General features: G+C 45.0%; 1 protein-coding gene across 1 annotated transcript; it reads left to right on the forward strand.

Annotated features, from left to right (window-relative positions):
* The first annotated feature begins 49,454 nt into the window (after positions 1–49,454).
* Positions 49,455–176,237, forward strand: NEK8 (NIMA related kinase 8). Its single transcript, XM_040423403.1, has 15 exons — positions 49,455–49,584; positions 52,020–52,225; positions 67,612–67,844; positions 83,848–83,979; positions 86,841–87,046; positions 107,243–107,322; positions 109,275–109,462; positions 111,385–111,532; positions 112,346–112,422; positions 149,561–149,678; positions 155,972–156,122; positions 156,705–156,868; positions 157,107–157,265; positions 173,164–173,322; positions 175,947–176,237. Exons 1-15 carry the CDS (start codon positions 49,538–49,540, stop codon positions 175,970–175,972), a joined length of 2,094 nt encoding a protein of 697 aa, XP_040279337.1. The 5' UTR covers positions 49,455–49,537; the 3' UTR covers positions 175,973–176,237.
* Positions 176,238–288,358: the final 112,121 nt, after the last annotated feature.

Consider the following 288,358-nt stretch of genomic DNA (forward strand, 5'->3'; position numbering starts at 1 on the left):
CGCTAATGTGCTCTAATCTTACTGTATATACTAAAGTCTCCTGATGTGTCTGGGATTCGAACCCACAACCTCCAATGTATCAGTGTATCAGAGGCAAAGCATTAACCCTCACAGCCATAAAGAAGGCATTGCAACTGACTGAAAAAATTTGACACTTCTACTGTTATAGCTGGCTAAGTGTACATCTATACACATGACAGCTGCCCCAACACACCCAGCACTGCTATATCTCTATATGACAGCTATCCCAGCACACTCAGCTCTGCTATATCTCTATATATGAGCAGCTATGTGTATAGATGTACACTTAGCCAGCTATAACAGTAGAAGTCTCATAATTTTTCAGTCAGCAGCAAGGCAGCTGTTATGGTCTTGAGGGTAGGTGCTCTGCCTCTGATACAGAAGGTCATGGGTTCGAATCCCAGCAGAAACCTTTTCTGAAATACAAGCAGTGACTCCATATATGGACATACAGGGAGGGACACAGGAAGAGGCTGCATCGCATCGCTGACATGGAGGTAAGTAGAAGTGTTTATTTTTATTTTTTTTAATACCCGACTGTTACTGCCATGGGGGGAGCGTGGGGGGGGGGGGCACTTGATACTGGCACATGGGGGGGGGGGGGTTGGCACCTGACCTGATACTGGCACCTGGGGGGGGGGGGGGGTTTGGCACCTGATACTGGCACATGGGGGGGGGGGGGAGAGAGAGGCACCTGATACTGTGGATGGCACTGTTCAGGGGAGGGGGATCTGTGTATGGCACTATTTAGGGGAGTGTGGATGGCACTGTGGATGGCACTATTTAGGGGAGGGGGGATCTGTGGATGGCACTATTTAGGGGAGAGGGATCTGTGGATGGCACTATTTAGGGGAGAGGGATCTGTGGATGGCACTATTTAGGGGAGAGGGATCTGTGGATGGCACTATTTAGGGGAGGGGGGATCTGTTGATGGCACTATTTAGGGGAGGGGGGATCTGTGGATGGCACTATTTAGGGGAGGGGGGATCTGTTGATGGCACTATTTAGGGGAGGGGGATCTGTGTATGGCACTATTTAGGGGAGGGGGATCTGTGGATGGCACCATTTAGGGGAGAGGGATCTGTGGATGGCACTATTTAGGGGAGAGGGATATGTGGATGGCACTATTTAGGGGAGAGGGATCTGTGGATGGCACTATTTAGGGGAGAGGGATCTGTGGATGGCACTATTTAGGGGAGAGGGATCTGTGGATGGCACTATTTAGGGGAGAGGGATCTGTGGATGGCACTATTTAGGGGAGAGGGATCTGTGTATGGCACTGTTTAGGGGAGGGGGATCTGTGGATGGCACTATTTAGGGGAGGGGGATCTGTGTATGGCACTGTTTAGGGGAGGGGGATCTGTGGATGGCACTATTTAGGGGAGGGGTGATCTGTTGATGGCACTATTTAGGGGAGGGGGATCTGTGTATGGCACTATTTAGGGGAGGGGGAACTGTGGATGGCACTATTTAGGGGAGGGGGGATCTGTGGATGGCACTATTTAGGGGAGGGGGATCTGTGGATGGCACTATTTAGGGGAGGGGGGATCTGTGGATGGCACTATTTAGGGGAGGGGGGATCTGTGGATGGCACTATTTAGGGGAGGGGGGGGATCTGTGGATGGCACTATTTAGGGGAGGGGGGATCTGTGTATGGCACTATTTAGGGGAGGGGGATCTGTTGATGGCACTATTTAGGGGAGGGGGATCTGTGGATGGCACTATTTAGGGGAGGGGGATCTGTGGATGGCACTATTTAGGGGAGGGGGGATCTGTGGATGGCACTATTTAGGGGAGGGGGATCTGTGGATGGCACTATTTAGGGGAGGGGGATCTGTGGATGGCACTATTTAGGGGAGGGGGGATCTGTGGATGGCACTATTTAGGGGAGGGGGGATCTGTGGATGGCACTATTTAGGGGAGGGGGATCTGTGGATGGCACTATTTAGGGGAGGGGGATCTGTGGATGGCACTATTTAGGGGAGGGGGATCTGTGGATGGCACTATTTAGGGGAGGGGGATCTGTGGATGGCACAGAGGGGGGGGGGCCCATAATTTTTTTTTGCTATGGGGCCCATGCATTTCTAGCTACGCCCCTGCATCCCCCTCTTTGATGCGAACCAGGTTATAGGCTCCTCTGAGATCCATTTTGGAGAACCATTTAGCACCAGCAACCTGATTAAAGAGGTCGGGAATGAGAGGAAGAGGATAGGGATCTCGGATAGTTATCCGGTTTAATTCCCGGAAATCCAGGCAAGGACGTAGGCCCCCATCTTTCTTTTTAACAAAAAAGAACCCTGCAGCCACAGGTGAAGAAGAGGGTCTGATGTGTCCCTTAGCCAAACTCTCCGAAATATAATCTTTCATAGCCTTCCTCTCCGGGCCGGAAAGATTGTATAACCGGGTTTTAGGTAGTTTTGCCCCAGGTAATAGATTAATCGGGCAATCATATGGACGATGAGGTGGTAACCCCTGACAACCCTTCTCAGAGAACACATCCATAAAATCTGACAGAAAGGCAGGTAAAGATGTTAGAGAGTGTAGAGCACCTACTACTCAAGCAGTTGTCCTTACAACGTTCACTCCACTCCACAATCTCCCCGGCCTGCCAATCCACCACTAGATTGTGAGTCACCAGCCAGGGAAACCCCAATACTATAGGAGCCGGAAGACCGTCCAGGACATAACAAGAGATATGCTCTTTATGGAGGTCCCCTACCTGCAGATGGATATTATGGATGATCTGAGTTAACTCTCTCTGAGTAAGAGGGGAGGAGTCGATGGCAAAAACAGGAATAGTTCTGCATACCGGTTCCGGAGTAAAACCCAGAGCCTGAGCAAACCGTAAATCCACCAAGTTGACCCCCGCCCCACTGTCCAAAAAGACGGAACAGATCTCAGTTTTATTGCCCGCCTCAACGGTAGCGGACAACAAAAACTGAGACATGCGTATGGAGGAAACGAATACGCCCAGACTGTTCTCCTCCGCACAATCTGGGGACTCTAGTTTTCCGGCGGCTCCTTTGTTTGTGGTCTCTTGGGTTCTGAGGGACAAACCTTTACAAAATGACCCCTCCCCCCACAACGAAAACAAACCTCTGACCTACGGCGGAATTTAGGAGGATTCACCCGTCTAGTGGCGCCCCCTATTTGCATTGGTTCGACTGGACCATAACAGACCGATCCCTGCCCTATAGAGGCCTCTGTAAAATTTAATAGTCTCTCCCTGAGTCGTCTGTCGATTCTTATGGACAGAGACATAGCAGCCTCAAGAGACCCAGGGACCTCGTATACCGCCAGCGCATCTTTTAATTTTTCAGACAACCCCTGGCAGAACTGACTCCTAAGGGCCGAGTCGTTCCATAACGTATCAGTAGCCCACCTACGGAATTCGGAACAATATAGTTCAGCAGACCAGTTCTCTTGCCGAAGTCTACGTAGCTTAGACTCAGCCAGTGAGACCCTGTCCGGGTCATCATATACGAGACCCAGGGCTTCAAAAAACTCCTCCACTGATCGTAAGGCCAGAGAGTCTGATGGTAGGGAGAAAGCCCAAGCCTGCGGATCTCCTTGCAGGAGAGAAATTACAATGCCCACCCGTTGTTCCTCACCACCGGAGGATCTAGGGCGTAACCTGAAGAACAACTTGCAAGCTTCTCTGAAGGTTACAAATTGGTCTCTCCCTCCTGAGAACCTATCAGGTAAAGCCACTTTTGGCTCAGGAGTACCTTGGTTTCCCGTAGCAACGGTGGAACCCAAGGATTGCTGCTGCAGCACTGTTGCTTTTAATCCTGCCACTTCAAGGGATAACCCCTGTAATTGTTTCGCCAAAACTGAAACCGGATCCATAGTGGAACAGACAAAATACAAAGCAAAACAGCAAGCAAAAAAGAAAAAAAAATGAAATGTCACTTTTTTTTTTTTTTTTTTTTTTTAAAAGGCCAGATATACTGTCACGACCGCTATCCCAGCAGCAGTCGTGTCGCACCAGACGGAGGGGAAGGGGGACCCTTATCTATGGATGGGAAATAGAATGGCCACCCCTGAGTAACCCTAAGCTGGCACCTGTCTGCCCTGATACCCTAGACGGGGTGTGAACCCGTGCGGCGAGCAGGATGCCTAAACCCTCAGTCGCCCTAACACTGGACTGGGGAAAGGCCGATGGGAGCGCTAGTCACCATCACTCACGTCTAGGAAAACAACAGGGGAAGACAACAACAAACAAACAACAGCAGAGATAGACTTATCCAGTCACGAGCAGAGAAGGCGATCCCAAACACGACAGTCCACGCCGGACAAGAGCTCCACAGCAACACCATCAAACGATCTCCTTCCAAGGTCAGAGTAGCACTGGAAGTAAGGACTATATCTGGCAATGACTGCAAGTGAAACTGAAACTAATATAGTAGCTGGGAGTGGCAGACAGGACTCACCTGAGAAGGATGCCTACAAACTCCCAGTCAGGACAAAAAGGTTCACAAGGCAAAACCCAGATGACATACCCTGAACCACGGAGCAAACTCACAAGCTATCGCGAGTAGCAAGTCGCTGCGACCTTCTCCTCCCAGACCTGTCTGGATCAGTCACAGTCGTGACAATTTGACCATGAAGGAGAGTGATGGGGTGCTGCGCCAGATGACCTGGCCTCCACGGTCACCGGACCTGAACCCAATCGAGATGGTTTGGGGTGAGCTGGACCGCAGAGTGAAGGCAAAAGGGCCAACAAGTGCTAAGCATCTCTGGGAACTCCTTCAAGACTGTTGGAAGACCATTTCAGGGGACTACCTTTTGAAGCTCATCAAGAGAATGCCAAGAGTGTGCAAAGCAGTAATCAAAGCAAAAGGTGGCTACTTTGAAGAACCTAGAATATGACATATTTTCAGTTGTTTCACACTTGTTTGTTATGTATATAATTCCACATGTGTTAATTCATAGTTTTGATGCCTTCATAGTCCTGAAAATAAAGAAAACTCTTTGAATGAGAAGTTGTGTCCAAACTTTTGGTCTGTACTGTATATACATATATATATTTGTGTGTATATATGTGTATGTGTACTTATATAATATGCCCCCTGTATATTGTAATTGTGGGCCCAGTTATGTATTATATATATGTATATAGATATGCCCCAATTATCTATATACATGTATAGGATAGGATTGTGGAACATCTAAAATCCCATGGATTGCAAGATGAAAAACAACATGGGTTTACTTCAGGGAGATCATGTCAAACAAATCTTATAGATTTTTTTGACTGGGTGAATAAAATAATAGACGGTGGAGGTGCAGTAGACATCGCATATCTAGATTTTAGTAAGGCTTTTGACACTGTCCCACATAGAAGACTTATCAATAAACTGCAGTCATTGAGCATGGACTCCCATATTGTTGAGTGGATTAGGCAGTGGCTGAGTGACAGACAACAGAGGGTTGTAGTCAATGGAGAACATTCAAAACAAGGTCATGTTACCAGTGGGGTTCCACAGGGATCTGTACTGGGACCGATTTTGTTTAATATCTTCATAAGTGATATTGCAAAAGGCCTCGCTGGTAAGGTTTGTCTTTTTGCTGATGACACAAAGATATGCAACAGGGTTGATGTTCCTGGAGGGAAACGCCAAATGGAAAAGGATTTAGGAAAACTAGAAGAATGGTCAGAACTCTGGAAACTGAAATTTAATGTGGATAAGTGCAAGATAATGCACCTGGGGCGTAAAAACCCAAGGGCAGAATATAGAATATTTGACACAGTCCTGACCTCAGTATCTGAGGAAAGGGATTTAGGAGTAATTATTTCAGAAGACTTAAAGGTGGGAAGACAATGTAATAGAGCAGCACGAAATGCCAGCAGAATGCTTGGATGTATAGGGAGAGGTATAAGCAGTAGAAAGAGTGAAGTGCTTATGCCGCTGTACAGAACACTGGTGAGACCTCACTTGGAGTATTGTGCGCAGTACTGGAGGCCATATTTCCAGAAGGATATAGATACTCTAGAGAGAGTTCAGAGAAGAGCTACTAAACTAGTACATGGATTGCAGGATAAAACTTACCAGGAAAGGTTAAAGGACCTTAATATGTATAGCTTGGAAGAAAGAAGAGACAGAGGGGATATGATAGAAACTTTTAAATACATAAAGGGAATCAACTCGGTAAAGGAAGAGAGCATATTTAAAAGAAGAAAAACTACCACAAGAGGACACAGTTTTAAATTAGAGGGGCAAAGGTTTAAAAGTAATATAAGGAAGTATTACTTTACTGAGAGAGTAGTGGATGCATGGAATAGCCTTCCTGCAGAAGTGGTAGCTGCAAATACAGTGAAGGGGTTTAAGCATGCATGGGATAGGCATAAGGCCATCCTTCATATAAGATAGGGCCGGGGGCTATCCATAGTATTCAGTATATTGGGCAGACTAGATGGGCCAAATGGTTCTTATCTGCCGACACATTCTATGTTTCTATGTTTCTATGTTTCTATATACTTATATCTAAATGTGGCCCAATAATACCCCCATCTCGGGTGCCCCGTCCCCAGCCAAATCCTCCTGCAGGCACATTCCAACATGCCTTCAGAAGGAAAATGCCGCCTGCATGGCTGAACAATCATGTCCAGGTACGGCCACATCAAAAGACAGGGGATCGATAAGATCCGCTGTCTTTTGTTAAACATCTCCAGCAGGGCTGGACATGTTTGGCATGACAGAGATAGAGGAACAAAAGTTCCCCTCCCTCTGTTTGTGGAATACCTCCGGTGCGGTAATTAAAGCACCAGAGGTATGCGTGGGTGCTTCAGGCGGGAGAATCAAATCTCCCCTCCCCCACCTAGAAGCGGGCGCCAGGACGCGCAGGCTGGTGCGGAGACGCCATATCACCGCGCCAGCCCACGTGGACCTGGCTGGAGGCGTGCATGCGCATGGCTTCAGAGCGGGAGCGAGCGCCGCGGGGTTTAAATACCCCGGTGGCACTGCGCTAGAAAGGTTAGCCCGGCGTGTCCCAGAAGAGAGCGCAACCGGCGCTCCGAAGTTAACTCCTGCAGCCCCTCTGAGATGCAAGAATCATCCCCTGGACGACGAGCATCCAAGCGAGGATCATCCCTGGACAACGAGCATTTAAGTATCCTTTAACCCCTGCTCTGCCACCCTATACCACCAACGATACCCCACCTGCATTAACCCTTTGTTTAACCCCGGCTATACCACCAACGCTTCTACCCCTGCATTGACCCCTGCAATCTTAACCTTGCTGCCCTGTCCCATACCCCTGCTGCATTAACCCCTGCAGACCCCAGCCTTGCTCCCCTGCCCTGATTTACCCTTGTATACCTAGGCTTAGCATTTTCCCCTGCTGCTTGATTAACCCCTTGCTGGGCTGATCCTGAAGAGTCCCTGAACCCCAGTACTCTGCCTTGATTACACCAGGAATTAACCCCTTCACTGCTCCCTGCAGCCGTAAACCCTTTACTGCTGCACGGCGGTTATTGTGAACCCCTTGTGCCCGTAGGGACAGTGTGTAAATACAGGGAGTGCAGAATTATTAGGCAAGTTGTATTTTTGAGGATTAATTTTATTATTGAACAACAACCATGTTCTCAATGAACCCAAAAAACTCATTAATATTAAAGCTGAATATTTTTGGAAGTAGTTTTTAGTTTGTTTTTAGTTTTAGCTATTTTAGGGGGATATCTGTGTGTGCAGGTGACTATTACTGTGCATAATTATTAGGCAACTTAACAAAAAACAAATATATACCCATTTCAATTATTTATTTTTACCAGTGAAACCAATATAACATCTCAACATTCACAAATATACATTTCTGACATTCAAAAACAAAACAAAAACAAATCAGTGTCCAATATAGCCACCTTTCTTTGCAAGGACACTCAAAAGCCTGCCATCCATGGATTCTGTCAGTGTTTTGATCTGTTCACCATCAACATTGCGTGCAGCAGCAACCACAGCCTCCCAGACACTGTTCAGAGAGGTGTACTGTTTTCCCTCCTTGTAAATCTCACATTTGATGATGGACCACAGGTTCTCAATGGGGTTTAGATCAGGTGAACAAGGAGGCCATGTCATTAGATTTTCTTATTTTATACCCTTTCTTGCCAGCCACGCTGTGGAGTACTTGGACGCGTGTGATGGAGCATTGTCCTGCATGAAAATCATGTTTTTCTTGAAGGATGCAGACTTCTTCCTCTACCACTGCTTGAAGAAGGTGTCTTCCAGAAACTGGCAGTAGGACTGGGAGTTGAGCTTGACTCAATCCTCAACCCGAAAAGGCCCCACAAGCTCATCTTTGATGATACCAGCCCAAACCAGTACTCCACCTCCACCTTGCTGGCGTCTGAGTCGGACTGGAGCTCTCTGCCCTTTACCAATCCAGCCACGGGCCCATCCATCTGGCCCATCAAGACTCACTCTCATTTCATCAGTCCATAAAACCTTAGAAAAATCAGTCTTGAGATATTTCTTGGCCCAGTCTTGACGTTTCAACTTGTGTGTCTTGTTCAGTGGTGGTCGTCTTTCAGCCTTTCTTACCTTGGCCATGTCTCTGAGTATTGCACACCTTGTGCTTTTTGGCACTCCAGTGATGTTGTAGCTCTGAAATATGGCCAAACTGGTGGCAAGTGGCATCTTGGCAGCTGCACGCTTGACTTTTCTCAGTTCATGGGCAGTTATTTTGCGCCTTGGTTTTTCCACACGCTTCTTGCGACCCTGTTGACTATTTTGGATGAAACGCTTGATTGTTCGATGATCACGCTTCAGAAGCTTTGCAATTTTAAGAGTGCTGCATCCCTCTGCAAGATATCTCACTATTTTTGACTTTTCTGAGCCTGTCAAGTCCTTCTTTTGACCCATTTTGCCAAAGGAAAGGAAGTTGCCTAATAATTATGCACACCTAATATAGGGTGTTGATGTCATTAGACCACACCCCTTCTCATTACAGAGATGCACATCACCTAATATGCTTAATTGGTAGTAGGCTTTCGAGCCTATACAGCTTGAAGTAAGACAACATGCATAAAGAGGATGATGTGGTCAAAATACTCATTTGCCTAATAATTCTGCACGCAGTGTAGGTTGGGTTGGTTGTTGGTATGCGTAAGTGTAATGTATAGCTAGTTTGTGGGGTGGGATAGGAATGGTGTATTGTGTAGTGTAGTTAGGTGATTGCTGTGTTGTAGTGTGTTTAGTATACAGTATATTACTGTACTGTGGTGTGTGCGTCTATATGTATATATATTTATAACCATTGATATATAAATATATATAGATACAGCGTAATAGACTGTATTTGCATTGTGTAATAAATATTTCTTTATTGTTCATAATACACTGTTTATAGTCTTTTGTTGTAGCCGCCGTAGTAGCAGTGGTAATTCGCACATAGTTTAGTTCAGTGTAGAGTAAGGCAACAGAGGTAGCTAGTTAGCTAAACAATTAGCCAATTAGCTAAGAGAGTTAGTTCCTTTTATAGTATAAATAGGCGGAGTCATCACTAGACGACTCACACTTATTTATGAATATTAATTATTCAGATTAACCAAACTATTAATAATTTATATTTCCCTTTACATTGGCGAGCCAGGCCCACTGCTAAAGAATTAGTTTTTTGTGTTTGGCTTTGGTGAAGAAAATCACTTACGCTGTGAACTAGTCGGGCGAGAGGGACGCGGTCAGTGGATTCTGAGCGTCCAGGGCCTGATAGTTCGGACAGGTAAAGCGTTTTTCTTTCAATCAGAACTAAACACAAGGCAGTCTCCACAGCAGAGAACCTAAAATCTTTAGATTTTTGTGTACTAACGATTTTCTGATTCCCTTACACGCCCACTGAACACTGGAGAGAAGTCGTCACATATGTCACTGAAGAGAGAACCGTCACCGTTGGAGTTGAACAGAAGTCCGGCTGAGCGGGCGAAGGTGTTCTGGATATTAAAGGACCTCCTCCACGCAGCACACAAAGGACAAGGAAGGACAGCACCAAAGAAAATGGTCTCTCATCAAAACATGAGTATGGACTTCCCCACACTGCTACACCTAGCAAAACAAAGTACATTCAACCCCATCATCCCCACCACTTACAGTCAGCAGAAATGCTGTGGTCCGATTTGTTAGCACAGGCTTGTAGCTATGACAAGCTATGTGTTAACAAACAGACGGTATTGAACAAGGCAACCAAACGGCTTCAGATGCTAGCCAAACTTGTTCATACATTTGAGGTTACCATCTGCAAGCCAAAGCAAGTTGCGCTGGTATCTCAGTCAACACTTCCTCCGATTATTCACTGCCAGTGCTGTGCCAGTAATTCGAACCAGGTTTCGGCATTGCAGGCAGAGCTGGCGGAGAATGTACAGTCTACCGTTGACCGAGATGCGCAGGTGGCTAAGATAAAGTCACAGTTAGTAGAGCTGCAGAGGCAGAAGGAGGAAATTCAGGCTAAGTTGACTCAGTCTAATGCTGAGATCAAGGCCTTCAAGGAGCGGACTGCCTCTACTGATGTGACGGTAGCCGAATTGAAGAATGAGGTTGCTGTAAGGTCCCATCTAATGTCTGGCTTGCAACAGGTCATCACCAATTTGGTGCCGGCCCTTTCTTTTTCCGTAAAGTCAGGGCCGGAATCTCCCAAAACTTTGCCCTGTCCGGGGCAAAAAGGGGGGAGAGTAGTCTGTGACCGGCCAAATCACCAGACTAAGGCCTCATGTACACGACCATTGTGTGCATCCGTGTCCATTGTTCCGTTTTCTGTGATTTTCTGCGGACCCATTGACTTTCAATGGGTCCGTGGAAAACTCGGAAAATGCACCGTTTGTCATCCGTGTCCGTGATCCGTGTTTCCAGTCCGTCAAAAAAATATGACATGTCCTATTTTTTTGACAGACAACGGTTCGCGGACCCATTCAAGTCAATGGGTCCGTGAAAAAACACGGAGGCACACAAGATTGTCATCCGTGTCCGTGATCCGTGTCCGTTTTTTTCCTATCATTTTCAAGGCAAACTTGACTTAGTTTTTTTTTTCACTTTTCTTGTCTGGTGATCCTCCAGAAATCAAGGAAGACACACAGAAAAAAAATCGGACACGGATCACGGAACAACGGAACCCCGTTTTGCGGACCGTGAAAAAATACTGTCGTGTGCATGAGGCCTAAGCCTGTCCAGACTAACAGAGATTTTTCCCTGACTTTGGGAAAAATTAATGTTGTGAAGAGTGCGTCCCTGAGGATGGAACAATTCAGGAGATGGGAGCACGACGGCAGTGTAGATGGACCTAAGCCATACAGGGCAAACATTAGATGTTTTGCATGTGGTGGCTTAGGTCATATAGCGAAGCACTGCAAAACAGGTAAGAGCAAAACACAAAGTACAGGAAGCCAGGTCAGGTGCTTCAGGTGTGGGAACAAAGGACACATTGCAAGGAATTGCCCTTATGCAAGTAATTGCAATGTGTCCAGCAGTAGTATTTAGGGTACTTTCACACTTGCGGCAGGACGGATCCGACATGCTGTTCACCATGTCGGATCCGTCCTTCCGCTATTTCGCCGTGTCGCCGCTCCGTCCCCATTGACTATAATGGGGACGGGGGCGGATCTCCGGCGCAGCACGGCAGTGTACGGCGAAAGCCGCCGGACTAAAAAGTCCTGCATGTCCGACTTTTTAGTCCGGCGGCTTTCGCCGTGCACCATTATAGTCAATGGGGACGGAGCGGCAGGCTGGCGGCACGGCGAAATAGCGGCAAGACGGATCCGACATGGTGAACAGCATGTCGGATCCGTCCTGCCGCAAGTGTGAAAGTACCCTTAGCCAGGTAACAAATAGTGTAGTGGGGTCTAGTCAGCTTGGCCATAAAGGGGTCACCTCTCAGCAGCATCACCAGCTGCTGAGGGGTCAGAATGGCGAAGCTAGGCTAGGCAAGATTTGACACCCCTGTACTATTTGTTACACCGTTTGTTCCCTGTGTAAGTCCATGTTATGTGTTTTTGTTAGCTGTTTGTATGTTTTTCTTGATGTTGATGGTGGTAGTCCTTGTTTACGAATGTGTTCCACCCTGCTGATTTTTGAAGTTTACATTCCTTGCTGTGAGTCCAGTTGCTGCTGTTTTTGATTCATTTTTGTGTCCCCTTTGAGTAAAACTGTGTTATATTGTGGATTGAGAAAATAGTTGACTTGCGGAATGGGTGACATTGGAACACGGTTTAGGCTACTTTCACACTGGCGTTTCTGGGTCCGCTTGTGAGATCCGTTTCAGGGCTCTCACAAGCGGCCCAAAACGGATCACTTTAGCCCCAATGCATTCTGAATGGATAAGGATCCGTTCAGAATGCATCAGTTTGCCTCCGTTCAGTCTCCATTCTGCACTGGAGGCGGACACCAAAATGCTGCTTGCAGCGTTTTGATGTCCGCCTGACGATGCGGAGCAAAACTGATCCGTCCTGAATTACAATGTAAGTAAATGGGGACGGATCAGTTTTCACTGACACAATATGGTGCAATTGAAAATGGATCCGCCTCCCATTGACTTTCAATGTAAGTCAAAACGGATCCGTTTGCATTATCATGAACAAAAAAACAAAACTTTTTTTTTTGTTCATGGTAATGCAAACGGATCCGTTCTGAACGGATACAATCGTTTGCATTATAAGTGCGGATCCGTCTGTGCAGATACCAGACGGATCCGCACCTAACGCAGGTGTGAAAGTAGCCTAAGTGGGATGCCATGATGTGCCAACCAGGGTCTCTGATCGATACAGGTAACACTGTTTTGCTCAAGGTTTTCGGTAGGGCTGTGTTATACTGGGGACTGGGGCGGACAGGCAACATTGGTGTCATGTTGCACTGCGCACTTACTTTCTAATCCGATCAGGTAACACAGCTCTGATTGGGATTGGACACAGAATGATTGGCAGCATAGTGTGGCCTGTTTTTTTGTTGTGGAGTCCTGAAGAGCCAGGGCATGACTCATGCCATACATTCTGCTGGCCTCCACAAGACAGGATGACAGGGGGAAATCAGCTTTAGCGTACATGAGTGGACAGGGATACAGTGCCATCAATTACAAGATGGTGCTTCATCCACAGCTCTCCTCGGATATCCTAACTTCTTAGGGTGGCCATCCTTATCTGTTGGTACAGATGGATGTGAAGCAGAGGACACGATCCTCTAAAGGTAGAGTGTTAAGACACCAGTGTTAGGATAACGAGGGGTCCTGTGAGATGAAGGGCAGCCCAATACCTTTCTCTACTCATGGGTCAAAGGTATTGGTGCTGGTGTAGGACAATTAACTGCACCATGAGGGGAGAAATCCCCCAGGAGTGCCTGGTATTTTCTTTTGTCATAGGTATGTTCACTATGGAGCAGAGGAAAACCCAGATGACGCCACAGAAGAGACTAGCTATTCGCCCTGACACTCTTGTGAGGCAGTCAAGCGACCCTTGTTCAGAGGTCTTCAAGAGACGGAGAACTGTGCCACAATCCAGCGGGAGCATTACTGTATCTCATGCTCTGGAGAAAGACTCGGAGATGTTCGGGGGGGAAGAGCTTATTCAGCTACAATCTCTTGATTCGCCTAGTGAAAGTTCTTCTGGTTCTGGTCATCATCATCTCGGAGGGTCAAGGAACTTGTTGACCAGTTACACCAGAACCAGACGGAACTTCACGAAGTTAACTGTAGGAGGTTCAGGACATAACGCCCACAAAGTCCCGAAGCCAGGGACTTCATGGACATATTTGTATATATATTGTTCATTTGTAGGTTTTTCTACTTGGTTTCCTATGAGGGTTCAGGATGTATAACTTATGCAATCCTGAAACACCATAGTAGTATGTACATATATTGATTATTTGTATGTTTGTCTATTGTGTACCCATAGACACTCTAGGTAAAAATGTGTGACAGCCTATACCCAGGGAAACTTGCCCAACGCACTGCGGTGAGTTTTAATTTGGCTGTACACACTTGCATCCTATAGTCATTTCCCATTGACATGTGGGTCTGTGATCTACCTGTGTCTTTGGAGGTGTAGAGAGAGATATGCCAGGTTGCATGAGTCTCTATGGGTACACACACTAAATCTAATTTGGCCGTGTTGGGAGGGATGTGACCTGTTTTTGTGTGAATGGGGAAAATAGTAGATCCCCTAGGGACAGGCCCCCTCCTTTACCAAGTTCATTTGCCACTTTAACCCCAAGAACGGTGACGCTTGTAAGGGTTGGACTAAATGTCAGATAGGGCGGTGTTCTTTCCCGCAGTTAGAATTTAGGTACTATGACATCGCCTCCTAGGGTGCATTCACACGTCCGTGTGTGTTTTCCGGATCAACGGATCCGCAAAACACGGACATCGGCGATGTGCGTTCCGCATTTTGCGGTCCGCACATCGCCAGCACTTAATAGAAAATGCCTTTTCTTGTCCGCAATTGCGGACAAGAATAGGACATGTTCTATATTTTTCGGGATCGGAATTGCGGACCCGGAAGTGCGGATCCGCAATTCCGGATCCGGGCAGCACATCGTGAAGCCCCATAGAAATGAATGGGTCCGCAATTCCGTTCCGCAAAATGCGGAACGAAATTGCGGATGTGTGAATGGAGCCTTACTCAGAGATTCTGACCTGCCTTGTAAAGACCTACATATCTGTCCATGGGAGAACCTTCTCAGCGATAGATTCTTTAATTAAGATTAAAGAAGAAGTGTTGTGCCTATGCTGAGAAGAGGCCATTCCCCGGTTGACTGTATCCCAGAAAGAAGGTGACAGTGAAGGTGAAGCCATCCCAGAGTTTGACCAATACGACAGTGGGAGCAGCTGATACCTGAATGAAAGGAGAAGTGTCGGATGGAAGTCGTGCCTATGAAAGAAGGCTATTCCACGGTTGCTACGTGGAGAGACGGTGAGGGTGAAGCCATCCCAGAGTCTGACCCATAAAAGACGACAGTGTGAGCGGCTGAAACCTGAAGATCGACACTGACAGTTGAGAGAAAGACCAAGATCCAGAAAGAAGACTGTGTATTCTGTGGATGGAGACGTTTGGTTACGGTGAAGGGCAGGTCGGAGGTGTTAGTTGCGATGGGTGATGTCTAGGTACCTAAGGGCTATATTACTTAAGTCCTTTCTGAACTGTCACCAAGAGTGGGGTTGAGGGGGCAAAGATATCTCAACCCTTCCCTCAAGCTTTATTGTCGTGTTTCTCGACAACAGGGGGATTGTAGAGGGAAGGAGTATTATGCAAATATACACTGCGTGCAGAATTATTAGGCAAATGAGTATTTTGACCACATCATCCTCTTTATGCATGTTGTCTTACTCCAAGCTGTATAGGCTCGAAAGCCTACTACCAATTAAGCATATTAGGTGATGTGCATCTCTGTAATGAGAAGGGGTGTGGTCTAATGACATCAACACCCTATATTAGGTGTGCATAATTATTAGGCAACTTCCTTTCCTTTGGCAAAATGGGTCAAAAGAAGGACTTGACAGGCTCAGAAAAGTCAAAAATAGTGAGATATCTTGCAGAGGGATGCAGCACTCTTAAAATTGCAAAGCTTCTGAAGCGTGATCATTGAACAATCAAGCGTTTCATTCAAAATAGTCAACAGGGTCGCAAGAAGCGTGTGGAAAAACCAAGGTGCAAAATAACTGCCCATGAACTGAGAAAAGTCAAGCGTGCAGCTGCCAAGATGCCACTTGCCACCAGTTTGGCCATATTTCAGAGCTGCAACATCACTGGAGTGCCCAAAAGCACAAGGTGAGCAATACTCAGAGACATGGCCAAGGTAAGAAAGGCTGAAAGACGACCACCACTGAACAAGACACACAAGCTGAAACGTCAAGACTGATTTTTCTAAGGTTTTATGGACTGATGAAATGAGAGTGAGTCTTGATGGGCCAGATGGATGGGCCCGTGGCTGGATTGGTAAAGGGCAGAGAGCTCCAGTCCGACTCAGACGCCAGCAAGGTGGAGGTGGAGTACTGGTTTGGGCTGGTATCATCAAAGATGAGCTTGTGGGGCCTTTTCGGGTTGAGGATGGAGTCAAGCTCAACTCCCAGTCCTACTGCCAGTTTCTTGAAGACACCTTCTTCAAGCAGTGGTACAGGAAGAAGTCTGCATCCTTCAAGAAAAACATGATTTTCATGCAGGACAATGCTCCATCACACGCATCCAAGTACTCCACAGCGTGGCTGGCAAGAAAGGGTATAAAAGAAGAAAATCTAATGACATGGCCTCCTTGTTCACCTGATCTGAACCCCATTGAGAACCTGTGGTCCATCATCAAATGTGAGATTTACAAGGAGGGAAAACAGTACACCTCTCTGAACAGTGTCTGGGAGGCTGTGGTTGCTGCTGCACGCAATGTTGATGGTGAACAGATCAAAACACTGACAGAATCCATGGATGGCAGGCTTTTGAGTGTCCTTGCAAAGAAAGGTGGCTATATTGGTCACTGATTTGTTTTTGTTTTGTTTTTGAATGTCAGAAATGTATATTTGTGAATGTTGAGATGTTATATTGGTTTCCCTGGTAAAAATAAATAATTGAAATGGGTATATATTTGTTTTTTGTTAAGTTGCCTAATAATTATGCACAGTAATAGTCACCTGCACACACAGATATCCCCCTAAAATAGCTAAAACTAAAAACAAACTAAAAACTACTTCCAAAAATATTCAGCTTTGATATTAATGAGTTTTTTGGGTTCATTGAGAACATGGTTGTTGTTCAATAATAAAATTAATCCTCAAAAATACAACTTGCCTAATAATTCTGCACTCCCTGTATGTATATATGTCTTTTAATATATACATATGTATATTGGCCCTGCATGGCCAATATGGGCCCAGGCATGTGTAGATATATATATATATATATATATATAGAGATGTGTGTATGCCCTTGTATTGCACACATCTACTGTATATGCATGTATATACATATATATATATTTGTGTATATATGTGTATGTGTACTTATATAATATGCCCCCTGTATATTGTAATTGTGGGTCGAGTTGTGTATTATATACTGTATATGTATATAGATATGCCTCAATTATCTATATACATGTATATACTTATATCTAAATGTGGCCCAATAATACCCCCATCTTGGGTGCCCCCTCCCCAGCCAAATCCTCCTGCAGGCACATTCCAACGTGCCTGCAGAAGGAAAATGCCGCCTGCATGGCTGGACAATCATGTCCAGGTGCGGCCACATCAAAAGACAGAGGATCGATAAGATCCGCTGTCTTTTGTTAAACATCTCCAGCAGGGCTTACTTCACTAGGGGTCTTACTTCCAACTTAGTTGCAGTCCACTGCCTGTTGTCAGGCAAGATCCGTCCCTGGTAATAGAGATTCAGAAGACGGCAGAGAGGAAATGGGGGGGGTTTCAGAGTTAGCTGAGGTCCTGTGCATGATAAAAGAACTGCTACTACACAGCTTCTGAACATCATAGGAGCCTTCTATGTGTCTGTAAGGGCTTGTTCACACGAACATAAGGGCTTCGTGCCAGTGCTGTGGACCACAAATTGTGGTCTGCAATGCACTGGCACTGACCGTGGGCCAGCCGCATGTGAAATGCGGACCCATTCACTTGAGTTCTATATTTTTGCAGTGTGTAGGCACGGAACAGAACCCCAGGAAGCACTCTGTAGTGCTTCCGTGGTGTTCCGTTCCGTGCTTCTATTCCATTCCGCACTGCATCTCCGGATTTGCGGACCCATTCAAGTGAATGGGTCTGCATCCGTGATGCGGAATGCACACGGCCAGTGCCCCGTGTATTGCAGACCCTCTGTATGCGGGCCGCAATATGGCAATGGAGGGGCAACAGCCGTGTGAATGAGCCATAAGTGTGATTTATCCCTCCCTATCTGTTCTGTGAGCTCCAGAGCTGAAAATAAACATAATAGGAAGTAAGGGAAAGGAAGTAATACAGTGCTGGCAGTAAGGAGACGACCCCTGCTACTGAGTGAAATGCATCTAGATGTGCAGCTGAAATAGGTGTGCAATAGGTATAATGTGCATCTGTAAAATTCCAGATGGATTCTGTGCACAGCTGCAGCCAAAGACTGGCCTGAGCGTGGATGTTTCCCAAAGGTGGGGCTAAAACAACTAAATGTTTATTTGCCCATCAGGGTTCCCTATGGTGATCACATTGGCTGTGGCAGCCAATCATGGCACTTCGGGCACCACATTTACTTCAGTCAGGTATGTGATTTCAACATTGGCATCCCTTCACTACGTAGCATGGTAAACAATGGACACAAACAATTAAACCATTCATGACTTTTATTGAGCGCATTCAGTAAACCTCCACAGTGCAGGGAGAAAAAGTAAGTGAATTCTTGAATTCAAGGATATAGTGATGCAGGGAGAAGGACCTGCAGGGGTGATCATATTAGACCAGTGGTACCGAACTACCGGTCCGAGGCCCAGGACCCGGCCCCTGGATGATTGTTTGCCGGGCCGCGGCAATACAGACAAGGAGAAATGTAGGAGCTGGCAATCTCCCTACCAGTATGACAATCCCTCAGGTAGCTGCTCCCAGCCATTCCCAATGCTTCTTTCATGTACACCTGATGTGAGAGCAGCTATAACAGGCCCGCTGATTGGTTAGTGGTTAGACAAATGCTAATTGGCTATAAATGGATTGGGGGTGGGGCTTAGCGCAGTTGGAAGTGTAGTGTTTTCAGGTTAGTGTGGCTTGCTATACATTACTCGGGCTGATGACTACCTGCAGTATAATGTCACCATTTGGCCCACCCCATGCAGTATAATGTCACCATTTGGCCCACCCCATGCAGTATAATGTCACCATTTGGCCCACCCCATGCAGTATAATGTCACCATTTGGCCCACCCCATGTAATGTAATGTCACCATTTTGCCCACCCCATGCAGTATAATGTCACCATTTGGCCCACCCCATGCAGTATAATGTCACCATTTGGCCCACCCCATGCAGTATAATGTCACCATTTTGCCTACCCCATGCAGTATAATGTCACCATTTGGCCCACCCCATGCAGTATAATGTCACCATTTGGCCCACCCCATGTAATGTAATGTCACCATTTGGCCCACCCCATGCAGTATAATGTCACCATTTTGCCCACCCCATGCAGTATAATGTCACCATTTTGCCCACCCCATGCAGTATAATGTCACCATTTGGCCCACCCCATGCAGTATAATGTCACCATTTTGCCCACCCCATGCAGTATAATGTCACCATTTTGCCTACCCCATGCAGTATAATGTCACCATTTGGCCCACCCCATGCAGTATAATGTCACCATTTGGTCCACCCCATGCAGTATAATGTCACCATTTGGGCCACCCCATGCAGTATAATGTCACCATTTGGCCCACCCCATGCAGCATAATGTCACCATTTGGCCCACCCCATGTAATGTAATGTCACCATTTGGCCCACCCCATGCAGTATAATGTCACCATTTTGCCTACCCCATGCAGTATAATGTCACCATTTGGCCCACCCCATGCAGTATAATGTCACCATTTGGCCCACCCCATGCAGTATAATGTCACCATTTGGCCCACCCCATGTAATGTAATGTCACCATTTGGCCCACCCCATGCAGTATAATGTCACCATTTGGCCCACCCCATGTAATGTAATGTCACCATTTGGCCCACCCCATGCAGTATAATGTCACCATTTTGCCTACCCCATGCAGTATAATGTCACCATTTTGCCTACCCCATGCAGTATAATGTCACCATTTGGTCCACCCAATGCAGTATAATGTCACCATTTGGCCCACCCCATGCAGTATAATGTCACCATTTTGCCTACCCCATGCAGTATAATGTCACCATTTTGCCTACCCCATGCAGTATAATGTCACCATTTGGCCCACCCCATGCAGTATAATGTCACCATTTGGCCCACCCCATGTAATGTAATGTCACCATTTTGCCCACCCCATGCAGTATAATGTCACCATTTGGCCCACCCCATGCAGTATAATGTCACCATTTGGCCCACCCCATGCAGTATAATGTCACCATTTTGCCTACCCCATGCAGTATAATGTCACCATTTGGCCCACCCCATGCAGTATAATGTCACCATTTGGCCCACCCCATGTAATGTAATGTCACCATTTGGCCCACCCCATGCAGTATAATGTCACCATTTGGCCCACCCCATGCAGTATAATGTCACCATTTTGCCTACCCCATGCAGTATAATGTCACCATTTGGCCCACCCCATGCAATATAATGTCACCATTTGGCCCACCCCATGCAGTATAATGTCACCATTTGGCCCACCCCATGCAGTATAATGTCACCATTTGGCCCACCCCATGTAATGTAATGTCACCATTTGGCCCACCCCATGCAGCATAATGTCACCATTTGGCCCACCCCGTGTAATGTAATGTCACCATTTGGCCCACCCCATGCAGTATAATGTCACCATTTGGCCCACCCCATGCAGTATAATGTCACCATTTTGCCTACCCCATGCAGTATAATGTCACCATTTGGCCCACCCCATGCAGTATAATGTCACCATTTGGCCCACCCCATGCAGTATAATGTCACCATTTGGCCCACCCCATGCAGTATAATGTCACCATTTGGCCCACCCCATGTAATGTAATGTCACCATTTGGCCCACCCCATGCAGTATAATGTCACCATTTTGCCTACCCCATGCAGTATAATGTCACCATTTGGCCCACCCCATGCAGTATAATGTCACCATTTGGTCCACCCCATGCAGTATAATGTCACCATTTGGGCCACCCCATGCAGTATAATGTCACCATTTGGCCCACCCCATGCAGCATAATGTCACCATTTGGCCCACCCCATGTAATGTAATGTCACCATTTGGCCCACCCCATGCAGTATAATGTCACCATTTTGCCTACCCCATGCAGTATAATGTCACCATTTGGCCCACCCCATGCAGTATAATGTCACCATTTGGCCCACCCCATGCAGTATAATGTCACCATTTGGCCCACCCCATGTAATGTAATGTCACCATTTGGCCCACCCCATGCAGTATAATGTCACCATTTGGCCCACCCCATGTAATGTAATGTCACCATTTGGCCCACCCCATGCAGTATAATGTCACCATTTTGCCTACCCCATGCAGTATAATGTCACCATTTGGTCCACCCCATGCAGTATAATGTCACCATTTGGCCCACCCCATGCAGTATAATGTCACCATTTTGCCTACCCCATGCAGTATAATGTCACCATTTGGCCCACCCCATGCAGTATAATGTCACCATTTGGCCCACCCCATGTAATGTAATGTCACCATTTGGCCCACCGACATGCAGTATAATGTCACCATTTGGCCCACCCCATGCAGTATAATGTCACCATTTGCCTACCCCATGCAGTATAATGTCACCATTTGGCCCACCCCATGCAGTATAATGTCACCATTTGGCCCACCCCATGCAGTATAATGTCACCATTTGGCCCACCCCATGCAGTATAATGTCACCATTTGGCCCACGCCATGTAATGTAATGTCACCATTTGGCCCACCCCATGCAGTATAATGTCACCATTTTGCCTACCCCATGCAGTATAATGTCACCATTTGGCCCACCCCATGCAGTATAATGTCACCATTTGGTCCACCCCATGCAGTATAATGTCACCATTTGGGCCACCCCATGCAGTATAATGTCACCATTTGGCCCACCCCATGCAGCATAATGTCACCATTTGGCCCACCCCGTGTAATGTAATGTCACCATTTGGCCCACCCCATGCAGTATAATGTCACCATTTTGCCTACCCCATGCAGTATAATGTCACCATTTGGCCCACCCCATGCAGTATAATGTCACCATTTTGCCCCCAGCTGCCTCGTACAGTATAATGTCTTTGTGGCCCCCCTACAATATAATGTCACCTTGTGGCCCCATAAAGTATAATGTCACCTTGGCCCCAGCCGCCTCATACATAGTGTTGTATATTTTAATATGCACCTTGTGTTTTGTAATACGCGTGAATCAGTCAGTGCCGACCAGATCCCCCCCTAGCATTCCCCCCCCCGGTCCCTGGGAAAATTGTCTAGCATGAAACCAGTCCTTGGGGCAAAAAAGGTTGGGGACCACTGCACTAGACTGTGCAGTGCTAAATAACCTTTAATTAGTCGAGTGGGGGCTGACTGTAAGTACAATCCACCCCCTTAACCAGAAAGTCTGGGGAGCTCATTGGCGCACACAAGAGAAAGCAAGAACCGCAGTAGGTATTAAAAAAGGAAAAAAACTGTCACGAGGGTGTCAAGAGCCACGTCTGACTCAGTTATACCCAGGGTCAGGAAGTCGCAGCGGGTGGCTGCGCGCTCTATGTCTAAAGACAGTGCGGTTTATTAATGGTAGCTTTCTAAGTTTGCCTTGCAGCCCTTTTTGGCTCACTCAGGGATCCGTAGCTTCTCCTCCTCAGCTGTTTCTTGTCCAGCCCTCCTAACCTCCTTATATTCCCATCTACCACTTCTCTGGTTGCCAGATATAGAGCTTCCTGCCTGGACTTCTATACTGACCCACTGGAGCTGAGTAGCTGAGATCCCTGGTTGTTGTTCCAGAGTGTTACCCTCCGGATCCCTGTTGGGCCTTGGTGGTCTTTTGTCGCCCACCTGGGATTATATGTTTGTCTGTATTGTCTGTCCTCTCCTTGGTGTTTTCCTCTTAGTGTCAGTGGTGCGGACTAGTGATCCCACCGCCCCGTTCACTACACAGGGCTCATCTTAGGGAAAGCCAGGGTTTAGGCACTTGATCGGCGTACGGGTGAGGAACCTGTCTAGGGACGTCAGGGCAGTCAGGTGCCAGCCGCAAGGTGAGTCAGGGGTCACCACCTTTCCCTCTCCCTTGGACAGGGCCTTCCCATTTCCCTCCCTAAGCGTGACGCCGGTCATTACAAAAACATGGATCAACATCTATTTGGGGGTTTTGGGGTCACAGCACCAAATATTGATGATTAAAAACATTTATGTGATAAGACGGAATGCCCATTCCTAGGGAGTGTAGCAACAGACCTGCATTTGTAGATAATTTGCCTAACTGTGGACTGATGTAGACCAAGGTATTTAGCAATGCTTTGGTAGCCTTTTCCAGCTTCATGTATTTTTATAGCACTTTTCTGAGGTCTTCTGAAAAGAATTAGCTTTGTGGCATGGTTCACACTAACAAATCATTCTGGAGAAGAACAGATTTGTCAGTAACCAGGTTTTGTGTGCCTTTATTTACAGTTGATATAAAAAGTCTACACACCCCTGTTAAAATGTCAGGTTTCTGTGATGTAAAAAAATGAGACAAAGATAAATCATTTCAGAACTTTTTCCACCTTTAATGTGACCTATAAACTGTACAACTCAATTGAAAAACAAACTGAAATCTTTTAGGTAGAGGGAAGAAAAAATATAAAAATAAAATAATATGGTTGCATAAGTGTGCACACCCTTAAACTAATACTTTGTTGAAGCACCTTTTGATTTTATTACAGCACTCAGTCTTTTTGGGTATGAGTCTATCAGCATGGCACATTTTGACTTGGCAAGATTTGCCCACTCTTCTTTGCAAAAACACTCCAAATCTGTCAGATTGCGGGGGCATCTCCTGTGCACAGCCCTCTTAAGATCATCCCACAGATTTTTAATTGGATTTAGGTCTGGGCTCTCGCTGGGCCATTCCAAAACTTTAATCTTCTTCTGGTGAAGCCATTCCTTTGTTGATTTGGATGTATGCTTTGGGTCGTTGTCATGCTGAAAGATGAAGTTCCTTTTCATGTTCAGCTTTCTAGCAGAAGCCTGGAGGTTTTGTGCCAATATTGACTGGTATTTGGGACTGTTTATAATTCCCTCTAGCTTAACTAAGGCCCCAGTTCCAGCTGAAGAAAAACAGCCCCTTGGCATGATGCTGCAATCACCATGCTTCCCTGTGGGTATGGTGTTCTTTTGGTGATGTGCTGTGTTGTTTTTGCTCCAAACATATCTTTTAGAATTATGGCCAAAAAGTTAAACCTTGGTTTCATCAGACCAAAACACCTTTTCCCACATGCTTTTGGGGGACTTCAGATGTGTTTTTGCAAAATGTAGCCTGGCTTGGATGTTTTTCTTCGTAACAAAAGGCTTTTGTCTTGCCACTCTACCCCATAGCCCAGACATATGAAGAATACGGGAGATTGTTGTCACATGTACCACACAGCTAGTACTTGCCAGATATTCCTGCAGCTCCTTTAATGTTGCTGTAGGCCTCTTGGTAGCCTCCCAGACCAGTTTTATTCTCGTCTTTTCATCAATTTTGGAGAGACGTCCAGTTCTTGGTAATGTCACTGTTGTGCCATATTTTCTCCACTTGATGATGACTGTCTTCACTGTGTTCCATGGTATATCTAATGCCTTGGAAATTCTTTTGTACCCTTCTCTTGACTGATACCTTTTTAACAATGAGATCCCTCTGATGCTTTGGAAGCTCTCTGTGGACCGTGGCTTTTGCTGTGGGATGCGACTAAGAAAATTTCAGGAAAGACCAACTAGAGCAGCTGAACTTTATTTGGGGTTAATCAGAGGCACTTTAAATGATGGCAGTGTATGCTGACTCCATTTTAACATGATTTTGAATGTGATTGTTTAATTCTGAACACAGCTACATCCCCAGTTATGTGCAACTACATTATTTTAGTTTTTTTTTGTTTTCTTCCCTCCACCTAAAAGATTTCAGTTTGTTTTTCAATTTAGCGGTACAGTTTATAGGTCACATTAAAAAATTATTTATCTTTGTCTAATTTTTTTGACAGTACAGAAACCTGACATTTTAATAGGGGTGTGTAGACTTTTTATATCCACTGTAAGTCCCAGTGAAACCCACACTTCCAATCTCATCTGCTTTTAGCTGAAACTGTTTTTGCCAATTATCTCTTGGAGAAATCATTAACACACTTATTTTTTCTCCCTGAAGTGTGGATATTCACTCAATAAAAGACATGAACAGTACAACTGGTATGTGTTATTAGTTAAGTTACATTGTGCTTGTCTATCATTGATAACAATCAAACATTTTATTGGAACTCAATGCAGAAATCCAGGTAATTACAAAGAGTTCACTCACATTTTCTTCCAACTATAGAGCTGGAGCCTTGAAGATTACAAAGTTTAAAGTAAAATAAAATAAAAGTTACTTAGAGTCGTTGCTAATCGCCTGCCAAATAGCTGTGCAGGGAACTGCAGTCATCCTCAGTGGGGCTTTACTGCAATTTCCTGCACAGCCGAATGTCTGTTGCCTCTCTGCAGAGAAAAAACAAAAAGAAAGAAAGGGGCACAGCATTGAGTCAACCTTTTCAGTCTCAAGATCAGTGGGGGGCCCTTTTGTCGGACCCCAAACGATTATAAAATGATGGCAGACCTTAGTGATAAGCCATTCAATTTTAAAATAGAAAAACTCTTTAAAAAGTCACTGCACTTTAACAAAATGTAATTTTATGTCTAAATTACCTCATTTAAAAAAAATTGCCTGCATCCACCTGAAAAATCCTGTGAACTCATGGCCACTAGCGGTCTCACTTCCGCCTAATTTGCAGTCCACTGCCTGTTGTCAGACAAGATCTGTCCCTAGTAACAGAAACTCATTATACTGCTCACAGGAAATGGGAGCGTGTCAGAGCTGGCTGAGGCCCTGAGCCTGATAAAAGAACTGCTTCTACGCTGCTTCTGAAGATCACAGGTGCCTCCTGCCTTTCTGTATAAGTGTGATTTACCCCTCCTTATCTGTTCTATGAGCTCCGGAGCTGAAAACAAACATAGTGGAAAATAAGGGAAAGGATGTCACAGCAGTACAGTGCTGGCAGATTACACAGAAGAGAGATGCCTCCCACTTCTGAGTGAAATGTATCTAGCTGTGCAGCTGAAACAGGGAAAAATATGGGTAAGAGACTTTAAGGAAGCCAAAAAAAAAGACCTGTTCCTTCAAAGTTATGATTGTACAAAGCAGCACAGCTACTCTGCAATCTTTTTTTAAAAAATCTGTCTATAAAAAATTTTCATATTTCAGATGACACCACAACCGTCTTCCAAATTATGAAAGAAAAGTTTAAAAAACAATCTAATTGAACAGAATCCACCACCTTCCCCACCCCCCATCCTGTGCGCACTTATCTGCTACATGAGAAAAACAATTATCTACTGTCTGACATCAAAATAGGAGAACGTCCATGAAGTACCTCCAATAGAAACCCAGATATATGTTCAAAGTTGGAAATTAGTGATGATTTAAAGATCAGGTTTCAAAAATTGTTTTGTCCGTTTATCTTTGTCAGTAAGGGTGTGTAGTCAATCCATTTTTAACAAAAACATTATCTTGAAGAGGATTACAGAAATAGATGGTACCAACGGTTTAAGCCAATGGTGTAAAGAACTTTACTTAGTAGCCGGTAACCATGAAAACTTTTTTTTAAAACTCAGCTATGTTTTAAAGCAGCGGTCCCCAACAGCCAGGCCGCGGCCCAGGACCGGGCCCTGGAAGGTTGTTTGCCGGTCCACGGCAATACAGAGGAGCGGAGGCGCCAGGTGCATGCGCGCCCGACGCGCACATCACACACAGCGGACGGCCGTACAGCGGGAAGGAAGGAGAGCGTTCCTTCCAACTGTGATGCCGGCCAGCCACTGCCACCAATGAGGAGAGAGTGGGCGGAGGAGGGGAGGGACTGTGGCCACTGTGCCACCAATGATAATTAACTAGAGGACCTTTCATGGGTCTGGACATTATTAACTAAGTAGCAAGACATGTAGAGCGGCGCCCAGAGATCTCCCTGCACTTACTATTATTCCTGGGCACCGCTCCGTTCGCCTGCTGTGGCCCCCGTTACCGTCTCCCGCGCTCTATGCTAATTACTACTATCGGAACACCAGGGAGGAGACATCAGCTTCTCTCCCTGGGCGTTCCTTCTCCCTGCTGTAGCGCTGTCCAATCATTGCGCAGAGCGTCACAGCCAGGGAGAAAAAAAAAGGGAGAAGGAACGCCCAGGAAGAGAAGCTGATGTCTCCTCCCTGGTGTTCCCATAGTAGTAATTAGCATACAGCGTGGGAGATGGTAATGGGAGCCACAGCGGGTGAACAGAGCGGTGCCCAGATATAATAGTAAGTGCAGGGAGATCCCTGGGCACCACTCTACATGTCCTGCTACTTAGTTAATAAAGTATGGACCCATGAAAGGTCCTCTTACAGATACAGGAGGCGGGTGCGGCACCTGAGGGGTTAACTGCCGCTGATCGCAGCTCCCTGTCAGAGGTCGGGTGCCGGCTATGTGATTCTTCTGCACCCGACTCATGTATCTGTATTAAAGGTTAATTATCATTGGTGGCGCAGTGGACCCCCCCCCCCCCAGTATTAAAAACATTGGTGGCGCAGTGCACCCCCCCCCCAGTATTAAAAACATTGGTGGCAGTGTCCAGAGCGTCCCCTCTCCCCTCCTCCTCATTGGTGGCAGTGGCAGTTTTTGATCGGAGCCCCAGCAGTGTAATCCCGGTTACCATGGCAGCCAGGACGCTACTGAAGCCCTGGCTGCCATGGTAATCTCCCTGCTGCTGTGTGTACTATGCACAGGGCAGCAGGGACAGTGTAAAGTCCTATTCACCCTAATAGAGCTCTATCAGGGTGAATAGGACAAGGGATGAAAAGATCCCAGGTTCTAGCCCCTAAGGGGAAACTTTTATTAATGGAAGTCAATGCCAGGTGTATCCAAATGTAAATTTACATACATTTGCACAATATACACTAAGATCTGCCTGAAGAAAGAAAAAGGAAATTTTTTTTTTTAAATGTTCATGCTTTTAAAAGGAAAACAGATCCATCAACTTTATACCAACTTATTGTGAGAGATTAATCAAATCTGGTGTAAAGGAACACTGGCTTAGTTTTCCAATCAGATTAGCAACCAATCAGATTGATCTTTTCATTTTCCAAAAGAGCTCTAAAAATGAAAGGTGGAATCTGATTGGTTGCTATGGGTAACTAAGCCAGTTTTCCTTTTCACACATATGATTGGTTACACGCCCTTTGCAATGCAATGTACAGGTCATAATGATGATGATGGTGGCATGGAATGTTAAGGTGATTTACTGTCCGGCCACCATAACATTCCAAAGACATCAGAGCAGGTGGAGCCAAGATGAAGTATGAGGAGACAACATCCTGAACAGACAAATGAGGCAAGAAATATCAAAAGCATTTACATCTGAAACATCTAAGCTAGACATAAAGCTTTAACCCATTGATGACTGCGAGTAAACCTTTTTACAGTGGTCACTAACGGGCCTTAAGGTCGCTTTTATACGGGGCAACATTACAGCAGATTGTCAGGAAGGAAGCATTCCTTCCCGACAATCTGCTGATCGCTAGTGGTGGAGACCGGTGCATTTACATGTTTACCGGCAGCAGAGCTTGTTTACACAGCACAAACTGCCACTGGGAGACAAGGATTTTGCTAGTTCATCGGGTAATTGGTGGTACATTTACACCGCCAGATCATGGCTAACGAGCGTTACTATGATCTCGGCCCGTGAAAAGGGTCCTTTAGGCTAGGCTGCTGCTGTGTGTCCCTGCGAGACCTGGAATCTATTAAATTACACTGACAATGCGTAATTCAATAGATTCCAGGTCTCTCGGGGTCACACAGCATTATAAATCATTATAATGCTGTGCAAATCTGTCAGAGGAGCAGAGGTCAGAACAGGAACTCACATTGCCACATGCAGCAAGGGAACTGAACTTGCTTGTCTGTGTCTGGCCTTAAGGTTGAACTGTAAAACAAGTCCCTCCTTTCAGCAACCTTTACAAGGGCCTATTGAAATTGTATGGGGAATGAACAATCATTACTACCACCGTTACATGATGTTGGAGGCACATCCCATGTCAACATGGAGAATGTACTGTTGACCTATGAGCGTTTTTCTCCAATCAGCCAGGTGTCTACATGGGTCGATGATCGGACGAGTGATCATTCCTACGAATGCTTGTTCCAGTTGATCGAAACATGTAAAAGGCTCTTTAGAATATTATGTATATACTCATACTAATATTATGTAATACTATATACTCTATAAAAAAAACTGATTTAGACCAAATTTTTCTGTAATTAGTATTCAATTCTGTAATACCCTGAAATCTCTAGTGGCCTCTTCTTTGAGACCATTCCCCCTGAAAACAATGTTTTTTTTTTATTTTGGGTGGTCATCTCAATGACCTTCCTTTCTCTCCCCCTTTTTGTGCGTGTTTTCTGCCATTTATTTTTCAGCTTATCTGAGGTGATTGGTGGAAGAGCTGTGATTGGTTCATCGTTGCCTACCTGTTACTGGGGTACCTGTTTTCTGCCTCTTTCTGATTGGCTGCTCTAACACCTGTGGCAGGAAATTCAACTATGTAACCTCTTACGGACACAGGGCGTACAGGTACGCCCTGATGTCCGAATCCTTAAGGACACAGGGCGTACATGTATTTTCGATCACTGCCGCGCGGCGGGCGGTGATTGGAACAGAGTGCCTGCTGAAATCATTCATCGAAGTGACAATGAATGCCGAGGGGGGTCCTGTGATCCCCCGTATCGGCGATCGCAGCAAACCGCAGGTCAATTCAGACCTGCGGTTTGCTGCCTTTCCATTTCATTTGGGTCTCCGGTGACCCGATAACCCGGAATAGGATGGTGATCGGTGGTGTGATAATACACCACCAATCACCATCCTTAGATCCTGAGAGGTGGCGGTGACATCACCTCTCAGGATCGCATCCTATTGGCTGGATGGGCAGGTGGGGGTTAACTTCCCCCAGCTCTGCTCTCCTCCTCCACACTGCTTCCGTGGAGCCAGGAGAGAGGAGCGTGTCCGTCCACCTCTGAGCCCAGCACCCCCACGTGAGTCACCATAGTCAAAAGTTATTAGGGACAGGTTTAGGGAAAGGTTAGATTAGGCAGGTAGACTGAGGGATAGTTTAGGGGAAAAAATTAGTTTTATTTTGTGCTTCACCCTGATCGGGTGTCTGGGGTCCACAGCACACTCAGCTGTGCGACCCTAGACCCCCCCAGGGGTGCTGCAGCTTGCCCCCCTGCCCCTCCCGCACACACATTTTTTGGGGCGGAAGCGCTTTTTTATAATTTTTTTGTGTGTGCGCTGACTTTGGCCGGCACTCTTAGCGTCCGGCCACTGTTAGCGCATCGCCCACCCCACCGCTGATCAGCTTCGGACCGCTGATCAGCGAGTTTGAATCGTTTTATTTTTTAAAAATTTTTTTGGGGCTTTCCTTTTTTTTTGTTTAGTTTTATTATTTTTTTCTATTTAGGGTGGGTTAGGGTAGGGTTTGGGTGAACGTGAACACCCGTCCCCCCACACACACGCACACTAAATAAAGTTTTACACACATGCACACGCACACACACACTTCCCTATGACATTCTCGGCCGAGGAGGCATACGCCCTGCTTGTCTCCGACTCCGAGAGCCACAGTGAGGACGAGGATGACCCCACTTTCCTCTTGTCATCCGCGTCCTCCTCATCATCTAGTGATGATGATGAACCCCCAAGGCGGCGGAGACGCCACCAGGCAGAGCCAGGGGACCCCCATGCCAGGGACCCTGTGGCCCACACTAGTATGAGTAGCCCTGGGGCTCGTACTAGTTTTCCGGCCCACCAGATAAGTCCACCTGAGCCCCCTACCGGTGAACTTGCCTGGTGTACCCCAGAGGATTTTGAGCCCGTGATTCCTGACTTTGTTGGCCAACCTAAAATCCAGATTCCCACAGTGGGCTTCACTGAATATTACTTTTTTAGTTTTTTTTTCCAGTGACCACTTTGTGAATCTGATGGTGGAGCAAACAAATTTGTTCGCCCAACAGTTCATTGCTCAACACCCAGGCTCCTTTTTGGCTAGGTCCGGTGGCTGGACTCCGGTCAGTGCAGCCGAGATAAGGACGTTTTGGGGCCTCGTGCTGCACATGGGCCTAGTCAAAAAAAACTGTGTCAGGCAGTACTGGAGTGAGGACGTCCTCTACCAGACGCCACTCTACTGTATGGCCATGACATGTTCCCGTTTTGAGGCCATTCGGAAATGCCTGCATTATGCAGATAATGCAGCATGTCCCCCCCGAGGTGATCCTGCCTATGACCGCCTGTATAAAATCAGGCCGGTCATCGATCACTTCAAGGCCAAATTTTTGGAGGCCTATGTACCTGGAGGGGAGGTCGCTGTTGATGAGTCTCTCATTGCTTTCAAGGGGAGACTCATTTTCCGCCAGTATGTTCCCTCTAATTAGGCGAGGTATGGCATGGAGCTGTACAAACTTTGTGAGAGTACCTCAGGGTACACTTACAAGTTTTGTGTGTACGAGGGGCGAGATTCCCGTATTGAACCCCCAGAATGTCCCCCCACTCTGGGTGTTAGCGGAAAACTTGTGTGGGACCTTATGCACCCACTGCTAGATAAGGGTTACCACCTGTACGTGGATAACTTTTATACTAGTATCCCCTTGTTCCAGTCCCTCGCCACCAGATCCACGTCCGTTTGTGGGACGCGGCCTCCCTACCCAATAAATAAATCTAAAAAAGTAGACATATTAGGTATTGCGACGTCCGTAAGAATCTGCTCTATAAAAATAACACATGACCTAACCCCTCAGATGAACACAGACAAACCTTACATCACAAAAAGTGTAATAGCAAGAGATCAAAAAGTCATATGCACCCCAAAATAATGCCAATAAAACCGTCCTCTCATCCTGCAAAAAATGAGCCCCTTCCTGAGACAATTGGCTAAAAAAAAAAAAAAAACTGACTCTCAGACTATGGAAATACTAAAATGTTATTTTTTTTGTTTAAAAAAGGATATTATAGTGTAAAACCTAAATAAATTTAAAAAAAGTAGACATATTAGGTATTTCCGCGTCCGTAAGAATCTGCTCTATAAAAATAACCCATGCCTTAACCCCTCAAATGAACACAGTCAAAAAAAATAATAAAAACGGTGCCAAAACAGCTATTTTTTGCTAAATTTTCCATTTTAATAAATTTTTTCCGTTAACAAAGCAAGGGTTAACAGTCAAACAAAACTCTATATTTATTGCCCTGATTCTGTAGTTTACAGAGTACAGAAACACCCCATATGTGGTCGTAAAATGCTGTATGGCCAAATGGCAGGGCACACAAAGAAAGGAGCGCCATATGGTTTTTGGAAGGCAGATTTTGCTGCACTGGTTTTTTGACATCATGTCCCATTTGAAGCCCCCCTGATGCACCCCTAGAGTAGAAACTCCAAAAAAGTGACCCCATCTACGAAACTACACCCCTCAAGGTATTCAAAACAGATTTTACTAACTTTGTTAACCCTTTAGGTGTTCCACAAGAGTTATTGGAAAATGGAGAAGAAATTTCAAAATTTAAATTTTTTGTAACCTCGCCTCACAAAAATATAATATATAGAGCAACCTAAAATCATATGTACCCTAAAAATAGTCCCAACAAAACTGCCACCTTATCCCGTAGTTTCCAAAATGGGGTCACTTTTTTGGAGTTTCTACTCTAGAGGAGCATCAGGGGGGCTTCAAATGGGACATGTTGTAAATGAATCAGTCCAGCAAAATCTGCCTTCCAAAAACCATATGGTGTTCCTTTCCTTCTGCGCCCTGCCGTGTGCCCGTACAGTAGTTTACGATCACATATGGGGTGTTTCTATAAACGACAGAATTAGGGCAATAAATATTGAGTTTTGTTTGGCTGTTAACCCTTGCTTTGTTACTGGAAAAAAATAGATTAAAATGGAAAATTTGCCAAAAAATGTAAATTCTGAAATTTCATCTCCATTTGCCAATAACTCTTGTGGAACACCTAAAGGGTTAACAAAGTTTGTAAAATCATTTTTGAATACCTTGAGGGGTGTAGTTTCTGAAATGGGGTAATTTTTGGGTGGTTTCTATTATGTAAGCCTCACAAAGTGACTTCAGACCTGAACTGGAGGAGGTGACCAGCGCTGAACCTGGAAGAAATAAGAAGTCGCCCCGCCCGCACTCCCTTTACAAGTCACAGTCCAGAATTAGTGTGTGTGTGTGTGGGGGGGGGGGGGGGTTAGTCACCCAGCTTTGCTGGGGGGACAATTGTGGACTTACTGATGGTTTATTGGTTTTTTATTAAATTATTATTTATTGATGATTTCATGATTAATATTTTATGTAACCCTTAATAAAGGACCCTTAATAAAGGATTGTCATTATTTCTTTATAGGTTAAGTGGATCATATGGCACCATAGAAACATTCCTAAAACAGATCTTCAAGCAATTTCATGACTTTCCACCTGACTGCGCTGGATGCCCTTCTCCAACCAAACATACTGGAACTTATGTGAAGCCCACCATAAATCTTGGAGTGCATTCCAACCACAAGCTTTAAATACAACAAAAATGTCTCACTCTAACATTGAGCAATGCCTGCTTGGTGCTGACAGCAAGACCTTGCCAAGCTGTATCCAGAACTGCCACTCTCACAACAAATCTGACCACCACACACCTCTACATCTCCACTGTGCTGACTGCAATGGGATCATCCAGGATCCTTCTTGCCCATCCTGTCATAGTAGTAAAAAGCCCTGTTCCCACTCACTTGTGTGTTCTTCATGTAAAGATGAATCAAGCAAGCAAGAAAAAGGTCACCATAAACACAGCCATAAATGCTGCAATGAGCATCAACACCAAAGTAAGAGTTCTTCTTCTGCTTGTTGCCTACAGATAACATCAACTCATGGGAAACACTGCAGCATGCCTACAATGTCTTTAATGGTAAATTGTTCCAACTGTAAGAATCGAAGCAAGAATTTCCATAGCAAAGATTCATCTCTGCAGGTTCAAGACTCAAGCCACCAACAAAACGTCTTCTGCAAATGCAACATCCCTGTCAAACCTGTCTATGGTGGCAGGCTCATCTAAAGATATGCAGTAGGACAATCTCTGTAAAGACAAGAAGTGATCTCCTGGAACCTGTTATCTTTAGTTATGTCCATATCCAAACTGAACTGTACATCTGAGAACATCTTCAAATTTCAGCAGGAGCAAAGTCTCATCTACGCATAGTGTCAACATGGTGTCTTCTCAGCTTGGATTTCAATAAACACCTTGCATGTCTTTTCTGTCTTCTTCTTAGCATCCTGACATACAATGATAATATACTGACATAAGGTTGTGTCCAAACCATGTTTTAGGCCTCCGCTAGACTATAAAGATGCAAAATATCCAATATACCCGAATATGTTGACCACTGAATGGCAAGCCACATAAACGTAATCTCATTAGTACTGTGGATACAATACTTAGGCTTCATTCACATGACTGTGGGGCCGCCGTGTCTGTGATGCGGACTGCAAACCACTGGTCTGCAAAACACAGGCACTGGCCATGTGCATTCTGCTTTTTGCTACGGACCCATTGACTTCAATTAGTCCGCCATCCGCAAGATGAGGCGAAAAATAGGACATGTCCTATCTTTTACAGCGCAAAGGCACGGACCTGGAAGCACACTGGAACACACAGAAGCTCTTTCGGGTCTGTGTCTCGACACAGCAAAAGATAAAACATGTCCCATCTTTCATTGCATCTTGCAGATCGTGGACCCACTGAAGTCAATGGTCCGCACCACAATGCGACGTGTACATGGCCGGGGCATGTCAGCCCCACTGTTGTGTGAATGGGGCCTTCATTTTACATTTATCACAGTGGATTCATAATACCATATAATTCATGCCTGTCAAGTTTACCAGATTCTCGAGACATCATCACATGGATGTCATAGACGGTCCCCAGTTCGCTCCGATTGGCTGCTGAATGCACGAGACACCCTGTAAGGCAGAACGGCGCACTCCACCACAGCCTCTCATTATCCTGACCCATACTTCATGCCACCTCTAACTCCCTAATGAGCCAGTTTTAAAAAATCTTGCGTAGGACATCAGGTCTTACAGTGTTAGGGCATTGAAGTCCAGATAGGGTTTAGGTTCCTGTACTCTTCTTAGGGCTGGAGGTAGGGCATAGCTTCACAGCAGGGGAATCACCCAGCCAGCAAGTGTGTAGGGCAAGTCAGCGATCCCTCATGCTAGTTTACATGGAGACTAACCTGTAAATTTGCCACTTATTTAATCTATAAGGGCATCTGATTTGTAGTATTCATCTAACTGGTTTCAGTAGCTTGATAAAAGTGGGTTGTCCCATAAAAAAATCAGCACCCGGATCTGAATACTTTTGTAATTTTGCATGTAATAAAAAATTTAGTATGGCCACCAAGTTGTTCAATGAAATCTATCTGCAGAGCGCCACCTGCTGTTTGCGTTTATTCTAATTTCTCTGTCCTGCTCACTGAGATAGGAGGACATGCTAATTTACATCCTATAACTGCCACTAGCTAGAGCAGAAAGGACACTCGCCTTGAGAAAAGGTCACGTCTCTTAAGCTGCAAGTTTTAAATAAATCTAGCAGAGCAATTGGAGCAATTGGAAGGGGAGATCTCTAGATCCATGTGAGATACAGTTTGTCGTGTACTATAGGATATTGGATTTTCATTTTTTACATTAATCATGGGATAACCCCTTTAAGATTTAAACTCTGGCTCCCCATTAGGATAAAGAGACACATGAAAGGTAACACCCCTGTTATAAAGCTGGAAGCAGATAACACAAGATCCACCATAGATGTTGGACAATGGTCCTCATCTCCTCTGGCTCCCTTCACAGATTACAGAGCATGCTCACAACATTCTCTCATAGAAGTTAATGAGTCATTTTCCAACTAAGGTTTCTTATGACCAAACACTGGGGTAAGGATGTGTGAACCAGTTCGGACCGAACCCGGTTTGGTCCGAACTTTGCTATTTTTCGGACAGCATACAAACCCAAATCTTTTTAGGTTTGTTGTGGATGCCGGAGGAGCAGAGGCTGGCTGGGCATGGAGCCAGGGGTCACAGCGTTCCTTTTGCTCCTCCTCCTTACAGCCCGAGAAGGCTTTCAGTAGAGCCCTCTCAGTCTTCACTGCCCATTCCGAGAGGAGCGACTTCCTTTTTCCTAAGAAGTGGCAAGAAAACCCCACCACACCCTACGGCAGTTAGTCAAGAAAGCCTCCCTGTTGACGACTTGTGTGAGAGCTTTTACCTTTTGGACTTCCCTGAGGAGGAGGTTGGGGAGGAGGCTGGGGACCCTATGCATACCTGTGTTGATGGTGGTGATAATAGTGGCACCCGAACCCACGGCATTGGCAGTGGGGGCAGCGACAGTCTAGGAAAATGCAGAGCAGGGGAGGTGGCCTAGGAGCGCACCATGATATCTCAAAGTCTGATAAAAGCGGCAGGGAGGGTGAGGCCTCCGATGATGATTGTATGCTGGACAGGACCTGGGTGCTGAGGAGGAGGCAACATCAGTGGAGAAGGGCGGTGGTGGCTGCAATAAAGAGCAGAGGCCACATACTTCTCAAATAACAGCCAGGGCCACATCTGTTTCAGGATCTGGTGATACCGCTGACACTGTGGGTGGCTTAGGCCTTAAATGTACCAGAGCTAAGCCCAGCTTGGCTGCCTGTAGGTTTGTGCGTGCAACTCCCGCATGACGATTTTTCTCCACAAAATGGGCACAGAATCTGCAGGATTAAAACAAGCCATGGCCATTCAAACACACTCATAGCTACCAGAGGTGTATTGCAGCACATAAGGTGGCATAACCGGATACTTTGGGAAAATACAACTGGCCAGCATTACCAATCAGAACAAGTCTGTCCTCCTTCTCCTGGTTCTCTTTGTGGCAGCCAACCCGCATCCCCAAACAATACGGAATCTTTGTCATCATCATTAACATCACCTTCTTCTTCTCCTGGGAAGACTCCTCCTTGTCCTCAGCTCCATCGTGAGACATCTATACCGGAATGTTTGGCCATGAAAAAACTTTTGTCCACTAGCAATTAGCTTCTCTACAAGCTGAAACCCCTGCTGGCAGTGCAGTCGCTGCAGTATCATTGTAGTAGCGCCTTGTACTCTCACGCGGGCTACTCCATACTATTCTCGCTGTGCGGCAAGCTGCACTCCATGGTGAACACTTGGAGCAGCTGTTACGGGCAGGGACAGTACATGTCTTTCATGGCCCACTCGGTCAATATTTTTTTGTGGCAGTGGAAAGGCTGCACCCCCAAAAACATGGCCAGGTCCTTTTGACCCCCTCCCACCATATCATGGTGTTGGCTCCCACAGCAGGCCCTTATCTGCCCCATCCACCTCCTCCATGGATACGGTCCCGTCCCCAACAGCAGCAGGGAACAGCGTTGCTCAACTACCCCTCCTTCCTATCAGATGTGTCAAGTCAAGGAGCTGATCCGCCTGGGCGACAGTAGCCACATTGGCGAGCAGTTGCAGCTAAAGTACACCAAGCAGAAAACATCCCGCTGGCTGTCATCCCACCGACTCCAACTGGGCAAAGTGGTCAGCGACAATGGGCACCACATCTTGGCCGCCCTGAACTTGGGGGAAATAAAAAATGCACTGGCTTGCGCAAGGTACTGACAATGTCCAGGAGACTGTCCCTCTTTTCAACCATTCTCACTTGGTGAGGAACGCTCCCCTGGACTTGCAGCATCAGAATGGTATGCAGCTACACCACTTAGGCTCCATTCACACGTGCGCAATTCTGTTCCGCATTTTGCGGAACGGAATTGTGGACCCATTCATTTCTATGGGGCCACACAATGCAAAACACATACGGATGTGTGAATGGACCCTAAATCTGCGACGTTCCAACTTGCTGGAATAAACATTGCACATTCTCGAGCTTCTTTAGGAGCAGCGGAAAGCCATGAACAATTTTGTCATGCGCCAGACCGCCTCAGCAGGAAGCATGTCCTGTTTCCTGGTTGGGCAGTGGCAGCTCATGCTGTTCATGCTGCAGTTGTCCATCATCCCCCTCACATGTATTTCTGAAGAGACGCTGATGCTCATGCAACAGGTGGCGATGAAGGAGGAGGAAGAAGAACAGCTTATGCATCTTTCTGTTCGCTCTGTAGCTGTTGGGGATCCACAATGAGGGGGAAGAAGAGGAGTCAGAGTTGGAGGAGAAAGAGGATAATGATGATGGTGACACTGGCCACGACACCCAGTGTGATTTTGCGCCTGTTAAGGAGGCATTTGCGCCTTGTTTACCTAACCCCTTTAAGAGATCATAAATTAGAGATAAAGACAGGCTTTTCAAATACGACAGTCTTTGTAACTCCTACAAAAGGTGAGCTTCATAAATGTACTTCACTGACATGTTTTACATGTCATAGAGACACCAGTGTGGCAGGGCAATTTTCCATGCCCATTTGTTGAGATGTTAACCATTGGAAATATGGGGCCCATAATGTGCATGTGCATTTAGGCTGGTTTCACATAGTTGTTTTTTTTTGGCAGTTTTGAAAATTTGTTTTGTAAAAAAAATAGTGGTACAAACATGCATTTTATTTAGTGGTGGTGCTTCTTTTGGGTCCATGGCATTTTTTTTAGAATTTCAGCATGCTTTTTAATTTTTTTAGCGCATTTTCGGTTTTGCATATAGACATCTAATGGACTTTTAAACTGCCTAAAAAAAACTAACGCATGTATGTTGCATTTATTATTGTGTTGTTACATTGTTTTTGTTTACAATGTTTTTTTATAGGGCTCTATAGAGAAAGAATTTTTGCTCCACATTAGATACTTGGGAGTGTCAAGATAATGCTAGGGGCACATAAAAAGCCATAAAAATGCATGTAACATAAAAAAATGTGGTGTTGGACTAAAAAAATAAAAATAAAAGATGTGTGAAGAAGGACTTAGGCCTCTTCAATACCTCCATGTCTGTGATGACATCATTGATAAGATTGTAAGTGCTTCATCCATGAAGATGTCCATGAAGCATTTGTGCTTGGTCTACATGTCCGTTTTTTACCCTCCATGTGTCATCCCTATTCCATACAAACTGCCAGGTTGAAAATTAATCTCCAGAGTATATTCTAGCAACGATCTGTCAAATACATGGACCGAACACAGGCATCCATGTTGTGTCCGTGCTTTTCACAAACCATAGACTATAATGTAGATAAGGAATCCGTGATCGACGGACAAAATAGAGACAAAATGGACAAAATAGAGCATGCTTCTATGGTCCATGGAAAACCACGGATGAGTGATTACACACATTACATTCAATGGGTACGTGTGCTGTTTGTGGAGACCACGGACAGCACATGACCGTGATTCATGGACGCGTGAAAGAAGTCATAGCCAGTGTTCAGACTGGCAGCGCAGTCTTTGGTGGCTATCCTTGTTGTCAAAAATACCAAAACAACAACATAAATCTGAGAACAAAGCATCTGAGCCTTAAATTGCCATTGTGACCACTAGATAAAAGTTGTGAACTTTAGACTCAGTTCTTCTCATAAGCACTAGATGGCGCCACAGGACCAGAGGCCTGTTATTTTTGTTACAATGTATTGATTGTGTTACAATGTGTTTTTATAGTAAGAAGTCTATCCATCAGGAAAAGTTAAGAATATCAGACCAAAAATAACATTATAAAAAAGATGTCAAACCAGTTACTGCACTTGTACAAGTTCTTTAAGGAACTGCTCCAAAAAGTCTGTTCTGCTATCAACACAAGCAAGGCGCTGCCGAATTTCACATTATTTCCTTTTCTAAAATGAATAATTCTAGTGATAAATTACATTAAGTATTTTTAGCTATTTAATTATCTAATAAAATCATTAAAGTTGCATGGTACTAATCACCAAGACACTTAAACCAAAGGGTTACATTGGGCCAGCCACTAGGTGGCAGTAGAGTAATCTCCCTGTGTCCTGATTAGCTGTTGCACTCACATAAATCCTCCTGTCAATCTGTAGGGATCAGCTGATCGGAGGCATTGTGGCCAGCTATGTGTGGAATGTTTACAGGTTTCATGGGTACTGGATCCATGGACGCTGCTAGGTAGAAAGAAACACACCTTAGGCATGACTCATTATTGAAAATGATAAGGAGGCGCCCAGTTTATGTGGACAAAGTACCTTTATTGTCAGTGCCTGGAAATTAACCCATTCACTGTAAAGAACATCTGATTTAACTATAGGTGTATGTACTATATAACACTATATGTTCTGAATAAATGTAATTCCCATTTAGGGTACGGCTACATGGGGTGGATTTTCCACAGTGGAATTTCTGCCATGGATTTTGCTGCATTTTTCATAATAAAATCTGAAAAGGATTTGAAGAAAAACACACCTGTAAAGGCCCTATTACACCCAATGATATTCGGGCCAATTATCGAGAACAAGCGTTCATAGGAAATACTTGTTCCCCATAATTTGCCCATAAACGAAGAAGATGATCACCCGGGGATGGACTTGCCATAGACCCTACCAGTGGGCTGACGTTCTCCTCATGGCCATCAGCCAGTTATATCACTGCTTGTTTCTCCTTGCATTAATCAACTCTGCTTCTAGGGAGGTATTTTGTACTGCTCTCTTAATAAGGGACATTATATATATATATATTTTTATATTAGCCAATGAAAATTACTGCAGAAGAGTATGAAGATAAAACCGGTCCATCTTAAAGGGGTTGTTTGGCAGTGTACATTTTTTTTAATTTTAAAAAAATGTAAGGAATGGATTAAAGCGGGGGATTACACTCTTTTCTTTAGGACTTATGCACATGACCATTGGTGTTTTGAGGTCCACAAATTGTGCATCTGCAAAAGGCCTCATGCACACAACCGTTTTTTTTTTGCGGTCCGCAAAAACGGGTTCCGTTTTTCCATGACCAGTGACCGTTTTTTCATCCGTGGGTCTTCCTTGATTTTTTGGAGGATCCACGGACATGAAAAAAAAGTCGTTTTGGTGTCCGCCTGGCCGTGCGGAGCCAAACGGATCCGTCCTGACTTACAATGCAAGTCAATGTGGACGGATCCGTTTGACGTTGACACAATATGGTGCTATTGAAAACGGATCCGTCCCCCATTGACTTTCAATGTAAAGTCAGGAGTTAATATACCATAGGATCAGAGTTTTCTCCAATCCGATGGTATATTTTAACTTGAAGCGTCCCCATCACCATGGGAACGCCTCTATGTTAGAATATACCATCGGATTTGAGTTACATCGTGAAACTCAGATCCGACAGTATATTCTAACACAGAGGCGTTCCCATAGTGATTAGTGATTGGGACGCTTCTAGTTAGAATATACTATGAACTGTGTACATGACTGCCCCCTGCTGCCTGGCAGCACCCAATCTTTTACAGGGGGCTGTGATCAGCACAATTAACCCTTCAGGTGCCGCACCTGAAGGGGTTAATTGTGCATCTCATAGCCCCCTGCAAGAGATCAGGGGCTGCCAGGCAGCAGGGGGCAGACCCCCCTCCCTCCCCAGTTTGAATATCATTGGTGGCCAGTGTGCGCCCCCCCCCCCCCCCCGGGCCCCCCTCCCTCTATTGTAATATAATTGGTGGCCAGTGTGTGGCCTCAGTCGGCCCCCCCTCCCTCCCTTTATTGTAATATTATTGGTGGCCCGTGTGCGGCCCCCCCCTCCCTCTATTGTAATATCATTGGTGGCCAGCGTGCGGCCTCCCCTCTCCCCCCCCCCTGCCCGATCATTGGTGGCAGCGGAGAGTTCCGATCGGAGTCCCAGTTTAATCGCTGGGGCTCCGATCGGTAACCATGGCAACCAGGACGCTACTGCAGGCCTGGTTGCCATGGTTACTTAGCAATATTACAATATTAGAAGCATCATACTTACCTGCTGCGCTGTCTGTGACCGGCCGGGAGCTCCTCCTACTGGTAAGTGACAGGTCTGTGCGTCGCATTGCCATATAGTCGTGTGAATGAAGTCTAATTCATGAATTTTTATGCATTTTTATTTTTTTGGGCAGATCTGCTGCAAAATCTACAGCTGACTTCTCTCGACCATTTTATGTCCCATCTGGACATACCCTAAGCTGTTCCTGGAGGACCTATTCCCGGGCCTTACGTTGATTTTAGGACACGTGACGTGTTCTATTAGGCCTGTTTCACCTAGTTCTGACAGGCTATTCGACAGAATCCCGGCACATATACCAGGTAAGTGCTGGATCTCCGCCGGACCCCACTATAGTAAATAATGATAGCTCTGCCGGAACCGCGTCACTGAACTATGCCGGCAGTGTGAAACAAGCCTTAAATGATAGCAGGACTCCGTTCAATTAACCTTTTGTGTTCACATCTGAGTATTGTATGCACGAAGAGACCGCAGTCTTCCTCTACCTGGGAGGTGTTATTGTAATAACAGACTTGGTTTCTGCCAAGCCAAATATTTTATGTTATAAGTCGTTCAGGTGTAATATGACAGATACAAAGCTGCGCGGACTATTGTGAGGGAACTAAGGCTACCATATAATGATTCACTGGATGTGGAATTTACCTCCTGTAATACTATTATAAATACCATTATGCTGGGGGTAAGCACTGTCATTGGGCACTGTCCATTCTAGGGACAGGTCAAAGTGGCGGTGATCTTGTTACTGCTTTGATGATGTGCTGGAATGAAGGGTGACTACTTCTGCCCGCTGGCCAGCGTCTCCTGTTTGATGTATCAGGGTCTCCAGCAGGCTAACTGGCTCTACATACAGGATCAGGCATCAAGCAGCGCCTGTTAAAAAAGTACAAAGAGAGACTATTTGCATTGTGTAAGACTCAGGGCTGCCCCTCCGGGGCATACATGTATTGTAAATGTCTGTAAACACCCTTGTGGCAGAAGCTAATTACTAAAAACTAGTCAAGGCAATTAAAAGGTAGCCACATGTCGTCCCGCTGTGCAGCCTTTCACGGGTAATAAAATTGGTATTTAACAAGTTTAGGAATGAATAGATAAGGAATCCGCATTGTGCTCTGGCTTGCTCAACTTTACCCCCTGCATGGCAATATTCGGGGAAATCCTGCCTTTCACAATCCCTGGTTCATAATGGCGGGTGCCCGCAGTTCAGCTTAACCCCAAATCCTTTTAGCACTTAACTGATAAACTGCCATGAAAGGACTAGTATTATGGTAGCCCTGTCAGATGAGACACGTCTTGTTAGGACTAATTAAGGTGGATTTACACGGCCTGATTTTCAGGTAGATTATCGGGAATGAACGTTCCTACGAAGCGCCCGTTTCCGATAATCTGGCCAACTTTGTGCCACTGATCACCCAATGCATGAGCAAAATCCTGTCGTTCGCGCAGGCACATCAATCATCGTTTCTGGGTAGCAGATCGTGTGGTCGAAAGAGCAATCTGCTGTTTAGAAACCACGATTCTGTATGAGGACGAGGGATTGATATTGCGATCCCTCGTTCTCATACTGTGGAGATGATCGCTGCATGTAAATACAATGGTCTCCTTCAATGAACGAGCAGCCGACTGTCGGGAAGGAATGCTGTACAATCGGTTGAACAATCGACTGTTGGATCGGAGTGTCTAAACCCGCCTTTAAGGCCCCTTTACACGATCCAATGATTGGGGGACTTATCAGGACCAGCTTTCCTAGCAATGCTCCTTCCCCATAATTGCCCTGTGTAAAGGTGCCAACGATCACATGACGAACTCATGCAGACATCTAAATCTATGGGCATCAGATTCAACTGTGTAAGCAGTGATCTGCTGCCCAGAAGTAATGATTCTCTATGGGGATGAGCGATCTCAGTGGTGATCACTCGTCCCCATACAGAGGAGATGGTTGTGGCATGTAAATGCCACTCTCACCTCCTCTATTGAGCAGGCAATGGTCAGGAGTGAAGGGTTAGTTCCAATAATGGCCTGATGTGTCTGTAAAAGGGCATTTAGTGACAAGCTTATTTTGGGTCTATATTCTCCTCAAGATTATTTTACCACAAATGGATTCCATTTCCACCTGGTATCGGTTCCTGAGGATTGTAAATGTAGTCCTTCTGACTACCTAGAAATATAAGGAGAATTATCAACTACTATGGCACATTTCACACATGCACTAAAACATCCGGCAGAGGAACAGCCTGCCGGAATTATCCGGTCCCAGCCGAGCTAGATATGGCTGTTCACCGCACAAGCCCATTGACTATAATGGGAAGGTGCAGGGATCCGACCTCTCCTCGGCATTCATGCCAGAATTCGGCAGGACAAAAACTGTTGCGTGCAGAGATTTTATCCGGCCAAATCCTGGCATTTATACCAGGCGAGCAGCTGGAATCCTACTGGATCCCATTATAGTCTATGGTGTCCGGTGGGCACGTGGCACTATCCGAAAGGCTCCGGCTGTACTGCAAGTGTGAAAGTGGCTTAAGGAATCAGTTTTTTTTTTTTCTATTTTGACAGCAGTGGTCCGAATATGCTGCCAGGCCATTGCTGCCCAATAGGTGCCAGTGTTAGTGGGTGATATTGTCGGATATTTGCTTTCCTGTGTATACCCACTGGTAGGCTTGTGGTATGTAATGCACATCTAGTTGCTGGCAATCCCTATAGGATGGCGGTACTCTGCAGACTAGATTCCTAATTGCATTCTTTTTACAATTGCATTTGGTAGGGAATAGTACCAGACAGGTAGGTCTTATTTAAAGACGACCTGGAGCAGGAATTGAGACGGGCCTATAGACTTTCCTTTGAGTCAATCTTCTGCACTGAGGACAGACAGCATGCTATGTGAGCACTTCTCTCTCCTTGTTCTCGTGACTGGCTGGGGTCTCACCACCCAGACCCCCACTAATCATTACCTTTGATATGTCGCTATGACATATCGAAAGTATTCCTAAAAGTCCAGCTTCACTTTAAATGTTGCTGTTTGTACAGGGCTGCAGACCCGCAGTCGGTCAGGTACGCACAGCATCATAGATCACGGGTTCGGGTGTGGCAAGCAGCAGTCGGTCTGGGAAATGCGGCTGTCACATGGACTGTATTTTCCAGATCAAAACGGTTGTGTGTAAATGGACGTAGTAGACGTTTCAGTACTTTACTACAGCCGTAGCAGTGATCGGCTGAGCGCACCTATTTACTGAGCTGGAACTAGAAAGTGGATATCAACGGGGACTAGAGCAGGACTGGAAACTACAGGGTATCAGCGAGAATGACTTCTTTTTTATTTTTAACCATTTGTGGCTTTTCTTTTTTTAAATTTCCCTAGAAAACCCTTTTAAAGGGCTGTCTCACTAAAGCAAATGGCATTTATCAAGTGGATAAAATTAGGACAAGGCACTTACTAATGTATTGTGATTGTCCATATTGCCTCATTGGCTGGCTTGATTCAGTTTTCCATCTCATTATACACTGCGTTTCCTGGGGTTACGACCACCACTGCAGCGCAGATATGAGGTGGTCAGGATGGGAGCTGCTGCGCATGCGTGCCTATGTGCTCTCCCACAGTCCCGGCCACCAGAGAGATTGGCGCTTTTTCTTATAGTAGGCAGGCACGACCACCGCTGCTGGATTACAGGGTGGTCGTAACCCCTGGATATGAGCAGTGTATAATGTGATGGAAAAATGAATGAAGCCAGCAAAGGAGGGACAGTCCCTCTTTTTGACCCAAGTCCCTATGTCCATCTTTGATCCTTAAATGTCCCTCTTTTTCACATGGGGAATTAATGCTTAATTGTGCATTAATAAATTTACTAAATTGCAACTTACTAAACTATCTGTATGGTTTCTACCTGTATATTAGACCAGAACTAATGATTTATATGCTAATATTTAAATTGTTATTGAAGTGCAAGAAACAAATTGTCCCAGAGGCTCCATATGCTGTAAAAAAAAAATATTAAAGGAACTTACAGTCTCGTAACCGATCCCCAGCTGCTGCAGTTCTGACGGTGTCAGTAATTATGGTTTGGGCAAAGTTAGAGGTGTGGCCTAGTATGTAAAAAATTGCTGCTATGTGTATCGGCATATATTGTCCCTCTTTGCAATTTTGGGGAAAATTTGGTTTGATCCGAATATATTTGCGTCATTACGTTAAAAACGGCTATTTCCTGCCTGCTGAGAGCCTTTATAGTGGTGTAGAACACTGTGCCTTGCAGTAATACACATAGGGAGTCTGCTTTGGAAGTGAAATAATACTGTGAGTCCGTATGACATGCAGATGACAGGCGTCGCTCTTAGAATCACTGCACACTTCACTTATTTGGGCAGTTATGGGGCCAAAACTGACCAAATAACTCAAGTATGAACTCAGTCTTACAGGTCGATGTTAGCGCCAAGAAGAAGCGCACTCCTTTTACACCGTCGCCAGCTGACATCACATAGATGTCTACAGAACCTGTTCTATTAAACGCGTATACGAGTAGAGCCCCCCGACAGAGTGGAGAGGGTGTCAGCAGTAAGTCTGTGTTGATGCCACTGATTAATTTGCCCTTCCTCTGATCCGTCAGAACAATAACCCACAAAAAACGGATCCTGTCTGTGGAGCATACGCCTTCACTCTGTCAGCATTTGCTCAATAATCCATCAGAATTGCTAATGCCAAAAAACATGGATCTAAAACAAAGATGACACGTGAATGGAATATTTGCATGTCTTCTGTGTTTTGCACCCACTCCTGCTTTTGGCTACCAAATCACAAGCCAATTCTGATGGGACCATAAAGGCCTTACAGCTGCTACACAGACAGGATCCGTTGTCTCATTTTTCCTTCCTTCTGACAGATCAGAAGAAGAGTCAAATAAATAAGGCCGAAAGCCAAAATAGTGGACCAGTAATTAAGTGGGGAGGGTGGGAACAGCATGAGAAGTCCACAGAGAGTAGACCTATGACATAGTGGTGAGGTGGAAGCAGCATAAGAAGAAAACAGAGTGGCCGAATGACAGGGCCTGGAGTTGGCAACAGTATGAGGAGGCCACCGAGTGGCACAATGACAGAGTCTGGAGGTGGCGGCAGCATGAGGAGACAACAGAGTGGCACAATGACCGAGTCTGGAGCTGGCGGCATTAGGAAAAGTACACCGAGTGGAACAATGACCGAGTCTGGAGTTGGCAGCAGTATGAGGAAGCCACCGAGTGGCACAATGACAGAGTCGGGAGGTGGCGGCAGCACCAAGAGAAGGCCACCGAGTGGCACAATGACTGAGTCTGGAGTTGGCAGCAGTAGGAGGAGGCCACCGAGTGGCACAATGACAGAGTCTGGAGTTGGCAGCAGTATGAGGAAGCCACCGAGTGGCACAATGACAGAGTCGGGAGGTGGCGGCAGCACTAAGAGAAGGCCACCGAGTGGCACAATGACAGAGTGTGGAGGTGGTGGCATCAGCAGCATGAGGAGGAGGCCACAGAGTGGCACAATGACAGAGTGTGGAGGTGGCAGCAGTATGAGGAGGCCACCGAGTGGCACAATGACAGAGTCTGGAGTTGGCAGCAGTATGAGGAAGCCACCGAGTGGCACAATGACAGAGTCGGGAGGTGGCGGCAGCACCAAGAGAAGGCCACCGAGTGGCACAATGACAGAGTGTGGAGGTGGTGGCATCAGCAGCATCAGGAGGAGGCCACACAGTGGCACAATGACAGAGTGTGGAGGTGGCAGCAGTATGAGGAAGCCACCGAGTGGCACAATGACAGTTTGGAGGTGGCGGCAGCAGCAGTAGCAGCATCAGGAGAAGGCCACCGAGTGGCACAGTGACAGAGTGCGGAGGTGGCGGCAGCAGAAGCATCAGTAGGAGGCCACAGAGTGGCACAATGACAGAGTGTGGAGGTGGCAGCAGCATCAGGAGGAGGCCACAGGGTGGCACAATGACCGGGTGTGGAGGTGGTGGCAGCATCAGGAGAACCACAGAGTGGTAAGGTGACATTGTGTGGAGATGGCAGCACCATCAGGGGGCCACAGAGTGGCAAGGTGACATAGTGTGGAGGTGGCAGCAGCACGAGGAAGCCACAGAGTGGCATGACGACGAGAGATTGCGGAGGTGGTAGCAGCATGAGGAGGCCACAGAGTGGCACAACGACGAGAGATTGCGGAATTTAGTTACTTTCTTATAATTTTAATCAAGTTTTGGTTCAATTTAATAATAAATATTTGATAAATTTAATAATAAAAATTAAGTGTTCCCTAAGACAGGAGAGAATCCTGTTTATTCGACTATGTGGTTGCGATGGAGAAAGCGTTCCAAAAAACTATTTCTCTCCACCTGGAGACGAATCCTGTCAAGATTGATGCAAGTGCGGTATCGGCAGCTCATCAAGCCAGATACTTCTGGGGGGAACCTGCTGGGCATGAACAGGCCTTTAGTAGCTACAGACAATGAGAAGACAAAGTTTCAAGATAGCTTGGAGCCCGGAAGAGTCGTGAAGTTCATCAAGACTGAAACCATAACTGCCAGCCCCTGGTCTCTTCGTCAGGGAAAACCTAATGAGTTCCCAGTCATCATGGATGGGAAGGAGGATATCCTGTGGTGCACTGAGATGGGGAGTGTCTTCGGATTCCCCCCGCACTATTCGGACGTCTCAGAAATGAACCGCTGCTCCCGAAAGCAGCTCCTAGGAAGGTCATTGAGCGTTCGGGTCATCAGGCATCTATTCGCCCCACTGAAGGATTATTTTGAAAGTGTGTAAAAGCCACACAGGGTCCCCACGTTGCAGATTTATCATGGAGACATCATGGAGATTTTACCGCATACAACCGCAGCGCTGAACGCTGAATAAAATTAGTTTTTCGACCGAAATACGTCACTAAAGGTTTTACCACATATAACTGCAAAAGTGAACGCTGAATATATTTAGTTTTTCTATTGAAATAATATTAACTGCAAAAGTGAAATGCGTATATATTTTTTGTTTTGTACTGAAATGGGCCACTAAACTCTTTCCCCACAAATAAATGCAACAGTGAAGTGCGTGTATTTTTTTCCTATTTGTACTGAAATAGGACACTGAACGCTTTCACCACATATAACTGCAGAAGGGAAATGCGTATATTTTTCCTTTTTGTACGGAAATAAGCCACTTCTGCAGCTATATGTGGTGAAAGTGTTTAGTAACGTATTTCTGTACTACAAGAAAAATATATACGCAGTTCACTGTTGCAGTTATTTGCGGTAAAAGCGTTCAGTGTCCTATTTCAGTACAAAAAGGAAAAAAATACACGCACTTCTCTTTCACCACAAATGCAACAGTGAAGTATGCCTTGTATTAACTTTCTCTACATTTTAAATGCCACCTGCTGAAGTGAGCAAAAAATGTTGGAGATTGAACAAAGAATAGGTTTGGAGTGAGCTGGAGGGGCCGATAAGTTTGAATATGGGACAACACAGCTGTAGTGAGAGGGGGCAGTTCATGTACAGTGTGAATTCCTCCCTTAATATACCCTAAGCATTCTGTGCATTCAGGCTCTTCCCTCACACAGCACTGCGCAGCCGCACAAATTCTCCTCAACATTCCATCCACTGCTAGACAATCGCGTTGCCGCTTCTAAACTTTGTCCCCCCCCAAGCTTCCGTACGGGATCCCGGAAGTGTTACCATGGAGACGGTGGGGCGTTTGTGCCGGGGGGCTTCAAGATGGAGAAATACCAGAAAATCCGGGTGGTCGGCAGAGGAGCCTTCGGGTGAGATTTATGGGATGTAGAAGGGATTAGGATGATCTGTGCTTGTAATACTGGCGTGGTGCTGAGGCTCATATGACAAGCGCAGCCTGCTGGGGTGTGACCCGAAGTGGAGGGGGTGTCCATTCTATGCTCATGTCCCACTACGACCTCCATATTCAGAGGCAGGTCACTAGTATGGGGTCTCCATCTAGCACACAGAAGAGATGACCCTCTGAGCTTCCAGGGTCTCCTATGTTTTAGTAAAGTAGTGGAGACACATCCCAGTACCTGACCACCACCACCAGCAGTACAGGGCTGTTTTGCTCTTCAGGTGTCCAGAACTGTCCTTTACTGTCCAAACAGATACCTCATTTTGCCAAAAATCACAGCTCGCGCCATCTGCAGAGGACTGGAGGTCAAGGAGGTGGAGACGTTGAGAAGTCAAGTTTGCTGCACCCAGATCCTGTCCCCTCCGTCTTGACAGGCAGGGGCGGACTGGAAATTTAAAGTGGCCCTGGAAAAAATACTAAAAGTGGCCCTGTTTTGTAGTTGGGTCCAAATTGATGGAAGGCAGGGCCAGCAATACCATATTGTGGCACATTATACCGCCCCAACAGAGCCAAATACCACAGTCCATCACAAAATACAACCCCAAAAACTTCCACTGGCTGACCGTGAGGAGGGCACAGGCAGCCCCCTGGGCATCGGACCACCGGGAAATCTCCCTGTAAGGTTTATGGCCAGTCCGCCCCTGTTGACAGGAAATGTTAGCAGCAGCTTTCCCGAGATCTCACTCATGCGCCGTTGTGTTGTAATCTCGGCGCATACGCAGTGCAGCAGTGAGTGTTTGCCCTGGCTTGGGGCAATCCTCTGGCGGGATGCTCTCGGTGCAGAGCACCACTGAAGCCGGGGACACTTGAAACACATGGCATGTTTAGATACATTTTGAAAGGCAGACAGCACACATACCCTTCATTCTCAGGATCAGTAGGAATCCCAGGGGTTGGGTTTGAGCCGCCACCCAACATAAAGAGATGACATATACTAGCTCTGTGTCATCACTTTAAAGGGCATCTGTCAGCAGTTTTGTGCCTATGACGCTGGCTGACCTGTTACATGTGCACTTGGCAGCTGAAGGCATCTGTGTTGTCCCATGTTCTTATGAAATCAGATTAATATGACCCCTAATGTGGATAGGCATTCTATGGCTCATATTTTATTTACATATAGTCCTGCTAGTAGAATTAAAACGTAACTTTTATTCTTTTCTATCTTAATATATCTTCTTGATGAGGAGATGTTTAAAAGTATCAGTAGGAGGCAGATTCCACCTTTCATTTTCAAAAGGAGCTTTGAAAAACGAAAGGTGGAATATGATTGGGCAACTAAGCCAATTTTGATAAATCTCTTTGTAACTGTTCAGGTGGATGCTTTCATTTCCCACAGAGCTTCTGGTAAATGATTGATGAAATAGGACTCGTTGTTATGGACAACTACTCCACTAAGGCTACTTTCACACTACCGTTCAGAGCGGGTCCGTCTGATGTCTGCACAGACGGATCCGCTCATATAATGCAGACTTGGGATCCGTTCAGAACGGATCCGTCTGCATTATACTTTAGAAAAAATTCTAAGTGTGAAAGTAGCTTCAGACGGATCTGTCCAGACTTTACATTGAAAGTCAATGGGGGACGGATCCGTTTGAAAATTGAGCCATACAGTGTCAAATTCAAACGGATCCGTCCCCATTGACTTACATTGTAAGTCTGGACGGATCCGTTTGCCTCCGCATGGCCAGGCGGACACCCGAACGCTGCAAGCTGCGTTCAGGTGTCCGCTTGCTGAGCGGAGCGGAGGCTGAACGCTGCCAGACTGATGCATTCTCAGCGGATCCGCGTCCACTCAGAATGCATTAGGGCTGGACGGATCCGTTCGGGGCCGCTTGTGAGAGCCTTCAAACGGAACTCACAAGCGGAGCCCCGAACGCTAGTGTGAAAGTAGCCTAATCCGTTACATTAGATGCGATGAATCTCCCGGAATACGTTTATCATTATTTTCACTCAATTGCCCAGATTTATTAATGTGTCTGCACCTAGAATCTGCCTAAAAAGTGGCCCAAATTGGTGCATCTAGAGTTCTTCTAATTTTTTTTGCTTGAAAAGGGGGCGGATCTTTGTTGAAATGGGCGTGGCCTAAGATTTTTACGCCACAATTCTGGCGTAAATTTTTTTCTGAAAAAACCCCACCCAATAGTTGGTGTACAGTCAGAGGAGTGTCTCTAGCTATGGGCCAGATTTATTATCCAGCCTGCGCCCCCCGTGATAAATCTGGCGCAGGTGTAGGCAGCCTAAAATGACTCCATCTTCGGTTTATGCCATTCCTGTTGAATCAGGCCAGCCCCCCTATATTATGTGTGAATGAGCATTTGTACGTGACGTGTTCTTGTCTGTCCACAGGATCGTTCACCTGTGCCTGAGAAAGGCAGACCAAAAATTAGTGATCATCAAGCAAGTCCCCGTGGAGCAGATGACTAAAGATGAGCGCCTTGCAGCACAAAATGAATGTCAAGTACTAAAACTGTTGAATCACCCGAACATCATTGAATACTATGAGAATTTTCTGGAAGACAAGGCCCTTATGATTGCCATGGAGTATGCTCCAGGTGAGTACCACAGCGCCTCAGTAGTAACAGTAGTACTGTTCTACAGGTATTGCTGAACAACCCCTAGAGATGGAGCCAGTTGTGTGGCTTGTAAGAGTTTGCAGTATTGAGGAATGGGCAGAGGACATTTCCTATACCTGCTGTAGTTTATCATGTTTGTACCACGGATGGAGAACCAAGGCAGCAGATGACATTCAGAAGCCTTGAAATGGTGCAAAAAAATGATTCTACAAATGCTTTCTAGTAGTGATAAGGAGGATTGAGCGAACTTGTGTTTCAATTCCGTTATGGATTCCGCTACCACGGACCATAAGTTATAAGGAACTCTTAAATAATTCTTAATTAACCCGAACCTTGTACGCCGAACTCTAAACACAAGTTCGCTTGACACTAGTGTTAAGTGAATCAATTTGTGCAAATTGAATTACTCGTCAAAAAGAGTTCTTCTCCTGCGGGTGGCTCTCCCCTCTGCTGACAGAGCTCCCCCCACCACTTGATTGACAGGGTTAGACATCTCGCCCCAGCTCTGATAATCTCACGACTGCGCTGCTGCCCTAAGTAGGTCCACCAGCGCACTGTGCATGTGCTGCTATACTTCCAGCTAGGGTAGTGATGGCTAGCCTCCGGCACCCCAGCTGTGGTGAAACTATGACTCCCAGCATGCTCCATTCATTTCTATGGAGTGTTGAGAACAGCCAAGCAAGTGTGCCTCTTGGGAGTTGTAGTTTTAGCACAGCTGGGGTGCCGTAGCTTGGCCATCACAGAGTATATAAACAGTTGCTGATCCGGACATAGAGCCAGGAGAGATGTCTGGCCCTGTCAGTCAAGTGGCAAGGGGGAGCTTCGGGGATCACCCATTGCAGGTAAACTCCCCCCCCCTATTGATGAATAAATCAATTCATATGAATTAATTCTCATCTCTACTATGTAGACCAGGAATCTAAAACCTTCGGTACTCTAGTTGCCGTGAAACGACAGCTTCCATCATGCACACTTAGGCCTCTTTCACACGGGCGTTGCGGGAAAAGGTGCGGGTGCGTTGCGGGAACATGCGCGATTTTTCAGCGCGAGTGCAAAACATTGTAATGCGTTTTGCACGCGCGTGAGAAAAATCGGCATGTTTGGTACCCAGACCCGAACTTCTTCACAGAAGTTCGGCCTTGGGATCGGTGTTCTGTAGATTGTATTATTTTCCCTTATAACATGGTTATAAGGGAAAATAATAGCATTCTGAATACAGAATGCATAGTACAATAGGGCTGAAGGGGTTAAAAAATAAATAAATAATTTAACTCACCTTAATCCACTTGATCGCGCAGCCTGGCTTCTCTTCTGTCTTCTTCTTTGCTGTGTGCAGGAAAAGGACCTGTGGTGAAGTCACTCCGGTCATCACATGGTCCGTCACATGATCTTTTACCATGGTGATGGATCATGTGATGACCGGAGTGACGTCACCACAGGTCTTTTTCCTGCACACAGCAAAGAAGAAGACAGAAGAGAAGCCGGGCTGCGCGATCAAGTGGATTAAGGTGAGTTAAATTATTATTTATTTATTTTTTAACCCCTCCAGCGCTATTGTACTATATTTTCCCTTATAACCATGTTATAAGGGAAAATAATAATGATCGGGTCTCCATCCCAATCGTCTCCTAGCAACCGTGCGTGAAAATCGCACCTATCCGCACTTGCTTGCGGATGCTTGCGATTTTCACTCAGCCCCATTCACTTCTATGGGGCCTGCGTTGCGTGGAAAACGCACAATATAGAGCATGCTGCGATTTTCACGCAACACAAGTGAACGCACAAGTGATCACACTTGATCACGGCATGACAGTTTCTCCCTGTACTGTGTATAGGGAGTAATATGTCAGCCAGCTACAGGTGGGCTAAAGGGAGCGAGCATCTCATGAACGTCAAGGACTACAAAGCATGCACATAGCATTGTGAGGAATACAGCCTCAGATTGTCCTGCATCAGAGGAACGCGATTCTAAGAAAAGTACGGCAGATACTCAGATAGGGCCGCATAAACCTGGTGAATAGTTCCTTTTATGTCTATGTGGGAAATTTTGAGCTCGGACTAAAATAAAATTATATTAAGAAATTAACACTCAAGGTGGACCCAAAAATGACAAGGTTAAAAGAGGAACATTTTCTTTAATGGTCTAGACATTAGGGGTGCAGTGGATGCAGCTGCACCCGAGTCCTGGTGTCCTCTCTTATAGAAGGGTGTATTCACACATGGTAGATTTGTTTCAAAAGTTTAGAACTAATTTTCTGTTGTAGACATTTGTGCAAGAAATCCACCATGTGTGAATACGTTATAATGGGAAAGCAAATTAAATGGCTCATGTAAGTGTTTTGTAGTCCGCAAATCGCCGATCCGCAAAATGGATGACGGCCGAGTGCATGCCGCCAATGTTTTTTTTTTTTTTTACTCCAGCAGAAATGAAATGAATCCGCTAAAAATGCGGAACGGGTGCGGACTGAAACGACGGCCGTGTGCATGAGCCCTAAAGGAGGGGGACTAGTCGTATTTTGTATCCTGGCTCCTTTAGGTTCCACGGAAGCGGTTTTAATGCTTCATTTAACCCTTTCACAAGTTTTCTGCAAGCAGACACCATCATGCTTCTTTCTATTTTGTCTGGTTATTACATTGCAATCTGATAAAAGGACCGAAACTAGTGGCTTATGTAACTCCAGGTCAGAAACCAGAATGACTCAGATTGTTGACATAAGGAAGGTCATTGTATCGGAGGAGAGATGCCGCAGTAATTACTGGAATGTGGCTTCATCTTTTCTCATAATGACAGCTCTGTGTAAGTGATGTCCTTCCTGTAACCAGTAAAAGCCTAGTATCTTATATAAACTGGGTTATAATTACCATGTCCTCCAGTTTTAATACATATGAGAGTTTCAGAATTGTATAGTCAAACGTTTAGCAGGTTTTTAACATGGTGGGGGGGGGGTGGAGATTTATCAATGCTGGTGTAAAAGAAAACTAACTTAATTGCTCATAGCAACCAATCAGATTCCACCTTTTATTTTTCAAAGCTCCTTTGAAAAATGAAAGGTGGAATCTGATTGAATTCTATGGGAAACTAAGCCCATTTTCCTTTACACTAGTTTGATAAATCTGCCTCATAGTGAAGATTATTACTACTTTGCCATGCATTGCCAGTGCACAAGTTAACGAAAATTATTGCAATGAAGCTGGTATCCCGTGCCAGCATGCAAGACAGGAGTGCAGCTACAGGAAAAGGTGAGGGACCTGGCACCCATGCCTGCGAGCGGGGACAGAAGAGCAGGCACAGAGCATTTGGCTATTACCCGTCAAGCATGCACATTTATGGGAGACTATGTAGATATACAGTGAGGAACAGAAGTATTCGGACACCCTGCGATTTTGCAAGTTCTCCCACTTAGAAATCATGGAGGGGTCTGAAATTCACATTGTAGGTGCATTCCCAATCTGAGAGACAGAATTAAAAAAAGAAATTCAGGAAATCTTGTATGATTTTTAAAGAATTTATTTGTCTTGCACTGCTGAACATAAGTATTTGAACACCTGAGAAACAGCAAGAATTCTTGCTCTCAAAGACCTGTTACTGTGCCTTTAAAAAGTCCACCTCTACTCCACTCATTAATCTAACTTAGTAGCACCTGTCTGAGCTCTTTAAAGACCCCTGTCCTCCCAACAGTCAGTCAGACACCAACTACTACCATGGGCAAGACCAAAGAGCTGTCAAAAGACACCAGAGATAAAATTGTGGACCTCCACAAGGCTGGAAAGGGCTACAGGGCAATTGCCAAGCAGCTTGGTGAAAATAGATCAACTGTTGGAGCAATTGTAGAGAATAGAAAATGGAAGAGGCTAAAGACGACTGTCAGTCTCCCTCGGACTAGGTCTCCATGCAAGATCTCACCTCGTGGGGTATCACTGATGATAAGAAAGGTGAGGAATCAGCCCAGAACTACAAGGGAGGAGCTGGTCAATGACGAAGAGAGCTGGGACCACAGTTTCAAAGGTAACTGTCGGTAGAACACTACGCCGTCATGGTTTCAAATCATGCATTGCACGGAAGGTTCCCCTACTCAAGTCATCACATGTCCAGGCCCGTCTGAAGTTTGCCAATGACCATCTTTATGATCCAGAGGAGGCATGGGAGAAAGTCATGTGGTCAGATGAGCTTTTTGGTCTAAACTTCACTCGTCGTGTTTGGAGGAAAAGGAAGGATGAGTTCCATCCTTACTGCGAATCATGGGGGTGGTAACATCATGCTTTGGGGGTGCTTTTCTGCGAAGAGGACAGGACGACTGCACTGTATTAGGGAGAGGATGAATGGGGCCATTTATTGTGAGATTTTTAGCAACAACCTCCTTCCCTCAGTCAGAGCATTGAAGATGGGTCGTGGCTGGGTCTTCCAACATGACAATGACCCGAATCACACAGCCAGGATAACCAAGGAGTGGCTCCGTAAGAAGCATAACAAGGTTCTGGAGTGGCCTAGCCAGTCTCTAGACCTAAATCCAATAGAACATCTTTGGAGGGAGCTGAAACTCTGTGTTGCTCAGCGACAGCCCCGAAACCTGACAGATCTAGAGGAGATCTGTGTGGAGGAGTGGGCCAAAATCCCAGTTGCAGTGTGTGCAAACCTGGTCAAGAACTACAGGAAACGTTTGACCTCTGTAATTGCAAACAAAGGCTTCTGCACCAAATATTAACACAGATTTTCTCAGGTGTTCAAATACTTATGTTCAGCAGTGCAAGACAAATAAATTCTTTAAAAATCATACAATGTGATTTCCTGAATTTCTTTTTTTTATTCTGTCTCTGAGGGGGAATGCACCTACAATGTGAATTTCAGACCCCTCCATGATTTCTAAGTGGGAGAACTTGCAAAATCGCAGGGTGTTCAAATACTTCTGTTCCTCACTGTAGCTGTCTTGTATGAATTTTGCATGATGTCCTGAGCATTGCTGACTAGGAGCATTTAATGTTGAAGGCGAGAGAAGGGCGGCTATGCCAGGGATTTGTTAAAAATGTTGCCAGCTATAGCGAGAAATGATAGAACTATAAGAACATAAAAAAAGTACTTTATGCAATATAAATGGTGCAAAATAAAAAAGAAAGTACAGGAAAGGAGTGTTTTAGGTTATGGCTACAGAAGGTTGTGTTGTGACATGTTTTCTATATGCAAAGTGAATGAACCACGATCATGGAAAATAAAAATGTGCTAAATTTTTGGTCGGAAATCATAAGTGACTTTCTTGTAAATGGGTCAGTGTTTTATTTTTGTGTATACAGTTGCCTAGGTTGAAAAAACACACAGATCCATCAAGTCCAGCCTTTCTCAGATGAATCATATGACATTAATAATTAGCTTAATTATAACCCTCAATGCTGTTTGCTATTAGATAAGCGTCTCACCCTTTTCTAATTGCTGACATAGTATCTGCCATGACTTCCTCTTGCGGTAGGACATTCCATAGTCTGACTGCTCTAACTGTAAAAAATCCTTTCCTGCATTGATGTCAAAATCATCTTTCCGCCCCACGTAATGAATATGTCCTGGTCCTTTGTAAAGTCTTTGGAATGAATAAATCACGTGCCAGTTCTTTTGTATTGGTCACACATGGATGCACTATATACGTGTAAGTAAGATCACCTCTTAGGGTACTTTCACACTTGCAGCAGAGTGATCCGGCAAGCAGTTCCGTCGCCGTAATTGCCTGCCGCATCAGGCAATCTGCATGCAAACGGACAGCATTTGTAGACGGATCTGGATGCGGATCCGTCTCACAAATGCATTGCAAGAACGGATCCGTGTGTCCATTTGTCATACATAGAAACATAGAATGTGTCGGCAGATACTAACCATTCGGCCCATCTAGTCTGCCCAATATACTGAATACTATGGATAGCCCCTGGCCCTATCTTATATGAAGGATGGCCTTATGCCTATCCCATGCATGCTTAAACTCCTTCACTGTATTTGCGGCTACCACTTCTGCAGGAAGGCTGTTCCATGCATCCACTACTCTCTCAGTAAAGTAATACTTCCCGATATTACTTTTAAACCTTTTCCCCTCTAATTTAAAACTATGTCCTCTTGTAGCAGTTTTTCTTCTTTTAAATATTCTTTCCTCTTTTACCTTGTTGATTCCCTTTATGTATTTGAAAGTTTCTATCATATCCCCTCTGTCTCGTCTTTCTTCCAAGCTATACATGTTAAGGTTCTTAAATCTTTCCTGGTAAGTTTTATCCTGCAATCCATGAACCAGTTTAGTAGCTCTTCTCTGATCTCTCTAAAGTATCGATATCCTTCTGGAGATATGGTCTCCAGTACTGAGCACAATACTCCAAATGAGGTATTACTAGTGCTCTGTAGAGCGGTATGAGCACCTCCCTCTTTCTACTAGTAATGCCTCTCCCTATACACCCAAGCATTCTGCTAGCATTTCCTGCTGCTCTATGACATTGTCCGCCTACCTTTAAAGGGGTCCTGCACTTTGTTTAAACTGATGATCTACCCCCGCCGATCAGCTGTTTGAGAAGGTAGTGGCGCTGCGGCCTTCTTACTGTTTACCGCCGGCCCAGTGACGTCACGACTAGTATCAACTGGCCTGGGTGGGGTAAGCTCCATTCAAGTGAACAGAGCTTAGCCCCTCCCAGGCAAGTTGTGGAGCTCCAAACTTGGAGGTTTTCCGCTATCCCATTCCCTGTCACCCCCTCTCCTCAATATCCCTACAGAATCAATCACGTGAAATCTCAACTGATTAATCAAATGTCCACTCTCCACAAAATGTTTGGCAACTGATTTATCCAACACCCTCTTTCTGATTGCACTTTTATGTTTATTTATTCTCTCTCGCTGATCTCCATAGTCGTTTCACCAACATAAACTAGACTACAAGGGCATTGGATCATGTAGACCACATCACGTGATCTGCATGTGTAGTGGCCTCTGATCTTATAAACTTGTCCCGTATAGGGATGTACAAACGTATCACCTTTAATCATATTACCACAGTTGCAGCATCCTAGACATGGAAAATTACCCAATTTACGTGGAGCTAAATGCCGCTATCTATCCACTTGTGCACTACCTACATCTGTTTTAACCAGTCTGTCACGTAGATTAGTTTGTCTTTTATATGCCATAATAGGCTGTACTTGAAATTCTTTCACTGAGGGTAAACCTTTTTGTAAAATGTGCCACTCCTTCTTTAACCACTTGCCGCACACGTAACGCCGATAGGCGTCCGGGCGGCGGCAGTCTCAGGCTCAGCGACGCCTACTGGCGTCATCTTGCGTGAGCCGAGATTTCCTGTGAGCGCGCGTTCACAGGATCGCGAAGTAAACAAGTTGATCTACAGCCTGCCAGCAGCGATCATTCGCTGGCAGGCTGTAGATGCGATTTTTTGAACATCAGAAAGGTATATTAGACGCTGTTTTGTTAACAGCGTCTGATATACCTGCTACCTGGTCCTCTGGTGGTCCCTTTTGCTTGGATCGACCACCAGAGGACACAGGCAGCTCTGTAAGTAGCACCACACTACACTACACACACCCCCCCTGTCACTTATTAACCCCTTATTAACCCCTGATCACCCCATATAGACTCCCTGATCACCCCCCTGTCATTGATCAACCCCCTGTAAGGCTCCATTCAGACGTCCGTATGTGTTTTGCGGATCCGCAAAACACGGACACCGGCAATGTGCTTTCCGCATTTTGCGGATCCGCACATTGTCAGAACTATATAGAAAATGCCTTTTCTTGTCCGCAATTGCGGACAAGAATAGGACATTTTCTATATTTTTGCGGAACGGAAGTGCGGACCCGGAAGTGCAGATCCGCAATTCCGGATCCGAGCGGGACAAAGTCTGTTCCCATAGAAATGAATGGGTCTGCAATTCCGTTCCGCAAAATGCGGAACAGAATTGCGGACGTGTGAATGGGGCCTAAGGGTCCCTTATCACCGCCAGTTAGTTAGCTACTTGTTAGGTAGTTAGCGCCCAGCCCACCGCACCACAGTCACTGATTAGCGTCATCGCTGTCGCTAATCAGCACTAGTACTATATAGTATCTGTAAGTGATCAAGACTGATCGCAATCAGATCTATATCGGTACATTAGGGTCGCCTTAGGCTCTACAAAAAACGCAGTGTTCGCCCGATCAGGCCTGATCTTGTGCGCACACTTGCGTTCAGTCCGCCCCACCGCAGTGACACAATTAAATTTTTTTCTGATCACTGCAAAAACACCGTAAAATCGCTGCGGCGCTATAAAAATCACTTTTGAGCTTTTTGGATCTTTTATTAGCGATCGCAGCTTTTTTTTTTTTTTTTGCACATTTTTTGGCAGAGATTTTTTCTTCCACATTGATCGATGCGAATGAAGAAATCTGTGCCATTCATTTTTTCTTTCAGCCCAGAGGCTGAACGGAAAAAAAAATCTCGATACCCGTATGCTCAATATAAGGCCTCATGCACACGACCATGCGTTTTTGCGGTCCGCAAACCGCGGATCCGCAAAAAACAGAAGGCGCCCGTGTTGACTTCCGCAATTTGCGAAACGGAACGGGCGCCGGCAAAATAAATGCCTATTCTTGTCCGCAAAGCGCGAACAAGAATAGGACATGTTATATTTTTTTAGCGGGGCGCGGAACGGAGACACGGATGCGGACAGCACACGGAGTGCTGTCCGCATCTTTTGCGGCCCCATTGAAATGAATGGGTCTGCATCCGAGCCGCCAAAACGGCGGCTCGGATGCGGACCCAAACAACGGTCGTGTGCGTGAGGCCTAAGGAGAATAGCAGAAACTCCTAATGCTGGCCATACATGTAATGATTGCGGAGACCCTCAAATGCCAGGGCAGTACAAACACCCCACAAATGACCCCATTTTGGAAAGAAGAAACCCCAAGGTATTCGCTGAGGGGCTTATTGAGTCCATGAAAGATTGAACTTTTTGTCACAAGTTAGCGGAAAAGGAGACTTTGTGAGAAAAAAAAATAAAAATAAAATAAATTTCCCGCTAACTTGTGCCAAAAAAAAAAAAATCTTCTATGAACTCGCCATGCCCCTCACGGAATACCTTGGGGTGTCTTCTTTCCAAAATGGGGTCACATGTGGGGTATTTATACTGCCCTGGCATTCTAGGGGCCCTAATGTGTGGTAAGTAGTTTGAAATCAAAATCTGTAAAAAATGGCTGGTGAAATCCTAAAGGTGCTCTTTGGAATGTAAAAATACACCCCAAAACACATTGCCCTACTTCTTCTGAGTACGGCGATACCACATGTGTGACACTTTTTTGCAGCCTAGGTGCGCAAAGGGGCCCAAATTCCAATGAGTACCTTTAGGATTTTTATGTGACTCCATTTGCTGAGTGCCCTCCTACATTTCTATTACAAATTTTCTCTTCTTGATTTTGGTGCATCAATTGCAGTAGGTGCACCGTATTAATCCTAAAGCAGGGTGAGCCGCCCCATCCAGATTTTTTGCCTTTAGGATTTCACAGGGCATTTTTACGCATTTGGATTCCAAACTACTTCTCACGCTTTAGGGCCCCTAAAATGCCAGGGCAGTATAAATACCCCACAAATGACCCCATTTTAGAAAGAAGACACCCCAAAGTATTCCGTGATTGGTATGGTGAGTTCATGTAAAATTTTATTTTTTGTCACAAGTTAGTGGAATATGAGACTTTGTAAGAAAAAAAAAAAATAATCAATTTCCGCTAACTTGTGCCAAAAAAAATAAAATCTTCTAGGAACTCGCCATGCCCCTCACGGAATACCTTGGGGTGTCTTCTTTCCAAAATGGGGTCACTTGTGGGGTATTTATACTGCCCTGGCATTTTAGGGGCCCTAAAGCATGAGAAGTAGTTTGGAATCCAAATGCGTAAAAATGCACTGTGAAATCCTAAAGGTACTCATTGGAATTTGGGCCCCTTTGCGCACCTAGGCTGCAAAAATGTGTCACACATGTGGTATCGCCGTACTCACAAGAAGTAGGGCAATGTGTTTTGGGGTGTATTTTTACATATACCCATGCTGGGTGTGAGAGATAGCTCTCTAAATGACAACCTTTTTAATTTTTTTATACAAAGTTGTCAATTTACAGAGATATTTCTCTCACCCAGCATGGGAATATGTAAAAATACACCCCAAAACACATTGCCCTACTTCTCCTGAGTACGGCGATGCCACATGTGTGACACTTTTTTGCAGCCTAGGTGCGTAAAGGGGCCGAAAGTCCAACGAGTACCTTTAGGCTTGCTCACAATTTAGCCCCGTCCAAAATGGCAGAACAGCAAACACACCCCACAAATGACCCCATTTCGGTGAGTAGACACCCCAAGGTATTCGCTGAGGGGCATAGTGAGTCCGTGGGAGAGTTTTTATTTTTTTTGCCAGAAGTTAGCAGAAATGGAAACTTTATTATTATTTTTTTTCCTCAGAAAGTGTCATTTTCCGCTAACTTGTGAAAAAAAATTAAATCATACATAAACTCATCATGCCCTTCCGCGAATACTTTGGGGTGTCTTCTTTCTAAAATGGGGTCATTTGGGGGGTATTTATACTATCCTGGCATTCTAGCACCTCAAGAAACATGACAGGTGCTCAGAAAGTCAGAGCTGCTTCAAAATGCGGAAATTCACAATGTAAACGCTATAACTTTTGCGCAAACCAATAAATATACACTTATTGGATTTTTTTTATCAAAGACATGTAGCACAATAAATTCTGACACAAACTTGTATAGAAATGTAATTATATTTGAACAATTTAACCAGAGAAAGTTAAAAATACACTTTTTTTGAGAAAATTGCGGTCTATTTTGATTAATATCAGAAAAACGAAAAAATCTCAGCAGCAATCAAATACCACCAAAAGAAAGCTGTACTTGTGAGAAGAAAAGGAGGTAAAATTCATTTGGGTGCCAAGTTGCATGACCGAGCAATAAGCCGTTAAAGTTGGGAAGTGCCGATTTGTAAAAAAGGGCCTGGTCACTAGGGGGGTATAAACCTGTGGTCCTTAAGTGGTTAAGATTCGTGATATTTGACCACTGTGTCTTCCATAGGTGGAAACAAATTGAATCCTCCATGTCTCACTCATTTTGGAATTCACTTGTAGGGTCGTTTCCCTCTCTGTTATAAGTATCTTATCCAAAGATCTCTGTAGCAATCTACGGTGGATACCCTCTATTCTTAAATTTATTGCACATTTCTCCTACCGTCAAAGTAAATCTCTGCTCATCCGATACTATCTCCTCACCCTAAGTAATCCGTGGGTTTCGGATATAAATCAGTTCCAATGCAGCCATCCTCCACATATACCCTGACATCCAAAAACTGCAATTCTTTTTCTGACGTAATCTTTATAAATTGCAGTCCCAGGACTCCTTCATTCAGATGTTGATAAAAAATTTCTAACTCATCAAGTGTGCCACACCAAATCAGGAAGAAGTCATCGATGTAGCGCAACCAGCATAGGATCCTCTTCAAGAATGGCGATCGGTACACTAGTTTGTCCTCCACCTCCGCCATGTAGATGTTAGCGTAAGTTGGGGCCACATTGGACCCCATAGCCAGACCCGTACCCCGCTTCTGTTGGTAAAAGGTGTCCCCAAAGAGGAAATAATTCCTCCAGAGGACAACCTCCAAGAGCTGGAGGACAAACAGTGCACCACTCGGAGAGAACCCTGCGTCGGCTAGCGCCACACCGTCAGCCCTCTACCAGGGAGGTCGATCAAACTCTTATGAATTTTAGGAGTATATGTAGTAGGGGCGTAATGGGGTACTCTACCTTCAAATATTCCCCCAAGTCCTTATCTATAATGCCATCATCGATAGCCTTATTGATATAATTACACGAATACAATTCATTATATCACTCTTTGGATCTCGATTCAGCACTTCATAGACATCTCCATCAGCCAACTGCCTACGTATTTAACCAACATATTTTGGGGTATCCATTATAACTACCGCTCCCCCCTTATCAGCGGGTTTCACTGTTATTTTGTTCAAGTGCTTTTAGGCCTGGTTCACACCTGAGCGTTTTACAGCGCATTCCTAGTACAGGAGCTTCTTTGGGGCGTATTGTCGCGCGTTCCACCCATAGACTTCATTGGACGCCTCTGTGGTCAATGTGGTACGACGCGCGTTTACTATTTCCAAAAACGCGCTGTAATACGCCCCGAAAACGTCAGACTAAAACACGCGTATCAAATACGCTCAAGTGTGAACCAGGCCTTAAAGCCATTGTCTCGTGTTTAGACATACGGTATTCTGTGTACAATAATCATAGTTAGACTCTCTTAACGTCCTGATCTGTTTAGTAACTATTTCAGTATAAGACTCAGTCACATGATTGTTATGTGGTGGAGAGTAACTTTTTTTTTAAGGTCTAGATCTTTCAAACACAACATATTCTCACTTGCATTATCCTTAAAGGGGTTGTCCGAGTTATGAAAAAAATATATATAGCACTGAAAATCTGATGGGCAGCAATATATAACTAAGCTAAGCAAGTTTTATGCAAAACAAATATATATATTTCCTAATTTCCCTGGTTCTTTTCTGGCCCTTTGTTTACATGCAATAAAAACAATCTCTGCCCCTCCCCCTGCACTGCTAAGGGAGTGAATACAAGAGCTGCCCTGAGTGACATGTCTGCCTGCTGGGAGACTCAGCAGCATGTTGTATGTGTAGAACTACAAGTCCCAGCTGTATAATGACACTGCTAAGGGAGTGGATACAAGAGGTGCCCTGAGTGCTGGGAGAATCAACAGCAACTTGTAATTGTAGAACTGTATAATGACACTGCTAATACACACAGGACCTTCCCCCTACCTTCTTGTGCAATGTTCTCTCTAGTCTGTCAGCTCCTGTGCCCAGAATTGTCACTGCTGCAGCTACCCAGTCTGTGCAACTGAAGGGGTTAGGAATCCTAGGAGAGAGTAGACAGCAGTGAAGGGGGGCGTGGCCAGCACAGTGAGTTTAGTTTACAGGCTTGTAAATGAACTCTATCAGAGCAGGGAGAGAAGCTGACATCACAGGTCATGTGACCCTCAGTGAAATCTGAGAAACCAGCCACTGGAGATAAAGTGAGTTAATTGGAAAGCTGTTACATTTGCTTAGTTAGGAACATAGAAAGAACAAAAAAATAACTCGGACAACCCCTTTAGTTGTAACATTACTCATTGTATCTGTAGAAAAAAATAACTTTTAATCTTCTAAAAAATCGCTGCAAATCAAGTTCAATGTCAAACCAATTGCTTGGTGCTGTAGGGAAAAATGTAAGTCTACTGGTGAATATATAGAAGTAGGTGTTTATATGTTATAATTATGTATTATACTGGTATTAAGGGAGGTGGTAAATACACTTTATATACTCCTGAATAGCACTTCATATTTAGCTTGAGAAAGGATACCATGTAGCCGAAACGTCGCACCTTGCTTGACCTTTTTTTGTACTGTCTCATGGACCCTATGTGATTAAACTGTTCTGAATTGGAGATCCTGCCACCATTCTTTATTTCTTCACTGTTGTGGTGACCACCGTGGATCCGGGGTCGTGGATTGGCTGATGCATTCCTAAAGAATCAGTGAGGTACTATTGTGCTGCTCCATTTATACACTTTACCCTCAGGATTGGTCATCAATATCAGATCGTCGGAGGGCCGACTGCAGACACCCCTGCCGATCAGCTGTATGGAGAGAACGCGGCTCTTGTACAAGGGCTGTTTTTTCTTCATTGTTTAACTGCTCGCCATCAACATTGCAACGGTGAGCAGTATAATTACAGGGCCACCGTCCCATTCACTTCTATGGGATGGTCCCATCTTATTCACTTGAATAGGACAGAGCCTTCCTTCAAAGTAAACAGTGAAGAGAACACAGTGCTTGAACGAGCGCTGCGTTCTCGTAAACAACTGATCGGCGATCTGATAGACGATCTGATATTGATGACCCATCCTGAGACTAAATCATCAATATAGGATAAGAGGATAACCCCTTCAATCCCATGTTCAAGATATCTAATGTTGCAAATACTAAATTGCTTGTGGCTTGCAGTCACATCTGCACTTAACTAGGGCTGAAACAATTACTCGATTGAATCGAGTAATTCGACACAAAAAAATCATCAATGCTAATTTCTTGCATCGAGGATTCGTTTGAGTCATGTGACCATGGAGCGGGAGTGAAGCGCTTGCTATTACTTACCCCTCCGTGGTCACCCGCCGGCCCATACCGCGCTGCACTGGATCCTGAAACATCGTCAGGTCATAGTGCACGTAAGCGCGCACTATGACCCGACGCTGTGTGACGTCAGGATCCAGTGCAGTGCGCGGAGAAGAAGAGGAAGGAGCTGTGGAGCGGCGCTCCTACAGGAAAGGTAAGTATTTTATTTCACTGGCGCTGGGGACATGGCACTGAAGGGGGACAGCCGGCAATGGATGACATGGAGGGGCTAATCTTATGGCAGTGGGGGGACATGGAGGGGGCTGATCTGATGGCACTGGGAGACATGGAGGGGGCTGATCTGATGGCACTGGGAGACATGGAGGGGGCTGATCTGATGGCACTGGGGGACATGAAGGGGGCTGATCTGATGGCACTGGAGGACATGGAGGGGGCTGATCTGATGGCACTGGGGGACATGGAGGGGCTGATCTGATGGCACTGGGGGACATGGAGGGGCTGATCTGATGGCACTAGGGGACATGGAAGGGCTAATCTGATGGCACTATGGGACATGGAGAGGCTGATCTGATGGCACATGGAGGGGCTGATCTGATGGCACTGGGGGACATGGAGGGGCTGATCTGATGGCACATGGAGGGGCTGATCTGATGGCACTAGGGGAGTGGGGGACATGGCAATGGATGGCATGGAGGGGCTGATGGCACTGGGGCAGTGCAGCTGAAGGCACTGGGGGAACGGAGCTTATGGCACTGGGGGAACTGATGCACTTGGGCTGATCGCACAGAGGGGAACGAAGGGTGTTGGGGACTGATGTCAGGGGTTCTGATGAGTTTTTATAAAGGAAAACAGTCTATTAATTCATTTTTTCTTATTAGATTACTCGATTAATCTTAAAAAATAATCGATAGAATACTTGATTACTGAAATAATCCTTTACTGCAGCCCTACACTTAACATAGTTGTGCAACAGCAAGGCATAGACAAATCGCATACATTGTTTGGCATCTTGTATGCAACCTAAGCTGCTTGGTAGCTCTAGTTTACAATGTGACTATATAAGTATCTGGTCCACTTTTGTAGGACAGTGTAGTCATGACCTGGTCCTGATGGTTCTAAGGTCTATTTCCGGCATATTTTTTATGTATGGTTCTTCTTGTTCCCTGTAGGTGGCACGGTAGCTGAATACATCCAGAAGCGCTGTAATTCTCTGTTGGATGAAGATACCATCCTACACTTCTTTGTCCAAATCCTCCTTGCTCTGCATCATGTGCATAACAAACTCATCCTCCACCGAGACTTGAAAACACAGAACATCCTGCTGGACAAACACCAGATGATTGTAAAGGTTGGCGACTTTGGAATCTCAAAAATTCTCAGTAGTAAGAGTAAAGCCTACACGGTGAGTGTGACAAACATAGCACCTTATAAGAAGAGGAAGACTAGCAATGCAGATATTCAGTATAGTAGACAAAGTCCATCATGCCTAAAGGAATTGTACAACTTTAAGAGAGTTTAGCAACCTCCCCCTTCTTGGGCAAAGATGGGAAGGGAAGCATACTTACCTGCTTCCCAGTGCTGGATCCCCGCTCCTTCTTTCCCTGGCCTCAGCTGCTTTGCTGCTCTCTCAGGATGTAAACTTCCATTTTGACGCTGCTGCAGCCAATTGCTAGCTGCAGCAGTGACTTGCTCCTCTTGCATCATGTCAAATAGTCACGTGATGCAAGGAGGGAAAGTCACCGCTGCAACCAGCCAATGGCTGCAACAGAGTCAAAACAGAAGTTTACATCCTGGGAGCTGAACGATGCAGCCAGGGCCGGGGAGAGAAGGAATGGAGAGGCAGCTCTGTGAAGCAGGTAAGTATGCTTGCCTTTGCAGGTCTGAGCAAGTGGGGGGGTTTAAAAGTTTATCCTTTTTCATGCCTTTACGGAATAATTGGTTAGCTGATCCTTACGAAATTGGAGAGGTTCAGTCGGTGTTCATCTACTGTGTCTTAAGCAGAAATAGTGCTTAGGTGAATATACAGTTCCTTGTGGTTTTACAACCTGGATTTTAAATTGATTTTTGGGGGGTTTGTACCATTTTAGGTACACAACATTACTGTGACACATACAACAAATAAGCCAAAAACTAAGAAATGTAAAGATTTACATTTTAAATTTAAATCTTCAGGATAGGTCATCAGTATCAGATCGGCGGGGGTCCGATTCTAGACTTTTCTGCTGATCAGCTGTTTGAAGAGGTAGCAGCGCTCTTGCGAGTTCTGCTTCCTCTTCACAATACATTGGTAAGTCAAATGGTCACATGACGCAAGGGGAGAAGATCACCACTGCGGCCAGTGATTGGCTGCAGTGGCGTCAAACCAGAAATTGACATGAAGGGACCCATGACTATCAACAGTGGCCGGGGAGTGAATGAGACAGGACCCAGCGCCGGGGATCAGGTAAGTATGATCGCTAACGCAGGTCCAGCCAGTCTGGGAGGTCTGGAAATTAGTGCACAACCCCTTTAAAGAGAGCCCTAACCCTGCCTAAGCTATTTTTCAATAACATATAGATTAAAGGAGCTTTCTATATGTGACAAGTTATCCTCTAAGAATAGGGGATAACTGTTAAAAGGGTTGTCTGGGTCCAGAGCTGAACCTGGACATATCCTCCTCTTCACCCCTCCAGCCCCACTGAATCGCGCAGGGCAAAGGCAATTTTTGGGGATCCAGTGACGTACCGGGCTCTCCATGGGGAAAGCTAGGCAGAGGCTTCTAGCGATGAGCCCGGTGACATCACCGGCACTAATGGGCAGGCTTTAGCACTGTAATAATATAAACAAAATAGCCATAGCCCGATGCTCATATCAGGGGGGGCCTCTGATTGCACTCTGTTTCTGGAACTCTCATAGAGCGGAGTGGCAGCCGATGTGTTCATTTCTGGGGACCCTGAGGGGTACAGGGTCCCCATTCGCCTAATTGATGGAGGGCCCAGTGTTAGGACCCCCACTGATCTAGTCTTTGTCCCCTGTCCTGTGGATAGAGGATAACATGTCACAACTGGAATACCCCTTTAAGCATTACAATTTACTGTGATTGCAAAGGTTATTTTCTTCTCTATGTCTCTATGCATGTCCAACATTTACCCACTCTGACTGAAAGTACTGTGCTTGAGTGGACCTATGCTGGGCACATCGTGGGCACCATGTCGCCTCCTCAGGTCAGCGCCAGGTGAATTATATTCACCTCGGGAAATGCCTTCAGAGTAACATGGCTTTCATGCGCTTCTTTTACACTATATAATGCATTTATACGACCTGATGGCTTAAAGGGGTATTCTATTTTTGTGAAATTGATAGTCATCCACTATCTGTTGGGGGTCTGACTCCTGACATCCCTGCTAATCAGCTATTTGAAGGGGCCACGGCACTTGTGCGATTGCTGCATTCTCTTTAAAAGGGTATTGCCATCTTAGATAGTGGGGCATATTACTGGGATATGCCCCAATGTGTGATAGGTGCGAGTCCACACCTATACTTAGAATGGAGCCTGCAAAGTTCCAGATAGGAGCACCGCATGCGCGGCCTCCCCCCATTCATTCCTATGGGAGCGCGGAAAATAGCTGAGCGCTGGCTCAGCAATTTCCAGAAGCTCCATAGATGTGACTGGAGTGGTGGCTGCTCTTGCCATTCATTTCAATGGGAGTTCTGAAAATAGCCAAGGGCACCGCTCGGCAATTTTCGGTGCTCCCATAGGAATTAATGGAGGGTGGCTGCGTGCGCATGGTGCGCCCCTCCAGGACTTTGCGGGCTCCGTTCTAAAGATAGGTGGGACCTGCACTTATCGGACATTGTGGGTATATCCTAGAAATATGTCCCCAATGTCCAAGATGGGAATAACCCTTTAATGTTTACCTGCGTTTTCTGCCAGTCACTTTCATGAGAAGAATTACACCACACTATCACTACAGTGTAGACAGCCAGCATGTAAGGCTGGGTTAACATCACATTTTTGCCATCCCCTTGAAATAGCTAATCCTTTTTTTTCGTGTCTTTTTAGAGTTTGCAGGTAGACTAATGGGGTCATTTATCAAACTGGTGTAAAGTAGAACTGGCTTAGTTGCCCCTAGCAACCAATCCGATTCCACCTTTCATTTTTGACAGCTCCTTTGGAAAATGAAAGGTGGAATCTGATTGGTTGCTATGGCAACTCGGCCAGTTCTACTTTACACCAGTTTGATAAATGTCCCCATAAGTGCTTTAAATGGGGATTCTGATGCCTAAAAATATCCTCCATCAGCTTCCAATCAGGTAAAGTTAACAAATAGTAATATTCTTCTTGTCTTGATCCTGGTTCACATTGACATCCTGAGCACAGTGATGTGTCATACACACCATATGACGGTGGTAGGCAGCCGGTGCCCATGTTGGTGACGTACCTTCCTCAGTGCAATGACGTTTCGCATATAACATGTCTGCAGCAGTTGCCGGCCGCAGTGGTGAAGTGCCGTCCATACCAAAGGTCAGCAATGACCCATCATCAGGCAGTGGGGGACCATTCTACCTGGAACCGGGCGGGATTGAATACATATATTTTTGTTGGAGCCTGTAGCGGGTTATTTGTGGTGTGAATTGTTTGCAGCGTATTTTATCTTCTTGAATAACGCCACTGCCAGCATCCAGTTCCTGATAACAGGGAACAATACATTAAGCCCTGGTCACATCTCGTTAAAGGGCTTGTCTCACTGCAGCAAATGGCATTTATCATGTAGAGAAAGCTAATACAAGGCACTTACTAATGTATTGTGATTGTCCATATTGCTTCCTTTGCTGGCTGGATTCATTTTTCCATCACATTATACACTGCTCGTATCCATGGTTACGACCACCCTGCAATCCAGCAGCAGTGGTCGTGCTTGCACACTATAGGAAAAAAGTGCCGGCCTCTCTGGTTGCCGGGACCAATGGGAGCGCACATAGGCTGGTACCTTCTCCTATAGTGTGCAAGTACGACCACTGCTGGTGGATTGCAGGGTGGTCGTAACCATAGAAATGAGAACGGTATAATGTGATGGCGAAACGAATCCAGCCAGCAAAGGAGGCAATATGGACAATCACAATACATTGGTAAGTGCCTCGTATTAACTGGTATTGATAATGCTAAATGCCATTTGCTGAACCCCTTTAAGCCCTGTATCTAGTGTTGCTCCTGAAATATAGTATAAACCTATCCACAGAGGCCATGAGTGATGAGTGTGCGCTTTTGGCCCCTGTTTGGCTGGTTTATAATGCATATCACAATGCATAATTTTTAGATGAAATAGGCCTGTCGCTTATCAGTATAAGGTACCTTTTTTGCAGGCTTGGCATATGTTTTGGTAACTCTTATAGATCACTTACTGCCAGTAGTCCATGGCCGATCACAGGGAATTTAGCTTTTAGTGACCTTTTCTTTCTGCCCGCCTGGCACATGCCCCCGTGCCCACATACAGAATGAATGGCAGTCAGGGCCGCACACCCAGTTGGGAAGGTAAAGACATTGGGCCAGATTTATCATTCCTCTGACAGCTCACTCCACTTTAACATATGGCTAAAGTCAGTTTTAGCCAAGTCAGATTTATGATCGGCCCTTTAAGACTGTAATAAATGTGGTTTGACGGTAGCAGTTTATCCGTCAGTAATCAGCTTTACAAAAGTCGCACATCTTGATGAAAAAGTCGCGCGTTTTTATGAAAAAGTCGCATGTTCTATTAAAAAGTCTCATAAGATAAGCATGGTCCTCGCTGGAGTGAAATTGGGACTTTTTTGCGACTTTTTTGCGACTTTTTAAAAAAGTCGCAATAGTAAATTTGTCTTGCCAATCATTTGCATAAGGCAAAACGCCCATTTTCTCAAAACTGGAGTGCTTAGCGCTTGCCTTCAAAAAGTCGCAAAAAAGTCGCAAAATTTTGATTTGCGCATTTTTTTGCGACTTTTTGACTCCACAAAAGTGACTTAGCCTAATGATATATCTGGCCCATTGCCTACGACTCCAGTCTCCTCGTCTAAATGCAGAGTTTATTTTTCCTCTGGTGCTATATTAGGCCGACCACACACAGTGGAGTACTGAAGCAGTCACCGGTAACCGTCACAGTGGGCTGTCCGCATCCATATGTCCGTTCTGTAGCCCAACAAAAAATATAGAGCATGTCCTATTCTTGTCTGTTTTGCGTACAAGGATAGGCATGTTTACGATGGATCCACAAAAAAAAAAAACGGATGCAATATGGATGCCTAAAGGAGGTCATCCTTATTTTTTGCGGATCAGTGTTTTGCGGTCCTCTAACACACTGATGTGAAGAACATAGCTGCTTCCTTCCAGAAGTAGCGTCGCCCTCTCCATGGACTCTGACTGCTATTTCAGTTCTCACGTGAATGGTCTGAGCCCATTGAGAGCCGCTGTTTATGGGGGAAAAAAAGGGGGCACATTTATTAAGACCAGTTTTTAGGCGCCTGTCTTAATAAAGGTCCATAGCTAGCGGTGGATCCTTTGCCGTTATGAAGAGGCGCCGGCCTCTCCATAACTTCGGCGCATCCAGCGCCAGTTCTAAGTATAAGACAGCTTCCGAATTGTCTTACATTTAGACCTTCTTCTACGCCTAAACCAGGCATAGAAAATAATGAATGAGACGGCCTTCAGGCCCCTCCCCTTCTCTTCCCAGGGCACGCCCACTTTTTTTACACCTGCCGTAAATGGGGAAGAAGTCGCAGGTATCTTGCGTACGCCACCTGTGCCTGAAATACGCCTAATTTAGGCGTATTTCAGATTAGTAAAAGACCCCCAAAGTTTTTTTTCTAGTCTGATACAATCACAAGCATCATTGTGCTCCCCCTCATAACAGCATCTGTCCTTAGAATGGGGAACCCCATCTGCATTCCCAGCACCTGGTGAGGCTGATGCTACATATCGGAGGGGAATGAATAGAGAGATGGCGGAGAATGTGCAGCTCTTTCCTTTCATACCTAGGGGAGTTATGAAATGATGATCATCGTAAATGATGGGAATACACCTTTAAGCTAATTGGGGGTGATTGTTTGCAAATGTTTATCTGACTGTATGTCTCAGTGCCACATCTCTAATAATTTGATCCTGAATTTTTAACAGGTTGAGGGTGCATTCACACGACCGTATAAATGGATCTGCATCCATTCCGCAATTTTGCGGAACGGGTGCGGACCCATTTATTTCAATGGGGTCGCAAAAGATGCGGACAGCACACCTTTTGCCGTCCGCATCAGTTGTTCCATTCCGAAGCCCCGCAAAAAATATGGAGCATGTCCTATTCTTGTCCGCAGACAAGAATAGGCATTCTCTATATAGCGCCGGCCATGTGCGGTCCGCAAAATGCGGAACGCACGTGGCCGGTATCGGTGTTTTGCAGATCCGCAATTTGCGGACCGCAAAACACTTACAGTCATGTAAAGGGGTTATTCAGGAATTTGATATTGATGGCCTATTTTCAGGATAGGTCCTCAATATCAGATCAGCGGAGCTCCCACTCCTGTCACCCGCGCTGAACAGCTGTTTGATGAGAGCACTGCACTCACCGGAGCTCTGGTAAGCACTGCGGTCTCTTTACAGTTTACCAAGCACAGCGCCGTACATTGTATAGTGGCTGTGATTGGTATTGCAGCTTAGCCCTATTCACTAGAATGGGGCTGAGCTGCGCCTAGGCCGTATGACTGATGAATGTGATGTCACAGGCCTGTGCACTCGGGCAGCTCCGTGGCCTCTTCAGACAGCTGGTCGGCGGGGGTCTCAGGAGTTGGACTTCTGCTCACCTGATATTGATGACCTATCCTGAGGATAGGAAGAAAAGGAACATCTCTCGGCGCAAGGAACCAACCAGAGGTAGATGGTGAATCTTCAAGAGTTTTATTGCAATCACACAACGCGTTTCGGGGAAAGGGTCCCCTTCATCAGGTGAAGAAAATTGCATAGCTTTTGATGGTGAATCTTCAAGAGTTTTATTGCAATCACACAACGCGTTTCGGGGAAAGGGTCCCCTTCATCAGGTGAAGAAAATTGCATAGAGAGTGGACAAACATGCTGGATATATATACACAAAAATGGTCACATGCAAACAAGGTCAAAGGGGAGGTGGGCGTTACCTCAAGCAGAAACAAAAGTCATTGGTACATAAAATAATGCAAATGGGTATACAACTGAACAAACTAAACCTTTTGAGTTTACAGACTAATTCATAAATGTATTTATAAAACATTAACATGAAGAAGCATCGCCTCTAGATGTAGCCCATGGCTGGGGAGGAGGAACAGCATCACACAGAGTCACATGACCGCAGTTCCGATCATGTGACTTGTGATGCAATGCTTGTTGCTGGGAGACAGGATGCTAAACAGCCGGCTTAGAAGGAAGCTCGGCATACTGAAAGGTCCTGCGTCATGCTGCTTTCTTGATATGATCAGCAGCGCTACAGAAAGAAGAGAGGTGACGCCCTACTTCACTAAAAGTAAAAAAAAAAAAAAAAAAAAAAAAAAACATTAGCAGAAAGATTACAATAGATAATAAATAAATGAATGCATGAAATTAGTCCAAGATACAAATTAATGATTTGAATGCAGAAAAAAGGAGCAATCCAAAAGCAAATATCTTGGATGTAGATTTATAATATGACATATATATAAAAAATTCATTAATCCCACAAATAATTCCACAAACAAACGCCATAAAATTGAATAGGTGATATCAGATCTGTACGTATGGGATATATGAATGTATGTGTATATATATATATATATATATATATATATATAAAAACAAATGCACATCTATACAAATAGTGCATAATAGACACTACAGACTAAAAAATAAATAAAATAAAAAATAAATGATTAGATAATAAAAATCGAAATTTATATATAAATAGATAATTATGAACATGATTAAAACAACAATATTGATGATGTCGAAAATTGATAATAAATAATCTATAATATCAGTAACGGTAGTCATGTGACCCTAAAAGTTTATTTCAAAAGCCTCATTCAGACCGTTTGGATTGAGACAGTCGAGTTTAAAAATCCAATACATTTCACGTTTGCGAAGGGTCTGAATGGTATTCCGACAGCTGTCATTTACCTGTTCGATGGGTGTGACCTTAAACCCGGAAAAGCACCCATCGTGATGTTCTGTTGCATGGCGTGATATACTGTGCTGTAAAAATTTATTTTTTACATTAGACCTGTGCTTGTTAAGCCTATTCCGTAGGGTTTGGATGGTGCGACCTACATACTGTAGGCCGCATGGGCATTCCAACAGGTAAATGACATTCTGAGAGCCACAACTAAGATGGTTTTTTATAGAAAAGGAATCTCCAGTAGATTTGCTGCGAAAGGATGATGTAGTGTTAATGGTCAAGCAGCACAAACACCTCGATAAATTACATTTATAGCTCCCCAAGGGTCTTGAGACTAGATTGCTCACAGTCGGCTTCACACACTGTGAGGGTAAGCGTCTAAGTCTACTGGGGGCCAGAACACTCTTAAGGGTTTGTGCCCTCCTGAAAGTCAGTCTAGGCTGACCGGGTAGCATTTGCCTCAGGTGTGGGTCCCTTTTTAATATGTGCCAATGTTTGGACAAAACGTCTCTAATAGCGTCATGATTGTTCCCATACGTTGTCAGAAAATTCATACAAAAGCGTTCATTGTCAACATGTGTTTTTTCACTCTTAGTTAGACACATACTTTGGGATAGGCCCTTTGCTCTTTCATACGCAGCTTCGACTATCTTTGGGGGATAACCCTTCTTCAGAAACCTATCACGAATGATTTTACTTTGACAAATGAAGTCCCTATCAAGGGAACAGTTGCGTCTGACTCTTTTGAACTGACTAAACGGAATATTCACCTTCCATTTCTTATAGTGGGTGCTGGAAAAGTCCAAATAGCTATTACAGTCAACCCTTTTAAAAAAGGTTCGTGTGATGATGGCCCTCCCGCTGGCTTCCAGTTCCAAATCAAGGTACTCTATCTTGACACGATTTGATGTCCCTGTCAGATTTATTCCCCAATTCGTGGACCTCATCTCCTCAAAAAAAGAGGAAATCGAGGCATCATCACCATTCCATATGAGGATCAGGTCATCTATGTATCTACGATAGAAGACAATATTGTCAATCCAATACCCAGAGCCATAGATGAACTGATCCTCAAAACGCCCCATAAAAAGGTTTGCGAAACTGGGCGCAAATTTCGTCCCCATTGCGGTTCCCTTCATCTGCAGGTACAGGGAATCCTCAAAGGTAAATATGTTGTGTGTCAGTATGAATCTAATGCAGTCCTGTAGAAAGACTGCTTGTCCTGCCGGTAACAGAGGGTCGTTATCCAAATACCACTTAATGCATTCAATTCCTTTAGTATGGGAAATATTCGAATACAAAGCCGTCACGTCCAGTGTGACCCAACTATAAGTGTTCCTCCACTCAATATCTTTAACAGACTCTATCAAAGCTGTTGAGTCCCTTAAATAGGAGGGTAGTTTGGTAACATATTTTTGTAACAGGACATCCACATACTTTGAAAGATTACATGTGAGGGAGCAAACCCCTGAAATAATTGGTCGCCCTGGTGGATTCTTTGTATCCTTATGTATCTTGGGTAGGTGGTAAAATAATGCTGTGACAGGATCCGATACTAGGATGAATGCTTTCTCCTTTTTATCTAGTATATGAGATGCTGATTCAATAAGGTCTTTGAATTCTGAAATATGTGACTTAGTGGGGTCTGTGACTAGAGGTACATAGTATTCTGTATCGGATAGGATACGGAGTGCCTCCTTAGTATAGGTCTCCCTATCTTGAATTACCACTCCCCCTCCCTTATCTGCACTGCGGATGACAATATCTAAATTATTCTGGAGGCGCTTGGCCGCCGTTTTTTCCTTTTTTGTAAGGTTCTGTCTGCAAGTTGGTTTTTGGTGTAATTTCCGAAAATCATCCATGACTATATTATAAAAGGTATCGATAAAATTCCCCTTATGTTGCATGGGGTAGTACTTAGATGGTGGTTTGAGTCCTGTATGTACAAATTCCTGGCCTTGGATGTCTGGAGACATCACCAGTTCCACATTGACCTTAGGTCTAGATGATTTTTCCAAAATCCCAAAATGTCTTTTCAGGGTTAATTTTCGGGTGAAATGGTGTAGATCCAAAAATAAGTCAAAACCCTTGGTAGGTGCAGAAGGGCAGAAAGAAAGGCCCTTGGATAAAAGAGATGTTTCCTCAGTGGACAATATGTATTCGGACAGATTGAAAATTTTGACCTCCTGTGGAAAGGGGGCACTGGGGGCTAGATTCTCCTTTTTACTTTGGCCCCCTCTGCAGCCTCTTCTATATTTTTTCTTTTTGGGGGTCTTGGGCCTAAAGGGTGAAAGTAATTGGTTATTGCCACTGTGTTGGGGCCTTTTAGTACCGGATAGGCTGTGATGGGGTTTAGGATGGGAGGTAGGGATAAAAAAGAGGAAGAGGAAGAAGAGGATGAGGAAGAAAAGGGACCAATGGAGGACTGCGTGGTGTTATCGAGCGGATCCATGAGTCCTAAGGCAGTCGAAATGTCTCCGGCCTTAATAATTGGGCCTGACGGACTGATATTAAGATGTTCCGAACCTTGGGGGAATGAAACTTCATGTACAGTGATGAGTGAATCTACTTCCAAATCAGTTGGGGAGGTGGGTGATACAGGAACTACTGGGCAATGTATGGAACCTTGGTCAGTGGGGGAGACATGTGAATGACACTTAAGGGGAGAGAAAGAGGTGGGAGGGAGATTAAGTGGACCACATTTAGATGTGATGTCCGGATCAAATGTGGTGGACGGGGCGGCCGTAGGAGCGCTCATTTTTCCCAAACCTAATGATTTGGTGGGGGATGGAAGGGAAACTTTGGAAGGGATCACTTGTTTATGGTCCAAGATACTCATGGACTGGGAGGAGTGGTCCTGAGGAGGGGATGGGCCCATGGGAAGGACCCTATATGCAACATTGTTGGGTACTGGTAAATCCAATATGGGGGTGGTACCATATACAGATTCAACAGGCCCAGACAAGGCATTAATGTCCTTTTTGGATGGTTTGGACCTTCTGGAATTATTATAAAAAGTGGATCCCTGATGGTGATGGGAATGTGAAGACGGTTTGGATCCTCTGGAGGAGATGGAGCCATTACGTGCGGGGTGATGACCCTGAGTCTGGATGGGAGCAGGGGATTTATTAGTAGGTCTGTTGTAGGGAGGGTCCTTGAGCCAATATTTAATATTGTCAGTTCTAAAGTCGGTCCTATCCCTGATTAGTTTTCTAGCTTTTTTATCTATAACCTCTTTTTCATATAGAGAAACCTTGTTTGTGGTCATGCGGTCGAACCTGATATAAGCTGGATGCTCCTTATGATGGATGATCCTATGATAAACATCCATAATAAGACCTCCAAGGTTAGAACACATGTTCCTACGTTTCTTAATCAAAAGCTTAATTAGACCCCTAGCACAGTCCAATAAGTATTCATCCCACTCCTTGCAGAAGTCCATATCATCAACAAAAGAATTTTTAAAACGTAAACGAAGACCCCTGGGCACAAGGCCCTCCTGCAGGTATATCTCCAGGAAGGTTGCATCAAGTTCATGTTGGATTTCATTAAGCATATATCTTTCTAGTGTCTGAAATTCTGAGAGTAAAGATTTTTCGTCAATCCCCTTGTAGACATTATTACTGAGAAACAGTACCTTGGTGGACATAACCGGGTCAGAAACCTGAATGACCTGGGTCACAAGACGTTCACGTTGCTCTAGGCGATTAATGGCGTAATCCATTGTGAGGTTTTTGTTCTTTCTCCAAACGCAGATTCTACGTGCAGCCACAAAATCTGGATCACCAGACGACGAAATACGTATAAAGGCAAGTTGCTTACTGTGTAAACAAAAGAGAGAGGGCGCACCATAGGGTAAAAACGTTTGGAAATTCAGATTAAATCCCAATTTGGGAGGCTCACCTTGCAGGGTTGCGCAATTATAGGCACAACGCTAATGTAGGCATGTGGGAGATGATTTAATCCCCAATATGAAGGTTGGTATGCAGCCACGGATGTAGATGTCCTCGGATGAGCGTGCCTAGGCCCACACGGAGGATTAAAATGACAGGAAGAAAAGGAACATCTCTCGGCGCAAGGAACCAACCAGAGGTAGATGGTGAATCTTCAAGAGTTTTATTGCAATCACACAACGCGTTTCGGGGAAAGGGTCCCCTTCATCAGGTGAAGAAAATTGCATAGCAAGGATAGGCCATCAATATCAAAATTCCCAGATAACACCTTTAAGGCCCCTTTCACACGGGCGAGTATTCCGCGCGGATGCGATGCGTGAGGTGAACACATTGCACCCGCACTGAATCCGGACCCATTAATTTCTATGGGGCTGTGCACACGAGCGGTGATTTTCACGCATCACTTGTGCGTTGCATGAAAATCGCAGCATGCTCCTCTTTGTGCGTTTTTCACGTAACGCAGGCCCCATAGAAATGAATGGGGTTGCGTGAAAATCGCAAGCATCCGTAAGCAAGTGCAGATGCGGTGCGATTTTCAGGCACGGTTGCTAGGTGACGATCGGGATGGGGACCTGATCATTATTATTTTCCCTTATAACATGGTTATAAGGGAAAATAATAGCATTCTGAATACAGAATGCATAGTACAATAGCGCTGGAGGGGTAAAAAAAATATAAGGCTCCATTCACATGTCCGCAAAATGGGTCCGCATCCTTTCCGCAATTTTGCGAAATGGGTGCGGACCCATTCATTCTCTATGGGGACGGAATGGATGCGGACAGCACACAATGTGCTGTCTGCAGCCGCAATTGCGGAGCGCGGCCCCGATTTTGGGTCCGCAGCTCCGCAAAAAGATAGAGCATGTCCTATTCTTGTCCGCAGCTTGCGGACAAGAATAGGCATTTCTATGGGGGTGCCGGGCTGGTGTGTTGCGGACCCGCAATTTGCGGGTCCGCAACACATCACGGACGTGTGAATGCAGCCTAATAATTTAACTCACCTTAATCCACTTGTTCGCGCAGCCGGCATCTCTTCTGTCTTCTTTAGTAAGGAATAGGACCTTTGATGACGTCACTACGCTCATCACATGGTCCATCACCATGGTGATGGATCATGTGACGGACCATGTGATGAGTGTAGTGACGTCATCAAAGGTCCTATTCCTCACTAAAGAAGACAGAAGAGATGCCGGCTGTGCGAACAAGTGGATTAAGGTGAGTTAAATTTTTTTTTATTTTTTTTTAACCCCTTCAGCCCTATTGTACCATGCATTCTGTATTCAGAATGCTATTATTTTCCCTTTATAACCATGTTATAAGGGAAAATAATACAATCTACACAACACCGATCCCAAACTCGAACTTCTGTGAAGAAGTTCGGGTCTGGGTACCACATTCAGTTTTTTATCACGCACGTGCAAAACGCATTGCACCCGCGCGATAAAAACTGAACAACAGAACAAATCGCAGTCAAAACTGACTGCAATTGCTTACCTACTCGCGCGGGTTTGCCGCAATGCACCGGGACGCATCCGGACCTAATCCGGACACGCTCGTCGGCAAGGGGCCTAAGGATCTTCTTAGCTCTCTTAACATGGCTGTTGTAGTAAATGCTTATATTCCTCAAGAAGTTACAATTCCGGAGGTTGTTTTGTTAGAATTCTGCATTATCCCATTCCTCTGTTATTCCTCCTAGAAATTTATGAATAAACTGACAGCTGGGTGTTCCTATTTGGAAGCTTGTCCCTGCACACCATGGCTTTGTCCAATCAGTCCTGCTAAAGTCATAATATGTAGGGAGCTGCCTCTTTCAGTAGTAGAATAGTAACATCCAGATGTCAATGTATTCATACATTTCCAAGAGGAATAGCAGAGGATTAGGACTATGCAAACATGTCTGTAACACTGTAATTGTATTCCTTATGCCATAACAATTCTGTGGAATCCATTCTAAGAGCATTGTGTCGATCCATTCTTGTTATTTCTCCTAGAAATGTATGCGCTCCATTCCTCTATCGTTGCTCCTAAAAATTTTATGAATGAATTGACAACTGTGTGTTACCAGGTTTGTGTGGTTGCGGGTGTCGCTGCACACTCTCACACCATTCAATCAGCGCAGGGAAATGGTAACACCCAGTTGCCATTTATTCATCATTTTTTTTAGGAGGAACAACAGAGGAATCGCACAAAAGAGAATTTTAAGAAAATATGCTCCAGAATTGTTATTTTATGGAGAATATAAATATTTAGTAGGACAGACATGTCAGGGGAAGCGCTCCACGTGGTCTGTCTTTATAGAGGTATTCATATGAATTTATAGGGCCCGTTTTTAAGTCCTTCTATCTTTTGGGTCTCCATCTTTGAATAGTGCAGGAGGACAGGTTTCCTGGCTCGGTGTACAGTATAGCGTGAGTGATCTACCCGCACCATGTCTCCATATGTCTCAATGTCACGTCAGACGGTAGACGGCAGTATACTGGTAACTTGATCTGCAGCTTCTGTCTGACAGCTTCCTTTTATGCATTTAGCGTCTTATGCTACATATTTTTCATATGATTTGTCTCTCTACATTTCTTAAATTTCGATTCCTGGAATTTCTCATGGTTTCACCCAATACTGAGGAAACCTAACACTGTCGAGATACCTGACATGTCATCTGCAAACCGAGAAGGTCATTATTATTTCCTTATATTCACTATATGTGAGCAGTAAATGCAGTTAATACATCTCATAATACGCGGTCGAGAAAACTATTAGGCCCCTTTCACATGGGCGAGATTTCCGCGCGGATGCGATGCGTGAGGTGAACGCATTGCACCCGCACTGAATCCCGACCCATTCATTTCTATGGGGCTGTGCACATGAGCGGGGATTTTCACGCATCACTTGTGCGTTGCGTGAAAATCGCAGCATGCTGCTCTTTGTGCGTTTTTCACATAACGCAGGCCCCATAGAAATGAATGGGGTTGCGTGAAAATCGCAAGCATCCGCAAGCCAAGTGCGGATGCAGCCCGATTTTCACGCACGGTTGCTAGGAGACGATCGGGATGGGGACCCGATCATTATTATTTTCCCTTATAACATGGTTATAAGGGAAAATAACATTCTGAATACAGAATGCATAGTAAAATAAGGCTGGAGGGGTTAAATATTTTTTTTTTAACTCGCCTTAATCCACTTGCTCGCACAGCCCGGCATCTCTTCTGTCTTCTTTTTTGCTGTGTGCAGGAAAAGGACCTGTGGTGACGTCACTCCGGTCATCACATGATCTTTTACCATGGTAAAAGATCATGTGATGGATCATGTGATGACCGGAGTGACGTCACCACAGGTCCTTTTTCTGCAATCAGCAAAGAAGGAGACAGAAGAGAAGCCGGGCTGCACGAGCAAGTGGATTAAGGTGAGTTTAATTATTATATATTTTTTTTAACCCCTCCAGCGCTATTTTACTAAGCATTCTGTATTCAGAATGCTATTATTTTCCCTTATAACCATGTTATAAGGGAAAATAATACAATCTACAGAACACCGATCCCAAGCCCGAACTTCTGTGAAGAAGTTCGGGTTTGGGTACCAAACATGCGCGATTTTTCTCACGCGAGTGCAAAACGCATTACAATGTTTTGCACTCGCGCGAAAAAAAACGCGCATGTTCCCGCAACGCACCCGCACCTTTTCCCGCAACGCCCGTTTGAAAGAGGCCTTAGTTAGTTCACATCTGCCTCCATCCCAGTTTCCGCAAAACATGGGTTACAAAATAGTGGAGCATGCTGGGCTACCTTGTCCAATAAAACGTCTGGCCCCCTAACGGAAACCTGACGGGCACCATCTTTTGGGCATCCTTCACGCCCGTCAGGTGACAGGTCCGTTGCTTCCTTTATTTCATGCAAGCAGTGATGTGAACGCTGCCTGAATAGGGTTGTTCCTCGAGCATGTACAAGGTTTTCTGCAAGTCCCATTAATTAAATGCTAAATCTATATAGAAGTAAATCTTGTATGAGAAAAAAAAAACCATACGGTTCTTATATATAGATATACTTTAAGTGCCCAGGAGGCGGAGCTTCACTGTGGAGTCCTCTCTGCATTGAGGTGTCACAGCCCCTCCCCTCTGCTCTGAGTGACAACTGTAGCATCCAACCAGGAGACCAGTTCAGCTGTCACTCCGAGCAGAGAGGTGAACACTGCTGGCAGATTGCTTTTCATTTTTGCACTTTTATAACCTTCCGTTGAGTATTATTTGATGAGTATGCAGAGAATCGGCCATTGTGGCCTGTGGTGGTCAGTGGTTATGTAGGGGGAACTGATCCTATTTATCTTGTGTATTTCCCAGGTTGTGGGAACCCCCTGTTACATCTCTCCAGAACTGTGTGAGGGGAAGCCCTATAACCAGAAGAGTGACATATGGGCGCTGGGCTGTGTCCTCTACGAACTTGCAAGCCTTAAGAGGGCATTTGAAGCTGCGGTAAGAATCCTCTTTATTAACCCTTGACATTAGTGGAAATGCTTGGAAACGCCAGCACCGCTGAAATCTTGCACATGAGTGCTATACGCAATTTCTCACTCATGCACACACGAGATTTCGCTAGAAGGATGTCAATCAAAGTAAGATGGGTGGGTTTGCAGTGGTGACTCCACCATTGCTGTGAGACCCCTAATGAATCCAGGTACCTAATTTACATACAGAGAGATACTTCAGAGTTTTATATAAAATGGCACCTGCACTATGCTGCCAGCGCTGCGAGGGAGATGAGTCCGATGAGGCTTGCCGCCTCTGCCCGCCCCACCTGCTGACGGCAAGTGACAGTTTTTTTTTCGTGTTGTGCATAGCAAAGAAACCTGTCAGTTATAGTCCAGAGGCAGGGAGAGGACAGGACAGCGAGCCTCATCGAACTCAACTCCCTCGCAGCATAGCACAGGTGACATGTTCCCTTTCAGATGGCCTAGCATTTTCAGTTTTATACTGAGGCTATTTTTTGTATTTTACTCGTTTTGGACTAAAAATCATTTTTTTTTTCAATTGGTCTTAATTAAAAATCTTCAGCCGTTTCTGAGAAACAAGGGTTAAAAATCTGATTGGAACCTGTCACAGTCTGTTTTCTTTGAATCCTGTCATCTGACAGCTCATGTCTAGCTCCTATCGCTAATCTCCTGACCTCATAAACACTTATTATAGCTCAATCCTTATCAAACTGATAATAATAAGGCCTAATTAAGTCAGGAGATCAGAAATAAGAGCGACACATGAGCCGTCCAATGACGGAATTCACAGAAAACAGAACATTTTTAATAAAGACCAATTGGAAAAAATATATTTTTTTGGCTAAAATGAGTAAAATGCCCCAAGGGTGTCCATAGCCTTAAAACCCAGAGTAGTTTATGATTTGACATCTATCCCGTTGATGATGAATTAAAGAAATTCTATGATATTGGGAAACTCCTTTCAAAGCTATATCCTCATTTATAATATCCTAATTTGCATTGGCAGCTATGTTCCATGTACCCGTATGAGCCAGTAGCTGCAATATTCTGAAATTTCCAGGACTGCCGATCCACATAGACCTCAGCTTGCCAACCTGTCGTACATGTGCTCCTTGCCATCTTTTACGGGGTATTTGCTCTCTGTATGGACTATAGACTCCTATGCATTTTGCAGCCTCCCCTCTGAGCTCCATTAGCTGAAGGGGACACTGGGAGGGGGTGCTGTCGTCAGTTGGTCAGTTTTCCCCTCATAGTAACCTATAACACATCACTATCCCTGGTCCCTCAGGCCAGGGATATGTAAGAGGCACAGCTCGTATTTAGCTGAATGGGGCTGTGAGCAGAGCCTGACACCACGCTGCGGCCTTCGTCGCTATTCCTGACCTGGAATTTAACTTTTTTTTTTGCATGTGACATGAAACCAAAAACATGTTTGTGGACTGTGTGATAGTTTCATGTCAATATAGCCAAACAGCCCTGTGGCTTACATAGGAAATACCTCACCTGGAAAGAACCACATACCTGATGTCTGAGCCTTTTTCCCCTTAAGAAATGTTTTTTTTTTCTGTAAGAGATGCTATCTGCCATGAAACCTTCTCAGGAGTAGGAGATCATAAATCTACACTGTGAATCAGCGCTGCTATCATGGCTACATGCCAGTTAAGCCATTTTTGCTGTACATGCATATTGTAGCGTGCCTGCTTATTGTCGATGACTGGTTCATGCAGCGGTCTTCTATTATGTAGAGCTCTTGAATCCATTCAGAAGTTAATCATGCAGAGCAAGGCTGTACGTTGGCCTGTAGGACCCTCAGCAAGCGGGTAAGGTCTAGGTCCCAGCGATGGCGAACCTCCAGCACTCCAGCTGCGGTAAAACTATGACTCCCAGCATTTATAAGAAAATTCTGCCGGTGAGACAGAAGTCCCCGCTAGATCCTCCACCTCCCCCCAGCTCATTCCAAAACTGCACCGTAAAAATGATATGGAAAAATTAAAGGGGTTACAGACATCACATAGGACATGACAATCTCTTTCTAACAAAGCTAGAACCAGCCCTGTACCTCACATGGATCCAGAGATCTCCCCATGAATTACTCCAGTTGTTCTGCTATTTTTATTTTAGACTGGCAGCTCAGGGGCGTGTCCTTTCTGCTGCAGCTGTCTTTCTGTAACTGCCACAGCTTCTAACAGAAGATATGGCTGGTGAAATGGGTTACATGAGGAATAATACTATTTCTGGCCATTATATGACTTATATCTAGCATTTTTAGCAATCTGTCAGTAATTCTGTTTTTTTAGCTGGTGGGCAGAGACTAGCTGGAATCACGTCTGCCCATACACTACACATGGACAAACATTAACTATCTGTAGCACAACATTAGAGGCATAAGCAGTAATGGACATTATACAGTACAACTAAGCAGTAAATCACTTACAAACCAGCTGCAGTCTCTCTCTGTCTCATTCTGTCTGCATCTTCCTGTCTGCACATGCCTCTCCCTTCTCCTCTTCTCCTCTCCGTAGACTTCTATGTAATCTGATCCTTCAGTGAGCAGGCAGATCATCTTTACTGAAGATGGATGTGAGCAGTGAATTGAGAGTTAGTAAAGAGGAGGAGTGAGCACGAGAGGAGCTTGATAAGATGAGAACCAAGCAGCTTTCACTGATTAAATATATTACAAAGTTTTTTTTATATTCACCAGTAATATTCATTTATGAAAAAATAAAAAGACAGTTACTCTTTTAGTCACCATTGAATGTTTTGGCCTTCAGTTAGTTGTGAACACAGTTTTCTGTGTCCGTGTTCTCCAATGTCTATTATAATGCATTAAATACTCTGTCACAGAATCTACCTGCTTTGGTGCTGAAGATCATGAGTGGAACGTTTGCTCCAATATCAGACCAGTATAGTCCTGAACTTCGACAACTTATTCTTAGCATGCTCAACTTGGACCCTTCCAAAAGACCACAGCTGAATGAGATCATGGCTCATCCTATCTGTATACCCTCCCTTCTAAACTTGTACACTGACATCGGCAGTGTAAAAATGAGGTAGGTACATTACACTGCAATTCAGATGGGCACTTTAAGTAATATTAACAGTATAGCAAAATATAGGAAATTCAGAATTCAAATCATTTGAACTTATGAACTATACGGCAGCCTGGGAGAATTTATTGTATGCCATTTTTCTGGCATAGAAAAGTCACCGATCTTTGCATCACACTGCAACTTACAGGACTTATAGATTACTAGCAGAAGGACCCGGCTTCGCACAGGTATATTGCATCTATTTCATTTTATGTTTCCGTGTGTCATAAAAAGATATCAACAGTTTCTCCCATAACTGTGAACTCTATAGTGCCCGCCCCTTTAACATTGACCTCCACAGTGGCTGCCCCTTTTAACATTGACCTCCACATTGCCCACCCCTTTAACAGTGACTTTCACAGTGATCGCCCCTTTAACAGTGACTTTCACAGTGACGGCCCCTTTAACAGTGACTTTCACAGTGACTTTCACAATGACCGCTCCTTTAACAGTGACCGCCCCTTTAACAGTAACTTTCACAGTGACCGCCCCTTTAACAGTAACTTTCACAGTGACCGCCCCTTTAACAGTGACTTTCACAGTGACCGCCCCTTTAACAGTGACTTTCACAGTGACCGCCCCTTTAACAGTGACTTTCACAGTGACCGCCCCTTTAACAGTAACTTTCACAGTGACCGCCCCTTTTACAGTAACTTTCACAGTGACAGCCCCTTTAACAGTGACTTTCACAGTGATGACCCCTTTAACAGTGACTTTCACAGTGACCTCCCCTTTAACAGTCATTTTTACAGTGGCCGCCCCTTTAACAGTGACTTTCACAGTGACTGCCCCTTTAACAATGACTGCCCCTTTAACAGTGACTTTCACAGTGACCGCCCCTTTAACAGGGACTTTCACAGTGACCGCCCCTTAAAGGGGATGGTCACTGTTAAAGGGGCGGTCACTGTGAAAGTCACTGTTAAAGGGGCGGTCACTGTGAAAGTCACTGTTAAAGGGGCGGTCATTGTGAAAGTCACTGTGAAAGGGGCGGTCACTGTAAAAGTCACTGTTAAAGGGGATGGTCACTGTTAAACAGTGACTTTCACAGTGACGGCCCCTTTAACAATGACTGCCCCTTTAACAGTGACTTTCACAGTGACCGCCCCTTTAACAGTGACTTTCACAGTGACTTTGACAATCACCGCCCCATTAAAAGTGACTTTTACAGTGACCGCCCCATTAAAAGTGACTTTCACAGTGACCGCCCCATTAAAAGTGACTTTCACAGTGACCGCCCCATTAAAAGTGACTTTCACAGTGACGGCCCCTTTAACAGTGACTTTTACAATGCCTGCCCCTTTAACAGTAACTTTCACAGTAACTTTCACAATGACCGCCCCTTTAACAGTGACTTTAACAGTGACCGCCCCTTTAACAGTGGCCACCCCTTTAACAGTGACTTTCACAGTGTCGTCCCTTTAACTGTGACTTTCACACTGACCGCCCCTTTAACAGTGACTGCCCCTTTAACAGTGACTTTCACAGTCGCCGCCCCTTTAACAGTCACTTTTACAGTGACCGCCCCATTAACAGGGACCTTCATAGCGCCCGCCCCTTTAAAAGTGACTATCACAGTGACCGATCCTTTAACAGTGACTTTCACAGTTACTGCCCCTTTAACAGTGTCGCCCCTTTAACAGTGACTTTCACAGTGACCGCCCCTTTAACAGTGACTTTCACAGTGACCGCCCCTTTAACAGTAACTTTCACAGTGACCGCCCCTTTAACAGTGACTTTCACAGTGACCGCCCCTTTAACAGTAACTTTCACAGTGACCGCCCCTTTAACAGTAACTTTCACAGTGACCGCCCCTTTAACAGTAACTTTCACAGTGACCGCCCCTTTTACAGTAACTTTCACAGTGACAGCCCCTTTAACAGTGACTTTCACAGTGATGACCCCTTTAACAGTGACTTTCACAGTGACCTCCCCTTTAACAGTCATTTTTACAGTGGCCGCCCCTTTAACAGTGACTTTCACAGTGACTGCCCCTTTAACAATGACTGCCCCTTTAACAGTGACTTTCACAGTGACCGCCCCTTTAACAGTGACTTTCACAGTGACCGCCCCTTTAACAGTGACTTTCACAGTGACCGCCCCTTTAACAGTGACTTTCACTGTGACCGCCCCTTTAAAAACAGTGACCTCCACTGTGACCGCCCCTTTAAAAACAGTGACCTCCACATTGCCCGCCCCTTTAAGCAGTAAAGAAAAATGGCTGGGTTGTTATGGAAACCTGGAGTAAAACTGTGTTTATAGCAGTTGGGATTTGAAGAGAAAGACTTACAGGCTTGTATTTGGGGGGGCTAATTTTTTGGGAATATCTCAGGAACGGTACGTCCTAGAGAGCTGAGACCCGGTCTGAAACCTTCCCGGACACCTGATGTACCTGTGTGCCAAATTTGGTGAAGATCGGTTTAGTCGTTTGGTCGCGCATAAAGAACGTCTAGACAGACAGACAGACAGAAACTCATTTTTATAGATATAAGAGACTAGCAGAAGGACCCGGCTTCGCACGGGTATATTTCATCTATTTCTTTTTATGTTTCCGTGTGTTGTAAAAAGATATTGACAGTTTCCCCCATAACAGTGATCTCTACAGTACTCGCCCCTTTAACAATGACCTTCACGTGGCCGCCCCTTTAACATTGACCGCCCCTTTAACATTGACCTTCAGAGTGTCCGCCCCTTTAACAGTGCCTGCCTCTTTAGCATTGACCACCCTTTTAACAGTGACCTTCATAGTGGCCGCCCCTTTAACAGTGCCTGCCCCTTTAGCATTGACCACCCCTTTAACAGTGACCGTCATAGTGGCCGCCCCTTTAACAGCGACCTTCACAGTGCCCGCCCCTTTAACAGTGATTTTCACAGTGCCCGCCCCTTTAACAAAGACCTCCACAGTGCCCGCCCCTTTAAAAGTGACTTTCGCAGTGACTGCCCCTTTAACAGTGACTTTTACATTGACCTCCCCTTTTAACTCCTTAAGGACACAGCCTTATTTCACCTTAAGGACCAGGCCATTTTTTGCAAATCTGACCAGTGTCACTTTAAGTGGTGATAACTTTAAAACGCTTTGACTTATCCAGGCCATTCTGAGATAGTTTTTTCGTCACATATTGTACTTCATGACACTGGTAAAATGGAGTAAAAAAAAAAATCATTTTTTTTTTATAAAAAAATACCAAATTTGCAAATTTTCAAGTTTCAATTTCTCTACTTCTATAATACATAGTAAGGCCTCATGCACACGACCGTATTTTTTTGCGGTCCGCAAAACGGGGTTCCGTTTTCCCGTGATCCGTGACCGTTTTTTCGTCCGTGGGTCTTCCTTGATTTTTGGAGGATCCACGGACATGAAAAAAAAGTCGTTTTGGTGTCCGCCTGGCCGTGCGGAGCCAAACGGATCCGTCCTGAATTACAATGCAAGTCAATGGGGACGGATCCGTTTGACGTTGACACAATATGGTGCCATTTCAAACGGATCCGTCCCCATTGACTTTCAATGTAAAGTCTGGAGTCCCTTTTATACCATCGGATCGGAGTTTTCTCCAATCCGATGGTATATTTTAACTTGAAGCGTCCCCATCACCATGGGAACGCCTCTATGTTAGAATATACTGTCGGATATGAGTTAGATCGTGAAACCTCATTTCCGACAGTACATTCTAACACAGAGGCGTTCCCATGGTGATGGGGACGCTTCTAGTTAGAATATACTACAAACTGTGTACATGACTGCCCCCTGCTGCCTAGCAGCATCCGATCTCTTACAGGGGGCCGTGATCAGCACAATTAACCCCTCAGGTGCCGCACCTGAAGGGGTTAATTGTACTATCATATCCCCCTGTAAGAGATCAGGGCTGCCAGGCAGCAGAGGGCAGACCCCCCCCCCCCCCCCCCCAGTTTGAATATCATTGGTGGCCAGTGCGGCCCCCCCCCCCCCTTCCTCCCTCTATTGTAATAATTCGTTGGTGGCACAGTGTGCCCCCCCCCCGCCCCCCCCTTCCTCCCTCTATTGTAATAATTCGTTGGTGGCACAGTGTGCGCCCCCCTCCCCCCTTCCTCCCTCTATTGTAATAAATCGTTGGTGGCACAGTGTGCGCCCCCCATTGGCCCCCCCTCCCTCTATAGCACTAACAACATTGGTGGCCAGTGTGCGGCCTCCCATCTTCCCCCCCCCCCCCCCCCCCCCGATCATTGGTGGCAGCGGGTTACTAGCAATAGTACAATAGTAAAAGATTCATACTTACCTGGGAGCTGCGATGTTCGTGTCCGGCCAGGAGCTCCTCCTACTGGTAAGTTACAGTTCATTTAGCAATGCGCCGCACAGACCTGTCACTTAGCAGTAGGTGGAGCTCCCGGCCGGACACGAACATCGCAGCAGCCAGCAGCAGGTAAGTATGAATCTTCTACTATTGTACTATTGCTAAGTAACCATGGCAACCAGGACTGTAGTAGCATCCTGGTTGCCATGGTTGCCGATCGGAGCCCCAGCGATTAAACTGGGACTCCGATCGGAACTCCGCTGCCACCAATGATGGGGGGGGGGGGGGGGGGAGATGGGAGGCCGCACACTGGCCACCAATGTTGTTAATGCTATAGAGGGAGGGGGGGCCGATGGGGGGCGCACACTGTGCCACCAACGAATTATTACAATAGAGGGAGGGAGGGGGGGGCGCACACTGTGCCACCAACGAATTATTACAATAGAGGGAGGGGGGGGGGGCCGCACTGGCCACCAACCTATTATTACAATAGAAGGGGGGGGGGCCGCACTGGCCACCAATGATATTCAAACTGGGGAGGGGGGGGAGGGTCTGCCCCCTGCTGCCTGGCAGCCCTGATCTCTTACAGGGGGCCGTGATCAGCACAAGGGGTTAATTGTGCTGATCACGGCCCCCTGTAAGAGATCGGGTGCTGCCAGGCAGCAGGGGGCAGTCTTGTACACAGTTTGTAGTGTATTCTAACTAGAAGCGTCCCCATCACCATGGGAGCGCTTCTGTGTTAGAATATACTGTCGGTTCTGAGTTTTCACGAAGTGAAAACTCAGCTTTGAAAAAGCTTTTATGCAGACGGATCTTCGGATCCGTCTGTATAAAAACTAACCTACGGATCACGGACACGGATGCCAATCTTGTGTGCATCCGTGTTCTTTCACGGACCCATTGACTTGAATGGGTCCGTGAACCGTTGGCCGTGAAAAAAATAGGACAGGTCATATTTTTTTCACGGCCAGGAAACACGGATCACGGATGCGGCTGCAAAACGGTGCATTTTCCGATTTTTCCACGGACCCATTGAAAGTCAATGGGTCCGCGAAAAAAAACGGAAAACGGCACAACGGCCACGGGTGCACACAACGGTCGTGTGCATGAGGCCTAATACCTACAAAAATAGTTTATACTTTACATTCCCCATATGTCTACTTCATGTTAGGATCATTTTGGGAATTAGATTTTATTTTTGGGTGACGTTAAAAGGCTTAAAAGTTTAGAAGTAAATCTTGAAATTTCTCAGAAATTTTCAAAAACCAACTTTTTAAGGACCAGTTCAGGTCTGAAGTCACTTTGTGAGGCTTACATAAAAGAAACCACCCAAAAAATGACCCCATTCTAGAAACTACACCCCTCAAGGTATTCAAAACAGATTTTACAAACGTCGTTAACCCCTGATTCTGTAGTTTACAGAAACACCCCATATGTGGTCGTAAACCGCTGTACGGGCACGCAGCAGGGTGCAGAAGGAAAGGAATGCCAATACAGTTTTTGGAAGGCAGATTTTGCTGGACTGTTTGTTTGACACCATGTCACATTTGAAGCCCCCCTGATGCACCCCTAGAGTAGAAACTCCAAAAAAGTGACCCCATTTTAGAAACTACGGGATAGGGTTGCAGTTTTGTTTGTACTAGTTTAGGGTACATATGATTTTTGGTTGCTCAATATTACACTTTTTGTGAGGCAAGGTAACAAGAAATAGCTGTTTTGGCACCGTTTTTTTTGTTGTTATTTACAACATTCATCTGACAGGTTAGATCATGTGATATTTTTATAGAGCAGGTTGTCACGGATGCAGCGATACCTAATATGTATACAATTTTTTTATTTATGTAAGTTTTACACAATGATTTCATTTTTGAAACAAATAAAATCATGTTTTAGAGTCTCCATATTCTGAGAGCCATTGTTTTTTCAGTTTTTGGGCGATTATCTTAGGTAGGGTCTCATTTTTTGCGGGATGAGATGACGGTTTGATTAGCACTATTTTGAGGTGCATATGACTTTTTGATCGCTTGCTATTACACTTGTGATGTAAGGTGACAAAAAATGGCTTTTTTTACACGGTTTTTATTTTAAAAAAATTTACGGTGTTCACCTGATGGGTTAGCTCATGTGATATTTTTATAGAGTAACTTATTACGGACACGGCGATACCTAATATGTATACTTTTTTTTTATTTAAGTTTTACACAATGATTTCATTTTTAAAACAAAAAAAAATCATGTTTTAGTGTTTCCATAGTTTTTTCAGTTTTTGGGCGATTATCTTGGGTAGGGTATGATTTTTGCGGAATGAGATGACTGTTTGATTGGCAGTATTTTGGGGTGGATATGACTTTTTGATCACTTGCTATTACACTTTTTGTGATGTAAGGTGACAAAAAATGGTTTATTTAGTACAGTTTTTATTTTTATTTTTTTACGGTGTTCATCTGAGGGGTTAGGTCATGTGATATTTTTATAGAGCCGGTCAATACGGATGCGGCGATACCTAATATGTATGCTTTTTTTTTTATTTATGTAAGTTTTACACGATAACATATTTTTTAAAACAAAAAAAATGATGTTTTAGTGTCTCCATATTCTGAGCCATAGTTTTTTTTATTTTTTTGGCGATTGTCTCAGGTAGGGGCTCATTTTTTGCGGGATGAGGTGGCGGTTAGATTGGTACTATTTTGGTGGGTGTACGATTTTTTGATCGCTTGCTGTTGTACTTTTTGTGATGTAAGGTGACAAAAAAATGTTTTATTTAGCACAGTTTTTATTTTTTACGGTGTTCATCTGAGGGGTTAGGTCATGTGTTTATAGAGCCGGTATCGGCACGCGGCGATACCTACTATGTCTATTTATTTTTTTGTCCCCTATTTCTTACCTATTTTTTTTTTTTTACTTTATTTGGGGAAAATTACGTTTTGGTTTATTTTTACTTAAAACTTTAAATTTTTTGGGGGGGAACTATTTTTTGAAAAAAAAATTTCCCACTTTTTTTTTTGTTCCACTTTGGGACTTCAACTTTTGGGTGTCTAATCCTTTACAATGTATTCCAATACTTCTGTATTGGAATGCATTGGCTGTATGAGTAATACTGTGTGTACTGAGTCGAATGCCTTTTCATTATCAAGGGATGCGATCACTTGAGCTCACGCATTATCGTGTGAGACCTGTAAGTTGGTAAACAATCTCCTAAGATTAACATCAGTTGTCTTACCCGGCATAAAACCCGATTGGTCGGGATCGATCACAGACAAGATTACATCCCTGAGTCGTCTAGCGAGAAGTTTAGCTAGGATTTTCGCATCCACATTCAAAAGGGAAATTTGTCTATAGGAGCTGCACTAGTCCGGAGTGTTTTCCCAGGTTTGTGAATCACCACAATGGTCGCCTCCATGAATGACGGGGGCAGTCTGTTACACTCAAACGCATAGTTGAAGAGTTTCAACAATCGCTTGCTTTGCCTATCCACATCCGCCTTGTACTATTCTAACGGGAAACCATCCGGACCAGGAGACTTCCCAACCATCATACTATCTATTGCTGCCCTAACTTCCCCCTCCTCAATGGGCGCGTCCAGAAAGGATCTGTCCGAGCGGGAAAGAGGCGTAAGCTGGACGCTCTTCAGAAACCCCTGAATGTCACTAGCTGTATACAGTGTTTTAGAGGTATATAGGTCAGAGTAGTAACCGGCGAATAGAGCACAAATATCCTCCGGCTGGGAAAACTGGACACCCTCCGTGTTAGTAATAAGGGAGACCACTGTCTGAGGATTTTCTGGTTTTGGTAAATACGACAGAGCCCAACTGTTTTTGTCCCCTTCCGAGAACACCACTTGTTTCTGATACATACAGTAGCTTCTTCTGAGTATATTCCAATAAATGAAGGTGATATCTCCTCTGGGCCTCCTCCCACATCTCACAAGATTCTGGGCCAGGGTTCCGAGTATATTCACCCTCCTTATTGGCTACTTCTTCCTCTAGTTTAGTCCTAGTACTCACTAATTCTTTCCTATGCGATGCAATAGCATGTATAAGAGTACCGAGTTGCACCGCTTTAAAGGCCTCCCATTCAATAGCAGGATTTGCTGACCCCTCATTAGAAGCCCAATAATCCGCTGCCCCCTCCAAAGCTGCACAAGCCACAGGTAAGACCTCCAACCATCTAGCATTGAGATGCCACTGCCTATCCGGGGGTGCCAGCGGCATTGTTAAAATCACAAGTAACGGGGCATGATTCGAGATACCCCTTGGGAGGTATTCCACCCTAGACAGCCACGGCAATAGCTCCCTATTAACAAACACTAAATCTATACGGGACAAGGTATCAAAAGAAGCCGAGTGACAGGAGTGTTGAAGAAATCTCCAGCCTTCAGTCAGGTCATGCGCATCAGCCCAATTTACAAGTGACCTATTATGTGAGACCTGAGGACGAAGTCTATCTGCAATTGGATCCAGCACTGCATTATAATCTCCCATCATAATTAGTGGGTCAGTCGGTAAAGTTGATACCTTCCCCATTATGTCTTCTAGTTCTCCTCTTTGAAAGGGGGGGGGATGTACCACTATGTAGTCCCTTCCCCGTATAGCAGCGTGTACAATTAGATAACGCCCAAACAAGTCTGTCTGCACAGAATGCAACTGAAAAGGGATTGATTTGGACACCAGGACAGAGACCCCCCTAGCGTAGTTACTATATACAGCGTGAAATGAAGATCCTACCCAAGGACGCTTCAACGCCAGCAACTTTTGGCCTCTCAAGTGGGTCTCCTGCAGTAGAACCACATCCGGGGAGAATTTCTTCAAGTAATTAAATACAAGAGATCTTTTCACTTTGTCATTAAGCCCCCTGACGTTCCAGGAGATAAAATTACAGGTTGCCATCATGTTACAAAGCCGACCACATAAGTCGCAAAAATCCCAGGACATCCGGGCCAGACACACCCACACTCACACCACAAGGCAAGACACCAACACATAAAACAAATATGAAACAGGTGAAACATATCCCGTAGATACATCCCCCCTCCCTGCCCAGACCACCCAACCTATCTGAGCGCAGTAACCCGAACTAAGACTAATAGCTATCCAGCCAGATAAGGGATCAGGAACAGTTAACTTTAACACGTTGGTCATAGCAATGCAGGGATAGTGAAGAAGTTCAGTGCAACTTCAGCCCCCGCAGATATAACGGACATCCGTGGAATATGAAGAGGTCCCGTGACCTAGGGACCCACATAGACTCAGCCTCTCCTGTCGAGCCAGTCCGCAGCCTCCTCCGGAGTGGAAAAGAACCTAGCAATCTCTCCATCTTGTACCCGAAGACGTGCAGGGTACAACATTGCATAAAGGGGGCCCTTCTCGCTTAGGCGGGCCCTCACAGCTGTAAACTGGCATCTTTGCTTTTGAACCTCCGAAGAGAAATCCGGATAAAATGAGATCTTTGCGTTCCCAAACTTAATCTCCTGTATCTGCTGAGCTGCCGCCAGAATAGTATCACGGTCCCGGTAATTCAGGACTTTCAGTATAAATGCGTGTGCAGGTGCCCCTGGCGGTAGGGGTTTAGTAGGTATCCTGTGCGCTCTCTCAACAACAAAGGTAGTGGAAAGGCTAATGGGATCCAAACATTCTTTGATAAACTGTTCCGCAAAGAACTTCAGGCGATGCACCCTCAGCCCTCTCAGGAAGGCCCATGATACGTATATTATTCCGCCTGTTCCGGTTTTCAGCATCATCAACTTTCGCCTGCAGGAGTTTTACTTGTTGCTGTAGAGCCCTGATCTGGTTTCCCCCTGAGTGGGCTACATCCTCCACCTCTCCCAGTCTTCTCTCCACTTCTGTGGTCCTGTCACAAATTTTATCAATGTCATGCCTGAGACAGGTGATGTCAGACTGCAGGTGGTCTATTTTGACTGTAAGCGCAGATTGGCATTTTGTAATTGCTGACATTATTTTACTCAAATCTACCCCTTCCGGATCAGAGGGGTCACCAACCTCCTTATCTTCAGTTTGACTCATGGCGTTGACAACCAATTTGGAGGGAACTGGCCACCGAAACCTACTGTTTTGCGGCCCATGTATATAGGAGCAGCACCTGGCCACCAGAGCAGACAGTCCAGGGGAAACCACTGAGGGCCAGTAACTCTTACCCCAGTGGAGGAGATGGCTGCAGCAGACACCAAATTTGTAGGGAGGCACTACAAGCACCTGAAGAGGAGCCGCACCCTGATCCAGGCCTCCAGACACGTGGATCTTCAGGGGAAGAGACAGGAGACCATCAAGAGCGGGTCCAGTCCAGCAGGTGGCCAGATGTCACTCCGCCTCAGCGCCAGCAGGACGTCAGGTCAGGGAGCCGCAAAGAAGAAGCGCCGGCCTCCCCACAGAAGGCCCAAGTGATGACGCCTCCTCCCTCCGCGGCGTGAGTGCAGCCGCACACTACAGATGAGCGCTGCCGGCCGGAGACACAGGAGGGCCACGAGGAGAAAGCAGGAGGAAACGGGTCTCACCAGACAGCTCCCAGGCCGAACTCCGCACACATCGAGGACCAGGCGGAGGTGAGTAGAGTCGGGCTCCAAGATGGCGACCGGCGGCTCAGGCACCAGGTATGTAGTAGGCCGCACTGGAACACAATCAGTGATACTGAGGATGAGGGTCCCAAAAGGAGCCAGACCAGTGTAGACGGTCCCACAGCCTGCACCCCGCTGTTCTGGAGCGAGAAATCCCGCGGATGTCCAGGATAAGGTCAGGATAGTGGAGGAGCTGCAGCAGAGAGCGTCCTCACTCCATGATAGCCCGTGACTGCCCCTTTAACAGTGACCGCCCCTTTAACAGTAACTTTCACAGTGACCGCCTCTTAAACAGTGACTTTCACAGTGATCGTCCCTTTAACATTGACTATTACAGTGGCCGCCCCTTTAACAGTGACCGCCCCTTTAACAGTGACTTTCACAGTGACCGCCCCTTTAACAGTAACTTTTACAGTGACCGCCCCTTAACCCCTTAAGGACTTATGACATACCGGTACGGCATGTTTCCCGAGTCCTTAAGGATCCATGACGTACCGGTACGTCATTTGTATTTGCGATCACCGCCGCCCGGCGGGCGGTGATCGGAACCCGGTGCCTGCTCAAATCATTGAGCAGGCACCTTGGCTAAATGCGCGGGAGGGTCCCGTGTCGACTCAGACCTGTGGTTTGCGGTTTTACCTGCGGTTTACGGCGGCGTGTGGCGGTGCCATCGGGTCCCCATGCGGCTGTAGGGGGGACCCGATGGTATGGAAGGCAGCTCGATGCCTAAGGAAGGCATCGCGCTGCCTTCCGGTGACGAGCCTGTGAGATCCAGCCCCCTGAATCTCACAGGCCGGAAGCTGTATGAGTAATACTCACTGTATTACTCATACAGCCAATGCATTCCAATACAGAAGTATTGGAATGCATTGTAAAGGATTAGACCCCCAAAAGTTTAAGTCCCAAAGTGGGACAAAAAATAAAGTAAAAAAAAAGTTTAAAAAATAAAGTTTCCCCCCCCAAAAATTAAAAGTTTCAAGTAAACATAAACAAAAACGTCATTTTCCCCAAATAAAGTAAAAAAAAAATAGGGGGAAAAAAAAGTATACATATTAGGTAATACCAATCAAACCGTCATCTCATCCCGCAAAAAATGAGACCCTACCTAAGACAATCGCCCAAAAACTGAAAAAACTATGTCTCTCTATGTTTTTTTTTTGTTTTAAAAATATTATTGTGTAAAACTTACATAAATAAAAAAAAAAGTATACATATTAGGTATCGCCGCGTCCGTATCGACCGGCTCTATAAAAATATCATGTGATCTAACCCCTCAGATGAACACCGTAAAAAATTTTAAATAAAAACTGTGCTAAATAAACCATTTTTTGTCACCTTACATCACAAAAAGTGTAATAGCAAGCGATCAAAAAGTCACACGCACCCCAAAATTGTGCCAATAAAACAGTCATCTCATCCCGCAAAAATCATACCCTACCCAAGGTAATCGCCCAAAAACTGAAAAAATTATGGCTCTGACTATGGAAACACTAAAACATGATTTTTTTTTTGCTTCAAAAAATAAATCATTGTGTAAAACTTGCATAAATAAAAAAAAAAAGTATACATATTAGGTATCGCCGCATCCGTGACAACCTGGTCTATAAAAATATCACATGATCTAACCTGTCAGATGAATGTTGTAAATAACAAAAAATGAAAACGGTGCCAAAACAGCTATTTCTTGTTATCTTGCCTCACAAAAAGTGTAATATAGAGCAACCAAAAATCATATGTACCCTAAACTAGTACCAACAATACTGCCACCCTATCGCGTAGTTTCTAAAATGGGGCCACTTTTTTGGAGTTTCTACTCTAGGGGTGCATCAGGGGGGCTTCAAATGGGACATGGTGTCAAAAAAACCAGTCCAGCAAAATCTGCCTTCCAAAAACCGTATGGCATACCTTTCCTTCTGCGCCCTGCCGTGTGCCCGTACAGCGGTTTACGACCACATATGGGGTGTTTCTGTAAACTACAGAATCGGGGCCATAAATATTGAGTTTGGTTTGGCTGTTAACCCTTTTTTCCATTAATTCTTGTGGAACACCTAAAGGGTTAACAAAGGTTGTAAAATCTGTTTTGAATATTTTGAGGGGTGTAGTTTATAGAATGGGGTAATTTTTGTGTGGTTTCTAAGGTTTCTAAGATTTGCTTCTAAACTTCTAAGCCTTGTAACATCCCCAAAAAATAAAATATCATTCCCAAAATGATCCAAACATGAAGTAGACATATGGGGAATGTAAAGTAATAACTATTTTTGGAGGTATTATTATGTATTATAGAAGTAGAGAAATTGAAACTTGGAAATTTGCAATTTTTTACAAATTTTTGGTAAATTTGGTATTTTTTTTAATAAATAAAAATGAATTTTTTTTACTTCATTTTACCAGTGTCATGAAGTACAATATGTGACGAAAAAACTATCTCAGAACGGCCTGGATAAGTCAAAGCGTTTTAAAGTTATCACCACATAAAGTGACACTGGTCAGATTTGAAAAAAAAATGGCCAAGTCCTTAAGGTGAAATAGGGCTGAGTTCTTAAGGGGTTAAACAGTGACTTTCACAGTAATCGTCCCTTTAACCAGCTCAAGACCGCTGTACGCAGGATTGCGTCCTGGCGGCGGCCCTGTTATTCCTCCTGGACGCGCCGGCGCGTCCTCTCGCGAGAGGCGACATTTCCTGTGAATGCGTGCACACAGGAGCGCGCGTTCACAGGAACCGGAGGTTAACGAGTACATCTACAGCCTGCCAGCGGCGATCATTTGCTGGCATGCTGTAGATGTGATTTTTTTAACCCCAAAAAGGTATATTAGACGCTGTTTTGAAAACAGCGTCTAATATACCTGCTACCTGGTCCTCTGGTGGTCCCTTTTGCTTGGATCGACCACCAGAGGACACAGGCAGCTCTGTAAAGTAGCACCAAACTCCACTACACTACACCCCCCCGTCACTTATTAACCCCTGATCACCCCATATAGACTCCCTGATCACCCCCCTGTCATTGATCACCCCCCTGTAAGGCTCCATTCAGACGTCCGTATGTGTTTTGCGGATCCGCAAAACACATACGGACGTCTGAATGGAGCCTTACAGGGGGGTGTTCAATGACAGGGGGGTGATCACCCCATATAGACTCCCTGATCACCCCCCTGTCATTGATCACCCCCCTGTAAGGCTCCATTCAGACGTCCGTATGTGTTTAGCGGATCCGCAAAACACGGACACCGCGGATCCGCAAAACACGGACACCGGCAATGTGCTTTCCGCATTTTGCGGCTCCGCACATTGCCAGAACTATATAGAAAATGCCTTTTCTTTATTGCGGACAAGAATGGGACATGTTCTATAGGCTCTACAAAAAAACGCAGTGTTCGCCCGATCAGGCCTGATGTTGTGCGCACACTTGCGTTCAGTCCGCCCCACCGCAGTGACAGAATTTTATTTTTTTCTGATCACTGCAAAAACACAGTAAAATCGCTGCGGCGCTATAAAAAGATCACTTTCGAGGGGCATGGCGAGTTCATAGAAGATTTTTTTTTTTTTGTCACAAGTTAGCGGAAATTGTTTTTTTTTTTGTTTTTTTCTTACAAAGTCTCATATTCCACTAACTTGTGACAAAAAATAAAATCTCACTTGAACTCACCATACCCCTCACGGAATCCAAATGCGTAAAATTTTTTAGACATTTATATTCCAGACTTCTTCTCACGCTTTAGGGCCCCTAAAATGCCAGGGCAGTATAAATACCCCACATGTGACCCCATTTTGGAAAGAAGACACCCCAAGGTATTTCGTGAGGGGCATGGCGAGTTCATGTAAAATTTAATTTTTTGTCGCAAGTTAGTGGAATATGAGACTTTGTAAGAGAAAAAAAACAAAAACATTTTCCGCTAACTTGTGCCAAAAAATATATATTCTAGGAACTCGCCATGCCCCTCACGGAATACCTTGGGGTGTCTCCTTTCCAAAATGGGGTCACTTGTGGGGTATTTATACTGCCCTAGCATTTTAGGGGACCTAAAGCGTGAGAAGTAATTTGGAATCCAAATGCGTAAAAAATGCCCTGTGAAATCCTAAAGGTGCTCTTTAGAATTTGGGCCCCTTTGCGCACCTAGGCTGCAAAAAAGTGTCACAGATGTGGTATCGCCGTACTCAGGAGAAGTTGGGCAATGTGTTTTGGGGTGTCTTTTTACATATACCCATGCAGGGTGAGAGAAATATCTCTCTAAAATGACAACTTTGTATAAAAAAATGGGAAAAGTTGACTTTTAGAGAGATATTTCTCTCACCCAGCATGGGTATATGTAAAAATACACCCCAGAACACATTGCCCTACTTCTTCTGAGTACGGCGATACCACATGTGTGACACTTTTTTGCAGCCTAGGTGCCCAAAGGGGCCCAAATTCTAAGGAGCACCTTTAGGATTTTACAGGGCATTTTTTAGGCATTTGGATTCCAGACTTCTTCTCACGCTTTATGTCCCCTAAAATGCCAGGGCAGTATAAATACCCCACAAGTGACCCCATTTTGGAAAGAAGACACCCCAAGGTATTTCGTGATGGGCATAGTGAGTTCATGGAAGTTTTAATTTTTTGTCACAAGTTAGTGAAATATGAGACTTTGTAAGAAAAAAAAAATCATCATTTTCCGCTAACTTGTGACAAAAAATAAAAACTTCTATGAACTTACTATGCCCATCAGCGAATACCTTAGGGTGTCTACTTTCCGAAATGGGGTCATTTGTGGGGTGTTTTTACTGTCTGGGCATTGTAGAACCTCTGGAAACATGACAGGTGCTCAGAAAGTCAGAGCTGCTTCAAAATGCGGAAATTCACATTTTTGTACCATATTTTGTAAACGCTATAACTTTTGCGCAAACCAATAAATATACACTTATTGCATTTTTTTTTTTATCAAAGACATGTAGAACAATAAATTTAGAGAAAAATGTATATAGAAATGTAGTTTTATTTGAAAAATTTTACAACGGAAAGTGAAAAATGTCATTTTTTTGCAAAAATTTCGGTCAATTTCGATTAATAACAAAAAAAATGTCAGCAGCAATGAAATACCACCAAATGAAAGCTCTATTAGTAAGAAGAATAGGAGGTAAAACTCATTTGGGTGGTAAGTTGTATGACCGAGCAATAAACCGTGAAAGTAGTGTAATGCAGAATTGTAAAAAGTGGTCTGGTCATTAAGGGTGTTTAAGCTAGGGGAGCTGAGGTGGTTAACAGTGACTTTCACAGTGACCGCCCCTTTAACAGTGACTTTCACAGTGACCGCCCCTTTAACAGTGACTATTACAGTGGCCGCCCCTTTAACAGTGACTTTCACAGTGACTGCTCCTTTAACAGTAACTTTCACAGTGGCTGCCCCTTTAACAGTGACTGCCTCTTTCACAGTGACCGCCCCTTTAACAGTGGCCACCTTTGGTGCAATTTCCTTTGGTGCAGCTTTCGACGATAAGAATAGTTAATCCTTTACTGTAGAGATTTTCTTCTGTATGGCCATACAGTATTATCGGAGGCTTTTCAATGCAGGTACATCACTTGTTTCACCATACGCGTTACGGGTAGATTCACTCTCCCTTCCTCAGACCATACGCGTTACGTAGATTCACTCTCCCTTCCTCAGACCACTGAGGAAGGGAGAGTGAATCTACCCGTAACGCGTATGGTGAAACAAGTGATGTACCTGCATTGAAAAGCCTCCGATAATATTGTATGGCCATACAGAAGAAAATCTCTACAGTAAAGGATTAACTATTCTTATCGTCGAAAGCTGCACCAAAGGAAATTGCGGAACAGAGTGGTAACTCCTGCGATCTTTGGAACTCCCGCAACATTTAAACCAGCTTGCTGTATGGAGCGACTGAATAAGCCGGCAAATATTTAAAGCTCCATTGAAGCAATAGGGAGACAGCAGACGCTAGACGGTAAGCCAAACATCGATTTAAAGTTTTCTTCAATTCAAAGCTCATATCGACCTTAAAAGGATATGCTATAAGAGACTTTTCACATTATCAGGATTCCTGTGGACACTTTATGAACATATTGCGCTCCCAGTGAATACACCTACAGCATTTTCAGTGACATTCAGTTTCCCAAATTGGGATAGAGCGCTAGAAGATAATACCCCCTCTTTCCCAAATAACAGCATATACTTGAAGTTTCTTGGTGTGATATATGTTATTGAATTTATCGACACTATTGAGTCATATGAATATAGTGTCGATCATATCTACCACAATATATGTGATTGTAATGTTGTATATTATTGCTACATTGTTCTTATAAATTTTATTACTTGTATTTTATGGGGATATAATAAATATTTTCTGCACATGTCAATTTGGTTGCCAAGTGTATGAGTGCTCGCTCATTACTCTATTACTACATTTGCCTTTAGAAGAGGGTGGGGTGATTCCCTCTATATGAGCTTGCAGCACCATACCTTAACTACTTGCTAGTGAGCCACCACAACCTACCACCACTTTATTAAAAATTGTCAACAGTTTGTCTTCTGAAGCTTTCAGTCTCACAGCATCTGCAAACTGTTCCTTTACCTTCTCAATGAAACCCATCAGAGACTGTTTGATGTGTAGCCCTTAACTCGAGTGCCCTGACAGCTCATAATGTAGTTCAGCATTTATAGAAGTGAAAAAGTTTCCATAAAATCCCGATCTGACTGAGACTCTAATTGCATTCCCCCACCGTTTAGTGTGTGGGGAGTGAGTTGTGTGGGCGCTGATTCACAACTTCTGATGCCAAGGCTATTAGAGCTGTCGTGCTGATATTTCCTAGTAAGAAATCCTCCACCTGGTTACATAACATTACGTTTTTTTTCTGACTGATGTGACATGACTTTTACTTAAACAGGCTGCATTTATTATATGACAGACATTACTATCTAAAGTGAGGCTTCTGAATTTATGACCACAGATCCTCCTACCCTAAGGTAATCTCAGTTCTAGTCACAGAGATCATTTAAAGGAATTCCCCACGATTGAACAACTTCCTAAAATTTTGTTCAGTTCTACAGTTTAAGAGTTGAGTGATATTTTAATAGCTACACTTTTTATACCTATTGTTTTGGTAGAATTTTCAGAATAAGCCAACATGAGGAATAAGACTGTTTGACCAGTACATGACTGCATATGAATGCATATTATGCATTATCAGGTTCCAGTTGTTAGTTTTCCCTGGAGACTAGCCGCTTTGATGTCTCCCATACACAGCACATGTAGAGGAGAGGAGGTCCTGCTCCTCTGTCTTTCTCTTACACACACAGAAGCATGGAGGACATAACACGGCAGTACAGAGCTGTAAGCTGTATGACGCTGTGATTCCAGCATCGGGGCGAGGTAAAAAAGTACTAGAAGCATAAACACCAGCTGTCTCCTCCCTCTCCCCTATCCATAGAATAATATGGGCAGTAACTGTAGCCTGATGTCTGAGTAAGGGCTCATGCACACAAACGTATATTTTGTCCGTGTCCGTTGAGGGTTTTTTTTTTGCCGCCCGTATGCGGAGCCTTTTACTTCAAGGGGGCCGCAAAAAACTGAAACGACCTATTATTGTCCACATTACGGACAAGGATAGGACTTTTCTATTAGGGGCCAGATGTTCCGTTCCACGAAATGCACACAGCCAGTATCCGTGTTTTGCGGATCCGCGATTTGCGGACCGCAAAACACAGTACGGCCGTGTGCATGAGCCCTAAAGCTGAAATTCTATTTTCCTCTTGCCTTTCTGAGGACACATTTTACCAATGATTTGAGGGTGAGTGATTAGTGCAGGAGGGGGGAGTCTGGTGGAGAAAGAGGCATTATATTACAGAGCTTCATATCTTCGCTTGTACTACTACTGATTGGGGAGTAAATTGATACAGTAGTTAGACTTTAATGAGTGCTGCCCTAGAACAGTTCACAAGTGCAGCAATTTTGCTTATGCTCCATGAATATCCCACCCACAGTCATCCTACATGCACAGTATGTGAGAGCCTATGTGTCGTATTATGTTTCTTATATAGCACTAACTTATTATGCAGCACTGTACAGAAATTGTCATTATGCACATCATGTCTTGCGCAGAACATTCTGGCAGTTGCATACCTTCCAGTGATCTGATGTCACCAATACATGTGTAATAACTTCTTTGCATTAAAAAAAAAGTCCTAAAAATCAGTAAATCATAAACATTAGAGGGGTTGTCTATAACGTTATTTTAAATCACTTACTAAGGTATATCAGTTTCCTATAATGCTTGTGGCACCCATCGCCTTCTATTTTCCTGCTTTTATACACTGCCCGTTTCTAGGGGTTACGGCCAGCACTGCAATGCAGCAACGGTGGCCACGCTTGCATACTACAAGTAAAACGGCTGGCCTTTCTGGTGGCCGGGAATCACGGGAGTGAGTGCACATATGGTCCGGTGTTCTATCAAAAAAACCTTACCTCCTTAAAAAACCTAGCGCTCCCTGTAATTTTACCTTACCCGTGCCGTGGTAGTGCGCTTGCGCTGAGGCGCACACCCCCGGAAGTTGAGGCGCACACCCCCGGAAGTCACAAGAGGTAAGGTTTTTTAACGAGGTAAGGTTTTTTGATAGAACACCGGCCTCAGTGGTGACGTGTACAAGAACATCACGTCACTGCAGGGGCTCCGTGATCATGGAGTGGAAGTGCTGGTGTGTACACTGCCATCAATCTGTACAACAGAGCGGAGATCTGGATGGGTGGCCCATGTTGGGCTACTTTCACACTAGCGTTTTGGCTTTCCGTTTGTGAGATCCGTTCAGGGCTCTCACAAGCGGTCCAAAACGGATCAGTTTTGCCCTAATGCATTCTGAATGGATAAGGATCCGCTCAGAATGCATCAGTTTGCCTCCGATCCATCTCCATTCCGCTCTGGAGGCGGACACCATAACACTGCTTGCAGCGTTTTGGTGTCCGCCTGACGAAGTGGAGCCAAACGGATCCGTCCTGGCACACAATGTAAGTCAATAAGGACGGATCCGTTTCCTCTGACACAATCTGGCACAATAGAAAACGGATCCGTCCCCCATTGACTTTCAGTGGTGTTCAAGACGGATCCGTCATGGCTATAGAAGACATAATACATCCGGATCCGTTCAAGACGGATGGATGCAGTTGTATTATTGTAACGGAAGCGTTTTTGCAGATCCATGACGGTGTGAAAGTAGCCTTACCTGACTACTACCCTTTCATTCAGTTTCTACAGGGCCAACTGATTCTTCATTGCACAGTTGCTCTTTCTAAAGTCTTGCAATCTTAATGACTGACCTTTTTTTGCTCTGTAGAGTGGAGAAGCCTCTGGCAGCAATGCCTGCAGTAACTCGTGGACGGCCAGCTGGCCGGATCCCCAGCGCCAGATCCCGCGGTGAGGATTTCCAAGCTTGATCTTCATTATATTACATTGCTTATTTCATAATTATGTCGATGGGTTTGTTTGTCTGGTTAAAGAATCAGCTGGCCAGATCTGATGTACTTCAGATGTTTGGTAGAGGGAACACAATGGCTGAGAGTTGAGCCGGATTTACATGAGCCAATTGTCGAGCTGATTATTGGGAATGAACGTTAGTACAAATGCTCATTTCTGATGATCATCTTGACGCCGATCACTCGATGAACGAGCGTGTTTATTGGGTGAAATAATCATATATGAGGACACCTGAATTATTGTTTGTGGGCAACAGATTGTCCTGTGTAAACAGCGATCTGTTGCCCAGAAACAATAAATCTGTATGAGGATCAGCAGGGGAATAGCTATAGGGGGTGCAGAGGTAGCAGTTGCTACTGGGCCCTGGAGCCTGAGGGGGCCCAAAGACAACAGTATTATAGAAAGGGCATGCTGGGAGGGACCTGTTATAGATTTTGCACTGGGGTTCAGAATCTTCAAGTTAATCTCCTCCGGCTGGAGGGAAGTGGTTAGGTCAAGAATTTGCCATGGGGGGGGGGGGGGGGGGGGTCGTTTTAATTTTTGCCTCAGGCAGCAGAAAGGCTAGGTCAGGCATGGCCAACCTGCGGCTCTCCAGCTGTTGTAAAACTACAACTCCCACAATGCCCTGCTGTAAGCTGATAGCTGCTGGCAGTCTGGGAATGATGGGAGTTGTAGTTTTGCAACAGCTGGAGAGCCTCAGGTTGGCCATCCCTGGGCTAGGTGCACCCCTGCCACAAAGCACTGACGGAAAGGCGGCCCAGGCGGAACTCTTGCACCAGGGCCCATGTGCCTTTAGCTACGCCCCTGAGGATGAGCAATTGCTGTAAAGACCAATCCCCCTCATACAGTGGAGGTGATCACTTCATGTACATGCAGCTCTTCACCTCCACTGACAAGCAGGCAACTATCAGGAAGGAATGGTCCTTTCCCAAAAATAGTCTGCTCAGTCGGCGCCTGTAACTGTTCGTACCGCAAAGTTATCGATTTGATGACATCTGTATTTTAGCATCATGTGTAGGTAGTGTAGAAGACCACATAAACGTAGACCACAAGTTGTCATCTGCCAACCACATGAACCAGCGTGGTACTAGTTACAAGCCCAGGGCCCTGTTCATTTTATCTGCTGATCCTGCACTGAATTACAATGAAGCAGTTCTGTGTGCAGATCTTTGGCAGGTGCGGATTTTCTGAAACCTGGCCTAAAAAGATTTCTGACATGTTGCCAAAATGTGTTGTAAATGTATTAAGAAAATAATTGTTAGCTATTTAAAAAATATATCGTTTTGTACACAATGTCTCCAGAATGGCAAAGAAAGTGCCACCACTCTGATCGCATGAGGTTACTGAGGATAATGGTGGTTCTCTGCACTTGAACAGAGTTAGGCCTCATGCACACGGCCGTTCCATGCATTGGGGACCACAGTTTGCGGTCCCAAATGCGCGAGCAACATTCAAGCTGTTTGCGGGCCGCAATACGGGCACGGCCGGGCTACGGCTGTGTGCATGAGGCCTTACAGAGTCTTACATGTTCTAGACTGTCTCAGCCAGGGAATATAACTATGTGGGTGCCCATAATTCAGTTATGTACCCGCCTGTACTTGTTTCCTTGTATTCTTCTGATGAAAATGCTCAGAATGTATGTAACGTTTCCTTGAAGCTGCTTAGATATCGTTTATCATTCATATGAACATGCTATCGGTTGTCGCTGCCGCTACACATTGGCCACTCATTTATTTAACCTGACAGGTGCCTATTACTGAGCCAAAGGCAGATCTGTGCAGCACATTCAATTCTTTCTTGTTATCACTAGGTTTTGCCAAAACATGTTGCGCTGGAGCAGAATATTCGGAAGTTCAGCTCATTGACATGTTTGTGTTCATTGTTCTGATCAGGTGGCCGCCTGGGGTATTCTCCTGCAAAGCCAGGTATTCCTCCCCCTCTGTCCTCTGTGTACACTTGGGGGAGTGGGATCACCACCCCTCTCCGTCTGCCAATGCTGAATACAGAGGTGGTCCAGGTGTCAGCTGGCAGAACCCAGAAAGCAGGAGTCACCAAGTCTGGGAGGATTATCATGTGGGAGGTGAGCACCAGTGAACTCTGACCCATGTTACATACCGGAGACCTGTACTTGTATTCTAGTTATAGCAAGGCACATGAAGACTACAGGGCTAAGTAAAGGTAAAGTAAGGCAAAGAAAGTTTAGATGGGAAGATGGACCGAAGGAAATGGTTGAGAAAGTGACCTACTACCAGGATCTACAGAAGAGTATGATTTCTTTACCCCATGTGAATTTAGTGCACTTTTTCAGATATTCCCTTTTTTTATTGTTTTATTTTGCTCCAGTGCATCTAAAAGTTTCAAGTACTAGCAACTCACCTTGGTTAAAAATATCCTACCGTTTTGTGTATGCAGCCCCATATCCCTTTTTTTTTTTTGCTAACATATAGATAGCACGTTAGCCAGAAGAGGGGGTAGATGGAAGAGATTAAAGTTGCCCAAACACATTAGATGAATGTCGGCCTAACCCACCAACCATCTAATGAATTTGGGGGTGTCACGACTCTCTCTCTCAGTGGGTAATGCTGTTTGTAAGTTGTATTGGGCATGTTGGAATTTAGTAGCCCAGTTCTTTGTTTTCACGGCATATAAGCCGCCATAAGAGCTGTCTGTTAGTGACCTATTTCCCTCACCTTAATGAGAACATAAGCATGCTCGGCTGAGCAGAGCATGCATGTATATGAAGGGATCAGGGTGAATAGCTGTCATTGAAATGCTTGTTCAGTTTTCAAAATGATGGCCGCCTGAAAGGAATATTCCGATTTTTATGATATTGATAACTTCTCCCCCGGATAGGTCCTCAATAGGGATGAACGAACCTGTGGAGGTTCGGGTTCGCCCGAACTTCAGGTCAAAGTTCAGTTTCGGGACCCAAACTTGACCCCGAACCCCATTGAAGTAAATGGGGACCTGAACTTCACCTTATTATTTTCCGTTATATCATGTTTATATCAGAAAATAATAGCATTCTTAAGACAGAATGCAAAACAATATGGCCATTTAGGGGTTAAAAAAAAAACTTTCCTGATCCACTTGATCGCGCTGCTGCAGCTTCTTGTATCTTCACTGAACAGGATCTGCCAAAGGACCTGCGATATGCGTGCTGACATCACCACGTGGGAGAGCGCGGTGATGTCATGCACATCGCAGGTCCTGTACAGTGAAGATAGAAGAAGCTGCTGCAGCGCGATCAGGTGGATGAGGCGAGTTGTTTTTGTTTTGTTTTACCCCTAAATGGCCATATTGTTTTGCATTCTGTCTTAAGGATGCTATTATTTTCTGATATAACCATGTTATAACGGAAAATAATAAAATCACCCGAATCCGGACTTCAGTGAAAAAGTCCGGGTTCGGGTCCGGGTACCTGAACTCGCAAAGTTCGGTATGAACTCCAACTGTGCAGTTCAGGTTCGCTCATCCCTAGTCTTCAATACCAGATCAGTGGGCATCCGATACCTGGTACCCCCAGCAATCCACTGTTTTTGGCAGCCGCCAGCGCTGAACTAAACAGCGGACATAGCTGGAAGCAGAAGGCGCCATCCATAGTGGTCTGCCGGCATACTGCAGCTTAGCTCCCACTCCACCTGAATTCCATTATAATGTATTATTTTATCTGTGTGTGATATTAGTAATGTGTATTTATCCAGGGATTGATGCTGTGGAGGAGTGTTAATAAGTGCAGCATTTAACATGTTGTTTTAGTAATACACATTACATAACTAATGCCGTCATATGACTGTTGTGAGATTCATCATAGTAACGTAGACCTTGAGACTCCATGGCAGCAGGGTCTTTCTTTTCTAAACGCCTTTATGATCCAGCTTATTGAAACGCAGTTGTCTTTGCATCAGGATAAGTCAATGTAATCTGATTAATTGCTTTTGCTTTTATATCTCCCTATGTCTTTTACGTCATACATTTGACTTTTTTTCATCGTTCTTTTAGGCCCCCCCATTAGGCGCTGGAGCTCCTTCTCTTCCAGGATCTGTAGAGCATGCACAGCCTCAATTCATTTCCCGTTTTTTGGAAGGCCAGTCCGGAGTTACCATAAAGCATGTCTCCTGCGGCGACCTGTTTACTGCCTGTTTGACAGGTGTGGATAGAGCATATCTATAAGGTTTAGCTTATGGGGCCACATTTTATCATTTGCATACTCCAATTTTATGGCATGAAAAAGTTGCAAGCTGCACCTTTGTGACTTTTTCAAAGTTTTTGCGCCAGTGCCGTCTCTCCGTTGGCCTCGGCACTTTTCTGAAAAGGGGGTGTGACGAGGGAGGGGGAGGGCCGGTGACCCTGCCACTTTTATCATCTTCTACGGCAGATATCTGTTCAGGTGTACTGACTGCCGGATGCTGCGTGTAGTTTATGACGAGGCGTACATCTCGTCATAAATTGGGCTCAGCTTCCGGCAGCATGCCTGGTTATTACAGCCCGGCGTACACTGCCAGGCTATGATAAATCTACCCTATAGAGCAGTGGTGGCGAACCTATGGCACGGGTTCCAGAGGCGGCACTCAGAGCCCTCTCTGTGGGCACCCGCACCCTGGAAAAAGTCTATGGTGTACCATTATGCCTTAGACCTTCCTGCCATTCATCAGCGCAGGGCGCACTATGAACAGCACAGGCAGCGCACTGAATGCATGCAGGCTATTATAGCTAAATGATAAAGTACATGGAAGATGTACTATATTGGACTGTAGTATTCAGGTTTAATTACTGTGTTGGCACTTTGCGATAAATAAGTGGGTTTTAGGTTGCAGTTTGGGAACTCGGTCTGTTAAAGGTTCACTATCACTGCTATAGAATATCTTTCTAATGGTCTTCATAGATATAATCCAGTGGTTGTCAATCATTTGTGAATATAGAAACAAGAAAATGAAATGGAAATGCTTTCATCTCTTTCCAGACAGGGGGATCATCATGACATTTGGCAGTGGGAGCAATGGTTGCTTAGGGCATACCAATTTTAATGATGCCACTCAGGTAAGGTTTATTAACTTTATTACACTGTTGATTTAGTTAAATACACGAAAAGGTCACTTGCCGAGCAGTTCCTATCATCCTCCTAAAAAAATAAAAATAAAAAGACACTGGCTTGTAGAAATATTATTATGTGCTATAGGAAAAACTCCATCTTTGGAACACACTAAGGCCCCTTTCACACGGGTGAGTTTTACGCGTGGATGCAATGCGTGAGGTGAACGCATTGCATCGGCACTGACTCTGGACCCATTCAATGGGGCTGTGTGATGCGTGAAAATCGCAGCATGTTCTATATTCAGCGTTTTTCACGCAACAAAGCCCCCATAGAAATTAATGGGGCTGCGTGAAAATCGCAAGCAAGTGCGGATGCGGTGCGATTTTCATGCATGGTTGCTAGGAGATGATAGGGATGAGCAACCCCGGACCCTATTAAAATAAATTCACGGTATTATCTTCCCTTATAACATGGTTATAAGGGAAAATAATAGCATTCTGAATACAGAACGCTTACTAAAATGTTGATTGAGGGGTTAAAAAAAAAAAGAACTCTCTTTATCCACTTGATTGCGCAGCTGGCATCGTCTTCTTTCTTCTTCTTTCAAGACCTGCAAAAGGATCTTTGATGACGTAATTGCGCTCACCACGTGGTTAGCGTGGTGATGTCAGCGCAGGTCCTGCTGAATGAAGATAGAAGGATCTGCGTTTTTCATCACGCACGTGATAAAAAATTGAATGTTTACAAACAACATCTCTTAGCAACCTTCAATGAAAAACGCATCTGCACTTGCTTGCGGATGCAATGCGTTTTTCACGCGGCCCCATTCATTTCCATGGGGCCAGGGCTGCGTGAAAAACGCAGAATAGAGAACATGTTGCGATTTTCACGCAACGCAGAAGTGATGCGTGAAAAACAACGCTCATGTACACAGACTAATTGGAATGAATGGGTCAGGATTCAGTGCGGGTGTTATGCGTTCACATCACGCATTGCACCCGCACGGAATGAAAGCTGCAATTAATCCACTTTTCCTTAGTTTTATAAATTTCCCACCATATCCCCTGCCAGTTCCCCCTTCCAAACCCACTTCTGTTTGTTACCGATTAAAAAATAAAGAAGATAGATTATAATTGAATTCCACGTCTGACCGCCATCTTCTTCTCCTTGGACTTTGTGTATACTCATCACCAGCAATTCTCTGTTACGTGAGTGACAACAACTAGTGCCGTCACCCTAGGGGTATGTTCACACAATGAATTTTGCAAACCTGCCTACAAAATTCTGTTTTTCTTTTCTTGCATTTTTATGCGTTTTTTTTTTAACCAATGGGTTTTCCATACAAAACTGCATTTTCAGCTTGTGGTTATCGGTGCTGATTTACACCAAAAACCATACAAAAAACCGCATGGACACACATGGAGCTGTTTTTTATGCTTCCCATTCATTTCAAAGGGAGACTGTTTGTTTTTTCCACATGGAAAAAAAGCAAGTTTTGCTTCTTATTATTGAAATGAATGGGAGGCATTTTTTGGAGCCGATTTTGAGGTGGAAATGCTCTGCGCCAAACAAACAGTGTAAACTGGCCCAAAGTCTTTTTTATTTTAAATTTTTCTTTTGGAGCTCCAAAATGGCCCATAGTCTTTTGATGGCACAGATAGTACTGCCTTCCTGTCCGTTTGCGATGGATCTTTCTGCATCCACTCTCATGCTAATTGCAAAGCACAGAGCAACGAAGTCTAGCTGGACCATCCTGATAAAGACAAAGGAAACAGGAAATTGACAGGTGGATTTTACCAGTAAGTCTTGGGCTACTTTCACATCAGCGTTTTCCATTTCCTGTGATGGATCTCAATACCGGAGGAAAATGCTTCAGTTTTGTCCCCATTCATTGACAATGGGGACAAAACTGAACTGAATGGAGTGCACCCGAATGCATTCCGTTCCATTTGGTTGGGTAATGATACTGATCAAGACGGATCCGGCATGAAACACAATGTAAGTCAGTGGTGCTGGATCTGTTTTCTCGAACACAAAAGAAAACGGATCCAACGCCTATTGACAATGGTTTTAGTGCCGGATCCGTCTTGGTCACCTTAGAGAAAATACAACCGGATCTGTTCAGAACGGATGCAGCCGGGTGTATCCAGCAAAAACACTGATGTGAAAGTAGCCTTAGCCTCAGTAACATTAGGACCACTTACCGCTGTACGGTTCCTCCATACAGCATCATATTACAGAGCGTTTATCCCCTCTACTTCCTATATCTCTTCACTCATTTCTGCCTAACCCCTACCTGTGCTCTTCATTCTGAAAGCAAAGACTAACAACCTTCATTTTCTAAATCCCACTCTTGCCTATAAGACTTTTCTCTCGCTGCACCAGTTCTCTGGAATGCTCTACCCTGGATAATCAGATTCATTTCCAACATCCACAGTTTCAAGTAAGCTCTAAAAATGCATCTTTTCAGGCAGTCAGAAGTTAAAAAATACTTTTATTATGCAACATAAAACATAGATTAAAAATGAACCAATCAGGACAAATAGGTTGGCATCACTGGGTCATAAGGTATCTAATATAGTCAATATTTAACCCACTATCCCCCACTTTGTACTAGCTGTGGGGATTCGCTCAGGTAGTTAGGATAAGCGGGCGCAGTACAGAGGTAAAATACAAGTTCGTAATTCAAACTTCAGTGTTTATTCACACATGGTGCCAAAAACAAAACGTCACTTTTGCAGTGTTGGTGTTACTTCACACCCAATGGCAAGTTATTATAACAAAAAGTCACCTTGGTGGCAATTCTACCTCAAAACGGCCTGTTCTCCTGACACACGTGTCTCAGCTCTCCAGCCCAGCACAGGCCTCAGATCCCAGCACACAGACATGGCTTCTGAGCCCAGCTGCCTATTTAAGGACAGCCAGGTGCTGCCAAAACCCGGACCGGCACTTAAAATCTGGTCTGGTATTTGACCTCACCTGGCAGCACATGCAAAACACAAAACACCCATGGCAGTATCCCACCTGTCATAAAAAATATATATTAACTCAATATTAAAAACAACTTCATCATATTGACACTAGATTAGACATACAGACATTATTCAGTTCCACTTACATTAAAATCAATGTTCAATCCATGGGGTTGTAATGATCTCAAATTATAAATCCATCTTAATTCTTTCTTCCTCAATATCATATCTATGTTCCCTTCTCTTCTCAGTGAACCCACAGAGTCAATCACCCTATACCTTAACTGATTAATCGAATGGCCTTTCTCAATAAAATGTTTAGCAACCGGTTTTCTGATCGTACTCTCATGTTTATTTATTCTTTCTCTAACTTCCATAGTGGTCTCACCCACATATATCAGGCTACATGGGCACTGTATCATGTAGATGACATCACGTGACCTGCATGTATAATAGTTCTTAATTTTATATACATACCCTGTATAAGGATGATTAAGGCCTCTTTCACACGGGCGTTGCGGGAAAATGTGCGGGTGTGTTGCGGGAACACCGGCGATTTTTCCGCGCGAGTGCAAAACATTGTAATGCGTTTTGCACTCGCGTGAGAAAAATCGCGCATGTTTGGTACCCAACATGGGTTTGGTACCCAGAAGTTTGGGCTTGGTATCGGTGTTCTGTAGATTGTATTATTTTCCCTTATAACATGGTTATAAGGGAAAATAATAGCATTCTGAATACAGAATGCATAGTAAAATAGCGCTGGAGGGGTTAAAAAAAAAATACAAAAATTTAACTCACCTTAATCCACTTGCTGGCGCTGCCGGCATCTCGTCTGTCTCCTTCTTTGCTGAACAGGACCTGTGGTGAGCATTCATTCCACGACCTGTGGTGACGTCACTCCGGTCATCACATGATCCATCACATGACCCATCACCATGGTAAAAGATCCATCACGTTCGTAAGTGTTTTGTGGATCCGCAAGTTGCGGATCCGCAAAACACAGACACCTGCAATGTGCGATCCGCAATTTGCGGAACGCACGTCACAGACACTATAATAGAAAATGCCTTTTCTGGTCCGCAATTGCAGACTAGAATAGGACATGTTCTATTTTTTTCAGGAACGAAATTGCGGATCCCGAAAAAACGGATGCGGATCCCGAAAATGTGGATGTGGATCCCGGAAATGCGGATTCGCATCCGTTCCAGCCCCATTGAAAGTGAATAGGTCCGCAAATTGCGGACCCAAATTACGGACGTGTGAATGGACCCTAACTCTAAGGAGTTGGATCCAGGGGACTGATTCTAACATTCGTCGTGGATGTGCACTATCGTACCTCAACAGATTATTCCTATCTGTGGGCTTTTGAAACAAATCAGTTTTAATTCCACCATTATCCACAAAAATCCTCACATCCAAAAACTGTAATTCATTAGTGGATGTTGTCATAGTAAACTGCAAGCCTGGAATGGCACTATTCAGGTGTTGATTAAATAGCTCCAACTCGATATTTGTATCCGCCTAAATCAGAAAAATGTCATCGATATAGCGCCACCAGCACAGGATCCTCTCCATAAACTCTGACTGGTACACCAGCCTGTCCTCCACTCCCGCCATATAGGTGTGAGCATAAGTTGGGGCCACATGTGACCCCATCGCGGTTCTGCGCTTCTTTTGGGGATTCCGGTAAAAGGAATCCCCAAAAGGGAAATAATTCCTCCTGAGGACCACTTCTAGGAGCTGGAGGACAAACCGTGCACCAGTCGGAAAGAACCCCGTACCCTCTAGATGTACATCATGATGTGAAACCTATGATAGTATAAGATACACTGGCATTAGTCTATGTCTGTTTGGAGGCAGTGATTTTATGTATATTTGCATAATTAATTGGAATAATTAGTTGAGTATGAGCACTATTTAAACCCCTGTATTTCACTTCATGTTATGCTTGAGACAGGCTGCAATGTAGCCGAAACGTTGCATTTTTTACTTTGTACACATGCTTATCATAGACCCACTGTGAATAAAGAACCTTTTTGTATGGAGATGCTGCCGTCAATCTGGATTTTGTATGCTATTCTAATGACCGAATGGATCTGAGGTCAAGTACGAGCTGATGCATTCCTGAATACATCTTCAAGGTCATTGGTGCTGCTCTCAGACACAATTTTATCCTATTTCTGGATCTGGTGAGCGTGCACGGGTGATATCCCCGCACCGGGTAAGACCAAAGACACCTTGGGCATGAATATGTGTTTGTACACTGAGGAAGACATACATAGACTCATCAATGAGGAGAAAAGTGATGTATCTTTTTTAAGTACACCCTCTATTGATCTCCTGAAAAGGAAATATGAACAAGAGTCAGAGACTAACCACTATTGAATTACATTTGAATACCTTATGGGAATATAATAAAATGCAGAGGATCCCACGGGGATTGTGATCTCACTTACCTCCTAATCTGTTTCCTAATAATAGTGATTTTTGCAAGAAGTTTGAGCTGGTCAGCAATAAATATTCGTTTGAAATTATTTTGGTTAAAGGGCTTCTGTCACCCCCCAAACAGCAATTTTCAGTTTTGGACTTAATATATTTGCTAATGTACGCAGATTCCATATATACCCCTCTTACCTCTGGCTGTGCTTTAAATTCTTTAAAAATAGTACTTTTGTGATATGCAAATTTCTTCACTACCAGCAAGTTGGGTGGACTTGCTAGTAGCCGCCACATCCTCGGTCTAAAAAACACCCCCTCCTCCACTTGATTGACAGGGCCAGCGAGCGCTCTCCTCCTCCCGCTGGCCCTGTCTGCAGCTGAAATCCCGAGCCTGCGCCGTACCGGTCCTCATTCAGCGCAGGCGCTCTGAGAGAAGGACGCTCGCTTGGCTGTTCCTTCTTCAGTGCGACTGCGCCGATGACGTCAGCCCTACACCCGGAAGAGAATTGCTGTTTGGGGGGTGACAGAAGCCCTTTAACATTGAATATCTACAGAAGGAGGTAGAGAATATTAAGAAGACCCTCCTAACTCTGACAACCCAGATAGAAGATCTATTAGGGGTTGATGAGTTCCCGACCTATAAAGAGAAGATTGCACAATATGTTCAACGCCACAGAGTAGAGGTGGAGAGAGCAAAAAGAGATAAATGGCACCGTGACCTAAAGGACTATCAATCTGGGAAGGTGTGCAATTGGCAGAGCAATCAAACTAATGGGAAACCTAGGAGAAGAAAAGGTAGAAAATTTGAGCAGGGCCACTTTGGATTTACCACCTGTGATTCCGAATCGGCCCAATCTATTTTTTTAGACAAGCAAAGAAAAGGAGGAAATATAGGAGGGGCGGAAGGAAACATCACAGGCCCCAGAAGAAATGTACCTCCACAGGGAAAGCAATCACGGATCAAGGGGACACAAGAGTGTACAACGAGACGGAATACACAGAAATAAATAATTTGGTATTGAATATATCCTCGGTGGAGTTAACATCTGATGAGATTAAGGTTTTGAGCCGTGGACTCTCTTACAGTCCAGTTGCTAATAGCAACTGGTTTGAAATAGAACTTGACCTTCAGAGATTCTTTAGACGATTACGTCTGAAGGGGTATTTTGCTCATGAAGTATTGAGAGACACTAGAATAAATGAGGATAAAAATATGCTATATTTGAAGGATCTAGATTTGAGGAATAAGAGTTCTTTTTCTCCTCCTCAGAATAACCACATTATAGACTATAGAGTCTTACATTTAAATTGTCACTAAACAAATTAAAACATTAAATGATAATGAATTGAGAAGTAGTTCATATAATATGTCCAGAGAATGAGGCCCTTAGGAATTTAGAGAACAACAAGAATATAACTATATAACCTGCCGACAAAGGTGGAGCGGTGGTGGTTTTTGATACTATAAAGTACAAAAATGAAGTGTTTAGACAGTTGGAGGATGTTGAGGTGTATGAGGGGCTGAGGACTGATCCCAAGCCCGAAATTATGGATCTTATAGCAGATATTGTGGAGAAAGCCTTGGATGAAAAGATTATTGATAAGGAATTGGGTGAATATTTAAGGGTACAATACCGTATAACCCCTTTGTTATATATGCTGCCTAAGATCCATAAGGGACTTGAGGATCCTCCGGGGAGACCAGTTGTCTCTGGGAGGGGATCTGTCTTCGGCACCATAGCAATATTCCTTGATAGGATACTTCGAAAATATGCCATTGAAGCCCCTTTGTATATTAGGGATACAAGTCATTTTTTGTTGAAAATGAGAGATGTAGTGTTACCGGAACAGTTTTATTTAGTTTCTTTTAATGTTGTTTCTTTATATACATATATTGAACATGAAGACGGATCGAGAAGTCGGTATGGCGCTAGACGGCACAGGGTTCTCTCCGACTGGTGCACAGTTTGTCCTCCAGCTCCTAGAAGTGGTCCTCAGGAGGAATTATTTCTTTTTTGGGGATTCCTTTTACCAACAGAATCCCGGAACCGCGATGGGGTCACATGTGGCCCCAACTTATGCTAACATCTATATGACGGGAGTGGGGGACAGGCTGGTGTACCAGTCAGAGTTTATGGAGAGGATCCTGTGCTGGTGGCGCTATATCGATGACCTTTTTTTTTTATTTGGACGGATACAAATATCGAGTTGGAGCCATTTCATCAACACCAGGCTTACAATTTGCTATGACAACATCCACTAATGAATTACAGTTTTTGGATGTGAGGATTTTTGTGGATGATGGTGGAATTAAAACTGATTTGTTCCAAAAGCCCACAGATAGGAATAATCTGTTGAGGTACGATAGTGCACATCCACGATGAATGTTAGAATCACTCTCCTGGAGACAACTCCTTAGAGTTAGGAGAGTGGTTTCTGATGATCGGATTTTTGATGCTCGAGTTGATGAAATGTGTCACACATTTATTGTTAGAGGATATCCTCGGAGGTTGTTGCAGAGATCGAGTGAAAAGGTTAAGGATGTTGAAAGAGAAACCATACTGCAAACTCAATAGGAGAGTTTGGAATACCTCCATTGATGGCTTACAGGAGGAATACCAATTTACGTGACAGGCTGGTTAAAGCGGATATTGGGGGTAAACAGCTAGAGAGACAAAAATACATGGCCCCGAGGAAGATGAGGAATTTCCCCTGCTTGAATTGTAACTGCAGCAATATGATCAAAGGTGACTCTTTTAATGATCCTTATACAGGGTATGTATATAAAATTAAGAACTATTATACATGAAAATTAAGAACTATTATACATGCAGGTCACGTGATGTCATCTACATGATACAGTGCCCATGTAGCCTGATATATGTGGGTGAGACCACTATGGAAGTTAGAGAAACAATAAATAAACATAAGAGTAAGATCAGAAAAAACATGTTGGATAAACCGGTTGCTAAACATTTTATTGAGAAAGGCCATTCGATTAATCAGTTAAGGTATAGGGTGATTGACTCTGTGGGTTCACTGAGAAGAGAAGGGAACATAGATATGATATTGAGGAAGAAAGAATTAAGATGGATTTATAATTTGAGATCATTACAACCCCATGGATTGAACATTGATTTTTTTTTTAAACTCGCTTTATTGAAAATAAGTAAGCAAGATATTTAACAGTACATTCAAAGTGTATTACAATTAAGAATGCAATGATAAGTTGAACAATTTGCAGCATCACAGATATCAAATAAATCGCAGCCCATTGATCCCCGCACATCATGTCAATAATCATCCTTAGTCAATATTGTACAGTATAAATAATGGCCTATCTTTATTCAATTCAAATAAATCCCGTTAGTAAACTTTGAAGATACGCAGCTGATTGAACATATTGGTTAAGTCACAGAATGTAGGTGGGCCGCCGTAGCAGTCACAGGAGAAGCGCACCATGGTCCCCATATCTTCTGGAACTTTTGAGAGCAGCCCCTGCGAGAATACATAATCCTCTCAAAGGGAATAATATTATTGACCATGGATTTCCACTGACTAATCGAAGGGGGTCTGTCCGCCATCCATCTAATGGCAATAGCTTTCCTGGCAATAAACAAAACTTCCTTAATGAAAGTGAGTGTATATCGTGAACGTGACTCTTCTTCTACAATACCTAGAAGGCAGGGCTTGGGACAAACCACCAATGAATCTGGAATCAGGGAGGATACTACAGCCACCACCTCCCTCCAAAAAGCCTGTATATAACTACATTCCCATATTAAGTGCCAAAAATCCGCATTTAATTGTGAGCACCTATGGCACTCCGTGTGCGTTCTCCTGCCCATTTTAAAGAGCCTAGTTGGGGTTAAGTAACACCTGTTCAGAATGAAGAGGAATGGGGTGAAGCACTGGAAGCCCCAGTGGCAGTATCTCTGTCCCTCAATAACAGATTGCTATTATTGAGGGACGGAGATACTGCCACTGGGGCTTCCAGTGCTTCACCCCATTCCTCATTTGTCAGATTAGGTATATTTCCTCTCCATTTACTTTCTGCTGTCAATGGAGATGTCGATATCTTTAAATTAAGTAAATATGTGTAGATGGCAGATATCAGTCCCCGTGGGCCCTGCGTCCTGAAAACTCCTATCAACTGGTAAGCCGATACGATTTTCTTCAGATCTCTCAGCTGGGCCTGTAAGGCATGTATTGAACATTGATTTTAATGTAAGTGGAATTGAATAATGTCTATATGTCTAATCTAGTGTCAGTATGATGAAGTTGTTTTTCATATTTAGTCTAATTGAGTTAATATATATTTTTTATGACAGGTGGGATACTGCCATGGGTGTTTTACATCATGAATAAAGAAGTTATATTGAAATATGCCTGGGATTTCCTATAATAACACTACCCTCTTGAGCGGTCATTTCACTACATAGAAACATAGAAACATAGAATGTGTCGGCAGATAAGAACCATTTGGCCCATCCAGTCTGCCCAATATACTAAATACTATGGATAGCCCCTGGCCCTATCTTATATGAAGGATGGCCTTATGCCTATCCCATGCATGCTTAAACTCCTCCACTGTATTTGCAGCTACCACTTCTGCAGGAAGGCTATTCCATGCATCCACTACTCTCTCAGTAAAGTAATACTTCCTGATATTACTTTTAAACCTTTGCCCCTCTAATTTAAAACTATGTCCTCTTGTAGCAGTTTTTCTTCTTTTAAATATTCTCTCCTCTTTTACTTTGTTGATTCCCTTTATGTATTTAAAAGTTTCTATCATATCCCCTCTGTCTCGTCTTTCTTCCAAGCTATACATGTTAAGTTCCTTTAATCTTTCCTGGTAAGTTTTATCCTGCAATCCATGTACCAGTTTAGTAGCTCTTCTCTGAACTCTCTCCAAAGTATCAATATCCTTCTGGAGATATGGTCTCCACTACTATACAACACAATGACTGATGTAATCAGTCTGTGTTTGTGCCGCATGGTGGGGCGTTTTCTTGGATGCAGGACGCTTCTCCACTACTTGCTGTAGAGATAATCCCAGTATCCCAGGGAATTTAGAATATCTGTACTCCTGGCAGAACTAGCTATTTTGGTTTTCCAGTTTACATCTGGAAGATTGAAGTCTCCCATAATGATAACTTCCCCTTTCAATGTCATTTTAGCTATTTCCTCAACTAGTAGATCATCTAATTCTTTGACTTGGCTAGGTGGCCTATATATCACACCTACACAAGTTACCTTATGATTATCAAGCTGCACGGTAACCCAAACTGACTCTAAATTGTTCTCGCTAACTTGTATCAAATTAGATTTTATGTTATCTTTCACATACAGGGCCACCCCTCCCCCCTTCTTGCCTTCTCTGTCTTTCCTGTATAGAGAGAACCCTGGTATTGATATATCCCAGTCATTACTCCCCTTGAACCACGTCTCAGTAACAGCCACTACATCTATATTCTCAGATGCCATTATAGCCTCAAGTTCATTGATCTTATTCCCTAGACTGCGAGCATTTGTAGACAAGACTCTGAGCTTGTCATTTCTTAACCTTTGTGCTACTGGCCTCTTCTGGCATTGTTCTGGGGGGCAGTTGGACTGCTGGATTATCACTCTTTTGCCCCCCTTTCCTAGTTTAAATGCTTCTTAGCAAATACCTGGAACTGTTCACCGAGGACATTCGTTCCTTTGAGAGAAAGATGCAAACCATCTTTCTTGTACAGTTCTTTTCCATTCCAACAAGAGCTAACATGAGACACAAAGCCAAACCCTTGGTTCAGACACCATTCACCAAGCCATACATTAAATTCCTTAATGCGCATCTTCCTGTCATGCTGAAGGTTATGCACAGGCAAAACTGCAGAGAATGAAACAGTTGATGCAACCTCCTGTATATCCTTTCCAAGTGTGTGAAAAGCTTCTTTCACCTTTGAAACCTCATTGCAAGCCAAATCGTTTGTCCCAAGATGGAGAATAACATCCACTTCCCTTTCCTGCTTTGCTTGCCTAACAATATTAAGGATCCGTCGTCTATCCCTGCTAGCGGTAGCACCAGGGAGACCTCTAACAACACCATTCTCCTCAAACTTCACACCTCTTATGATGGAATCGCACACCAACAGCTGCTTACTATCAATCCTCACCTTCACCTTTTTGTCTTTGGCTGCAGTCTTGCATACTTTAGGCATGGGAGATGATTGTTTCTCACCCACTGTGCTTGAGCCATCCTCCATGTTGCTCTTGCACTCTGAAAGTGCTGCAAATGAATTATGGAGAGCCACAGACTGTGGGACATGCCTTCTATCCACAACTCTCAGTCTACCAGAACCTACAGTAACCCATCTTCCAATTTTAGGGGGCCTCTGTGGCAGTGGCAGTTTTACTTGCCTAGTGGTTACAGGTCGGGGCCAATTTCGTATTGCCTCTATTTTGTTCACTTAGGGTTTGATGACTCTGCGCCCAATGACATACCCCAGGTATTTAGTCTCCTCTAACCCTATTGCAATTTTTTTTGGGTTAGCGGTTAGTCCCACCTTCCGAAGGGAGTCCACTACAGCCTGCACTTTTAGTAGGTGACTTTTCCAGTCGGTACTGTGGATGACAATATCGTCCAGGTAAGACGAAGCGCACAATGTCCATAAGCCGTTGAATAGTGGCACCATGCAGACCAAAGGGTAGCACCTTGTACTGATACCGCCCCTCAGGTGTGATGAAGGCAGTTTTCTTTTTGGCAGCCTCTGTTAAGAGCACCTGCCAGTACCCTTTCGTGAGGTCCAAAACAGAAAAATACCGGGCTCGTCCTAACCTCTCGATGAGCTCATCTACCTGGGGCATGGGATACGCATCGAATTTGGAAATCTTGTTCAGTTTATGAAAATCGTTACAGAACCGTAATGTCCCGTCTGGCTTGGGTATTAAGACTATAGGACTGGCCAACTCACTTTTAGACTCCTCAATGACATCTAGTTGCAGCATTAAGTGCACTTCCTCTTAGTGTCGCCGAGCCTCGGGTACCCGGTATGGTTTTAACCGGACTTTGGCCTGAGGTTCCGTGACAATCTCATGCTGGATTGTGGAAGTGCGTCCGGGGAGGTCAGAGAACACATCCATGTTCCGACTAACGAAGTCTCTGGCCTCCTGAGTCTGTTTAGAGGAGAGGCTGTCAGCAACTTTCACAGCGGCAACCGCTTCCCTTGCATCAGACGAAGGGGCCGGAACCTCTTCCCCTAGAAAACCCAGACGCAGGCTGTCTTCTGTAGAGGTGTCCCTATCCTTTCACGGCTTAAGCAAATTAACATGGTAGATCTGTTCCGGCTTTCACCGCCCTGGCTAGTGTAACTTGTAGTTCACATCTTCAACTTTCTCGAGTACCTCGTAGGGCCCCTGCCACCTAGCCAGGAACTTGCTGTCCACGGTCAGTACCAGAACCAAAACCCGATCACCCGGGTTAAAGATCCGGACCCGAGCCTGCCGATTATAGACCCGACTCTGGGCTCACTGAGCTGCCTCCATATGCTCCCTAACAAGAGGCAACACTGTCTCTATCTGTTCTTGCATCTGGGTAACATACTCAATAACACTTTTATACGGAGTGGGTTTTTGTTCCCATGCCTCTTTGGCTACATCCAAGAGAACGGGAGGGTGTCTGCATATAGCAGTTCAAAGGGCGAGATCCCAGTAGAGGCCTGGGGTACCTCTCGCACTGCGAACATGAGATGGGGCAGAAGAAGGTCCCAGTCCTTCCCATCTTTAGCCACCACCCTTTTCAACATATTTTTTTATGTTTGGTTAAATCTTTCTACTAGACTGTCCGTTTGCGGATGTTAAACGGACGTCATAGCTGTTTTATGTGCAGCAACTCACAGAGTTCAGTCATCACCTTGGACATAAAAGGGGTCCCCTGATCGGTCAAAACCTCTTTAGGTAGTTCTACTCGGGAAAATATCTCCATTAACTCCTTAGCTATGAGTTTGGCCGATGTATGTCGCAGTGGCACAGCCTCCGGGTACCGAGTGGCGTAGTCTAGGATGACTAAGATGTGTTGGTGCCCTCTGGCGGACTTTGGTACGGGGCCTATGAGATCCATAGCTATTCTGTCAAATGGTACCTCGATAATCGGGAAAGGAACTACGGAAATGTTGCTGGGGGCTAGTTATCTGGCAGGTCGGACAAGACTTACAAAACTCTTCTACCTCTCTGAATATGCTGGGCCCGTAAACCCGCTGTAGTATACGATCCTCTGTTTTCTGCAACCTCAGGTGACCCCCGAGAACGTGCTGGTGGGCTAGATCTATGACGAGTTTGCGATAAGCCTTGGGGACCACCAACTGTTCAATATGCTCACCCCATAGTTGGTTTACCCGATACAGCATACCCTGATGAACCACAAAACGGGGAAACACCGACTCGGCCCCAGGTTTTTTGTGGTTCACCATCTACTATTAACACATTCTCCCAGGCTCGGGATAGGGTTGGGTCCCGGTGTTGTGCGGTACCAAAATTATTCCCGGAGACATTGAGGTCTGCCAATTCAGGACCCGGCAGCAAGTCCTCCACGTCTCCCACCATCACAGTTAGCGGGGTTGTCTCCCCCTCTTCCACCAAAGTGGCGGTCACCCCTACCGCTGGCCCTTCGGCCTCGGGTTCCCAGGCTTGTGGTCTCCCCCTGAGCAAGGCCACTCTGCAGGGGTTACCCCTGTCTCATGGGTATCGGTAATTCTCGTAGCAGGCCACAGTGCCGGAAGCTCGGGAAGTCTCTCCCTATTATGAGTCCATAATGTAGATTTTGGGTCCATCTACCGGCCATCGCGGTTAGAGACACCAGCGCGATGGGGTAGTCTTTTAAGTCTCCGTGGATGCACATCACCCTGACTTTCCGGCCAGTATACTCGGTGGACTGCACCAGGGTAGCCCTTACTAGGGTCACCAGACTCCCTGAGTCCAGCAGAACCTCCGCCGGAGTGTCTCCCATTTCCACCTGGCACAAGTGATCTAGAGACTCTGGGGTACCTGTTGCACACAGCCTCCTGGCATATAGCGACTGACGGTAGCCATAGTTAGTGTCCATGGGCTCACCCCGATGGGGACAGTCAGCCCTTACATGGCCAGGCTCCTGACATCGCCAACAGACTATTGGAGCCAGGTCCACCTTGGGTACATCCCGGGCGGGTTTTATCGGCTCAAATCTCCAGGCCTGGGGTGGAGATTTCCGGGGTTTGCCGACCCCCCTCCCGACAGAACCCTCCTTTATATTCCTGATAGCTTTATAGCATTCCACCAGGTCCACCATCTCAAGGGCATTGCCAGGAGACACCTGACCGATCCAGTGCTGGAGATGGTATGGCAAAGCCCTCCAGAACATATCGGCTATCATACGATCCAGCATAGCCGTGGGACTCAGCACGTCAGGCTGTAGCCATTTTTGCAAGAAGTGAAGTCAGTTATAATACTGGGGTCGGGCAGGCTCAGCCGCGTTTAACCCCCACTGATGCACCCGCTGGGCCCAGACCAACACATTCACCCCCAGTCTTGCCATAATCTCACTCTTGACTTTCTAGTAGTCGGCCGCTTGATCGTCCAACAGGTCGAGACCCGCTGGGAATCAGATGCCAGGAACGGAGCGACACTGGTCTCTGGGTAGCTTCTCCCTTGTGGCTACCTTCTCGTACATCGCCAGGTAGGTTTCAACGTCATCTGCGGGTGTCATCTTGGGGATCGCCGCACGGACCACTTTCCGGGCATCGTGGACGCTCGGGGTTGCTCCTGCCGTCTGCAAAGCCATCACGTGTTGTAGCAGCAGCCGGTTTGTTTCTTGCTGCTGCCTGTTAGCCTCCCGCTGTTGCAGATTTGTTTCTTGCTGCTGTTTGTTAGCCTCCATGAGGGCCTTCATTACTGCCTCCATTTTGTCAAGGGTCACGGGTTGAAATTTAACGGATTTAATGCAAGACATACAACCGTGCCCGGCGAAAAAAAAATATATATTTTGGCGCTTACGCCTGCCTCTTTGCGCTTGCCCGCATCCTCCACCAATTGTGGGGATTCGCTCTGGTAGTTAGGATAAGCGGGCGCAGTACAGGAGAAAAATACAAGTTCGTAATTCAAACTTCAGTGTTTATTCTCACATGGTGCCAAAAACAAAACGTCACTTTTGCAGTGTTGGTGTTACTTCACAGCCAGAGGCGCTACCCTCAATAAATACTACAAGAAAATTTAGACTGGCACATTCTTATTCATAGTCATAGGTGCATATCCATAAAGCAAACATAGTTGCTAAAAAAAATTATGGCTGCACACACATAAGCAGTAAAGCTGTGAAATGGGGATAATTCTAAATTCAAGTGGTATTATACCTACTATCAATGGATCAATGGAAGCTCTTAGCGCACATTTTAATCAAACTTGTGTCGGGCCCATCTACCAATCGTCAAGGTGGCTTCCGCAGACTGGTCCCTATCACTAATATACCACCTCTTTTGGACTTATCCAAGTCCACATTTTCAGGGCAGTGTAGGAACCAGCTACATTTGTACTTTGTTCAGAAGCCCCAGGCAGATGGGCGTTTGCTCAGTCTAAAAGAGGCGCTGCCCTCAATAAATACTACAAGAAAATTTAGACTGGCACATTCTTATTCATAGTCATAGGTACATATCCATAAAGCAAACATAGTTGATAAAAAAAATACTGGCTGCACACACATAAGCAGTAAAACTGAGAAATGGGAATTATTCTAAATTCAAGTGGTATTATACCTACTATAAATTGATCAATGGAAGCTCTTAGCACACATTTTGATCAAACTTGTGTCGGGCCCATCTACCAAGCGTCAAGGTGGCTTCCACAGATGGGTTTAATGCAAAACATACAACTGTGCCCGGCGAAAAAAAACAACAACAATATTTCGCAGCTTACGCCTGCATCTCTGCGCTTGCCCACATTCTCCACCAATTGTGGGGATTCGCTCTGGTAGTTAGGATAAGCGGGCGCAGTACAGAAGCAAAATACAAGTTCGTAATTCAAACTTCAGTGTTTATTTATACATGGTGCCAAAAACAAAACATCACTTTTGCAGTGTTGGTGTTACTTCACACCCAATGGCAAGTTAATATAACAAAAAGTCACCTTGGTGACAGAAAGTCCGAATACAGGCTTTAGGCGGCCTGTTCCCCTGACACACGGGTCTCAGCTCTCCAGCCCAGCACAGGCCTCAGATCCCAGCACACAGACATGGCTTCTGAGCCCAGCTGCCTATTTAAGGACAGCCAGGTGCTGCCAAAACCCGGACCGGCATTTAAAATCCGGTCCGGTATTTGACCTCACCTGGCTGTAAATCAGCCCAGCAGCACATGCCGAGAGGAAAATACCTGTTTTCCCAGACCAAATCTCTCACTGTGTCACATAGCAAAAACCATTCATTCCAGTTAGGCCCCTTTCACACGGGCGAGTATTCCACGCGGGTGCAATGCGTGAGTTGAACGCATTGCACCCGCACTGAATCCGGACCCATTCATTTCTATGGGGCTGTGCACACGAGCGTTTTTCACGTAACGCAGGCCCCATAGAAATTAATGGGGTTGCGTGAAAATCGCAAGCATCCGCAAGCAAGTGCGGATGCGGCGCGATTTTCACGCACTGTTGCTAGGTGACGATCGGGATGGGGTCCCGATCATTATTATTTCCCCTTATAACATGGTTATAAGGGAAAATAATAGCATTCTGAATACAGAATGCATAGTAAAATAGGGCTGGAGGGGTTAAAAAAAAATTAAAAATAATTTAACTCACCTTAATCCACTTGCTCGCGCAGCCCGGCTTCTCTTCTGTCTTCTTTTTTGCTGTGTGCAGGAAAAGGACCTGTGGTGACGTCACTCCGGTCATCACATGGTCCGTCACATGATCTTTTACCATGGTGATGGATCATGTGATGGACCATGTGATGACCGGAGTGACGTCACCACAGGTCCTTTTCCTGCACACAGCAAATGAAGACAGAAGAGAAGCCGGGTTGCGCGAGCAAGTGGATTAAGGTAAGTTAAATCTTTATTTATTTTTTTAACCTCTCCAGCGCTATTGTACTATGCATTCTGTATTAAGAATGCTATTATTTTCCCTTATAACCATGTTACAAGGGAAAATAATACAATCTACCCAGCACCTAACCCAAACCCGAACTTCTGTGAAGAAGTTTGGGTTTGGGTACAAAACATGCCGATTTTTCTCACGCGAGTGCAAAACGCATTACAATGTTTTGCACTCGCGTGGAAAAATCGTGCATGTTCCCGCAACGCACTCGCACCTTTTCCCGCAACGCCCGTGTGAAAGAGGCCTTAGTGTCCATTCACATGTCCATGAAGTCGGTCCGCATCCGTTGTGCAATTTTGCGGAACTGGTGCGTACCAATTAATTTTCAATGGGACCGCAAAAGATGCAGACAGCACACTGTGTTCTGTCCGCATCCGCACTTCCGTTCCGCGGACCCACAAAAAAATAAAACATGTCTTATTCTTGTCTGCAGCCACGGACAAGAAAAGGCATTTCCATCATAGTACCAGCCATCTGCGGTCCGCAAAATGCGGAACGCACATGACTGGTGTCCGTGTTTTGTGGATCTGCAATTTTCGGACGGCAAAACAGTTACGGAGGTGTGAATGGACCCTTAGCAAGTGCTTATTAACCAGGGGCATTACAGAATAGTATATAATTAACTCATATTAGGATGACCACCTCAGAAGGCGTCCACACCGACATGTGCTTTGGCAGAAATTGATATATATGTCTGATATACAGTGCTGCCCATAATTATTCATACCCCTGGCAAATTTTGACTTAAAGTTACTTTTATTCAACCAGCAAGTAATTTTTTGACGGGAAATGACATAGGTGTCTCCCAAAAGATAATAAGACGATGTACAAGAGGCATTATTGTGGAAAAAAACATTTCTCAGCTTTTATTTACATTTGAGCAAAAAATGTTCCGCACTGTGGAAAATCTCAGAGGACGTGGTCGGAAGCCAAAAGTGACACCTGTGCTGGCCAGGAGGATAGTTAGAGAGGTGAAAAAGAATCCAAGGATCACCACCAAGGCCATCCTGGTGAATCTAGGCTCAGCTGGTGGCAATGTTTTAAGGCAGACAATCCAACGGACACTGCACAATGCAGACCAAGGAGGATGCCACTTCTCCAGATAAGGCACACAAAAGCTTGCTTGGCCTTTGCAAAAGCTCATCTAGACAAAGAAGAAGACTTCTGGTCTTCTGTGTTATGGTCAGATGAAACAAAAAATGTATTGTTTGGTCACAATGATGTTTCCTTCATTTGGCGTAAAAAAGGAGAAGCCTTCAACCCAAAGAACACCATCCCCACTGTCAAACATGGTGGTGGGAACCTAATGCTTTGGGGTGTTTTTCAGCCAATGGACCCGGGAACCTAATCACAGTAAACGGCACCAAGAAAAAAGAGCAATACATGAGGATTCTCAACGACAACATCAGGCAGTCTGCAGAGAAACTTGGCCTTGAGCACCAGTGGACATTTCAGCATGACAATGACCCAAAATACACAGCAAAAGTGGTGAAGAAATGGTTAGCAGACAACAACATTAACGTTTTGGAGAGGTCCAGACTTGAATCCAATTGAGAATCTGTGAAGGGAGCTAAAGATCAGGGTGATGGCAAGAAGACCCTCCAACCTGAAAGATTTGGAGCTCATTGCTAAAGATGAATGGGCAAAAAATACCTGTGGAGACATGCAAAAAGCTGGTCTGCAATTATAGGAAGCGTTTGATTGCTGTAATAGCCAATAAAAGGCTTTTCAATTGATTATTTAGAAGGGTATGAATAATTTTGTACTGGACACTTTTTGCTCAAATGTAAATAAAAGCTGAGAAATGTTTTTTTTCCACAATAATGCCTCTTGTCTTATTATATTTTGGGAGACACCTATGTCATTTCCCGTAAAAAAAAATTACTTGCTGGTTGAATAAAAGTAACTTTAAGTCAAAATTTGCCAGGCGTATGAATAATTATGGGCAGCATTGTAACACTGTATATCAGTGCTCTATTTAAAGAGCCTATATCACCCGGATCACCCCTATTAAACCAGGCACATAGCCTGGTAGGGGTGATCCTGCAGTTTAAAAAGATACCTTCCTCCTCACTGTCGGCGCCATGGTTGTTGATAAAATCATACTTTTATTCCTTTGCTGGCAGGCAATATCGAGCACCAGGAGGCGGGCGTTTTCAGTACGGGCACCTCTATGTGACGCCTACTGACATCTAAACACCCCCCCTCCCCTTGATTGACAGCGCTAGTGTACGGTTCAACTTGGGCTAATGCTGTCAATCAAGGGGAGGGGGATGTTTAAATTTCGGGAGGTGTCACATATGTCACATATAGGTGCCCGTACTGAAAACGCCAGCCTCCTGGTGCTCAAGATTACCTGCCAGCAAAGAAATAAAAGTATGATTTTATCAACAACCATGGCGCCGACTGTGAGGAGGAAGGTATCTTTTTAAACTGCAGGATCACCCCTACCAGGCTATGTGCCTGGTTTAATAAGGGTGATCCGGGTGACAGAGCCTCTTTAAATGTACAGTATTCTAGCCGGTCATTCTACTACACATTCAGATGCAAAGAATTAAACGGGTTGTCCACCTCTTATTAAATGATGGCCTATGCTTAGGGTAGGCCATCACTAGCTGAGGGGATCCAGCGCAGTCCGGGATCCGCATCCGACGGTCCGCACCGCAAAAAATTGTGCATGCACTACTTTTTTGAGGTGCAGAGGCACAGACAGAAAACCCACAGAAGCACTCTGTAGTGCTTCTGCGGGCTTCTGATCCGTTCCGACTCCGCACTGCACCGTATCTTCCGGACCCATTCAATTTGAAAGAGTCCGCATTCGTCATACAATGCGGAATACGGGCACAGCTGGTCATGTGCATGAGGCTTGAGGCTCTGTAGTCAGAGGTTGTATTGAGCAGATATATATACGGTGCAGTGCATGAGGGCAATAACTATATACCGTATTTTTCGCTTTATAAGACGCACCTGATGATAAGACGCACCTAGGTTTTTGAGGAGGAAAATAAAAAAAAATATTTTGAACCAAAAGGTGTGCTTTTGTAGGTTTTGAACTAATGGTGGTCTGTGGATGACGCACTGTTATTTGGATCTGTGGATGACGCACTGTTATGGGGATCTGTGGATGACGCACTGTTATGGGGGATCTGTGGATGACGCACTGTTATGGGGGATCTGTAGATGACACTGATGGGGGGATCTGTGGATGACACTGATGGGGGGATCTGTGGATGACACTGAGGGGGGATCTGTGAATGACACTGAGGGGGGCTCTGTGGATGACACTGATGGGGGATCTGTGGATGACACTTATGGGGCTCTATGGATGACACTGAGGGGGGATCTGTGAATGACACTGAGGGGGGATCTGTGAATGACACTGAGGGGGGATCTGTGAATGACACTGAGGGGGGATCTGTGAATGACACTGAGGGGGGATCTGTGAATGACACTGAGGGGGGATCTGTGAATGACACTGAGGGGGGATCTATGAATGACACTGAGGGGGGATCTATGAATGACACTGAGGGGGGATCTGTGAATGACACTGAGGGGGGATCTGTGCATTACACTGATGGGGGATCTGTGGATGACACTTATGGGGCTCTGTGGATGACACTTATGTCATCCACAGCTCCCCATAAGTGTCATCTACAGATCCCCCATCAGATGCATCAGTGTGGAGGGAGGAGGCGGGGACACTCATGGCGGGGCCCGGTGCAGTGACTCTACTCTAATACACTGGGCCCCGCAACTGTTAAACATTCAATCTGATCTATATCTAATTGTATACGCGCTGTACGGTACTTACTGTAGTACCGGAAGTATAACATTAAGACGGCGCAGACCGGCATCTCCCATTAAGGCGGCGCATGACAGAGGGAGCTGGGGCAGGCGGCGCATGACAGAGGGAGCTGGGGCAGGCGGCGCATGAGAAGGGAGCTGCGGCAGGCGCTGCGCCGTCTTAATGCTATACTTCCGGTACTACAGTAAGTACCGTACAGCGCGTATACAATTATATAGATCAGATTGAATGTTTAACAGTTGCGGGGCCCGGTGTATTAGAGTAGAGTCACTGCAACGGGCCCTGCCATGAGTGTCCCCACCTCCTCCCTTCACACTGATACTTCGCTGGCCGCGCTGTGCAGCATAGCGGCCAGCGAAGTATTCGCTTTATAAGACGCACGGCCATTTTCCCCCCACTTTTGGGGGCGAATAAGTGCGTCTTATAAAGCGAAAAATACGGTACTTTATGTGTCATAGCCAGACCCTTATTTCTGATATTTGCGGACTCTATACTGACAGGAAATGTCCCACAGGATTGGCGCATAGCAAATGTGGTGCCAATATTCAAAAAGGGTCCAAAAACAGAGCCTGGAAACTATAGGCCGGTAAGTTTAACATCTGTTGTGGGTAAACTGTTTGAAGGTTTTCTAGGAGATGCTATCTTAGAGTATCTCAACGGAAATAAGCAAATAACGCCATATCAGCATGGCTTCATGAGGGATCGGTCATGCAAAACTAATTTAATCAGTTTCTATGAGGAGGTAAGTTCTAGACTTGACAGCAGCGAATCAATGGATGTCGTATATCTGGACTTCTCCAAAGCATTTGACACTGTACCACATAAAAGGTTAGTATATAAAATGAGAATGCTCGGACTGGGAGAAAACGTCTGTATGTGGGTAAGTAACTGGCTGCGTGATAGAAAACAGAGGGTGGTTATTAACGGTACACACTCAGATTGGGTCACTGTCACTAGTGGAGTACCTCAGGGGTCAGTATTGGGCCCTATTCTCTTCAATATATGTATTAATGATCTTGTAGAAGGCTTGCATAGTAAAATATAAATTTTCGCAGATGACACTAACCTGTGTAAAGTAATTAACACTGAAGAGGACAGTATACTGCTACAGAGGGATCTGGATAGATTGCAGGCTTGGGCAGATAAGTGGCAGATGAGGTTTAACACTGACAAATGTAAAGTTATGCACATAGGAATAATGCAAGTCACCCGTACATATTAACCACCTCCGGACCGCCTAACGCAGATTCGTGTTCCGGAGGTGGCAGCCCTGCGCTCAGCGACGCATATACGCGTCATCTCGCGTGAGCCGGGATTTCCTGTGAACGCGCGCACAAAGGCGCGCGCGCTCACAGGAACGGAAGGTAAGAGAGTGGATCTCCAGCCTGCCAGCGGCGATCGTTCGCTGGCAGGCTGGAGATGTGATTTTTTTAACCCCTAACAAGTATATTAGACGCTGTTTTGATAACAGCGTCTAATATACCTGCTACCTGGTCCTCTGGTGGTCCCCTTTGTTTGGATCGACCACCAGAGGACACAGGTAGCTCAGTAAAGTAGCACCAAGCACCACTACACTACACCCCCCCCCCCCCCCGGTCACTTATTAACCCCTTATTAGCCCCTGATCACCCCTGATCACCCCATATAGACTCCCTGATCACCCCCCTGTCATTGATTACCCCCCTGTCATTGATCACACCCCTGTAAAGCTCCATTCAGATGTCCGCATGATTTTTACGGATCCACTGATAGATGGATCGGATCCGCAAAACGCATACGGACGTCTGAATAAAGCCTTACAGGGGCGTGATCAATGACTGTGGTGATCACCCAAAATATAGACTCCCTGATCACCCCCCTGTCATTGATTACCCCCCTGTCATTGTTCACACCCCTGTAAAGCTCCATTCAGATGTCCGCATGATTTTTATGGATCCACTGATAGATGGATCGGATCCGCAAAACGCATACGGACATCTGAATGGAGCCTTACAGGGGCGTGATCAATGACTGTGGTAATCACCCCATATAGACTCCCTGATCACCCCCCTGTCATTGATTACCCCCCTGTAAGATCCATTCAGATGTCCACATGATTTTTATGGATCCACTGATAGATGGATCGGATCCGCAAAACGCATACGGACATCTGAATGGGGCGTGATCAATGACTGTGGTGATCACCCCATATAGACTCCCTGATCACCCCCCTGTCATTGATTACCCCCCTGTAAGATCCATTCAGATGTCCGCATGATTTTTACGGATCCACTGATAGATGGATCGGATCCGCAAAACGCATACGGACGTCTGAATAAAGCCTTACAGGGGCGTGATCAATGACTGTGGTGATCACCCCATATAGACTCCCTGATCACCCCCCTGTCATTGATTACCCCCCTGTCATTGATCACACCCCTGTAAAGCTCCATTCAGATGTCCGCATGATTTTTACGGATCCACGGATACATGGATCGGATCCGCAAAACACATACGGACATCTGAATGGAGCCTTATAGGGGGGTGATCAATGACAGGGGGGTGATCACCCCATATAGACCCCCCTGTCATTGATCACCCCCCTGTCATTGATCACCCCCCTGTCATTGATCACCCCCCTGTAAGGCTCCATTCAGACATTTTTTTGGCCCAAGTTAGCGGAAATTATTATTTTTTTCTTACAAAGTCTCATATTCCACTAACTTGTGTCAAAAAATAAAATCTCACATGAACTCACCATACCCCTCACGGAATCCAAATGCGTAAAAAATTTTAGACATTTATATTCCAGACTTCTTCTCACGCTTTAGGGCCCCTAGAATGCCAGGGCAGTATAAATATCCCACATGTGACCCCATTTCGGAAAGAAGACACCCCAAGGTATTCCGTGAGGGGCATATTGAGTCCATGAAAGATTGAAATTTTTGTCCCAAGTTAGCGGAAAGGGAGACTTTGTGAGAAAAAAATAAATAAAATCAATTTCCGCTAACTTGTGCCAAAAAAAAAAAATTTCTATGAACTCGCCATGCCCCTCATTGAATACCTTGGGGTGTCTTCTTTCCAAAATGGGGTCACATGTGGGGTATTTATACTGCCCTGGCATTCTTGGGGCCCTAAAGCGTGAGAAGAAGTCTGGGATCCAAATGTCTAAAAATGCCCTCATAAAAGGAATGTGGGCCCCTTTGCGCATCTAGGCTGCAAAAAAGTGCCACACATGTGGTATCTCCGTACTCAGGAGAAGTTGGGGAATGTGTTTTGGGGTGTCATTTTACATATACCCATGCTGGGTGAGAGAAATATCTTGGCAAAAGACAACTTTTACCATTTTTTTATACAAAGTTGGCATTTGACCAAGATATTTCTCTCACCCAGCATGGGTATATGTAAAATGACACCCCAAAACACATTCCCCAACTTCTCCTGAATACGGCGATACCAGATGTGTGACACTTTTTTGCAGTCTAGGTGGGCAAAGGGGCCCACATTCCAAAGAGCACCTTTTCGGATTTCACAGGTCATTTACCTACTTACAACACATTAGGGCCCCTGGAAAATGCCAGGGCAGTATAACTACCCCACAAGTGACCCCATTTTGGAAAGAAGACACCCCAAGGTACTCCGTGAGGGGCATGGCAAGTTCCTAGAATTTTTTATTTTTTGTCACAAGTTAGTGGAAAATGATGTTTTTTTTTTTGTTTTTTTTTTCCCTTACAAAGTCTCATATTCCACTAACTTGTGACAAAAAATAAAAACTTCCATGAACTCACTATGCCCATCAGCGAATACCTTGGGGTGTCTTCTTTCCAAAATGGGGTCACTTGTGGGGTAGTTATACTGCCCTGGCATTCTAGGGGCCCAAATGTGTGGTAAGGAGTTTGAAATCAAATTCTGTAAAAAATGACCAGTGAAATCCGAAAGGTGCTCTTTGGAATATGGGCCCCTTTGCCCACCTAGGCTGCAAAAAAGTGTCACACATGTGGTATCTCCGTATTCAGGAGAAGTTGGGGAATGTGTTTTGTGGTGTCATTTTACATATACCCATGCTGGGTGAGAGAAATATCTTGGCAAAAGACAACTTTTCCCATTTTTTTTTATACAAAGTTGGCATTTGACCAAGATATTTATCTCACCCAGCATGGGTATATGTAAAATGACACCCCTAGAATGCCAGGGCCCCTAGAATGCCAGGGCAGTATAACTACCCCACAAGTGAGTTCATGGAAGTTTTTATTTTTTGTCACAAGTTAGTGGAATATGAGACTTTGTAAGAAAAGAAAAAAAAAATCATCATTTTCCGCTAACTTGTGACAAAAAATAAAAAGTTCTATGAACTCACTATGCCCATCAGTGAATACCTTAGGGTATTACTTTCAGAAATGGGGTCATTTGTGGGGTGTTTGTACTGTCTGGCCATTGTAGAACCTCAGGAAACATGACAGGTGCTCAGAAAGTCAGAGCTGCTGCAAAAAGCGGAAATTCACATTTTTGTACCATAGTTTGTAAACGCTATAACTTTTACCCAAACCATTTTTTTTTTTACTTGCATCCCTGGATCCGATGAAAGCTGTAATGGCACCGGACGGGGTTACAAGCAAAGTGTACTTGGCTTGCATGCTGACCTGCATTCCCTGGATTTTGTGTGGCTGTCATGGCCCATGAACAGGTAGGAACAAGAGTTAGGGACCACTCAATTGAGACGACCTTGACGCGGTGAGTGGCTTACTATGCTTTGGCCAAAATATAAACCAATGTCTCATCCAGCATGGAGGGCAGAGTGCTGGATGCAGTGTGCGATCACATTTGCATTTTCCATTTTTTTTTTTTACCCAAACATTTTTTTTTATCAAAGACATGTAGAACAATAAATTTAGAGCAAAATTTATATATGGATGTCGTTTTTTTTGCAAAATTTTACAACTGAAAGTGAAAAATTTCATTTTTTTGCAAAAAAATCGTTAAATTTCGATTAATAACAAAAAAAGTAAAAATGTCAGCAGCAATGAAATACCACCAAATGAAAGCTCTATTAGTGAGAAGAAAAGGAGGTAAAATTTATTTGGGTGGTAAGTTGCATGACCGAGCAATAAACGGTGAAAGTAGTGTAGGTCAGAAGTGTAAAAAGTGGCCTGGTCATTAAGGGGGTTTAAGCACTGGGGGCTGAGGTGGTTAAATGGTAAAACACTCGGCAACACTGACATGGAAAAGGACCTAGGAATTTTAATAAACCGCAAACTAAGCTGCAATAACCAGTGTCAGGCAGCTGCTGCCAAGGCCAATAAGATAACGGGTTGCATCAAAAGGGGCATAGATGCCCGTGATGAGAACATAGTCCTACCACTTTACAAATCATTAGTCAGACCACACATGGAGTACTGTGTACAGTTCTGGGCTCCTGTGAACAAGGCAGACATAGCAGAGCTGGAGAGGGTCCAGAGGAGGGCAACTAAAGTAATAACTGGAATGGGGCAACTACAGTACCCTGAAAGATTATCAAAATTAGGGTTATTCACTTTAGAAAAAAGACGACTGAGGGGAGATCTAATTACTATGTATAAATATATCAGGGGTCAGTACAGAGATCTTTCCCATCATCTATTTATCCCCAGGACTGTGACTGTGACGAGGGGACATCCTCTGCGTCTGGAGGAAAGAAGGTTTGTACACAAACATAGAAGAGGATTCTTTACGGTAAGAGCAGTGAGACTATGGAACTCTCTGCCTGAGGAGGTGGTGATGGTGAGTACAATAAAGGAATTCAAGAGGGGCCTGGATGTATTTCTGGAGTGTAATAATATTACAGGCTATAGCTACTAGAGAGGGGTCGTTGATCCAGGGAATTATTCTGATTGCCTGATTGGAGTCGGGAAGGAATTTTTTATTCCCCTAAAGTGAGGAAAATTGGCTTCTACCTCACAGGGTTGTTTTTTTGTTTGCCTTCCTCTGGATCAACTTGCAGGATAACAGGCCGAACTGGATGGACAGATGTCTTTTTCCGGCCTTATGTACTATGTTACTATGTTACTATGTATATATTTAGTCACAGACTAAAATCTGTCATTGTGTGTATTCAGCAAGCGCCATATTGCTAAAAGAAAAGCATATGCTACAGATTGCAAAACAAGAACAGGAATGTTTGCAAAGCAGTACCATCTAATTAATAAGAAATGCTTCTCTTGGAGCAGATTTACAATGCCAGCTTGTTTAGGCGAATGATAACGGCACAGTCACATACTGCTACATTTACATGCAATAGCTTGCCAAGGGTTTTTTTGGCTGGAATTCTTCAGATGAGTGTTATATAAGCTATTTAACATTGAAACTGCTTTTATTTTTCCCTGAACGATATTGTTATTCTCACTCTATTCTTATGGACGCTACACACCAGTCATAAATCTTAGATCACAAAAGTTCAGTAGCTACGGCGCTGGGGGAATCCTAGAACTTTTGTGATTTTGTTCGTTGAGCATGAGGAAAGGATCGGATCAGCTGTGGCCAAAAATCATACAGCAGTTGGGAAATGCAAAGGGAAGTGATCAAGCCCTGCACTCCAGAATTTTAGCTTTAAAAAGTCTTATAATAGGGCTTTGGGACTTTTGGGCTTAAAGGGGTTATCCAACTGCTAAAATGCCTCCCCATACGCCCATGCTTCTCACACGGATAGTACTTACCTTGCTACCCCGAAACCCGCGTCGCTCCTGGTCCCCGCATGGCTGCCGCGGTGCCTCTCCACGTCGCGTGGATGAAAACATCCGGGGGGGGATTGGTCGCGGAAGGGTTCAGCCAATAGCAGGCCACGACGGGAATGAGCCCCCCTAGTATCACCCACGATGCTAGGAAGGCTCGTTCCCGTCGCGGTCTGCTATTGGCTGTCCACCCGACGCCGAATGCAGTGGTGGGCATCAAAAGCCACTCGGGTGCTGGGGAGCGAGGTAAGTACTATACGTGTGAGGGGCCCGGGCGCGTGGGGATGCATTTTAGGGGTTGGATAACCCCCTTTAATTGCTCAATTTTTTTTTGGACATTTTGCACTTTTACATCACTCACTCAAGTTTTTAGTAAGATCTCAAGAAAAAAAAGTGTTGGACTAAAAGATACACTGGACATTGTATAACAGTAGATAATGTTGGGCTGCAAGTGTAACAAATTTTCCCCTTAAGATAATTAACCCCCAAAGACTATATAGTTAGTGACTTGGAGAAAGCAATTGCAGGTTGTGTGACTGAAGTAAGACAGAAAACTAGTATAGAGCCATAATAACACCGCATGTGTCCTCAGAACAACCTCAATCCCAGTAGCATCCAGTATTTTGAAGCCAAAATTAGAAGTAGATGTATACATTTTTCTATTATATCTCCCCAATGTTTAGGGTACACTGCTGGTGTTGGCTTGCAAATAAAACTGACAAAATCTGCAATATGTGCATGAGGCTTAAAGGGAAAATAACATTAGTGCAAATCTGTGACCTCAGTTACTGCACTATGTAAATGGTGTGCAGGTTGGATAGTTACAGCTTCACTCCGTTCACTTGAATGGCACCAAGCTTTAATTACCCTGCCCCACCGCTGCTACAGTTGCAAGAAAAAGTATGTGAACCCTTTGGAATGATATGGATTTCTGCACAAATTGGTCATAAAATGTGATCTGATCTTCATCTAAGTCACAACAATAGACAATCACAGTCTGCTTAAACTAATAACACACAAAGAATTAAATGTTACCATGTTTTTATTGAACACACCATGTAAACATTCACAGTGCAGGTGGAAAAAGTATGTGAACCCCTAGACTAATGACATCTCCAAGAGCTAATTGGAGTGAGGTGTCAGCCAACTGGAGTCCAATCAATGAGATGAGATTGGAGGTGTTGGTTACAGCTGCCCTGCTGTATAAAAAACATACACCAGTTCTGGGTTTGCTTTTCACAAGAAGCATTGCCTGATGTGAATGATGCCTCGCACAAAAGAGCTCTCAGAAGACCTACGATTAAGAATTGTTGACTTGCATAAAGCTGGAAAGGGTTATAATTCATATAAAAATGAATTCCCAAGTTTATCAAGACATTTTGCAGGAGAACTTAAGGCCATCTGTCCACCAGCTGAAGCTCAACAGAAGATGGGTGTTGCAACAGGACAACGACCCAAAGCATAGAAGTAAATCAACAACACAATGGCTTAAACAGAAGAAAATACGCCTTCTGGAGTGGCCCATTCAGAGTCCTGACCTCAACCAGATTGAGATGCTGTGGCATGACCTCAAGAAAGCGATTCACACCAGACATCCCAAGAATATTGCTGAACTGAAACAGTTTTGTAAAGAGGAATGGTCAAGAATTACTCCTGACTGTTGTGCACGTCTGATCTGCAACTACAGGAAACGTTTGGTTGAAGTTATTGCTGCAAAAGGAGGTTCAACCAGTTATTAAATCCAAGGGTTCACATACTTTTTCTACCTGCACTGTGAATGTTTATATAGTGTGTTCAATGAAAACATGGTAACATTTAATTATTTGTGTGTTATTAGTTTAAGTAGACTGTGATTGTCTATTGTTGTGACTTAGATGAAGATCAGATCACATTTTATGACCAATTTGTGCAGAAATCCATATCATTCCAAAGGGTTCACATACTTTTTCTTGCAACTGTATGTAGAAGGCGTGAAGACTAGTGCCATGGCTTCTTCAGGCAGCGGTGCCGAGAGTTGTATCCCCACTAATCTGATATTGATGTCCTATTCTGGGGATGGGGTAAAAATATTTTGAAGTCAGAATACCCCTTAAAGCCTCATTCAGACGACCGTATGGCCTCCCTGCCCGTGTTGTGGACCGCAAACAGTAGGTCCACAAAACACGGGCACCAGCTGTCTGAACGCTATTCTTCGGTGCGGACCTGTTGACTCGAATAGGTCCACGATTGGCAATATATGGCAAAAGATGGGCTTCCGGGTCCCCGACTCCGCACCGCACAAGGTAGAACATGTCCTATTCTGTATGCAGTACTTTTTTCCGTCTAAAAAGACAGATCTCACACGGAAATGGTTTAAAGGGATGTCAAATGTGCAGGATCTGTTTTTTACATTTTTTTATAGGACCCTGTTTTTTTTTTAACAGAGATGTGAACTCTCCCTAAGGGCTTATTCAGATGACCGTATGCATGGGTCCACATCAGTTCCGCAGTGTTGCACCAAAAGGTGTGGGCCCATTCATTTCAATGGGGTTGCAAAAGATGCAGACAGCACACGTGTGCTGTCCGCATCCGTAGTTTCGTTCTGTGGCCCCGCAAGAAAGATAGAGCAAGTCCTATTCTTGTCCGCAATTGCAAAAGCCATTTCTATCATAGTGCCGGCCATGTGCAATCCGCAAAATGCGGAACTCACACAGCCGGTATCCGTGTTTTGCGGATCTGCAATTTGCCTGCAGACTGCAGTTTATTGATAAGCCTTCTATGTGGGACAGTATCAAAAGCCTTACTAAAGTCTAGATAAGCGATGTCTACTGCGCCATCTATTATTTTAGTCACCCATTCCAAAAAAATCAACGAGATTAGTTTGACATGATCTCCCTGAAGTAAACCCAAGCTGTTTTTCATCTTTAAATTGGTCTCGCTAACTTGTATTAGATTAGATTTTATGCTATCTTTCACATACAGGGCCACCCCTCCCCCTTTCTTGCTAAATAGTGTTTGCTAAATGGATGGTAGGCAGTAAGGACAGGAATGGAGACAAGCAGAAAGCCACAGACTGAGTGAATCAGCAAGTCAAATGTGAACAGTTACAGTCACTGAAATGGACATTTTATGCCAGCGTATCATTTTGTGGTCAACAGAAGACCATTAAAATGCATCCTAATCCACAACAAATAGACTTGTCACCGGTTCATCTATCATCTACAGCTCAATGAGTCTTGCATCATGTAATAAGCAAAAGCAAAGGCGTTCCTCCTGACACAGACAGGGCAGCAGGACTTCTAAACTGTAGCCGAGCTGGCTTCTTGTACCTCTTGGAGTGCGACCACACAGTCAGGTTTCTTGATGGAATTTTGGAAGTCAAAAACAGAAGTGAATTTAAAAAAACACATATCCGTCCTTTATATTCTCTCTCCCTTTATGGTCCACACCTAATTTTGGCATAAAAAACTAGATCAGGAATCTGACCGTGTGGCCTTACCCTTAGAAAATTGCTGTTGGTAAAGGGTTGGGCGTATTTTGTTTCTCCTTTTATTCTTAGAAACAAACAGATGACTTCCACAGTCTTTTCAGCACAATACTAGCATAATACATCTGAACATCTGAGATATGTCTGGCCTAACAACCACAGTCCTTTTACATGGAGTGACAATCGGGGCAATTGTGGGGAAGGAGGGTTCAGAGAAATGCTCATTCCCAATAATTGCCCTGTGTAAAGGTGCTGACAATCACCCAGTAAATGAGAAAATGCTTGCTCATCAGATGAAGCCATCACTGATGTGGGTGGACACCAAAATCATTGTTTCCTGGCAGGAGATCATCCTGTCTAAAGAGCGATCTGCTGCCCAGAAACAGTGAATCTATATGTGTACAAGTGATTGCAGTAGTGATCGCTCATCCCCATACAACGGAGACAGGGACGGCGCCACCAGTAAGGCGACTTAGGCAGTCGCCTAGGGCGCCATCTAGCAGGGGGCGCCCTTTTGCGGTGTAAAAAAAAAAAAAAAAGTTGGTTATATAAGTTCGGGCGGCCGGCCGGCGGCGCCCCTCATGCTGCGCCTCCTGAGCGCTTGCCGCTCTAAAGAATCTCCGGCTCAGTGCTGCGCAGCCTGCTGTGTCTGCCCTGTGCTACTGCTGTTGTTAGTGTAGCGTGGCCGAGCGCTGTTCGGTCCGCGGTACAGGAGCTTTTGTTTCCTGTACCCGGCCGGACTGACAGGAAGTGCTCACTTAGTGTGCACTTCCTTTCAGTCCGGCCGGGTACAGGAAACAAATGCTCCTGTACCGCGGACCGAACAGAGCTCGGCCACGCTACACTAGAGGTGACGGGGGGGCGGGGGGTGTAAAATGAGTGACGGGGGGGCGGGGGGTGTAAAATGAGTGACGGGGGGGGGGCGGGGGGTGTAAAATGAGTGACGGGGGGGGGGGCGGGGGGTGTAAAATGAGTGACAAGGGGGGGCGGGGGGGTGTAAAATGAGGGACGTGGGGGGGTGTAAAATGAGTGACAAGGGGGAGGGGGGAGGGGGGCGGGGGTGTAAAATGAGTGACAAGGGGGGGCGGGGGGTGTAAAATGAGTGACAAGGGGCAGCGGGGGGGGGTGTAAAATGAGTGACAAGGGGGGGTGTAAAATGAGTGACAAGGGGGGGGTGTAAAATGAGTGACAAGGGGGGGTGTAAAATGAGTGACAAGGGGGGGTGTAAAATGAGTGACAAGGGAGGGGGGGTGTAAAATGAGAGTGACAAGGGAGGGGGGGTGTAAAATGAGAGTGACAAGGGAGGGGGGGTAGAATGAGAGTGACAAGGGGGGGTAGAATGAGAGTGACAGGGGGGGTAGAATGAGAGTGACAGGGGGGGTAGAATGAGAGTGACAGGGGAGGGTAGAATGAGAGTGACAAGGGGGGGTAGAATGAGAGTGACAAGGGGGGGTAGAATGAGAGTGACAGGGGGGGTAGAATGAGAGTGACGGGGGGGAGTAGAATGAGAGTGACGGGGGGGTAGAATGAGAGTGACAGGGGGGGTAGAATGAGAGTGACAGGGGAGGGTAGAATGAGAGTGACAAGGGAGGGGGGGTAGAATGAGAGTGACAAGGGAGGGGGGGTAGAATGAGAGTGACAGGGGGGGTAGAATGAGAGTGACGGGGGAGTAGAATGAGAGTGACGGGGGGGTAGAATGAGAGTGACGGGGGGGTAGAATGAGAGTGACGGGGGGGTAGAATGAGAGTGACGGGGGGTAGAATGAGAGTGACAGGGGAGGGTAGAATGAGAGTGACAAGGGGGGGTAGAATGAGAGTGACAGGGGAGGGTAGAATGAGAGTGACAAGGGAGGTGGGGTACAATGAGAGTGACAAGGGAGGGGGGGTAGAATGAGAGTGACAAGGGAGGGGGGGTAGAATCAGAGTGACAAGGAGGGGGGGGGGGAGAGTGACAAGGGAGGGAGGGGGGGGGGGGAGAGAGTGACAAGGGAGTCCCCAGAGCCAGACTGCAGCCAGAGACCAGATCATCTTATTGTCCTGGTGGTAAGTAGACGATGCAATATGTGTATTATGTAATTGTTTAGTTATTAATACTACATTGGAAACTAATTTACCTCACATTTAGGGTCCATTCACACATCCGTGTGTGTTTTGCGGATCCACAAAACACGGACAGCGGCAATGTGCGTTCCACATTTTGCGGACCGCACATTGCCGGCACTAAGAGAATATGCCTATTCTTGTCCGCAATTGCGGACAAGAATAGGACATGTTCTATTTTTTCCAGGATCGGAATTGAGGATCCGGGTCCGCAATTCCGTTCTGCAAAAAGGGACAGCTACAAGAAGCTAGATTAACCGTAAGGGAAACATAGCAGTTCTTTTAATTTAAAAGCTGAGAAAGGGGTGGAACATATGTGATGTCATGATATGGGCAGATCATCTGATAAGGGGGGGGGGGGGGCGGCAGATTTTATCTTGCCTAGGGCGGCAAAAACCCTTGCACCGGCCCTGAACGGAGGTGATTGCTGCATGTAAATGCAGCTCTCACCTCCGGTCACAATCAGGCAATTATTGGGAACAAATGATTCATTCCGATAATTGCCTGCACAGTCTACCTGTTTAAAGGTGCCTTTAGGCAGTAGATCCCTAATGAACCAGTCTGTCTTAGACTCATATATTCATGCTTCACCCCAAGGACCTAAACATAAACTGTAAAATAGTGTCTTGAAGTGGACACATGCTATTACTGCAGTTTTACTTCTGTTGGCACCAAGGCCACCAGATCGATCAGCTTTGGCTAGCTGAGCAGAGCTGCAGGAAGAGTTTTCCAGATTTCTGATACTTAAAGGGGTTATCCCATGACTAATGTAAAAAAGGAAAATCAGAAATCATATTGTACATGCCAGTCTCTTTCTAACAAAGCTAGAACCAGTCCTGTATCCCACATGGATCCAGAGATCTCCCCATCCATTACTCTGTTCGATTTACAGTCTATCTTACAAGCTGACCGCTCAAGGGGAGTGTCTTTTCTGCTGCAGCTAAGGGGGCGTGTCTCAGCGCTCCCTATCACAGCTCAGGAGGTGTGTCTCAGCTCTCCCTATCACAGCTCAGGGGGTGTGTCTCAGCTCTCCCTATCACAGCTCAGGAGGCAGTTGAAGGATGAAACTGAGCATGTGCGGCCATTAAAATGATCAGGACAAAGAAAAAAGAAAAAAAAACAAACAGCAGGAGGCGCCATACAGATGCATTGTATTGAATAACTCAGTGGCTATGCTAAATTTTTAATTACATGCAAATACAAAAGTATTTAGATCCAGGTGCTGGTTTGAAAACTGTAGAATATTTTTCGTAGGACAACCCCTTTAATGAGTAAAACAACTACTACTTATTGGACAGCACAGGGGCTCAGTGGTTAGCACAGAGGTTCTGAGTTTGAATCTCGCCAAGGAGAACATCACTTTGTGTTCTCCCTGTGTTTGTGTGCCTCTCCTCTGATTTACCCCCACGTTACAAAAACTAGATAATGGGTTACCTAGCTGCTACTGACATTGTCCCTAGGGCGTGTTTGATTGTGAGCCCCATTGGGGACAGTGGGTAATATAAGTGATGACAATCTTTGTACGGCGCTGTGGAATATGTAAGTGCTATATAAGCAACAGAAATAAATAATAGTAACATTAACATCGCGCCTAAACATTTCTACTAGTCTTTCTAAACTTCTTGCCTAAATGCTTCAGTTGTCTTCTTCTCTTTTTTTCCCCTCAAAGCTTCAAAATGTAATCTTCTTGGGTATCGCATGGTAAGCTTGTTTCCTGACATTCTACTAGATATGGACAGTTTGTGGACCTTTTTATTACTACTTGTTTTGCACTAATTATGAATAGAAACCATGTTACTAACTATTAGTTTAAACCAACCAGTTACAAACTCTGACCAAAACATAGTGGAACTTTTTTATTTTATTCTTATTTCATTCACATCATTCTTTCGACATTACATTGCCACAATTCAAAAATTATTGTTGATAATCCAACCTTCTATTCAATGATCCTTTACCTTTTACTGCATTTGAACGCGTTATTTCATCCTAATTGCAGTTTTCTAACTGCAGTAGGCCATAATGGTAAAATATGTCCATGTGATCACACTGGCTGGACTACCACTGCAACTCCGAGAATCAGCGAAACATCTGGTAGTGGACACCTTAGATGTTGTAATTAGTAGCGGCCACAACTTCTAAGAAGTTTGCCAGTGAGAGAAGAGCACCCCCTGTCAGTCCATTGGTGCTCCCCTGAGATTCACTTGATGGGTGACAGTTGCTTAATGTGGCAGCCAGTGGCCTAACAACTACATTTGCAAAACATGTGGAATACATTACCATGATTGAAAACGTTTATTAGTGTATGCACCTTTAACGGTCCCTTATGAGGTGGCCGTCGCACTGATTGCAGCATGCAGCTTGTGCTGCAGCAGGAAGTCCATACATGACATTGGGGCTCCCCCTGCCCTCCAGCCGCTGATTGACATTTTTTTTTCCATATGCAGTTATAGAGAGAAACATCTTAATCAGCGGGGACTCTTCCTTCAAAGTGGACCCCTCACCAGCCACGAACTATGATGGTCATTTATCAAAGACCGGCATTTTAAAGACCCTGTGCTCACGGGAATGCTCTTCATTATGACTAGGCGCATGCCTGGTCATAAATTAAGCGCATCCTCCGGCAGTCCATGCTTCTAGATTGAACTCTACTCCAGCTCGTAGCATAAATTATAGTGACTCTCCCACCCACACCATGCTCCCACCCTGACCCTACCACTCCCCCCTTTTCATAAAGTGGCAAGGGCAGTATACAAACTAAGTTTAAGCACAATGGCCTTTAAAAAGTCGCACACCCCCTGGTTTGTGGCATAGGGTGTCATAGTAAATGAACTTTAAAGAGGTTTTACAGGTGCTTAATATTGATGACTTATCGGCAGGATAGTTCATTAATAGCCAATTGATGGGGGTCAAACACCCCGCACCGCTGCCGATCAGATCTTCCCTGCAGCCTCTGGGGCTAGAACGAGCACTGTGAATCGAACGGGAAGCACAACTCCATTCTTAGTGTAGTGGCCGTGCTGGGGTACTGCAGCTCATTTTCCATAGAAGTGAATAGGAGCAGAGCTGCAGTACCCCAGCACGGCCACTACACTATGAATGGAGCTGTGCTTCCTGTTCCATTCAAGAGCTAGTAACCTGGGGCCGCAGGGAACAGCTGATTGGTGGGTGCGCGGGGTGTCAGAACCTTGCCGATCAGCTATTAATGACTTATCCTGAGGATAAGCCATCAATATCAGGAGCTTGGAAAACCCCTTTAACTTGTGATTTCTCAAAATACGACTTCACATTAACTCCTAAGTGACTGCTGATATCAGCATGTCTGTCACTTCAGTGTGCTTCCCTCAAAGAGGTCAGCATGAGAGACTTGCAGGTCCCCTTTACAGACCAATGATTAGAATATATGTCTATGTCCAGTAGAAAAGTGATATTAAATACATTAATGTAAGTGAATCAGAGATGAAGCTCTCAGGACTGGGCATGAGCAGACTGGCTATTGCTGTGAATTTCTAATAAGATGTGTATAGTAGTCCTAATGCAAGTTATAAATTGTATCATATTTGACTTCTTCTGCTTTCTCCCACAGCCCAAGATCGTAGAAGCTCTCCTGGGTTATGAGATAGTTCACGTGTCCTGCGGGGCTTCACATGTTCTTGCAGTTTCGAACGAGAAAGAAGTGTTTTCCTGGGGCCGTGGGGACAATGGTAGGGCTTGTCCTGACCTCTCTGCACATATGGCTTATTGGACTGTCAGACAGTATTATTGCACACAGGTCTTGTACTAAGCTGTGCAGTACACCACCATACACAGTGCTGAAACTGTAACCTCTGTACAGGTAGAACAAGAACTTCTTGGTTTGGTTCACACAAGGAACCCTAAGTTTTTTGTCACAGGGTCATAACGATGCTAATATGTTCTTACTGAGTCTTTTCCCTTGTAATATGTCATATTTTATATTTGCTAATTTAAAGGGCGCCTGTCAGCAGATTTGTACATATGAAACTGAATGACCTGTTACATGTGCACTTGGCAGCTGAAGGCATCTGTGTTGGTCCCATGTACATATGTCCCCGCATTGCCGAGAAAAATACAGATTTAATATATGCAAATGAGCCTCTAGGAGCAATGGGGGCGTTGCTATTGCAGGGAGAGCTGCATTTGCATATATTAAAACGTCATTTTTCTCAGCAATGCGGGCACATATGAACATGGGACCAACACAGATGCCTTCAGCTGCCAAGCGCACATGTAACAGGTCAGCCAGTGTCATAGGCACAAATCTGCTGTCAGATGCCCTTTAATAATCATTGTTGCAGCAATACCTGAGCAGAATCACTGTACGCTGCTGTTTTGTGTCTGTTGGAAAATAGTTGTGGAACCAATGTGCCAACCAACTAGTGTGGCTGGCTGCTGACCCTTGGGGGTCTTAGACACCAGTGCGAGGCAAAACACAAAGACAGAACCAGGCAGAGGTCAGGCAGGCAGAATACATGCAAATCTGAAAAAGAGTCCCAGGGATAGGGCTGACTCCGCAGATTCAGAATCCAGGCAACAGTTAGATGAACAGATCAGGGTAGTAGGCACAGGTCAGATTGCAGACAGACAAATGGATTATAGCTCCTTCACAGGATCCAGTAGACTAAAAAGGCCAGATAGAACCTATTGCTTGGACCAAGGGTGGGACAAACAGAATATAAAGCAGGGCCACTAGTCAAGCAGGTGTACACAGAAACCAAGGAGCATTAACCCTTGCAGTGCAGAAACAAAGGAGGGATAAACCCTAGCAATGCTGCAGAAGGAATAGCACAGGGCAGCAGTGGGCATAGACCGCCAGTGTAAAAATGGCGATGTGCTCCGACATGCCAGTAGTATGTATTGCAGCAATCATTTTTTCCATTATTAATTCAGTCTTCAGAATTGAGTCTATAATTTTTTCTAGAAATACAAACCCTGTCCTATTTGAGAATTTGCCCATCATAGGGGGTCCCAATCTGCTATACTCCTCTTTGTGTAAGAGTCACTCGTTCTCTGGGCATTTAGGAAGCCCAACCTGCAATCATCACCTGATCTCATCTGCTGTAAATAGGTTTTCTTCACCTTTTAATTAGCTTGTTTTATTAAAGGGGTTATCCAGGACTTTGAAATGATGACCCATCCTTAGGTTAGGCCATCAATATTAGATCAGTGGGAGTCTGTTTCTCGGCATCCCCGTCATCCCTGTCATTCTTTACCATGTACAGCTTTACCATGTACTTAGTAGAGATTGTGCCTGATCTTAAAATCCACTACAATACGAATACCAGGCACTGTCACTACTTAAAAGTACACAGTTGTGCCTTGTAAAAAAGGAAGGGGCACAGAGTTTGGATATGTCCTCAAGATAACTCCTTTAAATGTAAATGTCCGGTGTATGCCAGTGTATCCTATATGTCCGGTGTATGTCTATGTATCCTATATGTCCGGTGTATGTCTATGTATCCTATATGTCCGGTGTATGTCTATGTATCCTATATGTCCGGTGTATGTCTGTGTATCCTATATTTCCGGTGTATGTCTGTGTATCCTATATATCCTGTGTATGTCTGTGTATTGTAAGAAGGTACAAGGAATCATTGTGGATGATAGGTATGTGTCACCGAGGTTCCTGGCCTCGGTGGAGTAAAAGCCGGTTTTTGTGTCAGCAGCAGTTGCTGTATAGCTGATCCGGGACGGCTCTTACTGGGAGTAGTCAAAGTGCTGGGTGGGTGACTACTCCCCATGTTCCAGGCCGGGTTTTGCCGGGTATAAAAACCAGCCAGCACTGCCAGGTGAGGGGGATTACCTCAGTCTGAAAGTGGAGCTCAGGAGGTGTGTGTGCTGGGATCTGAGGCTTGTGCCATGCTGGAGGGCTGAGACCCGTCTGTAAAGGAAACGGGCCTGCCAACAAGGTGATTTTTGTTATGTGGACTTTCCATTGTGTGTGAACTAATGACTGCAAAGTGACATTTTGTTTTTTCTTTATGTGTGAATAAACACGGAAGTTTGATTCAAGAACTGGTAATTTGCCTTTGTACTGCGTCCGCACACTCTGTCTACCAGAGCGAATCCCCACAGAAGCCTATATGTCTGTGTATCCTATATATCCGATGTATGTCTGTGTATCCTATATGTCCGGTGTATGTCAGTGTATCCTATATGTCCTGTGTATCCTATATGTCCGGTGTATGTCTGTATCATATATGTCCAGTGTATGTCTTTGTATCCTATATGTACTTTGTATCCTATAAGTCCTATGTATGTCTGCGTATCCTATATGTCAGGTGTATGTCTGCGTATCCTATATGTCCTATGTATGTCTGCGTATCCTATATGTCCGGTGTATGTCTGTTTATCCCATATGTCCTGTGTATTCTATATGTACAGTCGTGGCCAAAAGTTTTGAGAATGACAAAAATATTAGTTTTCACAAAGTTTGCTGCTAAACTGCTTTTAGATCTTTGTTTCAGTTGTTTCTGTGATGTAGTGAAATATAATTACACGCACTTCATACGTTTCAAAGGCTTTTATCGACAATTACATGACATTTATGCAAAGAGTCAGTATTTGCAGTGTTGGCCCTTCTTTTTCAGTACCTCTGCAATTCGACTGGGCATGCTCTCAATCAACTTCTGGGCCAATTCCTGACTGATAGCAACCCTTTTTTTCATAATCACTTCTTGGAGTTTGTCAGAATTAGTGGGTTTTTGTTTGTCCACCCGCCTCTTGAGGATTGACCACAAGTTCTCAATGGGATTAAGATCTGGGGCGTTTCCAGGCCATGGACCCAAAATGTCAACGTTTTGGTCCCCGAGCCACTTAGTTATCACTTTTGCCTTATGGCACGGTGCTCCATCGTGCTGGAAAATGCATTGTTCTTCACCAAACTGTTGTTGGATTGTCGGAAGAAGTTGCTGTTGGAGGGTGTTTTGGTACCATTCTTTATTCATGGCTGTGTTTTTGGGCAAAATTGTAAGTGAGCCCACTCCCTTGGATGAGAAGCAACCCCACACATGAATGGTCTCAGGATGCTTTACTGTTGGCATGACACAGGACTGATGGTAGCGCTCACCTTTTCTTCTCCGGACAAGCCTTTTTCCAGATGCCCCAAACAATCGGAAAGAGGCTTCATCGGAGAATATGACTTTGCCCCAGTCCTCAGCAGTCCATTCACCATACTTTCTGCAGAAGATCAATCTGTCCCTGATGTTTTTTTTGGAGAGAAGTGGCTTCTTTGCTGGCTTTCTTGACACCAGGCCATCTTCCAAAAGTCTTCGCCTCACTGTGCGTGCAGATGCGCTCACACCTGCCTGCTGCCATTCCTGAGCAAGCTCTGCACTGGTGGCACTCCGATCCCGCAGCTGAATCCTCTTTAGGAGATGATCCTGGCGCTTGCTGGACTTTCTTGGACGCCCTGAAGCCTTCTTAACAAGAATTAAACCCCTTTCCTTGAAGTTCTTGATGATCCTATAAATTGTTGATTGAGGTGCAATCTTAGTAGCCACAATATCCTTGCCTGTGAAGCCATTTTTATGCAACGCAATGATGGCTGCACGCTTTTCTTTGCAGGTCACCATGGTTAACAATGCAAGAACAATGATTTCAAGCATCATCCTCCTTTTAACATGTCAAGTCTGCCATTTTAACCCAATCAGCCTGACATAATGATCTCCAGCTTTGTGCTCGTCAACAATCTCACCTGAGTTAACAAGACGATTACTGAAATGATCTCAGCAGGTCCTTTAATGACAGCAAAGAAATGCAGTGGAAAGTTTTTTGGGGGATTAAGTTAATTTTCATGGCAAAGAAGGACTATGCAATTCATCTGATCACTCTTCATAACACTCTGGAGTATATGCAAATTGCTATTATAAAAACTTAAGCAGCAACTTTTCCAATTTCCAATATTTATGTAATTCTCAAAACTTTTGGCCATGACTGTACTATGTATGTCTGCGTATCCTATATGTCCTGTGTATCCTATATATCCTATGTATGCCTGTGTGTCCTATATATCCTGTGTATCCGATATGTCCGATATATGTCTGCGTATCATATATATCCAGTGTATGTATGTGTATCATATATGTCTGCTGTATGTCTGTGTATCCTATATAACCTGTGTATGTCTGCGTATCCTATATATCCTGTGTATCCTATATGTCCTGTGTATGTCTGTGTATCCTATATGTCCGATGTATCCTATATGTCCTATGTATGTCTGCGTATCCTATATGTTCTATGTATGCCTGTGTATCCTATATGTCCTATGTATGCCCGTGTATCCTATATGTCCACTGTATGCCTGTGTATCCTATATGCTCTGTGTATGGTCAGATTTGATTTTGTATTCAAAGAAACCCAATTTATCTAAGCTTGCCTCTCAACCTATTTGGGTATTGTGGGAATTCGCTCTGGTAGACAGGACAAGCAGACGCAATATAGAGGCAAAGACCAGTTTGTAACTCAAAAACTTCAGTGTTTTATTCACACTTATGGCAACAAAACAGTATGATAGTCCATGTGCAGTTTTGGTGTTCGTTCACACCTAGACAGTTCATACAGCATAAAGAGTCACCTGTTATCCTAGGTGTTAGTTCACACCCGATCGGCATTGCTCAGGACATAGCAGGCCTCCAGCCTAGCACAGATCCCAATCCGGTGATTGCCATAGCTCCTCTGTCAGAGAGAGAGAGGTAATTACCACCAGCTGACACTGGCTGTTTTTCTTATATAGGCCAGTCAAGACCAGGCCTGGAACGTGGGGAGTAGTCACCCACCCAGCACTTTGACTACTCCCAGTAAGAGCCCTCCCGGATCAGCTATTACAGCTATACTAAATAGCAAGGTGTCAAACAGCAACTGCTGCTGACACATGAAAACTGACTGAACCTCGGTGACACATACCTTCCGTCAATGACGGTCCCTTGCGCCTTCCTACACAGTATGTTCAAACTTTATAGATACGCTGCAGATTTTATGTCCAAATTTGCAGGCAGAAAATCTGCAGTTTGTTACAGTAGCAGCAAATTGGTTGAGATTTTATGGAATCTCATCCACGTGCTGCAGGTTGAAATCCACTTGGAAGTTTGCATGTGGTGCAGATTTAAATTCAGAGCAGGTCAATACTATCCGCAGATTTTTAGCACAGATTTCAGCCTTTGTCATGTCTGGGGTGAAATCCGCAACTAAGTCTGCGTTTGATCTATTTAGATTTTGACATGGATTCTGTGGTGGATCCGCGATGCTATGTGTGGGCATAGGCTTTTGATTTGACACCTGTTGACATTGGTGGTCTCAAGCTGATTCCTGTTTGTAGGAAAAAGGAAATAAAGTGACTTGACATCATGGCATCTGTTCTGTAGGATTTCAGGTACCACAATGCACCATGTACATACAGCTGGCATTTCACACAGGCAGCACACAGGATTTCATTATGTCATCACTCAGAAGAACCAATTGGGTGTAATTTTTTCATAACATTTTCCTTCTGATTGTTTCCTGTTAATCTGCCCCTGACATCAGATCTCAGATCCTCCTTCCTTTGCTATACTGACCTCCCAATTTAAAAATATTTTCTCAGTCCTTCGCTTACTTGGCCATTCAAGAGGATAACTCCTTGTGTCCCACAAGATCAGCTCCTCAAATCCTTTAAGTAGCTTTTAGTATTTCAGCCGTCTGATTACCTGGAAGTTATTTGATCGCCTCTAAACATAAAAGTGATGATTGAAAATGTACTTGGTGCTTTGTATAATTTGGCAGAATGCAACCAGATCTTTTTGTTCTAGACATCCAAAGGTAGTAAGTTAGGTTTTCTTAGAAATTGACTCCAGTGTGTGTCAGAGGGAAATCTGACTACGAACCAAACTAGGGACAGAGACAGATGTTTGTACGTTTTGCATAGAGTGCTGGGAAATATGTAAAGATAACAAATAATTGCAATAAAAGTGTGATTTGATACATGTTTTTCTCCTTACCACAGGACGTCTTGGCCTTGGGAACCAGGAATCTCACAATTCTCCTCAGAAGGTAGCAATCCCACAGGAGTATGAACCACAGAAAGTCATGTGTGGCATTGACAGTTCCATGGTTCTAACAGTGGGCAACCAGATCCTGGCCTGTGGCAGTAACAGGTTAGTTGGCCATAGATCCGTAACAGATGTGGTTTCTGTCATCTGACCCTTCCTATCATTGCCATGAGTATCTGGCTGTTCATGTTATTGCTATAACAAGGTATGGACCGGACTGCAAAGGATCACCAGATTGCATTTTGCAGAATAGTCTTCAATAGAAACCTTGTGGACTGGGTATAATATCATAGATCAGGCAGATGGACGAAGCAGAAGGTTCAAGTGGATAGCGTTCCTTCACATATGGTGTTCAGTGATGGGTATCAGGCAGGAGACATCAAGGTCAGGAATAACCATGTCAGAAATTATACATGAACCAACAAATTGTTCAGGAAACAAGTTTCACCCGGTATATATTGGATAAGGCACATGAAACAATCAGGATTACATATATGTTGGCCCTTCAGATGTACAGTAGATGTATGTGCGTGCCAAGTAATCAGTCCTCACCACCAGCCATGGTTAGAGGAGACATTCTGCCAGACAGAGGTTGGCACATAGAGAGGGACAGGGAGCCAATAAGTTGGACACTGCAACCCATGGGTTGTAATGAAATGTTGATATAAAATGCTTGCTTTTCGGCAGATTTAACAAGCTGGGCTTAGATCATATCTCGTCTGTTAATGAGCCCCCTCCAGAGGATCAAGTGGAAGAGGCCTTCACCTTCACTCCTGTACAGTCGGCACCTCTGAACCAAGAAGCCATCCTGTATGCTGATGTGAGCACCTCCCACTCTGCTGTAGTGACTGGTGAGTGTGTAGGAAAAGTGAGAGTGAACCATGTTTGCAATGGGATTTAGTGTTTGTATTCACTCAAATGACCAACACTCGCCTTTTGTGAATGGCAAGGAAAGTTTCTTCAGTGTGACTTTCTAAAGCTAACATTAGTGTTGACTTACTATTGTACATGCAAGCACACAGACATATGAGATGAATGGGGGCTTTGTGAACATCCCGCTGCTTTACTGCTTTTTTTTCTGTCTTTCAGCCTTGGGTCAGTGTTATACCTTTGGTAGCAATCAACACGGACAACTAGGCACTAGCACCTACAGACATAGCAGAGTGCCCTGTCTTGTGAGTGCACCCCAGGGATTGAAGGTCACAATGGTGGCATGTGGTGATGCCTTCACTGTAGCAGTTTGTACAGGTGAGCCCATCAGTTCATGCAGTATGCTCTGGTCATTAAGTTTACAGCAGTCATATTCCAGTATCAATTGCCTTGTTTTTTTAGGGAACCACACATGTGAAGAGTCAACACTTGCTTTAAAAGTAATTTCTTAACGTCTCCTATCTTAATTGTGTTTTCCGTCAGTTAATATTTATTACATATCAGTTTAATATGCCATAAATGTCTAATAAGTTTTGCTGACCAGCCACCCACCTGCCTTTCCTACAAACAAGTTGTGAGAGATACAGAAAAACCATACATGGTTGTTTCTGTAGGCCCCGACAGTTCAGTGGAGAATAGCTAGTCATGGACATTGGTCAGACCTTAATCAGTCAGACATTTATGGCAGGTAATGTGCCATAAATGTTTATTGTCAGAAAATCTAATGAAACAATGTCCATGCCTAACCTCCACTCATTTTTCCAGTTACTTTTATTGGTGGGCCAGGATCGCTGTCTGTGATGTCCATTTCCACAGCTCTTATACATTGTCATGCTCCACCCTCAAGCAGAGTACACAATATGGTAGCACAAGAGATAGCACAACCACAGTATAAGAGTGAGGAGATCATCTCCATGTTACATTGCACCTTCTAAAGGGTTCTCTATGTGCCATGACTTATAGCAGTTGTGAGGTCTCTCATTTTCAGTACAATATTTACTTGATAATACCATTGCCAGTTGAGATGGGTTCCAGGTTTGACCTCACAGTTGGACTTGTCCACTTTAGAATAGTAGTTTCCATACACCCTTATATAGAACTCTGAGTTAAAAAAGTTGAGGGTCCTCTGTTCAGAATCCTCATCTCTTGGCCAGAGTGAAGAGCGGTTACAAAGAGCATTTCTCTCTCTCTGGAGGACCTGTCCTGTCCTGCACTACACAGAGAGCCCATGAATTGAATGGACACTGTGTAATGCTTCATTTCCACTCTGGTGGCGCTGTAGGGAAATTGAACACTTAAGGTTCCTTTACACGGGACAATTTTGCAGACAATTGTCGAGAAAGAAGCGTTCTTTTATGGAAATCGTCTTATCGTCAGTGAAGGAGATGGCTGTATTTACATGCAGCACTCTCCTCCACAGTATGAGAAGAAGCTGTCGCTAATACCATTGCTCGTCCCCATACAGACTTGTTGTTTTCCAGCAGCATGATCTGCTGCCCGGCAAACGACAATTTAGGTGTCTGCACAATGATCCAATTACCCGATGAACAAGAGTTTTGCTCGTCCATCAGGTAATCGCCAACACCTTTACACCTCTAGATAATTGCTAACGAGCATTCCTATGAACGCTAGTTAGCGCTTATCTGGCGGATTCTCGGTCCGTGTAAAGCGCCCTTTACTTGCCAGGTTTCCCCACGAATTACATCTGATCTCTTAATGTTTAGACTGACAGGACTACACAAACAACATGTTTAAGTCTGCAGCCACACAGCATTGTATGAACAGATTTTGATGGGAAAACAGCAAGGGTCTTGTGATGGGAACTAACAGGTCAACCGAAAATCAATGTCCTGACACTCCACCAACATCAAGCTACTGATATTAGAGCTGTATCTAAATCTTCTAGATCTGTGATGGCTGTCCTCCAGCACTCCAGCTGTGGTAAAACTACGACTCCCAAGATGTACACTTGCTTAACTGTTCTCAGAACTCCACAGAAATTAATGGAGCATGCTGGGAGTCGTAGTTTCACCACAGCTGGAGTGCCGGAGGTTAGCCACCACTGTTCTAGATTCTATTAATCAGGATAGTAAATTTAATAAAAGCTGGAATACAGAGATTGTAAATCACATGACGTGAAATCCTGTGGAAATGTTATTATGTAGTCAGATCTTTTCCATTCTGTTACTCACCTGAGTAAATAAACATAATTATTCCACTTCAAACACAGGCATTTAGAATTGACATTTCATGTGGTGTGTAGCGAATGACGTGCACCACTGAGTAATACGAGTCTGTTGGTACACAATGTGGGACGTTCTGCACACCAGAATAACATATCTCCCTACCTGCTTGTTGACTATCCTTCCATCAGGAAATCATGGTAGAGTGTGCAATATACTATCACTTTGTGGCCGGGGTTTGCCGCTGTTTAGAAGTGTCAAAGCGGACTTGGTCCTTAGTTCTGAGGATCTGCAGGGGTTCTGGTCATATGCCATAACTTTCTAAGATGGAAATACCCCTTTACTAGATGGTGGTCTTATTCTTAGGACCCTCATCTGTTGTCCAGAGTGAAGAATGGCTACAAAGAACATCTCTCACTCCTGAAGGACCTGGCATATTCCAGTGGTGTTCAACGCAGTGTGGCAGGTTCCTCCATGACTCTATGGATGAATCTGAAGAAATTCCTGAAGAGGTTGCTGCTATAATGAGATCTAAGCAATCTGGAAGAAGTAGTATGAACCTAATATTAGAAGCTGCGCACATGTATTATAACACTGAGCTGAACCCACAGGGCCAATATCATTATCATATTATTATTTTATAGGAATAGTCTCAGATCTGCCAGGTTCATTAACCATTACCTTAGTTATTTTAATTGCTTAATATATAGTCTGCTTTTTTAACTTCTCATCTCCTCCCTTCACTGGCTAGTCAACGGATTTGTACTTGCTGGAGATTACATATGCACATTGATCATAAACGGTTGTCCTTAAATCCTATTAGGGTGTAAGGATTTTAAAGAGAGACTCCCTGAGAGCAGAGTGCCGCCCAGGAATCGTTAGATTTGGTTGACATTCATCTAATATACTGTATATGGCCAGCATAATGTGCAGACTATCACTTCCTGGCCTAAACAAGAGCAGGAATCATTCTGGTCATGTATAAGAAGATCTGCGTGGTGTGATTGATATACTGAGCATGTGTGACCATCGGCACTGGACTCCTTAAGTGGTCGTTATGAGACAAAAGCATAAGAACACCAGGGGGCACCATTACAAGTATGGAACAGCAATATCTAGACATACAAATGATTCCAATTGAACAATTGTATGTCTTGCATGATCTAACAGAGTAAATTAATACAAATATATATATATATGGGTAGAGTCAACCTTGTACTAAATTTAATCTTTTTGTCACTGCAATCAGAGAATGCAACCGTAAAGCACTTAGGGCTGAGGACTGTAATATGCAGAGATTGCCAGTTCCATGAGGACTATGCAGATGTACCAATAAAACATAGATGTGTCTCTTATTTAAAGTATGACTTGCAATTCCTGACTTTAAGGAAAATGTGTAAACAGAAAATGACCTATTAAATCAAATATATTTTTAAGAAAATGTGGTGTTTTGTAACATTTTCCATGTTTGTATCTAGAGTAAAATAAAAAAACTCTGAATTCTTGCAAGTTTCGCTATGGCCTTTGATCGTTAGAGTAGGGTGGCACTTACTGTTCTGTAGGGATGAGTTTTCAGCAAGCATCTCATTATCATCACAGACAGGATTAAAATAAAAGCTCTCACAGATAACACTGCACCAGATCGACTTCCGGTTCCGGCGCGCGCATGGCCAGCCGCTAGTGAGAAGCGCTCCGCTCGGCCGGCCCGAATTCAGCGAAATCGCCGCATACCGGGGCTGAGACTAGCCCCCAATACCCCCGGGAACATCGAGGGTCTTCACATGGAAAAGTTTGTGGTCCGGGGCGGCTCGCAGAGGGAAGTTCCAACACTACCCCCGACGGGAGACGAACTGAAAGCCAGGGGCAAGATGGCGCCTGTGTCCGAGAAGCATCACAGGCTCACCCGCTCGACTTCCCAGTCCACACAGAGAAGTACCGAAGCGTCCGGTTCGGAGGACGAAGAGGGAGATTGTGGCCTCCTGCCGAAAGGTGATATAACCTCCTCGTGTAAATCTATGGCCATAGAAGTAGCCAAGCTCCTGGCCCCGGACATTAAAGCCTCGCTAGAGGCCACGGTTGTGACGGCTTTGAAACAGCTGCAGTCTGAGGTGGCACAACATACCTCTCAGATCACAGAGGTACAGTACAGAGTGGTGCAGGTCGAAGAGGATCTGGAGAAAGCACAAAGTAATATCGCTGACCTCCTGCGTAGTAACCAGTTCTTAAAGGAAAAGATAGATGATTTAGAGAACCGCTCCAGGAGGAGCAATTTGCGGATCATTGGGTTACCTGAGTCGATCCCTCCGAATCACTTGGCGGACATTTGTGAGGAGGAAATACCGCAGGCTTTGGGGCTGAGGGGCGCGTGTGTGGTGGAGAGAGCGCATCGCCTGGGTCCACCTTTACCGGCGGGGTCGCGCTCTAACAACGCTAGACCGAGGGCGACGATTGTGAAGTACTTGAATTATGCGGCCAAGGAGGCCATATTGGCGAAGTTCAGACGTAAAGAGCAACCCCTAATGATCAGGGGTAACAAGATCCTCCTTTTCAGCGACTACTCCGCTGAGGTGGCGAGGCGAAGAAAGGAGTTCACTCCGCTCTGCTCAGCGCTGGCTCAGCACAAGATCAAATTCGCTCTACTATACCCTGCCACCCTGAGGATTTTCCGTCCGGATGGGTCGATTGATACTTACCACTCGCCAAGGGAGGCAAGGGAAGCGTTGGAGATGGACCCTCTATATTCGGACATGTTCATGTCCTTGTCCCAAAGATCCACGACATCATCCAGGGGAAGAGGAGCAAGACAGAGCCCGGGCAGATCTATGGCACGTGCAGCGGGAGCTGATCTGCGGGAAGCTGAAAATGAGTGACTGTGAGCGCCTCTAAGCAGAGACTTTACCTGAGGAAGGATCCCTGGCGGGACACGTGAGAGATCAATGGACCTGCTGTTATTTTGAATTTTGGTAGTAGTTGTCTGTTAAACTCGAGACATAGGGCTGGAGGGTGGGACATGGTGGGAGAAAGATTGGGATGCGGTTGGATTTTAGTGGCGACAACAGCTACGCGGTAGAATGCGTGAAAAAAGCAAAGTCTAGAAAATGTATGTTATTGTTGTGGGGCGGGTTGGGGGGGGTTGGGAGGGGGGGAGGGGGGGGGAGGGAGTTATTACTGATTTGAGACACAGTGTAATGCTGATGCCGGTGCCTATTATATGTATTACGAGATCGTTTGCTCTACGGGGGTCCTCCTGCAGTGTCCTTTTCAGTGAGTCACCGACATGAAAGTTGCAACATGGAATGTTAAGGGCCTTCGCTCCCCCACCAAACGTATGGCAGTGCTCCGTTATCTTAAAAAACTGGGCGTTGACATTGCGTTTCTGCAGGAGACCCACTTGGAGGAAGCAGATTTTGACAGGATGCGAAGATTATGGGTGGGCCGAGTAGTGGGGTCACCCTCAGTAGGAAGGAAGGCGGGTACTTTAGTGCTTTTTCATAAACGTTTGCGTTTTGATGTACTGTCCGCGACGGCTGACACACTGGGGAGATGGTTTCGTTTGGAGTTAAACTCGCCAGTGGGTCAGTTAGTGGTCCACAATGTTTACGCCCCTAATGGCTCCCAGGCAGCGTTTTACGAGACCCTAGAAAGGGACATTATCTCAGAACACTCACAGCTGCTACTGGTAGCGGGCGACTTTAACAGGGTACATAGTGAGCAGGAGGACAGAAAGCGGGGGACACTTGCAAACGCAAATAAACGGCAGAGAAGTCAGACGCTGCTTCCGTTAATGCAAAATACGGGGCTGCATGACACATGGCGGTACTACCATCCGGAAGACCGCGAGTATACCCATTTCTCTCATGCCCAGGGGTCATGGTCCAGGATTGACTACCTATTAGCGTCAACAGTCTTGTTGTCTAAAGTGAAAAAGGTGGAAATTGCCGATCTGTTAATCTCGGACCATGCCCCAGTGGTTATGGAGCTCAGGGACGCAGTCCCTAGGGGACAGGATTTTATCTGGCGGATGCCGCAGCATCTGTTAAGAGATAAGGAGTTCACTGACAAAGTAAAAGGATGGTGGTGGGAATATGCACAAGATAATGCGGAGCATGCGGCCAATCAGCGCTTATTCTGGGACGCGGCTAAGGCGGTACTGAGGGGTCGGATTATGTCACATACAGTAGGGAAGAAGCGCGAGGCGAGAGAGCGGTATGACCAAGCCACGATGGAGGTGCGGGAAGCCTATACCAGATTCTTGCAGAATCCCACAAACCCCAACAAACTGGCCTGGGTGACGGCTAAACACAACTTTGATTATTGCCAGGAAACGAGGGAAAAATGGACGGGGGACTATCAAAAGGCGAAATTTTTTCGTTTCGGTAATAAGGCGGGTCGTTTGTTAGCCAATTTAACACGCCCCTTCACCACACAATCTATGCTGCATCCTCTGAAAGATAGAACAGGAAGGTTATGCACCCAGCCGAAAGAGATGGTAGATATCCTGGGAGAATTTTATCAGGCCCTCTATTCTAGGGACCCGTTTGACTCTGCGGAAGCTAGGAGTATTCTGGATAAAATTGACTTGCCACGATTAACGGAGGAACGGTTAGAGGCCTTAAATGGGGAAATTACGGAAGAGGAAGTTGGGGCGACCATAAAATCCCTCTCGAACTGTAAGGCGCCGGGTCCAGACGGGTATCCTGCGGAATTTTATAAGTCAATGAACCAAGAATTGGTCCCGATCCTGACCAAATTGTTTAATAGCGTTATGCTGGGGGGGAGTCTACCTGATTCGGGCAAGATGGCATATATTAAGGTCCTCCCGAAACCGGGTAGGGACCTGAACCTGCCGAGTGCGTATAGGCCTATTTCTTTGATAAATCAGGATGTCAAGATCCTGTCCAAACTCTTAGCCACCAGGTTGGCACAGTGTGTACCTGAACTGATTGGCCCTCATCAAGTGGGGTTCATGAAGGGGAGGTCGGCAGTTACGAATATTCGCAAAGTATTAGCCAGTCTACATGCGAGTGGGGAGGTGAAAACAGCACAATGTCCGGCGTTGCTTGCGATTGATGCCGAAAAGGCTTTTGACAATGTCAACTGGCAATGGCTGGACATGGTGCTGGACAAGTTCAACGTCACGGGTCATTTTAGGAATTACCTAGGGGCGCTGTATGAGGATCCTCAGGCGAGAGTAAACATACCCGGCTTCCTATCCAGGTCTATAGTATTGAGCAAGGGAACCCGTCAAGGTTGCCCCCTGTCTCCGTTGCTCTTTAATTTGGCGATGGAACCTTTGGCGAGGTGGCTGACTCACTCAGATTTATTTGACGGAATCAGAATAGGGGGCAAGGTGCTGAAAGTTAGCTGTTTTGCGGACGACATCCTGCTGTATATGGGGGCTCCAGAGGCCCAGTTGGGGAAGGTGTTGGAGGCATTAAGCGCTTATGGGAAAGTAACGGGTTATAGGGTCAATGTGGACAAAAGTCAACTATTGTTTTTGGGGCGAACACCGCAATTGGGGGCCTGCACGATGAGTGGGGTGGAGATTCGGAAAGATTATATAACCTATCTGGGCATCAAGATCGGTCGCACCCCGAGCTCGCTGTATACCCTGAATTATCCCCCTCTTTTCTTGAAAATAGAATCCGAGTTAGAAAGGTGGCGGGATCTGCCCTTGTCTCTCTGTGGTAGAGCCCACTTAATCAAGATGATGAGCTTCCCGAAATTACTTTACCCACTTCAAATGATACCTCTGTGTCATGGTCCTTTTTTCTTGCTGTTCTCCTTCGTTTGACATGTGCTGGCGGCCATCTTGGTTTCTGGGTTTCTTGTAGCCTCCCACCCTGCGGCTCCTCCTTCCCACTGGGAGGAGCTGGATGCCCAGCTCATATATATAGGAGGTCTGTGGCTTCAGTTCCTTGCTTGGTCCTCCTGTGTTCACATGCTTCTAGACTGCTGCTGCTTCTGGTTCCTGATCCTGGTTTCGTCCGACTACCCTGCTGGTTCCTGATCCTGGTTTCGTCCGACTACCCTGCTGGTTCCTGATCCTGGCTTCGTCTGACTACCCTGCTGGTTCCTGATCCTGGCTTCGTCTGACTACCCTTCTGGTTCCTGACCTCTGGCTTCGCAAAGACTCTGCTTCGGTTTCGCCATCCGTTTGGACTTTTGCTTTACAGCTTTATTTTCAATAAAGCCTTCTTATTTTCACTTATCCCTTGTTGTACGTCTGGTTCATGGTTCCGTGACATTAGGACCAAGCCATGAATTCTGACGGTACAGGGCCATCCTCGCTACCCACGCTGGTTGCCAGACTTGATCAGCAGGATCACCTGTTGGGTCGGTTCGCTGTGGTGTTGCAAACCCTGCTTGAACGCACGGCTCATTTCGCTCCTGTTGCCGATGGGTCGGTTGTCGCTCCTGGGCCCGCTCCTACTGCCGCTCCGGTTGTTGCACCTGCGGTGTTTCGGGGTATGACCGGTTCTGCCCCTCTTCCACAGCGCTTTGGGGGAGAGCCAACTCAGTGCCGAGGTTTCCTTAACCAGGTGGGCATTTATTTCGAGTTGCTGCCACATGCCTTTCCCACTGAGAGATCAAAGGTGGGCTTCTTGATCTCGCTGCTCTCGGACAAGGCCTTGGCCTGGGCCAGCCCTTTATGGGAGAACAACAATCCGGTGGTTGCCGAGTTTTCCGGTTTTGTTGCTTCTCTTCGGAAGGTATTCGATGTGCCGGCTCGTGCTGCCTCTGCTGCGAAGCTCCTTATGTCCATCAGACAGGGTTCACGATCCGTAGCTGAATACGCCATTGAGTTTCGTACCCTGGCAGAAGAGGTGGGCTGGAATAATGAGGCTCTGGTCGCTGCTTTCTCTCATGGTCTCTCGGATGCCTTGAAGGATGAGGTTGCAGCTAAGGACCTACCAGTGGAGCTCGAGTCTCTTATTTCTTTCCTGATTTTGATTGACACCAGACTCAGGGAGAGACCTTCCTTTAAGGAGAGCCTGCGGAGGTTTTCTAACAGATTGGCGCCTACGTTTGCTGTCCCACCCGTGCCTCCCTCTCCTCCCACGCCTCCTGGGGATGACTTGTCTGGGGGTGAACCCATGCAGCTGGGGTTTGCTCGCCTGTCCGAGGGGGAGAGGGTACTCCGGAGACGCGAGGGCCGATGCATGTACTGTGGTCTCGGTGGGCATTTTCGGTTGGCATGTCCGAACCGTCCGGGAAACGCTCGCACCTGAGATCCTGTCGGGGGCAGATCTTGGGTGGAGTCTCCTCGTCCCCGGTTTCCCGTGTTGACAAACCACTGATCACTGTTGTCCTCTCCTGGGTCGGGGGCTCGGTGACGACCCAGGCGTTGGTGGACTCTGGTGCTGGTGGTTTGTTCATTGATAATGTGTTCGCTGCCGCCAATTCCATTCCTCTGCAGGCTCGAGGTTCCCCACTGGCTCTTGAGGCGATAGACGGCAGACCCCTTCTGCCGCCACACGTGACTCATGAGACCCTTCCAGTGGGGATAGCCATTGGTGCCGTTCACAGAGAGTCGGTCTGCCTCCAGGTTATTTCGTCTCCACACTACTCGGTGGTCTTGGGGTACCCCTGGCTCCGGAAGCATAATCCGACTTTCGATTGGAGATCGGCCGAGATCCTCTCGTGGTCACCGCAGTGTGGGGCTAGTTGCATCCATGGGTCTGTCAAGTTGCTGTGTACTTCCTCGGACTCTCTGTTGCCTCCTGAATACGAGGAGTACCGGGATGTATTCGATAAGGTGCGCGCAGTTGCCCTACCTCCGCACCGCCCATACGATTGTGCCATAGAGTTACAATCTGGTGCCGTTCCTCCTCGTGGCAAAGTCTATCCACTGTCGGTAGCGGAGAATGAGGCCATGGAGGAGTACGTGAGGGAGGCGCTTTCACGCGGACACATTCGCAAATCCTCGTCCCCGGCAGGGGCTGGATTTTTCTTTGTGAAAAAGAAGGGCGGTGAGTTGAGGCCTTGCATCGATTACAGGGGTCTCAATCGCATCACGATCAAGAACGCTTACCCGATACCCTTGATTTCCGAGCTGTTCGATCACCTTAAAGGGGCCACGGTCTTTACCAAACTCGACCTGAGGGCGGCATATAACCTGGTAAGGATCAAGGCGGGCGATGAGTGGAAGACCGCGTTTAACACCAGGACCGGTCATTATGAATCCTTGGTTATGCCCTTTGGGTTGTGCAATGCGCCCGCAGTCTTTCAGGAATTCATCAACGATGTTTTCCGTGACCTGTTGCAGCAGTGTGTGGTGGTCTATTTGGATGACATCTTGGTATATTCTGAATCCATGGAGGCCCACATTCTGGATGTCAGACGAGTGTTGCAACGGTTACGAGAGAACAAGCTGTTCGGTAAGCTTGAGAAATGCGAATTTCACCGATCCCAGGTAACCTTCTTAGGTTACATCATTTCCGCTGAGGGGTTCTCCATGGATCCTGAGAAGGTTTCGGCTGTCTTACAGTGGCCCCAGCCCAGTGGTCTTCGTTCCCTGCAGCGCTTTCTGGGCTTCGCCAATTATTATCGGAAGTTCATCAGGGACTTTTCCATGCTAGCCAAGCCTCTCACGGATCTGACCAGGAAGGGCAGTAATTCCCAGGTCTGGCCGCTCGAGGCCATCCGAGCTTTTGAGGCTCTAAAGTCCGCCTTTGTGTCGGCTCCGATTCTGTCGCATCCCAACCCTGGGTTGCCCTTTGTCCTCGAGGTGGACGCGTCTGAGACGGGAGTAGGCGCCCTTCTGTCTCAGCGTAGAACACCAGAGGGTCCTCTGCTTCCTTGTGGGTTTTACTCCCGGAAACTGTCTTCCGCGGAGTGCAACTATCAGATTGGCGACAGGGAGTTATTGGCCATCGTGCAGGCCCTTAAAGAATGGAGGCACTTGCTCGAGGGTTCGGTGGTTCCGGTCCTCATCCTGACGGACCACAAGAATCTGACCTACCTTTCTGAGGCCAAGAGATTGACACCACGTCAGGCCAGATGGGCTCTGTTCTTGTCACGTTTTAATTACGTGGTCTCCTACCTACCCGGTTCCAAGAACATCAGGGCGGATGCCTTATCACGGCAGTACTCCGAGCTGTCCAGGGAGGAGTCGATTCCGACTTCGGTCATACCTCCGAATCAGATCTTGGCCGCCATTCGCACCAGCCTGACCTCTCCCCTGGGTGAGCAGATTTTGGCGGCTCAATCTGGTGCTCCCTCTGGGAGACCCAACGGCAGATGTTTTGTGCCTGAGGAGTTGCGCACTCGGTTGTTGCGAACCTACCATAACTCCAAGACCGCGGGGCATCCTGGAAAGAATCAGCTGTCCTGGGCTGTTTCACGTCTGTTCTGGTGGCCTTCCCTACGTTCCGACATCGCCGCATATGTAGCGGCATGCTCCGTTTGTGCCCAGAGTAAGTCCCCTCGGCACCTTCCGTTGGGCCTTCTGCAACCCATAGCCACCGGGGAGCGCCCATGGTCACACCTGGGGATGGATTTCATTGTGGACCTCCCTGCATCCCGAGGCCATACGGTCATTCTCATGATTGTGGATCGGTTTTCCAAAATGTGCCACTGTGTTCCTCTCAAGAAGTTACCCTCTGCACAAGAGTTGGCCACGATTTTTGCCAGGGAGGTCTTCCGGTTGCACGGTTTGCCCAAGGAGATTGTGTCGGATCGGGGGAGTCAGTTTGTGTCCAGGTTCTGGCGCGCCTTTTGCTCCCAGTTGGGGATTCATCTCTCCTTCTCCTCGGCCTACCACCCTCAGTCCAATGGCGCCGCAGAACGATCCAATCAGGCCTTGGAGCAATTCCTTCGTTGCTATGTCTCCGATCACCAAGACAATTGGGTTGACCTCCTGCCTTGGGCTGAGTTTGCCAGGAACACGGCGGTGAACTCTTCCTCTGGGACGTCTCCCTTCATGGCCAATTATGGGTTCCAACCTGCCGTGTTACCGGAGGTATTCTCTCCCCAGGATATTCCGGCTGTGGAGGATCACCTTTCCGTCCTACGTGCTTCTTGGGTACTGATCCAGAAGTCCCTTGAGGTCTCTGCGCAGCGCCAGAGACTCCAGGCTGATCGCAGACGAGCGCCTGCTCCTTCCTACCAGGTCGGAGACCGTGTATGGTTGTCCACCCGCAACCTCAACCTCCGAGTGCCCACTCCCAAGCTGGCGCCTCGCTTTGTTGGTCCCTTCCGAGTGCTTCGCAGGGTAAACCCGGTAGCCTATGCCCTTGCGCTTCCTCCTGGCATGCGGATCTCCAACGTGTTTCATGTCTCCCTGTTGAAGCCACTGGTGTGTAATCGTTTCACTTCCTCGGTTCCTCGGCCTCGTCCGGTCCAAGTGGGTAATCGTGAGGAGTATGAGGTGAGCAATATCCTGGACTCACGCCTGGTCCGCGGTCGGGTGCAGTTTTTGGTCCATTGGCGTGGTTATGGTCCAGAGGAGCGTTCCTGGGTTCCCTCCGCAGATGTCCATGCTCCTGCCTTGCTCCGAGCCTTCCACGCACGCTTCCCTCAGAAACCGTTCTTTACTCCGCGGAGGAGGGGCCCTTGAGGGGGAGGTACTGTCATGGTCTTACCTTCTTGCTGTTCTCCTTCGTTTGACATGTGCTGGCGGCCATCTTGGTTTCTGGGTTTCTTGTAGCCTCCCACCCTGCGGCTCCTCCTTCCCACTGGGAGGAGCTGGATGCCCAGCTCATATATATAGGAGGTCTGTGGCTTCAGTTCCTTGCTTGGTCCTCCTGTGTTCACATGCTTCTAGACTGCTGCTGCTTCTGGTTCCTGATCCTGGTTTCGTCCGACTACCCTGCTGGTTCCTGATCCTGGTTTCGTCCGACTACCCTGCTGGTTCCTGATCCTGGCTTCGTCTGACTACCCTGCTGGTTCCTGATCCTGGCTTCGTCTGACTACCCTTCTGGTTCCTGACCTCTGGCTTCGCAAAGACTCTGCTTCGGTTTCGCCATCCGTTTGGACTTTTGCTTTACAGCTTTATTTTCAATAAAGCCTTCTTATTTTCACTTATCCCTTGTTGTACGTCTGGTTCATGGTTCCGTGACACTCTGCTACTGAAACATGTGGATGTGGTGAGGATGCGGCGGGCGTTTAACCGCTTCCTGTGGAAGACCAAACGACCGCGTATCGCTTATGCCAAGCTGACTATGTTACGGGATGAAGGGGGGTTACAACTTCCTGATATCCGCCACTATAATCTGGCGGCGCTGTTTAGGCACGCGCGAGATTGGGTATGGGATACTGCTTTCTACTCGGCGACTTGGCTCGAGAAAGAACTTGCTGGCAGGGAAAATTTAGAAGCCCTACTGCATTCCAGGCTCAGGGACATCCCGGCGCCGATTAAGCAAGCCGTCTTGTTAAGGGATACCATAGTGGCGTGGAAGGCCATTAGAAAGATTTACGGGCTTCCATGCTACATTTCTCCTAGAATGCCGCTGTGGTCACTCCCGGCCTTCCCCCAGGGCAGGGAGAATGCTCTGTTTCAAGTATGGAGGAACAAAAACATCGTGAAACTTAGTGATTTATTGTTGGAAAACACGGTCCAATGGTTGTCGTGGGACCAGCTCAAAAGAAAGTATGACATGCCAGACGCACAGTATCTTCCTTACCAGCAGATCAGGAGTTATTGTAAAACTCAGGCGAGTTCTTTGGGAGAAGTGGAGAACCTGGCCTGGTTTGCGGCTCTGTTGGGCAATAGTGGTTCCCACATGTCCCTGTCGGAACTGCACAGTAGGCTTCACAACATTCAAACGATAGGGCTTGTGAAAGGGGCGTACAAGCTTTGGGAGAGGGAATTGCTGGATCAGAATATTGCGAAAAAAATGAGAGTGGGGCTTGAGTTGGTAAGGCGGGCCACATATAATGAACAGTGGAGAGAATCGCAGCTAAGACTCATGCATAGGGCAACATATGCCTTCAACCTGTCGTATCGTGACGCCCCTGCTCATTATCTGCGGAACTGCCCCAAGTGCAATCTCCAGAGTGCCGGATTGTTACATGCCATGTGGGAGTGCCCGAAAGTGAGACCCTTGTGGCAGAAATCAATAGACACAATAAAGGAGTTCTGGGGGGAAACGGTGGGATTGTCACCTCAACAGTGTATTTTCCATTATATACCCTTGAATCAGAACGAGGAAATGGGTGCAGTAGTCACCAAAGGAGGGGTACATCTTATGTTGATGTCTGTGAAGAAAACTCTTTTGAGACATTGGTTGGAAGGAGTAGTGCCGTCTTGGGAGGAGGTATTGGGCACGATGAAGGCTGTCCTTTATCTGGAAAGACTTGAGGTGGAGCAAGATAAGGAACGTATGATTGAAAAGTTTGTTAAAAAATGGAGGTGCTTCATTGAGAAGCTGTTGTCACGGGGGGAAATTGAGGAGCTTATGTGCCCGTTCAAGCTGACCAAATGGTACCTGGAAGCGCAACTTGCTAATAAGCTGGGATTACTGGAGGCTTAAACCGGAAAGTGTGTGATAGGATAGGCTTTTTCATGTACGGCATTCAAATCAGTGTTTTTGGGGTTAGGGGGGATGGGGGGGGTTCAGGGATGGTGGGGGGGATGGGGGGGGTTCAGGGATGGTGGGGGGGGGTGGCGGGTTGGGGAGGGGAGGGGAGAAAAGTTAAAATGAGTGGAATGGAAAAATGTTGTGAGACGATCAAGGTTTTTTGCTTGTGCAATGTATCTTACTTCTTTTGACATTAACGTCTGTATGGTATGTATTGTCTGCACTTTTCCACTTTAATAAACAGAAGTTTAAAAAAAACAAAACACTGCACCAGATCATTCACAATAGATCATGTCGCAGCTCGCCTCCTCCGTCTCTCTACACAGTGACCTCAACACATCACAGACCATGACCACTACACTGGTACGTAGAAGTGAATCTCCAGCCTGTAGGTTCCTGTGATCCTTTTGGCTGTTGTAAACCTAAAGATGGCTGCCTTCATAATCATGTTCAAGAAATAGAATAAAAAAAAATAAAAAATACAATCTGAAAAGCACAGATATGAATTAGTAGACAAAAATATAAGGGATACACCCCTTTGAAGGGGTTCTCCGGGCTTTTAATATTGATGACCGATCCTCAGGTGGCGAGTGTCAGACTCCCGCCGATCTGATATTGATGACCTGTCCTGTGGATAGATTATCAATATATAAGAGCCATAAGAACCCCTTTAATCTATGATATTTCTATGACGCCCTATCAGTAGAAAACTAGCAGGCACAATTAACCCTAAGGAGCTAAGTCCTTGAAAGGTGGATATTTCCTTTCTGAAGGAAAGTGCTTTAGTCTGTGCTTCTGGAGAGCATGTCAAGTGATCCATGAGTATGTCTATGTAGCACAGTAGCTTTATAGATGGCTGTTAGATACAATAGTGCTCAGTAGTTCAGGATCGATAAGGCACTCATTTTAAAGGGGTATTCCCATCTGGACATGTATACCATAAACACATATGCCAAGAACGGGGCCCCGGCATTTACTGTCGGGAATGGAGAGGTGAACATATATTCGCTGCTCTCTCCATTCACCTCTATGGGAAATAGCCAGCCTCCTCTCCATGCAACAGCGCCTCGTGAGGTGTGACCTGAAATTACCAAACATTTATGGCATATCCTGTCAGAAATTTCCAGATGGGAATAGCCCTTTGAGGATACCTGTCCTGCTGTTGCAGGCCTTTTAGGGATATCCTCAGCTTTTATGTGATTTCATAAGTATCCAAACCATTAGAGCACCCAAAACGTTTGTTCATTGTGTTGCTCTGTGTCATCTACGGACCACCGATGTGAATACCGATAATATCCTCCTAGCGTCTACGACAGAATACTGAATACTTATGCAATAAGTAGTTTTCAGCTGTGAGACTGATGTGGACCATCCTTGGAAGAAAATAAAAAACATGTATTATGGTGTCCTGTACACTCCTAGCCATGGGGACAGAGGTTGCAGGGTCGGTGTACATTGCCTGGCTGGACCGTAATCCCTTAATAACTAAAACAGATGTTTCCTTTACAGATGGCCAAGTCTTGACCTGGGGAAAAGGAGCCAGAGGACGATTAGGACGCAGAGATGAGGGAATTGGGGTCCCCAAAATGGTACAACTTGAAGAGAGCCACCCTTATACTGTGACATCGGTGGCCTGTTGCCATGGCAACACTCTTTTAGCCGTGAAGCGTAAGTATGCCACAAGTGCTTAAGCTCATATCAGTATGCACGAGCTGGGTCCTGCAGGGACATCTCCGCTATGCCAAGCTTCCCGTCAATGACGAACATTGCAATAAGCCCTGGAAACTATTATACATGGCTTCCTCCTGAAATCCTGTAATCATAATCCAGTGCCATTCTCTCTGTAACAAGCCGACAGTGAGTAGAACTGCTGGCAGAAGCCCAAGAGAGGATGTCAAAAACTATGTGAAGAATGGGGGGCTTTTACACTGACATTTCAGATATTTGAGCTCTCAGCCCTGGTGGAAGCGTACACCTTTGGCTATTTTAAAGTCTGTGAGAGACCTGGACCCGGCTCTCCACACAAGGACCTCTCTTGCTGTGATTTATATGTCCTGAGTGTTGAAAGGTACATATAATATATGTTTAGAGTGTTGAAAGGTGCATTGATTCTCACAGCCATGCCAATTTAACACACATGTCCAAGACTTAAGTTGAGTTCTCATTGCTGCCCCGTCCAGACCTTCTGTTTTTCATAAAAATGTATTGACAGGTCTATAAAGTTAATTCATTAAACACCAAAAATGTATATTTGGGGCAAAATAGTTAAATGGGCAAATCCGAGTAGAGGACAATAAAATCAATCTTTATTAATACATAATAAAACAAGAAATCACTGTATTAAAATGGTTGGTGGTACAAGCATAAACCAGGCTAACAATGCCCAAGCAGGAGGTACAGACTAATGGTGAGTTGCAGGCAAATGGTTGGACAATTAATAAACCAAAGTATATAGTACACTACATGATACAATGTTGAGACCCAAATAAAGTGCAAGTGCATACGCTTAAATAACATATAAATACTAGGCAGCCCAAACAAAAGATATACAACTAAATAGCCATACCAAAAAGCCGTCTCCTCCTGCGTCCCGACGCTCGTTTCGCTAATGCTTCATCAGGGGGTAAATGCTATGTCTTTGTGTCCCTACCAAAGCGTATGCACTTGCACTTTATTTGGGTCTCAACATTGTATCATGTAGTGTACTATATACTTTGGTTTATTAATTGTCCAACCATTTGCCTGCAACTCACCATTAGTCTGTACCTCCTGCTTGGGCATTGTTAGCCTGGTTTATGCTTGTACCACCAACCATTTTAATACAATGATTTCTTGTTTTATTATGTATTAATAAAAATTTATTTTATTGTCCTCTACTCAGATTTGCCTATTTTTTGGTGTGATAAGGTTAATTCATTGCAGAAAGCTAGATGTTGGCCTTCAGTATAGCCTTCAGTATAGGCCTTCAGTATAGCTCAGTTCAAGACAGAAACAGTAATCTGTTTCCACCAATCCAAAAACAGAAATCTTCTCCTCCGTTCCTTTCCTAATCAGGGTTTCGCATTTGAGATTTGACACCCTGCCTTAGCTGCTTCCAAGGCATCGTATTGAGCCAGCCACAATCCTACTCCATACCGATGAGGGGCAAGCACCCCGAAACAGCTGTCTATAGATGGGTATCTGGCCTGGCTATATTCCCTTGTCAAGTCCCAAAGCTTGTTGAATAATGATTCATAGGTGGCCACTTCCAATAGGTGGCGCTGGTGAGATGGTTCTGTTTCTTGGGAGACACCTCTTTGCATATTTGTTTCCCATAAAGCATTGCCAATAAGTCTCCATACAGGACTGGTCTCTTTAAGGAGATCCAGCAGTCCTGTCTAAGCCATGGTTTCTCATGAAATCCCTGCCATCTCTGTGACTGTGTCCTAAAACTGCAATATGGCTCCTTACTTGTGGTATGCACGTCGACGGTAGGAGTATTTTCCAACTGTAATCTGGTAATCTGGCACGTCCAGGGTGTCAAATTAGACAACCTACAAGCTAGATGATCCTCAAAGTATTTTTTAGGTCAATGTGCTGCTATTCTCATCCCTTGCAGACCCAGCATCCTACTATCTCTATTTTTCCACTGATTTGTCTCCATCCTGCAGCAGATTTACCTTCAACCTGCCAGATTATCAATATATTTTCTGCTAATCTGGCACAGCAGTATTTTTGCTGTATAGTGCATGCTGCTTTAGCAAGCTTTCTGGACCAAGACTCTGCACTTAGTCTTGGATTTCCTGATGTATACCTCTGAGAGAAGGGTCCGAGCAAAAAGGTATAAAGTGGCAGAAGTCACCCCTAGGGTCCCATTGTAAAAACTCTTGTTTAGCATTTCTCCCCTCCAGCATATAGAGGGTGGTCCTAAGTGGGGAATCGCCTTCTATGACATCCATATGCCCGAATAAGAGATTGTTTTGATAAGCCAACCCCATTGATGAGATGTCTCATGACAAATGTCAGAAATTACATTTCTACACCCCCCTGCGGGGATATATATACAGTATGTACACACATATCAGTCGTGTCCTCCTTTTGCTCTGCTTTGAAGCTGAGACTTCAAATAATCAGTTTTTAAAAAAGAATCAGCACTGTTTTTTTATTCCCAGAGACACAGAGTCGATACAAGGGATCATGAACCTTTCAGTCTACTTGTTAAAGATATCAGTATCCATTACTGAAGTCACAGTGGGAAAAACCTCCTCCAAGTGTACTAACCAAGTAACCGCTTGTTTCTATTCCACTTCTAGCTGGCATTGAAGATGTTTCTGTGTGAGAGAAGAACGTCAAAAGAGCCACGAGTCCGGGTGGACCACCGCCATAAGCATCCTGCCTGTGGTGCTTTATATTCTCTTCCTGACGATATATTCAGGGTGTACACAGTGAGCAGCTTGTTACTACAGGATTCAGCCAAACCCTATGGCAGGGACAATAAGCTAGAGTAAGGTACAGACATTTCTGTAGATCTCCATAACATAACCGGCGCTTATGAGCTTGATTTCTCTTTTACCAATTTTTACAACACAAACATGGGAAGGCAGTACATACAGTACAGACCAAAAGTTTGGACACACCTTCTCATTCAAAGAGTTTTCTTTCTTTTCATGACTATGAAGGCATCAAAACTATGAATTAACACATGTGGAATTATATACATAACAAACAAGTGTGAAACAACTGAAAATATGTCATATTCTAGGTTCTTCAAAGTAGCCACCTTTTGCTTTGATGACTGCTTTGCACACTCTTGGCATTCTCTTGATGAGCTTCAAGAGGTAGTCACCTGAAATGGTCTTCCAACAGTCTTGAAGGAGTTCCCAGAGATGCTTAGCACTTGTTGGCCCTTTTGCCTTCACTCTGCGGTCCAGCTCACCCCAAACCATCTCGATTGGGTTCAGGTCCGGTGACTGTGGAGGCCAGGTCATCTGGCGCAGCACCCCATCACTCTCCTTCATGGTCAAATAGCCCTTACTTTGAAAGTTTTCCCAATTTTTCGGCTGACTGACTGACCTTCATTTCTTAAAGAGGACCTTTCATCAGAATCAAGTATGTAAACTGAATATACATACATGGAGAGCGGCGCCCAGGGATCCCCCTGCACTTACTATTATCCCCGGGCGCCGCTCCGTTCTCCGGTTATAGGCTCCGGTAAAGTCATAGTTAGGCTCCACCCATTTGAGCCTGCCGCGGTCTCCTTCTCCTATGCTGTAGCGCTGGCCAATCGCAGCGCTCAGCTCTTAGCCATGCTATGAGCTGAGCGCTGCGATTGGCCAGCGCTACAACATAGGAGAAAGACGCCGGCAGGCTCAAATGGGTGGAGCCTAACTATGACTTTACCGGAGCCTATAACCGGAGAACGGAGCGGCGCCCGGGGATAATAGTAAGTGCAGGGGGATCCCTGGGCGCCGCTCTCCATGTATATTCAGTTTACATACTTGATTCTGATGAAAGGTCCTCTTTAAAGTAATGATGGCCACTCGTTTTTCTTTACTTAGCTGCTTTTTTCTTGCCATAATACAAATTCTAACAGTCTATTCAGTAGGACTATCAGCTGTGTATCCACCTGACTTCTCCTCAATGCAACTGATGGTCCCAACCCCATTTATAAGGCAAGAAATCCCACTTATTAAACCTGACAGGGCACACCTGTGAAGTGAAAACCATTTCAGGGGACTACCTCTTGAAGCTCATCAAGAGAATGCCAAGAGTGTGCAAAGCAGTAATCAAAGCAAAAGGTGGCTACTTTGAAGAACCTAGAATATGACATATTTTCAGTTGTTTCACACTTGTTTGTTATGTCTATAATTCCACATGTGTTAATTCATAGTTTTGATGCCTTCAGTGTGAATCTACAATTTTCATAGTCATGAAAATAAAGAAAACTCTTTGAATGAGAAGGTGTGTCCAAACTTTTGGTCTGTACTGTATATATATAGTGTGCTGCATCCTCATTTTTTCAAAGCATATATATATATATATATATATATATATATATATATATATACTTTTGTGGCATATATCTGGCGCAGACTCTGTCACACATCATGGTGCGGCAGAAGCTGTAACTTATTCCCTGCTCACGCCAGGTCTAAAAAAGTGGGCGTGGTGTGGCAAGGGGCCGGGCTGGTAGGCCCATTTTATTCATCATTTTCTACACCTGTTTTAGGCGCAAGAAAATGGTCTAAATGTAAGCCAGCAAGGAAAGATGTCTTACATTTAGAATCGGTGGTGGATACGCTAAAGTTATGTAGAGGCCGGTGCCTCTTCATAACTCCAGTGATCCACCGCCAGCTATAGGGCTTATTAAGACCTAATACAGACATACAGGTTTAGGCAGAAGTCTGGACACACCGTTTTAACTGGTGCAATTTTTAGTAAATTGACTTTTAATAATTGAAAGAATTATTTGGGAGGGAGGTTGCAAGCACAACCACTGCTGCTGGATTACAGGGTGGTCGTAACCCCTGGATACAAGCAGTGTATAAGGTGATGGAAAAATGAAACAAGCCAGCAAAGGAGGCAATATGGACAATCACAAGACATTAGTAAATGCCTTGTATTAACTTGCTATTTGCTGAAGTGAGACCCTTTTAAGTTCTTAGGCATTGCTAACTTGCTTGAACACTCATGTCACTCATGTTTTGGGTCAAGTTCAGATCAGAACTGTTTAGTGTTTGCCTAAAATCTACTGTCTATGGGGAAACAAAGATTCTAAGGGATTATTTTTATACGTCCGATGGAGCAGCCGATTATTGGGAAGGAAGACTTCCCGATAAACGCCTGCTCCTCAGTGGAGGTGAAGCACTGCAATTACATCACCATGCAGAATCATTGTTCACAGAGCACGATTTTTGAGGTGTTCTCATGACCGGCTGTTTCACCCAATGAACGAGTGTTTCAGGTAATTGGCAGTACCCGGCAGATTATCTGGAAAGAACGTTTGTACGAATGTTTGTTCTCGATAATCTGTCTAACAATCAGTAAGTGTAAACCTGGCAAATTCTGTTGTTTCCTCCAAGATAAATGGTGCTGATAGCTGCTTATCTACCTCAATACCTTAAAAATGTTTGGGGGTTTGGACTAGTAGCTTTCAATTGAATGGCTTACCGCCATTTTACCATATGGTTTATTAGGTGATTGTACAACCTTTTTGTAATAATCTGTGCTGGAACCCTGCCGTACACTGTAATGGGAGGCAAGTAAGGCCATGTCAATGGCCTCCATTTGACATATATGCTGAGGAAAGGTGCCTACATACACCTTCTATGGTGGTCTGTGATATATTTCACTTTATAGTCAGAAAGTGGGCTATATCGCTGATCAGTTCCCACTGTTAAGGGGGTTCTCTGGCCTAAGAGCAGACCAACCCAATCCTTGTTGCAACCTGTGTCCAATAAAAAAAAAAAAACACCTGTCTACCACGGCCCCATTCTCTGCCACATTATGTCAGACCTTAAGTGGCCTGGTCCTGTGTCCAGTCACGTGCTAAAATGGCACATGACTACACGTCACTAGCAGTGACATGCCGTTCTAGCATATGTGACCTCTGAGGCCAGTGTTTGGCCGCAGCCATCACTCCTGTAAGCCACTTAAAATCCAGTGAAAGCAGCCAGGGATGAGGACTGGTAAGTGTTTTCTGTTAAAAAAATAATAATAATTGGGAACAGGTTTTAAGGATTGGATTGGTTGGCTCCTAGGCAGGACAACCCCTATAAAAAAATAATTATATGTATTTTTACTGGATAATGTTGCATTGAATAGCATAGTCCACTACACTATTCCATATACCCCCCTTCCCTTTTTTTGTGGTATACTAGCATATGGTATCTCCATTGGGTTAATGAACCTTATGGACACAATTACGTCAGGGGCTTTTGCCAGCAGATATGCTTAGTGGAGGCCAGACATGACGCAAACAGGGCCTAAGAGATGCTACATCATGTTTTTTTTATGAAACCTTCATCACACAGATTAAAGAATATTAACAAGGGAAGGTCATTTTTATGAAGTGATATAAATTCATTTTCCGCAATACATTTCCATTTCTTTGTAATATTTATCAACTTGTATCTTGTCCTTTTATTGTATGTAAATACTGGTATTTATTCTATGAAGAAAATAAATATTCATATCCATGATCATGGTTGGTTGGTGATTATTTGCTGCCTCAGTTGACCTTCCTCTTGCTTAGCCTCCTGGGATGTTGCTCATTTGCTTCCCGAAACCATTCCATAAGAATAGAACAAGTGGAAAAGCAGTGAACTGCTGAAAATGAGTCGTGTGTTCATAATGTTGAGTGTAAAATCTGTTCACATCACAGCTGAGATCTCACAAGGTTCCATGTTTCTGGCCCATGTGCGTATTAAATTCAGCATTTATTAGAGAATTGTTGGTTCACTGCACATTATAACGTGGTCTCAAAAAGCAGGAAATGCTCAACACCGTGAGGCCTGCATCATATCAGTCAGCCTTGGGTGGGACTCACAGCCTCCTCCCTCCTCCCATTGTATGTGTGGTTTCACACCTGAGGTAACGGGGAGCTGTTTGCTGTGAGTCGGACCTTACCCTCCTGTAATTCGCCCACTGGCCCCTGGTACTGCCTATACGGCAGAGGTAGGTTAGCGTTAGGTCCTGTGCCACCTGAGATACCTTGACGTGGTGCGCGGGCTCCGGTATGTCCTTCATATAAGGATATATTGGCTAAAGTCTCATTTTAACATCAGTGTGAGGGTTTAGTCAGATTTTGTTGATTGCATCCACTACAGTAGTGCACCCATTCGTGTAAAAGTTTATTTAATATAGTCAATTACATCCACACACTTTGTTATCTGGTGTAGGATGTTTTTGTGGCACTTGTGGTCCGCTGCGGGCATCCTCCATTGCATGCATTTTTTTCTGGGGATCGCCATTAGCAACAGACCACATGTGCAGGATTTGCTCCCCCGGGTATAAATGCATAACTGCATGTGGGGTTAAGCATTTCCTGCTTTTTGAGACCACGTTATTTGTCATGTAAAGGGTGGGCCATTTATATGGATACACCTTAATAAAATGGGAATGGTTGGTGATATTAACTTCCTGTTTGTGGCACATTAGTATATGTGAGGGGGGAAAACTTTTCAAGATGGGTGGTGACCATGGCGGCCATTTTGAATCCAACTTTTGTTTTTTTAATAGGAAGAGGGTCATGTGACACATCAAACTTATTGGGAATTTCACAAGAAAAACAATGGTGTGCTTGGTTTTAACGTAACTTTATTCTTTCATGAGTTATTTATAAGTTTCTGACCACTTATAAAATGTGTTCAATGTGCTGCCCATTGTGTTGGATTGTCAATGCAACCCTCTTCTCCCACTCTTCACACACTGATAGCAACACCGCAGGAGAAATGCTAGCACAGGCTTCCAGTATCCATAGTTTCAGGTGCTGCACATCTCGTATCTTCACAGCATAGACAGTTGCCTTCAGATGACCCCAAAGATAAAAGTCTAAGGGGGTCAGATCGGGAGACCTTGGGGGCCATTCAACTGGCCCACGACGACGAATCCACTTTCCAGGAAACTGTTCATCTAGGAATGCTTGGACCTGACACCCATAATGTGGTGGTGCACCATCTTGCTGGAAAAACTCAGGGAACGTGCCAGCTTCAGTGCATAAAGAGGGAAACACATCATCATGTAGCAATTTCGCATATCCAGTGACCCCCTTAGACTTTTATCTTTGGGGTCATCTGAAGGAAATTGTCTATGCTGTGAAGATACGAGATGTGCAGCACCTGAAACTGTGGATACTGGAAGCCTGTGCTAGCATTTCTCCTGCGGTGTTACTATCAGTGTGTGAAGAGTGGGAGAAGAGGGTTGCATTGACAATCCAACACAATGGGCAGCACATTGAACACATTTTATAAGTGGTCAGAAACTTGTAAATAACTCATGAAAGAATAAAGTTACGTTAAAACTAAGCACACTATAGTTTTTCTTGTGAAATTCCCAATAAGTTTGACGTGTCACATGACCCTCTTCCTATTGAAAAACAAAAGTTGGATTCAAAATGGCCAACTTCAAAATGGCCGCCATGGTCACCACCCATCTTGAAAAGTTTCCCCCCTCACATATACTAATGTGCCACAAACAGGAAGTTAATATCACCAACCATTCCCATTTTATTAAGGTGTATCCATATAAATGGCCCACCCTGTAGTTTGTATATGTATGCTTGGAGGTGTATAAACTCCAAATTTGAATGTGTCTTGATTTTCATCTATAGGCTACATTTGGTGCAACAGTGAGGCCTATGTCATATCAGTCAGCCTTGTGTGGGACTCTCAGCCTCCTCCCATTGTATGTGTGGTTTCACACTGGAGGTAACGGGGAGCTGTTTGCTGTGATTCGGACCTTACCCTCCTGTAATTCGCCCACTGGCCCCTGGTACTGCCCATACGGCACAGGTAGGTTAGCGTTGGGTCCCGTGCCACCTGAGATACCTTGACATGGTGTGCGGGCTCCGGTATGTCCTTCATATAAGGATATATTGGCTAAAGTCTCATTTTAACATCAGTGTTAGGGTTTAGTCAGATTTTTTTGATTGCATCCACCACAGTAGTGCACCTATTCGTGTAAAAGTTTATTTCATATAGTCAATTACATCCACACACTTTGTTATCTGGTGTAGGATGTTTTTGTGGCACTTGTGGTCCGCTGCGGGCATCCTCCATTGCATGCATTTTTTGCTGGGGATCGCCATTAGCAACAGACCACATGTGCACGATTTGCTCCCCCGGGTATAAATGCATAACTTCATATGGGGTTAAGCATTTCCTGCTTTTTGAGACCACATTATTTTAACATGTAGTTTGTATATGTATGCTTGGAGGTGTATAAACTCCAAATTTGAATGTGTCTTGATTTTAATCTATAGGCTACATTTGGTGCAACAGTGAGGCCTGCGTTATATCAGTCAGCCTTGGGTGGGACTCACAGCCTCCTCCCTCCTCTCATTGTATGTGTGGTTTCACACTGGAGGTAACGGGGACCTGTTTGCTGTGAGTCGGACCTTACGCTCCTGTAATTCGCCCACTGGCCCCTGGTACTGCCTATACGGCACAGGTAGGTTAGCGTTAGGTCCTGTGCCATCTGAGATACCTTGACGTGGTGCGCGGGCTCCGGTATGTCCTTCATATAAGGATATATTGGCTAAAGTCTCATTTTAACATCAGTGTGAGGGTTTAGTCAGATTTTTTTGGTTGCATCCACCACAGTAGTGCACCTACTCGTGTAAAAGTTTATTTCACTGCACATTAGCAGACTTTGGTTTCTCATTCTCCAACCACAAACCCTTGACAGAAGTATGGACTCTCACAGATTTGCAGGTTGCAGCCTCTAGGGTAGTCACCAACTGGTGGCAGGTGCTGTGCTGAAGATGGCAGACACGACGACATGAAATTACACAGAAAAGCAGTCACAATAAGCAATATAAAGTAGGCGGTCAGAAGTAACAGGGAAGATCTGTGATGGAACAAGGTCAAGACAAGGCATAAAACCCAAAGGAGCAAGGCAGGAGCTAAAGTAAAGCCATAGTGAACGTTCATAATCAAGATCAGGAAATACATTACGGTCAATTCAGCAGTGAGGCCTGGAGGACCATGTTCATTCAGACAGTTTGCCTGTGATAACATCGTCAGGTCAAATACAGAGATGCCAGAAGGGGAGCAAGACAGTGGGACAGAACTATGGTAAGTAACAAAATGTTTCAAGGTGAGAACGTTGTAGGTGCAGCTCTGCCTCTGGGCAGCATTGTATAGCACAGGAGGAGCAGAGCAGATTGATATATAGTTTTGTGGGAAAAGATGCAGTATAGCTTGTATTTTATTCATCAAATCCATGCATCCATTTGATGTGTAGGAGTCCAGTAGGCGGTCTTACATAGTCTTACAAGCTATCTTTTCATGCACACTTATACACTGCGTCCAGAATTATTAGGCAAATGAGTATTTTGACCACATCATCCTCTTTATGCATGTTGTCTTACTCCAAGCTGTATAGGCTCGAAAGCCTACTACCAATTAAGCATATTAGGTGATGTGCATCTCTGTAATGAGAAGGGGTGTGGTCTAATGACATCAACACCCTATATTAGGTGTGCATAATTATTAGGCAACTTCCTTTCCTTTGGCAAAATGGGTCAAAAGAAGGACTTGACAGGCTCAGAAAAGTCAAAAATAGTGAGATATCTTGCAGAGGGATGCAGCACTCTTAAAATTGCAAAGCTTCTGAAGCGTGGTCATCGAACAATCAAGCGTTTCATTCAAAATAGTCAACAGGGTCGCAAGAAGCATGTGGAAAAACCAAGGTGCAAAATAACTGCCCATGAACTGAGAAAAGTCAAGCGTGCAGCTGCCAAGATGCCACTTGCCACCAGTTTGGCCATATTTCAGAGCTGCAACATCACTGGAGTGCCCAAAAGCACAAGGTGTGCAATACTCAGAGACATGGCCAAGGTAAGAAAGGCTGAAAGACGACCACCACTGAACAAGACACACAAGCTGAAACGTCAAGACTGGGCCAAGAAATATCTCAAGACTGATTTTTCTAAGGTTTTATGGACTGATGAAATAAGAGTGAGTCTTGATGGGCCAGATGGATGGGCCCGTGGCTGGATTGGTAAAGGGCAGAGAGCTCCAGTCCGACTCAGACGCCAGCAAGGTGGAGTACTGGTTTGGGCTGGTATCATCAAAGATGAGCTTGTGGGGCCTTTTCGGGTTGAGGATGGAGTCAAGCTCAACTCCCAGTCCTACTGCCAGTTTCTGGAAGACACCTTCTTCAAGCAGTGGTACAGGAAGAAGTCTGCATCCTTCAAGAAAAACATGATTTTCATGCAGGACAATGCTCCATCACACGCGTCCAAGTACTCCACAGCGTGGCTGGCAAGAAAGGGTATAAAAGAAGAAAATCTAATGACATGGCCTCCTTGTTCACCTGATCTGAACCCCATTGAGAACCTGTGGTCCATCATCAAATGTGAGATTTACAAGGAGGGAAAACAGTACTCCTCTCTGAACAGTGTCTGGGAGGCTGTGGTTGCTGCTGCACGCAATGTTGATGGTGAACAGATCAAAACACTGACAGAATCCATGGATGGCAGGCTTTTGAGTGTCCTTGCAAAGAAAGGTGGCTATATTGGTCACTGATTTGTTTTTGTTTTGTTTTTGAATGTCAGAAATGTATATTTGTGAATGTTGAGATGTTATATTGGTTTCACTGGTAAAAATAAATAATTGAAATGGGTATATATTTGTTTTTTGTTAAGTTGCCTAATAATTATGCACAGTAATAGTCACCTGCACACACAGATATCCCCCTAAAATAGCTAAAACTAAAAACAAACTAAAAACTACTTCCAAAAATATTCAGCTTTGATATTAATGAGTTTTTTGGGTTCATTGAGAACATGGTTGTTGTTCAATAATAAAATTAATCCTCAAAAATACAACTTGACTAATAATTCTGCACTCCCTGTATATGGAAGGCAGTCATCAGTCACTGAAACTGGACTCCTAAGAGTAGAAAGAGCATGCATTTAAATGAATAAATTACATGTTATAGTGAATCTTTTCCCACAAATGTGTATATATATATATACAGTTGCAAGAAAAAGTATGTGAACCCTTTGGAATGATATGGATTTCTGCACAAATTGGTCATAAAATGTGATCTGATCTTCATCTAAGTCACAACAATAGACAATCGCAGTCTGCTTAAACTAATAACACACAAAGAATTAAATGTTACCATGTTTTTATTGAACACACCATGTAAACATTTACAGTGCAGGTGGAAAAAGTATGTGAACCCCTAGACTAATGACATCTCCAAGAGCTAATTGGAGTGAGGTGTCAGCCAAATGGTGTCCAATCAATGAGATGAGATTGGAGGTCTTGGTTACAGCTGCCCTGCCCTATAAAAACACACACCAGTTCTGGGTTTGCTTTTCACATACTTTTTCTTGCAACTGTACATATATTTATATTGATCTGCTCTATAACCTGCTGCCTACAGATCAGACACAGTGACAGGGTGACAGGTTCCTTTTAAGCATAATCTTGAAACATCATGGTTAAATGCCATCATAGACAATCAACAGTTATCATCTAGAAGATCCTTTGGTCAAAATTAAACGTGTCAAAGAACTTAACTAATGTACATGTTTATCTCTGCCTAAGGCCTCATGCACATGACCGTGTCTGTTTTGTGGTCCGCAGATTGCGGATCCGCAAAACACGTATGCCGGCCGTTTACGTTCCGCATTTTGCGAAACAGAACGTCCAGCCCTCAATAGAGCTATCCTATCCTTCTCTGTGATATGAACAAAATAGGACATGTTATATTTTTTTTGCGATTCCACGGAACGCACGTGCGGATTTGGAAAACACACGTTGTGCTATCCCCATCTTTTGCGGCCCCATTGAAGTGAATGGGTCCGCATCCGACCTGCAAAAAATGCGTCTCAGGGGTCACTGTGGATGGCACTTGGTGGGCATTGTGGATGGCAATGGTGTCACTGTGGATGGAAAGAGGGGCACTGGATGGCATTTTAGGAGACTGTGTGACATTTTATGGGACTGTGTGGCTTTGGGGGCACTGTGGGTGGGATTTGGGGCACTGTGGATGGCAATAGGGGCACTGTGGATGGCAGTGGGAGCACTGTGGAATGCAGCATCCTTAAGGCCCAAACTAGACATTGTCCTTAAGGGGTAGGGGTGATTTCCAGGATTACTATGGTTCTAACAGATATGGTCATGGAGTTGCTTACCTCATGTACATCTTGTTCATTTGGACCCTCCTGACCTGTTTTCACCATGTAATAAATCACTCTAGTTGGTTTCCCTCCTCTATGCAGCACTTCTGTTGATGTATCTAACCAAACCCATGATGCATTTCTCCTTTCTCTGCCACAACTCCCGCCTCGCTCCTAACACCCCTATCACTGAATTGCCCATGGACATAACATGACAGGAAGTAAGAAAGATCTGCCTGGACATGGTCATGTGACCACAGACCAGAAGATAGGAGCAATGAAGATAAAATAAATACATTACATACAGTAATTACAGCTACCTTCATAAATGATTATTTTAAAGGATATTGTTGCAAACCGGGAGACCCCTTCAACCACTTACCGTCACACTAACGCCGAAAGGCGTCATTTCTGCGGCGCTCCCAGGTCACACTAACACCGATTGGCGTCATCTCGCGCGAGCCGAGATTTCCTGTGAACGCGCGCACGCTCACAGGAACGGAAGGGAAGAGAGTGGATCTCCAGCCTGCCAGCGGCGATCGTTCGCTGGCAGGCTGGAGATGTGATTTTTTTAACCCCTAACAGGTATATTAGACGCTGTTATGATAACAGCATCTAATATACCTGCTACCTGGTCCTCTGGTGGTCCCCTTTGTTTGGATCGACCACCAGAGGACACAGGTAGCTCAGTAAAGTAGCACCAAGCACCACTACACTACACTACACTACACCCCCCCCCCCCCCGTCACTTATTAACCCCTTATTAGCCCCTGATCACCCCATATAGACTCCCTGATCACCCCCCTGTCATTGATTACCCCCCTGTCATTGATCACCCCCCTGTAAAGCTCCATTCAGACGTCCGCATGATTTTTACGGATCTACTGATAGATGGATCGGATCCGCAAAACGCACACGGACGTCTGAATGGAGCCTTACAGGGGCGTGATCAATGACTGTGTTGATCACCCCATATAGACTCCCTCATCACCCCCCTGTCATTGATCACACCCCTGTAAAGCTCCATTCAGACGTCCGCATAATTTTTACGGATCCACTGATAGATGGATCGGATCCGCAAAACGCACACGGACGTCTGAATGGAGCCTTACAGGGGCGTGATCAATGACTGTGTTGATCACCCCATATAGACTCCCTCATCACCCCCCTGTCATTGATCACACCCCTGTAAAGCTCCATTCAGACGTCCGCATAATTTTTACGGATCCACTGATAGATGGATCGGATCCGCAAAACGCACACGGACGTCTGAATGGATCCTTACAGGGGCGTGATCAATGACTGTGGTGATCACCCCATATAGACTCCCTGATCACCCCCCTGTCATTGATTACCCCCCTGTCATTGATCACACCCCTGTAAAGCTCCATTCAGATGTCCGCATGATTTTTACGGATCCACTGATAGATGGATCGGATCCGCAAAACGCACACGGACGTCTGAATGGAGCCTTACAGGGGCGTCATCAATGACTGTGTTGATCACCCCATATAGACTCCCTCATCACCCCCCTGTCATTGATCACACCCCTGTAAAGCTCCATTCAGACGTCTGCATGATTTTTACGGATCCACTGATAGATGGATCGGATCCGCAAAACGCACACGGACGTCTGAATGGAGCCTTACAGGGGCGTGATCAATGACTGTGGTGATCACCCCATATAGACTCCCTGATCATCCCCGTCATTGATTACCCCCCTGTCATTGATCACCCCCCTGTAAAGCTCCATTCAGACGTCCGCATGATTTTTACGGATCCACTGATAGATGGATCGGATCCGCAAAACGCATACGGACGTCTGAATGGAGCCTTACAGGGGCGTGATCAATGACTGTGGTGATCACCCCATATAGACTCCCTCATCACCCCCCTGTCATTGATCACACCCCTGTAAAGCTCCATTCAGACGTCCGCATGATTTTTACGGATCCACTGATAGATGGATCGGATCCGCAAAACACATACAGGCGTCTCCCTGGAGCCTTACAGGGGGGGTGATCACCCCATATAGACTCCCTGATCACCCCCCTGTCATTGATCACCGCCCCTGTCATTGATCAACCCCCGTCAGGCTGCATTCAGATGTCCGTATGATTTTTACGGATCCACGGATACATGGATCGGATCCGCAAAACACATACGGACATCTGAATGGAGCCTTATAGGGGGGTGATCAATGACAGGGGGGTGATCACCCCATATAGACTCCCTGATCACCCCCCTGTCATTGATCACCCCCCTGTCATTGATCACCCCCCTGTCATTGATCACCCCCCTGTCATTGATCACCCCTCTGTAAGGCTCCATTCAGACATTTTTTTGGCCCAAGTTAGCGGAAATTATTATTTTTTTCTTACAAAGTCTCATATTCCACTAACTTGTGTCAAAAAATTAAATCTCACATGAACTCACCATACCCCTCACGGAATCCAAATGCGTAAAACTTTTTAGACATTTATATTCCAGACTTCTTCTCACGCTTTAGGGCCCCTAGAATGCCAGGGCAGTATAAATACCCCACATGTGACCCCATTTCGGAAAGAAGACACCCCCAGGTATTCCGTGAGGGGCATATTGAGTCCATGAAAGATTGAAATTTCTGTCCCAAGTTAGCGGAAAGGGAGACTTTGTGAGAAAAAAATAAAAAATATCAATTTCCGCTAACTTGTGCCAAAAAAAAAAAAATTCAATGAACTCGCCATGCCCCTCATTGAATACCTTGGGGTGTCTTCTTTCCAAAATGGGGTCACATGTGGGGTATTTATACTGCCCTGGCATTCTAGGGGCCCCAAAGCGTGAGAAGAAGTCTGGTATCCAAATGTCTAAAAATGCCCTGCTAAAAGGAATTTGGTCACCTTTGCACATCTAGGCTGCAAAAAAAGTGTCACACATCTGGTATCGCCGTACTCAGGAGAAGTTGGGGAATGTGTTTTGGGGTGTCATTTTACATATACCCATGCTGGGTGAGAGAAATATCTTGGTCAAATGCCAACTTTGTATAAAAAAATGGGAAAAGTTGTCTTTTGCCAAGATATTTCTCTCACCCAGCATGGGTATATGTAAAATGACACCCCAAAACACATTCCCCAACTTCTTCTGAATACGGCGATACCACATGTGTGACACTTTTTTGCAGCCTAGGTGGGCAAAGGGGCCCATATTCCAAAGAGCACCTTTCGGATTTCACAGGTCATTTACCTACTTACCACACATTAGGGCCCCTGGAAAATGCCAGGGCAGTATAACTACCCCACAAGTGACCCCATTTTGGAAAGGAGACACCCCAAGGTATTCCATGAGGGGCATGGCGAGTTCCTAGAATTTTATATTTTTTGTCACAAGTTAGTGGAAAATGATGATTTTTTTTTTTTTTCTTACAAAGTCTTATATTCCACTAACTTGTGACAAAAAATAAAAACTTCCATGAACTCACTATGCCCATCAGCGAATACCTTGGGGTGTCTTCTTTCCAAAATGGGGTCACTTGTGGGGTAGTTATACTGCCCTGGCATTCTAGGGGCACAAATGTGTGGTAAGGAGTTTGAAATCAAATTCTGTAAAAAATGACCAGTGAAATCCGAAAGGTGCTCTTTGGAATATGGGCCCCTTTGCCCACCTAGGCTGCAAAAAAGTGTCACACATGTGGTATCTCCGTATTCAGGAGAAGTTGGGGAATGTGTTTTGGGGTGTCATTTTACATATACCCATGCTGGGTGAGAGAAATATCTTGGCAAAAGACAACTTTTCCCATTTTTTTATACAAAGTTGGCATTTGACCAAGATATTTCTCTCACCCAGCATGGGTATATGTAAAATGACACCCCAAAACACATTCCCCAACTTCTCCTGAGTACGGCGATACCAGATGTGTGACCCTTTTTTGCAGCCTAGGTGGGCAAAGGGGCCCATATTCCAAAGAGCACCTTTCGGATTTCACTGGCCATTTTTTACAGAATTTGATTTCAAACTCCTTACCACACATTTGGGCCCCTAGAATGCCAGGGCAGTATAACTACCCCACAAGTGACCCCATTTTGGAAAGAAGACATCCCAAGGTATTCGCTGATGGGCATAGTGAGTTCATGGAAGTTTTTATTTTTTGTCACAAGTTAGTGGAAAATGATGATTTTATTTTATTTATTTTTTTCTTACAAAGTCTCATATTCCACTAACTTGTGACAAAAAATAAAAACTTCCATGAACTCACTATGCCCATTAGCGAATACCTTGGGGTGTCTTCTTTCCAAAATGGGGTCACTTGTGGGGAAGTTATACTGCCCTGGCATTCTAGGGGCCCAAATGTGTGGTAAGGAGTTTGAAATCAAATTCTGTAAAAAATGACCAGTGAAATCCGAAAGGTGCTCTTTGGAATATGGGCCCCTTTGCCCACCTAGGCTGCAAAAAAGTGTCACACATGTGGTATCTCCGTATTCAGGAGAAGTTGGGGAATGTGTTTTGGGGTGTCATTTTACATAATCCCATGCTGGGTGAGAGAAATATCTTGGCAAAAGACAACTTTTACCATTTTTTTATACAAAGTTGTCTTTTGCCAAGATATTTCTCTCACCCAGCATGGGTATATGTAAAATGACACCCCAAAACACATTCCCCAAATAGAGTGGCGGTGCGCGTGTCCCAGGGCAGGTGTCCCATGCAGATAAAAGGAAAAAAGGACCGGCACTCGCTGTTAGTATATAAATCACAAGATTATATACTACCAGCGAGTGACGGTCCTTTTTTCCCTTTAATGGGTTGTTTGGGTTCAGAGCTGAACCCGGACATAATCTCTTCTCTCATTTAGCATGTCATTTAGCAAGAAATGCTCCGATGCTACCCCTTGCCCTGCGCTGCATCGCGCAGGGCAAGGTCCGTTTTCTTTACTCCCTGTGATTTACCAGGCTTCACATGAGTATGCTAGGTGGAAACTTTGGCCTAGCAGTGATCCCAGTGATGTCACCGGCACAAATGGGCGGTCTATAGCGCTGCCCTAGGCTGTTTTATAGCAAAGGGCAGTGCTATAGACCTCTAATTTGTGCCAGTGACATTAACGGGATCACTGCTAGGCGGAAGTCTCTGCCTAACATAGTGAGGATGTAAACAAAACAGACCTTGCCCTGCGTGAAATGCTCCGATGCTCCACTCAGACATGCTAAATGAGTGAAGAAGAGGTTATGTCGAGGTTCAGCTCTGAACCCAGACAACCCCTTTAAGCTATAAGTGTATATTCAGCTTCATGATATCATCTTATAGTTTATATACAGAATAAGTCCACATAAAAAGTATGATAATTGGGGGAGATTTAACAAAACTGTTACAAAGGAAAACTGCCTTAGGCTACTTTCACACCAGCGTTTTTGCTGGATCCGTCATGGATCAGCAAAAATGCTTCCGTTCTGATAATACAACCGTCTGCATCCGTTATGAACTGATCCGGTTGTATTATCTTTAACATAGCCAAGACACATCCGTCATGAACTCCATTGAAAGTCCCCATTGACTTACATTGTGCGTCAGGATGGATCCGTCTTGCTCTGAACTATATCGCGGACAGAAAAACGCTCCCTGCAGCGTTATTCTGCCCACGATGGGGACACAACCAAACAGAACAGAATGCATTCTGGTGCACTCTGTTTTGTTCAGTTCAGTTTTGTCCCCATTGACAATGAATGGGGACAAAACAGAAGCGTTTTCTCCTGCTATTGAGATCCTATGACGGATCTCAATAGCGGAGAGGGAAAGCGCAGGTGTGAAAGTAGCCTTGGTTGGCCATAGCAACCAATCAGATTCTACTTTTTTTATTTTCCAAAGGAGCTCTGAAAAATTGAATATGGAACCTGATTGGTTGCTACCATTGCACCAGCTTTGATAAATCTCCCCTAATGTGTACATACATTACATTTACTGATCCGGAGGTAGAATTCTGTATTTTTGTTCAGAGCTCTGTTCCAACTGCAGAGATAAAATCTTACAACATTATTTAAGATCTGCATAGAACTTTCTCTGGTGATTTGCCTTCTGGTAATTTCTTATCTTTATACCAAGCACTGTACAGTCATGTAGGAAAAACTAAATGTCACACTGCATTATAGGACCTTAGAATCCTAGATAGCCATCAGCCAAATGCTAGTTTGGTCACCTGCTATTGCTCTCAACTCCCCCCCCCCCCCCCCCCCCCCCAACATCTGCCGTCCGGGTAGAACTGGGATACTTCCATACACATTAGATGGTTTGCTGGTGCTGGGTTGTATGGCCAGAATGTCGGGATCCATGAATGATGAATAATCAAATGCATTTACAAATGTACTCGTTTATTTAGAATGATTTTTTATTTTAAAATCTCATGCATAGTTGTATGGGCCCTTTTATATTGGCAGATTATGTGGACAATTATTTGTTCCCGATAACTACCCCCACATAAATGTGCCACCAACAAACTAACAAAACGCTCATTTGTCTGGTAACCTGTTATTAATGTGAGTCTGTATGCGATAGCAGTGGGGATCATTTATTCCTATACAGAGGGGGTGATTGCTGCACGTACATGTATTTTTAAGGGGCTGTCCAACTTTTTTTTATCAAACCCTTTCAGAGTAGCTGGACCTGTGGTGGGGTTCAGGGGTTCATAATTACCTGGTCCCCTCTGCTAGGTTCCAGCTCCATCGCTGTACGGCCAACTCCGCAGGCCCCGAGTCTCTGGGAATCAACATCCTGTAAACTAGGCTGCACATGACCGCAACAGCCAATCCATGGCCGCAACGGTGACCTGTCACTCATTCAGCACGTGACCCAGTGATGTACCACATGGGTGACATGTCACCACTGTGGCCAGTGATTGGCTGCAGCGGTCACATGTGACCCCTTTAACAGGATGGGACCCGGGACCCGATGAGGCGGCCGTTGAGCAATGGAGTCGGAATTCAGTGGCGGAGACCAGGTAAGTGTGAACCCCCTTGGGTCCAGACACTCTGAAGGGGTCTGTTAAAAAAGTTTAAAGTTGGATAACCCCCTTTACCAAGCTGGCAATGATCAGGTATGAACAGTTTGTTCCTGGTCGTTGTCCTAAGTATTGAGCTATTTAAATGGGCCTTAACAAGCTGAATCTAGTCCAGTGCTAGACCCCCTTGAGTTTTGTGAGAACTCACTCTGTTGCTATAGGAAGGTCAAATTCTAAAGTAGTAATAATAACCTCAGCCCGCTCTTTTGTCATAGCGTCTTCTGACTAGCAAATGCCCCTGGCATGTGACCAAATGCTTCTGCTGCTGGAGGATGGAAGTATTTGGTGATTGGCCTTTCACTGCTAATTCTTACTTATATAGTCTCTTCAGTTCTTGCTTCTTTTCCGTGCCCAAGGTTATATAAGCTGCCTTCCCACCAGTTACCATACATCAGTATAAGTGCACATGACATGTCTCCAGATGAGACAGCAGAGGATGGAGGGAGACGGCACATGACTCACTGTGCCAACACTCCAAGATGCAGCCCAGAGGAACTACGGATGGGAGAAATGTTGAAAGGGCTTTTACTTTATAGAAGGTCATCACAACCGTAGCATAAGAACATTGAATTGTTTCATAATCCCAAGATGAAAGAAGCAAATAATAGAAGAAGTAGGGCAGCGAGTTTTGGCAGCTGAGCACAATGTTCAGTTGAAAGATCTGCCCTCGAGGAAAGGGTGGGTTCAGCACTAACAGAGGGTTAACCCTCCACCTCGTCTTGGGGGATGGATGTCTACTTAACTGCACACAAACTTTTGACATAAATGTTGATTAAAAAAAGGTCTTCACAATGTGTAGAATAGTTTTTCTTACAGCATCTGTAGTCTACTTTAACCGTGTATGATGGGAAAGCTCCCAGCACATACTCTTCTCAACATTCAGACTGCAACACCAAGAAGGACAAGTCGTAGGTTTATGCAAATCAAGGCAGTAGCAGGTGTCACTATGATCCTGCAGATGATCACATTTTCAAGCACCTTGCTCCGATCTGGGAAGAGCATAAAAGGCAGATTGGAAGCAAAGTTTTTCAGCCACATTAAACCTAAAAAATCGGATAAAGTCCTGTGGGATGATTGTGCAATGTCTCCTGTTCATTGACATGCCAGTTATCACCACTTGTAAACTGAGCGGGACAGAATCCATGAATTGGGAGATCGCTACACGCCTAGCCTGAGTGTCCCAGTGGTTAGGAGAATGACATCAAGAGGTGCACAGAGGTGAACATCTGCACAGAAGGATCATCTGATTTGGAAAAATAGAGCATAGTGATCCATACTGCATGTTAAATTAGACGTCACATCCAAAGCCTAAGGTGGCAAACAGTATCTACACAAACTATCAGAACGCATTTGCACAACATTGGGCTACAAGCCAAACGTCCAGCTACAGGTGTTCCAGTGACCTCATGCCACTGCTCTTAAAGAGTCAGAAATAACGTTATGTAGCTGACTGACATTAGCTTTATAACTCCCTGCCTGCCGCCGTTCTCTTAAAATAAAGATTTTTAAAATATGCTATGGAGCCTCTAGGTGCTATTAGGGCGTTGCTTCAGCACCTAGAGGCTCGGTCTACGCACCCTTTGGCACGCCCAAGTCCAGTTGATTGACTTTCGAGTTCTCCTCAGTGTCCCGTAAATCCCGCGCCTGCGCCATCCCGTTTAGTATTCGGAGCAGGCGCAGTGAGTGAAGGATGCGCTCCTGCTGCCGGCTTCCTTCCTTCGCTAATGTCAGTCAGCTACATAATGTTATTTCTCATGACAGAAACCCTTTAAAGTCTATCATAGTAAGACTGGAATGGAGGTCTATCCTCTTCAATCAGTTGTATCACTGTCCTCAGGATGGTAATAGAATTGAATAATAGGGAAAAATGGTAGCCCATGGATTCCTGCTCTGCTGTTCACCCTCATAGGCCAAGTGCCACTATATAAAGCAATATATAAATGGCGCAGGAACACAGGCGTCTCAGGCCACTGGATGGAAAAGGCCACTTGGGGAGCATACTACTGGGGGCACTACAGGGGTCATTACTAGGGGAAGTCCAGGAAACATGCTCAAGGTAGAGCTGGTTCGGTGCTGTGGCCGGCATCTCACCTTCTAAGCCCCCTGCTCCATATGTTAATTAGAGACAATTGGAGGAGGAGGACAGAACGTGGCAGCTATTGATGGCCATCACAGAGGGACTGTGTTTGGAGTGGTATTTTATGCTGCAGGACCACTTCCCAGTTCCCAGTCTTCCCGTCTGCATCAATACTTCTACATCACTTAATTAACTCAGTTGCGCCCCATCCTTAATTCCACTACTCCTGTTCAACTCTACCGAATCAGGCCTTCATTCTGCCACAACTACTCTTCAACGCTGCTACATTTGTCTCCATCCTGCTGCACCAGTGCCGCCTTCCCGCGAGGCTTAAGACCAGCTATTCTGAAGAAGCAGCTTAGAGTTTTCACCTCACCAGGTGAGGCATAACAAATAATTCCCGTACCTGGTGCGACTTTATTTTTTAACACTTACTTGAGAAGTCCCTCATTCAAAAATGTTTTATTTGCATGGCACCAATATATTGTGCAGAGCACTGACCTCTGTACGCAATCTAAAATTGCTAGGGCTCAAATTCATTAAAAGTCAATTACTGACTGTGTAAATATGGAAGTCTATCACACACAGATTCTCTACAACCTGTCCACCTCATATTACCCTATGTATAGTGCGATTGGGCTTTTTTTGAGGGCCTCCAAGGAGGATCTGACTGGGGCAATACTTTTTCTGAAGACAAATTCATAGATTTCTTAAAAATTTGAAGTGTATAACAGAGTTTTCCAGTTATTAAATGCAGCGTGCATTACATATTTACTTACAGGAACTTAGAAAAGTTATTTGTTCAGAAACTGTATTCCAATAAATATGGTCTAAGATCTAAGTCGCCTGATTACTTACATGACGGTGAGAAAAAGCCAGATCTTACCATTTTACTACCGTAATTAATTATTGGCCATTTATGAAGGATTCGGAGGAGTCAGGACTTTGGCTTAGTGACACCACAGCTCTGCTTATAATCCATCTAATCACAATGAACTATGTGTCACAAACCAGCAGGTGTGAACCCACTGTGCCACGTGTCCTACCTCCTCTAAGGGCGTTGTCTAAGTGAACCCCTCAATCTTCACAGTACCCCTGATGCTCGCTACCTCTTGAGGAGTATAGGCACACGAGGCAGCTGGTCCAGGAGGTACCTGACAAAGGTATCAGGCGTTGTCAGCAGGCTGAGTCGTTACCAGGGGCAACAGTGCAGGACTGAAGGATGAGGCAGAGGCGAAGTCAGACAGGCATTAGTTCAGGGCAGGCAGCAAAGGTACAGGTCAGGCAATCCGGATCGGCAACAGGAGAGTCAAGGCAAGCAGACAGGGATCAAACAGGTAGCAGAGTCCAGGAACACAATTATCAGTCAGGAACACAAGCGGATATCAGGAACCTTAGCAGGACATGAGTCATCGTCACATAAATTGTTAAAGGGTCTCATTTAATCATACTTCTGACATGTCTTAAAAGTTTTGATCCACGGAGGTCCTGGTACTAAGACCCCCACAGTCAGTAAACAAGGGGGCACCTTACCTGAGTACAGGGGGGGGGGGGTAACTACCATAGCGGCAGACCATGCGACTGCTATGGGGCACAGGGCAAGAGGGGCCCAGTCTTAGTTGGGATTATCTCATCTTCTACTGGAGGTGAAAACTTGGTCAGGACTCTACCCTCTAAAGCAGGGGTGGGGAACCTCCGGCCCGAGGGCCGTATGCGGCCCACGGTATCATTTCATGTGGCCCCCGGCCCCCTGCCAGAACATAATGTGAAAATGCTTATGACCCCTTCCATTATGGAAGCGGTCATTAGCATACGGGAGGCACAGGAAGGTGAGAACAGCACTGCACTGGCTGTCCTCACCTTCCCTGGTCTTCTTTCAGCCCCACACTGTGTCCTGACACATCCAGCGTCAGGACGCAGTGCACGTAGACGTGCACTATGACCTGACGCTGTGCGGTGTGAGGTAACAATATAGTGCGGCAGGAAGAAGAACAGGGAGGGTAAGTGAATCTGCCAAGAGGCAGCGCCGTACGGAGCTGGAGAGGTAAGTTTATTTGTTTATCTTAAATACAGTATCTGATCTGATGTCTGATTGGGGCTGATCTGAGGCTAAAGGAGGGTGGGGAGGGTCTGATGGGGGTCTGATCTGAGGCTTGGGAGGGTCTGATCTGAGGCTGGGGGTGTCTGATCTGAGGCTGGGGTTTGATAGGGGTCTGATCTGAGACTAGGGGGGCTGATGGGGGCTGATCTGAGGCTGGGGAGGGTCTGATGGGGGCTGATCTGAGGCTAGGGAGGGTATTATGAAGGTCTGATCTGAGGCTGGGGGGTCTTATAGGGGCTGATCTGACCCTGGGGGGTCTGATGGGGGCTGATCTGAGGCTGGGCGTCTGATCCGGGTCTGGTCTGAGGCTGGGGGTCTGATGGGAGTCTGATCTGAAGCTAGGAAGGGTCTGATTGGGGTCTAATCTGAGGCTTAGAGGTCTGATGGGAGTCTGATCTGAGGCTGATGTAGGCCTGGGGGGTCTGATAGGAGGCTGATTTTAGGCTGATGGAGGTGGGGGCAGATATTTTGCTGAGAAAGGGACAAAGGCAGGGACAGTTGCGAAGAAAGAGGCAGGGAGAGTGAAAGCTGGGTGAACCCCTCTCTGGACCCCCTGGGTTTAGCTTCCTGCCATTAATGTTAAATAAGTAACATTCTGAACTTAAAAATTAGACTGCTATGTGTGGTCAATATGGCGCCTGTATTGTATGTAATATACTGTATATATATAGTGCAGGCGCTATTTTGTGCTGCAAAAATACAGCCCTCTAGATTATTTTAATTGAAGTGCAATTTCTGTAACTTATCCCTAAGTCAATTATATGTTTGACCAAATACAGCAGTAAAAATTTTTTATTGAGAATTTTGTATGGCCCCCGAATGATGTTACAAATATCCAAATGGCCCTTGGCAGCAAAATGGTTCCCCACCGCTGCTCTAAAGGAACAACTTTTAACAAATGAGGCAGTGGAAAAATGTCCCAGAGGTCATTGAAAGGGGTTTAGGGGAAAAACCCTTCTGTCCTGTGGGGGAGGGGGGGGCCTGGTTTGATCCTTGCTATGGGGCCCTTACTTCTCTATGAATGCCACTGCCTGAGCCCCTTCATTTCATGGATTCATAGATACATAATCGATACACTTTCTATGAATCCGTACACTGCTTGCTGCCCTCTCCCAATAGAGCCGAGCGGAAATGAAGGAGCACAGTGCTCAGGTAAGTACTTCTGCCCACTTTTTTTTTTGTGATGTGTGGGGGGTTTGAGCACTCAAACAATCATACATTCTGATGTCTTTAAAAGTATCAGTCTTCAGAGTCACAGGGGCTGGACCTTACACGTCGCTTTATCCAGGTTTGGCATTTATTCTTAGGCTACATGCACACGAATGTTGTTTGTTTACGTGTCCGTTCCGTTTTTTTTTTTGCCAGATAGGATGCGGACCCATTCATATCAATGGGTCCCTAAAAAATGCGAACAGCACACCGTGTGCTGTCCGCATCAGTATGCCTGTTCTGTAGCCCCGCAAAAAAAATAGAACATGTCCTATTCTTGTCCGTTTTAGGCATTTTTACAATGGATCCGCAAAAAAAAACGGATGGCATACGGATGTTCATATTCGCGAATATTCTAAAATTGTTTTCATCTTAACCCATGATACCTCACTGCTTCTTGCTTGTGGGCCAATGAGAAGGCTGCAATATCTTTGGCTTTAGGAGTGTTGATCGCAAATTTTTGTATCGTGAATATCGTGAATTTTCCGATTGTCGATTTTTGCAATCAAGAAAATAATGACTGGAGATCACAAATTCTCGAATATATGACGAATATTCACCCAAATATTCGCGAAATTCGAATATTGCCCCTGTCACTCATTACTGCTGGTCACCACTTCAAGGCCAGCAGAGCCAGGAGATGTGTTGGAACTGGGATTCTGAGTGACAAGATGTTCTTTTTTCATTTTACACGCTGTGTAGCCCCCTGGTAAATGTTTTCCAGCATCAGACAACCCCTTTTTAATATCCATTTACAATGTCCCGGTTCCAGCACCACAGCTTCCATTCCTGCCACTTCCGGTCCCTGGTTTAGTGGTCGCTATTTCTGGTCTGGTGGAGACGGGGGAAGGGCGAGGATGCCTCTGGAACAGGGATACTGTGACAAAGTGAGTGCTTTTTATTTTCTTTTTACATGTTGTCCAGGTAATTTTTTCAGTTTTGGTCATTCCCTTTGCAACGGACTGGGTTCTTACCAAGGGTCCCTTAAAGTGAAAGAATCCCTGGCCTGTCGTGACGCCGTGGTACCCAGGGTAGGATTGCCAGAGTGGTGCAGGGTGGCCTACAATCTCTGTAAATGTTGTTTAACATGTGTCACGGTTTTCCTACCTGGATATCCTTGGATCCCAGACGTGGTGTGGTCCGAGGCAGTGCAAAAGGGGTAGTAGAATAAATGGAGTCCAGACTTTGTAGTAATGTTGAACACAGCTTTACTTGGCATAAATGGTAATCCAAACAATCCACAAACGGTATCTTGGTCATCAGCAGGTATTGGCTTAATCTGGCAGGCAATTACTTCTCTGCAACAATCTCAGCCCTGCTATGCTAGCTGAAGGAAGTAGGAACTCTTCCTCTTCTGCTGGAACTTAGTTTAGCTGTCTGTAGTCTGTCTCTCACTTTAATCCTAGAAACTTCTTGCCCTGGCTTTGAAGTACCTCAGGCTCTAGCTTTAGCTTGGATGTGCACAACCTCCAGTGATAAGGCTGGCGTAGGACTAACAGAACCTGTCCAGACAGGACCAGACCTGCTGCCTTCCACTAGCAGGGGCTAAGTCAGTCGAGCTCCTCACACAACCCCTCCCCACGAGGGGTTAGGGTAGACTGCACTCACTAACACTAATTTCCTCCCTCTAGAGGGAGAGAGAGAATGGACAATCCAGTCCATTCCCTGCAACTAGCACTGCCAAGTGTTGCCGCCAAAAGTAGCAGTGCGTCTCATGGGGCGAATGCTTCATTTTCAATGATACGCCATGCCGCGCGGCGGGCGTATCAGCTGAGAGGGAGGAGGGGCTGGGGGCCGGCATCTGCTTTTATAATGACAGCGGGCCCGTGCAGTGACTGTATTCTACTACATGGGCCCCGCTCACTGTACAGTCGTGGCCAAAAGTTTTGAGAATGACACAAATATTAGTTTTCACAAAGTTTGCTGCTAAACTGCTTTTAGATCTTTGTTTCAGTTGTTTCTGTGATGTAGTGAAATATAATTACACGCACTTCATACGTTTCAAAGGCTTTTATCGACAATTACATGACATTTATGCAAAGAGTCAGTATTTGCAGTGTTGGCCATTCTTTTTCAGGACCTCTGCAATTCGACTGGGCATGCTCTCAATCAACTTCTGGGCCAATTCCGGACTGATAGCAACCCATTCTTTCATGATCACTTCTTGGAGTTTGTCAGAATTAGTGGGTTTTTGTTTGTCCACCCGCCTCTTGAGGATTGACCACAAGTTCTCAATGGGATTAAGATCTGGGGAGTTTCCAGGCCATGGACCCAAAATGTCAACGTTTTGGTCCCCGAGCCACTTAGTTATCACTTTTGCCTTATGGCACGGTGCTCCATCGTGCTGGAAAATGCATTGTTCTTCACCAAACTGTTGTTGGATTGTTGGAAGAAGTTGCTGTTGGAGGGTGTTTTGGTACCATTCTTTATTCATGGCTGTGTTTTTGGGCAAAATTGTGAGTGAGCCCACTCCCTTGGATGAGAAGCAACCCCACACATGAATGGTCTCAGGATGCTTTACTGTTGGCATGACAGAGGACTGATGGTAGCTCTCACCTTTTCTTCTCCGGACAAGCCTTTTTCCAGATGCCCCAAACAATCGGAAAGAGGCTTCATCTGAGAATATGACTTTGCCCCAGTCCTCAGCAGTCCATTCACCATACTTTCTGCAGAAGATCAATCTGTCCCTGATGTTTTTTTTGGAGAGAAGTGGCTTCTTTGCTGCCCTTCTTGACACCAGGCCATCTTCCAAAAGTCTTCGCCTCACTGTGCGTGCAGATGCGCTCACACCTGCCTGCTGCCATTCCTGAGCAAGCTCTGCACTGAGGGCATTCCGATCCCGCAGCTGAATCCTCTTTAGGAGACGATCCTGGCGCTTGCTGGACTTTCTTGGACGCCCTGAAGCCTTCTTAACAAGAATTGAACCTCTTTCCTTGAAGTTCTTGATGATCCTATAAATTGTTGATTGAGGTGCAATCTTAGTAGCCACAATATCCTTGCCTGTGAAGCCATTTTTATGCAACGCAATGATGGCTGCATGCGTTTCTTTGCAGGTCACCATGGTTAACAATGGAAGAACAATGATTTCAAGCATCACCTTCCTTTTAACATGTCAAGTTTGCCATTTTAACCCAATCAGCCTGACATAATGATCTCCAGCCTTGTGCTCGTCAACATTCTCACCTGAGTTAACAAGACGATTGCTGAAATGATCTCAGCAGGTCCTTTAATGACAGCAATGAAATGCAGTGGAAAGGTTTATTTGGGATTAAGTTAATTTTCATGGCAAAGAAGGACTATGCAATTCATCTGATCACTCTTCATAACATTCTGGAGTATATGCAAATTGCTATTATAAAAACTTAAGCAGCAACTTTTCCAATTTCCAATATTTATGTAATTCTCAAAACTTTTGGCCACGACTGTATATAATCGTATCTGTAATTGTAGGCATTGTTAATGTATAAAAATTCTGGGTAATCAGCGCCTGTATTACGGTACTTACAAGCGCTCGGTAGCAGAGAGGAGGGAGGAGGCAGGCCGGGAGGACGGGCGCTGGCAGCGTGAGTCACTACGTTCAAAACCCACCAAAAGCACACCTTTCCTCCTCAAAAACCTAGGTGCGTCTTATAGGGCGAAAAATACGGTACACTACTGCATTAGATGACACTTTATATTAGCCTATAGGAAGTGGTAGCAAGGTGCCAAGGAGTGGTAATGGCACTCCGGGACATTACACCTTTAATATCCATTCTCAGGGAATAATTTCTTAATATGCTAAGCACTCTTACTTGTTGTGTCAGGAAGAAGCTGATGATCTTCAGCTCAGTCTGAAATTTCATTTCCTCATCAGATATTTTTATTTTCATTGCTGTGGAACTACAGCAATGTTATGTTTTGTCTATGGACCCACATTAGTTTACACCAGAACAGGCAGGTTCAGTTTTACAAATGTTCATATATTGACTCTCAAGAAACATTTATCACAATACAGTTTCCTCCCAAATGTACTCGAGACAGATAAGCTCTAGTTATTTTTCTTACTTAAATGTAAATGCGAATTATGTAACATGGCAGCTGCGACATTTAAAAGGGAAGCACGTAAAGGAGGCTGCTATTGTTAGACTGGATTGCTTGCAAAATTTAGCGCGACATCCTCCTGGTCTAGGTTCCTAGTCTGTTCCATATCAAAATAAGGGCTCATGCACACAAACATATTTTCTTTCCGTGTCCATTCCTGTTTTTTTGCGGACTGTATGCAAAACCATTGACTACAATGGGTCCGCAAACAAAAAACGGAAGTTACTCCGTGTGCATTATGTTTCCGTATGTCCGTATTTCCGTTCTGCAAAAAATAGAACATGCCCTATTATTGTCCACATTTCAGACAAGGATAGTACTGTTCTATTAGGGGCCAGCTGTTCTGTTCCACAAAATACGGAATGCACACGGATGTCATTAATATTTTTTGTGGATCCGTTTTTTTGCAGATCGCAAAATACATACGTCCCTAAATAGGGATAAACATTTGGTTTAGTTTCTTTCTGTATCTTTGCTGTTTTGTTCATGATCAGCAAGGAGCTTTCTGCTGATGAAACCCTCCACCTCCACAATGTAGGACATGCAGTTAGGTCCCATACCCTTATGACTTTATAGCCGCAATTCTGCAATTGAGGCTTTTTTATTTCTGGTGGCAGGACTTTTAGAAGGGTGGTGTCACACAGAGCTTTATGTGGCAGTTTGAGATGCAGTTAAAGCGAAAAGTAGATCCAGCCATAAGGAGAAGTATGATTGCTTTATTTATATTTCTCATTCAATTTCAACCTCATTATGGATTTGGCAAAAAAAAAAAAATGCATTAAAGTCTGCCTTAAAAATCTATGTGTGATACCACCATAAAGGTGTATTTACACTCTTGCGAGTTAGATAAAGTCATGGACTGTATCAAGAGCAGGTCTTGCCAAGGCTGGAGGTCTGTAACTTCAAATGGACAGTCACATCTATTATACTGTGTTTATATTCTATACCCCTTAAGGCTACATGCACATGAACGTTGTTTATTTCCGTGTCCGTTCCGTTTTTTTTGTGGATAGGATGCGGACCCATTCATTTCCATGGGTCCGCAAAAAATGCAGACAGCACATCGTGTGCTGCCCGCATCAGTATGTCCATTTTGTAGCCCCACAAACAAAATAGAACATGTTGTATTCTTGTCCATTTTAGGGCTCGTTCACACGAACGTGTGATGCCCGTTGCCTATTGCGGACCGCATTTGCAGATCCGCAATACACGGGCACCGTTCCGTGGCCAATCTGCATCACAGATGCGGACCCATTCATTTGCAAATATGCAAATTAGCTGTTAGGTGCACCAAGGACAGGCCCTAGCCTTTCAGTGCACCTTAGCTCTGTTGCTGTACAAAGGAAGTCCCTCCATTCCTTGTTTGTTTAGCAGGGTATCTGAATTCTGCTCTCACCTGACCGTATAATCTCATGTCTGTGCACCACAAAATCAGCGCATATACAGTACTTTCCTCTAGCTGGAAAGCAGCTGCGGTACTGTGCATGTGCCGAATTTGTGGCATAGTTGCAAGATTACAGTGCCAGGAGAGAACAGAATTTAGACACCTGGCCATGTCGATCAAACAAGGGTACTGCCCGCACCAAACAATTCAGATGCCTATTTGAACAAAGTTGTTTTTCTGGTGGCATCTACATGGATGGATGCCCCTTACAAATCTTAGGGCCATGAAGGTTTATGAGGTCCACCGCAAAAATAAAGCTGGTTACATTGTGTGATTTTTGTTTTAAAAACTTGTAAGTTACACAGTTTCATTATCTAGCCAAAATTAGGCCGGTGCTTGACTTCTTCTTAAAGGGGTTGATGGCCTATCCTATGTCAGATCCCTCAGCAAACATTGATGTCTTTAGGATATGTCATCAATGTTATAATCCCCTTTAAGAGATGTAACTATACTGCTCAGATTGGCAGCCACTCCTAGCATCAATCCGTTTTAAAATTGCACAGGGGATAATTTAAGTATTTTCTGGAATGTTTCTGATCACTGATCAGGTGAAAACTAGGAAGGATGATCTACACTTTGAATGTTCATGGATCTGGCCAATGTCAATACTGCATAAAAAAGGACATTGGAGGTTGAGAACAATGGCACTTTTAGAGGGCACTGAAAAAAAAACAAGTTAAGACATGTTCAGGCCACAACTAACCCGGAGCAAAGAAAGGCACAATGCCTGCCTCTGGGCACGCTGGTTTCACTGAGAGAGCGAGACAGCCAGTTTGCTTCTGTGGAGAATTTGTGTTACAGAGGAAGACAATAGACATGTTGTGTACTGATCGCCACCTCTACGTCTCAGACAGGCACATAAACAATCAGGACGTGGATGTTTTAAATCTCTTTGAGGCTGCTTATTATTTGTACTGGTTCTCAATTCTCATTTATTTTTCAGTCCACAGCTAGGGCGTAGTGCCGGATTTTTACTGGTATTATGTCACCAGTCACTAGTACTGATGTACCATTCACATAGTGCATTCAGAAAGTCTTCAGACCATTTCATGTGCAAGGATTTTCTGCCATTCTTCTCTGCAGATGCTCTCAAGCTCTGTCAGGTTGGATGGGGACTGTCAGTGGACAGCCATTTTCAGGTCTCTGCAAGGATGTTTGATTTGGTTCAAGTGAGAGTTCTGTCCGGTCCACTCAAGGACATTCACAGAGTTGTCTCTAAGCTGCTCTTGTGTTGTCCAGGCTGTGTGCTTAGGGTGATTGTCTTGTTGGAAGGTAAACCTCCAGCCCTGTCTGAGGTCCAGAGTACTCTGGATCAGATTTTCTTTAAGATCATCTCTGCATCTTGCTCCATTAAACTTTCCCCAACCCTGACTAGTCTCCCTGTCCCAGCTGCTGAAAAACACCCCCACAGCATAATGCTACCACCACCATAAACCACTGTAGTGATGGTATTGGGCAGTGCCTGGTTTCCTATAAAAATTACACTTAGAATTGAAGCCAGAAAGTTCAGTATTGGTTTAGTCTGGCCAGAGAATCTTGTTTCTCACAGTCTGAGAGTCCTTTAGGTGTTTTTTGCAAGCTTTCGTGTGCCTTTTACTAAGGAGAGGCATCTTTCTGCCATAAAGCCCAAATTGATGGAGTGCTGCAGTGATGGTTGAATTAACTCCCAACTTTAAGGTTGTTGTCCCTTCCCATTCTGGTGGGTATGGGGTTAAAGTGTGAGCAAGGTGCAGCTGGGTGTGGGCTCTTATAGTACTTGGCATTGGAGCCTGAGGTTAGTGGGACTTCAGCTTCTTGTGGAGCTTGAGTTATGCTGCCATCCTGGACCTTACCTTCTGTCCAGTTTGAGGGCCACCTTGTTGGACATAGATTGTCATCCCTTATGTATCCTCCATTTTCCCTACCTTACCTATGTTGATGTTTGGTGTGGGTTTATGTTCAGGGTGTGGTGTGCGTCTTGTTGTTGTTTCATGTCTGGTCTTTTGGTGTTGTTCGTCCAGTATGCAAGGCGTTTCCCTGTGTGTTGTGCCTCCGGTGAGGGGGCTCCTGGGTTCCTCCGAGGGGGATCCGCGTTTGACCACCTGCCTGCGGAAGTGGGCTCCAGGGTTTCCAGGAGGGGGAACCACTAGTCAGTAGCAGTTGTTGTTTCATCCAGTTGTTGTGGCAGGTAAGTGCAGTTGTTCCAGTGTGTGTTGTTTGCACTGGGTGCTTACCTACCAATCTGGTTTATGCTACTGTCTGTCCCTTTCCTTGTTGCTAGGCCTGCTGGAGAGTCCGGTTCATTTGTGTCGTGGATGAACAGGTCGTCTCCTAGCCCTGACAATATTACCAGGGATCTCTAGGGTTAGCAGGGACCGAGGTTCTGGGTATGAGCCCTCCCACCATTAGGGTTCGCTCATACAGTTAGGAGGTCAGGACTAGGATTTAGGGATGTGTTAGAAGGTGACCTGCTCCCTTTATTCCAGGCCTAGTGGCATATCCCGTTTGCTCCTCATTGTACGGTTGGGGGTTTCCCCCACTCCCCACCGTCACACCATTGGGTTCTTGGTCACCTCTCTTACCAAGGCTCTTTTCCCTGATTACATAGTTTGGACTCTAGGAAGAGTCCTGGTTGTTCCAAATTTCTTCCATTTAAGAATTATGGAGGCCACTATGTCTTTGGGAACTCTCAGTGCAGCAGAGTTTTTTTGTGTGTACCATTCTCTATATCTGTGCCTCCACAAGATCATGTCTCTGGGCTCTTCAGGCAGTACTTCCCTCCTTATGGTTTGGTTTTTGCTCTGATATGCATTGTCAGCTATGAGACCTTATATAGACGGGGGTGAATCTTTCCAAATTTATGTCTAATCAACTAAATTTTCCACAGGTGACTCCAATCAAGGTGTAGAAACATCTCAGAGATAATCAAGAGAAATGGGAGGCCCCCATAGCAAAATTTCAAGTGTCATAGCAAAGGGTCTGAATACTTATATCCATGCAAAATTTTAGTTTTTCCTTTTTAATAAATTGGCAAACTTTTCTAAAATTCCATTTCACTTTTTCATTAAGGAGTATTGAGTGCAGAATTATGGGGGAAAATGTTTTATTTATTTTATCACAAGGCCCAGTATCACAATATGAAAAAAGTTAAAGATTCTGACAACTTTCCAAATGCAATATATATATATATATATATAGAGAGAGCATAAAAAATGGACAAACCGTTCCAAAACCATGAGTGTTCATATTGAGTTGGGCCCCTTTTGTGGCTAGAACAGCCTCAATTATTTTTGGAAGACTTTTCACAAGATTCTGAAGTATGTGAACGTGTGTAGAAATTTGTGCCCGATCATCAAGAAAAAAAAAAAAGTATGAGCTCAGACACTGATGTAGAGTGAAAATGTCTTGCTCTAATCCATCTCAATGGGGCTGAGGTTAAAGGAAATGTCCAGTATTTATTTATTTTTTATTCCCCCCCCCCCACCCAGCGTGACCTGTGAAGAGGTTTATACTTACCTGCTCCCCACTGCTCCATTACAACTCTATGGCTCCTGGTCTGTAATCGTCAGACTTCCAGCCCCACACGTGAACTTAGGCATCAACAGGGTCATGAGCACCACTGCAACCAATGACTGGCCTTAGCAGTGACGTGTTCCCAAGTGCCACTTGACCCAGCAGTGACATGCCATTTGGGGTCATATTACCACTGAGGCCAGTCATTGACTGCAGAAGGACATGTTCCCCTTTCTGTGTGGATATTAACAGATAGGGACAGGACGTGCAGTGAAGGCTGCCCAGGAGTCAGTACCGAGCGTCGGGGAGCATGTAAATATAGACCTCTTCATAGGTCCAGCTGGATGTGGGGAATAAATAAAATCTTGAACAAGCCCTTTAAGGCTCTGTGCAGGCCATTCTAAGTTTTCCACACCAGACTGTTCACCCTTGACCAAAGGCGAATCTTAAATTAAGGCATTTATTTAAAACAAGGCATTAATATAAGCAAACTGGAAAGACTAGCGTGGTATTAGCAGGAAGTGCTCAAACCCACATGCAGTCGTGCATATATATAGGGGAGCAAATCCTGCACTTGTGGCCCGTTGCTAATGGCGATCCCCAGCAAAAAGGCATATGGTGGAGGATGCCCGCAGCGAACCAGAAGTACCACAATAGACATCCTACACAAGGTAGCAATTGTGTGGATGTCATAATCAATATAACAATATAACAAAATAGCAAAGACAGGTGCACTCTGCGGTCTTACTAAACCCTCAAACGGATTTTAAAATTGAGAGATTAGTCAACATGTCCTACGGTGTAGGACATGTCTAAGCCCGGGCACCACGCCAAGGTTTCTCAAGTAGCCCGGGACCTAACACTCTCCTAACTGAGCCGTATGGGATATACCAGGAGCCAGTGGGCAAATTACAGGAGCATGAGGCCGACTCACAAACAACTCACCAGTTACCTCCAGCATGTAACCATGCTTGCAGTGGGAGGAGGGAGGAGTCTGCGAGTCCCACTCAAGACTGGCTGATAGCCCAGGCCTCACAGGTGCACCTAAATGTGACCTGTAGATGGAAAACAGGCACATTTAAATTGGAGTTTATACACCTCCAGGAATCTCTATATATACAAACTAAGAAGACAGGTTGGTATTAGCAGGAGGTGCTCAAACCCACATGCAGTCGTGCATATATATAGGGGAGCAAATCCTGCACTTGTGGCCCGTTGCTAATGGCGATCCCCAGCAAAAATGCATACGGTGGAGGATGCCCGCAGCGAACCACAAGTACCACAATAGACATCCTACACAAGGTAGCAATTGTGTGGATGTCATAATCAATATAACAATATAACAACAAAGGTGCACTCTGAGGTCTTACTAAACCCTCAAACTGATTTTAAAATTGAGAGATTAGTCAACATGTCCTACGGTGTTGCCCATACGGCTCAGTTAGGAGAGTGTTAGGTCCCGGGCTACTTGAGAAACCTTGGCGTGGTGCCCGGGCTTAGACATGTCCTACACCGTAGGACATGTTGACTAATCTCTCAATTTTAAAATCAGTTTGACGGTTTAGTAAGACCGCAGAGTGCACCTGTCTTTGCTATTTTGTTATAAGGCATTAATATAAGGCCTCATGCACATGACCGTATTTTTGCGGTCTGCAAAAAACAGATCCACAAAAAATACGGATGACGTCCGTGTGCATTCCGTATTTTGCGGAACGGAACATCTGGCCCCTAATAGAACAGTACTATCCTTGTCCATAATGAGAACAGTAATAGGACATGTTCTATTTTTTTGCAGAACGGAAATATGGACATATGGAAACGGAATGCACACGGAGTAACTTCAGTTTTTTTTGCGGACCCATTGAAATGAATGGTTCCGTATACGGTCCACAAAAAAAAACAGAACAGACACGGAAATAAATTACATTTGTGTGCATGAGGCCTAACTGTTGATGAACTAGCCAATACCATATTCAACCATATTAGCTCCCCTTGGACTCATTTGTCTGTCACCTGGGTTCCCCGAGGATGTTCCCTCCTCTTTCTCTTAGCTCTCTATGATAGTTAGAGCCTGATCACATCAACATTTTGAATGCTTGTATGCCTATCCTGTTACATCCTGTAACCATTAACTTCTACTGTATAAAAACAGAATCCATCTGGATCTAGTTCTCTAACAGGACAGAATAAAGGAGCCTGCATCAGTTTTGAATCATGTTTAATAAAGGGATTTAACCAAAAATAAAATCAGAACCTAAATAATGCTTGTAAATGCAGTTCAATAGAAGTGTTATTTATATACCTGTAGCGGTCCAGCATTAGTAGCTGGGGGCGTCATACATTGATCCTGGAAGTTCCTCAGGAGAAGTGTCTGCGTCTAGAAGATACCAAATTTCACGTTTACAAGTTGTCCAGAACACAGCCGCCAGACTGATAACTGAAAAAAAAAAAAAATGGGAATCTATTACTTCGTCTATGAAGACCCTCCATTGGCTACCCGTGAAGAATCGGATCAAATTCAAGACCCTCTGCTTCACCCATAAATGTACACAAGGGAAAGCACCCCAATACCTCTGCAAAAAAATAAAGCACTACACCCCAGGTCGCCCCCTCCGGTCAGCTAACCAGAACCTCCTCCATATCCCCAAGACCCGCTACAAATCAAAAGGCGAACAAAGGTTCGCAGTCCAAGGACGCCGGCTATGGAACACTCTACCTGCGGAGATCCGCTCAGAAGAAAACCATCTAGCCTTCAGAAAGAAGCTCAAGACCCACCTCTTCTGAAAGCACAGGCGGTCAAGGGCTGCAAAAGCGCCTTGAGGCGATTTAGTTCGCAATTGTAGCGCTATATAAGTTATTCATTCATTCATTCATTCATTCATTCATTCAGAAGTTCTCAAGCATCAAGACGGGCCACTTTGTAATTTTGTAAGTGACATGGGGTCTCTGGGATTTTTATATTGATGGCCTTTTTTTAATATTGATGACCTATCCTGAGGATAGGCCTTTAGTATCAAAATCCCAGAGAACCCCTTTAACATTCAAGTCAGGCAAAGTATGAGAACTGTAAGTAGCGTGTTCATCTATTGCAACAAATGTTCTGCTGATCTTCCCTTTACAGACCTGTAATTAGCCAGCAGTGTGACCTCTGAATGCTCGTTACATACGCTAGGGTGGTTCCTTTTATATCAATGCTACAGTGTACTGATAGGAGACATTAATATTCATCATATCTGTATTCATGAAGAATATATAGGTCAGTCCTGTCCAACAGATGGCCTGTGGGGAATGTGTCTTAGACCAGATTTTGTGGCAGTCAGCTGTCTTGGGATCCTTGGTGGAAGATCTTCTATGATATAATGGTTTAAAAAAAATATATAAAGAAAATACCTGTAGTTTAACAATACTAATGTGTGTGTCTTTATATATATCTAATAGACTGACACCATTGAGACTGTAATGCTACATCATAATGACTGGGGGTAATGTGCCTCACACATAGGGGACTGAGCTGCGAAGCTGGAAGAAATCCTGGTGTTACTTGCTGCATTGCTTTGCTGTGTTTGGAGGATGACTACACATAAGTCAAAACAGCATACATGTAAAATCCTAAAGGGAACTTTTTTTATGTTTAACTTATTTTTAAAGAAAGTTTGATGATGTTCTTTTTAATTTTCCATGTCAATTTCTATATTTAAACAAAAAAATATAAAATAGAACATATCCTATTCTTGTCCATTTTGCTTACAAGGATAGGACAGTTGCGGAACGCACACAGCTGGTACAGTATCCATATTTTGCGGATTGCAAAAATGGCAGCGGTCGGGTGCATGAGCCCTAAAGGACATTTAGTTATTTTACCAAATCAAAGAGGTTTTGTACTATACGTATGTCTTTATTTTACTCACTTATATAGCAGTGACATTTTTTGCAGCCCTTTACAGACATTATTATTGCTTGCCTTCACCAGTGGAGCTTGCAATCTAAGTTCCCTATCAGAGAGAACATATAAACTCCATGTAGATGTTGTCTTTAGATCGGATTTGAACCTAGGATCCCAGCGCTGTCCCAGAGACCTCGGAAGCCTCAGATAACTGACGTTGTGTACTGTATATGAAAACTTGAGCTCAAAGACATTAGTTGGCCAAACCCTCCAGTTTCAGTGGGACCGGCCCACTATCTAATGTATATGGGGGTATCCAAACTCTGCCATACCACAAACAGAGCCATAGCTAGGCTTTTCTTCACCAAGGGCAATGGTGCAGTTGCCCTCACCCCCCCCCCCCCCCCTCCAGATACAATGACAGATGTCGGGGGAAAGACGGATTAGACTGCTGGATTTCAACATGTCTGATCCTTTGTTTCCGTAGAAAATAAGCAGCCACCAAAGGTCTGTGACAACTGAGTAGGGTATATGGCCTTAAGGCACAAGCATATTATCTAATGGGCATCCAGGATTACAAAAGTAGTTGAACCACTTTGCATTAGGTACCAGGTGATAACAGTACCATTGATTACTAGATAATGTGATGACTGTACTAATGGCCACCAGAAACCAGCATTACGTTTCATTTACTACCAGGTGCTGGGTGTAGAAACGACCAGGAAGTGGACACCAAATGTTCCACAGATTCTTAGGACTAGATGTTTATAGTGCAATGTGGTGCTGGTAGGGAAGGGCCATCTTAGCCTGGCTATGGGGCACTATGAATTCTAATAACTTCCCAATGAAACTGTGATGCTGATAGGGCTACAGCTAACATTGTTGTGCAGTCCCCTGTAAAGAAAAATGTCACAAGAACAACTTTACTTTAGATTAGCATATAAGTCTGAAACCCAGTTTATGGGTGGAATCACACTCACTAAATACCCCTGCCCAAAGTGTCAGTTCGGAGCTTTGATTAGAGATGAGCGAATCAAAGTTGCCGAAAATTAGTTTCGCACCTAATCCAAATTTCTCACGATTCGTGGTAACGAATCTCATTGGCTGCTGCACATGTTAGGACATGGAGCAAGGAACTCTGGGAACAAGGGATCACCCACAATGCCATGCATGCAGCCAATCAGCAGTAAGCCCTGTGATGTCACAGCCCTATAAAAAGCCTCAGCCACTTTGGATTCAGCCATTTTCCAGTGTACTTAGTGCAGGGAGAGACATCAGCAGGTGCTAGGGACAGTGGTAGAAAAGACTTTAAAACTTTTATTTTGCGCTATAGAAGTTCAGGGAAAGGATAGGGAGGAATCATTCCACAGTATTGAAGCAGAACAGGGTTCAGTAGGGGAGTTTACAGCCTGGGCAATAGGAACAATCCTATTATACCTTGCTGCACTGACTGCGGATCCAAATTGCTATTATACAGCTCTGTAATTCCAGCAAACCGTTCGTGTTATTGGGGTGCAAGTGCTGATACAGCCATTAACAGGGTTTATTACAAGGAAATATTTCTACCTCTTATTTGCCCTTGTGCGGTGCAGTTATATGTTCTAAAGCATTTTTTGGCTTGTATTAGAGGGAAAAAAGGGGCTTATTAGCCATTGTGTGGTGAAGTAAGAAAATTGCAGCCCTTTTTGGCGTGTATTAGTGGCAAAAAAATATATATTATTTGCTGTTCAGCGGTGCAGTTATATGTTCTAAAGTCTTTTGTGGCGTGTATAAGTGGAAAAAATAAGGGCCTATTTACTGTTCAGCGGTGCAGTTATATGTTCTAAAGCCCTTTTTAGCGTGTATTAGAGGCAAAAAAATTAATATTATTTGCCGTTCAGTGGTACAGTTATATGTTCTAAAGCCCTTTTTTGCATGTATTAGTGGCACAAAAAAAAGTATTTGCCATTGTGTGTTGAAGTGAGAAAATTACAGCCCTTTTTGGCGTGTATAAGTGGCAAAAATATATATATTATTTGCCGTTCAGCGGTGCAGTTATATGTTCTAAAGCCCTTTTTGGCGTATATTAGTGGGGGAAAAAAGGGTTTATTAGTCGTTGTGTGATGACGTGAGAAAATTACAGACTTTTTTGGGGTGTTTTAATTTCCTTTTTATTTATTTATTTGATCTAACAGTATGTCAGACAGAAAAGTGCCAGGCCCAGGTAGCAGCAGAGTAAAGGGGCGTGGCAGCAGGAGTCTCAGCGAGAGGCCTGAGCTCCTGGTGTCATCTAGCGGTTGTGTCTTGATCAGCAACCCAGCGGTTCTTGAATGGTTGACTCGGTCATCCACTTTGTCCCAAGTGACATCAGACACCCCCAGCAAAGAGTCGGTGGGTTCCTCAGACACAACCCTTAGTTGGTATGGCCCGGGAGCAGGCCCTGTGCCCTCACCTGTCCTCAACCTGCCTCTGTCCTTTTCTGTTCCCTCAGCCAGAGAAGTATTATATGCTGAGGGCTCAGCTCCACTATACAGCGAGGACAAGCTACTAGAGCACAGTCATCAGCTACTGGCCAGCCAAGATGTGGAGGAGATATCCACCGCTTCCTCCGGTAGGCAGGCAAGAGTGGCGTGGGAGCTGGTGTTGCGAGCGGTCAGACTCCTGACCTAGAGACCGTTGAGGGGGACATCAGTTAAGTGCAGACAGTACTTGATGATGATGATGTAGCTAATCGCACTTGGGAGCAGGGTTAATTAGGGGCTTTATCATCATCGGGAGAAGAGGGTGACAGCTTACCCGTGAGGCAGCGGCGGAGCCAGCAAGTCGCTAGCGTGGCCGGGAGTCAGCAGGGTGGCTCCAGTGGGAGGTCAGGAGCCAAACGTGCCCAGGGTAGACCACCCGCTTTGCAGGAGCAGGAAGGAAGCAGCGGTGGTAGCAGTCAGTCAGTGCGGACTGACTATACGAACAGAGAAAGGCCATAAACGATTTCTTGATGATCCAAGCGGACAGGATTACTCCCCTGTGTAACTTTGATGTCAGCCAGTGGTAGCTCATGCGTGAAACCTGCCATTTGCTCAGGCCCTTTGAGGAGGCCACGTTATTTTTCAGTCGCCAGGACTACGAGATGAATAACGTCATTCCACTGCTTCATGTCCTGGAACAGATGCTACTGGACCCGCGCTACTGGTCCAAAATGGGGGCCTTTTTTACACCCCCTGAGAGGGAGGACAAACTGAACTACTATAGAGACATCCTATGTAGTCAGTTGGCCACTGCCTATCTGCGCCATAGTCCATCCTCTCGCAGGTCTGACCGGGGGGCCCTCTGCGCTCATGTTCCTCTGTCATGGCTGCTGTGGCAGGGTGTGGGTGTAGGAGCAGTTTAAGCTCCATCAGCAGCAACTTGAATCTAGAGTCACTGATGAGCAGCTTTCTTCACCTGCCTAGTGAAGAAACTACTCACCAGCAGCAGCAGCAGCTAGACCTGGAGCAGGACCTGAACCAGCAGGTGGTGGCATACTTGGACAGCACCCTGCCACCCCACATTGAAGATCCGCTGGACTACTGGGCAGCCAAACTGGATATGTGGCCGCAACTGGCAGAGTTTGCCCTGGAAAAGCTGTCCTGCCTGGTCAGTAGTGTGGCATCAGAGCGGGTGTTTAGTACGGCAGGGGCCATAGTTACCCCAAGAAGAACTCGCCTGTCCATCCAAAATGTGGAGAGACTGACCTTTGTCAAGATGAATCAGGAGTGGATCAGCCAGGATTTCCACCCACCAATGCCTGATGCATCAGGCTAGATCATCCATGGTGCCACACCAACACTTTGACAAAAGAGACCGGTTTCTTCTGGCTACCTGCTTCAGTTACTATTCTGATGCTGCCACCCGCCTGATGCCACACATCTGATGCCAAGGGATCCTTCTTTTACCCAACATCTTCAGCTGGTACTGGTATTGCTACCCACCTCCCCACTCTGTCACCAGGTCACTCTGTGGTCTCCTGATGCTGCTGCTACCTCAACACTATGTCACCTTGCTACTCTGTGGTCTCCTGATGCTGCTGCTACCTCAACACTATGTCACCTTGCCACTCTCTGGCCTCCTGAAGCTTCTTCCACTTCCACACTGTCATTGTGCCACTCTGTGGCCTCCTCCTGATGCTGCTGCCACCTCCAGACTCTGTAATTGGGCCACTTTGTGATCTCCTCATGCTGCTTCCACCTCACCACTATGTCATAGGGCCACTCTGTAGACTTCTCATGCTGTTCTCACATTCCCCACTTCATGACTGGGATACTATTTTGCCTTTTGGCCTGGCTGACATAATTTATTTGACCCTTTTGATCTGTCAGAAGGAAGTAAAAATGAGACGCACAACGTGTCATCTCTGTTTTGGATCAACTACTTTTTTTTTTGCTTTAGCAATACTGATGGATTACTGACCAAATGCTGACCAAGTGAAGGCGGATGCTCCACAGACAGGATCCGTTTTTTGGGGGTTATTGTTCTGACGGATCAAAGGAAGGGCAAAATAATCAGTGATGTCAACACAAACTTACTGCTGACACCCTCTCCACTCTGTCGTGGGGCTCTACTTGTATAAGCATTTAATAGAACAGGTTCTGTAGACATCTATGTGGAATCAGCTGCCGACGGTGTAAAAGGAGTGCGCTTCTTTTTGACGCTAATTTTGGCCCCATAACTGCCCAAATAAGTGAAGTGTGCAGTAATTCTAAGAGCGACGCCTGTCATCTGCATGTCATACTGACTCACAGTATTGTTTCACTACCACAGCAGACTGCAGATATGCATGTCTTAAAAGCAGATTATGTCTCCAAGCCAATGAGAAGGTTTTCATACTGACGGTTTTGACACTGGTCCCGATTCAGCCAAAGTACCCTCTGCTAGAGCGCTCCTTGGCTAAATCAGACACAGGGAGACAGATGACAAACTATAAAAACACACACACACATCCTAAAGTAAAATGTCCGCATAATAAAATTTCCACAACAGTTTCACTACCACAGCAGACTCCCTATGCATGTTACTGCAAGGCACAGTGTTCTACACCACTATGAATGCTCTCTGCAGCCAGGAAATAGACGTTTTTTAAAGCGATTCGCCACAAATAAAATCGAATTTGCTCATCTCTAGCTTTGATGAAGTGAGGCTTAAGACCCGGTAACAAGGGCTAACTCAGCAGGAAATTATCAGGAATTATCCCCTTGTTCCCGATAATTACAAGCTTATCAGAGTAGGTGAGAGGTGCATTTACATGCAGCAATCATTTCCTCTGTATGGGGTCAAGCACAAATTTATTCGCTAAAAATAACACAAGGAATTTGATGATTAATAGTAAAAAGAAAAAGGGTACATACTAACACGATGGATGCTAATTTTGAAAAAAATGTTGAACGGTCTCATAAAAGATGGTACAATTTACTATTACACAGAAATTTTATTATGCACCTCTTTTTCTATATAAAATTGGTGTTAGGGCTCATTCACACGACCGTATGAATGGGTTCGCCAAATTGCGGACCTATTCATTTCAATGCGGCCGCAAAAGATGCGTAGTTCCGTTCCGTGGCCCCTCAAAAAAGTTAGAGTAAGTCCTATTCTTGTCCTCAATTGCAGACAAGAATAGGCATTTCTATCATAGTGGCAGCCATGTGCTGTCTGCAAAATACGGAATGCACATGGTCCGGTATCCGTTTTGTGAATGCGCAATTTTTGGACCGCAAAACACTATGGTCATGTGAATGAGCCATTAGGGGTAATGAAACAGATGTAGACTTTCTGCGTACTATTTTGAGCTGTTTGAAGATTCAGGTATTTTGGAACCCAGTGCTCAATGTAGTAGAAGATAAGTACAGGTTGGAGCAGCGATGTGCTGTGCAGAGCTCCTGCCTGTCCTCGCTGTGCTCCGCTAGAACCTGCATCGAATATCGGTGTAGAGCAGGGATGCCCAACCTGCGGCCCTCCAGCTGTTGCAAAACTACAACTCCCAGCATGCCTGGACAGACTACAGCTATTAGGGAATGCTGGAAGTTGTAGTTTTGCAACAGCTGGAGGGCCGCAGGATGAGCATCCCTGGTGTAGGGTAGCCTGCAGTCTTCTTCTTATGGCAGAGCTTTTAGTGAAGGGTACGGGCAGAAGCAGAGAGATGTGCTCCTCTCAGGTCCACGCTCACTACATTGTATATAATACAAATCAGCACACATACATATCTGCAGTGTATGGATTTTCTTTGTGCTGTAGTGCATAGCGCTCAGGAGACCGGAACCTCGAGGGCCTCTTTTTGTGACAAAATTGAAAAGCAATAATTAGACTACATTAGAAAAATTATTTTTAGGCTATTACTATTTATGTACATTTAAAGGAAAAAATATATGTATTCACTGTTAAATGATATATGGCCGGTAGTATTGTTCGTAAATCCTTAGGAGTTTGTGACTTACCCAGAAGTTATGACATTTATGACATAGTGCTCAATAAACAGGAAGGTGCAGCAGACCAGTGCATTCTTTACAATAGCATCTATGAATGCTGTTACCGCACATCTTATTATCCAACCTCCGTGGGAAATGGACTAAATATCGACACCTTGAGAACAGGCCAAGGGAGACAGTACTGAGAATTGTGTCTCCATCTACACTGAATAATCCTCTAAACATGCATGTCTGACTGTACAAAGCAAACAGGACAAAACCAAACCAACGAGCCGGATGTGTTTAATTAGAAACTGTGACGTGACTGTAAATGTCACCATTATTTACCATACAAAATCTCAGACTTTATCACAAAGTTTATTTCTGTCTTCTTGGTCACCCGTCAACAATCTTGGATCTAACCTGCATATGTTAAGCTACATTAACTGATAAATATGGCAGAAAGGAGCAAATGTCCAAAGTCTGCTTTGGGTAATCCATTTTTGTCAGAAGGGTTTCTGATGAGTAGCTGAACACAGAGAACCCCAGCAATCAGCTCAAAACTGCTAGAAACCAGGCTACAAGTTTTCTACAGCACCTCCAGAGGGCAAATTAAGTATTACAAGAGTAATGCATGGACATACTGGAACTTCAAGGGAAAAATATGCTCTTTGTAGCCACTTTCTGCTCTTTCTGATAAATCAGAGACATGAGTGGGTGACCCCACTATAACTCAAGTTTTCTAATAAGACATAATGGGTTTCCTAAACCTCTTTAAATGTTATCCATTATGGACGCGGGTTTCCTGCAGGCTATTTCTTGGGAATGCCCCACTGGTTATTGAGAGTTTTTTAAGTAACTATACATTAGGGAATTCAAGTATGTAATTCTGTAAAATATTCTTTAAATTAGCTCCAAAGGTGAAAACTTGACTTAGGAGAATGTAAAGACAAACTTCACTGCTGCATGGTTAGTAACATAGTAACATAGCACATAAGGCCGAAAAAAGACATTTGTTCATCCAGTTCGGCCTGTCATCCTGCAAGTTGATCAAGAGAAAAAAAAATAAAAACCTGTGAGGTAGAAGCCAATTTTTCCCACTAATTCCTTCCCGACTCCAATCAGGCAATCAGAATAACTCCCTGGATCAACGACCCCTCTCTAGTAGCTATAGCCTGTAATATTATTACACTCCAGAAATACATCCAGGCCCCTCTTGAATTCCTTTATTGTACTCACCATCACCACCTCCTCAGGCAGAGAGTTCCACAGTCTCACTGCTCTTACCGTAAAGAATCCTTTTCTATGTTTGTGTACAAACCTTCTTTCCTCCAGACGCAGAGGATGTCCCCTCGTCACAGTCACAGTCCTGGGGATAAATAGATGATGGGATAGATCTCTGTACTGACCCCTGATATATTTATACATAGTAATTAGATCTCCCCTCAGTCGTCTTTTTTCTAAAGTGAATAACCCTAATTTTGATAATCTTTCAGGGTACTGTAGTTGCCCCATTCCAGTTATTACTTTAGTTGCCCTCCTCTGGACCCTCTCCAGCTCTGCTATGTCTGCCTTGTTCACAGGAGCCCAGAACTGTACACAGTACTCCATGTGTGGTCTGACTAGCGATTTGTAATATGTTAGGACTATGTTCTTATCACGGGCATCTATGCCTCTTTTGATGCAACCCATTATCTTATTGGCCTTGGCAGCAGCTGCCTGACACTGGTTTTTGCAGCTTAGTTTGCTGTTTATTAAAATTCCTAGGTCCTTTTCCATGTCAGTGTTACCCAGTGTTTTACCATTTAGTATGTACGGGTGACTTGCATTATTCCTTCCCATGTGCATAACCTTACATTTGTCAGTGTTAAACCTCATCTGCCATTTATCTGCCCAAGCCTCCAATCTATCCAGATCCCTCTGTAGTAGTATACTGTCCTCTTCAGTGTTAATTACTTTACACAGTTTAGTGTCATCTGCGAACATTTTTATTTTACTATGCAAGCCTTCTACAAGATCATTAATATATTGAAGAGAATAGGGCCCAATACTGACCCCTGAGGTACCCCACTAGTGACAGTGACCCAATCTGAGTGTGTACCGTTAATAACCACCCTCTGTTTTCTATTACTGAGCCAGTTACTTACCCACATACAGACGTTTTCTCCCAGTCCGAGCATTCTCATTTTATATACTAACCTTTTATGTGGTACAGTGTCAAATGCTTTGGAGAAGTCCAGATATACAACATCCATTGATTCGCCGCTGTCAAGTCTGGAACTTACCTCCTCATAGAAACTGATTAAATTAGTTTGACATGACCGATCCCTCACGAAGCCATGCTGATATGGCGTTATTTGCTTATTTCCGTTAAGATGCTCTAAGATAGCATCTCTTAGAAAACCTTCAAACTGTTTACCCACAACAGATGTAAAACTTACCGGCCTATAGTTTCCAGGCTCTGTTTTTGGACCCTTTTTGAATATTGGCACCACATTTGCTATGCGCCAATCCTGTGGAACACTCCCTGTCAGTATAGAGTCCGCAAATATCAGAAATAAGGGTCTGGCTATGACATTACTTAATTCCCTTAGGATACGGGGGTGTATGCCATCCGGTCCTGGCGATTTGTCTATTTTAATCTTTTTAAGTTGCTGTTGTACTTCTTCCTGTGTCAGACAGGACACTTTTAATGGGGAATTTATTTCAACATTCAGCATTTCATCTGACGGTTTATTTTCCTCAGTGAATACATTGGAGAAAAAAAAATATTTAACAGCTTTGCTTTCTCCTCGTTGCTCTCTGCGACTCCCCCCTCATTACTCTTTAAAGGGCCGACACCTTCAGATTTATACTTTTTAACATTTATATAATTGAAGAACATTTTAGGGTTAGTTTTACTCTTTTTGGCAATTAATCTCTCAGTCTCTAGTTTGGCCGCTTTTATTTGTTTTTTACATGTTCTATTTTTTTCCTTATAGTTTTTCAGTGCTTCCGTGCTACCCTCCTTAGTGTTTTATATGCTTTCTTTTTGTCATTTATTGCTTTCTTTACAGTTCTGTTTATCCACATTGGTTTCTTTTTGTTTCTTAACCTTTTATTCCCATACGGTATGTACCTCTCACAATGAGATTTTAGGATGCTTTTAAAGATATCCCATTTTGTGGCTGTATTTTTATTTTTGAGGACTTTGTCCCAGTTAGTTATGCCTATTGTTCCTCCCTGTAGAAATGCTTGTTTGAACGATTATTGGAAGGTTATTACTTTATGGTCACTATTTCCCAGGTGTCCCCCAACCTGCATGTCTGTTGTTCTGTCAGGTCTATTGGTTAATACTAAGTCCAGTATGGCCGTCTCTCTAATCGGGTCCTGAACCAGTTGGGAGAGGTAATTGTCTTTGGTTATTGCCAAGAACCTGTTTCCTTTATGAGATATACAAGTTTCAGTGTCCCAGTCTATATCTGGGTAGTTGAAATCCCCCATAATAACCACCTCATTATGATTTGCCACCTTTTCTGTGGACTCTGGTATATTAGGTGGTTTATAATAAAACTCCTATTAGTAATTTATTATTGTTTTTTGCCTCCATGTATTTCTACCCACAGTGACTCCACATGTTCATGTCCCTCACTTATATATTCCCGGAGTGTGGGCTTTAGACAGGACTTTACATAAAGGCAGACCCCTCCCCCTCTCCGGTTTTGACAATCCTTTCTAAACAGACTGTAACCCTGTACCTTAACCGCCCAGTCATAGCCATCATCCAGCCATGTCTCAGTTATTCCCACTATGTCATAGTCCTCCTCACACATCACTAATTCCAGTTCCCCAGTTTTATTAGTCAGGCTTCTGGCATTAGTATACATACATTTAGGAGGTTTATGTATATTTTTTACCCTACACCTTTCCTTCTGAACTGTTCTAGTCCCTCCTTCCATTCCTCCCCCAGTCCCACTACCTTTACTTTACTAAAAATCTGTGGCTTTTCTTATCCATTTCGATGTTAGAGATTCTGGGTGACATAAACCTACTAAGTCATGAAGGTTTGACATGCCGGGAGCCTTAATAATGTGAAATTCACCTTTAATTTGGCATATATACTGCAATAGCAGACAATCAGCCATAATCTGATGCAGCTTAGACCAGGGGTGGATGGGCTATAGACCCTACAGTTAAATTTCCCAGGGGGCTGATGCTCAGAGGGCCACCCAAGCCTTTTTCACGGCTGCTGGCCAGGTACAAAATGATCTGACGCTCTCAGCATTAATTGATATAGGGGTTTATGCACCTGACCGGTGGCACTATTGTATTTGGTTCTGCTAGGAAGGTATTTTCTGTTGCACTGTGGTATTTTTTTCTGCTTGGGCGGTATTTAGTGCTGCACTGTGGAATTTAATTCGATTAGGGTGGTATGCTGCACACTACGGTATTGTAGGCCCCTCCTACTGCTTTTGTCCCTTCCTATTTGTGTTGGCCCACCTTCTGTCAATTTGGACCTGCCAAAGTTTACGTTTTTTCAAGGGCCACTTTAAGTTCGCAGTCCGCCCCGGGGTACACAATGACAGCAAACAGGAACTTGGTCGTGACTCTTGGTCAAGTCTCTGCCTATGATCAGTATTAGGCCTCTTTCACATGAACGTATTCGTTCCATGGCCGTATTGCGGGCCGCATACGGCGGTTCCGCATTACACAGGTCACCAGCCGTGTGCATTCCGCAAATCCGGAGATGCGGTGCGGAACGGAACGTAAGCATGGAACGGAACCCCACGGAAGCACTACGGAGTGCTTCTGTGGTGTTCCGTTCCGTGCTTCCGTTCCACAAAAATGTAGAACTTGTTCTATCTTTTTGCGGAACAGACGCATTGCGGACCCCATTCAAGTGAATGGGTCCGCGATCTGCATGCGGCTGCCCCACGGTCGATGCCCATGCATTCACACGGCCGTGTGAAAGAGGCCTTAGGCCGCTTGCACACGACCGTATGTATTTTGCAGTCCGCAAAAAACAGATCCGCAGAAGATACGGATGACATCCATGTGCATTCCTTATTTTGTGGAATGAAACAGCTGGCCCCTAATAGAACAGTACTATCCTTGTCCGTAATGCGGACCATAATAGGACATGTTCAATTTTTGGGGCGGAACAGAAATACGGAAACGGAATGCACACGGAGTACCTTCCATTTTTTTTGCAGACCCATTGAAATAAATGGTTCCGTATACGGTCCGCAAAAAAAACTGAACGGAATGAAAATATGTTCATGTGAAAGAGGCCTTAGGTAATGTAGTGCCCCCTGACCTTTTTATGATGAAGTCATGACATTTTCTGCGATTATACTTTCAGAACATGAAGAAATTACATTATGATGGCCCAGACTTTTAAATCTGTTCTTGAATATCAAAGGGCCCCTTCTTCTTCATGGTTCAGTAATAATCTTCTTCACAAACAGCCCAACTCTAAATTTTCTTAGCAAGGACATATCTCTTTCTAGCCCTCCAGCAATGTCAGTGTTGTTTTAGCCTGTCTACATGTCAGCCATTGGCTTCTGATTGTTATGTTGATGTTTTCCCAAAGTGTAACTCTATCTTATCTGAAATCGCCCAGCTGAACTTGAAGCAGCAAGAAAGTTAAAGGGTTAGGGTACTTTTACACTTGCGTTGCTGGATTCCGGCAGGCAGTTCCATCGCCGGAACTGACTGCCGGATCAGGCAATCTGTATGCAAATGGAAACCATTTGTAGATGGATGCGGATCCATCTCACAAATGCATTGCAATACCGGATCCGTCTCTCCAGTGTCATCCGGAAAAATGGATCCGGTATTTTTATTTTTTTTACATTTTTAAAGGTCTGCGCATGCACAGAACGGAATACCGGATCCATCAATGTGGCAATTTTAATGCCAGTTCCGGCACTAATACATTCCTATGGGGAAAAAAATGGCGGATCCGGCATTCCAGCAAGTGTTCAGGATTTTTGGCCGGAGAGAAAAATGCAGCATGCTGCATTTTTTTCTGCGTCCAAATACCATAAAAGGACTGAACTGAAGACATCCTGATGCATCCTGAACGGATTGCTTTCCTTTCAGAATGCATTAGGATAAAATTGATCAGTTTTTTACCTGTATTGAGCCCCTAGGACGGAACTCAATACCAGAAAACTTTTACGCAAGTGTGAAAGTAGAAGGAAGATAGTAAACGGCGGCTCACCTTCTGACTGGTGATGTATAGGTGCTCCAAACTAGTGCTGCGTCCTATTCACCAAGTAGAAGAAAATTGAGAAGATGGATGGGCACTCTGATAGATGGGATCACATAGATTCCAGATACAATAAATGAAATTTCAATAGTAATAGGTAAAATCAATATCGATAAAATCAGTAAACATGCAAATGCTGGATACAGAAACCCTGGGGAAAATAGAAAAAATTATATGTTAAAAAAAAATTGTTGTTAACATTTTTTTTTAAAAAACAATAGAATGCGAGATAATTTCCAGAATGTCAAATGGTGCAGAGGACTTGAGGGTAGGATGAGTCCAGATCATAGACTGCACCTAAATTATTGCAATATGGAATCAGCGTAGTAGACCTTGTGATGTTATGGACGTCTTATGCAATGGCACATAAAATGAGCAAAAAAATCTAAGCAGGACATATAGGTCTTCAAGTGTGAAAGTACCCTTATCCGATATATTTCAAAATCTTGGACAACCTCTAGAATAACTTAAAATAAAAAAACAAGTGATACTCACCCGCTTCTCCAGCGCCGTGCTCTACTGTGCTGGTCCGGGCCTGTTTGTTTATAGCCGAGGACGGTTGTTTGTAAACAAATAACACAACGAGGGCCGAAGCAGCACAACAAAGAACAGCGCTGGAGGAACAGGTGTCACTTGTTTGTTTTTTTAAGCTATTTTAGGAGTTTTCCAAGCTTTCTGACAACCCCTTTAAATATTCACATAAACTGGGTTCATACAAGTCACAGCATTTTTTGTATTTACGGGCACAGGCATATAATCTTTACAGATTCAGACAAAACAAGAATTTTGTTTAGACTTTACAGTAGAAAACACAGAAGAAAACATGATTAGATAATCTTTTTCTGAGAGTAAAACAGCAACAGGAAGCTTCATGGTCTGTGCATTATACAGTGTACAGCATTAGTGATAGGTGAGGGAATTCATTCAGTATTGCTTTAAGAGAAATTCCCTACGTTATTAATGTTGGTTAGGTAGAACTGGACCAAACGAATACCAGGGGATATTCCAGTAAGCCCAGACTGGAACATAAAGAGTCCTGCCACCAGCCTGTGTCCTGCTACCTGCTATCAACATGTGCCCTTTTACCTGTTACCAGTCCGTGCCCTGCTACCAGTTACCACCATGTGTCCTGTTGCCTGCTATCAGCTTGTGCCCTTCTACCAGTTACCGCCATGTGTCCTGCTACCTGCTATCAGCATGTTCCCTTCTACCAGTTGCCACGTGTCCTGCTACCTGCTATCAGCCTGTGCCCTTCTACTAGTTACCAGCCTGTGACCTGCTACCAGTTACCACCAGGTGTCCTGCTACCTGCTATCAGCCTGTGCCCTTCTACTAGTTACCACCATGTGTCCTGCTATCTGCTATCAGTCTGTGCCCCTCTACCAGTTACCGCCACGTGTCCTGCTACCTGCTATCAGCATGTGCCCTTCTACTAGTTACCGCCATGTGTCCTGCTACCTGCTATCAGCATGTTCCCTTCTACCAGTTGCCACGTGTCCTGCTACCTGCTATCAGCCTGTGCCCTTCTACTAGTTACCAGCCTGTGACCTGCTACCAGTTACCACCAGGTGTCCTGCTATCTGCTATCAGCCTGTGCCCTTCTACCAGTTACCAGCATGTGTCCTGCTACCAGCATTATTCTTGCTACCAGTTACCAATTCTGGTTTTATGCTCCAGTCCTGTGCCTACAGTTCAGTTCTGGTACTCCGAAGTTACAAACTGAACCCTGAATTCCACAGTTAGAAACTGATCTCTGCTTTTCCACTGAACTCTGGTACTTCACAGTTTTGTACTTGACCTTCCCTGTTTGTTCCTGACTGTCTGGTTACTTCACTGTGTTCACACTTCACCTTACCATTTTGTTATTGCTGTTACGTCAACCTAAGGATCAATTTCTAAGAATTTCTTGTCTTGAACGTTACCTGTGCTAAAACCTGAAATCTTACCTGATGACTGTATTATTAGTATGCAATAAAGTAACAGCTATCTTCTGCATTCCTGTAGGCTTTGAATGGAGTTGCAGTGTACATGCTTGACAACGGTGGTGGTCCCAGCAGTCAGAAAGGTATCATCTATCCTGTTGACATCCTGTCACTGTCTCTGTAAGAAAGAGCCTACGTCAGGTGAGAGGAAAACCCCCCAGGAGAATATTATGTATTATCCAAATGAGTTTACAGCAAAATTTCCCAAATAAGTCTTTGCAGTTTCACAAAAAATGGTTACTTCCAACTGCTTGAGAGTTCAGTGGAGTCATATTTAAAGGGGTTGTCTGAGATTATTTAAAATCTCAGACAAGCCCTAGAATAGCTTAAAATTAAAAACCAAGTGATACTTATCCAGCGCTGTTCTCTGCGGTGCTGGTCCAGTCCTCCCCATGCTGTTTGCTTAGAATCAGTAGTGGCAATGTGCCTGGACAAGGCATGTAGCCACTGCAGCCAATCACTGTCTCAGTTGTAGACAAATGAGGTCAGTGATTGGCTGCAGTGGCCATGTACCTTATCCAAGCACATCACCGCTAAAGTTTATAAACTGACAGCACTAGGGGGACTAGACCACCACTGCAGAAAAGGCACCAGAGAAACTGGTATTGTAACACCTGTAGATAGTGTGACACAGTGATAGGTTTTGTTTGGGAAAACAGGTATTTTCCTCCCAGCATGTGCTGCTGGGCTGATTTACAGCCAGGTGAGGTCAAATACCAGACCGGATTTTAAGTGCCATCCAGGTTTTGGCAGCACCTGGCTGTCCTTAAATAGGCAGCTATGCTCAGAAGCCGTGACTCTGTGTTGGGATCTGGGAGCCTTGTGTCTGGATGAAGGCTTGCTACCTGTTTGACGTGAGAAAAGGTTGGTGCTGCTATGGTCGCATGGTGTGAATTACCACCAACACCACAAGGTGACTTTGTTTTCGTTTCAATAGTTTTTATTACAGTTTTACAATTACAAGGGATATATCGGGCAAACCCGATGCATATAGATACAAGAAAATTACATAGTAACTTGATAACAGTAACTAAAGTGGTGCTCCTAGAAAGGAGAACCTACTAAGTGTATAATCAACTTGTAATGCCTGAAAGGGAAGAATATTAGTTGCACAGAAGAAAATGGCTACCTAAACCGAGTCCAAGGAGCCCAATGGCAAAGTCGACACAGCTAAACCTGTGTACTTTTGGGAATCTAGCTGGGATCGAAAAAAGACCTGTGGGGAACAATACGAGGAAGTCGACCAAAGGTTCCAGTTTAGTTGAAATCTAACATATCCCCCTCTGCCCATAGAAATAACCTTATCATAAGGGTAAGTAGTGTTTAGTGCAGATCTTAAGTCAGAGAGGTCTGGAGTGTCAGGAGTCTTCCATTTCCGTAGCAGTAGCAATTTTGCCGTAACACAAAATATACAGGAGGCAGGAGGTCAACTCCTATAAATAGAAGGACCAGTTGCGGAGACCAGGTTAACTCAAATGGCATAATTCGGGCCAACAGGTCTCGGCAAGCGGACCAATATCCTTGGATACTAGGGCATAGCCACAGGATATGGAACAAGGTACCCTTACATCCGCAACCTCTCCAACATCGGTTAAAAACAGATGCATACATAAGCGCCAATCTGTCTGGGGTGTAATACCATTGAAGAACCATTTTTAACGCTGATTCTACATGGAATGTGCATTTCAAGTGTTTATAAATCATTCTGAGGGCATGCAGCCAATCCGCTTCAGAGAAAGACATGTTCAGATCCTACCGAAAGAAGTGTATTTGACCATGGTTAGCGGCATACAGAGACACTATGGTAAATAGTACATTATTGAGAGTGCATATCAGTATAACAAACCGTCCATGGGGGTCTATATAGTCAGCTACATGGGAAAATGCTGCCGTATTTTTAATAGCTAACATGACCCCTCTAGATTTGGAGTGAAAATGCGATTGAAAAATATGCGGAAACTGTATATGCCTCAGCCTGAAAGCATCACGCTGAAGCAAATGCATCTCCTGCACCCCCAAAACATCACAATGTAATACTTTAGATTCTTCCACAGGTACACTCTGTGCATTGCGCTGTTTAAGCCATTGGCATTTATGCTAGCAAATGTAATTACCATGATAGGTTAAAATAAACAGCATTATGTGACTAGCAGGTAATAAGAGAGAAACCAGACACAGAACGTCTCCCAGTGAGGACGTCTGCATCAAAAGGACATAGGTAGCACAAAAAAAACAGGCATTGTATGAGCACCTAGAGAACTTAACCCCCAAGAACACAGGAGGTAGGACAACAAACTTAAACAAAGGTAGAACATATAAAGAAAAAATTAGTTGCTGGTGGCTCACCTGACCAGTACAATGTATAGGTGCTCTAGGTTTAGACTGATTCACCCAATCAGAAAGGAAGGTTATGCAATAGAAGAGTATAATGGAAACCGTCACTCTACATCTGGCGATAACACTTTAACCGCCTCCAGACCGCCTAACGCAGGATCGCGTTCCGGAGGCGGCAGCTCTGCGCACAGTCACGCATATACGCGTCATCTCGCGAGACGCAAGATTTCCTGTGAATACGCGCACATAGGCGCGCGCGTTCACAGGATCGGAAGGTAAGCGAGTGGATTTCCAGCCTGCCATCGGCGATCGTTCGCTGGCAGGCTGGAGATGCGATTTTTTTAACCCCTAACAGGTATATTAGATGCTGTTTTGATAACAGCATCTAATATACCTGCTACCTGGTCCTCTGGTGGTCCCTTTTGCTTGGATCGACCACCAGAGGACACAGGCAGCTCAGTAATAAGTAGCACCAGACACCACTACACTACACACCCCCCCTGTCACTTATTAACCCCTTGTTAACCCCTGATCACCCCATATAGACTCCCTGATCACCCCCCTGTCATTGATCACCCCCCTGTCATTGATCACCCCCTTGTAAGGCTCCATTCAGACGTCCGTATGTTTTTTACGGATCCACAGATACATGGATCGTATCCGCAAAACACATAAGGACCTCTGAATGGAGCCTTACAGGGGGGTTATCACCCCATATAGACTCCCTGATAATCCCCCTGTCATTGATCACCCCCCTGTAAGGCTCCATTCAGACGTCCGTATGTTTTTTACGGATACATGGATCGGATCCGCAAAACACATACGGACGTCTGAATGGAGCCTTACAGGGGGGTGATCAATGACAGGGGGGTGATCACCCCATATAGACTCCCTGATCACCCCCCTGTCATTGATCACCCCCCTGTTATTGATCACCCCCCTGTAAGGCTCCATTCAGACGTCCGTATGTTTTTTACAGATGCACGGATACATGGATCGGATCCGTAAAACACATACGGACGTCTGAATGGAGCCTTACAGGGGGGTGATCAATGACAGGGGGGTGATCACCCCATATAGACTCCCTGATCACCCCCCTGTCATTGATCACCCCCCTGTCATTGATCACCCCCCTGTAAGGCTCCATTCAGATGTCCGTATGTTTTTTACAGATCCACGGATACATGGATCGGATCCGCAAAACACATACGGACGTCTGAATGAAGCCTTACAGGGGGTGATCAATGACAGGGGGGTGATCACCCCATATAGACTCCCTGATCACCCCCCTGTCATTGATCACCCCCCTGTAAGGCTCCATTCAGACATTTTTTTGGCCCAAGTTAGCGGAATTTTTATTTTTTTTTCCTTACAAAGTCTCATATTCCACTAACTTGTGTTAAAAAATAAAATCTCACATGAACTCACCATACCCCTCACGGAATCCAAATGCGTAAAAAATTTTAGACATTTATATTCCAGACTTCTTCTCACGCTTTAGGGCCCCTAAAATGCCAGGGAAGTATAAATACCCCACATGTGACCCCATTTCGGAAAGAAGGGGGTCACCTAGGCTGCAAAAAAGTGTCACACATGTGGTATTGCCGTACTCAGGAGAAGTTGGGCAATGTGTTTTGGGGTGTCATTTTACATATACCCATGCTGGGTGAGAGAAATATCTTGGCAAAAGACAACTTTTCCCATTTTTTTATACAAAGATGGCTTTCGACCAAGATATTTATCTCACCCAGCATGGGTATATGTAAAATGACACCCCAAAACACATTGCCCAACTTCTCCTGAGTACGGCAATACCATATGTGTGACACTTTTTTGCAGCCTAGGTGGGCAAAGGGGCCCACATTCCAAAGAGCACCTTTCGGATTTCACCGGCTATTTTTTTACAGATTTTGATTTCAAACTACTTCGCACGCATTTGGGCCCCTAAAATGCCAGGGCAGTATAACTACCCCACAAGTGACCCCATTTTGGAAAGAAGACACCCCAAGGTATTTCGTGATGAGCATAGTGAGTTCATGAAAGTTTTTTTTTTGTCACAAGTTAGTGGAATATGAGACTTTGTAAGAAAAAAAAAAATCATCATTTTCCGCTAACTTGTGACAAAAAATAAAAAGTTCTATGAACTCACTATGCCCATCAGCGAATACCTTAGGGTGTCTACTTTCAGAAATGGGGTCATTGTGGGGTGTTTGTACTGTCTGGCCATTGTAGAACCTCAGGAAACATGACAGGTGCTCAGAAAGTCAGAGCTGCTTCAAAAAGCGGAAATTCACATTTTTGTACCATAGTTTGTAAACGCTATAACTTTTACCCAAACCATTTTTTTTTACCCAAACATTTTTTTTTATCAAAGACATGTAGAACAATAAATTTAGAGAAAAATGTATATATGTCGTTTTTTTTTGCAAAATTTTACAACTGAAAGTGAAAAATGAATTTTTTTTGCAAAAAAATCGTAAAATTTCGATTAATAACAAAAAAAGTAAAAATGACAGCAGCAATGAAATACCACCAAATGAAAGCTCTATTAGGCCTCCTGCACACGACCGTTGTGTGCACCCGTGGCCGTTGTGCCGTCTTCCGTTTTTTTTCGCGGACCCATTGACTTTCAATGGGTCCGTGGAAAAAACGGAAAATGCACCGTTTTGCAGCCGCATCCCTGATCCGTGTTTCCTGGCCGTGAAAAAAATATGACCTGTCCTATTTTTTTCACGGCCAACGGTTCACGGACCCATTCAAGTCAATGGGTCCGTGAAAGAACACGGATGCACACAAGATTGGCATCCGTGTCCGTGATCCGTGGCCGTAGGTTAGTTTTTATACAGACGGATCCGAAGATCCGTCTGCATAAAGCTTTTTCAAAGCTGAGTTTTCACTTCGTGAAAACTCAGAACCGACAGTATATTCTAACACAGAAGCGTTCCCATGGTGATGGGGACGCTTCTAGTTAGAATACACTACAAACTGTGTACAAGACTGCCCCCTGCTGCCTGGCAGCACCCGATCTCTTACAGGGGGCCGTGATCAGCACAATTAACCCCTTCAGGTGCGGCACCTGAAAGGGTTAATTGTACTATCATATCCCCCTGTAAGAGATCAGGGCTGCCAGGCAGCAGGGGGCAGACCCCCCCCCCCCCCTCCCCAGTTTGAATATCATTGATGGCCAGTGCGGCCCCCCCCCCTCTATTGTAATTATTCGTTGGTGGCACAGTGTGCGCCCCCCCCCCTCCCTCCCTCTATTGTAATAATTCGTTGGTGGCACAGTGTGCGCCCCCCATCGGCCCCCCCTCCCTCTATAGCATTAACAACATTGGTGGCCAGTGTGCGGCCTCCCATCTCCCCCCCCCCCATCATCATTGGTGGCAGCGGAGTTCCGATCGGAGTCCCAGTTTAATCGCTGGGGCTCCGATCGGTAACCATGGCAACCAGGACGCTACTACAGTCCTGGTTGCCATGGTTACATAGCAATAGTACAATAGAAGAAGATTCATACTTACCGGCTGCTGCGATGTTCGTGTCCGGCCGGGAGCTCCACCTACTGGTAAGTGACAGCCTCAGGTCTGTGCGGCGCATTGCTAAATGAACTGTCACTTACCAGTAGGAGGAGCTCCCGGCCGAACACGAACATCGCAGCTCCCAGGTAAGTATGAATCTTTTACTATTGTACTATTGCTAGTAACCCGCTGCCACCAATGATCGGGGGGGGGGAGGGGAGATGGGAGGCCGCACACTGGCCACCAATGTTGTTAATGCTATAGAGGGAGGTGGGGGGCGCACACTGTGCCACCAACGATTTATTACAATAGAGGGAGGAAGGGGGGGGGGCGGGGGGGCGCACACTGTGCCACCAACGATTTATTACAATAGAGGGAGGAAGGGGGGGGGGGGCGCACACTGTGCCACCAACGAATTATTACAATAGAGGGAGGAAGGGGGGGGGGCGCACTGGCCACCAATGATATTCAAACTGGGGAGGGGGGGGGGGGTCTGCCCCCTGCTGCCTGGCAGCCCTGATCTCTTACAGGGAGATATGATAGTACAATTAACCCCTTCAGGTGCGGCACTTGAGGGGTTAATTGTGCTGATCACGGCCCCCTGTAAGAGATCGGATGCTGCTAGGCAGCAGGGGGCAATCATGTACACAGTTTGTAGTATATTCTAACTAGAAGCGTCCCCATCACCATGGGAACGCCTCTGTGTTAGAATATACTGTCGGAAATGAGGTTTCACGATCTAACTCATATCCGACAGTATATTCTAACATAGGGGCGTTCCCATGGTGATGGGGACGCTTCAAGTTAAAATATACCATCGGATTGGAGAAAACTCCGATCCGATGGTATAAAAGGGACTCCAGACTTTACATTGAAAGTCAATAGGGACGGATCCGTTTGAAATGGCACCATATTGTGTCAACGTCAAACGGATCCGTCCCCATTGACTTGCATTGTAATTCAGGACGGATCCGTTTGGCTCCGCACGGCCAGGCGGACACCAAAACGACTTTTTTTTTCATGTCCGTGGATCCTCCAAAAATCAAGGAAGACCCACGGACGAAAAAACGGTCACGGATGACGGAAAAACGGGACCCGTTTTTGCGGACCGCAAAAAAATACGTTCGTGTGCAGGAGGCCTAAGGGTGTTTAAGCTAAGGGGGCTGAAGTGGTTAAAGAGCAATGTACACAGCTAGGGTGGTAAAAATGCATGTTTATTTATAATCTATGTCAATAATATAGGGGAGGATCGATTAAAGGGGTAATAGTGATAATAATAATAAAAGTGGAGATAAAAATTGAAAAAGTAAAAAATTGAAAATAAAAGATTGCAAATTGCAAAGGTGGGAGTGCGCAATGGCAAATTGCAGATATGGTGTATGCAAAAAATGGAACAATACGGTGGTCGTCTGATGGTGATTTCCACCTTCAATTAGTTCAATAGTTCATTGGCACCCTGGTGGGTGAGTATCCATTATAAGCAGTTTGCAATAGAAAATGTCTATAAAATATAGAAAATGTTGCAGAGGAAAAATGCAATGTTTCCCTGTTTAGGGATTGCTGGCCGGTGTCACGGCTGTATGTGAGCAACAAGAGCATACACAGTAAATAGAGCTACTGACCGGACCCAAACTAGGGAGAATAAAGGGTGACCCCTGTCAGACCCTCAAAGCTCTCCCTATGCTGCTAAGCACATGCCCGGATCCAAATGGTGGAACGAGGCATGCCTGCGTACCTAAGACTGATGACCACTGTAACCCCTACAATAGTGGAAGGGGCACGGCCTCGCCTCGGATCCAGTCAGAAAACAAACAGATACACTACAATGTCTGCACACTTAGCTGAAGGGGCTGCAGCAGCAGTGAAGACGGATCCAAAGACAGCTGGCAATATCCGGAGTACTTGCTGCAGCAGAACACAGGTCCAGTGAAATGATAGCATACAAGTGAAGATACTCAAGCAAGAGCTACAACTCAAATGAGAAATATAATCCACACCCTACAAAAGGAGGAGGGGTGATTTAAAGGCAGGGAAATCAAACAGAGGAGGAACAGCTGGGAGGAAGGAAACAGAAAGTAAAGACCTCATCACAGGGGCGGAGAAACAGAGCAGTGAGAACTCCTCCAAGCTCTAGTAGTGACATCATCACAGGGGTGGAGAAACAGAGCTGTGAGAACGTCTCAAAGCTCTGGTAGTGACAGTACCCCCCCCCCTCTACGGGTGGACTCCGGACACCCAGGACCCACCTTCTCAGGATGAGCCCTATGAAATGCCCTGATGAGGCGAGTGGCTTTAATGTCCGACACCGGAACCCACATCCTCTCCTCAGGACCATAACCCTTCCAATGAACGAGGTACTGAAGAGAACCGTGGACAATGCGAGAGTCCACAATTCTGGAAACCTCAAACTCCAGATTGCCATCAACCAAAATCGGAGGAGGAGGCAAAGAGGAGGATACCGTGGGCTGGACATATGGTTTTAAGAGAGATCTGTGAAATACATTATGTATCTTCCAAACCCGTGGAAGATCAAGACGGAAGGCAACAGGATTGATGACTGACAAGATTTTATAAGGCCCAATAAACTTGGGACCCAATTTCCAAGAGGGAACCTTCAGTTTAATATTTCTTGTAGACAACCACACCAGATCACCCACATTCAGGTCCGGACCAGGCACACGTCTCTTATCAGCCACACGCTTATACTTCTCCCTCATCTTTCTAAGATTACTCTGAATCTTTTGCCAAATGGTAGACAAAGACGAGGAAAATCTCTCCTCCTCAGGTAAACCAGAAAGAGCCCCTCCCGAGAATGTCCCAAACTGCGGATGGAACCCATATGCATCAAAGAATGGTGACTTATCAGAAGATTCCTGACGACGGTTGTTCAGAGCAAACTCAGCAAGAGGGAGAAATGAACACCAATCCTCCTGGTTCTCTGCCACAAAACAGCGCAAATATGTCTCCAGATTCTGATTGAGGCGCTCAGTCTGACCATTCGACTGCGGGTGAAAAGCAGAAGAGAAGGACAGCCGAACCCCCAGGCGAGAACAGAAAGCCTTCCAGAATCTGGACACAAACTGCGTGCCTCTATCGGAAACAATATCAGAGGGAATGCCATGCAATTTAACAATATGGTCGACAAAAGCTTGCGCCAACGTTTTAGCATTGGGTAAACCAGGGAAAGGTACGAAATGAGCCATCTTGCTAAAACGGTCCACCACCACCAGGATCACTAACTTCCCTGAGGAACGAGGAAGATCCGTGATAAAGTCCATGGACAGGTGTGTCCAAGGACGGGAAGGTATGGGTAACGGGAGAAGGGAACCTGAAGGCCGTGAACGAGGGACCTTAGCGCGAGCGCACGTCTCACAAGCAGCCACAAAACCCTCCACCGACTTACGAAGAGCCGGCCACCAAAATCTCCGAGCAATGAGATCTACTGTGGCTCTACTCCCGGGGTGACCAGCAAGAACAGTATCATGATGCTCCTTGAAGAGTTTGTGACGTAGCTCAGGAGGCACAAACAACTTCCCAGAAGGACAACGGGCAGGTGCCTCAGTCTGGGCAGCCTGGACCTCGGCCTCCAAATCAGAATATAGAGCAGAAACAACTACCCCCTCCGCCAAAATGGGACCCGGGTCCTCGGAGTTTCCTCCTCCCGGAAAACAGCGAGAGAGAGCATCAGCCTTCACATTTTTGATCCCAGGGCGGAATGTAACGACAAAATTTAATCTGGAGAAGAGCAGAGACCATCTGGCCTGTCTCGGATTCATACGCCTGGCCGACTCCAAGTATGCCAGATTCTTATGGTCGGTAAAAACGGTGATAGGGTGCCTGGCCCCCTCCAACCAATGGCGCCATTCCTCGAAAGCCAACTTGATGGCCAACAACTCCCTATCTCCCACATCATAGTTTTTCTCTGCCGGGGAGAGTTTTTTAGAGAAAAAGGCACAGGGTCGCCATTTGGCAGGAGAAGGGACCTGGGACAAAACCGCACCCGCACCCACCTCGGAAGCATCCACCTCAACAATAAAAGGTAAGGAAACATCGGGATGCACCAAGACGGGAGCAGACGCAAAACTCTCTTTAATCTTAGAAAAAGCTGCCAGCTCCTCCTCCGACCAAGAGGAAAAATCCGCCCCCTTTTTTGTCATGTCAGTGAGGGGTTTGACAACAGAGGAATAATTCAAAATGAACTTTCTGTAATAGTTCGCAAAACCCAGAAAGCGCATCAATGCCTTCTGATTCTCAGGAAGCTCCCACTCAAGTACAGCACGGACCTTCCCCGGATCCATGCGAAAACCAGAAGCAGAGAGGAGAAAACCCAGAAATTTAATCCCTGATACCATAAAAAGACATTTCTCCAGCTTGGCGTACAATTTATTTTCCCGCAGAATCTGCAGAACCTGAAAAAGATGATCCTGATGGGTCTGAACATCAGGGGAAAAAATCAAAATATCATCAAGATACACCAATACAAATTTCCCCATTAAATGGTAGAAAATACTGTTAACAAAATGCTGAAAGACGGCCGGAGCATTCATCAGGCCGAAAGGCATAACGAGATTCTCGAAATGCCCGTTAGGGGTATTAAAGGCCGTTTTCCATTCATCCCCCTCTCTGACCCTGACCAGGTTGTACGCGCCTCTCAAATCCAATTTGGAAAAAACCTTGGCCCCAACAATTTGGTTGAAGAGGTCCGGGATCAGAGGAAGGGGATAGGGATCGCGAATCGTGATACGGTTCAGCTCCCTAAAATCTAGGCAAGGTCTCAGAGAGCCATCTTTTTTTTTAACAAAAAAAAACCCAGCGGCAACAGGTGATTTTGAGGGACGAATATGCCCCTTATCGAGACTCTCGGAGATATAGGTTCGCATTGCGATTCTTTCCGGTTGTGAGAGATTGTAGAGGCGTGCTTTTGGCAGCTTGGCGCCGGGAATGAGGTTAATGGGACAGTCAAACTCCCGGTGAGGAGGTAGCTCCTGAACACCGCTCTCGGAAAACACGTCCGAGAAATCAGAGAGAAATGATGGCACAGTTTTAGTAGACACCTCTGCAAAAGTCGCTGTGAGACAATTCTCTCTACAAAAGTCACTCCACTCATTTATTTGCCTTCCTTGCCAATCAATAGTGGGGTTATGTCTAGTGAGCCAGGGTAACCCCAAAACTAGAGGAGAAGGCAATCCGTTAAGGACAAAACAAGATATATCCTCCACATGAGTGTCACCTACAGCTAACCGGATATTGTGAACAATGCCCTTCAGAGATCTCTGTGAGAGTGGAGCAGAGTCAATAGCAAAAACAGGTATATCCTTTTCTAATGTGCAAACCTGAAAACCATGCATGGCTACAAATTGAGTGTCAATAAGATTGACGGCCGCTCCACTATCGACAAAAATCTCACAAGAAATGACTTTGCTCTCTAGCGCCACCCTGGCAGACAGGAGAAAACGGGAACTGCAGGTCAGAGGAAAAGCATCAATTCCTACATCAACTTTGCCCAAAGTAGCAGATGAAGCAGAGTTTGATGATTTACCCTTTGAGGTTTTTCTCTTATTATCGCTCTTAGTACAGTTCAAGAATCTCCTAGACGGACAAACATTTGCCAAATGACCTATGCCCCCACAACAAAAACACACCATACTCTGAGGACTAAATCCTCTTTTATCAGGGGCAAGTCGACCTAGCTGCATGGGCTCCTCCTCAGAGGGGACCGAGACAGGATGAGGCCCCTGCACACTGAATGAGTCCGCACCACTGCCCCTAGACTGACAATGGCTGGACAGAGAGGTCTCGTTTCTTTCTCTTAGACGCCTGTCAAGGCGTACCGCCAATGACATGGCAGACTCTAAGGACGTTGGTCTCTCATGGAAAGCAAACGCATCTTTCAATCTCTCTGAGAGACCATGACAGAACTGACTCCGGAGTGCAGCATCATTCCAACCTGAATCAGCTGCCCATCTCCGAAATTCAGAACAATAAAGCTCCGCAGACAGTTTGTTCTGGCATAAAAAACGTAAGTTAGATTCGGCCAGAGCAACACGATCCGGGTCATCATATATCTGCCCCAGGGCCAAAAAAAAATCTTTCCACGGATCGAAGGGAGGGATCCCCTGATGGCAGCGAAAAAGCCCAAGTCTGAGCATTACCCCTGAGCAGGGAGATGACAATCCTCACCTTCTGCTCCTCATTACCAGAGAAATGGGGACACAAGCAAAAATAGAGTTTGCATGCCTCTCTGAAGCGAACAAAATTCTCACTGCCCCCGGAGAACGTTTCCGGAAGTGAGACCTTTGGCTCGCAACAGACTCCATGGGCCGGAGCAGAGCCCAATGCTTGAAGCTGAGTCATAGATTGACGGAGATCCGCTACCTCCAAAGAAAGACCCTGCATGCGGTCAACCAGGCCAGAAAGCGGATCCATGTCAAAAAGGACGGTTTTGGTGGATAATAATGTCACGGCTGTATGTGAGCAACAAGAGCATACACAGTAAATAGAGCTCCTGACCGGACCCAAACTAGGGAGGATAAAGGGTGACCCCTGTCAGACCCTCAAAGCTCTCCCTATGCTGCTAAGCACATGCCCGGATCCAAATGGTGGAACGAGGCATGCCCGCGTACCTAAGACTGATGACCACTGTAACCCCTACAATAGTGGAAGGGGCACGGCCACCGGTGCCCTGCTCAGTATATGGAGGGAACCGTGGTCGCCTCGGATCCAGTCAGAAAACAAACAGATACACTACAATGTCTGCACACTTAGCTGAAGGGGCTGTAGCAGCAGTGAAGACGGATCCAAAGACAGCTGGCAATATCCGGAGTACTTGCTGCAGCAGAACACAGGTCCAGTGAAATGATAGCATACAAGTGAAGATACTCAAGCAAGAGCTACAACTCAAATGAGAAATATAATCCACACCCTACAAAAGGAGGAGGGGTGATTTAAAGGCAGGGAAATCAAACAGAGGAGGAACAGCTGGGAGGAAGGAAACAGAAAGTAAAGACCTCATCACAGGGGCGGAGAAACAGAGCAGTGAGAACTCCTCCAAGCTCTAGTAGTGACATCATCACAGGGGTGGAGAAACAGAGCTGTGAGAACGTCTCAAAGCTCTGGTAGTGACAGCCGGACACTGTTGTTGGTCACAGTAAACGGATAACAAAAAGGTGGGGGTAATATATCAGTCGGGTGCTGCACCTGGTGTGGCGTCCCACACACTGAGAAGGGCTGCACCCTGACTGTGGTTTACCTTCTTTGTGAGGTACGAGTGTCCCGGCTGCTGGAGCGTCCTTGCTGCGCTCTGTGATGGCTGTTCCCGGTCATTGGCGTTCCACGTGGGTGTGACGTCACTTGTCTGGCGTCTCACATGTCTTTGCTGTATTCGATTTATGAATATTCGCAGAGCGGTCTTTTTCGATCCAAAAATTTGGGTAAAATCGATTATGTGGAAGCGCTTCCAAGGTAATGTGGTTTAGCGGGTTTGTGGGGGAATCACCAAACGCGTTTCGAAGGTCTTAGCTGCCTTCTTCATCAGTGGTAACCCGCTGACTGCCGTTGTGCTACCTTTTATACCCTGTTTGTGGATCTATCGAAGACCTGGACTGGATCCGATTTTTGTAATCCGAACTTTTAGGTGCGATGGTTTTATAGAAAATTTGGATATGTCCGATTTTTTGGAGCCGTTTTTTTTTTAAAATCGGGTAGAACATAACAGGCCTAAGAAAGGCTCAATAAAGGGAGTAGGGCAAATGTCCCGTCTGCAACCTAGGAATAAAGCAGGTTAGGGTGAAAGAACCCGTACTACGTAAAGCACCTGAAGGCGAGATATATTCGCCATGTAACATCAATCAGTGTACTCTTGTCCAGTCTTTGCGGACTTTGGCTGGAGCGTGCTGTTGAGCTTCATCCGGGGAAGAAACGGAGATGTTCCATCTTTGCAGGAGTGCGTGTCCCTCTTCCAGGGTCTTGATCGCGTGAAAGACTCCATTGTGGTGTATCAGAATGCGAACTGGAAAACCCCAGCAGTAAGGCACATTGGCACTTCGAAGGGCTGAGGTGATAGGTGAGAGAGCTCTCCGCAGGCGCAGTGTAGCTGCAGATAAATCAGCAAATAAAAGGAAAGGGGCAGGGAGGCCCCCATTTTTCCTAGCAGAGGTCAGTAGCTGGTTCTTGACCCTGAAGAAGTGAACTCTGGGGAGCACATCACGCGCCACTGAGTCATCCAGATGCCGCGGACGAGGTACACGATGCGCCCGGTCAATTTCCAAGTCCCGGTCAGAACAGTCTGGCAGAGCTACTTTAAGAAGAGAACGCACATAATCAGGAATTTATTTGGGAGACACCGATTCCGGAATACCTCTTAGCTTAATATTGTTGCGCCGGCTTATATCTTCAAGGTCGGCCATTTTGGCCTTAATAACTTCCACCTCCGCCTCTAGCTCTGTGTGGGCATAAATGAGGGTATTGTGAAAGGATGCAAAGTCCCCAAATTTATTTTCCAAATGATCTGTTTTGACCCCAGCTCGTCTATGTCAGAGCGCAAAGGTGCAATAATGGACTTTATGTCCAGCAGCATGGATTGCCGCTGAAGGATCAGCATGTCGCACATGGCGGTATCAGTGAGGGCTGTATTAGATACTGGTAGTGCTAGTAGCGTTGTTTCCCCGTCTTCTACTGGGGTTGCAGGGGAGCTCTCTGTGACCCAGTATGAGGGTGAAGTCCTAGCAGCTTGGTGGGCAATAAGCTGCGAGCGATCCCGCGGGGAGGAGGGAGAAACAGTAGAAAGCTCCAGCGGTGTAGAGCAGGAGGGGGAGCTGCGACTCACCGATCTGTGCGTTCCTTCCAGACCCAGAGTCCATTCTGTCTTGCTGGCTGGTGAGGGATGATCTCCTGGCTCCGACTGGGTAAGAAGCGCTGGGTCAGAAAGCGAGCGCCGCAGAGCTGGAGTTGGGGAGCTGTGAGGGAGGTCCGGCGTTGTCGCGCGCTCAGGAGGAAAAACCGCCTCTCCTCCAGCGCCATCTTGGACGTCTCCCACGTCTCTGGAAAAGTAAAACTTTGTGAGTTTTGGCTGCTTAACCGTCTTTTTCTTCCGCCCGGTCATGTCCTGAGAGAGTCCCCACAAGTTCTGGGCAAGTTCTGGTAACACTGGGCGTTGTGTCGCTTTATGCGGTGCTAACACGGGAGCTCAGGCTCTATGCACCCATCCGCCCCCGTGACTTTTTGTTTGATTATGACTGCTTGTTTTGTCACTTGCCTAAAGTGTGAACAAAACACTGAAGTATTTGATCCAAAGAACTTGTTGTTGCCTCTATACTGCGTCCGCTAATCCTGTCTACCAGAGCGAGTCCCCACAATAGGGACAGACAAGGACAGTAAGCCCCAACCTAGAACCCTGCTCGCTTTCCCTACCTACTTCCAGTATAAGCCCAACTTGGCAGAACCGCAACTGGATGACGGTTCCCACTCTAAATAAGTGCAGATATGGATAAACACCAACAGACAAACAAACACAAAAACAGAGTGGTACGGAAATGGGTCAGAACCAGGTGGGCTACGCAGTAACAAATGAGAGAAAGAGGGTGGTCAGAAGACAAGCTGAGGCCAGAAAAGCACAGAGGAATCAGTACGCAAATGTCGGAAGAGGGAACAAGGAAACTATCTAGTGAGCCAAACAAGGTTATCAATGGCAATAGTGTATGGCCAGGAAGGAATTTAAATAGAGCGCCGAGTCCCTGGATCAGAACATGATAGGTCCATTGACTCGGCGCTCCATTAGTCCGAAATACCAGTACACAGTAATAGAGCAGCTGAGATAATCTCCTCCAGCACATGCCTGCTGCGGGGAGAAACAGAGCATTGCATCCTGTTACTAAGTATGCAGTCGTGTCGCCAGGTGGCGTGGCTCAGCAGCGCGTCTGTCTCGGCGTGGCCATGCCGAGGCTGAGAATGGCAACACTGGAGCCCGAACAGGTACGTTTATTACAGGTATCACTTGTTTTAAATTTTATTTTATTTTTTTCATTTTAAGCTTTTCTAAGGTTGTCCGAGATCTTGGATTATCTCTGACAATCCCTTTAAATTGACAAATTCCTCAGCGAAATCAAAGTATAACAGTAAATCCATCATGCAGCAGGAATGTAACCCATGTGTTTGCTGAGTAAAGTATACAAAGTGCTGGAATGCCCCGTGTGTACAGGGTGACAGCTCTCATCAGTGAGGTGCTGTTCCACTGGACAGAAATGTTCTGCCATTTACTTACAGTAAGAATCTCTCGAGTTCCTGCAGTCCGCACCCTTCACACAAACATCCTTGTTATAGACAATCCTTTACCGCTCACAGATATCCCAAAGCACTTTACACTGATAAAAAAAGATCACACAAACGTGTCTTGTATGTTCTGAAGGCTACATCGAAGTAACTTTTACAAAACAAGGGAAGCAACAACCGGAACACATTTAATTTGCTGACTGAAGGGGCCTTGGCATTCCAGAGGCCTTTTAAGGAGCTTTCCAGGATTTTGATTAGCCCCTGTAGCATGTGGTGGCTAATCAAAGGATCATATTGACCTGCTCCCTGACACTCTATTCTGGCACCCTGCCAATCTTCCCTTATCAGCTTAATTCAAGTTGAGGTACAGACTGGGTCAACATGGGGACACGTCACTGCTGAGGCCAGTCATTGGCTGTAGCGGCGCACGTACCTCCATCTGTACCCAAGTCAGAAGTAAACAAGCCGGGGACTAGAAGATCGCCAACCGGAGTGGTGGAGAGCAGGTGAGAATGGTTGTTTCCATAGGCACACTATGGGAGTTAAAAGAAAAGGGACAAAATCCTGGGAAAACCCCTTTAGGGACCATTCAAACAACCATATTTTAGCCTGCATCCGAGCCACGTTTTTTCAGATCGAATGCAGACCCATTCATTTCAATGGGGTCACAAAACACCATGTGCTGTCCGTATCTGTATGTGTATGTGTATCTGTATGTGCATTCTACAACCCCGCATAAAAGACAGAACATGTCCTATTCTTGTCCATTCGGAGTCAAGACTCACAAGGACATTTCTACTACTCTCTGAGACAGCAACTTCATGGAACAATCCAAAATCCACAATCCACTTTCTACCTGGATTTATCCCCTCACCTGCCCTGGAGATACTTTGCACTTCCATACTAGTATATTGGTGCTCAGAGACATTGGCCTGCAGATATCGAATCTTATTTCTGTATTTGTCTAGTAGTGCTCATAAAAGGCTGTGGTGGCCCAGTCATTCCCAGTAGAGCGCTTGGGTTTAACAGCAACCATTAATGTTAATGAAATGGATACAAGCTCCCAGAGGAAATGTCTTATAAGGACAGTTCCTTAGTCTTGCATCCATTGGGCTTTGCTATCTTGAGTAAATGCTGAGGTAAAAGAACAGCTTGCTGTTTTCTTTCCTTGGGGAAGGGCACATCTTAGGCCATTACTTATAATGAACTCTGCTACAATGTTCCTGTCTCTATGGGGTGATTGAGATGGAAACATTTCTATAAATGTAACATCACATATGTTCTGTAAATGGCTAGGTTACTAATTAATATCTATTGATCATACCAATAATTACTCAGCAGGAATTGCAGTTCTTGTAGATCTTTTTCTCTTCATTCATTAGCTGAGGTCATATAATCCACATGTATCTATTGGGATTTGTCTACAATGTCGGTATGTTATGCGGATTTCTGGGAAATTATTATCGCAAGGCAGATAATATGAATGTTCTAAGTAATATGATATAGGAGTGACACAAAATAGGTAAAAGTGCTTATTTTGTACAGTGGTCCAGCCATCTTTGTAAAATAGGGAAGCATGATATAAAGCTGCATGAGCCGGTCACCAGCCAATATCTGTAGTGCTTGTGGGTGCATGGCTGCGGTGGAGAGTTTGGTGGAAGATCAGGTTCAGGAAATGATGATAAATGGGCTATATACGGAGAGGAGTTAGAAAAGGGGATGTGATAGGCCACCCTAAAAAGATTTATTTTTAGGGAGCGCCTAAAACGGTGTATATTGTGATTTCTTGTTATAGGGCATTCCAGAGAACTGGTGCAGTTCGGGAGAAGTCTTGGAGCCAGGAGTGAGAGGTCCGGATTATGGTGGATGTCAGTCTTAAATCATTTACAGACAGCCGACCTTAGCTTTCAAACCGTAATTGATAGAATTAACAAAATATTACTGTATGAGATAAAAAGAAAAAGAAAACAAAACGAGCGGCACTCACCGTTGATAGGCAGGTTACTTTATTCCATGGCAGGAGGGGGGTGCAAGGGTTGCAGATACAGCAGCAAATAAGCAACAGCCGTTTCGCGCGTGTATGCGCTTCTTCTGGCTATTACTGTATGAGAGATTGAATGCTATTCGTCAAGATACATACGAGGCCTTTGAAAAGTTGTGGGAACCCTGGATATCCTCCTCATATTCAACGGCTTCACAGCATAGTCTGACTTATTATTGATCGCGATCCTTAGAGCACATGTCATGATAGTTTTATATTTAAGGGTGGATGTGTGTCTCTAAATATTTTTTATCATTGCATTGGCCTAATTTAGCTCATGGATGTGATCTCCATATGTTAATTTATTTTATGTTATTTAATTTTGCTTTATTTTATGTATTATTTTTGTTATTCTCATTATTTACTTTTCATTATATTCCATTTGGATGTAATGATTGATACCTGCTTTACATATATGTCATGCCTATCGTGGTGCATTTTACTCCTGTACCATTTTATGTATCTTATATGATGTGCACAATTACTTTCATTTTGAATAAAATACTTTGAAACATAAATCATTTACAGAGCGAAGAGTATGGGAAGGTTGGTAGACAGAGATTAGGGAAGAGATATATAGGGGGGTGCAGCACTGTGGAGAGATTTGTGGGTGAGGACAAGCAGCTTAAATTGGATTCTGTATGGGCAACCAGTGCAATGACTGGCACAGGGCGGAGGCATTGGAGTAGCGGTTGGACTGATAGATAAGCCTGGCTGCTGCATTAAAGATAGATTGGAAGAACCCCAACAGCGAGAGGGAGAGGAGAAGAAGTGGAGCCAGTGAATGATACACTGAAAGAGCGACCAGAGAGATAAAAACCAGAGAGATGAAAACCAGGAGAGGGCAGTGTCCTTTAGGCCAATAGATTGGAGCATGGTGAGTAGGAGATGGTGTTCTACAGTGTCAAAAGCTGGAGAGAGGTTAAGGAGAATGAACAGAGAGTAGTCAGATCATGTTGAAGAATCCTATGTACAGTGTATATATTCCTTATCTGGGATGTGCTGTATATGAGTAATCACAGGAGCCGCTTCAGTGCTCTTGGGGGCCAAATGACATTACATTGTAAAGGGTGAGCTTATTTATCAGGCTGGAGATCCCTGCTGTGTACCATAGTGATGTGGGAATAGCATAACACCAGTTATATTATGGATTTCACTTTTTTAGATCAGGATTAAAAATAAATGCACACGTTTTATTGGATGCCAGGGCTGATAACCAAGTTCTTATAGATCTCAAGCATTGGGAATGGAGTGGTATGAAAGGCATGTTACTAAGTGCAAGACAATGGAAATTTTCACATACCAATAAGAGTCTGGCCAAACGGTGACTATGTGTCACGTGATATTTTCTGTAATGATATTCAATGGTGTCACAATGCGACATGCTATGACTGTGATGCGATAGTCGTCCAAAAAAGTTGGATTATGTTGCGACTCTTGCTTCGCATTGTGACACCCAAAAAAAATTGCGCAACTTTTCTGCGACAAGAAGTAGCGTAACAAATGTTGCTGTCTAGCTGTACCATTTTTTGTTGGGCGCCGTGTAGCTGGACCCTAAGTCAGTTTCTCCTAGGGTTTAATAGAGGTTGCATATTACTAGTTATTAATGTTGGTCGAGCACCCTTTGGTGCTCGGGTGCTCGAGTAGAACACCTCGGGATGCTCGGGTGCTCTACCGAGCACCCGAACACAATGGAAGTCAATGGGAGAACCCGAGCATTAAACCATGCACCCCCTACTCTGAAGAGGGAAGGGTGTCTGGTTCACAGGAACAGGTCAGAAATTGATGGAAACACCACTGAAATGGTTCGGGAACAGCATGGGGTGGATGTCTGGATGCATCTTGGACTCCCAGGTCGCTGCTGGGAATGATGTTGTCCGAGTAGTACGCCACTTTTACAGACTGACAATAATATGCACAAAACCGAAGATAAAATCGATTTTAGAGGAAAAATTATTAGGAAACATTCTTTCCTGTATATTTACTTTGCAAGTGCTGCCAAAAATTACAAAGAAGAGGCACTCCAAAACACCCTTTATTACACATAAAGGAGGGCATCATACAAACCCTTGAAAAATTATCATTGATGGCCTGCTGGTGACCCTCAAAAACTACTGGAGCAAGGGCCTGCTGGTGACCCTCTAAAACATTAGGGGTGAGGGCCTGCTGCTGATCTGACAATCTAAAACATTAGGGGTGAGGGTCTGCTGCTCAGCTGACCCTCTAAAACATTAGGGGCGAGTGCCTGCTGCTGATCTGACCATATAAAACATTAGGGGTGAGGGTCTGCTGCTGATCTGACCATCTAAAACATTAGGGGTGAGGGTCTGCTGCTGAGCTGACCATCTAAAACATTAGGGGCGTGACTCTCAAAAACATTATGAACAAGGACCTGCTGCCGACCCTCTAAAGCATTATGGGCAAGGGCCTGCTGGTGACCCTCTAAAACATTAAGAACAAGGGTCTGCTGGTGACCCTCTAAAACATTATGGGCGAGGGACTGCTGGTGACCCTCAAAAACATTAGGAGCAAGGGCCTGCTGGTGACCCTCAAAAACATTATGAACAAGGGCCTGCTGGTGACCCTCTAAAACATTATGGGCAAGGACCTGCTGGTGACCCTCAAAAACATTATGGTCGAGGGCCTTCTGCTGAGCTGACCCTCTAAAACATTACGAGCGAGGGCAGCCTAATAAGCATATTGATATGATGGAGGAGGAGGATGAGAAAAGGGAGATTGAACCATATACCCTTTTTAGTGGTGGAAGGGGTGAATCGGAATACAGTGTATTTAATACACCATAAAAGCCACATTTAGAGTGCCTTTATGTGCAGCCGCTTTCCTCTGGTGGAGTAGAGAAGTCAGGGGCAATCCAGGCCTCGTTCATTTTTATAAGAATCAACCGGTCAGCATTTTCAGTTGACAGGCAGATGCTCAGTTATTATGCCCCCATCAGCACTAAATACACACTCTGACAAAACTCGGGGCAGGCCAGCACCTCCAAGGCATAGAGCGCCAGTTCGTGCCACGTGTCCAGCTTGGACACCCAATTGTTGTAAGGCACACAGGGATCACTGAGGACGCTGACACGGTCTGCTACAGTACGTACTCCTTCACCATCTTCCAAATTTTTCCCTCCATGTGACACTAGGCCGTGCATCAGGTTGAGGGTGCTGGCGGGGTGTCATAAAACTGTCCCTGGCCTTGAAGATTGTTGCCTTGCCTCTGTTGGAACTGCTGTGTGTTCCCCCAGTCTCCCCTCCTTGGTTGGCCAAGGAACTACGTACTCTGCAGCCAGCGTTGCCAGCTGAACACTTTTTCCACAAGGACCTTCTGGTATTGCACCATTTTGCTCGTCTTCTCCACCACAGGAATGAGAGATGAGAAGTTCTCTTTGTAGCGGGGGTCGAGAAGGGTGAACAACCAGTAATCGGTGTTGGCCAAAATGCGTACACCGCGAGGGTCACGGGAAATGCAGCCTAACAAAGTCAGCCATGTGTGCCAGAGTCCCAACAGGCAAGAGTTCGCTGTCCTCATCAGGAGGATGACTCTCAATCTCCTCATCCTCTTCCTCCTCTTCAACCCATCCACGCTGAACAGATGGAATAAAACTTCCATGGGTACTACCCTCTGTAGAGGAGGCAACCGTCTCCTGCTCCTCCTCCTCCTCCTCATCATCATCCAATTTGCGCTGAGAAGATGAACTAAGGGTGGTCTGGCTATCACCCTGTGTACTGTCTTCCCCCATTTCCACCTCTTCCACATGCAAAGCGTCCGTCTTAATTGTAAGCAGCAAGCGTTTGAGCAGACACAGAAGTGGAATGGTTACACTGATAATAGCGTTATCGCCACTCACCATCTGTGTTGATTTCCCAAAGTTGCGGAAAACCTCACAGAGGTCAGACATCAATGCCCACTCGTCGCTTATCAAGAGCGGAAGCTGACTGGAAAGGCGACGACCATGTTGCAGCTGGTATTCCACTACTGCCCTCTGCTGCTCACAAAGCCTGGCCAACATGTGGAACGCGGAGTTCCAGAGAGTGCTCAGGTCGCACAACAGTCGGTGAGCTGGCAATTACAAGCGCTGCTGCAGCATTGCGAGACCGGCAGAAGCTGTCGATGACACATGCGGCGCACCTTCACCAGTAGCTCAGGCAAATTGGGGTATGTTTTGAGAAACCGCTGAACCACTAGGTTGAACACGTGGCATGGGATGTGTATGAGCTTGCCGGCAGATTAGTTTAAGCACAGCCTGTTGCCGCTTCCCCTCTGCAGTGCTACACTGCTTTCAGCTACTGACTGATGTCTGACTGGTGCTGCAAGATGATAATTCAGAGGTTGAAGTGGAGGAGAAGGGGGGGTTGCAGCCACTAACGTAGGTGGTGGCGGAAACCCTGATGGAAGTAGGGCCTGCAATCCTTGGCGTCGGTAGCACCTGTGCCACCCCAGGGTACGACTCGCTCCTGGCCTCCACAGCGTTCACCCAATGTGCCGTCAGGAAATTGTAGCGTCCCTAGCCAAAAATACTTGTCCGTGTGTCAGTCGTTAAATGGACCTTCCCAATAACTGCGTTGGTCAGGGTACGGGTGATGTTATGGGACACATGCTGGCGTAAGGCTGGGACTGCACACCTTGAAAAATAGTGGCGGCTGGGGACAGATTAACGCGGGACGACCACCGCCATCAGGCTGCGTAAAGCCTCAGTGTCCACAAGCCTAAATGGCAACATTTCCAGGGCCAGCAATTTGGAAAGGTGCGCATTTAGTGCTATGGCCTGTGGGTGGGTGGCTGGGTATTTGTGCTTTTGTTCAAAGGCCTGGGGTATAGACATCTGTACTCTGCACTGGGACACAGAAGTGGATGTGCTAGTTGATGGTGCTTGCGAAGGTCCAGGTGAATGGCGGGAGGCATCAGGGCCTGCGTCTTGGACAGGCGATTGGCCAGCAAGTAACACAGGAGAAGAGGAGGCAGTGGTGTGACCCTCAGACACTGATTGTGGACCCAGGCGGTCGGCCCACCTATTAGGGTGCTTTGATGCCATGTGGCGGATCATGCTGGTGGTGGTGAGGTTGCTAGTGTTCATGCCCCTGCTCATTTTGGTAGGGCACAGGTTGCAAATGACAATTCTTTTATCGTCCGCACTTTCCTCAAAAAAGCACCAGACTGCAGAACACCTACCCCTTGGCAAGGGAGATTGAGCAAGGGGGTGCTCCGGGGAACAGTTGCTGGCCTGTTTGGTGTGGCTCACCTTCTCCCTTTTGCCACCGCACTGCCTCTTCTAGCATGTTGCGGTGCTGAGGATCCCTCCCCCTCTGTACTGATGTCCTCGCTCGGCTTGCCACTTTCCCAAGTTGGGTCTGTGACTTCATCGCCTACCACCTCCTCTTCCACTTCCTCACTCTGGTTATCCTCCTGACTTGTTGACCTAACAACAACCTCAGTTATTGACAACAGTGTCTCATCCTCATCATCAACCTCTTGAGACACTAATTGCGGTTGACTTATTGGCAACTGTGTCTCATCATTATTGCCGTTCCCCACCATCATCTTCTTGTGACTGTGGATGCTCAAGAGTTTGGGAATCAGGGCACAATATCTCCTCATGTCCATCTTCGAATAGGCTTGTCGAGAGGCCCAAATCAAGGTTTAGCGATGAAAAGAGCTCCTCAGAATATCCGAGTGTGGGATCACTTGTTTGCCAAGACTCTCCATGGTGGGAGGAAGGAGTATCAGGGTGAGGATTCTGTTGACCAGACTCTTGGCTACTAAGACTGGACTTTGTGGAAGACAGGATGGTGCTTAACCGACTGGAAGCATTTTCTGCTGCAATCCAAACGACCACTGGGTCGCACTGGTTTGACTTTGAGGGTGGTGTCCTGCGCCGCCCCGCAAACTGGGACATGAAGCTAGGTATCGTGATGAGTGTGTTTCTTGTGCTCTGGCAGCAGGCACAGTTTCACTGCGCCCAGGGCCTCAACCTCTGCGTGCACCATCAGCAGCACGGCCACTTCCCCATCCCTTACTGCGCTAATAATTATATTGCTGCCAGATACAACAATAGTCCTTAAAAGGACTTTTGGGTCTCTAACAAGTTTTTTCAATAAAATATTACTATTTCACTCCCTACACTATCTGTCCCTGACTAAACACAGCTCTCCCTGACTAAGACTGAGCCGAACACGTGTCATCGGGTGCTATATGTTCGCCATGGACAGACACGTCCCCATTCATTTTAGGGCTCGTTCACAGAAACGTGTGCTGACCGTTGCCGTATAGCGGACCACTCCAGCCAATCACTGTACTGCCAGTAGCCAACATGGCTACAGCATTACAGTGAATGGCAGTACTTACCTGCACGTTTATTGGCTGCGTAGCACATGCGGTGTTCGGCCGAACACCGCGATGTGCCAAGCATAGCGATGCTCGAGCCGAACTGGTGTTCAGCCGAGCATGCTCGCCCAACACTACTAGTTATGTAAATCACATCCTGTGAGCTTAATGCAAAAAAGAGCAAGTGCTACACAAAAGAAAGCAGGAAAAATGCGTACTTAACCACTCTGTCCAGGTCTATTTATTTCAAAGCTAAGTACATGAAAGAAACATCCAGCTGAGGGCTACCATCTTCTAACAAAGGGAGATTATGCCATAGGACGGTGCACTGAAGGGTTAATTGTGTCTGCTGGGAATGGGAGGCCAATGTGCTCAAAAGGGTTTCAGGAAATCGATTGATAAAAACGTTCAAAAGAAATCTGGTTATGAAAAAGCTTTATTTGCAAACAATTGCCCCATGATGCTACCCCAGATCTACATGGTACAAAATTTTACCTAAGGCTTAAAAAAAAAACATGGCTATTTTCTTCCAGAAACCACACCGCACTTCTCCATGGGTTGTCTGTGGCATCGCAGATTAGTCCTATTCTCTTACCTGTCACGAGTCTGTCACCAGGAAATATATTATTACACCATGCAAAATGCCTTGTAGGGCTAGTTCAGCTGAATGTAATGATAAATTTTGCCTAGTGAACCATTGCTTCATTCTGGCAAAAACAGAACATTTTATTAATATGCAAATGAGTAGTTAAGTGCACGAAGGGCAGGCCTAAGCCACTCTGTGCACGCTTGCTCCTCTGACTTAGGCCTCATGCACACGACCGTTGTGTGCATCCGTGGCCGTTGTGCCGTTTTCCGTTTTTTTTCGCGGACCCATTGACTTTCAATGGGTCCGTGGAAAAATCGGAAAATGCACCGTTTTGCAGCCGCATCCGTGATCCGTGTTTCCTGTCCGTCAAAAAAATATGACCTGTCCTATTTTTTTGACGGACAACGGTTCACGGACCCATTCAAGTCAATGGGTCCGTGAAAGAACACGGATGCACACAAGATTGGCATCCGCGTCCGTGATCCGTGGCCGTAGGTTACTTCGTGAAAACTCATATCCGACAGTATATTCTAACACAGAGGCGTTCCCATGGTGATGGGGAGGCTTCTAGTTAGAATATACTACGAACTGTGTACATGACTGCCCCCTGCTGCCTGGCAGCACCCGATCTCTTACAGGGGGCTGTGATCCGCACAATTAACCCCTCAAGTGCTGCACCTGAGGGGTTAATTGTGCATATCATAGCCCCCTATAAGAGATCAGGGGCTGCCAGGCAGCAGGGGGCAGACCCCCCTCCCTCCCCAGTTTTAATTTCATTGGTGGCCAGTGCGGCCCCCCTCCCTCTATAATAGAGGGAGGGGGGGCCGGGGGAGGCCGCACACTGGCCGCCAATGATATTACAATAAAGGGAGGGAGGGAGGGGGGGGGGGCCGGGGGAGGCCGCACACTGGCCACCAATGATATTACAATAGAGGCTCTATTGTAATATTATTGGTGGCCAGTGTGCGGCCTCCCCCGGCCCCCCCCCTCCCTCCCTTTATTGTAATATCATTGGTGGCCAGTGTGCGGCCTCCCCCGGCCCCCCTCCCCCCCTGTATTGTATTATCATTGGTGGCCAGTGTGCGCCACCCCCCCGGACCCCCCTCTATTGTATTAATATCATTGGTGGCCAGTGTGTGGCCTCCCCTCTCCCCCCCCCCCCCCCCCGATCATTGGTGGCAGCGGAGATTCCGATCGGAGTCCCAGTTTAATCGCTCTGGAGCTCCGATCGGTAACCATGGCAACCAGGACGCTACTGCAGGCCTGGTTGCCATGGTTACTTAGCAATATTACAATATTAGAAGCATCATACTTACCTGCTGCGATGTCTGTTACCGGCCGGTAAGTACTGGTAAGTGACAGGTCTGTGCGGCGCATTGCTTAATGATCTGTTACTTACCAGTAGGAGGAGCTCCCGGCTGGTCACAGACAGCGCAGCAGGTAAGTATGATGCTTCTAATATTGTAATATTGCTAAGTAACCATGGCAACCAGGCCTGCAGTAGCATCCTGGTTGCCATGGTTACCAATCGGAGCCCCAGAGCGTTTAAACTGGGACTCCGATCGGAATCTCCGCTGCCACCAATGATCAGGGGGGGGGGGGAGAGGGGAGGCCGCACACTGGCCACCAATGATATTAATACAATAGAGGGGGGCCCGGGGAAGGGGGCCGCACACTGGCCACCAATGATAATACAATAGAGGAGGGGGCCGCACACTGGCCACCAATGATAATACAATAAAGAAGGGGGCCGCACACTGGCCACCAATGATAATACAATAAAGGGATGGAGGGGGGGGCCGGGGAAGGCCGCACACTGGCCAGCAATGATATTACAATAGAGGGAGGGAGGGGGGGGGCCGGGGGGCCGCACACTGGCCACCAATGATAATACAATAGAGGGAGGGAGGGGGGGCGGGGGGGCCGCACACTGGCCACCAATGATAATACAATAAAGGGAGGGAGGGGGGCAGGGGGGGGGCGCACTGGCCACCAATGAAATTAAAACTGGGGAGGGGGGTCTGGCCCCTGCTGCCTAGCAGCCCCTGATCTCTTATAGGGGGCTATGATATGCACAATTAACCCCTCAGGTGCAGCACCTGAGGGGTTAATTGTGCGGATCACAGCCCCCTGTAAGAGATCGGGTGCTGCCAGGCAGCAGGGGGCAGTCATGTACACAGTTCGTAGTATATTCTAACTAGAAGCGTCCCCATCACTATGGGAACGCCTCTGTGTTAGACTATACTGTCGGATATGAGTTTTACGATCTAACTCATATCCGACAGTATATTCTAACATAGAGGCGTTCCCATGGTGATGGGGACGCTTCAAGTTAAAATATACAATCGGATTGGAGAAAACTCCGATCCTATGGTATATTAACTCCTGACCTTACATTGAAAGTCAATGGGGGACGGATCCGTTTGAAATTGCACCATATTGTGTCAACGTCAAACGGATCCGTCCCCATTGACTTGCATTGTAATTCAGGACGGATCCGTTTGGCTCCGTAATTCATGTCCGTGGATCCTCCAAAAATCAAGGAAGACCCACGGATGAAAAAACGGTCACGGATCACGGACCAACGGAACCCCGTTTTGCGGATCGTGAAAAAATACTGTCGTGTGCATGAGGCCTTACTCTCCTTGATTGAAAAGACCAGGCAAAATAGCTATGAAGGAACCTGGTCCTGTCAATCAAGAAGGAGAGGGAGGAGCTGGAAGAGGAACCAGGGGGAGCAAAGGTGCACAGGGTCAATTGGGTCCACCCTTGTTGCACTTAACTGCTCATTTTCATATGGATTAAAAGTACTTTTTGTCCAGAATGAAGCAGCGGCTCACTAAAACAAAGGTATCATCACATTCATCTCTGTTAGCCCTCTGTAAGCAGATGTTATTTTTAATGCTGCCTTTTACGTGGCTTTATGGATTACCCACGATGGTGACTAAACATGAGGTTCTGGTGTCAGAGGTTCAGAACTACTATGAGAATGAAATAGAGAACATGGGCCGATGACCAGAAACGTGTTGCTTTTAGACTAGAGGGAAAAGTATACAAGATTTGGAAACAAAGCTGAACTGTGTGAAAATGTAGAGAAGTTTTCATAAGCTTTGCTGTGTGTCAGCTTCTTTGTATGCCCAGGGTCACTTTCCCTTCATAGCACCAGCATATCTCCGCTATCACGTCTGACACCTCAGAATGTTAACTGTGAAAGCACATACTGGTCTGTGACAATGGTGCCGGCATTGGTGCCATAGTTACTGGCACTAAGGGAATGAAGAACTATTGGTCTCAAGAAAGCAACCCTCCCCCAAAACAAAAAAACTGCAGAACCGCTTGTACGATTTTGCAGAGACAGCAGGCTTTGTTTTTGTGTTTTATGGTATATGGAATTTTTACTTGTGGTTTTTCATTATTGTGGTTTTTCCTCACCGGTTGTTTTCTCCTTACAATCTCTTTCCTAAGCCTCATCCACATACATGTGCTATACATGTTCGCCACGGACAGACACGTCCCCATTCATTTTAGGGCTCGTTCACAGAAACGTGTGCTGACCGTTGCCGTATTGCGGACCACATTTGCGGATCCGCAATACACGGGCACAGTTCCGTGTGCATTACGCATTGAAGTGAATGGGTCCGCAAATCCGGAGATGCGGAACGGTGCAGAACGTATTTTCTTGGCACACCCATTGACTTCAATTAGAGATGAGCGAACTTCTGTTTCAAGTTCGGCGTTTAAAGTTCGGCTTCCGGTTAGCGGAGGATCCCGATATGGATTCCGAATTCCGTTGTGGTCCGTGGTAGCGGAATCAATAATGGCCATTATTGATTCCGCTACCACGGACCACAACGGAATTCGGAATCCATATCGGGATCCTCCGCTAACCGGAAGCCGAACTTTAAACGCCGAACTTAAAACAGAAGTTCGCTCATCTCTAACTTCAATGTGTCCGTGGTCCGCCTATTTTGGTGGAATGGACATACGGATGTAGAAAGTGCACAAATGACCCATGTGCTTTCTGCGTCCATATGTCCATTCCAGAAAAAGATATAACATGTCCTATATTTGTCTGCAAAATGCTAAATGGGAACGCCATACTTGTAATTACACTGCTCAACCGCTGCAATTGGAACCGAGCAGAGAAGGCAGTGCTTGTACGAGTGCTGCCTTCTCTGCAAACAGCTGATCAGCGGGAGGGTCCCGGGAGTCGGACCCCCGCCGATCTGACATTGATGACCTATCTTGAAGATAGGTCATCAATAGTAAAAAGTGGACAGCCCCTTTAAGGTAAGTTAAGCAAAAATGGCCTGAAAATGCCATCACGTATGTTGATCCATGCCTGAAGAAAATGCCAAAAGCTACAGCATCAGCATGCTGCATTTTCTAAAAGAAGCCAGAAAGATAAAAAGCACTGCCTAATTAACAAAAACACCAGGAACAAAGAAACACTTGTGTGTCCTGCCTTTCATATTTTCCCATAGACCTACCGCTAACATCTGGAGCTGGTGTTTTTACTGCAAAAAATGCACCAAAATCCACAGGTGCAAAAAAAGGCCAATGAAAATACAAAAGTGCAAAAAACATCAGTAAAACTTCATATGAAGGCACTCTTCAAGGGAACCTGTGCGTAACGTTATGCTAAGGGCAGCATAAAGTAGTGAGAGATGAGCTGATTTCAGTGGTATGTCCTTCTTGAGCTATAAGTATGTGGCTGTCTAGAACCTGCTGTATAATCGTTGCTGCCAGGTCCTGGAAAAGAGTCATGGCTGCCTGAGAAGAGTCATGGAAAGGCCTCATGCACACGACCGTTCCATTTTTTGCTGTCCGCAAATTGCGGATCCGCAAAATACGGAAGCCGCCCGTGTGCCTTCTGCAATTTGCAGAACAGAACAGGCGGCCCATTGTAGAAATGCCTATTCTTGATCACAAAAAGAATAGGACATGTTATATATTTTTTTTGGGGGGCTACGTAACGGAGCAACGGATGCAGACAGCACACGGAGTGCTGTCCGCATCTTTCGCGGCCCCATTGAAGTGAATGGGTCCGCACCCAAGCCACAAAAACTGCGGCTCGGATGCGGACCAAAACAGCGGCCGTGTGCATGAGGCCTTATTCTGAGCTCCTGCTCTCCCCTCCCACCTGCTGATGACCGTCAGTTCTTTTCTAGGAAGACAATGGTCTATTATCAGCAGGTGGGAAGAGCTCGCTGAGGGCAGCATAATGTTGATGACAGGTTCCCTTTAAAGAACAACCATATTAACGCCACTTTCACACTTGTTGTTAATTCCGGCATTGAGATCTGGCAAAGGATCTCAATACTGGAATTAAATTGATCCGTTTTGATTTTGCACATCAGGATGCGTCCGTTCCGTTAGAATGCAGTTGTGTAAAATCAAAATGGAAAAAAATGTATCCATAAAAAACTGATCCGTCACCATTGCCTTACATTGTTTTCAGTGCAAGATCCGTTTTTTACAGTTTTTATGACTGGACACAAAACCGCTGCTTGCAGCACTTTTGTGTCTGGTCACAAAACGGAACACTGCGGGAACGGAAGACGTCCTGATGCATCCTGAACGGATCTCTTTCCATTCAGAATACATAAGGACTAAACGGAAACATTTTTTTCCCCGTAATACCGAAAAACAACAATGCAAGTGTTGTTGATTAAAATGATACTTGTCTAGTGAAAAACAGTTCCCAAGTTAAAAAATATTTGTATTCTTTATGCAAATGAGGGCTCAGGTGCACTGAGGGTGTGGCCTGGAAAGCTGAGGTGCACCGAGTGACTAGACCTCACCCAGAGTAAACTGAAGCCCTCTTTTGCATTACGAATAAGTTTTTTTTCTCAGGAATGCTGCAACCGATTTTCACAAGACAGGTGTCATTGTGATCCGCAGGATCGAATCAACCCTACCAAACAGTATGCCCGTTTTGGTAGGGTTGATCCTGCTGACAAGTGCTGTTTAATTTTTTTTTCACCTTATCGGGAAATACTGTAATATGCCCCAGCTGTGATGTTCTTAGGGAGGTGGTAATAATATGAATTATTTTGATGCTACATTATTTAATAGTTTCAGTTTCGAGTTTCCAAGCCTAAAATCTTAGGCAGTTGCGTTACATTCTTTTCTGCTAATTTACTGAATTCTCTGCAACCCCTGCAGCAAAAGAGGCTATAACGTGCTTGATAAACAGTTCCTTAAAAGTTGTTCAGCCACAAAAAACAGCTTAATGTTATAAACCTAGCGGTTTGCAATGAAGGTCCAGATGGGTGTTACCAGTTGGGGGTGTCCCTGCATAATCTGACATGGCAGCACTGATTGGATAGGGTCAGACTATGCAGGGCCAACTGGTAACTTTCATCTGGACCTTCACTACAAACTGCTAGCAATTCATTCATACCTTCTAGCAGGAATAATAAAGGAATGGCACAAGATAGGGTCATAAGAATAAATGCTGCAGAATGAGAAATGCGAGTAATTACTAAAAACAGAACTATCAGGAGAGGTAACGGGTCCTCTTTAAATGAAGAGAGCTGCCATGATTATTAGCATGGGGGTCAGGGTAAGTCATTTATGGTTCCTCCTGTATATACACCATACATTTACTACAGTACCTCCAAAAAAACTGGTCTTCAGGGTACCACCAGTACACAGATTTCCTGTTATAAGCAAACAAGTTAATTTAACCTTTTTTAGGACTCAATGTCCTGAAAAATATATAAAAATATCAAAATTATTTTTAGCTTTTTGACATTTCCCCTGTAATTAATATCAGATCCAAAATACATAAAAAATATTGCTAATTATTATGCTAAAGGGACATAGCATTCGAGCACAATGAACTGGTCCAACTGTGACTGGTATATGGGAACAATTAGTTCTGCCACGGGCAGAGATATTTGGAAAATCATCCCTTTGTCTCAGTGGAATGCATTATTCAACAGAACCTAAGATTCATTGTCTACCGTCCAAAACATATTGCTTCAATAAGAGCTCTGAATGTTTGCATGCATTGTGCAGTTTTTGGAAACAATACGTTAGATTTACTCTGGGTGGATATATGAGGACATGGAGGTTTATTGATCTGTAGTAGGCCACAGAAGATTCCCTGGACAATACATGGGAAATTGTGGAGAACATCTAAGTCCTCTTGCTTCATAACATTTTACTTCAGTCCCCGCAGTTGGTGATCGACCGGCACGAAACAATCACTGTGAGCGTTGCCTTAGAGAAGTGTGTACTCCCTATGGTTTTGATCAAACATGTCGGATCACGTGATATACGTCCCAAGGGTTTACACTATTTTCACATCAACGAATGATGTAATGTAAATATAAGGGGATTATTAGACTATGTGGTATATGAAATCCTTACATCTAGTGAAGGTCCTGTTGCAGATGAATTGCCTGTAACAAGCGCCAAACGTCGTTATAAAAAGTTGATCGCCTTTATTTTCATTTTCACACGGCAATTATCGGGAGGGGTTTTAAGGAGCAATTGTTCTTGTGGTTGTTCAAAGCCATCTTCTTATAGAATGCATTGTTTGTCGCCTATTTACACGAGGAGATGAGCTGCCGACAAGCAATCATTTTTATGCCCACGTAAAAAAGGACGTCAACAACAAACACGCAGTTGCACATTTGTCAGTTGATCCCCAGCTATGTTTACACAGGGTACTGATAGGAAGGGACGTCATCAGCCAGTATTAAAAAAAAAAGTTGTCTCATTAAGATAACTTACTCCCTATCCAAAGGTTAGGGGATAAGTGTCTGATCGGCCGGGTCAACCTGTTGGGGTCCCCGGCGATCATGAGAACAGAGGCCCGTGCTTCTTCATTTAAATGGAGCGCTGGTCACACATGCACATCTGCCACTACATTCATACAAGTAAATATTCTCATGATCAGCAGAAACTTAGCGGTCAGACCCCCAACGATCAGACACTTATCCACTCTCCTGTGGATGGGGATGTCTTAATAGGACAACCCCCTTAAAGGGCCTTAAGATGGACAATTTATATGATACTGTAGATAAAAGGGAATCCTGATATAGACACAGTCTATAGTATGTACAGCCATAGGGCTGGTCATACACATCTAGGCAGCCATTAGCTGAAGAATTGTTTGTCCAATCTCTCTGGTTCACCTTTAAAGAGAAATGTACAGTGTTTGGCTGTCTACGGAGCTCCCATAGAAATAAATGTGAGCATGGCTGACCAACCACTTTGTTAATTTCGTGGTGCTCCACGGGGTATGGGGCCCCGTTTTCATGATCAGTGGTAATCCCTATGGTAGGATCCACCTCCGATCTAATAGTTATTCCCTATCCTTTGGATAGGGATTAACTGCATATAACCAGAATACCCCTTTAACATGGCTATCCTAAAGCTAATCTGCCCATTACAATGAATTCTGTGGGTAATTCATTGACAGAATGCAGACTACCATAAATGGCGCCTGTATCCGCCATTTAGCTTTAGCCCATCAGAAATATTATTGGCTGATTTGGAGTGAATTGAATGAATAAACTATATTGGGGAATTGCTAATTTGTAAAAGGGTTTTCCAGGATTAGGGGGAAAGTTGTTTGCCACAGTTCCACGTGATCTGTGTTAGGTATTTCAGCTCATCTCCATTCAAGTGAATGTGGCTGAGCTGCAATACCAGACATGGCCCAAGGGCAAGAGTGGCGCTGATCCGGCTGAAAAGAAGATACTTTCTTAATGCAGATAAAGCTAACCCATAGATATGAGACTATTATATTTTCAAAAGGGCTCCGGTTTATACCTTTGTAATTCAGTAATATTGGAGTGGATGACGGATATAAGTGGTAAAAGGGCCTTTTTGCACAGGACAGTAATCTAAAAAGTTCCCAATTATTTCCCAGTGTAAATGTGTGCGACAATCAGTGATAATCAGTTCATTTGTCATTGATAGTATCTTTATTGCTGTCCTAAAAATGATCGTCTGGTCAGCAGTACATCTGCTTGTGTGAACAAGCATCTGTGGTCGAAGAGGAAAGACAAGTGATCTTATAAACAATCACAATTACAAATAAAAAACCTTACAATTATTGTAACATATAACTGCAAGTCTTGACCGATAGGTCATTAATATCAGATCAGCACTGGGCTGCAGTAACCCAGCATGGCCACTACTCAGAGAACAGCGCTGTGCTTCTGGCTTTGTGTTAGTTCTGGCACCAACAGCTGCTATGAACAGTTTACCATGGGGGGTGTCAGGTGTCAGGCCCCATCAATCTGATACTCATTACCTATCCTGGGGATAGGACTTTAATGTATATGTAATGGGCAGTTAGTGTGGACCCACAGTACCAACTAACCAGTTTCACTTTGGGCTAATCCTAAGAGCGTTATTCAAGAAATCCCTTGGTTTTCACCCTTTAACTCCTATATAGGGATCTGGCCTTCACTGCAGGGGACCCACCAGGCCTCTATCTCTTGGAACAGTCTTGGTGTAGTTAACAGCTGCTCCCACAGGAGACAGAGATACCGTTGCGATCCACCAGGTAAATAGCCAAACCTCAGAGTTCATGCAGTTCCATGAAATTAATCCAAGCTCAGGGCAGGCGGTGGAGTCGGTTAACAGGCAAAAGTTCGGTACATGGGCAGTCAATCAGAATAGCACGCCTTCAGGCATGAAGAGAGTGGGCAGATCAGCATTTATAGTAGAATTTGATTAACAATTAGAAGCAACTGCACACAGAGCAAGGCGAGGAGGGGAGTGGTGGTGATGGCAAAAATGGAAGTAGTAGTAATTCAATGAATAATGTTCGTAATAGAAGTAGGAATTCAGCGACAAACACGCCAATGTAACAATATATAACCTGAAAAACCCCTTTGAAGCCCTACTGTATTATCCATTGGCACCTGTTTTTCCCCAATCTATCTGCCTGTCGAAAGGACCCTCTACTCAGGCTCCAGAATTAAAGGCAATGTATAAAATTCTATAGCCTGCCATCACTACATTACCACTTTTAGGGTACAACCACACTGTGCAGTCGGGTCACGGTTGTGATGCAGCTGTGCTGTGTTCGAGTACTTCGAGGCCAAATGGCTCTCAGTGGGCAACAATTAAACTATTTAGACTGCTCTGTTCAGTGGGGCTGCATTGTTAATGGCCATGTAGCACTTTCAATACCACGTGGCCATTAAGAATACATACCCATTGAACAGTGGTCATACCCTTAGAGAAATGTTTCTAGTTAATAGGCTACAACTTATTCTACTTTGAAAAAGCCTTATACAGAGCTGTAACCTTGGAAAGGTCACTTACAGTACAGAAACCTAGTCAACCACTGCAAATAACCTACTTAATAAATTTTCTCTCATCCGTCGCCTGTCATCACTTCATCGTTCCAACTGATACTTCTATGTAATTCACCGAAAAGAAAAATAGCAACCTTGGCTCACTGCAAAATGCATCTTATTTCTGACACAGCAGTTGCTGTATCCAAGATAAAGTGGTTGAATGCACTGACGTGTCCGACCTAAACTAGGTGTAGGGTACACCGCAATCCTCTCAAGAAGGAAAAGTCATTGAATTATGAAAATCACAGGATCAAGAGACATGTTAATGATATGCAAATGATACAAAATGGAAACAAAATATTCAAAACATCTAGGTTTATTTGATACTTTTCACTCCCTCCTCAGCCCTTAATGCACTTGCCCATCACTGACTTCTGAGCTGAAGACCTAGCCACTTACTTTATAGATAAGATTGAGAACATCCGACAGGAAATAAGCTCTCAGTCACCAACCTGCATTAATCCCACACCTGCTCTTGTTCTCGCTCCTCATTTGACCCTACAACAGAAGTTTCCAGCCTCCTCTCTTCTTCTAGACCGATTAACTGCAGTTGTGAACCTATTCCCGCAAGCTTCCTCCAGTCCCTCTCTCCAGCTGTCATTAGTCACTTGTCCACAGTATTTAACCTGTCTCTCTCTTCTGGCACCTTTTTGTCCTCTTTTAAACATGCTGTTATAACCCCATTTCTAAAAAACAACAACATATCTTTATCCAACCTGTGCTGCTAACTTCTGACCTGTCTCTAATCTCCCCTTCATCTTTAAACTTCTGGAATGTTTGGTCTGCTCTGCCCTAATAAGTTTCCTTTCTGCTAACTCTCTTCTTGACCCCTTTAAATTTGGCTTTCACCCTCTACAGAATTTACAGAAACTGCCCTTACCAAAGTGTCTAATGATCTCCTGACAGCAAAAAAAGATGGCAACTACTCTCTACTGATTCTTCTGGAACTCTCTGCAGGATTTGATACTGTAGACCACATACTCCTCCTTACCATGGCCTTAAAGACACTGCCCCTTCTCTCCTGGTTTTATTCTTATCGTTCTGGCTGCTCTTTCAGTGTATCATTCGCATGTCCTTCTACATCTCCTCTTCCTCTTGCTGTCGAGCTTTCTAAGAGTTCAGTCCTAGGTCCTCTGCTCTTTTCTCTCTTTCTTTGTTTCCAGTACCATCTATATGCTGTTGGCACCCAACTATACACTTCACCCAACAAGATCACTCCAGCAGTACTTCAAAACACTGTCTGCTGTCTATCTGAAATTGAATCTCTCAAAAACTGAACTTCTTGTCTTTCCCCTATCTGCTAACCTACCTAAACCTGATATTTCAATTTCTGTCTGCAGCATTATCATAACTCCTGGGCAGCATGCCCACTGTCTTGGGGTTATGTTTGACTCAGATCTTTCCTTTGCTTCCCACATTCAATCACTGGCACGCTCTTGTCGTCTGCACCTGAAGAACATCTCCAAAATCCGCCCTTTTCTCACGATGGAAACGGCTAAAACTCTTGTTGTTGCTTTGATTGATTCTCGTCTTGACTACTGTAGCGCATTACTAATTGGTCTTTCCTCACTAAACTCCCTTGAGTCCTAAATGCAGCAGCCAGGCTCATCTATCTGTCCACCCACTACACTGATGCTACTAGCCTGTGCCAGTCACCTTTTGCCCATCCACCACAGAATACAGTTCAAACTTCTCACCCTCACTCACAAAGCTCTCCACAGTGCTGCACCTCCCTACATATCCACTCTGATTTCTGTCTACCACCCTACTCAACAATCTTGGTTCTGCAAATGATCTAAGATTAACATCCACCATTATTCAAATCTCTTCATGGCATTTCTTATGCTGCACTGGAATGCACTGCCTCTGACAATCAGGTTAATTTCCAACTCCCTTATTTTTATTAAACGTGCCATAAAAACTAATTTTTTCAGACAGGCTCATCATGTTCATTAAACTAAATTTTTGGTGTACTCCCCCGCACCCCCCTCCTCCTGGCCCCCATTTTTAAGGATCAAATGCTATCATCCAACAGTAAGGGCTGTTTCACACAAGTATGTGCAGTCTGGAAGTCACATACGGTGTGTGAGCGTGATCCTCCACTGCTCGTCTTGCAGGAGCACACGGCATTATACTGGTTTGTAATGCTATGTGCCTCTGCATGACCTTATTTGTACAGAATCATAGTGACAGCGTTATTTCAGTATGATCCTGTAGCAGTAAGGTTATGCAGAGGCACATAGCACTATAAATCATTATAATGCACCCTCTGAATCATAAAGAATATGGTGCTATATAAATAAAGATTATTACTATTTTTTTTTTAAAGGGAACCTGTCATCAACTTTATGCTGACCTCACTGAGGATAGCATAAAATAGTTACAGAAATGCTGATCTCAGCGGTGTGTCACTCATGAGCTAAAAGTAAGTGGTCGCTAAGAACCAGCATCATAATCATTGCAGCTCAGGCCTTGAAAAGAGTCAAATCTACTTGAGAAGAGTCCTGGTTATTCCTAATCTCCTGCTCTCTCCCCCATCTGCTGATGATTGGCAGTTCTCTCCTAGAGAGAAAGGGAGAAAACTAGGTAGAAGACTGTCAGTCATCAGCAGGTGGGCAGGAGAGCAGGAATTTATGAATAACCATGACCCTTCTCAGGTGGCCGTGACTCTTTTCCAGGCCTAGTCTGCAATGATTGTGATGTTGGTTCTCGGCAACCACTTACTTTTAACTTTCAAAATGACAGACCGCTGAAATCAACTCACCTGTCTCTACTTTATGCTGCCTTTAGTTTGGGCAGCATAAAGTTGATGACAGGTTCCCTTTAAGTATGAGAACCACATGAAGAAATACAAGCGCTTACACGCCTTGGCATGCTATCAACATCCAGTGCTGACAGCTCCCTTTGCAATTGTCAACCATTGACATCCCAGATGTGCGTCAAAAGAAAAAAGTCTGGATACCTGTGGGCCATGGTAGCATGTTTAGGCTAAGCAGGCTGCTCACAGTAGAATGAGCAACATGTGGCCTGATATTGTTCTACTGAAAAACGGCTCATCGGACACTTTGGAGAAATGGCTGTACCACTGGTTCCATGACCAAATCAATGTAACATGAGCTATTAGTGTATCTGAAATGAAGATTAGAGGGGTCCAGCTACTGTACCTTATGCCATTCCACACCATAATACCAGAATTAGGACCAGTGTGATGTTCCTCTGTGAAGGCCTCTTCATGGCGTTGCCCACATGGTCTTCAGACCAATCTCTGGCTATTATTGCGTCTGAGACAAAAATGAGATTCGTCACTGAAGAGGACAGACCTCCATTACAGCCTCCATTTCTGTCTTGCTGTGCACCATGATAGCTTCTGAGAGCTGTGGCGTGAGGTCAATGGAACACCTGTAGCTGGATGTCTAGCTCTTTGCCCAGTGCCTTCTCATGGTTCATGTAGCCTTGAGATATGATGTCCAATTTCACTTGCAATGCAGAATGGATCACTACGCACCATTCTTCTAATTAGACAATCCATCCATGCAGAGATTTGCCTCTGTGCAGTTCTTGCTGTCATTCCAGTTTGTTGTTGTTCTCCCAACCCCCGAGACATTCAGTGTTGAACAGAGATGACATCCCGGCCAAGACGAGTAGCGATCTGCTGGAGTGATAAACCAAGGTCTCTCAGTTCAAGGATTGTGTTCCTATCAGTTTGTGTCAAGTGGCGAAATCTGGCATATTGATGAACAAGAAGCATCGCACAATCATCCCGCATGACTTAATCCGGTTTTGGAGTTTTCAACTTTGCTTTCCATCTGGCTTTTATGCCCTTCCCACATGCCACAGATTGGAGCTAGGTGCTTGAAAATGTGATGATCTGCAGATTATAGCAACACCTGCTACTTTCTCGATTTGCATAACCTTACGGCTTGTCCTTCTTGGTGTTACCATTTCAATGTTGAGGAGTGTATATACAAAGTCAGAGGGAAGAAAAGTGGTTCATAGCAGGAATGGTAGGTGGGAGTCCTGAAGTGAAACTGTCAGGCATCTATCAGACATGTATGGAATATACTTTTAATACGCCATAAATATCTCAGATGGTAAAACTCAAATTTATTAAAGTTCATAGATAAAGCTGATACCCATCTAATGGGTATGGGGGCCTCCTGACTATCCCCCATGATGTCAATTGCTGATTCTTTTGTCTCCCCTCTTTCCATTCTAGACACATGCATGCTCAACCAAGCCAATTGAGCATATGTATGAAGGAGTCAGGTACGATGGCTGTATATAATGTGGTGTCTTAGGGTTAAGGTAATGTTTCAGATACCAGTGAAATTATCTTACTTCATATTTTGTCTAAAACATGGTAGGCATTCTGTATATAAGGGCCACCACTTCATCATGGCTTGACATAGCATCAATTTCAAATGCTAGCGGAGTCCTTCAGAAGACAAGCTTGTAGCCTTATGTTCCTTCTTCTGTGTACAAATGTAATCTGCTTAAGGAAACCAGAGGAAATTTAGATTTCTCTGTAGCCCTTCTTATTGTTGAATATTTCCTGCAGCAAAAGGTAGAGAGTCCAATAATAACAAACTGTACATGCAATTTCCTGGCCAGATTCACACACAGCATTTTTTTTTTTTTGCAGTGTTAGTAGGCTTTTTAATACTCTAGGGCAGATTTACTATTCCAGTCTGAAGCTGACCATACACAGGCAATAGCTGTTGTCTGAACTTCTGGCACAATTTTGGAGCACATTTTAAAGAGTCACTGTGCTTTCATGCACCTTTATTTCATTTAATAAAGAATTATGTAAATCCCAAATTTCTAAATCACTTAATTAAAAAAATTAGCAGTTTACTGCCTGTTGTCAGGCAAGATCTGTCCCTAGTAACAGAGACCCAGAAGACAGCTCACGGGAAATGGGGATGTGTCGGAGCTAGCTGAGATCCAGAGCCTGATAAAAGAATTGCTTTTACAGTGATTCTGAATTCATAGGAGCGTTCTGCCTCTCTGTACAGTAAGTGTGATTTACCCCTCCTTATCTGTTCTGTGAGCTCTGGAGCTGAAAACAAACATAGTGGGATGTAAGGGATAGGATGTCACAGCCGTACAGTGCTGGCAGATTACACAGAAGGGAGATGCCCAGTGGTGTGCCTTGGGGGGGCGGTCCGCCCCGGGTGTCAGGCTGTCTGCTATACAAGGGGTGCTGCCGCACTCCAGGCAGCGAACTGTGTGGAGAGTAGGCAGTGAGAGGCGCTAGCGTATGCACATCCTGCTGGCACAGCACTGGGTACACTGGGTACACATCACCCTGGAAAATCATCTCCCTTCTATGCATCTTCCCCCCTGACAACATGCTCCATCTCCGCTGTTCTCTGCCTCTCTCTTCCAAGCACTCGCGGCGCGTGCACAGTCCGCGGCTGCCAGGCACAGGGCCGAGAGATGTCAGCAGCGTGCTCATTGGTCAGCAGGGATTGGGCGAGTGGCCAGAGTGCTGGGCACTGAAGTAGTGAGCGGTGTGAGGTACTGAGGGTCTCCTCACTGAGGCGGTGACGTGCGGCATCCTCAGCTGTGGAGCTGGCGGCGTCATTGTCTAATGTGTGCGCCGCCTTACCGCAGCTGCCGTCTGTGCGTCTTATATGCACATTTATTGTACTGTGCTTCTTAAAATAATAGCCTGGTTTATTGGTGACAAATGGGCAAATTCAACATTTATAGGAAAAGCATGGTAAACCTGGCATACAAGAAGAGAATAGAACATTATGTTCTTGGGGAGGTAGCACATACAAATGGGTATAGGCCTGTGCCTGTAAAATGAGCCACGCTGCCCATAGTGATGCTCAGAACAGAGCACAGATGGCTTTTTTTTTTACTATGCAGGGGGCACAGAGGACTTTATTACTATGGAGGGGGCACAGAGTACTTTTTTTTTTTTACTATGGAGAGGGCACAGAGGACTTTATTACTATGGAGGGGGCACAGAGGACTTTATTACTATGGAGGGGGCACATTGGGCATTTCTACTATGGCGGGGGCACAGAGGACATTACTAATGTGAAGGGGGCACAATGGGCATTTCTAATATGGAGGGGGCACAGAGCCAGAGGGCATTACTACAATGAAGGGGGCACAATGGGGATTTCTACTATGGAGGGGCACAGAGGTAATTACTAGCACAGTGGGCATTATTACTGTGAAGGGGGCACAGTGAGCATTTTTACTGTGAAGTGGGCACAATGGGGATTTCTACTATTGAGGGGGCACATAGGGCATTACTAGCACATTGGGCATTACTACTATTAAGGGGGCACAAAGGTCATTTTTACTATGAAGGGGCACAGTGGGGATTATTACTATGAAGGGGACACAATGGGGATTATTACTATGAAGGGGGCACAATGGGGATTATTACTGTGAAGGGGGCACTATGGGGATTATTACTGTGAAGGGGGCACAAAAAAGGCATTACAACTGTGGAAGGGGCACAGAGAGGGCATAACTACTGTAAGGGGGCACAATGTGGGCATCACTACTGTGAGTGGGCACACATCTGTACAAAACTACTGTGAAGGTAGTACAATGAGGGCAATACTACTGTGAGGGGGTACAATTTTTTTAAAGTATTGGGGGGTGCCAGAGAAAGGACCCGCCCCGGGTGCCAAACACCCTAGGCATGCCACTGGAGACGCCCCTGCTTCTGAGAGAAATGCATTTAACTATGCAACTGAAGATGGAAATAATTAGGCTGAAAAATAGATTAGGGAAATACAAAAAAGACCTGTTCCTTCACAGTTAAGATTGTACAAAGAGGTGCAGCCATTATGCAAACTTTTTGGAAAACTCGGGTAAGCTTTAAGCCATGCTGCTTTTCAGTGAAACACTCCCACTTTCTGCTAAGAGACATCCCTGGTTGAGCAAGGTAGAAAAAGTGTAATTAAGGGGCTGTGCCATAAACTACTTTACACTCTAATATGTATTTTCATCAATTATTGTAGCTCCCATTCATCTTAGTATTGTTTTTTTTTTTTTTATTGACCTCATTTGCAGTTTTCTCTTCTCTCTCACGCTTGAATCCTACTTCCTGGTTTGTCATATGACTGCTGTCCTATCATGCCTTAGGACAATGAAGTGTGTCCTGACATCAGCAAATCATGTGACACTAACCACACCCCTTGTTCTTATCAATGCTACTTCCTATGTCCTACATGACAAGGCTCCAATGCAGGACATAACCTACACCAACTGAATGGTAGGCTAATAACTTTAAAGTAAGGTAGTTTTGATAAATGGTGGTATTTGGGGAAAGTGATATAACAATGAAATCTTTTGGGCGGCACACATTCATATTAGGGGCACAGCCTCTTTAAAGAAGTTCTCTGACCCCAAGGTAAAATCAGCTAAGGCCTGGAATGCATTTAACATAATAAAAGAAAGTGACTCACCAATTCACTGGCTTCAGGCTCGATCTGAGCCATAATTTAAAATATTTGCAATAGTAAATCTGCTCCATTATGTCTACAAAAACCATAATAAACATGTATAAAAAGTGATAATTTCAAAAACAAACTTAAAACACTGTAAAAATGCTTACAGCTGTTAAAAAAATAGCACTATCGTTTTTACATGCATTTTTTATATAGTTGTAACCACAGGGGGGGGAAACACAGGGGAAAAAAATACCTGTCTTACGGTAATGAGCACCACAAAAAAATGATGCAACAAAAATATATACAAAGTTTTTGTCTCGGTTTTGCAGTTTTAAATATAAAACTTTTTGTACTTAAAAATGCAACTCCTTTGGCTCGTAAAGCCATTGCCATTGGATCGAAAGAAGGGTCCCTTCTTCAAATATTTGGCAGACACTGGTGAATTCTGTAGATCCATATAATCATATGGTGTACAGAGGTAGGGGTTGTTCAGATGCATTTTGTAAAGTTTGGGACCTTTGGTGCTTATCACCCTCTACTTTATGCACAGCTCACTCTCTTATTTCCTCCCTAAATTTTCTTACTAGGTGATATCATACATTTTTTGCCTAAGACATGGAACTTTGTGTCCCCTAATGTTTTTTTTTACAGTGATTACTATACGACAGGTTGTGACTTATGGAGGCTATTAACTTCAGTTTTCTCCTTGCAGATAATCTCTGCATTATGTCACCTATCCACTGTTAATTGAATATTTGTATTTTTGCGTTACATTTTAAAATGGTTAAACAGAGCTTAAAAAATATGCAACTGTAATATCAGCAAAACTGACACTAAACAGGGTGTGAATGCATTTTTTACCATGGTTATTCCAATGAAGGAAAGTTTTGCCACATAGTTTATCTGCTGCAAAGCACCAAAAATGACACTTTGCCAATAACACATTGGCCCACAATCACTAAACCTATAGATAGTGTAAACTTATTGTGTAATGTATTAACATGTGACTTTTTGCTCTCATTTTTTGAGTATTTGTCATGGGTAGCGTTTGTTTTTTTGCAACAAATGTACTAAATGTTGCACTCCATTTGTTACATTTGTCGCACATCATACCTATAGATAAGTCTGACCTTATCTATTATAGAGGTTTCTGACAAATCTGTATCCCACCAGGGAACTGGAGTACACTTGGGTCTTTTTAATCAAATGGCAAAAAATAAAGCCCCACTCATAAAACCTCTGTCCGACCCTTAGTAAATGGAATTTTCTGGGCATGGCACAAATCTCGCTAGAAAAGACACAAACACATAAAAAATTTGGCACAAATGCTTACTCCTCCAACAAAACAGCCCGAATCACTCAAAATTTTCTGGCACAGTGCACTTGATACATTACCCTCTAAGACCTGCTCTCTAGACCATATGCAGGGATATGCACTTTTGTCTAATCTTACATTACAGGGCATCTGTCAGCAGATTTGTACCTGTGAAACTGGCTGACCTGTTACATGTGCGTTGGGCAGCTGAAGATATATGTGTTGGTCCCATGTTCATATGTGTCCGTATTGCTGAGAAAAAAATATATATGCAAAAATATATGCAAATGAGCCTCTAGAAGCAACGGGGGTGTTGCTGTTACACCTAGAGGTTCAGCTATCTGCAACTGCCGCACCCTCTGCACTTTGATTGCTAGGGCCAGGCGTGATCACGTTTACACTACCTGGCCCTGTCAATCAACATGCAGAGCGTGCGGCAGTTGCAGTGAGAGCTAAGCTCCCATTGCTCCTAGAAGCTCATTTGCATATATTAAAACATAATTTTTCTCAGAAATGTGGACACATATAAACATGGGACCAACACAGATGTCTTCAGCTGCGAAGCGCTCATGCAGCAGGTCAGCCAGTGTCATAGGTGCAAATCTGCTGACAGATGCCTTAAACTATTGGTTGGCTTACTTTGAGACAGAATTGTGCCACAATTTTGGAGCAAACCATTGTATCTTTAGACCACACCTGCTTTGCGCAAAGCCATGCCCCTATTCCGATAAGCCATGTTCCCTTGCTAAACAAGGTGCCGAGGATTTCTCAAGAACCAGATACATCAAACTGTGCCAAGAAAGTGCCAAATTGCACCAATCTGCACCACATTTTAGCATAGTTTATGATAGTGTCTAGTCTAGGTGCACTGACATTATTATACTGTATCTGGGCCATTGTACATATAGTGCATGTTATTTGGTGATTTATCCATCTGGTAGATTTTAAGAGCAGTACATCAAGCTAAAAGTCAACACGATGTCTAGAACCTTTTTAAAAAAAATTCAGTGCCTTGCACTTCAAGCGTTTTTAATGGCATTTTTTTTAAATGAGGGTTTTTGGTTGCTTTATCTTTTGTAACATTTTCTACATATGCATTTTTCCTGGCATCTTTGAAGTCATATAGAGAACCCAGTGGGAAAAACATCAGAAAAAAATCAGTACTCAGGACATGCTGCATTTAAAAAAATAAGCCACATCCTCACTCTAAAAACTAAAATGCTCTGTATGTAGACCTGTAGAAAAATATGCTACAGATTTTAATAAAATATCTGGCTACAACATTTTTTTAACTAAATCGCCAAAAAAACTACAAAAAATACCCCCAAAAACATTAAAATGCTGAATGTGAATCAGGCCTAAGGCTAGGGTAAGAAAAAGTAACAAACCGTTTCTATAAAAAAAAAAATGTATGTATCCCAACCAGATTAAATGGAATGTAACCTGTTGAAACACATAAGCTCCACTGAAATATTTTTTTTCTGAAAAAAATAAATAAAATTGCTTTCATTTAGAAATGACAAAGGCTCAGAGAACTTACATACTGACCTATGAACGGAAGGAATTGCATTGTTGGTTTAACTTAATCCTCTGAAGTCACATAAAATCCAGCACCCGAATAAAAGCCAAAACAAGGATCCTCTGCAAATATTTGAATTCCCTAATTCGCTTGAGTAAATATGTTATAGGTGCTGCTACATTAAACAAATAAAATGAGAGTATTATTTAAACTGTGAAATCCATTACAATATACCATACGATGTACATTTTGCCTGCGCACAGTTGTTTCAGGTGGTATGTAGGCTCTAAATGTAAACCAGCTCACCTTACAATCCACAGCCCTGTGCACAGAACGAGCCAAGCCGATCGCTCTTTACTCTTAAATATATAAAAATGAACTTCTGTCTGTCTGTCTGTCTGTCTGTCTGGACATCTGTCTGGACGTCTGTCTGGACGTTCTTTATGCACGACCAAACGACTGGACCGATCTTCACCAAATTTGGCACACAGGTACATCAGGTGTCCGGGAAGGTTTTAGACCGGGTCTCAGCTCTCTAGGACTTACCGTTCCTGATATATTCCCAAAAAATGACCTGCATTAGCCAATAGAAGCCAGCAAGCCTTTCACTTAAACCCGAACTGCCATTTACACGGTCACATGTCCCTTATTAGCCAATAGAAGCTTACAGGTCCTACTTCAGGTTGCCATAACAACTGATCACAGGTTTTAGCAGTTCGCAGGTCCTTAAATATTCAGTCATATGACGTATGACGGCACAACTACACTGCTACATGCATGGGGGGCAGGAGCCACTATTAAACGGACGGCCGCTGTGGAGTTCACTGTTAAAGGGGCGGGCACTGCGGAAATCACTGTTAAAGGGGCGGGTACTGTGGAGGTCACTGTTAAAGGGGCGGCCACTATGAAAGTCACTCTTAAAGGGGTGGTCAATGCTAAAAGGGTGGGCATTGTGGAGGTCACTGTTAAAGGGGCAGGTACTGTGGAAGTCACTGTTAAAGGGACGGGCACTGTGAAGATCACTGTTAAAGGAGTGGCCACTATTAAAGGGACGGGCAATGTGGAGGTCACTGTTAAAGGGGTGTTCACTGTTAAAGGGGCGGGCATTGAGAAGGTCACTGTTAAAGGGGTGGATACTGTGGAGGTCACTATTAAAGGGACGGGCACTGTGGAGGTCACTGTTAAAGAGGTGAGTTAGAGCCTACAATAACCCAAAAACCGAAGCTCACTCACCAACTTACTGCAACTTGTACAAAAAAAGAGCAAGGATTTAACAAGGTAAAAAAATCTCATTTTATTTATTATAAATCACATGAACATTACAGGTGAGACTCAAAAGGGACAGAACATGGAGACTGGGCCACAAAAGGGCTCTGCAATGTGGAGAATCACAATGGGGGATAATGTGACCATATACAGCAGGTAACAGACAATAAACAGAAGCTGTGAACATTGGAGTAGTTGCGGGTGCAATTGCTGTCCCCTAGTGTTGAACAACTACCTAGCTCTTATTCACAGCGTCCAAGCAATGGATGCTGTAGGGTATAATTGGACGGTGCAATACTACTCATAAAGATGACATATAACAATAACTGTAAGTCACTAGTCCCACCCTAATACAGATACCATGTTACCTACCCATGTTGCTGCTGAAAAATGGTGACACAGTTCCCCCACTGCTTCGACCTCAACACGTGTTTCGCCACGTAGGCTTCGTCAGGAGGTACTGTTAAAGAGGTGGTCAATGTTAAAGGGGCGGGCACTGTGCAGGTTATTGTTAAAGGGGTGGTCACTGTGGAGGTCACTGTTAAATGGGCGGGCACTGTGGAGGTCACTGTTAAAGGGGCAGACACTGTGGAGGTCACTGTTAAATGGATGGACAATGTGGAAGTCACTGTTAAAGGGGCGGGCACTGTGGAGGTCACTGTTGAAGGGGCGGGCACTGTGGAAGTCACTGTTAAAGGGGCAGCCACTATGAAGGTCACTGTTAAAGGGGTGGTCAATGTTAAAGGGGCGGGCACTGTGGAGGTCATTGTTAAAGGGGCGGGCACTGTGGAGGTCACTGCTAAAAGGGCAGGCACTTTGGAGGTCACTGTTAAAGGGGCAGGCACTGTGGAAGTCACTGTTAAAGGGCTGGGCACTGTCCGGGAAGGTTTTAGACCAAGTCACAGCTCTCTAGGACTTACCGTTCCTGAGATATTCCCAAAAAATGACCTGCATTAGCCATTAGAAGCCAGCAAGCCTTTAACTTAAATCCAAACTACCATTTACACGGTCACATGTCCCTTATTAGCCAATAGAAGCTCGCAAGTCCTACTTCAGGTTGCCATAACAACTGATCACAGGCTTTAGCAGTTCGCAGGTCCTTAAATATTCAGTCATATGATGTATGACGGCACAACTACACTGCTACATGCATGGGGGGCAGGAGCCACTATTAAACGGACGGCTGCTGTGGAGGTCACTGTTAAAGGGGCGGGCACTGTGCAAGTCACTGTTAAAGGGGCGGGTACTGTGAAGGTCCCTGTTAAAGGGGCGGGCACTGTGGAGGTCACTGTTAAAGGGGTGTTCACTGTTAAAGGGGTGGGCATTGTGGAGGTCACTGTTAAAGGGGCGGACACTGTGGAGGTCACTATTAAAGGGACGGGCACTGTGGAGGTCACTGTTAAAGAGGCGGACACTGTGGAGGTCACTGTTAAAGAGGTGGTCAATGTTAAAGGGGTGGGCACTGTGCAGGTTATTGTAAAAAGGGTGGGCACTGTGGATGTCACTGTTAAAGGGGCGGGCACTGTGGAGGTCACTGTTAAAGGGGCAGACACTGTGGAAGTCACTGTTAAAGGGGCAGTGTCATGCCCTGCTCAGATCATGTGCGGAGGTCTGCCAGGTCATTGTTAAAGGGGCGGGCACTGTGACGGGCACTGTTAAAGGGGTGGGCACTGTGGAAGTCACTGTTAAAGGGGCAGCCACTATGAAGGTCACTGTTAAATGGGTGGTCAATGTTAAAGGAGAGGGCACTGTGTAGGTCACTGTTAAAGGGGTGGGCACTGTTAAAGGGGCGGGCACTGTGGTGGTCACTGTTAAAGGGGCGGGCACTGTGGTGGTCACTGTTAAAGGGGCAGGCACTGTGCAGGTCACAGTTAAAAAGGCGGTCACTCTTAAAGGGGTGGGCACTGTAGAGGTCACTGTTAAAGGGGCAGGCACTGTGGAGGTCAATGTTAAAGGGGCGGCCACTGTGGAGGTCAATGTTAAAGGGGCGGCCACTGTGGAGGTCACTGTTAAAGGGGTGGGCACTGTGGAGGTCACTGTTAAAGGGGTGGGCACTGTGGAGATCACTGTTAAAGGGGCAGGCACTGTGGAGGTCATTGTTAAATGGGCGGGTACTGTAGAGGTCACTGTTAAGGGGTAAACTGTTGATATCTTTTTACGACACATGGAAACATAAAATGAAATAGATGAAATACACGTGCGAAGCCGGGTCCTTCTGCTAGTAGAATATAAGAAGAAAAGATGGTTCCAGCACTTGTAATAACTCAGTTGCCTTTCTTTCTTGTAGCATGTAACTCACATGGACACAAACCTTTACCCCAGCACGGTTGTGTTCTTAGTCTTAACCATGTATGTAGACTCTTCTGTGAATAACTGTCCAGAGTCAGTAGGTGGTGGGACATTTTAAACCCTGATGTCCTGCCAGATCCTACAAAATGTTTGAACTTTAATTGGTTTCTATGGGAGTGTTCAAACTACTCATGAAATGTCATAATGTACGGCAAAGGAGGAGATGTGCACCAACGGGCATATGAAAACTATAGACACTGTGGTGTCATGTCGGACCATACAATATGCATTAAAATGAATTACAAACTTTTGTGAATGGCTTATCTAGAACTTTTTCATCTTGGCCTAAGATCGTTATCATGTAGAATCATTTCTAGTTTTTCTCCATGATGAGCAGGCCCAGACTAACAGCAAGTTTATCTAGAAATTCTCCATCTTGCCCTAAGATCATATCATGCAGAATTGTTTAAAGTTTTTCTCCATGATGAGCAGGCCCAAACTAATGGCAACTTTATAAAAACTTCTCCATCTTGCCCCAAGATCATTATTGTGTAGAATTGTTTATAGTTGTTTCCATTACAAGCAGGCTCTGACTATGGAAAGTCTGTCTATAAATTCTCCATCTTGCCCCAAGATCGTATCATGTAGAATTGTTTCTATTTTTTCTCCATGATAAGCAAGCCCAGACTAATGTCAAGTTTATCTAGAAAGTCTCCATCTTTCCCCTAGATCGTTATCATGCATCCCCTAGATCGTTATTTTTTCTCCATGATGAGCACTCCTAGACTAATGCAAGTTCATCAAGAAATTTTCCATCTTGCCCCTCCTTGATCATTATCATGTAGAATCCTTTCTAGTTTTTATCCATGATCAGCATGCCCAGTGTGTGTAATGGCAACTTTATAAGAACTTCTCCATCTTGCTCCAAGATCATTATCGTGTAGAATTGTTTCTAGTTTTTTTCCATTATGATCAGGCTCAGACTAATGGAAATTTTGTCAACAAATTCTCCATCTTGCCCCAAGATCGTATCTTGTAGAATTGTTTCTACTTTTTCTCCATGATGAGCAGGTCCAGACTAATGGCAACTTTATAAGAACTTTTCCATCTTGCCCCAGGATCATTATCATGTACAAATGTTTCTAGATTTTTTTCCATCATGAGCAGGCTCAGACTAATGGAAAGTTTGTCTACAAATTCAGCATCTTGCCATATCATGTAGATCGTATCATGTAGAAAATTGTAGAACCGTTTTCATCATGATGAACAGGCCCAAGCTAATGGCAAATGTGTAACACCCCAGAGTTGTTACTACACGCCTCTACCCCGCTACTATCTCTACTAAGAGCCTTTATACTGTCATCTGATGTAATTTATATTATGTCCTCTACAAATGTGCATATAAACCTATGTTAAATGTAATTGTTCCTGTAATTTGCCTGGTTACCAGTAGGTGGCAGCAATTCATTGGCAAGTACAAGTTTAGTGTTTAGTATATCTGAGCTGGAATGGATTATTGTGGAGAAGTGGGCTGGTCCCACATCCTGCAGCATGGGTGGAGAAGGAAGTTAGAGTCAGTGTACCAGCCACCCCTGTTGGGGAATGCTGTGTGATAGTGTCCAGGAGAACCCATTCTTAGGGAAGACAGCAAGGACCTAGTCTCGGCTGAGACTTGGCCATATTCCCAGTCTGAGCACCTTCAGCTCAGCTGGATGAAGAAAAGCAGACACGACAGACAAAGTCCAGAGTTCCAGGAAGAAAGCACCCCCTATGAATCCATCTGTGAGCTAAGTCCAGAGACCTAGGAGAAGCAAATTCCTCCTCAGCTAGTCTGTTGTAACAGTACAGCCTGGATCGCAGTGGCTCCCTGTGACGATACGCTGGCTTGCGTTCCAGCGTGGAACGCAGCGACCGCCTGTGTTGTTACGCTGGCTTGCGCTCCAGCGTGGAACGCAGTGGCTGCTGGGCCATCCTGTGACTCTGCCCACTTACCTCCGGGCCTTAAATAGAAGACAGGTGCTAAGCAGGGTGTTCCACTAATGGAGTGCGCACCTTGCTAGCTTCATTGCATCTGAGGACTCTGTCCACATATTCAGACCTGGATCCCTAACAACATTGTGAAGGACTGCCTACCTTCTTGCCACTGGCTTCCCCACTGCTGGCTTCCTAGCCAGGACCAATTAACCGCAAGTATATGCCTGTTACCTGCTCTGATTAAGGTCCTGGAACTCAGAGTGCGGTGGTTCCTGCTGGTGTGTGGCGATATTCCCAAACCAACTCTGAACTCAGGACATGCTATACAAACTCTGAACCTACTGAATATTATATACTAAACTGAGGACATGCTATACTAACTCTGAACCTGCTGCATATTATATACTAAACTGAGGACATGCTATACTAACTCTGAACCTGCTGCATATTATATACTAAACTGAGGACATGCTATACTAACTCTGAACCTGCTGCATATTATATACTAAACTGAGGACATGCTATACTCACTCTGAACCTACTGCATACTACATACTAAACTGAGGACATGCTATATACTAACCCTGAACATATGGCATACTATATACTAAACTGAGGGCATACTATATACTAACTCTGAACTGTGCACAAGCTTATACTAACTTGTGACTCCTGTAATACTGGGGGACCTTCCTTTCGAGCAGTAACTAATTAGATGGATAGCGGTAAATGATTTTGTTACCCCAAACTCTCCGCCCAAGACTGAGAGAGACGCCTGGGGTACATACTGAGAAACCGCGAATCCCACAGCCAAAAACAAGGGCGGTGGGATAATAGTGGATGTCCATTGCTTCCGCAGTTGAGATCCTAACTGATCAACTAGGTGCGTTACATCTGTCCCCCACAAAGCAGAAGGTACCAGATAAGTGCAGAAGCTAACCCTGCCACAATTACAGAGCTACCAAGCAGACGTTTTATCATGCAAGCTACTCATAGTACTCATTCCTGCCAATGATTGCCAAAACCTGCTGGGACCAAGAGACCAAAACTGTATACTGCTTGGATGCAAGATCAAGTAAAGCAACGTTTGAACTTCATCTAAAGTCTGGACATTATTTCTTCTGCAAAATTCCTCTATTACTCCTACTATCACTACACTCAAATTTATTGCAAGTGAGCCAGGAGCCAGAAGTCTGGCCGTACCCAGGTAGGAGACACCGTGACACAATTATCGCCACCCTACAGAGACATTATAGGCCATTACACCACTCTGGCATTCCTAATGTTGTGGTAAATATTAATAGTTGTAATCATCCTGCATCAAAGCCTGCGTAAGGAAAAAGGTAAATCCCCCTTTCCTTCAGCCCCAGTCAGAGACAAACACACGTGTTACCATCTTCCTTGAAAATCCTGAGAGACTCCCCCGCGCTCTCACCTTTTATTTACTAACAAAAGGTGTAAAAGGGGCTGGCCCAAGACAAGTATACAGGAAGTGATAACATGCAGGAAGTGATGTCAAAGGACAGGGTGGGGCAATCAATGTGGCTAGGACAATGCACACGCCCCATCCCTGTCAGCATTCAACACTGCTCAAAGGTGATCAGTGTCCAATAAAGATCATTCTACTGGTTCCCATAGGTTTGAAATTATCTGCAAGGCATTGCTACAGCTATTGTCAGTATACGGTACTAGTATACCGACAAGGCAGATATGCATGTCTTAAAAGCAGACATTTCTCCAAGACACAGGGAGACAGATGACAAACTATAAAAACACACACACATCCTAAAGTAAAATGTCCGCATAATAAAATTTCCACAACACTAATCAGGGACGTGCGTTATAACACCTCAGAAGGGCCCTGGGATAGTACCCTGCGCACGCTGCAATTGGCGTCACGACAAATACAGGATAAATTATCCAACTGACCCTGCCACTGCATTAAAGTGGCGTCAGCGAACCCGTTCCTGGTCACTGCAAATGTATCTAGAAATTCTCCATCTTGCCCTGAGATCGTTATCATGTAATAAATAGTTTTTAGCTTTTCAGCTTGATAAGTAGGTTCATATTAGTATTTTGATGGTTTTCAACTGAACCAAAACCATCTGGGGACATTGATTTAAATAAGGGCTGATGGACCACGTACGTAACAATGTAAAAAACTCAGAATTAGTCTGCGTGCACATCGTCAAAGACAGGCAGTGAGTAATAGGGGCCCTTCCATAGGCAGAATGAAGATGCTTTAAGGTCAATCATACTTATGGTTGATGGGCGAAGAAGTTGGACATGGCATGTCTATGGGCAGCTTAGCTATTGTAGATTGATAGATGGTGAATCCAAACAAAGGTTTATTGTAATTATACAAAGGGAAAATAATTTTGACTTGACAGGGACATGCCTACACCTGCTTCTTTATTGAGGGAGATAAGGATTTAAATGTAAATCCTTGTACTGTTCCACTGCTACAAGCGTGTAAATATTGGCTGCACAGGACTATAAGAATGATGTGACCCATTTCTACTTGAGAAGACACAATAGAAGAATTCTCCTACTTCCGAGCCCATCCTTCCATCTCTCTGTTGTCTTATTTACCCTTTAGAGTGGAGTGTTGGCAGAAACATGTGTACATATATACTCAAAGTAACTGCTATCTCAGACTGTACATTCATCTAGAGCAGGGGTGCACAACCTGTGGCCCACAGGCCGCATGCGGCCCCCAGAGCCATGGTTTGCGCCCCTGTCCTGTTGGGCAGAAACACAGCTGATCCTGCGATAGGCTGTGTTTCTGCCCGAAGCGCCGCACAGTGGATGGATAACAGATTTTGCTCCTGCACTATAGCAGGAGCGGAAAGGGTCCCGTGCTATTAGTGAGAGCAGGGAAGCCGAGAAGAAGACAGAAGCGCTTTATCAGCATTTCTGCCTTCTCCTCTATGAGCGCTCTGCAGTGTGGACCAGGCGATCACATGATCGCTGGGTGTCTCAGGGGCAGAGGAACGCAGAGCTGCATGATCAGCTCTGCCCTGGTACAAAGGCCCCCCCCCCCCAGAAGGCTGGTTTCCCTGTAACTGGGGCTCCTTTGGATGCCCAGTTACAGTGAAAATAGTACAAAAAAAGTCACTTATTGTCTCCCAAAGGTCTTTCAGTGACCTCTTGGGGACAAATCATGTGGTAAAAATATATATAAAATAAATTATTAAAAAAATTAAAAAACGAAATAAAAAATATAATCAAATATAAAGAAAAGAAAAGAGAAATAAAATATGTGGCACAAAAAATTGAAAATAATAAAAAATAAAATACAATAAAAAGGAAAAAGTGCTGAATAAAAGAGTGTTCACTGTCCCGCAACAGTCTTTTTATGACCCCTTGGGAGACATATTATGTTTCAAAAATATATTTAAAAAAATTCTAGAAAATTCTAAAAAAAAATATGATAAAATACAAATAAAATAGAAAGAAAAAAATAATAAAATACAAATAAAATAAAAAATAAAAAGGAAAAGTGTTCACTGTCCTCCAACATTTTTATGACCTCTTGTGGGACATATTATGTGGCAAAAAAATAAATAAAAAAATAAGTAATACACCAATTATAAAATATTAATAAAATACAAATAAAAGAAAAAAAGAAAAAAATGCAAAATTTTAAAAAGTGACGGTCTTGGAGGACATTATGTAGCAGAAATATATTAAAAATTTAATTAAAAAAAGATAATAAAAAAAATGTAATACATAAAAGAAAAAAACACCCACATCAACCAAAACCGTCACCACCCCATTCACGTGAAACTATACATATTATATAATAAAACGGCCTACACAAAATATGGAACTAATTATAATAATTTATTTTGGTGTCAGTTTATAGTTTGAAAAAACTTTTTAAAAACATTTTGTTTCCCCCAAATAAAAATTGTTGCAAAAATTATTTTGGTAGTCCAATAGATAATAGATAGTTACAACCATTTGAACCACCACGCGCGCTAAATAACAAAAAAGTGTCTGGTCATTAAGGCCTTTTCAAGCCTGGTCATTAAAGTGTTAACCAATAAGCGCCTTGCCCACCAACAGTGCTTACTGGTTACTGCAGGGCGCCTATAATTGGATCGGCAGGAGATGGTAACCAGTGAGTGCTATCCTCTGTAGTGAAGGAAAGCACTGATTGATTTATGAATAGGAGGCAGGATGGAAGGAAATGTCGCCACTTTTCTGGTAAAAATGTTTTTAAACAAGTTCCTGCAGCATGGCCTCTGAAATAGAAGATTCATAATTACATGCTTCACATCGCTCTGGTCCTCTGCGCTGCCCCCGCTGCCTCCATCTTCCGGTCCCCGTGCTGTTTACACCTGGCAGTGCATGGCCATGGTCACTTGCACGGCTCCAGTCAATGACTGGCTTCAGAAGTGACATGTTGCTTGTGGCCACATCACCGCTTAAGCCAGTCATTGGCTGGAGTGGTGTACGACCATGTCCATGCACTGCCAGGTGTAAACAGGGGGGAAGTGCGAAGGACCGGAGCAGCAGGGAGCAGGTAAGTATAACTCTTCGGTTTCAGGGGCCATGCTGCAGCATGATATTTCGGATAATTACTGGGAAAACGTGTTCATAGAAATGCTCATATCTTATATCTGGCCAGTATAATCGTGCAGCTGATCAGTCGATAAACAAGGAATTGCTCATTTGTCATCTCATTTTTTTTTATTTGCGGCCCCTTGAAATAGAGCGATGTGACAATGCGGCCCCCAGACCAAAAAAGGTTGTGCACCCCTGATCTAGAGGCTGCATACTGAGTTCCTGCTACTCACCAGAGAGAAGTTTTACATTTTCCATTGATTTAGCAGGAAGGGGGTTCAATTAAAGAGGTTGTACCACCCTCAAATGTTAAGATAATTCAGCATGAAAAACTAGTTACAGTCAGGTCCATAAATATTGGGACATCAACACAATTCTAACATTTTTGGCTCCAACACCACCACAATGGATTTTGGATCTCATTTTGAGAGTTGACAGCAGCAGATTCCAAATGCAGATAGCACACTTGAAATGAACTCTGGACCTTTTATCTGCTCATTGTAATTGGGATAATGAGGGAATAACACACACCTGGCCATGGAACAGCTGAGAAGCCAATTGTCCCATTACTTTTGGTCCCTTAACAAGTGGGAGGCACATATGCAAAGTGTTGTAATTCCTACACCGTTCACCTGATTTGGATGTAAATACCCTCAAATTAAAGCTGACAGTCTGCAGTTAAAGCACATCTTGTTTGTTTCATTTCAAATCCATTGTGATGGTGTATAGAGCCAAAAATGTTAGAATTGTGTTAATGTCCCAATATTTATGGACCTGACTGTATTTTCGCAATTTACTTTCTATTACAAAAATTCCCCAGTTGTGAGATATCCTCTTTATTTTATTACAGTGATACCCCCTGGTGTTTAATCTATATAGAAATGTGCATGCCCACCTACTGAGGTGGTCAAACATGCTCAGTTCTATCCTATAACTGCCGCCATATGATTTGGGAGTCTGATCTGAGGATCTGATATGGAGATATGATCTGAGCTCTGATATGGGGGTTTGATCTGAGGATCTGATATGGGAGTCTGATCTGAGGTCTGATATGGGGGTTTGATCTGATGATCTGATATGGGAGTCTGATCTGAGGTCTGATATGGGGGTCTGATCTGAGGATCTGATATGCGGGTCTGATCTGAGGATCTGATATGGGAGTCTGATCTGAGGTCTGATATGGGGGTCTGATCTGAGGATCTGATATGCGGGTCTGATCTGAGGATCTGATATGGGTATCTGATCTGTGGTCTCATATGGGAGGCTGATCTGAAGTCTGATGAAAAATATTTTTATTTCTTATTTTCCTTCTCTAAAATCTAGGTGCGTCTTATCCTCAAGTGTGACTTATAGGGCGAAAAATATGGTAACTTTGCAAATGGCTTTGATTAAAGTTCATTTTATGTACACATCTACTATGCAGATCTTTGTGTCTCTATGGTCACAGATTGCAAGAAAACCCGCTGTAGTCTGATCCTGCAGTCAGAGTCCCTTCTGTTCCATATGTCTTGTAAACATATGTTTGGTTGGTAAGCAAGATGTAGTGGACAAATGGATGAGGGTATGGCAGCAAAATGAGACTAGACAGAGTTTTTAGTCATTACTATGGAGACACATAGGTCTGATCTATAGTCAGAAAACATAAGGAAAATTTGTAATCAAGACGAATTTGCAAATATGCTTCACTTTTTGATTCATTTAGCAATAATAGAAAAAAAAGACCTGCATATGGACATAGCTTTCAAGAATGTTCCTCCTTGTTTTCTCAAGGTGCCCATTCCTCACATGTCAACAATTTTTTGTTCTGAAAGTAACATTATCATAGCAGAGCGATAGAAAATTAGGTTGACGAAGGCACAGAACAATATTATATCTTAGGGCTCTTTCACACCTGCGTTATTGTCTTCCGGCATAGAGTTCCGTCGTCGGGGCTCTATGCCGGAAGAATCCTGATCAGGATTATCCTAATGCATTCTGAATGGAGAGTAATCCGTTCAGGATGCATCAGGATGTCTTCAGTTCCGGTACGGAACGTTTGTTGGCCGGAGAAAATACCGCAGCATGCTGCGCTTTTTGCTCCGGCCAAAAATCCGGAACACTTGCCGCAAGGCCGGATCCGGAATTAATGCCCATTGGAAGGCATTGATCCGGATCCGGCCTTAAGCTAAACGTCGTTTCGGCGCATTGCCGGAGCCGACATTTAGCTTTTTCAGAGTGGTTACCATGGCTGCCGGGACGCTAAAGTCCTGACAGCCATGGTAAGTGTAGCGGGGAGCGGGGGAGCAGTGTACTTACCGTCCGTGCGGCTCCCCGGGCGCTCCAGAGTGACGTCAGGGCGCCCCAAGCGCATGGATCACGTGATCGCATGGATCACGTCATCCATGCGCATGGGGCGCTCTGACGTCATTCTGGAGCGCCCCGGGAGCCGCACGGACTGTAAGTATACCGCTCCCCCGCTCCCCGCTCCTACTATGGCAACCAGGACTTTAATAGCGTCCTGGGTGCCATAGTAACACTGAAAGCATTTGGAAGACGGTTCCGTCTTCAAATGCTTTCAGTACACTTGCGTTTTTCCGGATCCGGAGTGTAATTCCGGCAAGTGGAGTACACGCCGGATCCGGACAACGCAAGTGTGAAAGAGGCCTTATACTGTTTCTTTTATATAGTCCCTGAGACAAGATTTACCAATTTCCAAAGATTTTAAAAGTTTCTGAGGCCCAAAACACATTTAGATGCTGTGAACTTGATGATTAATACCCTATGACTTTACATTCAGCATAGAAATGTGTCATATCTCAGATACATGTTTCTGATCTGCTGCAATCTAAGGGTTTAAAACCTCTGCTATGTTGTATGATGCTTTAGATCTAAACCTAGAGGGCCGAAACCGCATTTAAACAGGACACTTTGGCTAATAATTGCAATGACTGAGTAATAACTCAGGTCAATGTCAGTCTGTGGGATTTCTGTTTTGAAGTTACTTTGGACCAACAAGCCTATTGTTCAGATTTATCAGAAGGGATAACCCTCTAAGGAAACAATATGGATGCCTAGAGGGATAATTCTCTGCTCTTCTTAGAAGTGACAATTTTCACAAAAGAATGAAGTCTGTAGTCCTTGCTTACTTGGATGATACTGTTGAACATGATAGGTTTTCTTTAAAAACAGACGAGGTTGATCTTAGTGTTTTTGACTTCTTAACGTCAAAATTCCTCTGACAATGACTTTGAACACATACTGAGACTAGGGAATCACAGGTGATTGTGTCGTGGCCTACACAGAAATTTTTTGTTGCAAAATTGTCTTAAGTTTAAGATGGCGAAAGAGCTCGCTATACCCTAACCCCTTAAAGGATCAACTTTTTTTTCCAGAAGCAGAGACATGTCTATCTGTGGGCTTTAATTGTTCACTGTGTGTGCATTATACACGTTTGTTTGTCACTAGGATTTTCAGGGTTGCGGCGCCCATATGGGTAAGGGAGGGGGATGTGGCCATTAGGTTCCTCACCCCCTTGCAAAACCCCTTGGGCTCTTCCTCTGGGGAGAGTCCAGACCTTTGTTGTTGAGCTTTGGTTGATGCCCTGGGTGGCAGCCTAGGCGAAAGCCGGAGCACAGACCGTCGTACCCTCGGCTGAGGGTTGCCACTTGTCCCAGTCCCTTGCAGGAGCCTTCTGGCCCAGAGGGATAGTGTCACGGCCTATGGTGTGCGCTGTGACACTGTTGCTACACTTGCGGTTGCCCGCGGCAACGTGTTGCTGTGTGAGTATGCGGTGGCAGTGTCTCGGCCTTCTGGGTGATTGTCGTGACATGGTTGCCACGCATGTTGTTGCCTGCGGCAACGTGTAGCTTTCTATGCTTGTGTGTGCACTTCCCCTTTAAGTGCCTTCCTTCCCTTGTCTGGTGTTGGAAGGGTTAACTCCCTTCCTAGTGTTTTGTTAAGGCCTCCTGCACACGGCCGTTTTTTGCGTTCCGTATACAGAACCATTCATTTCAATGGTTCCGCAAAAAAAAACGGAATGTACTCCGTATGCATTCCGTTTCCGTATTTCTGTTTTTCCGTTCCGTTCTAACATAGAACATGTCCTATTATTGCCCGCAAATCACGTTCCGTGGCTCCATTTAAGTCAATGGGTCCGCAAAAAAAACGGAACACATACGGAAATGCATCCGTATGTCTTCCGTTTCCGTTCCGTTTTTTGCTGAACCATCTATTGAAAATGTTATGCCCAGCCCAATTTTATCTATGTAATTACTGTATACTGTATATGCCATACGGAAAAACGGAACAGAAACACAACGGAAACAAAAAACGGATCCGTGAAAAACGGACCGCAAAACCCTGAAAAAGCCATACGGTCGTGTGCAATAGGCCTAACACTGGGTTTATGTGTGTGTAGGTGTGGCTGCTTGGGCTATTTAGCCTCTGCTGGATGCCTGAAGCTGAGGGGTACTCCAGCCATGGTGTATGCTGGCGCTATCCTCCTGGTCTTCATATTCCATCTGTCCAGTGAGGGCCACCCTTGTGGTCATAGATGTTTTTATGGTGTCTCACGTTTATTGCAGCTATGGGTGTCCTGGGTTCCTTTGTGGTGTGTGCTGTGTCCTTTTATGTTGGTGTGCACGGGTTCCAGTCAGTGTGTCTGTGGCAGGTAAGTGTGTTACTAGTCTCACTTACCTGCCATCTCTATAGCTGTATGTGTTCCCCTCTCCTTGCAGCCTGGCCTCAGATAGACTCCTGTTCCTCCATTACTGGGATGAACAGGTTGTCTCTCCCCTGCTCCTAAGTGAGGGATTACCAGGGCGACTTAGGGTTTCTAGGAATCCTGAGTATGAGTCGTCCTACCATCGGGGTCCGTTCATACAGTGAGGAGTCAGGGAGAGGATTAGGGACGCAGTAGGAGGTGACCTGCTCGCTTATTTCTCCTTTTGGCCAGGCTGATCCCCTTTACCCTTTGACACCGCACGGTTGGGGGTTTCCCCCACTCCCCGCCGTGACAGAAAGGGAATGGTTTATGGGGGGCCCTTCTCTTATGGAGAGCGTCTGCGAAGGACCGCAACCTAGTGCATGTTTTTGTGTGGTACGCTGCACGGGTGTAGAAAGTACGTTCCTTGGGCTTTCATAAAGAAAAAAAAAATGTCTGTCATTGCTGTTCACCCAATATGCTTGAATGGTGATACTCTGCAATTCCAGACAAAGCCCATGTAGAATGGTGGAGAGATATCTACCAATGTTGAGGATTATGTTAGTGTAACACATTTCCGTAGTTTTCTTTACAGAAGGCTGTTATCAGTGTTTATATACACATGCCCACTTGATTTAGGCTTGGGTAGGTATAGAATACCCACTAGATTTGATCACCGGGTTATAATGAATATATAGCACCCCAAACAATTCAATGTACTAAACACACCAAAAATTAGCACCAAACACATGTATACAGTTGTAAGAAAAAGTATGTGAACCCTTTGGAATGATATGGATTTCTGAACAAATTGGTCATAAACTGTGAATATTTGCATGGTGTGTTCAATAAAAACATGGTAACATTTAATTCTTTGTGTGTTATTAGATTAAGCAGACTGTGATTGTCTATTGTTGTGACTTAGATGAAGATCAGATCACATTTTATGACCAATTTGTGCAGAAATCCATATCATTCCAAAGGGTTCACATACTTTTTCTTGCGACTGTATATAGACATGAAAGAGTCTTTATTTAAGATACACTAATTTAACATGTATAAAAATATACTTTGTAAAAACAGCAGCAAGGAAGGGGGAAACCTTCAGTGAGGAAAAAACAACCCTAGAGGAGGCTGAGGGGTCAACACACAAGGGTATATAGATTGCAGAGAGAAGCCCCGGAAGAAGCCAGGTGTTACTGGGTGAAACGGGAGGAGGCGGCTAAGGGTTCCATACGCATTCTTGGGTAGTTATTTGCTTATCCTTTCCACACATAGGTCTGTTTGCCTTAGGTCTAGTTCACACAATCGTTTTTTTTGCGAGTGTACGGGCCGTTTTTTTGTGTTCCGTATACGGAACCATTCATTTCAATGGTTCCGCGTTAAAAACGGAATGTGTTCCGTAAGCATTCCGTTTCCGTTTTTCCGTTCCGTTGAAAGATAGAGCATGTCCTATTATTGACCGCAAAT

This window comes from Bufo bufo, chromosome 3 (genome assembly GCF_905171765.1).
Source record: "Bufo bufo chromosome 3, aBufBuf1.1, whole genome shotgun sequence".
NCBI classification, from domain to species: Eukaryota; Metazoa; Chordata; class Amphibia; order Anura; family Bufonidae; genus Bufo; species Bufo bufo.

Bases quoted from the DNA above. Each gene is read 5' to 3' on its own strand.
- NEK8 (XM_040423403.1), top strand. From the start codon at position 49,538: ATGGAGAAATACCAGAAAATCCGGGTGGTCGGCAGAGGAGCCTTCGG. The intron at 87,047-107,242 runs GTAGGTACATTA...TTTGCTCTGTAG, and splicing joins ATCGGCAGTGTAAAAATGAG to AGTGGAGAAGCCTCTGGCAG. The intron at 156,869-157,106 runs GTGAGTGTGTAG...TCTGTCTTTCAG, and splicing joins CCACTCTGCTGTAGTGACTG to CCTTGGGTCAGTGTTATACC.